The sequence below is a fragment of the Hyperoodon ampullatus genome, assembly GCF_949752795.1.
Source record: "Hyperoodon ampullatus genome assembly, chromosome: 19".
Lineage (NCBI taxonomy): Eukaryota > Metazoa > Chordata > Mammalia > Artiodactyla > Ziphiidae > Hyperoodon > Hyperoodon ampullatus.
Window position 1 is genome coordinate 50746542 of NC_136932.1, and position 286725 is coordinate 51033266.

The following is a 286725-nucleotide window of genomic DNA, read 5'->3' on the forward strand; positions in this document are numbered from 1 at the left end:
TGCCACCTCTAATTTGGATTCAAGTCATATCACCCATCCCTGCAGATGTGGGACTGCATGTGCAGTCCCTGGGGCTTTACTCCCTATGTCCTGAATCATAACTATTCACGTTCCTCTCTTCCAGGTTGGACTCTGTAGACTTCTTGAAGAAAAGCATTGATTCTTAGTCATCTCCATAACCCACTCACATTAAGTTCATAGATGTTTGTTGAATTGAATTTGCCTTTTGACTGGGGATATTTAAACACTTATACCTGTAAAGCATAATAAAGAACATAGCCTTTAACACAGTTTACAAGATCCTGCATAGTCTGGCATCTGCCTCCTTTGCAACTTCATCATCTGTCGCATACCCACAGTCCCTCATGGCTCCAGGCAGACCTACCATTCTGATTCTCTAATCTCCATGCCTTTGCACTTGCTGTGCCCTTTGCCTAAAAAGCCCCCATTTTATTCACTTCTTCTACTCACTTCTTAAGAAGGAAGTCAAGATCTCCTTCACTGGGGAGTATTTGCTGACCAATCTCCAGCCCAAGTTAAGCATATCTTTAGTATCATACTAGTTACACAACACTCCCATTGCTTATTTTTCTCTTTGTCTCTCTTATTGGGCTTTACGGCAAGGTCTGCAATATGTTTTTCTCCTCTAACACTAAATGTACACAGTACCTAGCATATAAATAGCGCTCAAAAAGATTAGTTGAATAAATAAGCAAGTCAAAATTAAAAGCCCTCATTTTCTGGATTGACTAACAACCAATTTCTTTTACTAAATCGAAAGCTAAAGATTTAAATCAGAAGCAAATGTGCATGTTTTCTAAAATTATTGACTCAGAACAAGTCAAACAAGTAAAAATATTTTATAAACGAAATAAATGGTATTTAAATTCAAGTTCCCATTAGGTGTAATGTCTAATTGACTGAAATACCCTATGACTTTAAAGCACTAAATATCAAGCAAAAAGTACATGTGAAACAAGATAGGTTCGTTTCAACCTTTCTTAAATTTAAGGCCATAGATTGTGGGGGGGAAATGTTTCTAGTTATATAAACTTAAAGTTATGCATACGTAGCTAATTTCTAATGAGATGTTTAAGCCTGAACATTGCAAAGTGCCGTTTTCTAGCTCAACTACTTGATCACTTGCAAATGTGTATACAGTTTGGGCTCTTGTCCATATGCAGCAAAGGCATTGCAAAATCTTAAACTAAAGACACAAATTACTTGTGTGATACTGTTGGAAGACTGATTAAATATGTTTATTGTGTTTAGTTAGTGAAACTCTTACGTCACAAAATCCTTTAAGGCGTCACTTTCACAAACGTAGAGGATCTCTTTGGGCTTGCAGTGGAACAAGTCCTTAATTTTCTCCATGATCTTTATGGCCAGGGCAGTCTTCCTGCTTCCTGGAAAGCAGTGGAGGAACAATTCTCGTGTCTCCTGAAGGCTCTCTGAAAGCAGCTCGCACTGCTCTGCTACAAGCAAATTGAAATATTCACAGCCCAGCTGGTCACTCAGAAGAGATCGAGAGCAGAGCGAGACCACGATGAGGGCCTGCAACAAATTTTCCATTTCATCCTCATCAGCAAGCCTGTAGGCTCGGGGATAGTGCATGGGGATTTCACCGGGTCTACACCGTGTGCTGGGCAGGTGTATCAGCCTTGGGATGACACACAGTTTCCCTGTGTAACCACCAACAGTTCCCAGTTTCTGCTTTAACTGACGAGCAGTGTTCCGGGCGTACACAAGCCCCCCAATCCACGTGGGGTCTGTTAAGATTGTATAGAGTACAAGGGGGCTGTTTACTGCTATTAGGAGAGCATCACACAGGACATTCTGCTCCTTCCTGAAGCCAACATCACTAGCCCAGCTTTTGGAAAATATCACAAACCCCTGAGAACAAGGATATATCTGTGTCTTCATTAATTTCTCCAGTCCTTTATGATCTGAGAAGAGCTTCTTACAGAGGGATTCTGGTTTAAATTGTATCTCTTCCTGTGTCACTGAAAATGCAAGGAATAGAAGTTATTAAAATTTACAAAGGATATTTAAGTATTCCTGCAACATCGTAAGAAGAGATGAGCCTAGCCATGGAACTATGGGTTTCCTTGTCTGCAAAGAAAGCATCTCCTCTTCACAGGCCAGGGCTGAGAAGTCCCTGTTTCTGGCAGCTCTCATACAGGGGAAGGCAATCAGGGAGGGGTCTTCACAGAACAGCCTTCTAGCACTCTCTCCTCAACCCCAAATGGTCCAGTAGTACTAGGAAGGTATTCCTTCCTGTTAAGGGTGTGTGTGTGTGTGTGTGTGTGTGTGTGTGTGACAGAGAGAGAACCTGGTGCTTTTGGGAAACTAAGAACTTTCTTTTTCCTGCAGCAATTTTGCCCCCCGCCCCGGGGTATTTGGCAATATCTGGAAATGATTTGATTTTTCATAGCTGGAGAGGTGCCACTGACATCTAGTGGCTAGAGGCCAGGAATGCGGCCAAACATCCTACAATTCTCAGGGCAGCCTCCCTAACAAAGAATTATCTGATCTAAATATCAGTAGGGTCAAGACTGAGAAACTCTGCCTTAGGAAGAGTCTAGGTGACCCCAAGGCTCACCTCCTTCTGCCTTGGAAAGCCAGGGGGCAGCTCTTTCAAATGTATTCTCTCATATTTGGAGAACAAAAGCCATCTGTGACTGGAAGCCCAAAACGCACAGAGGTGTAGGGTGGATTTGATGACTGAAATCAAGAATTCACCATGTATATTAATTCAGGACAATTGTATCTGCTAAGCTCTACATTTGATCTTCTCTAAGGAGAAAGGCTTGGACGAATTGCTACCAATTCCTCCCAACTTAATTTTAGAAAATAAATAATCTCCTCAGCTGAAATCAAGAAGGAATACCTGGAAACAAGCATTGTTGTAGAGCCCCCTTAAATTCCAGGACTTTGATGGGAGATGACGGGCTTCTTCGTGTAGATGAAGCTGGTGAAATCAGGTGAAGGCTGTAGTCTGCGGCCAAACTGGAAGGAGCTAAACAAATCCATGGAGAGTTGTTTCAGATGAAAAAAAAAAGTTAAAGAATGTTTCTATTGCTCTTCCTACTGTTGACATATGGTGTGTGTCATGCCTGAGCTGTTCTCATTCTTTCTATGCCTCAAACAGTTCACACATGTTAGGAAAAGAGGTCTGGGACTCCTGTAGGGCCATGAATCTTCTAAGTCTCCTGTGACTTATCTTGGGCAAGTCATTTCACCTCTGTCGTGCAAGGGTGAGCAGGGAATCCCTAAGGTTCCTTCCAACTCTAATATTCTGGTTCCAGGTCACCTCTAAGAATAAAAGGCTTCCAGTAGTGGTGGTAGTGGTGGTGGTAGGGTGGTGTCAGAAAAAGTAAGCACAGTATTTTTAAAATATTATTATAGTTGTTAAAGTCCCCCCCACCCCAAAGTTTAGATGGAATGGAAAGTGGTAGGATCTCTAGTTTGGGGTTTATGTGTGTGTGTGTGTGTGTGTGTGTGTGTGTGTGTATGTGTAAGTAAACTCAAACAAATTTAAGATAAGAGAAAGTATCATCCAATAAAATCACTGAAGTCTTGATCTGAGCTTCTTTGATCAAATCTGGAACTTACTGACCATGAAGGCAAACCGATAAACTTCATTCAGCCCGTTAAGTCCTTTATGGATTGATCTGAAATCACCAGGGCTGATGCTCAGCAAAACTGTAAGGAAGTGAAAACACAAGGAGTCCTCCTCGCCCACCACCATCCCCTCCCCAGCACCTTTTTTTTTTTTTTGGGGGGGGGGGTGGTATGTGGGCCTCTCACTGTTATGGCCTCTCCCGTTGTGGAGCACAGGCTCCAGACGCGCAGGCTCAGCAGTCATGGCTCACGGGCCTAGCCGCTCTGCGGCATATGGGATTTTTCCGGGTCAGGGTACGAACCCGGGTCTCCTGCATAGGCAAGCGGACTCTCAACCACTACACCACCAGGGAAGCCAGTCCCAGGCACCTTCTTTTGCGTTAAGTTTTCCTCCACTTGGTGGTGCCCTCAGCCTAGTGGTTCAAGGTACTGGCTCCTAATGTTACTGAAACAATTCAAATTTGTCAACAAGTTTCCCTTCGAAGAATTAGTGGAGAGTCTTTCTTAAACAATGTTTCTCTGAAATATCGTCTTTAGAGAGAGACTATTGATGAATGTTTTAGACTAAGACTATCAGCCTGCAATTTTTTTTTCAGCAGACCTTTACAGTGCATGAAAAGGAACTTTCATGAATTCATGGCTGATGGCATACTATAACTTTCCCCAAAGAGATGAAAATCCAAGCATTTCTTGACCTCACACAGTTCATATTCTGAGTCTTTGGAACTAAAAATGTTAGAAAATAACCCTTTAATAGAAGATTTGTAAGCAAAACCAGCTTTCTATTCTCTGACCAAAATATTGACCAAATACCCAAAAGAAGGCAGAGAAGGGGTTCCTCCCTGCTGACTGGACAATGACTTCTTGTCTGCTTTACCTGATTGAATATCCAGCATCATGGCTACCCACTGCTCAGCCGTCAGCCTTGTGACAGAATTGTCCCTGATGACCCAGGAATCTGGGGCCTCTGTGAATACTACACAGCAGAAGGGCTCCACATGTACCACACAGACATGACCATACAGGACATCTTTTTGGTACACATTCAAGATTTTGGTAGTGAAATTCACCTTTGGCTTCTCACAGCAGAAGTGGAATGTAGGCAATTTTTCTATGCAGTTTTCTATTTCTTTTTTTAATAATTCAGGGTTCACTTTTTCTCTCTTACATCCAAACACTTCTTTGCTCTTATCATCCACCCCGATAATTAGGTATCCCCCATGGGTGTTGGCAAATGCAGAAACATAATGGGGCAGCATTTCTTTAATCCGAGGGACGATCTTTTTGGTGGTGAACCTTTTAAGCTCGACATGTGTGGACTCACTGAAGTCGAGTTTCTCCTTATACATGAGTTTATCTTTTTTAACAAATTCTGAGGCACACATCCTCATATCTTCCTCTTCCTGAATGTATTTGTCAAGAGCTTTCTGAGAATGCAGCTCCTGCACCTTTGATCTTCTTCCTCTTTGAGCTCTGGACTGCTTCTCTTGGAGGAGCTCCAGGGCACTGCTGGCACTCAAGTTGACGGTGGAAGTCACAGCTCTCTGAAATAAATTGGAGCGCAAGCTGCAAATCCTTAGGGGGAGGCTGAAGACATCTGGGCTCCAGGACTTCACAAAAATCATAAGATTGTGCCCCTGCTGCATGTAGTCAAGGTATTTCTGTGAACCTGAAGGAAGGAGCTTTTGAAAAGAAGTTTCCAGGTCCTGTCCCAGCCCATGGAATCGGTAACTGTAGGTTTTATCATCAATCTCTGCTTTGATCACACCCCCTCCAGAATTTAACAGTGCACATGTCGCTTGGATGATTTTAGAATTCTCAGTTCTTTTCAAATAGCTATTGGTCATCTTCTTCCTGTTTTCTTCTCCAAGAGTGACTTTGCCCACTTCTACAATTATCTCGGGATAGAGCATTTCCGTATCCATCTTGAGACTCTCCATCTCAGCAGTCCTTCTGTGCCCCAAACAATGACAGAAAGGGGTTCCAATAAATAATTAGGACAGAAATGTTGCTTCTACATTAACGTTAACAAGAATTCCAGAGATTACAAAATTTTCTTCAAAGCTATAGATTATTGGAGATACATTTTAACATTGGAAATCATCTTTGATATTACTGTTTTCTCGCAAGTTTGTTGTGAGATATTAAATCGTGGTCAACCTCCTTTTGCTTCCCAGACCAGAAAACAGCCACCTACATTGAAGTTAGCACCCTGGAAGCAGATGGTTCAGAGACAGCCCCCTTAGTCTTTGTTAACTGCAAAATAAAATATCTACTAACCCAAACCCAAATTCTTCCTCTAGAAGAAGGGAAACCATTTTTTTTTCTGTGTGATCTCTGCTAAGCAGAGGCCCTGTGGGTGTTGTTTACATCCACCAGGAGGGAAAAAAGCAGGCATCCAGGGCCTCCCTGGTGGCGCAGTGGTTGGGAGTCCGCCTGCTGATGCGGGGGATGCGGGTTCGTGCCCCGGTCTGGGGGGATCCCATATGCCGCGGAGCGGCTGGGCCCGTGAGCCGTGGCCGCTGAGCCTGCGCGTCCGGAGCCTGTGCTCCGCAACGGGAGAGGCCGCAGCGGTGAGAGGCCTGCGTACCGCAAAAAAAAAAAAAAAAAGCAGGCATCCAGCAGGATGGGTCCTCTCCTCTGCTGTTAGTTTGCCTTGGTTGCCTTCTCACTTCCTCCAGGCAAACCAAAATCAACCTGATGAATTGTTTTTTCATAGGTGAGCATCCCTACAGGCAAATGTAAATGTTTGGCTCTTAGCGAAATTTCTGATAAAATTATTTTATATCATAGAATCACAGAAGTGTTGGAAGGGACTTTAAAGATCTGGTCCAACCATCTATCTTAAATACTCTCTCTAACAGGGGTCCCCAAGCCCTGGGCTGCGGCCTGTTAGGAACAGGGCCGCACAGCAGGAGGCGAGCGGTGGCGAGCGAGGGAAGCTTCATCTGCCGCTCTCCATCCCTCGCATTACTGCCCAAACCACCCCCCTCCTCCTCCCTCCTCTCCCCTCCGCAGTCTGTGGAAAAATTGTCTTCCATCAAACCGGTCCCTGGTGCTAAAAATGTTGGGGACCGCTGCTCTATAATACTAGCAACTCTGAACAAGTTGCTTTCCAGCAACTGCTTGAACACCTCCAATAACAACGAACTCATTATCTCTCAAATTAGTCCCCGTCTATTTTCTGACAGCTCTGTTAGAAATAGCTTCCTGGGCTTCCCTGGTGGCGCAGTGGTTGAGAGTCCGCCTGCCGATGCAGGGGACACGGGTTCGTGCCCCGGTCTGGGAGGATCCCACATGCCGCAGAGCTGCTAGGCCCGTGAGCCACGGCCACTGGGCCTGTGCGTCCGGAGCTCTGTGCTCCGCAACGGGAGAGGCCACAACAGTGAGAGGCCTGCGTAACGCAAAAAAAAAAAAAAAAAAAAAAAGAGAGACATAGCTTCCTTATTTTCAGCTATAATTTGTCTCCCTATAACTTCCACCTGCTGGGACTCACAAACAAATCTAATTGCTTCTGAACTAACAACTATACTCTCATGACTCCCAAGGCTCATTGATGTTACTTGGTTGCTGATGACAACCATGACAGATACAAAGTTTTCTGAGAGTCTAGCTCCATATAAACATCTGCTCCACATTTCCCCAAATTTCTCATTCATTCTCCTTTACAAGTTGCTCCTGAGCTATGATTTTACTAAGCTCTTCATGCTCTCAGACATAAACTGAGAGGAATGAGATTTAAAAAAAATTTTTTTTTTTTTTACCTGATGCTCTTGCTTTTCCTCTTGTTGCTTCAGTTCCACATCTGGCTTTGGTCTGAATGTTTGCCTTCTGTCACAGCCCCTGTTGCCCTTTGATATCAGCCTGGGAGGAGCAGGAACTCTGCCAGACTCCCCTAGTCTTCATAACATTGACCCCTGAGGAAGGCTGATAAGGACTCAAAAAAAAGCCTATGACAGGGCAGATTGGCAGGCCAGGGTCTGACCTCTGCGAGAGAAGGAAGTATTAGTGGGAAAATTCAGGGTGTTTCAAGTGAGGGGCCAAAGCTAAAACGTCCCTCCTCTAAAGGGCTGAGTGTTATTTCTATACATCATACAAGCACCTCCTGTCCCGGTTAATTTCATTTCAAAGCTCTACATTTATTTTAAATTAAGTTGTCCTGTACATATCTATTATGAACAATATTAACCTATTCTATCACCTTCCAAATGTTTGTCCTATTCTGTTCAGTTTTATTGTCTTTTTCCTACTTTTCCTCTTTGTTGGACACAAGATCCAGCCTAGAAAAATACTCTTTGGTGGAGGTTTGGCTACCCCTGGGTGAGAGGATTACAGATGATTTTTCATTGAATTTCTTTTCCTTTCCTTTTTTTCTTTAACTTTTCTGTATTTTCTAAATGGTCTACAATGAACATCAATTGTTTGCGTAATTAAAAAAAAACAATTAAGTGAAAAAAAATAAACAGGTAAGAGACAGTTATCTCTTTTGGGGATGCTGGTTAAACTGGAACAAGTGAATATTGGCCACCAATTATTGATGATGATGATGATGATGAACCTATAAATGTTAACTTACAAGGAAAAAGGGTCTTTGCAGATGTGATTAAGAAAGGATGTTGAGGTGAGGAAATTATTCTGGATTATCCATGTGGGCCCTAAATCCAATCACAAGTGTTCTCATAAGAATTCAGTAGAGGGACTTCCCTGGCGGTCCAGTGGTTAAGACTTTGCCTTCCAATGCAGGGGGTGTGGGTTCGACCCCTGGTCAGGGAGCTAAGATCCCACATGCCTCACGGCCAAAAAACCAAAAACATAAAACAGAAGCAATATTGTAACAAATTCAATAAAGACTGAAACAATGGTCCACATAAAAAAAATCTTAAAAAAAAAAAGAATGAGGTAGAGAGAGATTTCATACCTACAAGAGAGGAGGGGGCAATGTGACCACAGAGGCAGAGATTGGAGTGATGTGGCCACAAGTGAGGGAATGCCGGCAGGCACAGGAAGCTGGAAGAGGCACAAAATGGATTCTCCCCTAGAGCGTCTGTGGGGAGCACAGCCCATGCTGACACCTTGATTTCTGCCCTCGTATGTCAAACTTCTGGCTGTGAGAGAATAAAATGTTATTGTTTTAAACAAGCAAGGTTGTGGCAATTTTTTACTGCAGCCACAAGAAACTAACATACTTCTCTCCCCATAAGTCAAAGCATCAAACAACTCTTTGTTTCTACTCCAATTTGCTTATGCTGAAATGGCATTCTGAAATAGGTTTCTGAATACCCCCTCGGGTTTTTTTTTTTTTAACTGAGGTTACTATTCCTATGAAGTTCTGCTTTGTTGGCATGACACTTTGTACCTGTCTGGCTCAAAAGTTATTTCCAGGATAGGAGGCAGAATACATACTATGACGAATAATCAGCACAGCAACATAGCAAACTGCAAAGGTCTGCTCTCAGCTTCAACTTTAACCCTTTTTCACTCATGTCATTTCCAAATTCAGTCTCACTTTTATTTCATTTTAAAATTTATTATTATTATTTTCTTATTTCTTGGCCGTACCGTGCAGCATTTGGGATCCTAGTTCCCCAACGAGGGATCGAACCCGCGCCCCCTGCAGTGGAAGCACAGAGTCTCAACCACTGGACCGCCAGGGAAGTCCCCAGTCTCATTTTTAGTTCTACTACCTACCTTAATTCTCAGCTTCACTCTCACACTGAAATCCTTCTGATATCACTTACTTTTAGAAAGATAAAAAGGACCGTCATTTACTGGACATATGCATTTGGGCACAAGGGACCAAGCTGGGAGTGTGGCACATGACACGGAACCTGAGATTACGTGGCCAGTTAAGTGGAAGAGCTGGCATGCAAAGCCAGGTCTGTTTAATACAAATGCCCCTGCTCCTTCCACTGCCTTTCAAGTTTGGGATTCTGGATTGCTTTGGAGTCTTCAAAATCTGAAATCTACCTAGGTACCTCCTTTTTCCTTCCCAATCAACAGGAAGGACATTTTTTGGGCAGAAGAATTGGAACTGTATTGTTTTCTCCTTCTTCTTCTTTAATGAACTATTAGGGACCAAATCAGGAGAAGGAAGGATAATGTGAAAGATGAGCAAAGAGGGTTTCTCTTCCTTCTTCAGAGTTCCTTAGTTAAGTCCTCTGGCTATGAATAGTACGTTATCAGGCCAGCGAGGAGCTCACATTCTGGCTCTGATACCTCAAAGCAAATGTTCATGATACAAAGCAACTTGAAATAAGTAGCTTGTACAGTGATTTTTTTCCAGGTCTTGGGAAAATGATCTGGCCACACTGCTGACAGTTGGCAAAGAACTAGAGCTCCCAATTTGTTTGTGTTTATTCACCGAGCATTTCAATTTATCAGCAGAGATAGGTGTAGCACAGCTTTCCTGGTCAGTAGACACAAACTGCCAAATACCAGCCTCCATCTCACTCGCAATTCATTTGTCAAGATGATTCGGCTAGAATAGCCGACTAGATAGCATGGTGCCCAAGAGTAACAGTGCTGGTTCGACCACACCACCACCTGACTCTGGGTAAGTCTCCTTTCATTCATTCTCTCATTCAGTCAGCTGGTTTTTTTTTTATATATATATAAGTTATTTATTTATTTATTTAGGCTGTGTTGGGTCTTCATTTCTGTGCGAGGGCTTTCTCTAGTTGCGGCAAGCGGGGGCCACTTTTCATCGCGTTGTACGGGCCTCTCACTGTTGCGGTCTCTCTTGTTGCGGAGCACAGGCTCCAGACGCTCAGGCTCAGTAGCTGTGGCTCACGGGCCTATTTGCTCCGCGGCATGTGGGATCTTCCCAGACCAGGGCTCAAACCCGTGTGCCCTGCATTGGCAGGCAGATTCTCAACCACTGTGCCACCAGGGAAGCTCCAGTCAGCTGTTTTTTAAAGCACCAAGGGCCTTGAAATCCTAGCTCTAGCACTTTTTAGCTTAGAAATCTTCGTTAAGATAATCCAAACCTCACATTCCTTCTTTGTGAAGTGGAGATAATAATAGTGCCTTCTCCATGCAGTTCTTGTGAGAATGAAGTGCGATGATGTATATAAAAAGGTTAGCATGGTGCCTGGCATATAACGTCAGCTTTTCATTCGATAATCAGTTACTAAGCATTTACTCTGTTCTGAATGTGGTACTGTGTCCTGGGGCCACCCATCATTTGCACCATTTAGTGACTGCCTTCTTTGGGCCAGATCTGCAACTTTGATGATCTCTAATTGTCCTCGTAACAACTTATAAGACATGCATTATTTTCACTATCTTATAAATGAAGAAACTGAGTTCAGGGAAGTAAAGCTGAAGATTACACACCTAGTAAGTAGCAGAGCTGGGATTTGGACTCCTATCTATCTGATTCCAAAACCCATTTACTATCATTCTGCCATGCAGCCTTTACTGGTAGCAAGAAGAATAAGACACATGTCCTGTTCACATCTAGAGGGGGAAAACATGTATTAAAGAACTCATTGCAGGGGCTTCCCTGGTGGCGCACTGGTTGGGAGTCCGCCTGCCGATGCAGGGGACACGGGTTCGTGCCCCGGTCCGGGAGAATCCCACATGCCGCGGAGCAGCTGGGCCCGTGTGCCATGGCCGCTGAGCCTGCGCGTCCGAAGCCTGTGGTCCGCAATGGGAGAGGCCACAACAGTGAGAGGCCCGCGTACCACAAAAAAAAAAAAAAAAAAAAAAAAGAACTCATTGCAATACAACATATGTGATAACACCAGGTGTTATCGCATTGTTCTCATTCAGTTCTCATAACAGCTCTGTGAGGTAGGTACTGTCATTATTCCCTTTTCACAGATGGGGAAACTGAGGAACAGAGAGTTTATGGTGCTTGCAAATACTATAGTCCATATGCATGACCACTACACTCTAGTGCCATTCTGGAGAGCTAGAAACATATGAACAGTGTGCTTGGGGTGTTCTAAGGAGTGACAGTGGCTATGCTTGTGAGAACAAGATAAGATTTCATAAATGAGATGGTATGTGAGCTGAAACCTGCAAGTAATGCACCAAGTTGAGGGCTTCCTTGGTGGTGCAGTGGTTAAGAATACGCCTGCCAATGCAGGGGACATGGGTTCGAGCCCTGGTCCGGGAAGATCCCACATGCCGCGGAGCAACGAAGCCCGTGTGCCACGACTACTGAGCCTGTGCTCTAGAGCCTGCGAGCCCCAACTATTGAGCCAGCGTGCTGCAACTACTAAAGCCTGCGCGCCTAGAGCCCATGCTCCGCAACAAGAGAAGCCACCGCAACCACCGCAATGAGAAGCCCGTGCACCGCAACGAAGAGTAGCCCCCACTCGCCGCAACTAGAAAGCCCGCGCACGGCAACGCAGCCAAAAATAAAATAAGTAAAAAACATAAAAAAGGACTAACCTCATTTCCATAAAGACAAGCAAAAACACTTACCTTAAAAAAAAAAAAAAAAAGAATGCACCAGGTTGAGAAAGGGCGATGGAGAAGGAAAGGGAAAACAGGCAGAGGAAACAGCACTTGCAAAGGCCCATTCTCTTCACTGTCTAAAGTCTATCCTTTTTTTTTTTTTTTGTGGTACGCGGGCCTCTCACTGTTGTGGCCTCTCCCGTTGCGGAGCACAGGCTCCGGACACGCAGGCTCAGCGGCCATGGCTCACGGGCCCAGCCGCTCCGCGGCATGTGGGATCTTCCCGGACTGGGGCACGAACCCGCGTCCCCTGCATCGGCAGGAGGACTCTCAACCACTGCGCCACCAGGGAAGCCCTAAAGTCTATCCTTAGAGTACAATGGAGGTCCTTCATAGGTCTGGTACAGAGGACATTCCATTTTTCTCCATTTATTTCCTCACATCTTTCTCCCCATCCCTACCTGACACTCATCACATTCCTCCTGCTGTCCTTCGTTTGCCACCTCTCCATTTCTTACTAGCTCTCACCTGGACCATTGCAATCACTTGGCAATAGCTTCCCCTTCTTTCACTCTGCCTCCCTTCAATCTATTTAAAAACACGGTTGCATATTGAGTTTTCAGCTCTGATCACCCATCTCCTCAGACTCTGAAATCTTTAAATCTCCCACTTTCTCCAGAGTAGTCTAAACTACACAGCCAGCAAGCCACTATCTTTAACAAAGTCTTGCCCTGTCTTTCAAATCTCTTATCACCCCCTTTCTTTACGCTAACACTGGTCCTCAAACTTTGGTGTGAATCACAATCTCCCCTGGGGTACTTATTAAAAATATACACGCCTGGGTTCCAACTCCATTCAAACTTAATGGTTCTGTAAGTCTGGATTGTGGGAGTTTGTCGTTTGGTTTTGATGCTGGGGGACATCTATGTTGTTAAGTTTCCTCCTGGTATTTCCAACTCACTGAATTTTGGAAAACACTACACCAGTTTCAACTTTACCTAAATTTGGTAAGCTCCCCTATGCTTTCTCATGTAATTCGGGAGTTAAATTATTTTCTCCCAGAATCTCCAAATCCAACGCATCTTTCAAGACCCAGATCAAATGCCACCTCTCCCAGGAAGTCTTTCTTGCTCTCTTTCGCAGTTCTTTGATATTTAGTGGCACCTCTTGCTTATTCAGGAAGCGTCCAAGCCCCTGACAAGCCAATGAGTTTCCCCTGGACGGGGAGAGAGGGACACATTAATCAAAGTCCACCCCAACCCCTAGCCCTCAGGCGGGAATTCGGCGCAAGCACGATACTGTCGGAACACTGAATCGATAGTTCTTCCTGGAAAGCCAGGGCACACACACCCTCTACAGCCCGCCTCAGATGCCCTTCCCCAGTTGTGAAACGAGGCACCAGCAAAATCACTCCGGATGACAGTCTCCCCAAGGTCGGAGATCAGGGAATTGGAGAGCGGGCGGGGACTACTCAGGGTCTTGCTTTCAACTTTGAGGATGCAGCCCGCCACGCCAGGAAGAGACGGTAAATCCGGCCCGCTCTCCCCACCCCAGCCCCGGCGTTCGCCTAGCCCTCCGATTGGCTGCTCCTCGCACCAGCCGAGCCTCAGGGCTGCGGCCCACGTGGTCCACTGGCCGTCGCGGGATTGGTTGCCCAGATCGGGCTGCTGCGGCAGCCGGCGGGGTAGCGAGGTGGAGCAGTGTGGGAAGCCCTAAGCCGGTACCTCTGGGACTGAACGGCGGCGGGTGGGCTGCGGTCAGCCGCTGCAGGCCTGGGCAGGCCTCCTGAGAGTCTAGGGTGTAAGAGTTTTGGGGGGTTCGGAAAGCGGGCTGCGGACCCCCTGCCTTAGGCTTTGGTTTGAGCCTGGATCCGGCCTTGTGTTTCCCCGGAAGGATGGCGTCTCAGTCTTTCCTGAAGTTGGTGGGGTTTGGATGTTATTATTATTATTATCAGCAGTAGTATTGTTATTGTTATTATTATCGTTTTGAGGATACACCGTGTATAAGTATTGGTGGTCCTGCGCAGGGCGCCATGCAGAATGCCATGAGTTAGAAGCTGGAGGACGGAGGGCTTAGAGATGCTTGAGGGACGTCCTTAACCTACGTGAAATGTTGGAGGTAAGTCGGCTTTATAAACTGTGCTGATGCTTGTATAATCCAGGCGCTTAGGGTTTAGTAGGGAGGGTCGTTCACTGACTGAATTAAACTCTCGCTTATTGAGCCGCCTTCTGTGTCCCAGGCATCATTCTGAGTGTAATGGATGCAAAGGCCAGTAAGAGGAAGTCCTGGTTCTTTAGGAGCTCTGTGTAATGGGGCTGGTGGGAGAGACGGGAGGTGGGGGACGTGAATGGGTGAATAATTGGCGTGTGATGCGTACTGTGGTGGGAAGAAGTGCTGTGGGAGTCAGAGGAGGGGATGACTGAGGGAGTTAGGGACCACTTAACAGAGAAGGTGACGTTTGAACAAGGTTTTAGAACTACAGACTTTCCCCAGATTGAAAGGGGTAGGGAAGGCGCTCCAGACAGAGGAAAGCATACTGAGGAAGAGAACTAGGAAAGTGTGCCCTCTCCGTGTGGCTGGAGCACACTTGGAGCTCTGCTCACAAGTTTCATGCTTTTAGACAAGGTTATTTAAGTCCTCTTAGCCTGTTTGCCTTTTGTAACGTGTACTTACTTCTGCACATGTTGATGAGATAAAGCCTTGAGCCTCTAAACAGGCACTTTACTCTTTTCCCTCTCTTTGTGGAATTCAGTTGCTGAATGGAGAACACAGACCATAGCTGTACGTTTTTAACTATGGAGTATCAATCTATTGACATTTATAAATGGCTGAAGGAGGCATGTTGTGTCTCCAGAATTGTTATTTAGATACAATGCTGAAAAGCTGGAGAGGTTGACATTGTTTGTGATCCTAGTACTTTAGCATAGCATGTCAGCGATAGTAAACTAGGAGGTGTCATTTAGAATAAATAAAATGCAGGCAGCTTTCTCATTCAGAAACTGATCATCCATGTTGTGAATTACCCAGGCTTTGCATTGTTTCCTTTATCTTGCCCATGGCCTGGAGAAAAATGAAGTTAAACCTTGTATTTAGCTGGTAGTGGAAAAATGTAAATCTGGTAATCAGACCTCAGTTTCTCTTTCCAGCATTGCTGTTACTTTGCTATGGACCTTTGTCAAATCCTAGCCTCCCTGGGTCTTGGACTCTTTAGCAGACTCTTGTATAAAATTTTTATGACTATACTTTTCATCTTTGTTGGCAGCAGAATTGTAAATCAAATTGTATGTTAAATGAACTGGAGTTTACTTTATAAAGGATTTTAGGAGAAAATCTTTTCTAAAGATTTTGCTTTAGAGCTAGATTATAAATCCCTTCACAAACATCCCTGAGATTTTATCATGCATGGTGTTTGGACTCACTAAAACAAGAAATGTTTCTGAACTGTAAATGCTTCTCCACTCTACTCTGTATTACAAAAATTTTTAAAAAGCACCTCCAAAACAAAACTTGTTCAAGTTTGCATTTTTGTACAGCAGAGTTGCTTGAGGTGAACAGTAGAAGATCAAATATTGAAAGCCCACGGCTGCAACTTATCTAAAAAGAAGTCTTTTTTTCTCATGGGTAAACCTAAGTTTTCTTGGATGTGAAAATAGGGTGTTGGGCTGCTCTTAGATAATACAAGGAGGTGAAAAGCAATGATGCAATGATGAGTGAAGTATAGTCTGACCTGGTATTGCCATTGCTTCAGTGTTGGCATTGACCAGCGTATGACCCCTTAATCTTCTCTCTGAGCTGATTCTGGTTGTGGTTTTTCCACATTGGTATGTTCTAGCCTATTTGGATACTGGTTTTATTATGTGTAAGAGTGTTTAATATTCTTTTGAATTACTGATACTTTCCTGTTCTTCTTTGTAGGTTGAGGTGAAAAATATGGCTTTGATATCTTCATGGAAAACTGCATTATTTCAATCCTGAATCTGGTTCGGTTCCCTTATTGACTTATTACTATATTAAAAATGTTTATTTAGCAGTGATTGTAAAATGAAAGTAATTAACATGTACATGTTTTTTGGGGGGAGACTAAGGGGGAACAGGTGTTCAGCCTAGAAAAACATTTCTCATTGGATTTCCTGTGAAGCCAGTATGTCTTGGGTTTAACTTTGAAACAAATTTAAAAATTTTTAAATTAAAAAAAAGTTTACTTAACTATGGTATTTGTTCTAGTAAAACCTTGTGGTTTAATAAGAATTTTTGCAAATATCCACTATACTCTTCTCATGGTATATAAAAGTGTTAATATTTTAAAATCTATAGGATATTCTATTTCAAAATTTAGTTCTATTATCTTAGTGCTATCAGAAAATGTGCTTTGAATTGCTAAAATGAGTTGTATTGGACAACACCTGTCTCAGCAGAGGCACTTAAAAATCATTTTCATCCTTCCTCTTGTAGTAATGATTTTTTTTTTAACCCGTATGTTTTCAACCTGTATGTTTAACCCTGCCAATCCAGTGGCAACTTAAGTGTTTGTGCAGTATTTCACTTGAGAAATAAGGTATTTCACTCAAGATTGAATTCTTGCTGTTGCAGGAGAGGATTTCTCTCCAATACTGGATTAGCAAAAAAAGCAAAATGTTAATACAGAATACCTCAAAAAATCAGAGGTAGGGGCTTCCCTGGTGGCGCAGTGGTTGAGAGTCCGCCTGCCGATGCAGGGGACACGGGTTCGTGCCCCGGTCCGGGAAGATCCCACATGCCGCGGAGCGGCTGGGCCCGTGAGCCATGGCCGCTGAGCCTGCGCGTCCGGAGCCTGTGCTCCGCAACGGGAGAGGCCGCAACAGTGAGAGGCCTGCATACCGCACACACACACAAAAAAGTCAAAGGTGGCCTGAATGAAAAATTTACTCTAAACACCTCGACTAATCTTTCAGTTTCCACATAATCATGACATGGAACAGCTCTTTGCCAAAAAACATTTATTCTTAAAATTTACTTAAGCGTTTCGTAGAAACTTTAGTAATAGCCAGAATAATTCATGTCAGCTTAGCAAACTCTTAACAGCAAGCAGAAAGAGCTTATGAAAAGATCCTGTCTTTACACAGTCATAGTTAGGGCAGTATTTTACTTCATCTCTTCATTAATAGCTTTGCTTTCACACTGAAGTCTTCAGACTATTCTGTATATACATTCAACCCCTATTTTCCTTTAACCAGTTTCCCAAGGAAGATATGTGTGGTTCACAAAGGGATCTTTAAAAGGTGATAAACTATAGCAAATGTTACTTAACAAATGAGTCTCAGCCTATGGAAGGAGAAAGTGTTTCTAAGTAATTCTATAAAAAGCATGTCCGTGGGGGTGGTAGGGTGGTGGTGGTGGGATGAACTGGGAGACTGGGATTGACGTGTATACACTGATGTGTATAAAAGCGATAATTAATAAGAACCTGCTGTATTAAAAAATAAATAAAATAAAAAAAAAGCAGGTCCATGTTTCATACTGTTTGCAAACCGATAAAACCTATTCCTCACGGGCAGATGAATGCTTTCCCTTCTCAAAAGGCCTGCTTCCCTTTCACTACCCGCTCTACGAGGTCTAACTTGGGTTTCTCCTGAGAGCTTCTATACCTCTTGTCCTTTAAGGAAGGGGACAGGAAAAGCGTCTGTGCCGAGTACCCTCTTTGATCCGCTTCTCTATGCTGACCCTCACATCCCCTGCCAGTCCTGATTCTCTCACTCTGACCAGCTTGGTCAACTCTAAGTAGAGGTGTCTAGGGAGCAAGCTAAAAGGTTAAGATCAACGAGTATATCCTTTTAAAGAAATCCATGTGGCTGTTTAAAGTTCATACAATTATTAATTGAGGATGATCAAGCAATGCTATTTACCATGCGGAAAACCAGCCCTCTGGCCTTATAGCGCAGTCATTTCGTTGTGAGACAAGGTGCTAATCCCTTTCAGTTCTCAGGGGAGTACAGTTTAATCAGATGCTGTACTTGTGTTGGATAACCTGTGATGGGACAAGCTCGGTGACTCCTCACGTAATTAAACACACAGCGATAACAAAACACATAGCCAGAGGTGGCGAGAACGGTGTCATTCACCCGGTTTTTACGACACAGTGGGCACACAGTCTTCATTTGGGGCAACAGGGGAGAATCAGAATTGTAGTCTAGATGTACCGGTGGTGGTGGAGTAGGCAGGGCAGTCAAAGACTTGATGGTTTCTTGGTTTCCGGATGAATACCACCACTCAAGGAACTGTAGGAAGAATACACCCACCGAAAGGCCAGTAGAGAGGCATGAGGCGGCACCTCCCACAGCTTGCTTCAGAGCGGACTTTATCTTCTCGCCAACGCTGTTTGGAGAACAGAACAAGGAGGCAAAAGGAGAAACTGTTTATTTAGGTACAATCACAGAACAACTAATACGCATGTAATTCTTACACTTTTCATTAGAATCGTTAATTCCGCTTGGGGATTGAATAGTTGCTGGACTGGCGTTTTCTCTTGTGAGTGTCTATTCGAAACAATTCCCTCTTTCTGACCTACCGTATTTTAGGAGTTCTAGGAGCTAAGCTTTGTTTTTAATGACTAGGGCTTTGTTTGCTTTGTGTTTTGAGAAAGAAATTAATGAGCCATTGATTATATAGACCTTTAATGGGGGTGGAAGATAGTATATCCAGAAAAAGAAATAACTCACTTAAAAAACAACTCAGCAGTACTGAGGAATATATTTGAACTTGTCAGAGAACACAGACACTAGGAGTGGGATAGCACCATGGTTAAGAGCAGTCTTTAGAATTGTACTGATCTGGCTTGAATCTCAGCTCTGCCGCCTATTAGCTGTGTGGCCTTGGCAAGGTACTCAACTGTTAGAACTTAGTTTCCTCAACTGTTAAATGGTGCTAATGCATTTATTTCATTGAGCTCTGATGAGGATTGAGATAATATACATAAACACCTAGCACAGGGCCTGGTACATAGCAAGTGTGTGCAAAAATGTAGCCAGTATGATGAGGAAGGTTACCAGGATGGCAACCCTTGTTTTATGGACACAAGAATTTTTCGATGATTTTATGAAATACCCCAAAGTGGATTGAGGGAGGTAAATTTCATAAAATTGGGATAAGATTTTAGGATTTATTAATCAAATATGTTGGGGAAATGTTAAGGCCTTACCTCCCAGCTGGTTGCTGCATCATGCTGGCTTCGGCTGGTTTGTGCTCCAGAGCTTGTATATCCTGAACTGTAAGTCGACCTAGCCGAACCCCAGCCAGACTCAGCAGTGGTGAGTGATGCTGAGCCTTTCCTAGGATGTATCGAAGCTGCTGTATAAGAAACCAGCCTTCCCAGGCCATGTTAACAAATGGGTAGGCTGCCAAAAAGGCTCTGTAAAATCGTTTCCAGCGGGAAGTAGGGGGATGGATGGAATATTCATCCTCTTCTCTCAGGCTAGAAATCAGCTTCTCCAGCTTCACTTTCAGATAGGGAAGAAGAACCAGGAACATAACTGACTTCCAGAGCTGCTGCTTTGGGAGACCAGCACTGGCCAATCTCTGAAGCTTGTGTGTGTCTCCCATTACGATCCTCTTTAAGCCATAAAAGTTTTCAGAAAACGAGGCGCTGGTTTTAGACAGATAATGTTGCTGGAGCAGAAGGTCTAGCAGGGTGAAGATTTCATCAAACCACTTCCACAAGAAGCCGTAGCGGGCAGGATTTGATTCTGCAAGAACCTAAAGCAAAATAAATCAATGAAATTCATTCCATTACACAGCTACTATGCCTGGTATTTATAGTTCCTTTTTTTCCCTCTGAATTTCGACACTTTTCTTTCTGGGTCTACCTTAACCTTCCTGAAGTGCTGGGTATTCAGTACACATAACAAGAGACTCCATGACCATTAAATCATGTGATGTGCATTATATGCTAATTGGTTATTTCAAAGCTTAGGCCAACAAATAAATTCAGATTACTGGCTTGGTTTTTACCCGGACGTTCCTAAAGCTTTTCAGAGAATTAAATCCTTACCTTGACCACATGCTGAAGAGCAGGTCTCACTGCTGTCATTAAACTGTCCTGTGCTACCACCTCAAAGATGGATGGCTGGTCATCCACCGCAGAAGCAGTTGTGATGTGAGCCCCGTGCTCAGCCATAGTTTCGTGTGTGCACTGGGTTTTACTTTGCCCACAAACTCTCTAGTAAGCATGAACTTTCTGGGGGTGCCAGATGGGTGCTGTTTTACAGGAACTGGGCAAAAAAGACCTCTTCCGGAGGCAGAGGGGAGGGGTCTCAAGTGAAGGTGAAGAATGAAGTCAACGCGGACACCCACGTTAGGGAAGCAGTGTGTGGGAGAGGTGAGTTGATTAATGCTGCACCTCACAGGGAAAAGCGTGACTATGGGGGGACAGGTACGGCGAAGGAGCGCTGGCCTCTCGAGCGGCAGTCCTGGAGGCGGCCAATCACGGACTCCCAATCCGGAGGGCTCAAAAGCCAGGCGGCTCTGAGGGATCGAAGGTGCCAGTGCAGGCCGGCTCCAACGGCCTGGCTCAGCTGTGGGCTGTGCAATCCCCCCGTCCGCGCCAGTCCTTGCGAGCTGACCCCAGGCGAGGGGCGAGGAACCCGCGACGCCGCGTTTGAAAGGAGGTCTCGGCTTTATGTCAGAAGTCGCAACCGGAAATAGAAGCCGCTTGGAAACCGGTGGCCGTGGAGAGGCGCTCTAGCCCCGAACGCGGCCCCGCGACCGGAACTAGAGAACTCTATGATCTCACGGGGACTTCCGCTTCCGCCCGCAGCTGAAAGTAAAGAAGGCTCCAGCGGGCTTGGTTGGAGAGGAGTCTTCCGCTGGTTGGTTTTACTTTTCTTCGCTGGTTTTGCATCGCTGTCTTGTTGGAAAGCCACAGCTCTGATATCTCTCTACAGAGTCTTTTTGGCAAGGTGTTGGGTCGCCGCACTGACGTCTGGCGCCCGGAGCCAGAGCTCGGCCTGTTGCTGAGGGCCTTGTTCCCTGGGGCGATAGAGATAGAGGCGAGGGACCCAAGGGAATGTGGAGATGGAAGGCTCACTTTTGCTTGCGGCGGGGGTGGTGGCTCACTATTTTTGCCGCTTTCGGGAAGGATTTGAAGCGACAAAGCCGAGATAGAAGCCTTAGCCTTATGGCTGCCAATTATTAAAAAAAAATTTCCTCCTGTTGTTCAGAATTTGGGACGATTATTTTTCATTCAAGCTGGTAGCTTAATTGTCTTCTAGGTTAGGTTAAGTTCAAGCAGAACTCTAGGCACTTGCTACACGAAATGAAAATGGTTCCTACCCTCGAACACGGTAGGATGCGTCATATTAGCGATATGAATACAGTGCTAAAACGGAGTGATGCTGTTGAATTCTAACTAGCATGAATTGGGGAGGCTTAGCAGAGAAGGTACTTTTCATTGTATACCAAAGTTAATGTAATTAACCTGACCTTTTGCAAACTGCTTTTACATCGTATGCAATTGCCTTGAGTAGCTGCAGGTTTACTGAATTTGGATAATAGTTAAAGTTCATCTCCTCTCTCTCCAACCTCTCCCCTCAACCCCTGGGCTAAATAGCTAGAAATAGAAGGTATTATTTGCTTACTTTATACCACAGAGGACGTTATGGCATAAAGATAGTTAATTGTTTCACATAATGAGAACGCTCGAACAAGGTTTGGGTTTAGTTGTTTCAATAGGAGAAATAAAATCTTACAAATTAACCTTAATTGTGGTTCCAAAAAGTTTCAGGGAATTCCCTGGCGGTCCAGTGGTTAGGACTCTGTGCTTCCACTGCGGGATGCATGGGTTGGATCCCTGGCCAGGGGAACTAAGATCCTGCATGCAGCGTGGCCAAAAAAAAAAAAAAAAAAGTGTTTTATAGTCTGATTGCATACCTGCTGGAGAAAGTCACATTGATGGAACATTTTACCTTACAGAGTTTTAAGGAGTAGAGATAATGTATCTATATAAAACACCTAGCTTTAGGTTCTTGGTCAGTGGTAGCTCTTACAGAGAGGCTTTTCTTAAGTGAACAGCAAAAAGACAAAGTTGAGAAATAGCATCACCTAAGACGAGTGGGAAGTTAGTTAAACATTGGTATCAGTTAGGGTTCTTTGGTTACAAGCAACAGAAAACAGGCTAATTTAAACTAAAAAATTTATTAGAAGAATATGGAGTAGCTAGCAAAATAAGGAAAACCAGCTCTGAGGGAACAGGAATTACACAGTCCTACTGGATGTTTCTAGCAAGAATTAGCAAAGTGTCATACAGGCATTGTTGTTGCAATGAATGAGCTTCAACAAATTTCTGTCACTGTACTTATGATTCAGATCCCTATTGACTGACCTTGGTTCAGATTTCATCTCCACTCCCTGTTTCACTCTTAGCCAGAAGAGTGCAAGACACCTTAATAGTCCTTTGAGAATATTCCAAAAGTAAACTGATGTTGTTATGTGAGAAAAAAGGCAGTCAAAAATAACAATGTCAATTATTACAGCCAATACACCTCATCACAAATCCCACTCCCAGGTTTATGGTGTAATAAGTAAGACACAAAAATTGATTGCACTTATGTTAAAAGGTGTGAAGAGCCATCAGATTGGTTAATATGGTGAGTTTAGAGGAAGAGACGATAACAGCTGGGAGAAATGAGGCCGTTCAAACTAGCTTAAACAGAAGCTATATTGGCCTTTGTAACCAAAGGGAAGATCGTTTCTAACCTCACGTTTTATCTCAGCTTCTTTCTGCCAGTTACTTTCTAATACAATGATGTAACCTGGTATCTCCTGCATCTTATATCAGGACCAGATGTTCACTGAGAAAGTTTTGTGGATTAGGTGGACCTCAAAAGATGAGTACATTTGGGGAAAGTCACAGTCATGGTGACAGGGTTTTCCAGGCTAAGGGAGCAGCATGGATTTTATTTGAGGAGGAAATTGTTTGCTTTAAATATAGAGAGGAAAATAGACCAATAATACATAGTCTATACTGTTGACCATAATATAGAGTCTCTTAAATGCTAGTTTTAGTACTTTGCTTGTGGACATTCATTCATTTATTCCTGAATAATTTATTTATTCATTTATTACTGAATACATCCTGTGCGCCAAGCATTATGCTAGGTGCTGGGTAGACAGTAGTAATAAAAACAGACTTGGTATCTGCCCTCATGGAATTTACAGTCTAGTTGGGGAGAGAGATAATAAACAAGTAAAGAAACTAATATATAATTTACAAATGGAATAAGAGGGCTATGATGGGGGTGGCAGTGGGGCCTGGGAGAGAAGAACCTTTTAGACTGGGTAATCAGGGAGTGCCTTTATGAGATTACAATTAAAATGAGACCTAAATTATAAGCCAGCCAGCCCTGTGTGGAGTTGGGGAAAACGAATATTAGGTAGGAGGAGCGGTAGTTGTGAAGGCCCTAGGATGGGAAAGAGCTTGGCCTATTTGAGAGCTGCAAAAGCTAGCAAGAGGTGAAATGAAGAGGAAATGAGGAGTGACTGAAAAGGATAAAATGATATTAAGAGAGACAGGAGCCTAACCACTCATAGGCCATGGGAAGGAAACTGGATTTTAGTCAAAGTATAATGGGAGGTCATTGGAGTATTTATACACCGGAGTCATGACCAGGTTTATATTTGTAAGATGACCCCGTAATGGTTATGTGGTTACATTTACTTTGTGAAAATTCATCAAGCTTTATATTTTTGGTGTGCACTTTTTGGAATGTTCGTTTATAGTTCAAAAAAAAGTTAAACAAAAATCTGGCTGCTGTATGAATAATGGTTGGGAGGAGAGTTGAGGTTTCTAGTAGTTCAGGCAAGAGGCGATGGTGGCTTGGAATAATGAGGTGAATAGAAGGGATTGGATGAATTTGAAATATATTTTGAAGGTAGTATTGACAACTTGGAGATGGAATGAATGTGGCAGTAAAGAGAGAAATCAAGAATGACCCCCAGATTTCTGGCTAGTAATTTCTGGCAGTGTAATTTGTTCAAATAATTGCAATCATAGCAAATATTTACACAGTCCATACTATGTGCAGGCATAGTTCTAAGTGCTTTACATACACTAATTCATTTCATCCTTGTAATAATATTATGATTGGATATTAGTATTTCTCCCATTTTATAGATGAGAAAACTAAAGAGCAAAGAAATGGGGAAAACTGGGAGAAGGATAGGTTCTGTACAAATTAGGAAATGAGGAGCTGTTGAAAGTTTTTGAACCAGGGAGAGGTATGAATCAAAGATTTTTCTGGTGGCATCTCTTTACAAAATCCACCTCTGTCTTCTGTGGGTTGTACCTGGAACCACATTTTTTAAACACCCCACCCCAATACTCTTATGATTTGCTTAATTTGGGTGGGCCATATGTGCAGACTTACCATCAGTGTGGTTAGCAATTTGGTGGTGAAGTTTGGGGACTAGGTCAAGGCTAGAGAGAGATATTTTGGAGTCATATGGGTAGGAAAAATGACTGAACCCATGGTATTGCTAAAGGGTTAGTGTAAAGAAAATGTATGAATATGGAACTTAAAAATAAAATGCTTGCTACTTTCTCCCTCAGATACCATCCTATATCTCTTCTCTTTCAGCCATACTTTCTTATGGAGTTATCTGTTTTCATTTCCTTACCTCCCATTTATCTTCAAACTTCTGCAGCTTGGCTTTTGCCTTCATTGTCTCTGCTGATGGTCTCAGCAATGACATCAAAGACCTTTGTGCTGCTAAATCCTTGGACACTTTTCGGCCCTTCCTCCTTTTCTCTATAGCAACTGTTGTTGACCACTCACTCATACATTTATCCATTCAACAAATTTTGGGGAGGGGGCGGCTAGGCCTCAGAGATATAGTATATAGTTCCTATACTTTCATAGAACTCTAAAAACGTCCTAAATGATTATGACCACCTGCTTTTCCTTCTACCTCTCTACTTCTCAGTCCCCTTTGCACTTTGGTTTCCCAACTTCTGCCTCAGGCTCTCATTCTTCACATTCCTCTTCTTTTTTGGTTAAAGACTTTATTATTACTTAGAGCAGTTTTAGGTGGGAAGCTTTCGTTTTGAGGGGAAGGTACAGAGATATTTAGGTCTTGGTTTCTGAAAGGAACTTACTTTTGTGTAAGCACGCCTATTACATACTGGGCGCCTTACCTACTTTAAGCTTCACAAGCTGGAGAGAGTTATATCACTGGATTTATTTCACAAGTAAGACTAAGGTTGAGGAGACGTTAAGTAACTTTCCTAATCACATTCAGGACAGGGATTCGATCTCAGATGGATTCAAACTCAGATCTGAGGCCATGTCAACCTCTTTTCCTTGCACCACTCTCCTCCAGTCCCACTGCCCTTGTATGATCTTGGGCTGGATCACCATTGCCCACATTCCTGAACTGGCCAGGGAAATTAGCTGGGTTTTTTGTTTTGTTTTTTTAAGAAAACAGGCTGTTTCACTATCCCTATGTGTAAGTTTTTAGAGAACTCCTGTGCGAGGAAACAAATCCAGGGAATGTCAGCTTGTTTAATAGATCCATTCCGATAGTCAGTGAACTTCCTCGGAGGCCCGGACCTCAGGTCGCTTCCCGACTGCGCAAAATTTTTCCGTCTCCAAGGCGACAGAGATGACCGCCTTTCTGGTTCTCCCGCGCGCCTGGATGACGTCACACGGCGAGGCTGTCTGACGTCAGAGTTTCCTGTCCACCATCTTTGTCCCTGGCAAAGTGGGTTTTGCGCAGTGGCTTAGACCTGGAGAAGGAGTCGTGACGTGCAGGAAACCATTACAACAGCGCTCGGGCCGTGCTCTCTGGCCGCTGCTGCCACCTCTGACCTTGCCTCCGGTGAGTTCAGGGCGGCTAACTTTGGGGTGTGTCCCTCTTTCATGGGGAAGGGGGCCAGGCTTGGTTGGAGACGGGCGGAGGAGAGGAATCTTAGGAGCGTGACTGTTGAAGATGGAGTGAGCCGTCGGGTGTGACCGTTGTGAGGAAAAGGGTTGGAGAAAGGGACTCCACCGCTGGAGCGGGGTGAGGGAATCCGCGGGGTGGCAACTGGAAGTTGGGGGGCACTGGGGAAAAGATATGTTCGAAGTGGGGGTTTAGGAGGGCCAGAGGCCAGGGGTGTGGCCGGTAGAGACTGGAGGCCGAGGGGAGAACCTTCTTCCCGGTTTGGTGTCGTTCAGTGAGAGGCTGGGACGTGTCCAGGTATCAGAAGGGGAAAGGGGTTCCCCCAAAGTTTTGCTCATAGATGGGCAGACCTCGCCCGTCTTCTGTAATTTGAGGTTGAGACACCTCTCCCTCCCCTCGTAATGGAGGAACAACATATCCCTAGAATCTTGACCACCTGGGGAAAGAAGAGGAATTCCTGACATTGGAGAAAGGGAAGAGAAACCTCCAGAATTGACCTGATGTGAGAGGGGGAAGCAGGTGGGAGTAATCTTAGCCCGGAGTTTTTTCTTTCTGGTCTTAGAAGGAGCGGTCTGGTTTGAGAAAGACTGTAGATTAAGACAGAGGTAAAGAAACTGGAACTTCCTGTTATTCCATATTCTTTGAATCCAAAGAATTGATTCATGCTCTTTGTTTTCAGAGCACTGAAAACACTGCCCATTTGCGGGGCAGACTTTATTTTTAAACTCACCTGGCTGCTTCATTATGAAGCAGTGTGAATAAAGTGTGAATGCTTCATTAAACTTTGACTTTTAAGAAGTGTTTTTTAAATGCCAAACACTGTTATAATCCTGTGGTTTAAAAGAGAAAGTAAAAAAAACTCAGTAAGTTTAGAAAAGGAAGAATGACAAAGAAAGTGGTCTCAGTGAGGAACAATTTAAATTATTAATCACCTCCCTGGTATAATTCTGTTGCTTAGCCTCAGGGTACACTTACAAAGTCATAATAGAAAGCAGCAGATGAAGGAGATGCAGCTGTACAAGAAAACGTGTAACACATTCCAATGATGACTAAGCGTGGTGGTAAGATGAGAACTGTTTGCAGGTATCTTAATAGTTTTAAACTCCCAAAGAAGCAGAAAGTATAGTGTGTTCTGCAAATAGCCTCACTGAAAATTGGGTGGTAAAGTTAATACAAAGCTAACATTCTGTGACTTAAGAGACTCAAGAAAGTCCAGTTCTTCCATCTTTTCTTTTTCTTCTTTAACACACCCGTATTTTAAAATATTACGAACCAAGCTGAACAGGGAACAAATTAGGTGGGACGCATTTTCCTTTCTTCCTTCTTTTCTCTCCAGGCGTAAGTTTTCCAGAGTTTATTTCAGTTAAGAATTGGATGTAAAACTTTTGAGCTTTTTTCTTACTGGATAATATTAACAAATTACTTTGTAGTCATTTTTAAATGGAAATTGCAGGTGTGTCTGTTTTAATGAGTTGTCTGCTGTCATTTCTTATGCAATAAATGATACCTGAAGATGCCATTGTCTTTTCATTATTGAAATATCTGATTAGCACCTCTCACCCTTGTAATGAAAGATTGCTGAAATGACCTTTCTGCTTTATAATTTGGTCAACTGTTCACTTTTTCCCTACTAGCACCAACTGTGTAAAGTCCTGCTTTATGTGAAGAGGGGATTTAGTGGCCTTGCCAACTCTAATTTAGCTGCCATTTCCCAGAGAGCCATTTGAAATTAAGACCCTATTAATTTTTTTCTGGCCTTATACTCTTTACGGGCACCAGAAGGAGGGAGGAATAGTTGGGAAGGGACTTTTACAACCTATATTTAGTAGAAACTAGGTTATGTTAAATCTAGATGTATAATCCTGTACAGGGAGACCTTTTCTGAAATGCAGTGACATCATACTCTGGGCTAGATTGTGCTTTTGACTGTGGCAGCATTATTTTTTTTTTTAACAATGTCCTGAGGTCATACCTCAGGTCCTCAGAACAGCCGGTGCCTTCTCTGGTTTGATCTGGTAAAAAGGTAGTGTGACTTCCAGCTCCATGATGGCTTGGCTTTGCCCTGGGACCCTCCTGAGGAATAAATTCCACCCCCCCCCCACCGCCACAGCTCCCAGAAGGAACTTGATTTTTGAGGCTCTTCAGCAAATACTTGACTTATTCTTTGAACTCTATCTTGGCTGCTTTTTCTTTGGCTTCTCAAGCAGACAACAGTTTTCACCATCCTGTGTTTTAGAGAATCTGACCATATTCATCTCTGGTGTGTGATTAAGAGTGTCTCATTAAAAAAAAAACAAAACAGTGTCTCATTTAAAAATATATACAGGGACTTCCCTGGTGGTGCAGTGGTTAAGAATCTGCCTGCCAATGCAGGGGACATGGGGTTTGATCCCTGGTCTGGGAAGATTCCACATGCCATGGAGCAGCTAAGCCCGTGCGCCACAACTACTGACCCCACGCGTTGCAGCTGCTGAAGCCCACGCGCTCTGGGGCCCATGTGCTGCAACTGCTGAGCCTGCGTCCTGCAACTAATGAAGCCCACGCACAGCAATGAAGAGTAGCCCCCGCTCGCCACAACTGGAGAAAGCCCACATGCAGCAACGAAGACTCAACGCAGCCAAAAAATACATACATATGCAATTTTTTGAGGTGAAATTCACATAACATAAAATTAACCATTTTAGAGTGAGCAGTTTGGTGGCATTTGGTACATTCACAGTGTTGTGGAACCCCGCCTCTTCTCATTTGTTTTTGTTTAGGCTAGTTTATTTTTATTTGGGGGGAGTTTCTTTTGGCTTAAGTCAGGAACTGACCTGATAAAATGTTGCTCTGCCAATATGTGTAAGGGATATTTCATTACTGTTGTGTAGGACAGTGCGAGATAAGAGAGTGGTGTGTTTCTCCTTTCTCTTTAAAAGCAGGGGTTCTTAATTTAGGGCCTGAGATCATGTACTTGATTCTGTCCTCTTCCCTGAAATTTTGTGGGCTGGTACATTATTCTCTAGTTAAGAACTTAGTGCTCACAATGTAAAAGGACAGAAATCTATTCCTCGATGATGAAATTTGTTAGGGGAAGTAATGAAATGTGTGGGTCACTAATAAAGGTACGATTTAAGACTAGGTTAATTTAATGTTTAACAGATTGTGCTGAAATTTTCTGTTAAAAATTTAATATATGTGAATGTGTATGAGAACTTTAGAAAACAGAATGATTTGGGGGCCCTTTTTCAAAGAAACAGTGAGAAATTCCAAGCAGCTTTTGTCTTTAAATGTTAAGCAAGTTTTAACTTTTGATGATCCCAAAGGATTAGAGTGGCATAACAACATCCTGGATAGACAATAATGGCCTTGAGCTATGGCCCTCCCGTCAGGCTCTAGTACTGTAATCATTTCTGTATACTGGTTTTCCTCTTTGTATATGTAAGTTCTTAGATGATAACTTCAGACTTATTCCAGGTCTCTTTTTTTAATTAATTAATTAATTTTTGGCTGTGTTGGGTCTTCGTTGTTGTGTGTGGGCTTTCTCTAGTTGCAGTGTGTGTGGGCTTCTCATTGTGGTGGCTTCTCTTGTTGCGGAGCATGGGCTCTAGGCTTGTGGGCTTCAGTAGTTGTGGCATGTGGGCTCAGTTGTGGCATGTGGGCTCAGTAGTTGTGGCATGTGGGCTCAGTAGTTGTGGCATACGGGCTTAATTGCTCCGTGGCATGTGGAATCTTCCTGGACCAGGACTCAAACCCACATCCCCTGCATTGGCAGGCGGATTCTTAACCACTGCACCACCAAGGAAGTCCCTATTTCAGGTCTTTTATGTGAAGGACTCCTTTCTTCAGTTTGCCTACTTCACATTTAGTTTACATTGTGAATGGATTAAATGATTAAATGGATTAAAAGATTATTCTTTGAATTTTAGCTAGAAAAGACATTATGAAAATACTACATAAGACAAGCCTCTGTTACAGGCTCACTTTAAGTTATAACAAATAGTGTCAAATCAGAAATTTCTGTATTCTATAATGATTTGTGTGAGTTCTAGCTCACTTCTTTTAACAAGGTAAATTCAGTGAAATTCTTGTACAACCTAAAAGCACTATTGTATAAGGATCAGTACTATAAACATTAAGTAGCTCCTTGGAAAGATAACAAATGAGTCTAATTTCCCTTAAATAGTCCAAGTAGTACATTTTAGAAACAAATTTGAGCCAACCTTTTTTCATTATTTTATGATTTTCTGGCTTTTTTCCTTAATTGCATTGATTGGTTGAGTGCTTAGGTCTTTTTTCTCAGATCCATAATTACCATCGTGGAGGTATTATCACTCAAGTTTGCCAAACATATTATCACTCATGTTGTTTTGACCAGAAAATAATGAGTAGGTGCCAGGGCATCTGTCCAGAATTTGGTGATAAGTATTATTAATGATGGTGGTCAGTAAGAAGATAATCATTTCTAAAAAAATTTATTTATTTGGTTGTGTCGGGTCTTAGTTGTGGCAGGCGGGCTCCTTAGTTGAGGCTCGCTGGCTCCTTAGTTGTGTCACGCGAACTCTTAGTTGCGGCACGCATGTGGGATCTAGTTCCCGGGCCAGGGATCGAACCTGGGCCACCTGCTTTGAGAGCGCAGAGTCTTAACCACTGTGCCACCAGGGAAATCCCAGAAGATACTCATTTTTTTTTTTTTTTCTTTACGCGGGCCTCTCACTGTTGTGGCCTCTCCCGTTGCGGAGCACAGGCTCCGGACGTGCAGGCCCAGCAGCCATGGCTCACGGGCCCAGCCGCTCCGCGGCATGTGGGATCCTCCCGGACCAGGGCACGAACCCGTGTCCCCTGCGTCGGCAGGCGGACTCTCAACCACTGCGCCACCAGGGAGGCCCTAAAAGAGAATTTTAATGTATTTAAAGAAGTCAAGTACATTGGACAAAATCTTAGGGTTTCTCAAATCAGAAAACATTGTCTCATTATTTGGGGAGAAATGTGATCAGTCCATGCTGTTTTTGTTTTACCAGTGGAGCCTTATGTCAACTGGATTAATTCTGGAAATTGGAACAGAAAAGTTAAAGTTGAAGCTGGGATCCGTGTTCTTTTAAGTTTTAACACCAGTTCTGATTCTCTTTAGTACTCAGTGTGACTGAACAAATATCTCAGTTTTTTGCATTGTTTTTAACTGTAAACTGACATTTTTTATTTTGGGGAATACTCGGGGGAATTGTAGGTTGTTGGAAATATGAAAACCATAATTAAAAAAAAATCCATGCATAACACCTCTCTAGATGTTTGCCTCTCTAGGTGTTTGTCATGAAAGAGTATTGTCCTACTAATCTAGGCTTTTCTTTTTTTTCTGAAAGAAATTCCTTTTATTGATAGTTGCATGTAATGGTGAATAGGTTGATAAAATTTTTTTCTCTTTCAGTTTTACTCTGCTTCAGAATATATGTCTTAGAGTGACTCCATCTTGAGGCAGGGGAGTAAATCACATTTGCTTTAATGGGAAGTAATGGGGAGATCTTTTGAAACAAACTTTTCCTTATTTTAAATATTGGAGTGACTAACTGAAGATGTATTTGTAAAAAGATGTAGCTTTAGGTCTTGGAGGCTCTGAGGAGATAATTGTGGATAAAATCATAAAACTATGATAGGTTCAGATTATCACTCTATTCCATTAGGCCTTTGGATTTTGTTCCAATTAGCTTTTGAGGCAGGGATTACATTCTTAATTATCCTTGCATCCCTTTGGATCACCAGTGATGGTGGTAAGGATGAAGATACTTTCTGAATGCAGAAATTCTTGTATATAAATGATCTTAAAATTAGTTGAATGCCTTGCTGGACATAAATAACTTGGTTAAAGGAATTCTTTTCTCTTGCTGTAGGTGCACATTAAAGATCCACAACCATGACTGACTCCAAGTACTTCACAACCAATAAAAAAGGTAAGTATGAGAACCTGATCACAGCCTTTTTTGAAGATTCTTCAAAAGTCATGGTGTAAGATTGTTCCAGGTAGAATGCTTCTGACCTCTTCAGACATGTATGTCTTGGACCATCTCATTGGGGATATTCTACAGAAAAGTGTATTGAGTAAATTATTAAAGTATGGGTTTTTAAAGATATGGCTGTGGTGCACATCATTTTGACTTGAAGGTTTTAGTGAAAGGAAGAGATCCAAGATTGATCCGTTGAGGATTGATAGATCTGAGGAGGGTTAAAGGAAGAAGCACATTTATTTTCTCTTTTTTAAAAAAATTGAGTGTAATTGGTTTACAATGTTGTGTTCGTTTCTGGTGCACAGCAAAGTGATTCAGTTGTGTGTGTGTGTGTGTGTGTGTGTGTGTGTGTGTGTGTGTGTGTGTGTATATATATATGTATACATATATATATTCTTTTTCAGATTCTTTCCCATTATAGGTTATTACAAGATATTGAATATAGTTCCCTGTGCTATAAAGTAGGACCTTACCGTTTATTTAAGATATACTAGTTTGTATCTGCTAATCCCAAGGTCCTGATTTATCCCTTCCTTCCCTCCTGTTTGGTAACCATAAGTTTATTTTCTGTGTCTGTGAGTGTTTGTTTTGTAAATAAGTCTATTTGTATCATTTTTTAGATTCCACGTATAAGTGATACCGTATATTTGTCTTTCTTTGTCTGACTTACTTCACTTAGTATGGTAATCTCTGGGTCCATCCATGTTCCTGAAAATGGCAGTATTTCATTCTTTTTTATGGCTGAATAATACTCTATAGTATATATAAACCATATCTTCTTTATCCATTCATCTGTGGATGGACACTTAGGTTGCTTCCATGTCCTGACTATTGTAAATAGTGCTGCCATGAACATTGGGGTGCATGTATCTTTTCGAATTAGAATTTTCTCTGGGTATATACCCAGGAGTGGGTTTGTTGGATCATATGGTAACTCTAGTTTTTTAAGGAACCTCCATACTGTTTTCCATAGTAGTTGCACCAAATTCTTTTATTTTTTACTTGGAAATAAACATTTTATTACAAGGAGTACTACTAAAGCAATACAGCAATAAAAAGTAAAAATGAAAGTTCTCTCCCTCCCTATTCCTGTTCCTGATGGGAACTCGGTATGTATCCTCAATCTTTTCTATGCATGTATTAATACATATGACTTTTAAAATTTTTCACAAAAAATGATTATGCAAAACAATGCATGGAAATTTGATATTTTCTTATCCTTCCACACATGACGATTTCATACCATCATTTCTGAATTATGGCTGCCAAAAGGCATAATCTCAGTGTAATCATGAGGGAACACCCACGACAGCTGAGGGTGTTCTATAAAATGACTGGCCTGTACTTTTAAAAAATGTCATTATCATGAAAGACAAAGGCTGACCACCTGTTTCAGATTAAAGGAGACTAAAGAGACATGACAGTAAATGTAATGCATGATCCTGCATTGGATCCTGGCCCAAGGAGGATGAGGGTAAAATTACTATAAAAGACTTTATCAGGATCTTTGAATAAGGTTTATAGATTAGATAATGACAGTATATCAATGTTAAATTTCCTGATTTTCATCATTGTATTATAGTTATGTAACATAATTCCTTGTTCTTAGAAGTTATACACTGGCATATTTAGAGCTAAAGAGACATGATGTCTACAGTTTACTTATTCAATGAATCAGAAATAAATGTATAAATATATAAAAAGTATAATAAAGCAAATGTGGCATAATGTTAGCAGATGGGGAATTTTGCAACTTTTCTTTAAGATTAAAATGATTTCAAAAGAAAAAGAAAATGGGAGGGCACACATAGTGGCCTGGAGCACCAGAAAATTTTCTAGAAAGCACAAGCATATTTCTGTCATTTGGAGTTAAATAAGGGTAAACTTCTATTATAATACAGAAAATACCATAGAGAGTTGCTTAATTACATTAGCTACTAGTCCATGGCTTTCAGCCTTGCCTGCACATTGGAATTGCCCAGTGAAGTAAAAGACAATAGGTGATGTCCAGTCCTACCCCTGCAGATATCCTGATTTCTTTGGTCTGGGATATGGCCTAGATGTGGGGGTTTTTTAAAAGCTCCCCAGAATTTTCTGATGTGTAGCCGAGATTGAGAACTGTTGCTAGCTGCTAGCAATGCTTGATAGATTTGATTCAGGGGAAAAGGAGGGGGGAAAGATAAGAATTTAATAAAGCTGTAGTATGTATGAGATACCTTGCCTCCATGCTCCTCCTTGGCTCCACCCAACTTCTTGCTGTTTTTACTGCTTATAGCGTACAAAAGCATTTAGCCCCTTGTCATTCATTTTCAGCTTTTTTTCTTATTCTCTTATCATTCTGAAATGTATTTATTTCTTCTGTTAACATCTTGTGTGCTTTGATGACCAAGATGTTTCTATAATAACACAAAAAGATGTAATTTAAAAGCTCACCTAATTTTTCAAACCTTCACTTATAATAGGTCCTGGTAACCTTTTTTTAATTCAGGGATTTTTATAAAGGTTTGAGACTTACAGATGAATCATGGCTGGGTAAATACCACATTTTAAAAAATGGATAGACTGTGTTCCTTTTCCTTCCTGTAACACCCACCAGAACTGCCACTGGAGCATATTCTTTAAATTTATGCTGTTGGAGTTGGAATAATTTCAGTTATATCCTGTTTTGGTTCTTCAGCTCCTGCTGCTATTCACAATTCAGATTTTCTGAAACCGTGCTGCTTGTCCTTTACTGTTTTCAGAAGTAAATGATGGGAACCCTAAGAGCTGGATTTGGCAGCAGAGGACTTGGAGAAGAGGAGAGTGACTCTTCAAGGGGCCCAGCTTTTCTGTCTGTGCTATTTTTGCAGCTGTCAAATAAAAGGGTGATTTTTGTAACAGTTTGTTTGCTTTGTTAGCGATGGATTTTGATGTAACAAGCTTTTTTAGTGCTCAACTTCTGTGCTTCTTGCCAGTTCATCCTTCCCATTTAGAGGCTTCAGCAGATCACCTAGTTTGCTGTCCCCACTCTTTCTATACTGGTGAACGCGGTTAAAATGAACATCAAGAACAGTCATAAAGGTGGAAGAAAATGAGGCAATACTGTAGATTGAAAGTTGAAGTGACAATAGTCAACTTCTTTTTCATGGTCTTATAGTATATTTTCTTCTTTCTTTTAAAACCAGTTGAGGGTTGTTAACCTTTTTTCTTATTTCAGCTCCAGCTTTCTGAAGATAGGTGAGCCTGGGCCTTAAAATAGTGGTGACAGTCCTGGCATTTCACGGTGCAGGGCCTGAGCAGTCAGTCATTTAAGATTATACCTTTAGAAATGACTCTGGTTTGTACCATTCTTGAAGCTTCAGGATTATTATTTCTGTTCTTAGATTGATTGAACAGGATAGGGCCTTAAAGCCCATTATCATCTTAAAGTACTGATTAGAGCAGTGATTCTCAACCCTGATTATACATTAGAATCACTTGAGGAAACTTTAAAAAATATGAACGTAGGAGTTCTACTCCTTGACATTCTGATTTATTTGGTCCAGAGTGGAGCCTGAGCATTGGCATTTCTAGATACTTCCCGGGTCATAGTGTGTAGCCAACGTTGAGAAACTCTGGATTAAAGAGTCGGGAGAAACAGTTCTAAGGCCAGCTCTTTCACTCGCTCACTTAGTGACCTTTGAGCCTCAGTTGTTTGTGGAGTTGAGAGTAGGTGAATGAGGAGTCTCTTCTGGTTTGAAAACATCGATTTGTGAACCTGTTTCCTGCCTGCATTTATTTTTTTCCCAGGACTTTGCAATTCTGACGGGAGATCATCCCTCAGATGCCATTCTCTCCCCATCGTAGTAAGATATCATGAGATATCTTTCCTTTTTCTCACTTCTGTGCTTCCTGAGATCTGGCTTACACCTTCCTCTCTGGCGATAACCCCAAAATAGCATCCTTATCAGTGGGTTGGTTAATATTCTAGGGATTTGAACTGTACCTATCCTATAATTTTTAAATGATCTTATTTCAGTTGCAGCCCTGCCACTGGTCAGCTGTTGTGGTGTTACTTGCTGTATAGTACAGTGTTCTCCTCTAGTTCTGTGATCCTGGGACCTCACCCGTTTGTTGTCTTTCAGGAGAAATCTTTGAATTGAAGGCTGAACTCAACAATGAAAAGAAAGAAAAGAGGAAGGAGGCTGTGAAGAAAGTGATTGCTGCTATGACTGTGGGGAAAGATGTTAGGTAAGGGTAATCTCTTCTGCTTTGCTCATTTTAGACTCTTACTCTATGGCTTTTACTGCTTTTTTTTTTTAAGCAGAGGTCTTCTTAGAAGCCCATATGATTTAAATTTATTTATTTATTTATTTATGGCTGTGTTGTGTCTTCGTTTCTGTGCGATGGCTTTCTCTGGTTGTGGCAAGCGGGGGCCACTCTTCATCGCGGTGCATGGGCCTCTCACTATCGCGGCCTCTCTTGTTGCGGAGCACAGGCTCCAGACGCGCAGGCTCAGTAGTTGTGATGCATGGGCCCAGTTGCTCCGTGACATGTGGGATCTTCCCAGACCAGGGCTCGAACTCGTGTCCCCTGCCTAGGCAGGCAGATTCTCAGCCACTGCACCACCAGGGAAGCTCTACTGCTTTTTATTTAAAGCTATTACAGTCAGAACGTATAAGAATGAGTTTGTCTCACTGGAAACATCAGGAAGTGTAGTTGCTTTTATATTAACTCTGTGACTAAGTTTTTTTTGTTTTTTTTAAGAGTGAAACGAGTTTGATTTCACTTGCGTACAGATCTAGCATAAAACCTCCTGAGAGCTGACACAGTTACAAATCTGTTGCTGAGGTAGTTTTAGAAGATGATAAAAATACACTGAGAAGCAGAAGCCCATGTGTACTTTAATTGGCTCAAGCCAGTGCCCTCAACTTTACAACTCTGCCTTAATTGCCAAATTCAAGATGAAAATCAATGGTAACAAAATCCAAAGGGTCTTTTTTTTTTCCTCCCTTTTTTCCTGTAATTTAGGAAGACCATTTGGAAATAAATAAGGATTGTCTGCAGGCCCCTGATGATTCCCGAGATCCTTTCCATGAAATCCATGAAGTCAAAGCTATTCTTGTAATAATACTTAGGTGTTATTTACCCTTTTCACTGTGTTGACATTTGCATGGCTGGTGCCTTAGTGTGAATTAAGGCAGTGGTGCCAAACTGTAAAAGTAGTCATTGTATTCTTCACCATCATGTGCTTGCAGGAAAAAAGGGCAGTTTCACTTAGGACTGTCCTGCATGAAGCACTAAAAATTTATTTCAGTAAACCGTGAACCTTGAGTTCAGGTCTTTTTAATATTCTGTGTGATGAAATAGGAATTAGGCATAAAGTACTTCTACTGCATAACAAAGTGTGACAGTTGACTTGAAAAAAAGCCCTTGCACAATTGTTTGACTTGAGAACACCATTTCTTTGTGAAAGAAAGATGGACAGACAGAACTATAGTTAATCACACTTCAATATTTGGGAGACATTTTATAAAAAATGAAGAAAGTGAACCTGTCACTTCAAGGGAAAAAATTTGACAGTAGATAAATTTCGACTTTAAAGTAAAAATTAGAGTGTTGGAAAACTTGTATCTCCCATCGTGAGCTTGATAGCTTCCCAATACTTAGAGATTTTTCTGATGAGATTGGTGGTAAAATTAATGACTGTGATTATTTGCTGCTGTATAATGAAATATGCCACCATAGAGAAGATCTGCATAACTCATTGAACCAATATTTTCCAAATGACCAGTGCATACATCACAAAATTATGCATGGGTAAAATATCCATTCAAAATAAGTGATAAATGAATGGATTTTAATGCAACCAAGTACAGAAAGTTTATCGATATGGTTTCAGATTCCATATTGTACCTAACTTTTAAGAAACTACCATTTGTGGACTAAAAACAAAAGAAAAACAACCATTTGTCTAGCTTTAATGTATCAAAGAAGAACATCCAGTTATATGAAAAAGCTATTAAAATACTCCTCCATTTTCCAATTTATATACGTGTATGAAAATGGATTTTCTTCTTACACTTCAGCTAAACAACATTCTACAACAGGTTGAATGCAGGAGCATGTGTGAGAATCCAGCTGTTTTTGTTTAAAGTAGACATTAAAGAGATTGGCAAAAATTAAAACAATGTCATCTTAATTTAAAAAAATAAGTAAAATAGGTAGATTTTTACTTTAAGATATTTATGTTAATATGAAATGCATTGATTTTCCTTTTATTAGTTGGGTCAAATGCTGCTGATAAGAAATGGATGAGTGCAAGAATGCCAAGTAAATTCCAGCGTCTAGTGATGGATGTAAGGTGTAGTAACTCAAACATCTGAGAAGGTCCTAAGGCTAATGATGACCTTCCTAATGTCATTAAGAAAAGGGAAGTTTAAATTTAAATGCATTCTGTGTCAGGCACAGTGACAGATGCTTTTACTTACAGTGTTTTTTATAGTCCTCATATCTTCTGAACTAGAGGTTATTCTGAATTAGAAGTTATTCCATGTTAGAGATCAAGCAGTGTATACTTGGAGAGGCTAAAGAATAATCCCAAAGTCATAGAGCTAGTGGTAATGTAGCCAGGATTCTAACCTAGGGTCTGAGTCCCAATACCTGTTACTGGTCACTTTCTTCATGGGTGTATATATACAATAGAATTTAAATGTGTACATGGCACACACGTTTAGAACTGTTTCATTTTCTGAAAATGGTTAAAATTTTGAACAAAGGCCCTAATTATCTGAGAACTGTTTTAATAAGGAAACTAATCAAATAAGTTCCCACTGGTCAGGGATGGAAGAATATGTGCCTTAAAAAGCATAACAACTGTAGTGCTTTGAACTGCAAAGAATTGATATGAAAAATTTTGGTTAATTTTTTTGTGTGACATAGTGATTTTTTTAAAAAGTTTGTAAAGATATACACTAAAATATTATATATGAAATGTATGTCCAGGATTTGTTTAGAAATTGTTTAGAGCAACTGGATGGGGTAGGGACTGGGGGAAGGCGAGTGGGTTGAGGTTGTGTATGAAACAAGATTGGGTATGTATCAATATTTGTTTGCAGCTGGGTGATGGATACGTGGGTTCATTAAACTGCTGTCTCTACTCTGAAAATTTTCATAGTAAAAAGTTTTTTAAAAATCTATTTTTAGACATCTTCTTGGGACCATTATTATAAATTCTTTAGTAATTCATTTCTGTGGTAAGTATTATCACTAGTGGACATTTGTCCTCACATCAAATCACTTTTTAAATTAAGGCTGTTTCTTTGTGTTCTGTCCAACAGCCTGGCACCAACATCTGCTCACTTTCCCTTCCTCTTTTCTCAGCTCTCTCTTTCCAGATGTAGTAAATTGTATGCAGACTGACAACCTGGAACTAAAGAAGCTCGTGTATCTCTACTTGATGAACTATGCCAAGAGTCAGCCAGACATGGCCATCATGGCTGTCAACAGCTTTGTGAAGGTAACTTTTTCCCAGGGACTCAAGAACAGTCTCTTCTACCTCAGAAAATCTTTTCAGAAGTGTCTCTTGATATGGTTAGTGTCTGCATTGCAAATAAGCAACCTCTGTTCCAAAAGAGGGCCTCTAGAGAAGTATTGGCCATTGAGTAGGAATATTCATGATTTAAGCATTCTGTATGCCAGAGTTTGTCATCCAGTTCAGACCATATGGTGAGCCTTCTGTCAGCTGGGCTTGGTGCATCCTTGCCAGGTGGGAGAAGAAAGCCAAGTGAAACCTCACTGTTTTATCTTCCAAGGCTGACAAATGTTGGGCATATCATTGTAGTGTCAGTAACCTGGGGCTTTACCTATTTTATCTTTGTAGAAATTATGCTTATGGTTCAGAAGTAGTGGAAACTACAGAAGCTACCTTTTAATTTTGTTTTATTGAATAGGTCTTAGAATAGTTGATTAACTTTTTTGTTATTGTGGAAATTTTCAAACATTCAGGTTGAGGGAATAATATAATAAATTCCTAAATATCTACCTTGTAGTTTCAGAAGTTATCAACCTATGGCCAGTTTTATTTAACTTAAACTCTCCATACTTGCTTTCCTGACCCACCTCCTCTCCTACTGGATGATTTTAAAGCAAATCCCAAACATCTTAAGAATGAAAAAATCATTTAGTCAGCTGATCATTAAAGAAAGTCCTTAATATTATTGAATATCCAGTCAGAATTCTCCTATCATTAGATTTGATGAACACAGTAATAAGGTTGTTCTTATTAGGGTTTTTGTTTTGTTTTGTGTTGTTTACTTCTTTTTCCTCTGCCTGGAATTTAGTCTACATCAAAAGCAAAAATCAGACAGCATTTCTAAAATTAGCTTCTATTAAATTGTTTTGGAAAATAAACATGCTTTCTTCTCATGGAATTTTTGTTCTTTTTCTGTGTTTAGCTACAAAGTACAGAATCATTATAACATTTCATTCTTTCTGGTGATTCATAGATGGATGATATCATTGGAAAGAATTTAGTTTACATTTTTTGGAAGTTAGCATGTGCATAGGTTTATAATGTTTAAAGAAATTTTTTAATATAGGGCAATTTAAGGGGTGTTCCTTCTCGGTAAGTGTTCTATTTGTACTGTATTTGGAGGCACTTGCTAGGAAAGGAGAATGTATGTTAATCAGGATTTCAGAGGGCCCTCTCTGCTGCTTCGCGCAAGGAACTTATGTTGGGCCCAAACCAGCTTCTAGATTCTCCTTTGCTTTCTTGGCTGTAGGCCCCAGATATCCAGCCCTCTTTTCTCACTGCTTAATATTTGTGGAGTGGGACATATCTTTGCAATTTCTGATTTTATCCTGTACCAGAAAAGCCCAAAGCCCTTTTCTGCTTTTAGTGCAGGTCCAACAGTGGCCATGGGCATGGTAACACCAGCTATCTAAGCTTCTGCCCAGCTCTGGAATGAATCCTATAGGGCATTTCTTCATTGTGTATGTAAAGCAGTTAAATGAATTCCTAGCCTAAACTCTTAAATAGGCAACCGTTGTACTTAGGAAAGGAATCGTATGGGAGATGTGGGTTCTGATGTAGAATGAAACTGGAAGCCTACATTAATTAAATATTCTTTTGTTGCTTATATAAACCAGACTGTTTAGTTTTCTGGTTTATGTACACCTGTAGTTGTCAATGATTGTTATTTATAGGACTGTGAAGATCCCAATCCTCTGATTCGGGCCTTGGCAGTCAGAACCATGGGGTGCATCCGGGTGGACAAGATTACAGAATATCTCTGTGAGCCCCTCCGCAAGTGCTTAAAGGATGAAGATCCCTATGTTCGGAAGACAGCAGCAGTCTGTGTGGCAAAACTCCATGACATCAATGCCCAGATGGTGGAAGATCAGGGATTTCTGGACTCTCTGCGGGATCTCATAGCAGATTCAAATCCAATGGTAATATGTTTCTGCGTTTATAAGAGAGCAGTACTTAAAATGCATCCCTTTAAAAAGCATGTTTAAAATAAATTTTATCTTTGGGACATTGAGCCATAGGTTAGCTATGTGAAGCATGACTTCTGTGTTTCCCACAGATTGTCTGTCTCACACCCTACATGTTTCTGAGCTGAAAACCAAGTACTAAAATACAAGGGTGGTTTTTTTTTTAATTGAAGTTTAGTTGATTTACAATATTGTGTTAGTTTCACACGTACAGCAAAGTGATTCTGTTTTTTATATATATGTATTTTCAGACTATTTTCCATTATAGATTATTACAAGATATTGAATATTGTCCCCGTGTTATACAGTAAATCCTGTTGCTTTTCTGTTTTATTTTTTAATTTTTCTAGGTTAATTTTTTTTTTTTTTTTTTTTTTGCGGTACATGGGCCTCTCACTGTTGTGGCCTCTCCCGTTGCAGAGCACAGGCTCCGGACGCACAGGCTCAGTGGCCCTGGCTCACGGGCCCAGCCGCTTCGCGGCATGTGGGGTCTTCCCGGACCAGGGCACGAACCCACGTCCCCTGCATCGGCAGGCGGACTCCCAACCACTGTGCCACCAGGGAAGCCCTCTTAACCTGTTTTTATACAACAAATCAGGAGGTGACTTGGGGAGATTTTCTTAAGTATTTTTGAGAAAACTTAGAGAAAATTTAAGGTTACTTGGTAGGTTTGTGAGAAACTGTTTCAGGAATCCCTTATGTTTTATTGTATCTTTATTACAGATTTTCCTAGAACAGGTGTCAGCATTAGAGATTAAATTATTGGACCATAGGACATTTTTCTTATTCTTGTCAGACTTCTTAGTAGCAAAACTTTTCCCTGATATCGTTTGACGTCTTGCTAGCAAGGTGCCCAGGATACAGAATTTAAGGAGGCATTCATTCTCAGGTGCCCACTCTACCTGCACAAGCCTGAGAGTGGGATACCTCGATTGCCTCACCCTGTCCTGGCCTTATTTTACATACATTCAAATCATTTTTTGAGCTCTTCATTCTTGTTACTTAAGTGAAGAGCTAAAAAGCTTGGACTAAGAGATAACCAACACATATACCCACATGCCTACTTTCATTCTTGAACCCATACTTTTCATCTCAACTGTATGTCCTGTTTTTTTGCCAGAAGTATTACAACTGTCTTTAGATCATTGATTTTCCTTTTATCAGTTGGGTCAAATGCTGCTGATAAGAAATGGATGAGTGCAAGAATGTCAAGTAAATTCCAACATCTAGTGGTAGATGTAAGGTGTAGTGACTCAAACATCTGAGAAGGTCCTGAGGCTAATGATGACCTTCCTAATGTCATTAAGAGAAGGGAAATTTAAATTTAAGTGCATTCTGTGTCAGGCACAGTGACAGATGCTTTTACGTACAGTGTTTTTTATAGTCCTCATATCTTCTCAACTAGAGGTTATTCTGAATTAGAAGTTATTCTAGGCCTTTCTCACCTTCTTAGATGGCCCACACTCTGTGGAGTGTGTTTCTCCTTAAATAAATGCACTTCTTACCTAAAAAAAAAGAAGTTATTCCATGTTAGAGATCAAGCAGTGTATACTCGAAGAGGCTAAAGAATAATCCCAGGGCTTCCCTGGTGGTGCAGTGGTTGAGAGTCTGCCTGCCAATGCAGGGGACACGGGTTCGTGCCCTGGTGCGGGAAGATCCCACATGCCGTGGAGCGAGCGGCTAGGCCCGTGAGCCATGGCCTCTGAGCCTGTGCGTCCGGAGCCTGTGCTCTGCAACGGGAGAGGCCACAACAGTGAGAGGCCCGCGTACAGCAAAAAAAAAAAAAAAAAAAAAAAAGAATAATCCCGAAGTCATACAGCTAGTGGTAATGTAGCCAGGATTCTAACCTAGGTCTGAGTCCCAATACCCATTACTGGTCACTGCCTTCATGAGTATATATATACAACATGTTTAGAACTGTTTGGTTTTCTCAAAATGGTTAAAATTTTTAACGGATAAAGGCATTAATTATCTGAGAACTGTTTTACTATGGAAATCCTCCAAATCCTCTTAATCTGATGATGGGTATGAGTCCTATTTTACTGTTCTTGAGGGGGAATTTTGTTCCACTTTTTCAGAGGTTGCTCCACATGGTGGCAGCACTGTACCAGCAAATATCATAACCTCTTGCAAAAGGAATTAATGCTTCTAGGGGGTTCTGCCTTAGTAGTTTTCTTGTAGCTCACTTTAGAAGGGCATCCTAGATATGAAAGCACCAGAACATCTGGAGAAATTACTTTGAAATTGGAGGGTAACATGTTGATAAAAATCTGACTACTCTTGGGGTTATGTTGACCTTCAGGTTGATTCCTGGTAGTATGCCTTGCTACAAGTAATAGGACTTTATTATATTTTCATTTCCTGTCTTTTATGGGGGAATCTCACACACCTCATTTTCCTGCAGTTGTTTTTACCATTTTATACTTTAGTTAAAACTGACTTTCTGTGAAATACTATTTGAAAGAGAAAAGATAGTTTGAAGTAAAAAAATTCTCACTGTTAAGTCCTAGGTTAACCTCCCTGAGCCTGTTTCCTCTTCTGTAGAGTGAGAGGTACCATCTTAAAGTGTCGTTAGGAGTATTAATTGAGCTCTTGCATAAAAAGCACCTGTGAAAGTGCCTGGTTTATGAGAGTTCATGAAATGATGGCTGCTGCTGCCGTGATTATGAAGTAGACATTAGGCAAAGGTTAACATTATTGCTACAATATTAATTTAAAGGGTTCTGACCCCTTTGATAGCTATACAGGTTCATATGGTAAAATCTTTCTGAGGGAATTAAAGCTAAACTTATTTCCAGACACAGACTTATTAGTCCATTATTTTGAAAGTAAACGTATTCAGAATGAGGAAGCACTTTGGCACGAGAGGAAAATAGCTCCTATGATTTCTTCACAAATAATCAGAGTTTTGAAAATTCTGTCTCACTAAATTGATATTTGCAAGAAAGATACACTTTTGGGCGATAGTGATAATTCTCTAGCTTTTGCCCATGCATTAGGATTTTCCCTCCTTACTGCAGTTTTTCTTTTCTCTCTAAGAGGCATTTTGAGGTATTCCAACTTCAGTTAATGTTTACACCAGAATCTGCCACTCCAGAGACTCTCTTGACAGCCCCACCACGTGTACTTTGCTTTTCGTTTGTGAGCTCAGGTCTCCTAAATCCTTTGGCTCAGCGCCTTAGCCCCTTTGATCTTGTCTTCTAAGCCTCTGAGTTCAACCATCACTCTGAGAACTGCCCCTGGGAACGCCCTTCTTCCATTGCTCTGTCCTGTCTGCCAAAGCACAGACTACTGAATTAGTTAAAAAAACAAAACAAAAAAAAGCCCCAGAAACATATTTTTGTTTGTTGAGAGTTTTTCTGCACAAGCAGCATGCTCTCAGAACTTGGCCCAGTATGGCCTTTAGCAACGGTTCTAGTTAAACCGCCAGCTTCTTTTAATACGAACTTATTTTGGAAAGCTGTTTTATGAAAAATAACAATTTTTTTCTCAGAAAAAGTATGTATTTTAACCATGTGCTAGCCAGCATGTAGAAGCCACATGAGATTATGACAGTGGTTCTCAACTGGGGGTGATTTTGCTTCCTGGGAGACAGTTGGCATTGTCAGGAAACACTTGCGGTTGTCACAGCTGATGGGAAGGTTGCTACTGGCATCTAGTAGGTAGAGTTCAAGGATACTTTAAACATCCTGCAGTGCACAGGGAGCCCCCTACAACAACATGAAGGACTAATTTGTTTTAAAAATTTAAATAATACCTGACATATAGTAAATGCTTAATAAATGACAGCTATTCTTGAGAAACAGATCTAACGTGACGTACTTTCTGATTATTGTAATTTCTGTTTAGGCTTTAGAAGGTTTGTGGTGGTTTGCTGTCAGTCTGAGATGATAAATTGAAAAACTGAAGTCTCTCTAGATCACTTTGTAAATTTGAGAAGGATTTTTATCAGAATATGTTTGTTGTCCTCGTGGGCAACGTTAAATCGTCTATTAATGACCTCATTTAATTTAGTACTTCAATTGTATGAATTCTGTTATCCCTAAGTATATATCAATAAATAGGAGAAGAGTTATAAAATTAAAATATTATACAGAAGCGAAATTAGAAATGTGTACTGCTCTTCATGCCCAGCGTCCATAGAGGAGTACCAGAGCTGGTAGAATTTTAGGCGTGTGTGAGAGCGTCAGTATGTGGTAGGCACTGGGTAAGAATGATGTAGGAGGTAACATGTTCACTCAGTCTGTGCCTGGATGCCCCAAGTAAGTAGTGTTGTATTTGGTACTAAAAGATGAGTTGCTGGTAACTTCTGCAGGATCAGAGTGTTGAGTAAGTGGAATCATTGGAGGCTGCTCCGTTATAAGGGCAAGTGCCCATCTCAGTGCTTTTCGGTTTTTAAATTCTTGCAGAGGAAGGAAACAACTTTTGTTTTCCTTTATGATAAACTTTGTGGAGATCTTTTTATGTGTATTCTCACCTTAGGAATTTTAATCATCAGTTTTCAATTTATCAGTTATTACTAACTTAGGTTTTTTTTTTAAAATCTCATTTTAGGGGCGGGTTTTTAGATTTAGAGAAAAGTTGCAAAGACCGTACAGAAAGTTCTCATATACCTAACTTCACACAGTTTTACTTAATGTTAACATCTTACATAACCATGGTACCTTTGTCAAAACTAAGAAATTGGCATTGGTACATTACTATAAACTGGAGTACAGACTTTATTTCACCTGTTTCAACACAAATATCCTTTTCCTATTCCAGGATTCAGTCCAGCATACCAAATTGCATTTAATCACTTCCTCTTATAAAGAGTTGACTCACACTTTATGAAAGTATCTCAAAAACAGAAAAGTGCTTTGTAACTGTGAACTTTTTTTTTTTTTTTTTTCGCTCCAGTACTAACACATGAGGGTTAAAACTCAGGCTCTGAAACCAACCAGACTTGGATTTGTATCCTGGTCTGCCATTCTTAGCTTGGTGGTCTCCCTAAATATCTCAGTATCCTCGTCTACAAAATGGAGATTATAAACAGTGCCTCTATCATTGGATCGTTGTGAAAAATAAAAGAGGGCTTGCAAAGCACTTAATAGTGGACCTGGTATAGAGTAAGCCCTTAATAATAACAAACGTTTCTTTATTGTATAGTGATCGTGGTGCTGGTTATTAATGATTTTAGAAGGGTTAATATTTCAATGGCAAATTTATTTTTTAAAGGTATTTAATTCTTTTTTAAAATAAAGCTGTTTTTATTTTATTTTTTTTTATAATTTTATTTTATTTATTTATTTTTCACTGTGTTGTGTCTTCGTTGCTGTGTGCGGGCTTTCTCTAGTTGCAGTGAGCGGGGGGCTACTCTTCCTTGCGGTGTGTGGGTTTCTCATTGCATTGGCTTCTCGTTGCAGAGCACGGGCTCTGGGCTCGCGGGTTTCAGTAGTTATGGCATGCAGGCTCTAGAGCGTAGGCTCAAGTAGTTGTGGTGCACGGGCTTAGTTGCTCCGTGGCATGTGGGACGTTCCCGGACCAGGGGTCAAACCCATGTCCCCTGCATTGGCAGGCGGATTCTTAACCACTGTGTCACCGGGGAAGTCCCAAAGATATTTAATTCTTTTGTATACATTATTTAAAGCCAGACATTATTTTTTAGGGTGATTCTGAGGGCAGCTTATCTACAAATGAAGCTAAATCTATTTACAGTATTACTTAACACATCATTGCAGGATTACTTTTAAAAGATAATTGTTCAAGGATATGACTAAAGCAGTTTTCGTCGGCAACTTCCTGAAAACTGGATCTGTTGTACATAGTAATTCAGTAGTGTACCGAAAGATCACGGCTTATTCATTTCTTAGTGTCCCTTTTAAAATGATCTCAAGGCTCTAATTTGGCAGGGGATTACTTACTCTCAAAAGGGAGATAATGGTGTGATAATAAATTTTTTGTTTTGTTCATGTTGCAGCATGCTTTTGTGTGATTTTAGGGCTGGTGGGCCAAGTAACTCTTGGCTTCTTAGGAGTGCCTTTTGTCCATTTGTAGATATTTATTTGTAGTGTTTTAGCTTTGTGAATATTCGCATTTCATCAAAACACATCTTAAGCTACTTATGTAAGCCCCTTAAGTAAGTAATGAGTTTTATTGAGTCTAATTTTTAAATCTTACTTGTTACCACATATTCAGACTTTCTTGCTGTAATGGGATGTGTTGACTCCACTAGGTAGATGTGTTCACTTCGCTTCCTCATTCTGGGAAAGAAGATGGGGAAAAAAACGGAACATTACAGAATGTCATATGTAGTTCAGCATATTATTAGTTGGCAGTCTGGACAGTGTCTTGGATTAAAGCATGACTGTAAAATTAACTGGTACCATATAGTCATTGTATTCTTTTTTTTAAAATAATGCATTTAAAATTTTTTATTTATTTATATTGGCTGTGTTAGGTCTTCGTTGCTGCACGCAGGCTTTCTCTAGTTGCGGCGAGCGGGGGCTACTCTTCGTTGCAGTGTGTGGGCTTCTCATTGCAGTGGCTTCACTTGTTGCAGAGCATGGGCTCTAGGCACGTGGTCTCCAGTAGTTGCGGTGCGTGGGCTTCAGTAGTTGCAGCACACGAGCTCAGTAGTTGTGGCTCGAGGGCTCTAGAGCGCAGACTCAGTAGTTGTGGCGCATGGGCTTAGTTGCTCCGCGGCATGTGGGATCTTCCCGGACCAGGGACTGAATCCGTGTCCCCTGCATTGGCAGGCGGATTCTTAACCACTGCGCCACCAGGGAAGTCCAGTCATTGTGTTCTTAAGGAGATGATAATGACTGAAACATGCTTAGAATAAATGCCCTGTGCTTTAACGTGTTATTTGAGGCAACTCCATGAAGAAGAAAGTGAGATTCTGAACTGTTGCTGATTTTCAAGAGGATAAAAGTATGCAAATCACCTTTATTTTCCATTATAATAGTTTTGGTCAGTTATTCTACTGCGTTCAATTTATTCAAGTCTTCAGGGACAGCAGCCAAAAGGATTGTAAATTGAGCGGGAAAATTGAAGTGTTTGTTCAGAGTGTGTGACCTTGAAGGTCATTGCTAGAAATGAAAGTCTTCTAAATATAGTTAATAGGAGGAAGTCACTATATTGGGAAGTGCTACCTTTCTTGGGTTCTGAGGCTATGAAAATGAGTGAAATTAGATCATTCAAAGGGACAGGGAAATGTGTTAGAGATTTCTCCTAAAGGAGCTTCTGTCTGTGATACTCCACTCCCAATGTATATCTAGATTTCCTTCTAGAGTTCTTTTTTTACAGGATCATTTTTATTTTAATCATACCCACCACTCCAGCTTGTTCCTTAAAAAAAAATAAATAAATAAAAATGAGGTCTGGGACTTCCCTGGTGGTCCAGTTGTTAAGACTCCACTTGCAGGGAAGAAGATCCTGCAGGCCGCAGGGCGCAGCCAAAAATAAAAAAAAAGTAATGTCAAATTTATGTCCTCAGAATTGCTGCATATGAGACGGGTAGCTTATAAATCAGATTTTATAGCTGGATAGTAAATCTTGCCTCTTTGAAGTGCTGCTAGGATGTGATTATCTCTGAAATACATAAAGTAGGAGAATACATTTTTCTCCTTGTATAAATCTGCCTGGAAATAATGTTTTGATTATATTATTCTCCCCAGCTTTGATTTTTCTTCCCCTTTCCCCCATTTGAAGTTCACAACTCTTGGAACTTCTATAAATGCAGGCGGCAGAGTGATTAGTACTCAGACACTAGAATCAGATACAGGCCTTGAGTTTGTATTCAAGCATTTTCCCTTTCCAGCTTTGTAGGCTAAGCAAGTCACTGAATTTCTCTAATCCTATTTATAAATTCATTTTTAAAGGCTATTTCCTTATCTGTAATAGGTGGATTTTGATAGCAACTACCTTAGAGTTGCTGGGAAGGTAAATGGCATAGTAAGTGTTCAGTAAGTTTTAGCTATTATTGTCTTTTATCTCTTTGTCCAATTCTATTAGGTATAGTATAAAGTAAGTCAAAACACAAATTGCTTACGTTAAAAAAAAATTCAGCAGACTCCGAGGGTCCACAATGAACTGTCAAATTGAAGGGAAGTCTGTAGTTAGGGCAGAGAAAAAGTTGTCTAGTACTGAGTGTGATTTTACACACACACATGCATGTGCACGCATACTTCTGTATATGTTTGTATTTAATATCTGTATCTGTAAAGTATACATATTATATTAGGTCTACGGGGGTAGGGGTGGGATGGGGAGGAGGAATGTTTCATTGCAGTCTCCCGAAGAACAGAATTTACCATAATTGGGAGGCAAGATGAATTAAAAAAATTTTTTTTGATGCTATGGGATATGTTCCTTTGTAGCCTAGATGCCAGCTTTTTGTAAATCAACCAATGTGCTGAGAAAACTCACTTAAACCCTATTTATAAATTCATTTTTAAAGCAAAACTTCCTTTAGAAACCCCTTTCTTTCTTGGAAACTCCAGTTTTTCTGAGATTATAATTAAAAGGCCATTGTTCTCCTCATGGCAGTGTTTCCTAAAAGAACTGCCAGTTTTCTAGGGGGGAAAATGTTATGCATGTTAGTCTTAGTTCAGATTGAAAGTGATGGTACAAGAGAAAGAGACATAACCTTTGTTTTAATACACTAGTAAACCAGGGCAGTTACTGCAAGAGTCAGATTTTTTCTTTTGATAATGAATTATTGTTTGGAGGAGGCTCTCTGGGAAGAGGAAGTAAATCATGTTTCAATCCATTATTTTTAAAGTTTATTTTTAAAAACATAATATATGTACTACATTCTATACAAAATTCCAAAGAAACACAGAGACAGGTGAGTTGTCCTGTGTACCCCAGGTACTCAGCTGCTGTCTTGAAGTCAGTCTTTGCCTGCTTGAGATTTGATGCTCATTTTAAGTTTCCATTAGAGTGAGAGAAGCATGGCTTACTGACCAGGAGAACTCTAAGCAGCTCTTTATGGGCCCACCTCAGTATATTTCTGAAAACTTAGCAGTATGAATGTGAAGATTAGGAGATGAAAGTGGAAAGGTAGAATAGAAGGAATTTTAGAGGAATAGCAGTAGAGTTTTGTTATTGGGTGTGTATCTCCTCTGGTCAGTCATTGGCTCAGTGACCATTTGGCAGTGATCTTTTTTCCCCATGCAGACTTTTCTAAACATAATCATATAATCTGATCTCTCTGGATCTTTTAATTAGATTTACTTTTCCCTGTTTCTTTTCTTGTTTTAATGTGATAATAAGTGAAAACTGCCTGTTTTACCACCAGAACGTATACTTCATTAGCTGCATTATATACTTGGTTTAATTTCCAGTTACCTGTGATGTTAGCAGAGGAATTCTAATTGTTCATTCTGTTCAACATTTCCTGTTAACAGACCTTATATTTACTTTTTTTTTAACATTAAAAAAATTTGACTGGCAGAAATGGTAAGTTGTGACAGGACATTTGTTTTGGACGAACTGGTAACCAAGACTGGGCGTGTGTTGGCAGCGAGAGAGGAAAACAGGCATTTGTTCTTGCATGTGACATTTTGATCCTTTATCCTGTAATCCAGTGTGTTAAGCGTATTATACAGGGGAAATACAGTCTCTTTTCCCTGCATGTAAAGCACTGAGATGATGGAGATTATTGTTTCACTTTTCATGCTTTTTTAATTTTTACTGAAGGCCATGCTTGATGGTGTGGTTGGCAAACAAAAATTAAGTCAGGAAAGAACCTCATGCCTGCTACCATGTGATAGGTGGACTAGATAATCCTTCTCGATTTGTCTTAATAACAATAAAATATTATATCCATAATCATACTTACCAAGTGAACTTTTGATTTTTTTTCATCTTGGAATTTTTTGTCCTGATCACTAAATTATAACTGAAGGTGATTCCATTTGTGACATCATTATCTTAGTTAATGGATACTGTCATGAATGTATTATTTGATTTAAAAAATCATATTCTCTAGAATTTATCTTCTAGGTAAAATCATATACTGGGATAATCTGCAGAGTACCCAAGTGATACGGATATTAAAATCAACAGCTAAACTGTAACCATTATGTTTCTTCTCTTGCTAGCAAAAGGATAATCATACCACTCTTAGTTTCTCAAGCTTTTAACAGGGACTTTAGTAAGAACTAAAAATGAGTTGACATTTTTGAGAATCTTTTCAATATACATAATTAATGAAGCTGCTACCTATTGCATCTCATTTATGCTTACAGAATATTTATATATAGCCTTACTGTGCTAATATTTAGCGCCAGCTGAGAGCCTCACTGCAAAATGTGGTTTTAAATTCACTTGTACAGAGCTATAGTTTTTTGTCTGTTTTGTTTATTTTTGGGTGTTTTTATAATCTTAAAATTACTTTAAACATTCATTGGTTGTAGATTTCTTAGTTAAATTAGACATAATCTGTAATTTTGATCAAGTGTCCACTTTTTTTTCTTGCAGCTAGTATGGATTTCTGGGTCTGTAAGTCAGGATACAAGTGTACTTTCTTATATTTGGTAGCAACTTTTCATTTATCATAGTGCCTGAGTTAAGGATACATTTGAGGTACCATATTTCATTGATTCTAAGATGCATTGTTATTTCCTGTATTACGTAGAAAGAAAAATACCTCCTATTAAGCTGACATGCCGTTGATTATTAAATATATCCCAACTTCAGAGATGTTAATATGAAAAACTGTGCAACTCAGTCTTGATGAATTATGGTAATATTACCACCTTAACTTTCTATAAGGCTTTGTAGAAAGCACTCATACATAAGGCATCTGATTTTATCCTCAAACTAAAGCTAATCTGTGAGGTGGATTAAATTATCCCATTTTCAGATGAGGAAATTGAATTTCATGGAGATTATGTGCTTGCCCAACATGATGTTACAGTGAACTATGGTTTCAAGGTCACATATTCTTACTCTGAGACTTAAGGTGTGATTGACACCGGAAGTATCGCCTCCCCACCCCCCAGTACATGCACACCCATATACACCTGTAAAATTGTTCGGCCTAGAGTTTTCTTTCCATTGCCTAATGTACATGTTTCATATTTAAACTTCACTGTTTTGTGTTTTTTGTTTTGTTTTGGCTGCGAGGCATGTGGGATCTTAGTTCTCCAACCAGGGATCGAACCCATGCCCCCCTGCAGTGGAAGCACGAGTCTTAACCACTGGACTGCCAGGGAAGTCCCTAACCTTCACTTCTTTTACAGCTGTTCATGTGTCTTAATTCTACTGATAGTTTTGACTACTATTAAAATTATTATTGTTTTAATAGTAAATCATGAGGGACTCTCTGCTAATACGTGAATTGTTTTAATTCTGTGTTGCCTGACCATGAGGAAGCTATATATGCCATCATTGGTTTATTATACGTTTTGAAAGCAGTATATCTCTTTCTAGCTGACTGGGTAAAATGTTCAGGAACGGTTATGAGTTGAGATCTATGAAGTGATCCAGAGAAATAATTGTACTGTTCTTGACAAATCAAGGTCATATCTGCTTCTTTCCCAGGTGGTGGCTAATGCTGTAGCAGCATTATCTGAAATCAGTGAATCTCACCCAAACAGCAACTTACTCGATCTGAATCCACAGAACATTAATAAGCTACTGACAGCCCTGAATGAGTGCACCGAATGGGGCCAGATTTTCATCCTGGACTGCCTGTCTAATTACAACCCTAAAGATGACCGGGAGGCTCAGAGGTCAGTCTGTTTTTCTGGATAGTATCTAGGAGTCTTGCCTGGTTCAATAATTTCTAGTAAGTCTGTATTAGAATAAGGGTCTGTTACGTTGAGAAAATCAGTGGCTTATGGGATATATATTGCTATCCTGTGGTATTTTCTCAATGTATTTAGGAACATTTTAGGTGATAGAGTAAACCATGCAAAAAATAGCTCTTCTTAAGAGATGTGTATTTTTCATTTCTTTTTTGAACAGGATAGTTACAACCCTCTGAAAAAACTCTCCCTCATCATGGTCTCACATCTCCCATACAGCAATTCCTAGCCATTTGGCAAACAAAGGTTTTTTTTTTTTTTTTTTTTTTAATTTATTTATTAATTTATTTATTTTTGGCCGCGTTGGGTCTTCGTTGCTGTGCACAGGCTTTCTCTAGTTGTGGCGAGCGGCGGCTACTCTTTGTTGCTGTCCACGGGCTTCTCGTTGCAGTGGCTTCTCTTGTTGCGGAGCACGGGCTCTAGGCATGTGGGCTTCAGTAGTTGTGGCACGTGGGCTCAGTAGTTGTGGCCAAACAAAGGTTTTTTGAGTGTCTCTCACTGTAATAACAAAATTTTCGTTCTTTTAGATACATAGTAAGTGGCTTGATACTAGTTATTGAGCTGCCTTATACCTATAATTAGTACTAGAGAAACTGTGTTGGAGCCAGCAAAGTGTATGATGTCTTCCGTTAGATATAGGAATCACATCAGTCTGAATTTGGAGAAGATTTTGGAAGGCACACCTGGATTGTTCTGCTCAGCTCTCTACCACTTTAGTGTTGCAGATTTTCTTTGACTATCAGATACTGACTACTAAATATCATATACACATACATACATTTTAGTTTACAGAATTGGAGGTATCATCAGTTTTTATTGAGCATTTTGTGTATATAGGCACTGTACTAGGCAAAATAATTCTGAAGAATTGTTGGCTCTTCATTTTATTTTATTTTATTTATTTTTTTGCGGTACGCGGGCCTCTCATCGCTGTGGCCTTTCCCGTTGCGGAGCACAGGCTCCGGGCGCGCAGGCTCAGTGGCCACGGCTCACGGGCCCAGCTGCTCCGCGGCATGTGCGATCTTCCCGGACCGGGGCACGAATCCGTGTCCCCTGCATCGGTAGGCAGACTCTCAACCACTGTGCCACCAGGGAAGCCCTGGCTCTTCATTTTAATTATGGTAGATAGGAACCTTCCTTGCCCGGCTAAAGCTCGAGCTACTATAGTGTAAGTGCTCTTCACTTGTCTGGGAAATTGTTCCCTCTGGATTTAACCAAAGCTCACCCTGATAGTTTCTTTCTATCACTGAAAGTACAAATATCTTTTGGAAAGAACTTTACATACCATTTTATTTTCTCTTGGTCATTGACATCTCACACTCATTCACTCAACAGATATTTATTGAGCGTATGCTGTATGCCAGGCATTGTTCTAGGCTCTGAGGATATAGCAGTGGACAGACAAAAACCATAGCTCTTATGGAACACCTATTCTGAGGGATAGGGCAGAAGTATATGTAATATGTGTACGTAATACAGCATAGAATAGGTCGGATGATGATAAGTGCTAACAAGAAAGGTGAAGTAAGGAAGAGATCTAACAACTGCTGGGTGGTCAGGAAAGGTCTCCCTGAGGAGGTAGCATTTGTATAAAGACCTAAAGGAGGTCAGGGAGTCAGCCAAGTAGATACAGGAGGAAGGGAGAAAAACACAGCTTACTTATCTTGTGTCTTTAACTGAGTCAGCTAGCCACTCACGTTGCCTCAGAGCTATCAAAATTAGGTTAATTTCTGAAGAACCCTCAGTGGATAACTAAATATTCTATATTTTATGAGACATTTAAGTGTAGGTGGCAGGGACTAGGAGAAGGGGATGAGGTTGAGAAAGTATTGCAGTGATATTGTGTTGTTAAAAACAAACAAACACCCTTTCCGAGATTCCCTTATGCTGAATGCAAGAGGTTGGGTGGTTTTCCCTGTCAGCCCATCTCCTTCTGCATCTTACAGTGAAACTTCAGCCACAGTTGGTTGATATCTCTCACTACGAAATAACTCTCAGAATGCTTAATTTGACTTCGTATAGGCTGAGGAGAAATGGGCTGTGAGGCAGGGAGCCCTTACATAATATGGGGAGACAGAGAGGACTATAAAATAGGAAGGTAAATGGTGTGAGCTTCAGGTGTTTGGGGTATTGGCTAGTTTCCTTCCAGTTTGAACATCCCTTATTGCTGGTTTCCTAAAGTCTTCTGATATCCCTGCTCTGTTTGTAGTTTGTTGGGATTGAGGCGTCTACAGTGTTGGATCCCAAATTTACCTATGTATGGAGTTTTGACTTTTCTAACTGATTTTCTAATTTCTTTATACCTGGGCCATGGGAACCTCTGACAACATTACCTTATAGATTGGATTGAGCAAAGAAATTATAATTTAAGGTACTAATTTTCATTTTCTGTCCTCAGTATCTGTGAGCGGGTAACTCCTCGGCTATCTCATGCCAACTCAGCAGTGGTGCTTTCAGCAGTAAAAGTCCTAATGAAATTTCTAGAGTTGTTACCCAAGGACTCTGACTACTACAATATGCTGCTGAAGAAGTTGGCCCCTCCACTTGTCACTTTGCTGTCTGGGGAGCCAGAGGTGCAGTACGTCGCCCTGAGGAACATCAACCTAATCGTCCAGAAAAGGTTGGGAAAAAATGAATTGGTGATTAAAGTGTTTGTAATTTTGAATTAAACTTAATAACATCAGTATTAAAGAGGACTGTGTTAAAACTCTGTTTAATGTATGGAAATGAAAATACTATATGGCAGAGCAACTTGCCCAGGGTCAGGAGGCTAACAGTTGATTTTAGAGTGTTCCTACAATGAATGCCTGGTGTTGCTCTACAATTTAGTTTCTTTTCTGAAGGAACTCTTAGTTGTATGATAGCTAGTGTCTGCTTAATATGGTTCAATTTGGATCAGGTTGTTCTTCCAGTGGTTCTTCTTGGCAATGTATACTTTACTCCTTAAAAAGGATAAAAATAGTCTGCCAGATGGATCAGGTTAGAGGGGTGTAGAGGAAGTTCGTGAGTTTTTTCCCCTGGAGTGGAGTGTGTGAATGGAGAGCAGAGAAGCACAGGTTAGGTATTAATGCAGACTCAGAAGGATATATCAATATATGCCTCACCTTCCTTATCTTGTGTTTCTGTGTACCACAGGCCTGAAATCTTGAAGCAGGAGATCAAAGTTTTCTTTGTGAAGTACAATGATCCCATCTACGTGAAACTAGAGAAATTGGACATCATGATTCGTTTGGCATCCCAAGCCAACATTGCTCAGGTCAGACTTAAAGTAGATTCAAGTTAAGATCTAGTAACTTAGATCTTAAGATCTGGACTTCAGAAAGACCTAGGCCATGAAATTGCTGCTGGAGAATCCTTAATGATTGTTCGCTTCATGGATTTTTTAACAGGTTCTGGCAGAACTGAAGGAATATGCCACAGAGGTGGATGTCGACTTTGTGCGCAAAGCTGTGCGGGCCATCGGACGGTGTGCCATCAAGGTGGAGGTACGTGTCCCATGGTCGTTGTGATCACGTTGTGGGACTCTGGGTATTCTCGTCACCTCTGTCCTTAAAATACATTTTTAAGTTTATCAAAATAATACAGCACATTGTTAAAATATTAAAGAATTTTTAATGAAAAACAGCCGTCCCTGGTCCCTCTCTTTCCCGAGGGAATCATGTTTAACTCTGTTCCTAGTTTTAGTTATTTTGATTACTTCCGTATCTCTAATATCCTCATGCTACTATTTATTGATTTGCCAATTGTAGACATTGTCTATTAACTTTCCGCTATGAGAGAAGCAACTTAGTTCATATACTCCGTCACTCCTACTTCTACCCTTCTGTATAGATCCCCTGTATAGTTATATCATGAGGTTTTTGTTCCTACATTATCTTTGTAAATTGAGATAATATACCTTTATTTCTTGTCCTATCAACTGGAGTCTTGCAAAGCTTACTGTGCGTATTATGCCTGTAAATATGTAGAGCCTACACAATCAAATGATTGCGTTTTCTTTCTTATAAAGGCTTTTGTTTTTTCTGGAGTTTATAATGGCCTTTGTTGTTGTTGTTTTTAAATTTCATTGTGACTTCATTGCACTCCTATCTTCTTCCAGCTTTTCAAGCATAATATCAAATTAATAAAACTTTTCTTTTGTTCTAGACCCTTCTCTCTTCCAGTCCTCTGTCCTTCCAGTTCTTACTCCAGTCTGGGTGGTTGCTTTCTTGTCTTCTGCATAGCCGTCTTTCCATACAGCCTCCCTTCATTGCTGTTTCTTGTTATGGGTACTTTTTCATAGCATTCCTTTTTTTGTGGTTGCAGTAGTTTCTTAAATCTCTTGTGATGTGAATTACAGTTTTTGGTTTTGTTTCTGCAGTTTGAATTTAATTATCTGGAGTATTTTATGGTGATGGTTGCATGTCTATATATGATTTTTTAATTGAAGTGTATACCATACTTACAGTAAATTGCTGCCTATTTATATTAAAAATGAGATGACAGAAAAGTTGTCAGGACTTCTGTGCACATAGGCAGGGCTGTTGACTAGCCGGTTTCTGCTTTAGAGCAGGGAGTTGATCTTTACTTGGAAGTCCTCTTGAAGAGCTGCTCTGTGGTCTTAGAGGGCATATTGGTTCTAGCTTGGTTGCAGCCTTGCAGTAGGTATTAAGGGCTACAACTTAAAATGCACTGCTTCATCAGTCACCAAGCCTCTGTTGTTTTTCCTCATTCAGAAGTTTGTTGCAATTAATGATAGCTTCTGTTCACAACGATATTGTGGATTCAGAGCTCCATATTTGTTCTTACTACTTGACTATGTGCAATTCTGCTTTTTTTCTTTTGACATTTTATTTATTTATTTATTTATTGGCTGCGTTGGGTCTTCATTGCTGCGCGTGGGCTTTAGTCGCGGCGAGTGGGGGCTACTCTTCATTGCGGTGCACGGGGGCTTCTCATTTCAGTGGCTTCTCTTGTGGTAGAGCACGGACTCTAGGCGCGCGAGCCTCGGTAGTTGCAGCACGCGGCCTCAGTAGTTGTGGCTTGTGGGCTGTAGAGCACAGGCTTAGTAGTTGTGGTGCACAGGCTTATTTGCTTCGCCGTATGTGGGATCTTCCTGGACCAGGGCTCCAACCTGTGTCCCCTGCATTGGCAGGTGGATTCTTAACCACTGCACCACCAGGGAAGTCCCTACAGTTCTCCTTTGAGTCAGATTGGACCATATGATTTCACAAGGATAGTTACTAAAATAATTTGTACCGTATGACCAGTGCTTCACAGGAACAGAAGGAAACATGCTGTGTCAGAGAAGTGTCTCTGAAAGCCAAATTCCTAATTGGCCTTCCTTGTTTTTATTTACTGAATGCTGCCTCATATAGTTACCACTGATAAATCATTTAGTAGACTAGTTGTTACAGCAAGAAGTTAATTAATCCTGGTTTCTACTTCTGGTTCTGCCAGCTCAGTTGCTTCAGATACTTAATATATACTCCTGTTGCTCCATTTGAGAAATGGGAAAATCTGTTTATTGGATCTTGATGTGTTACATCTTTTTTTTACTACCACACTTCTTAACTTACCACCACTACTTAACTTTTTTCTTTTCTCATTGTGGAATAGCCACCTGCTTATGGTATTAATGCAGACAATTTTCAGAGCTATTTTGGTAGCAGAAGTGTCATTTTGTGCTTTTCACTGCCAGAATGTCATTGTCTTACTAACCTCTCTGACAGTGCTCTTGCAAAGAGTCTCATTCCAAAGTTAAAGAGATTTTTCTATCCCTGGAATTACTAGAAAGTGTTCTCAAAGCATCTAGATTCCTAGCGGCTGTTAGCACCGTCTATTGTGACTAAATGGAAAAGTTATCCATCATCTTCTGGAAGAGATGAACTTCTGGTGGCTCTCAGTTCTTCTTTTGATTCAGGGTGCCCTGGTGGGAATATGAGTGTGTGAGGAATGAACTTCCTTTGGAAGCTTAAGATCAGCCTTCAAGAATCCTGCCTTTTAGCTAGTGTTCTTTTATCTCCAGTTACCTGGATTTGCCTAAGAACTTTTCTTAGAACTGGTTAAATCATGTAAGTTATTAGTTGGAAAGAGTTGCCTAGTCCAGACACAGTTATTGGGGCAGGAGAGGCAGTGATTGCCTGTTTTTAACTAACCTATCCGTGGGACAAGGGCAAGAACCAGCGAGGGAATTGTAATAGCCTTTCTCTGTAGCTTCCAGACTGAGCTGCTGCTTTTCTCTTAGGGCATCTGACCCTTTTTTAATGTGTAGTTGGTTTCAAAGATATGACAGATGAGAAAAAAAGAATTTTAGTTTAGTGCTTAGCTAAGATAACAGGGCCTATTGTAAAATTTGGGTGTTAAGAGTTGGAGTTGTTTTTTATCATGACTGTAAGTACAGGTGTTTCCTTGTTGCTTTAAGTATCCTGAGGTGAAAAAAATGTATAATTTTATCATTAAGTTGGTTAGGTTAAAGATTAAGCATAAGCCATTGAGTCAATAAATAACACTGAATAAGCAATTTCATAGTACTGTTTTTTCAGTAACTTTTGCCTATTCTTTTTTGTTTGGTTGTTTTTTTTTAATAGATTTTACTCTCCACCCCACCTCCAGCTTTATTGAGGTATGACTGACAGATTTAAAGCTGTATATATTACAGTGTATACCTGTTTCTTTAAGGAGGAAATAAACCCCTGCCCTCCTTTTCTTACAAATAAAATGATTTTATTTGTTTGCGAGATTTATTTATATGTTTGGTTTTGTTTGAGAGAGATTAAGTCACTAAGTTAAGGTATTCCTCACTTCCCACTCTTCTGTTCTTTGGTGTTTACCATTTCTCATTTTTGTAGCTCAAGATAAGGTACTGACTTATGTCTTATGCAAGCAAAAAGCATATGTATTTACTACATAAAATCATAAAAAAAGACAAGTTAAAAGGAGAACACTCTGCTTTCTCCTCCCCCTGTTCTACCCTCCCAGAGGTGAGGTGGACGTGATTTTAAGTCTTTGTTTACATAGTCCTCCATAAACAGGTGTGTTTTTTTACAAAAACGAGATCATTCTACAAATGCTATTTACTTATGTTTTGTAGTCTGCTTTTTTTGCTTATTATACATGGACATTTTCCCATGTTACTGATAATATATTACATCATTTTTAGTGGTTTGTAGACATACTGAGTGATTGCTTCATAATTATTTAGCCTTTCCCTTCCTGTATGGACCTTAAAGTTGTTTCTGCTCTTTTTCCAAATAATGGTTATAAGGAGGATCCTTGTAGCTAAATCTTTAATCTCTAGTTGAGGTGACATTTTTTTCATTACGCTTAGCCATTTGGAATTGCTTTTTCATGGCGTGTGTATCTTTTTTCAACGTGTTATCTTTTCCACATTGATTTTTTTAAGTTTTTTATAATTAATTAAAGGTATTAATTCATTTAATACCCCTTCATTTCATTAATAGTTATTTTCCCAATTATTTTCCTTTTGATTTCATTTGACTTCTTGATGCATAAGAGTTCGCGTTTCCTATGTAGTGAGTTCTATCCATTTTCTCTCAATATCTTTTTTTTAAAAAATAATATATTTATTTATTTATTTATTTTGGGCTGTATTGGGTCTTCGTTGCTGTGTGTGGGCTTTCTCTAGTTGCGGAGAGCAGGGGCTACTCTTCGTCGCGGTGCACGGGCTTCTCCTTGCGGTGGCTTCTCTTGTTGCGGAGCATAGGCTCTAGGTGCTCGGGCTTCAGTAGTTGTGGCATGCAGCCTCAGTAGTTTTGGCTCGCGGGCTCTAGAGCACAGGCTCAGTAGTTGTCACGGGCTTTGTTGCTCTGTGGCATGTGGGATCTTCCTGGACCAGGGCTCGAACCCGTGTCCCCTGCATTGGCAGGCGGATTCTTAACCACTGAGCCACCAGGGAAGTCCCTCTCCCAATGATATCTTTAGTGGCACACCTAGAAAATTGTGCTTCACTCAAAGTTATATAAAATTCACTTATTTTCTACTTTAATAGCAATGGTTTGGTTAAGGATAAGAGTGTGGGGATCAAACACCAGAACAATTCATCCTTTCCTTACTGTTATGAAATGTTGTCTTTATCATATACCAGATTTTATATGTCTGTATGCCTTTCTCTGTTTCTGGACTTACTTTGTATATACAATGATTGGATATTTACTTTTGTTCCTCTGCCATACTGCTTTAAAGGTGTTTTTAAAATTTAATCAAAACCAACATAGGTGAGATGACAATTTGCTTGAAAATTACTATCCTAGACTTAAATGTTTTTGAATATTGATGCATCATGGGAGATGGCCTTTTGTTTATCTTTATTATAATAATGAAACTAAGGGTTCAGTAAATGTTAGCTTTCTATCAGGCCCTATGCTGAGTACTTTATTTGTACTATCTAATTTGATAATTTAACCCTTACAAGCTTTATAATTTATCATAACTTTTATATTTAAAATTTCCCAACTGTTTTGCTGTTGTAATAACAGCACAGGAAATAACTAGTTGAAAATGAATAAAATAGAATTCAAAAATGGGAAAACCACAATAATAAAAGAACAGACTCATCATATATATGACCTCATATAAATAACCTCAAGATGCAATTTTGTTTTCGTTATATTGCTTGGAATGGTTTAAATTATAGTACCTTTAGAAGATTTTATTACAGAAATTTTTAGGTATACACTAAGGTAAAATTCCACCGTCCATCTTGAACAAATATCAACACATTGCTGTTCCCATTTGATCTTCTCCCTCTCCCTCCCCCTTCAAGGGAGTGGGTTACTGTTAAATTTTAATGCAGATCTCAGATATGATCTTATTAGAGTAGTCCAATGTGTATATCTAATAGATAAGGTCCTCTAAAAAAAAATTGTCATGATATCCTTACCGTACTCAACAAACAGTAACTCTTAATCTCATTAAATACCTAGTCCATGTTCAGTTTTCCCTAATTGTGTCTTAATGTCTTCTTACAGTTGCCTTGTTCAAATCAAAATCTAAACGAGCTAGCTATACATTGCATTTGGTTAATATGTCTCTTAAGTCTTTACTTACTTATTTGGGTGCCACTTATTGAAAGATCATTAGGCTTGTAGAATTTTCCAGAGTCTAAATTTGGCTGATAGTATTTTAGTGATGTTGTTTATCTCATTCCTTCATCCCCTTTAGAAAATTAAATCTAGAGGCTTGGTAATATTCATGTTCAGTGTTTTTGGCAAGAATACCTCTTAGATGCTGCTGTGAATTTCCTATTGCATCTTATCAGGAGGCATATAATGGAATGACCCATCATAATACATTGTAATATATGATAAATCAGTCCTTGGTTTTTAGGATCTCTCTTCTGGAACCCTTCTTTTAAAAACTATGACTTATTGTTTCAATACGTTAGTTTTGTCACTTGTATTCTTCCATATTCCCTTCATTAATAAAAGACTAATAGATTAAATTCTATTTTATAGATGAACCATAGGCTGTGGAAAATTGCAGTTTATCTAAGGCCATAGACTTTCAGTTATATAGCCCAGAAGATGGCAGATTTTTCTTAGAGTTTTTTGAGTCACAGATAACTTTGAAAATATAATGAAAACTGTAAACCTTCTCCCAGGAAAATATGCTTGTGTGCACAAATGAAATTTGGCAGTTTCATTTCAAGAGGTTTAAAGATGCCTTCTGTCTGTGCTCATTCATGAACTGCAGATAAAGACCTCCTACTTTGGCTTATTCTTTCATTCTTATTCTTTCCTTCTACCTTGACTTATGCTTTCTTCTCAATTCTGTCATCCTGGCTATCCATGATGATTTTTTTCACTTGAACTGTCTCTTGTAATGAGTAAAATTTGGAGTATATCTAGAACTTCTGTATATCTCCATCAGATAACCCAGCCTCTAGTATAGTGTGGTCAAATTAAGTGCCTCATCTTTTAGTCTAGTTTAGTTGATACACCTGAATGTTCCAAAAAATATTTTTTATGTTGAGGTTGTGTTATTGGATAGATCATCTGACTTCTCATTATGTTCCTCTTTGCAGCAATCTGCAGAGCGCTGTGTAAGCACATTGCTTGATCTCATCCAAACCAAAGTAAATTATGTGGTCCAAGAGGCGATTGTTGTCATCAGGGATATCTTCCGCAAATACCCCAACAAGTACGTCCAGATACTTCTGCCCCTCTTCCTTAGATCATTTAGGAAATGTTTAAGTAAGGCACTTTGAGGTTGGCTAGGTAAGAATTAGTCTTTGTAAAGTAACTGGTCATAATTGAATACTTTATTAAGAATCAGAAACCTATAAGTTGGTTAGCACAAGGATTAAAATCTGATTTTTCACCCTGCTTTATCACTTTTAGAAGAATTGAAGCTCTCTCTGAATATGCATTGTCAATTGGCATATATTAAAGTTAGCCAGATTCTTTGGTGATGAAGTTACTATTAAATAAGGATACCCATATATTCCAGGTTGTCTGGGCATAATCCATTTTACGCCTCTTACCAGGCATAATTAATAATTGTGCCCCTTTTCACTCTCAGAAACGTCTCAGTTTGAATAATAAATTTTATGGTCACCTTATTGTAAAAGCCAGGGAGGTGACAGCTTCACTATTCACTTAGTATGTTACCTAGTACTTGTAGAAAATTATAGAACATGCAACAATAAATTGTCAGAGTTTCAGGCCTTTTCTGAAGTATTGTAGCTGCTTGCATTAAGATATACAAAATCTACATTTTCACTCCACAAAAATTTTCACATTGAGGCCTCTTAGTTATGAAACAAAAATACTTTTTCAGATTTGCTTTTGAAGGCAAACAATTAAGGAATCTGAAAGAGTGAAATGAGAGCAGATCTTATAAGCATCCTAAATCTCATTTTACTTTATAATCATAGAGATGAACTGTGCTAAGGCTTCTGATTATCATTAAAGATAATGTGAAATGAAGTGACTTGCAGTTAGTTAGCTTAGTGGTGGACTCAGAATTAGAAGAAATATTTTAATAAGGTAGTGGTTTATTAAGCATTATATATACTATATATATATATATATTTATTTATTTATTTTTTAGTTCTAGAAATGGTGTTTTTGGAAAAAGGATCATATACTTTTACCACTCTCCCAGGAAAGAGGAGGGTTGGGTTTCTAAACTTCTTGATTAAGTGGGGAGGTGTATATCTTAATATGCTTGGTAAAGAAATGTGTCCATTTCTGGTTTGTATTACTGAGGGATTATGATAGTTTAATTTTAAGAAAGCATTATCAAGAACCTGGTTTAATCAGTGGAAATAGGGCAAACAATTAAGTATATTGTTCAGTTGTCCATATCTCATTTATTATACAATTTCATTCTGATGTTTAAAACTACATTAGCCAGGCTTCCCTGGTGGCGCAGTGGTTGAGAGTCCGCCTGCCGATGCAGGGGACACGGGTTCGTGCCCCGGTCCAGGAGGATCCCACATGCCGCGGAGTGGCTGGGCCCGTGAGCCATGGCCGCTGAGCCTGCGTGTCCGGAGCCTGTGCTCCGCAACGGGAGAGGCCCGCGTACCGCAAAAAAAAAAAGAAACAAAAAAAACTACATTAGCCAAGGAGATGGATTTAACATGGTAAAGAATGAGAGCTATAGACCTGTAAAAATAAATACTTGAATTGCTTATTTCTTTAGAAAAACAGGCCATTAGTGTGGGTGCCTTGGGAGGAAGGAACATAAAGATCTCTATAGAAAGCAGAGATAGGTGGATAAGAGACAAAATTACTGTTTCTGGATGCTATTGTTGTTTGACTCCATATAGTAATAGTAAATATTTTCCTAATAGTAAAGTGGAATTTCTGTTCCTCTACGATGAAGGTAAAATGAAGTAATAGGAAAATTCTCTGATCTAGTTATGAGAAAGACTGTGAGAAATGGAAGGTAGTGGTATAATCTTAAACCATTGGTTAGTTTTTCCTTGTGAAAAGAATATCTGATAAGCTTTTATAAAGATTTATGGTCTAGTTATTAAAACATAATTGAAGGAAAATTGAAGATATTTATAATTTTCTGGCTTTAAAGCCTGTACATTCTCTTGACTAAAAGTCTTTGTAGTTTGGTGGTGGTTTAGGGTACCTTGTCCATGGTTTTTTGCTTTTTAGGCTTCATTGTTAAATACACTTCTCAGTTTTGCCTTCTGTAACCATAGTCCATTTTGTTATATCAGATATGAAAGTATCATTGCCACTTTGTGTGAGAACTTAGACTCACTGGATGAGCCAGACGCTCGAGCAGCTATGATTTGGATTGTGGGAGAATATGCTGAAAGAATTGACAATGCAGATGAGTTACTAGAGAGCTTCCTGGAAGGTTTTCATGATGAAAGCACCCAGGTAAGTTCCCATCTATATCTTATGTATTAGATGTTTTTGGGACGATTTCAGGAAAGGTAAAGGTTAGGCAGTTTCATGTGTGTGAAGTTATATACACATATAGTATGTTCATTTTTCTCCCAAAAAGGGGTGACCTTTTTCAGTTGTGCTAACTTCTGTTGGAACAAGCCTGCCTAATTTAGACAATGGTTCTCAAACTTTAATGAGCCTTAGAAGCACCTAAGCACTGGTGTTTAACCTGTGTTAAAGGGCAGGTTGCTGGGCCCCACCCCTAGAGTTTCTGAGTCAGTAGGTCTGAGATGGACCTAAGCATGTTCATTTCTTACAAGGTTGAGGGTGGTGATGCTATTGCTGCTGCTGGTCCAGAACCACACTTTGACAACTACTGACTTAGAGCAGTAGTTTTTACTTTTTAATTTTCTGTCACCTAAAGATGATTACCCATTGCTGTTAGTAATGGTTGTGGCTCACTTGCAGCTGGTGTTTTTGTCTGGGGTGAAGGCCGGCATGTGCAGTTTGAAAAAATTCTTTGTGGGTGGTTAGACTCCTTCCCATCTTCTGTCTGTCTTCTACCAAAACTGAGAGACCTTCGAGTCAAAGGCCCAGAGAAGCAGATAAATTATTAAACCTTTTCCCCTGGCATTTGTACTCACTGCAAATTGAAGTATAATTGTGTGTAATCTATCATAGTAATTTTAATAGACCCTACAAGGAACATATACCAACCAGTAGTTTCATGGTTCGGCAGGGGACTTTTTTTTATTCTTTTTTTTTTTTTTAAATAGATTTGTTTCATTTATTTATTTATTTATTTTTGGCTGCATTGGGTCTTCCGTTGCTGTGCACGGGCTTTCTCTAGTTGCTGCGAGCGGGGACCACTCTTCATTGCGGTGCGAGGGCTTCTCATTGTGGTGGCTTCTCTTGTTGCGGAGCACAAGCTCTAGGCGCGCAGGCTTCAGTAGTTGTGGCTCATGGGCTTAGTTGCTCTGCGGCATGTGGGATCTTCCTGGACCAGGGCTCAAACCCGTGTCCCCTGCATTGGTAGGCGGATTCTTAACCACTGTGCCACCAGGGAAGCCCTAGCATGCCACTCTTAATTGGTTGTGATCTGGCATAATTCTACTGTCTTGGCTCTTGCCTCAGTATGATAAATGATTCCCTAATTCCCTGGAAGTTGTAGCTTTTGGTAGAAGTAAATAATAAAGAATTTGGTCAGGAACCAGTTTTATTGCCATCAGTATGTTAGCATGTACTTTAAGAAATACAGGTGATTATCTGGGCCAGAAACAAACCAGCAGTTTTTGATGCCAAAAAATGCAATTTGGAGATAGGAGGCTAGTGAGTTTTCAGTTGATGAAAACCTTTGACTGCTATTGTTGATATTGGCTGAGTTTTAACCTTTGTTTCTTAATCAAAGAAAGACCTCATAGTAAGTCATATTTGGGAAAATATCACTTTGGAGTTCATGGTGTGGAATAATGCAAATGCCTTTCACTTTACCTATTAAATTACATTTCCTTAGGTACAGCTCACTCTGCTTACTGCCATAGTGAAGCTGTTTCTCAAGAAACCATCAGAAACGCAGGAGCTGGTACAGCAGGTCTTGAGTTTGGCAACACAGGTAAGAAATCTGAAAAAAGCATGGAGTTGATTTGTCTTGTTTTAAATTCTAGGAAATTGTGAAACTTCTTCCAAGAAGGTTCATTTGCAGAGATTTTAAACGGAAGGAGTGCAGTCTTTAGATTCTGTTAAAAAAAAATAGAAACAGTGCCTCTTTTACATATTCTACTGTATTAGAACTGGTTGTATGGCTTCTAAATGAATTGACTGACTCTGGTTTTAATGATAATTCATGAAAATTGAACTTAGACTCCTTAGTGTTAATGAAGGACATGACTTTGTGAAAATGACATTGAGTCTCACAGTATGTCCTTCTGGGGGACTTAATTTCAGCTTTCAAATGAAAGTACCCTGTAGAGATGGTAAATGCTTTGACAAATATCTTGTATGCTGTTCTACCTTCTAGATAAGTTGCCTTTCTCTTTAAGTAATTTTAAAGTGCTAATGCTGCTTCCTTGATTATTTAGTATTTTTGGTCCTTTTAGGGAGGGTACTGATTTCAGAAATGTGGCAACCAGCTGGATACACAGAAATCAAAGTAATTACTTACTCTGATGTAACTAGTGTAATGATCAGCCCATCATGATCCAGTAATGTTCTTAATTGAATTTGAGAACAGGCTGGCTTTAGCAGGCTGTCAAGAGTTATGATGTGTGTTTACACATGGAATCTGATTCAGATATTCAATTTACCATTTTCCTCTTTCATCTCTTTATAGTTGTATATTAACAGAATTTGAACTCTTTTTATAGTTCTTTAACCTAATTCTGAGCTGTCATCTTTCCTTTTTTTTTTTTTTTTTTGCTCTGGGGAGCTTTATTTCACATCAATAATGAGCACAATTGGAGGACTAAATATGGTAAATCCTGTAATTAATTAGTACGGTTGAGGTGTGCACTTAGTACACTTGTTGAAACCCAGTTCCAAACTGAGACCACAAATGTGAACCTTGAATAGTTGCCAATACATCATCTGTTAAGTGGTCAAAGCGCATCATTTGGTACATGACAAATGTAAAGTTCTTCTTTGCTCTGGCAGTATTTAATTTTAGAAATGCCAGGAATCCATTTTAAGGAAAAGAAGTTCGACGGGCAGATAAGGCATTTGAATACTTAATGGAATACTATAAAGCAGACAACATTATTAAATACGTTGTTTATAGAATATGCTGTACAACTCTGAAAAAAATACAGCCAAGAAAACTGCTAGAGTCAAAGGCTACTTTCTGACACTTGATTCAAGTACAGATGTTTTACAATCAATGAACTCAAATGTGAAGAAGACCTGAAACTAAAAATTAAGATAATTGTCTTGTCTGATTACTGATGCACGTAAACATTATTGAGAATTATCGCTTGATTATCTTTTAAGGAGCAGTTGACCAACAGTAGTTGAGTTAAAGGATGTCAGAAAATTCACTTCACAGAAAATAGAGGTGTCCCACTCCACCCCTTGTACCTCTCAGTTTTCTCCATTTCTCCAACAAATTATGAACGAACTTTTTAATGTGCTATTTCCCCAAGTCTCTAAACCTTCACTTGACCCCATTATGGTTAGTGTGAAGAAGCATCCATATGAGTATGTGGAGTCAAGGGCAGGCCATGGCTCACCATATCTCCATGAAAAGTGGACTGGGAGGTTGTCCATCACTGATGAGGCACGTCTTAGCACTAAGAGCAGAAATTGGTCATCTTCTGAATCAAAGTAGTTTAGGTTAGACGTTAATTTTCACGTTAATGTTTAATAGGTCATCTACAGGGGGCCATTTTGAATAGAAATTGCCCCTTCTTAATCGTGTAGTGCTTATTACAGACTCTGTAGGGTGATTGCCATTAAATTAGCCATGTATTTGACTTCATCTTAGGGCCTTGAAGTTCATTTCTGTCTTTTTTTTTTTTTTTGCGGTACGCGGGCCTCTCACTGCTGTGGCCTCTCCCACTGCGGAGCACAGGCTCCGGATGCACAGGCTCAGTGGTCATGGCTCACGGGCCCAGCCGCTCCGCGGCATGTGGGATCCTCCCGGACCGGGGCACAAACCCACGTCCCCTGCATCGGCAGGCGGACCCTCAACCACTGCGCCACCAGGGAAGCCCCATTTCTGTCTTTTGCTACAGGCCCTGGAGCCTCTCTCCTTTGTATGAAAGAAAGAGCTCTGTATAAATTAACCAGATTCAAAGAAGTCTTGTGTTTATTCTAGATGGTAATATAATAAAATTGACTTTAACGAGGCCTATGTACTAACACTTCAGAAAACTCCCTAAACACAGATAAATACATATTTATACAGTCTCTTAGCTTTCTCAGAAATCTCATTTTCTTCAAGAATCATGGGATTTCTGTTTATTAAAGTATCTCAAGTTTTAACTCTCCCCTGACGGCCACATTTCAAAGCATCAGCAATATTTGGCCCTCCATGAAAGTTACCACAAGAAGTAAAAAATAAGAAGGAAAGAGAAAATGTAGAGATGGGAGTGCTGGGTGGTGACCTAGAATCACTCAGCAGGTAAGAGACTGTCTCGGCTTACATTGTGTGACAGATTCATGCCTCAGCCAAACTGAAGATTCTGTGTTTATGTATGTGTGGAATAGTCAAAATCATCTTAACTGCTGAGAGGCCACTTGACATTTATCCAGATTGGAAAATAGATACACCTTTCCTATTATTAATTTTACATCTTTTAAAATTTATTTGTTAGAGCTCTTTGAAGTGTTTTTTCTAAAACTTCCTTTTGCCTGAAGCAAAGCAATTTCCATAACCATCAAGGCAGTGGTTATTTAATATTATCTATATTGAGCATTCTAGATTTTCTAGTCTAGACCCTTGATTACCCATTTGTATCTCTGTTAAGATGGAGTTAGAACAGTTTTCTAAAAAGAATTTTGGCTTTGCTCCTTCTCTACTCATTTTAAATTTAATTATTTATTTATTTACTTTTGGCTGCATCGGGTCTTAGTTGCTGCACATGGGCTTTTTCTAGTTGCAGCGAGTAGGGGCTACTCTTCGTTGTGGTGCGCAGGCTTCTCATTGCGGTGGCTTCTCTTGTTGCAGAGCACGGGCTCCAGTAGTTGTGGCACGTGGGCTTCAGTAGTTGTGGCACACGGGCTTAGTTGCTCCGTGGCATGTGGGATTTTCCCAGACCAGGGCTTGAACCTGTGTCCCCTGCATTGGCAGGCAGATTCTTAACCACTGTGCCACCAGGGAAGTCCTGTCTACTCACTTCTGAATAGATAAGGCTAGCTTCATAATCAAGTGAGTGTCTTTGGTAGATTCTATTGTATTCACAAGTTCTGAACCCTGCCTTCATCTCCATTGTCTCTTAAGGCCTCTGTATCTGTATTTAACAGGCAGCATAGGAGAGTTGTGTCTTAGGTTCTTGTCAGAGTTCAAACTCACTCTTATTAAAGCATTTGCCTGAGATAAAGTGTTCAGGGAGGATTCCCTATGTTCTTATAGATGTTGAAATTTACCACTGAATCAAGCCAGATTAGTAGAGAGCTGGGGATCTAGACTGCATTGTATTTGACCCTTATTAGAATTGTTTTTACTGAATTACACTAATATCATCATCCTGTAGTAAGGGTTGTCATGAGAAACTATCCTCTTTAGATCTGTTATCAAAGTATTTATTCCATTATATATATTTTTCTTTCTGAAACCCCATTAAAAAAATTCCAAACCAGTTTTGGATTCTCTTATGCATTAGTGTATAATTAACTGCCCCTCTGAATGGCTTATCTGATTAGACTTGTTTTTCCTATCAGATGTTTGAAACCTTAGAATCAAATTTAAGGATATCCTGTAGAAAATGTGTGGATCATCGTGGCTTGCATTTTTCTGCCTTTGCTTCTAATTTATGTTCTCTAGCCTTAGATGCATTTTTATAAGCTTTGCTAAATCCTTTTCTAGAACAGGGCAGGGTATAAATAAACCATCAGATGTTCCTAATTCTAGATTTTCTGTACAAGGACTAGTAGAGAATCTTAGTAACAACAGTCATCTGTATAGTGCTTACTATGTGTCAGGCTTTCAGTAAGGGTTAATACTGTTACTCTTCCCATTTTATAGGTGAGGAAACTGAGACATAGAGAGGCTGGCCCAGTTAGTATGGAATGGAACTAGGACTCAAACCCAAGTAGCCTGGCTCCAGAGTCTTTGCCCTTTTCTACTCTGTTAATGCTGCTTCTCAAGTCTGAAAGTTAAGAATGACTTTTGAGAATACACATTCCCTGTCTTCCCTGCCTGAAGCATTGTTGTGCATAAGCCAGTATAATTAAGTGAACTTAGAGGTTTTAAGATTATTGTGGATGATTATTTCATATTTGGCTATAAATAATTAATAAACAGTTTCTCTAGACTTGCCTTTTCTGTCCAGTTAATGAAATATGAGGCATTAGCATAATAGAATAAGCACATTTATATAAGTCTTTTCCACTGGAATTTTCCTCTGGAATTTTTTTCTCAAGTTCGTGAAATAAGAACCTAATTTAATATTTATGTTAGCAACCATACATTTTTAAGTTGAGGGCAGCATGATCTGCTGAGTTACGTTTATTTGAATTGGGTGGTGGGGTTCTGTTTCTGCTACATCCACTGGTTCAGGACGTGACTGGGCAAATTTCTCTGTCGTACTACTGTTCTGTCTTTATAGTAGACTTAATCCTATTGTTTATCTATGCTGAGAATTCAGTGAAGTATATGTGAAATCTTTGTGCTTCTAATTTTAAATAAAATGGTGGTATAATTAGAAATATTATGGGACTTCCCTGGTGGTGCAGTGGTTGAGAGTCCGCCTGCCAATGCAGGGCACACAGGTTCGAGCCCTGGTCCAGGAGGATCCCACATGCCGTGGAGCAGCCAAGCCCGTGCGCCACAACTGCTGAGCCTGTGCTCTGGAGCCCGCGGGCTACAACTACTGAGCCCACGTGCCACAACTACTGAAGCCCATGCGCCTAGAGCCCAAGCTCCGCAACGGGGGAAGCCACCGCAGTGAGAAGCCTGCGCACCGCAACGAAGAGTAGCCCCTGCTCGCGGCAACCAGAGAAAGCCCACGTGCAGCAATGAAGACCCAACAACGAAGACCCAATGCACCAAAAAATAAATAAATTTATAAAAACAACAACAATAAAGAAAAAAGAATAAAAGGGGAGCAGGGAACAGATAAGACAAATAAAAAAGAAATGACAGCAGTTCCAAACCTAACCATATCAATAAGTACATTAAAATGTGTCTAAACACCCCAGTTAAATGACAGAGATCAACAGGTTAGAAAAAAAAAAAAAAAATATATATATATATATATATATATTATTAGGGGAAAAGAAAACCAACCCTTGAATCCATGGCTTTATTTCAAAGATTTGTCTTTTCGCTTTGATAGTTTTAGAGGAATTAGTAAAGAATACGCATAGAAGTGTCCAAACTTTAGTAATTACTCTTTTTAGTACATGGAAAAAAAGTGTTCACTTTAGTTTTTCCATCTGTGAACTAGAGACTGTCATCATCAAAATCACCTGTGCTGCTTGTTAAAAATAAAAGTTCCTGGGCCCCACTTCTGACATAATGAATCAGAAACTCTGGAATCTGCACTTTCAATGGCTTTCCTGGTGTGTTAAAATGTTGATGCACATTATAGTTTAAGAATTACTGGGCTTCCCTGGTGGCGCAGTGGTTGAGAGTCCACTTGCCGATGCAGGGGACACGGGTTCGTGCCCCGGTCCGGGAAGATCCCACATGCCGCGGAGCGGCTGGGCCCGTGAGCCAAGGCCGCTGAGCCTGTGCGTCCGGAGCCTGTGCTCCGCAATGGGAGAGGCCACAATAGTGAGAGGCCCGCATACTGCAAAAAAAAAAAAAAAAAAAAAGAATTACTGTTTCAGAGCTTGCCTGGTAAAAATTGTTTTGGAAGCTCTCAAATTTTTGGAAATACACTATTTTGTCGAGATCCTTACAGGGGCCTATGAGACTAGCAGTACAGTAGATCCAAAACCAAATTTTCTGAGTCACCAAACACATAATGGCACCTTAAAATCATAAAAAGTTTCTATTTTCTTGTCATTAGCCTTGACTGGGCCTGATTTATCGTGGTCTCCATGTGAATTAGTGAGGCAGTGAAGGTCAGCTGATAGTAGTCCTAACAGATCACCCCTCAGGATAACTGAGTTTGGACAGTGGAGATCCTTGCCCACTCTTCACTTCTAGTCCTGGAAAATTTGCACTCATTTTCTCATTTCTCATAGGACTAAATTTTTAAGTCAGTGTCTGTTAAGATTTACAGTACGTATACCCTTTGATCCAGTGATTCTATCTCCAGAAGTTTGTCCTGTTGCAGTGTTTTGAATTTGTGGGGGGACTCAAGCTTTTTTCACAGAAGTATATATTTTGTGAATCCCCACAGGAATTTTTTTTCTGGCCATTTAGTTAAATATGTACCAGCTATATGAGAGAAATAGTTTGAAGTAAAAAAAAATTATTTTGATAAGTATATTATTAAGCTGTATTATGTAGTTAAAAATAAACTACTATTATGTAGTTTATTTTAATATGTTTAACAACTTTACTACTATATAAAGGCAAATTAAGTTTTCCCAGTTAAGTGATGTGTAGTGTTCATTTCCGTTGTGTAATAAAAAGCATAGTCTACAAATTTTAAATGACATGCTTTGGGGACTGAATATACAGATTAAAATTTAACTTTTAATTTAAATATCAATAAAAGCTGGGCAGGGGATTGCTTTCCTGATGTGATACTTGGAGAAACTTGTATTCTGCTCTTTTAAAAAATCAACTTGTTTATGTTTCATAATATTCACGCTTTGTTTCCAAGTGAAAATCTAAGTGAGGAGGTTTCAGGCTGCTATTTATAAACACTTCCTCAGGAGCAAATTCGCCCCCCTCCCAGCAAGCAACAAAACAAACTCATTTAAATTGGATAGTATCACTGTTTCCTTTTTTTAACCCTGGCATTTCAAATACTACAAACATTTTGATATAAATAATACGTGTATATGTGCATTTCTATTAGAATAACGCAACCTATGAATGTGATAAAGATTATCTTGAGGTAAAATTTACCATTTTTATACTGTATTAACTTGTATCTCAGTGTTCTTTATGCTTTTTTTTTTTTTTTTTTTTTTGTGGTACGTGGGCCTCTCACTGCTGTGTCCTCTCCCGTTGCGGAGCACAGGCTCCGGACGCGCAGGCTCAGCGGCCATGGCTCACGGGCCCAGCCGCTCCGCGGCATGTGGGATCTTCCCGGACCGGGGCAGGAACCTGTGTCCCCTGCATCGGCAGGCAGACTCTCAACCACTGCGCCACCAGGGAAGCCCTGCTTTTTTGTTTTTAACCAGCACTCCATTTTGAGTGCAAATTAAATAATACATGATTAAGAAAATCTATATAAAACCATCAGGGTCACTTCCGGTATTGAGCTGAATGAATACGTGCCTTAAATGGCTAAATTATAAACCAGTTCATCTGCTTATGTAGAAACTCATGGGAAAAACCCTGGCCTAGTTTAAAGAAAATATTTTTGTATGTGTTTTAAATACAGTAATTGAAATGGGACTGATTGTCGCCTTTAATAATATGATACCACTGGAATAATTCATGCATAAATGAATGCCACTATATAGACATTCTGAGAGGTGGATACCAGGATATTTATTGCCACTTTGTAATGATTGCAAAAATAAATAGTAGGAAGGAGGGAGAAAGAGGCAATAGTCTAAATGTTCATCAATAGGACACTAGTAAATAATGATGCAGTGCTGCATATACAGTGGAAAATGGCAGCTGTATGTGCCAATATGGAAAGCAGCTTGAGGAGCAGTATATATACTATGAAACTGGTTTTGTATAAAATAAATATATGTATGTGTGGGAGCTCTCTGGTAAGATATATAGTGCACTGTTAATATGGCTGTTTTGGGGATGGGGAGTTAAGGTGGGGTAGAGTTGGATGATAGGGAGAGACTTATTTTTATATTATACATTTCTAAATTGTGATGTGTCATTGATAATAAATTTTTCTTAGCCATGATCATGTATAAAGTTATTTTCAAACAGCCACAAAAAAAAACGAGACCACTAAATTCAAGTGTCACCCCTTTTAGAAGCACTTATGTGCTCTCTTTAACAGTATTTTAAAATTATTTAGGTAATAGTACCTCTCTTACTATATTGTAATAATTAATATTCTTTGAGCTCATTGAAGTCAGGCACTGTGTTGTTGTCTCTTTATTTCCAGGGCCTAGCCAGTGTCTCCATAGGAGATACTTAATAAATATTTGAATGAAGAAAGAAGGTATGGGTGAAATGTATGTAAGATGTGTTTCATGAATAATCCTGCTAATATTAAAGCAGTTAAAAACATTATTTTTATGTCCTGAGGCCATCGTAAGCAGTTGATTTTTACTGGCTTAAACTTCATTTTCCTTTTCCCAACTTCATTTTGAATTTGAGTCTTAGAACTAACCCACTTCAATTTATATTTAAATTCTTTGAAACATTAGGGATTACAGAATTATGACTCTATTAACAATATATTGAGTCTAAATATCTTCTTAACGGCCAACTCTGCGTAAATCACTTCAGCATTGCCTTGGTAATAAATCCAGCAGTTTGACTTTCTGTATGGAGAAAGGTTACATTTAAACCTTTTTGCCTTTGCCTTTTCATTAGGATTCTGATAATCCTGACCTTCGAGACCGGGGCTATATTTATTGGCGCCTTCTCTCAACTGATCCTGTCACAGCCAAAGAAGTAGTCTTGTCCGAGAAGCCACTGATCTCTGAGGAGACAGATCTTATTGAGCCAACTCTGTTGGATGAGCTCATCTGCCACATTGGTTCTTTGGCCTCAGTGTACCATAAGCCGCCCAATGCTTTTGTGGAAGGAAGTCATGGAATCCATCGCAAACACTTGCCAGTACATCATGGGAGGTAAGCAGGTAAACTAGGTTTGAGTGAGAAGTGATTCTCTGTTTAGACGAAGTTGGTCTTCCTCAAGCTTTTATAGCCTAGAAAAATTTGCTATACATTTGGCAAACCTACTCTACTGCCCTGGAGGCTTCATCTGAATACTAGTGACCACACACAAACAGTGGGTTAAAAGGCCCCTCTGTGTTCTAATCTCAGGGTAGGTAAGGTTGTGCCTTGAGAAAATTGTGGTGAAGATTTTCTAAATGGATAAAGTTTGAAAGTTGCTTAAGTCTCCAGAAAGATGAGGCTAGAAATTTTCCCAGTTCCAGACCACTGCAATGAAGTGTCATGAATTTTTTTGTTGTTATTTTTTCAGTGCATATAAAAGTTACGTCTGTACTATACTGTAGTCTATTAAATGTGCAATACTATTATGTCTAAAGAAAAAGTCTACATACCTTAATTTAAAAATACTGTATTGCTAAAAAAATGCTTATCATCATCTGACCATGCAGGGTTGCCACAAACTTTGAATTTGTAAAGACTGCAATATCTGCAAAGTGCAATAAAGTGAGGTCTGCCCATGTATATATTTAGCTATTTTTATCCTTTACTGTAACTTTGGTTCAAGCTTATGGATGAAGTTAGCAGATACTGCTTCTCTTATGCTGTAAAGCTAGCTGTCAACGAAATAATGTTTGCAGGATTGTTTTATAAGAGCAGCCTAGATTCTGTGTAGACGTAGTTGTTCAGTTGCCTGTACCTATTTTACCAAAATAAATTGCTCCATATCAGTAAGGAAATGCTATTATGAACAGACTGTCCGGTAACATGGAACTCTTGCTTTATAGATAACCTTAAAATTTTAATTTGGGAGGGGCAGTACTCTAATAAACTCTTATAATGGGTATCTTGGAATCTTTTCAGAATCTTCCTTCATTAATTATAATAAACCTCAAATCTAAGTAGAATTTGATCTCTGAGTGGTCAGAGTATCTGCACTTCCACCGTTTATGAGTGTCTTGTATTGTCTAATATATATTGCTGTTTAAGTGGTTCATGAATAGCCAGAGTGTAGGATTTATTGCTTTACAAATTAGTGTAGTCAACGTTTACAATACTGTAGCTCTGTTTTAACAGACCATGGGCACAGATAAAAAGAAAAGGGCAGTACCCAAGAAAATGATTATTAATCTTTCATTAGCCCTTGAGTTGAATCTTTGGTTTTAGGGCAGTGCTGTGATTTTCACCCAAAGGAAACTTGTGGTTTCATGAGGATCAGGCCTCGTTACAGGGTGTTTGACCTCGTAGGCAAGCATATTTAACATTCGCTAGATATGACCATTTAACTTCTAAGTACATCTCCCAGTCTGTGCTTCAAGTTTTGATAAATAGATATGGACTTTCTGTTGTTTGCCATTTAAATTACCTTTCTCCTGATAACTTTGACCCTCAGATGGGATGGGGAAAGTGAAACAAATCAACAAACAAAAACAACCCTGCCTAGAACACAAAGAGAGAACCAGTATGTAAAAAGAAGCACAGTCTCTCACATAAGGTCTTTATCAGATTAATAGCCTTCAATTTGTTACCTTCACAGTTCCTTATGTGGTTCCTTTTTGGATGACCTTTTTATCCATTTGTGCTTGTTTTGTGTTTTTTGTTCTGTTTTTTTTGTTTTTTGCGGTACGCGGGCCTCTCACTGCTGTGGCCTCTCCCGTTGTGGAGCACAGACTCCGGACACGCAGGCTCAGCGGCCATGGCTCACGGGTCCAGCCGCTCCGCGGCACGTGGGATCTTCCCAGACCAGGGCACGAACCCGCGTCCCCTGCATCAGCAGGCGGACTCTCAACCACTGCACCACCAGGGAAGCCCTGTTTTGTGTTTTTAAAAAAGAAACACAAGTGCAGAAAAATCCCCTTTGAAATAAATATGGGTATGTTGCTGCAAATGGCATGTCTCTAAGAGTACTGACATCACCTAGCTTTCTTCTGCGTCCTAAGGGTAATAAGTGATATGCCTCTGACATGAAATGCATTTGCACCATAAAACCTTGGAGGCTTAAAAATGCTTACTGCATGAGGTCTTTTAAAATCACTTGGGAAAGGGAAAAGTGCTTTTTAGTTGAGTATTGCTTACTATACTTGTCAGCTGCTCTGTGGGCATGAGATGGTAAATAGTTGTCTAACTTGGAAATATCTCACCTTTTAAAAATACTGCTTTGATGACAGTTTTATGCAGTTATTTCCCATGCCTTCACAATGGGGAAAGATTTTCATGTTAGTTTTCTTGTGTCTTCCGTTTAGAAAAAATACATAATAATGATTTATCATGTTCTTAATTTGTAGAAACTATAAGATCATTTACTTCTTTTCATCTAACTCACTTTTGTCTTCTCATAATACTCTTAACCTGTCTATTGGGGTGGAGGAAAATATGTACCTGTTCTGCCTTCTATTTAAAGGTGCTGATAAATCCATGTGTTTTGTCACATTTCCCAAACGCTACATGTTGAGAGATGATGGAATTTCATGGGCAGAGGATACCCTTTATGGAGATTTCATATATTTCTTGCTAGGTGTATATGAAATTGTTTCCCCTTTTGACTTCCTTATTAATTTTTGGCTTTATTTGTACCCACCCTCTCCCCAATCTAGATAGGTCTCCTTTTGGCTTCCTTGACGCTTTTTCCTCCTAAGCCCTCTTTTTTTTAGATTGTTTTTCTCTCTTTAATCTTTGCAGTTTTGTGTTCCTTCTCATCTCTGGTTGTATCACAGGGCTCATTCTGAACCTTCTCTATGTATTCCCTTAGGCGGTTTATCTTCTAAGCACAGTTACCACTGATATATTCTGTTAATTTTGTTTTGTTAATTTTATTGGTGAGGAAGCTTTGTCTCAGAGAGGTTGTCACTTGCCCAAGGTGATGTATGCAAGTGGTAATTAGCCAGCCCTAGGTCCTAGTCATCTTATTCTAGACGCCCTGCTCTTACCACAGCACCCCCGTGTTACTCTGCTCATTTCACCTGAGGCGTGTGTGTGAATTTCTTCCCAAGTTTACTTCTGTAACTCTGACTGCCAGTGCCTTTTCCTTAGCTGTCTGTTGGACTTCCCTACTTGTTTTTGTCACTTGAAACTTAACAGAATTGAAAGCAACATATTATTTTCTCCATCATCCCTCCAGATTCCTCTTATAAGGAGCAACACTAGTCTTTCGCTTCTTCGTTTTTGTTTTTTCTGAGTTTGATTCTTCATTCTTCTTTGTTCAAGTGTTGTCAGAACCTACCTAGGGTTTTCGTTTTTTAAGAAAGCATTTGTTTATTAATGGAATTTTTATAGTGGTTTTTTAGTTTTTAAAAAATTACATAAATCTTAGGAAACATACAAGATAGAATGGTATAACAAACACGTGTACTCATCACTCAGTTTCAACAGTCATCAGTATTTTGCCAATCTTGTTTCATTTATCACCCCCACAAATTCTTCTTTTGAGGGAGCTGGAGTATTTTAAATTAAATTCCAGACCTCATATCACTTCACTAATGAGTACTTTACTTGGTATCGCTCAAAGATAAGGACTTAAAATAAAATCACAATATATTATCAAGCCAAAATTAGGGGTAATTCCTTAACATTCAATAAAACTGAAATACTTTCAGATTTTTTCAATTGTCATTCTCTATTCTACTTCAAAGTTTATCTAAGATTGGTTTTACTTTTTGCTTAAATGTTTGGAATAATTCACAGTGAAGCCATGTGAGCCTGAAATTTTCATTGGTTTTTTTCACTTTTTAAATTAATATGTCATCTATAATAGTGTTAGTGCACTAATCTTTAGTGTATAGCTCAATAGATTTTTACATGTGCATACACTCGTATAACCGCCACTCTGATCAGATATAGGATATTTCCAGCACCCCAGAAGACTCCTCATGCCATTTTGCTGTTATATCCACCCTCCAGAGATAACCACTGTTTTGATTTCTATCACTATAGATTAATTTTACCTCCTCTTGAACATCATGTAAATGGAACCATACAGCATTTGCTCTTCTGTTTCTAGCTTTTTTGCAGAGTATAATATCTGAGACTACTCTAATGCCATGTTATCAGTTGTGTATTCCTATTTATTAGTGCATAGTATCCCATTGCCTCCATATGCCACAATTTATTTATATCTGCCGTTGATGTATCTTTGGGTTGTTTCCAGTTTGGGGCTCTTATGGAGAAAGCTGCTATGAATATTCCTATATATTTCTGTTGGTAGACCTATATACTCATTTCTCTTGTGTATACACTTAGTGGAATTGCTGGGTTATAGAATAGATGTATATTTAGCTATAGGAGATATTGCCAGTTTTCCCAAGTACCAGTGCACACTCCTTCCAGAAATGTATAAGAGTTCTAGGTGATCCACATCCTTAGCAGCACTTGGTATTGTCAATCATTTTAATTTTAGCCATTCTGGTTGATTTGTAGTGGTGTCTTATAGTTTTAATTTGCATTTTCCTGATGAGTAAAGATGCAAGTATCTTTTCATGTTTATAGACTGCTAGTATATCCTCTTTTGTGTCATGCCTGATCTTTTCCTTATTTTTTAATGAGTTATCATCTTTGTAGGAATTCTTTGTGTAATGATCGAATGATTTGTAGGAATTATATATAATTTGGATACAGGTTTTTTGTCAGATGGCTATTTTGCAAACTTCTCCCAGTCTGGAGAATACCTTTTCTCACTCTCTTTTTTTTTTTTTTTTTTTTTGTGGTACGCGGGCCTCTCACTGCCGTGGCCTCTCCCGTTGCGGAGCACAGGCTCCGGATGCGCAGGCTCAGCAGCCATGGCTCACGGGCCCAGCCGCTCCGCGGCATATGGGATCCCCCCAGACCGGGGCACGAACCCGTATCCCCTGCATCGGCAGGCGGACTCTCAACCACTGCGCCACCAGGGAGGCCCTCACTCTCTCTTAATGCTGTCATTTGAAGAAGAAATGTTCTTAATTTTAATGAAGTCCATTTCATCACTTTTTTTCTTTTATGGTTAGAGCTTTTTGTAGAAACTTTTGTCTTCTCCAAGGTCATAGAAATCCTCTTGATTTTCCCCTTCACATTTATGTCTGATTTATCTCTAATTTTTGTTGATGTTGTGAGGTGTAGGAGTCAAGGCTCATTTTTGTCCCACGCAGCTATTCAGTTGACCCAGCACCATCTATTAAGATCATTTCCCCCTGCCTAGTCCATTTAACATCTCTTGGAACTACCACTTCATTTTTATTTTTATATTGTTGTGGCAGTAACGGTTTAGGTCACTCTTAGCTCATCTTCATGTCCATTCTCCCAACTTCAGTCCGTTATACACACAGCTGCTTGGGTAATGTTCCTCTAAATGTTAATTTTAGTTCTTTGTTCAACAAATAAAAGTGATTGTGCATTGCCTATCATATAAAAGTTAACTCTCCAGACCTGTTTTCAGAGTTGTATTTCCCTCATCTTTACTTCCCCCAAATCTTACCAATTACAGTATCTGCTCCTGCCAGTATAATTTTTTTACCACCCCTAAAGTCAAATTGTTCATTTCTGTGCCTTTGCACAAGCTATCCTTTCTTTTTCTGAAGGTCTCTCCCTGGTAGTTCCTCATAACTATGCTGTTTCTGAAAATCTAGCCATAAAACCATTCTCAGAATCTTTTGGGATCAGCCCCACCTGGTTCTGTTTTGCTTCTCATCTATATCCTGTCAGTGTGCAGACACACAATACTCATTTCTGCTTTTACACAGTGAGTGTGCTTTTCACTTGTTTTGTGAATGCTGGTTTTTTGTTTGTTTGTTTGAGTATAAGTTATTTGAGGACAGGAAATATATTTCCTTTTTTTTAAAAAAAAAGATATATTTCCCCAGAGTTCTCATTACAGTGCTCCCTTGTAGAGTAGGTGCTCAATTAAAATTGATTGACTGATGAAGTTATATAGTATAAGAGTTTTTTCCCCCTCCCGTTTTTGTATATCTGACCTTCACCCATTGCCTTCTTACTATGTCCCAGGTGAAACTGACTTTTCTCTTTTCCCCTCTTTCTGTGTGTGACTTGCAGCACTGATGCGGGTGACAGCCCTGTTGGCACCACCACTGCCACCAACCTGGAACAGCCTCAGGTTATCCCCTCTCAAGGTGACCTTCTGGGGGACCTTTTAAACCTTGACCTTGGTCCCCCAGTCAATGTGCCACAGGTATCCTCCATGCAGATGGGAGCAGTGGATCTCTTGGGAGGAGGACTAGATAGTCTGGTAAGCATCTTTCTTCTTTCTTTTGGTTATTTTAAATGCTTTTTATTTTTAAATTTCTCGGGTTATTTTTAATTCTTGATATGCTGAAGAACTTTAAATTATCCGCTTTTTAGAACTAGACCTTTCCTTGACGAGCAGAGCAATGTCCTTTGATAAAGGACAGGATTATTTTTTCTAGAGATTTAATTGATACTGTTCATCATTGGTATGGGATATGTCTACAAGTGTACAGGATTATTTTGTTGTCCTGCCTCTGAATGGAACTTTTGATGTTTAACCAACCTAGTCATCTTTCCAGAGCTTATTATTACTCCTGCTGCTTAACTCTGGATAGCCCCTGTAATTCCCCTTCTGACCTGAACATCATTCAGATGACCTCATAGTGATCATCCTATTTTGAGGCTTTCAAACTTTTGCCTTTTTTGTATTTTATTGGCTTATGCCTTGTCTAATTTCAAAAGGTTCATTTGAGCCATTTGTGTTTTTTTTTTAAATGTATCTTACTTATAGTTGAGAAGTACTTCTTGATTGGTTCTTTTTTCCCCTTTTCCATCCACACCCCCCCACTCCACCCTTTCATACTTCCAATTTAATTAGCTTCCAGGATTCTAATACTAAAAGGCTCCAATGTCCAGAGTATCTGTGAATATGTGCCACCAGTGGAAGCCAATTAGTTACTGTTGCTGTAAAAGATAAATGAGAAATATTAAGGATGACCTTCCATCTGTGTAGAGAAGGCCAGAAAGATAACAGGTCTCATCACACGGCTCCCTGCAAATTAGATACTTAACTGTGGTGGAATTAGAGGGGCTTTTTTTAGCTGAACACTTGAAAATAAGTTGTTCATCAACCTGATGACTCTAAATATGCCCAACAAACTGATTTATTTCCCAGCATCAGAAATTGGAAGGCAATGCCATAGATACAAAAATATATGTTCTCAGAGATTACATAAACAAAACGACCTTACTTTCTGCTTCATACACTGGCATTTTCTCTTCTACTTTATGAGCAGTATTATGTCTGGGATTTATGCCATCTGGTACAGGTACATTTACTTTTGGCTGACGGAGAGCCTAAGGAGATAGGGTTACCGTCATATCTTTGTGGGTGATGCGTTTTACTAATGGAAGTCACTGCTTCCAGAGTCTGTACACTGACCAAGCTCTGGACTCTAGCTAATGGTGACACAAATGAGCACTGCTTTTGTCTTCCTTGGGAATAAAAGCATTTGCTTTTCATTTTCATATCTCTAATGAATAGAGTTGACTGAATAGCTTCCTCGTGTGATATCCTGCGTTGCTGTATAACCTCCTTTATAGACTCAGGAGACTGACAAATGAATATTGAAATATTCATGGAGACTCTCAGAAATCCCTTATAAACACTGAAATAGCTCATCCTATTCTGTTGACACATGAGCTACAAGTTAAATGTTACATCCTCCTCACGGTTATGCCTTAACAACCCTGCTTATTTCCCTAGTGGTTTACGACGTAGTGGACTTGCTGAACCTAAGAAGACAAAGAAATTAAGTTTGAAGAATGGAGGGGAGAAAGAGGCTCTGTATTTTGATGTTGACTGGCCCAGGGTTCTGTCCTCTTGTTTCTTAACCCACTTTAGCATGGAAGGGAAAGAAACATGTTATTTCCATTTGGCTTTGTATCAGCTCTTGCTGGCCCTTAAAACTCGTCAGGTTTCTCCTTATATTTTACACAGCTAATCCAGTCATGTGTCAGAATTCTGGCAAGTTTACATCAGATAGAAAAACAATTAGAACTTTCTCAGATTGTAGTGGCCCAAGTCACACATGGGCCTTTTTTCATTTTCTTTTTTTGCAAAGGATATTCTCTTTGGGGTGGAGAATAAATTGTTTTTATAATTGGATTTCTAAATATTATACAGCCTTTGCTAGGTAGGCCCAGTAATGTTTCTGTGTAACTCTAAATTTTAGCTTATTCTGACTTTGGGATTTAAAATGGTATAATTGGTGTTATAGCCCCAGAAAGTGTTTACATGCAGGTTTCTTCAGCTTATTCTGTGATATAAATATGTCCCAGAAATCAAAATGAGGAGTAAAAGCCCTTCTTTCTGCTTTAGATCTGTATGTAGTTAAATATATATCACTCAAAGAACCAAGATTCCTTTTAAGAGAACATCACAAGGAAGAGGCCTAAATCTGGCTGTGTGAAAGACGAGTTTCTGTGGCAGCAGTAGTCTGTGCCAGTTTTAAAATGCTTTTATTGTTCTTACGTAAATTATCTAATTTAAAGAGGAAAATAGTTCTCAAAGTTTTTACTTAGTCTATACAGATAGTGCTGTTTCTTGAATGAATTGTTGCCTTACAGCAGTGATTCTCAAGCTAATGTGTACATAAATCAACTGGAGATCTTGTACAAGACAGATTCTTGTTGCTCTGGGGCGAGACCTAGGAATCTGCATTTCTAACAAACACCCAGATCTGTGGACCACATTTTGCATAGTAAAGACATAGAGTATCTGTGATCACTGTGAACCACTCCACTTTAGTGCTTGAATAGCTGTTGGTAGACCCAGATGCCTTTTTCTCTTGACTTCAGTAGTAAACACACTCCTGGAAAGAGGGCTCCTACTCTGCCTCAGATTGAGAGAGGGCAAGAAACTCTTGAAATTATTTTGTTAAAGGTCTGTCTTTCACTCTCTAGGAAGAAGAATGTTGCTGGGTGTGGTAGAATTTGACCCAGGTCCCCATTTAAAATATGGCCTGGATTAGAGTTATGTGATTGTCTGGCAAGCAGCACTCAGGTTACATGGGTGTTCATCTCAGAACGGCTCTCAGCAGCGTTTTTGCTGCTTTTATCAGTGGTTTCTAACAGAACCTTACCCATAGAGGTCAGTGGTGTGCTGCTAATGAAGCGTGGCAGCTAGTAACCTTTTATTTCAAGCTTTGTGGTTCTCAACTCTAGCTGCATAGTTGGTATTTAAAAATATATATTGTCAGCGTTTGGACCCAACCCTAGAGCAATTAAACAGAATTTCTGGGAGACAGGACCTTAGACATTGGTATTTTTTTTAAAAAATCGAAGTTATTTTTATTTTGCAGCCAAGATTGAGAATATTGAGCCCAATGAAGCTCCAGATGAAGTTAGGTAGAGATGTTAAAAAATTGATCTTTAAGCCAAGGCAGTGATTTCCACAGAAGAATTATATTTTGGTGAGCCTCTGGCACCTCCTACAAAACAGACCTCTCTGACTTTACCTTGGTTCTGCCTCCTACCTCTCCACACCCTCACCCCCTGACCCCAGGACATTTTCCTGTTGTGATTTGCTGTTAGGTGATCCAGCCTACCAGAAATTGGCCAAGAGTTGAATTTGGCCGGTTTAGATTTAGTTGCTCATTCCCAGGGTTCTTCTCACCCTTGCTCATGTTTCATAATTGGAGACTGAAAATTGTCTTGTATTTTGGATTATCTACCCATTTTCTGTTCCTCTGTTTTAAAACTTGATATTCACTAGAGGATAATAGTACTCTTTCATTTTCACATCCTGGTGATCCTCCCATTAGATCTTGTTTGCCCTCTTTCATCATTGCACTTGTGAAATTTTGAGATTTAGTGAATTGTGACTTTTCTAGAACTGTCATTCAGGAAATACTTACCAATTTATTTATTCATTATTATTTGTCACAAGCTACCTGAAGGCTCCCTCCTTTTTCCATCAATAATTGTGACAGCTGTGATTCTTAAACCAAAGAGAGTGAAGTAGGTATATTGCTATGATGTAAAAAACACACACACACACACGTGCACACCATTTGCGTTGTTGTTTGGTTTTTTGTTTGTTTGTTTTTGGAGACAGGTACCTTTGAAAATCATTGATGTAGGCAGAGCTTCAGATTTTTAAAAATGATGCGTCATCACAAAACTCAAATCAAAATGGATTTCCTAAATACTCTTCACTTTCCTCCTTAGTTTTTGCTTGCCCTTTAGCGTATTCTATTTTGCCTAAATGTAGATCGTTTCCTCCTTCTGTTAGTGTAAACTTAACTGTCACCTTGATGTGGAATGAATTCAGGTAATGAAACTTTGATCTATGTATAGAGCAAGATAGTATACTATTTAAATGTTATTGGGGTTTTTGTTTCTTTGTTTTAAAAGCAGTATAGGTGTCTTTTTATGCCCCTGCTACCAAATCTAAGAAACTGCTCACCTTGGGTAGTGTGACATTTCTGACGGTGGTGCAGATCCTGGTTTGGTGTGAGAGGTGACCCGGCACCCAAGTATGTACCATGTATTGCATACATGTTATAAAGATACTCCATCTGCTAATGAGTCTGACATCGCTGAGGATCGCTAGAGTAATAATTGAATCTCAATTATTTGTTGCCATTACTTTCAGACTGTCAGCAGACTGTCAGGCCTTGGCTAAATTACGGCCTTCTGTTTATCCAAGGTGCTGTGCATTATTCTATTTAGAAAAATGGTGCTATTGTGCATCAAGAATAGAAAGGAAGCATTACCCAGAGCGCCCTTTCTCTGTGCTGACGAAGGGTTTCCTGCCAGAGATATGTGCTTCAGCGTGCCCAGCTAGGATGGAGTAGAAGGGAGGAGAAACTGCCTTTTCCTGACTCCAGTGTATGGTTTTCAGAACCTCCTACCCTGTTTCTTACAGGTTTTTACCTTTCAGATATTTCAACTCATGAACTATTGTAGTAATGATTTTGAGGGTTTTTTATTAGCCCATGGGAAATCCATTGTACATACTAGTTTTGCATCTTCATATCTCTTCCTCTGGAAAAGATTTGCTGTGATTTAAGAGCTTAAGTTTTAGAGTTGGTAGTCTTGTGAAGACAGTTTTGTAAATTGTAGCCTAATTTTGCCTGATAAATTCTTCAATGGCTTTTGTAACCACTGTCTTTTTATCAGTGCATAGGTTTAGTGAAGGCTGGCCTCAGGCAGCGTTGGGAATAATTACCAAATACTGAGTGCCTATTTCTGTGCCAGTCTCTGTGCTAGAACTTTTATAATTCCTAATCCTCAAAATAAGTCTGCAAGGTAATTGGTATTGGGTCCCATTTTACAAAAAACTGAAGGTTGCATAGCAAGTAAGACTCAGAGTCAGGATTTTGAACCCAGACTTCTTCAAAACTTTAAAGTTTATACGCACTTTTCCACTGTCCTGTGATTCCTCCAGTTTTTTTGTTATTGTCATTTTCCAGAATAGAATTCAGTCTCACTTAACTTTGGTCCTTCTCAGACTAGGGTACACAGTCTCTGGAGTACACAGCAGAGTACAGGGCGCATTTGAAGCTGCAGGATAAACCTGGTTCATCATCTTGCAGTGTCAGTCTTACTTGATGGTAAGGAATGTAAACACACTGTATTAAGGCTTAGAATGTAAAATTGCATGAATGTTTAAGATAAAACACAAGGCTTGTTTGCCCTAGGCCTCTCCAGATGCCCTGTGTGTGAGTTTGGGCTAGCTTATCATTAGGAGGCACTTGAAAGTTTGAGAAAGACTTTAGAAGTTTATTCATTAATGAGGAGAGGGATTGGATAAGTTGATACATCTTATCTCACAGCAAAAGAAATAAGATTGCTTTCAAGTAGAGCCACAAAATCCTGTGTTCCCATCTATTTGGTGGTGAATTGTGATGTAAAGCAAGTACTTTCAAGGCAAATAAATGATGCACAGGACATTCTTGTGCTGAAAACTGGCAATCAAAACCACTCAGACAATACATTTCCTTTCTAGAAAGAGCTTTGGCCTTGGGGTGGGAACGGAGGGGGTGGGGTCATCTTTTCCCCTAATTGGTTGTATTCATATGTGTTGGCAGTGTTGATGCAGATATGGTGCTCTAAGTCAGTTGGGGAAACAATTTTGTCAGCCTTCTGTCCATTTTGTGATAATTTTCACCAATAAAATGATTCATTTCCAAATTGTCTCCCCAAGAAATAATACTGCCATAATGGTGCTTATATGGAAATTCATTCACTCAGTAAATATTTGAGTGCTTATTCCTTGTCAGGCTCTATTCTGTGTACTGGGAATATAGTTGTGGCGAGTCCTTAAAAACATACATTCTAGTGAGGGGAGACGAATGACAAAGAAGTACATAGGTAGTAATTACTGCAAAGGAAAATGAGACAGGATGCAGAGCTTCTCCTGTGGATTTTTACTGCATTGAACATTGAGTTATATCTGACCTAAGAGACCAACAGTGGCCATTCTAAGGACTTTCTGTTCACATTCTATTCCCTGTCCCATCTCAGGAAGTAATCTGTTATATCTCCCTATTTTTCCATTGATGTAAGACTTTTTTTCCTTCAAGTTAAGGAGTCTTCTGATGATTTTTGTATGATCTCAACTCATTTATGCTATTCCACATCAAGTCTATTCTCACCATGAGTTTGTCTAATAGCTTTTGCATGGTTACAGATTCTTTTCACCAATTTGATTAGTTATAGTTTATGGTGCTTTTCTAAATAGCTTTTTGAAGATTAAATTAAAATTTGTAGCCCAACAGGTGGAAAACCATACTTTTACCTAGAAGATAGTGTGTGCCTTCTGAAATCTAAAAACTAATAGGAAAAACACAGACTGATGTTTTTGACACCACTAGGATTTTGGTATAAGTTTTGTTTGTGATCGGAATCATTGTGTACTATTTTTACATCATTCTGTTTTGACTCCTAACTAGCAGAGCTATCAGTAAGCTATATGACCTGAAGCATTCCTTAGACTCCCTTCAATTAAATCAGTTCTGGAAAGTGTCAACTAAAGGAGGTGATAATTCTAGACAGGAGCAAAGAAATGTGTGAGCTTAAGATCTACACCTCTAATTAAGAGAATGTCTTCAGATACTCAGCTCCAGTTTCAGAAGCAGACAGATATATTTTAGACTGGTCAGATGGATCTCAAAGGGTCTAACCCAGAGCAGTGATTGTGAGCATTTGTGGGGGTTTTGGGTTTTTGCATTTAATTTTATTTTTACTTGTTTATTTATTTTTGGCTGCATTGGGTCTTCGTTGCTGCTCAGGGACTTTCTCTAGTTTTGGCGAGTGGGGGCTACTCTTCGTTGTGGTACGTGGACTTCTCACTGCAGTGGCTTCTCTTGTTGCGGAGCACGGGCTCCAGGTGTGCGGGCTTCAGTAGTTGTGGCACTTGGGCTCAGTAGTTGTAGCTCGCGGGCTGTAGAGCGCAGGCTCAGTAGTTGTGGCACACGCGCTTAGTTGCTCCATGGCATGTGGGACCTTCCCGGACCAGGGATTGAACCCGTGTCCCCTGCGTTGGCAGGCGGATTCTTAACCACTGTGCCACCAGGGAAATCTCGTGTGGGTTTTTTGTTGTTGTTGTTTTGTTTTCGGTCTGCTTGGTGGCCATGTCAAGACTTTTCCTTTTCTTGGAGTCAGGCAGACTTGGTCCCTTACAGAACCTCAGTCTTGAGTTCTTTCTCTGTACTTCTGCTTTTGTAGCATGTTGCCATTGGATGAAGGTATTTCCTTTTGGTATGCAGACTCAGCTCAAACTTTTGACTCAGCCTGGTTCTGCAGCAGAGCTCATGCGACCATGCTGAAATCTCTTTAGCCCATAAAATAAGTCACCATGAAATCACTACTTTCCATCCAATTACTGAATGAACAGTGCAGCGACACATCTCCCTAGTTCAACATGAACTGAACCTGTTTCAGCACTAGTTCAGGCACGAGAAAGCACCCACCCTGTGGCAGGAGCGAAATGTTAATGATATTCTTAGTGCCGTTTAATGGGATTTAGGTTGGGGGCTGGGGAAGCGTTACCACTAGCAGAAATTTTAGACTTGGGTATCGGCTATGGACCTGTAGGAAAATTCTGTTCAATTTTCAGCATTTGAAGTGTTCTTTTCCTGAAATTGGCACCTCTCCTTCATCTTCCTGTATCCTGATTTAGTGGGTGTATAGTTGACATTATTTCCTTCATGGAGAAAAGAGCAGCCTCATTAAGGCAGTCCTGGGATTAACGGGATATGGACAGCTCCAAAAGACACCTAAAACATACACGGTAGTTAGACACCTAAGATTGAGATTAAAGCCATGCCTTATGCCTCTGGCACTTTTCACTCACCTCTCCCAGCTTTCTGGATAACAGATATCACTGAATTTTTACAAGTCCAGTTTGACTGATTTTGTACCCTACCTGATTAGTAAGTATTACCAAACAGATGAATCTTGTCTGACTCCAGATGATATCAGCAACTGAATTGAAATGGTTAGTGGCTAGTTCAGGCCAACATGACAATGACATTGCTGTGTTTTGTTCAGCTTTCTAGCCTTCCCCGCCCCCCCGCCCCACCTCCTCGATTAATATCTGCATCATCCTGCTTGTCGCTGTAGATAGGAGAGGCCCTCACTGGGGAATTGGCTCCCATCCTTGCTGACATCTCCCTGTTAGTTACTCTTGCCCAACACTGTGCTGTCACCTGTGTCATATTTTCAGAGAGGAAGATGATAACCTCCCTTAGAAATTTTTCAGTCAAAAGGAAAGATGCTAAATAAAGTCTGAGTAAGCTATAGTTTTGCTAGTTAGAAAACATATTGAAATTGTCCTTTCCTTTTGCTCTCTGGACATAGCACAGTTATGTGAACCTTTATATTTCTGGCTACATGTCTCTCACACCCTTTGGATTCTGCCTCTGTAAGATCAAGAGTTCTTGACTCTGGGTTGCAGCTTAGTTGTATTTGATAAGCTGAACATAAACAAAGGAGAATCAGAATTACTTTTCAGTTTCTCTGACATGTTTTTGAATAAAATTGACAAGCAGCATGTTGGGGAGGAGGCGGGGGAGTACATTTAGATCCTGTCCAGCTAAGATTATATTCATATAATACTCAAGTATAGTAAGAATGAAATCTAAGAAAATAAGGGCTATAAATGGGCTTTATTTCCTTTGGAAATAACACCACTAGTGAGTGCCTTTTCTCAGTGCCTTTTATTGAATGTAGCATATTTGATAATACTGCCATTTCTCTTCCAGTGTGTTTTTTCTTTCTTGCCATCGAGTGCCAACAAGGTCCATAAAGAATTCCATCTCTTTCAAGATTCAGTTTTGAGATAGGCCAGAAGGGAGGAGAGTGGCTGGGGGGAGGATGTGTAAGCCCATCAGAAAGTCATAAAACTAAATAAAAACCAGCATCAGGACAAGTGAGACATTGTGCATCATTCCCTTCCTTAGAAAGGGTTTTTCTTGGACTTCCCTGGTGGCACAGTGGTTAAGAATTCTCCTGCCAATGCAGGGGACACAGGTTCGAGCCCTGGCCTGGGAAGATCCCACATACCGCAGAGCAACTAAGCCCGTGCGCCGCAACTACTGAGCCTGCGCTCTAGAGCCTGTGAGCCACAACTACTGAAGCCCGTGTGCCTAGAGCCCGTGTGCCTAGAGCCCGTGCTCCACAACAAGAGAAGCCACCACAACGAGAAGCCCGCGCACCACAACGAAGACCCATCGCAGCCCAAAATTAATTAATTAATTAATTAAAATAAATAAATGGGGTTTTCTTTCTTCTTAAGTTCTAGCTTCCTTTTCAATTCAGGAGTTAGCGCCAAAGTAATTCCTGAACATATATTCTTGTCTGATTCCAGATCATAGTTAATTCTCTAAGGCAACGGTTTTCAACCTTGTCTGTACATTAGAATCACTAGGGCAGCTTTTTAAAATTCTGATGTCCAGGCTACAACTCAGAACAATTAAATCACCATGGCTGGTATTGAGACTCGGGCATCAGTACTTCTAAAAATCCCCCTCCTCCCCACAGTTATACACACGCAGGTGGTTTATTCCATTGTGTATCTAAGGTTGAAAACCGTAGTTAATAGAACACAATTGAAGTAGTTATTAGTAATCTTAGAAAGATTGAATCTTACTCTAAGAAACCTCCAGGTTTTTGTGATGGAGGAATTGAAAACTAAAGACTTACCATAATCAGTTTGCCTTTGCAAACTTATTTTCTCTGACTTTTTTTCTTTTTTAACACATATCTACCCTGTGCTCCAGTCTAATTAGACTACTCATTCTTCTTCTTCTTTTTTTTAAAAATATTTATTTATTTATTTATTTATTTATTTGGCTGCACAGGATCTTCATTGCCACATGCGGGATCTTCGTTGTGGCATGAGGGAATCTTTTAGTTACGGTGTGTGAGATCTTTAGTTGCGGCATGCAAACTCTTAGTTGTGGCATGCGGGATCTAGTTCCCTGACCAGGGATCGAACCTGGATCCCCTGCATTGGGAGCGTGGAGTCTTAGCCACTGGACCACCAGGGAAGTGCCTACTCATCCTTCTTGATCATGCTTTTATTCCTACTTCTTCAGCCTTTATTCAGGCTATTTGAGAAATAACCTCCCCCATTTTTGCATTCTATAATTTCACACTACCATGTCTTTGAAGCTTCTTTTCATTATCCTTCAGCCAAAAGGAGGCTCTTCTATTCAGAACTTTCTTTTTTTGCTTTAGTATATTCTGTATGGTTTTTGCATTTGTGTTTTGTTTTTTTGCCAGTTTGCAAAGCCTGGATCTTGTTCATCTATTGTTTTCCCCTCATTGCCCGGCATGTCTATAGTCCCCATAGTACCTTGTGTCCAGCAAATGTGAGTGTGTGTTTGAATAAAAGGAATCCCATGCTTTTCAGATGTCATGCTATGGATGTGTGTTATTCTAGAAACAGGGAGAAGGTAGGTGTGTAATATCTCTTCTATTTGCTGTCATTCTTTTCCAGTTATTCGAATTCTTGGTTGTGATGACCTTTTTATCTGTACGCCTGTGATTTCTCGCCCCACGTCCAACCAGTAAATAGTCTTCAGGAACCAGACTTGGCAAATGTTGGTTCTTTGAGGTTTGGAGTGTTCTGTAGCTTAGTGCAGAGCATGCTTATTCATGCCAGTTATGAAACGCCTGGGGTCTTTGTTCTGTCGTGGTGGAAATAAGCCCCATTGTTTTTCAGTATATGTATTATTTTTGAGATTTTGGCAGCCCAGTTTTATATATCTGTCCACTGAGAAGGTAATAAATCCTCTCTCTCAAATCGTGAAGACAAATACAGTTGTTTTTTTAACACAACCACAGCCTAGAGCTCTCCAGGTTCCTACCACTAAATGACAGACAATAAAGGAAACTGTTTTGTAAAGCAGACAAGGCATTCGGTGATTCAGAGGGGAATGTTAGATGCACAGTGAGAACTAGGGAAGTAGCAGTATAGAATCGTAGCACAAAAACGTGTTGTTTGCTTTCTGACCAGCAGCATTAGTTGTGGGTATGTGTGTTTTATGTTTTTTCCTGCTAGCTATTTTCAGCTTCAGTTCTTCTTTAATGCTTTTGTCCTGGAATTCAGGGTGAATTATATCAGAGCCCTGACAGGAAAGTAAGACCATGTGGAATTATTTTCCTGTCACCTAGCTAATTGCATGAGTCTAATTCTCCAATAGTTAGCATCCTTTTAAATGATCTACTCCAGATAAATCACAGCATTTCTCCTTAGCTGTATTGACTGTGGGAGAGATTTGAAGAATTGCACGCCTTCGCATTTCCTACCCAGATAGGATATCTTCCTAACCCAGCCGTTTACTTTCGTAGGAAAGTTCTAGCTAAACTCTAAAAATCACTCTTGTTCAAGCTATAATTTTTGAAGCTTGGAATTGCAGCTCACTACTGGTTTGGTTCCCACTTTCTCAGTGGGGCGGCAAGTTTCAAAACATATTTTAGTTTTTCTTCCCCCCCCCTTAAATTTCCTTTTAAAGAAAAAATAAAACATATTCAGAACATTACGACTTAGAGATACAGCTTCTTGGAATATGTAAACTCTTTAAATCCTGTTTGGGTTTGTGCCTATGTACCCCAGTGGAAAGATTGGATCTGAAACATCCCTGAGATGTCCCAGCTCCATCTTCTTTCCACGTTTTCTCAAAACTCCCACTCACCCTACTCACTTTCCCTACTCAGTTCCCCTAGGTTATATTTCTTTGCAGTCTAGAATTTCTTTAGGCTTTGGGAGTCAAGTTGAATAGCATGTATTCCCCGCAACTTGGTAGAGCAATTTACAGATTCTGTATGGGCATCTAGTACTTAGCTAAATGAACTCTACCTTTCTCTCCTCTCTCTCCTTTCTCTCTTTCAGCTTGGCAGTGACCTTGGCGGGGGCATTGGAGGAAGTCCGGCAGTAAGTGCCATCGGTTTTTTTCACCATGGGATGCACTGCCCCCTGTTTGATGCTTTTCCTATGCACACATTCTCAGACCAGCCACTGCTACTATCTAGCCCTGTACACCAGAACCTCTGTAGCAGTGTATGAAGAGTAGAAGGTAGCGTAGGGTTACTTGGAATCTTTGGGACCATACACCACATGTGGTGTAGGGGTCTCTTTAGGGATTGGCGCTCTGGTGTCTACAGAGTTCTTTGTCTTCCTGACATTAAAGGGCTAAAGGAAATGGAACCTCCCATCTTGGCGAGAGAATACTCTTTTCTGTCGTCTAGAAAGAGCTTGAGCATCATGCAGCTGGACTCAGAGTGAGACTCTCCTCGTACGTGAGTTAGGGGGGTGTGAGTATCCATCTCCCCCAGGAGAGTCTCCTACTAGATATTTATGCCTAAATGGGGAAATAAGACTTGCCTGGGCCCAAGTGGAAATGGAACTGCTGTCTAAGTTGGATGCTTCTCCTTCTTTCTATAGAAACAGATTCCCCCTTCATTAGGGTACCTGTAGGCCTTTTGCACAGAATCATGGAAGCTAAAATTGGAAACAAACAGAAAAAAACTTTGGATCACTGTGTTCCTGATCCTACTGATTACTCTCTTGATAGAACTTCTAAAGAGTGTGTATCTTTTCAATGATGAAAAAATAACCATGATGATTTGAAGGACAAAGAATATACGAATTAAACGCCTAAGAATATTGTAATTATGGTGTGTTCTTATTGATTTATCAATACTATTAAAATATATGGCAACATTTTAAGGACTATTAATCAGTTCTTCCTGGTCTCCCTGCTCCCCTTCCCTTTTATTCCCTGCAGGTGGGACAGTCCTTCATCCCATCATCAGTGCCTGCAACCTTTGCTCCTTCACCTACTCCTGCTGTGGTCAGCAGTGGTCTGAATGACCTATTTGAACTCTCCACGGGGATAGGCATGGCACCTGGTGGATATGTGGCTCCTAAGGCTGTAAGTAAAACAACACTTTCTTAGTGGACAGTACCTGAATTATTTAGCATCTGACATTTGTGTTACTCTCACTGATAATAAATCCAAGGTTGGGGCTCTTTTTCTAGAGGATTTACGAAGAAGATGAAAGGCGGCCTTAAACCTAGCAATAAGAAGCACCATAGCATCCTTATTAACCATTTGTATAATTAGACTTAAAATTGGAAATACTAAGCATTTAGTGTTTGTTCTCTAGTTTAGAAACATTGCCTAGCTTGTCAACACTAAAGTCAGTCTAGTGTAGATCTGATATACAGAGCAACAGCAGGAGGAAAAAGTCGTAATAGAGATGTAACATTTTACTTTGCAGTCGTTCCACTCTCCTTTTTCCGTTGGTACTGCATATGGATTCTAGAGTGCCATTGCTCAGGTTTGGTTTTCATGCATTTTACTACACCTTTTTAGAGTTTTGATTTAGGTTAGTGTCATTGGTGTCCCTCTAGTCTCAGCCTCACTTGATGTCCTGCTCAGACTGAAATTCAAAAGGGGAAGGGGAAACTCCCTGTAAATGAAGCATATTTCGGCCCTTGGGAATAGTGCCTTCCAGGCTAAGCTAGGTTTCTTTTAGTTTTGCCTTTCTGAGGGGCAGCATGCCTGGTTGCTTTCTGAATTCTCTGCCTGCTCATCCAGCTCAGTGTGGGGGATCCCTGCTGCAGTTAGTAAACCAGTTGTCCATCCCAGGAGTCTTGACTTTGTGTACACACCCATTACATAGAGTAACCAGAAATATGATTCAAAACTGAGCTATAGTGTTTTGGCATAACTTAGTAGCTTTGTTGTAAGGTTACTGCGTTGGCTATTATCCCCACAGACTTTTAATTGATTAAGAGGTTATCTAACGTACTTGTTTACTAACATTACAGTAATACCTAGAAATGACAAATTTAAATAATGTAGAAAGATCAGGTGGAAAATTAAGGTTCTCTCTGTCCCCACTTCCCCATAAGTAGCCACTGTTAACTTTTTCTGTGTCCTCTCAGAAGAAAGAAAGATCATGCGTATACCTGTATGTTTGTATCCTTTAAATACTGTCAGTGGGATATACTGTTTTGCACCTTGTTTTTTCTCTGCCACAGTCTTTTGAATGGCTGTATCCACTTTATTGATGTGTACCACAACGTATTTAATCTTTCTCCTGGTGATGGACATTTAGGTTATTCATCTAGTCCTATCCCCGCCCCCTTTTTTGTTATTATGATGTTACCATGAACATTCTTGTTTATGTGTATCATGGTATATTTTTGTAAGCATATCTATAGGATAAACTTGGAATGTGCTTGATCATTTAAGCATTTAAAAATAGACATTACAGGGGCTTCCCTGGTGGAGCAGTGGTTGAGAGTCCGCCTGCCGATGCAGGGGACACGGGTTTGTGCCCCGGTCCAGGGGGATCCCACATGCCGCGGAGCTGCTAGGCCCGTGAGCCATGGCCTCTGAGCCTGGGCGTCCGGAGCCTGTGCTCCGCAGCAGGAGAGGCCACAGCAGTGAGAGGCCCGCGTACCGAAAAAAAAAAAAAAAAATAGACATTACAGGGACTTCCCCTGTGGTCCAGTGGTAAAGAATCCGCCTTTCAATGCAGGGGTCGCAGGTTCGATCCTTGGTTGGGGAACTAAGATCCCATATGCCACTGGGCAACTAATCCCACGCACCACAACTACTGAGCCTGCATGCAACAACTACTGAGCCCACGCATCTCAACTAGAGAGCCCATGTGCCACAAACTACAGAGCCCATGCGCTCTGGAGCCTGTGTGCCACAACGAGAGAGAGAAATCAACACACCACAACTAGACAGAAGCCCACATGCCACAGTGAAGAGCCCGTGCAGCAACAAAAAGATCCTGCTTGCCTCAGCGAAGATCCTGTGTGCTGCAACTAAGACCCAATGCAGACAAAAATAAAACAATAAATTATTTTTTATAAAAAGAGACATTACCAACTTACCCTCCAAAAAGGTGGCATCAAATTATGTTCTCCAAAGCAGAATGTAATAGTGCCAGATTCCTTATATTCTCCTTCACTGAGTATTACTGACTTTTTGAATTTTTGACCCTCTGATAGATGAAAAATAGTATCTTGTACTATTAAATAGTGTCATTTTCTTCTTTTCTTTTTCCTTTTTTTCCTGTAATGTGGTTGAGTATATTCTCATGTTTACTAGCCACCCACTGACTAATGGGTATTCTGTCTTTAGTCAGGACAGTTCATGAATTCCTGTTGGTTTTTTAATATATATATATATGTAAACTGGTACACTCCAGGAGTATCACAGATTCTGGGGCCAGAGGTGGGTCACGAATGAATTATATAGAGAAAATAGGCATTCAGATTACTTAAACAACATCTGAATACTTACTATTTCCCAAAGACTATAACGAGAGTTAAAAATATACGTAAGAGGGCTTCCCTGGTGGCGCAGTGGTTGAGAGTCCGTCTGCCGATGCAGGGGGCACGGGTTCGTGCCCCGGTCCGGGAGGATCCCGCGTGCGGCAGAGTGGCTGGGCCCGTGAGCCATGGCTGCTGGGCCTGCGCGTCTGGAGCCTGTGCTCCGCAACGGGAGAGGCCGCAACAGTGAGAGGCCGCAGCAGTGAGAGGCCCGCGTACAGCAAAAAAAAAAGTCACCTTAGTTGCCTAAGGAAGTGAAATCTTAATTTTATCTTTATTCAGAAGCATCCTGTCTGGTTTCATTGGGCTTTATACTGTGTTTCAGGTCTGGCTGCCTGCAGTAAAGGCTAAGGGCCTGGAGATTTCGGGAACATTTACTCACCGCCAAGGGCACATCTATATGGAAATGAACTTCACCAACAAAGCTCTGCAGCACATGACAGACTTTGCAATTCAGTTTAACAAGAATAGGTAAGAAATCTGAGTTCCCCAGCTCGATCCTGAGACAGCAGTGTACTTTGTGTCCAACAAGGGAGTGTTCTATTTAGCAGTGGGTAAAAACTCTCGTGTTGGCAGATGTTTGATGTAGAGTGAGTGGAGGCTCTTGCACATCTGTTCAGTGGTCAGCTTCAACACTGGAAGCCCTAGGGAATTTTGCTGGGAAAACTCATCCATATGGAATAAGAAAACCGTCTTTGCCATTATAATCATACCTTTTCTATAATGTTTTGTAAATGAAATCACGTATGGAGTCTTTTACATTTGGTTTCTTTCACTTAGCATAATGCTTTGAGATGTTTCAGCAGTCTGTTCTGTTTTATTGAGTAGTACTACATCGATGCTTTTACCATGATTTGTTTACACTTTCACCAGTTGGTGGAACTGGGGGTTGTTTCCAGTTTTATCTTTTATGACTAAAGCGCCTGTGAATATTCACGTACAGGTCTTTGTGTGGATATATGTTTTCATTTTTCCTGGATAAATACCTAGCAGTGGTATTGCTGGGTCATATGGTAATAAGTGTGAATGTTCCAGCTGTTCCATACTCTTACCAATGCCAGCCATGCTTATACATGTATAGTAGTATCTCATTTTAACTTGAATTGCCCTAATGACTAGTGATATTGAGCATTCTTTTCATAATCTTATTGACCATTCTTATATCTTCTTTGGTGACGTATCTGCTCAGATCGTTCCTTATTCTTTTTTTCTTTTTAATTGATTGTCTTATTATCAAGTAATAAAGTTTTTTATATATTCTGGATACAAGTCCTTTGTCAGATATGTCTTGCAAATATTTTCTCCCAGTCTGTGGCTTGCCTTATTTTCTTAACGGTGCTTTTCAAAGAACAAGTTTTTTATTTTTTGTTTTATTTATTTTTTATTTTTAGGGAGATTGCGATTGACACATATACACTGTTTGTTTGTTTTTTTTTTTGGCTGCGTGGGGTCTTCGTTGCTGCGTGCCGGCTTTCTCTAGTTGCCGTGAGCAGAGACTACTACTCTTCGTTGAGGTGTGCGGGCTACTCATTGCAGTGGCTTCTCTTGTTGCGGAGTACAGGCTCTAGGCGCGCGGGCTTCAGTAGTTGTGGCATGTGGGCTCAGTAGTTGTGGCTCTCAGGCTCTAGAGCGCAGGCTCAGTAGTTGTGGCTCATGGGCTTAGCTGCTCCGCAGCATGTGGGATCTCATCGGACCAGGGCTCGAACCTGTGTCCCCTGCATTGGCAGGAGGATTCTTAACCACTGTGCCACCAGGGAAGCCCAAGTTTTTTATTTAAATGAAGTTTACTTTATAATTATTTCCCTTTTATGTCTTTTGCTTTTTGTGTTCTGTTTAACAAATCTTTGCCTGACCCACAGTTACAATTTTTTTAATGTTTTTTAATAGAAGTGTTAATAGATTTAGCTCCTACCTTTACCTTTTAGAATTCATTTTGAGGTACTTCTGGTGAGATAATATGTGTAAAGTAAGAGTCAAAGTAAACTTTTTTTCCGTAGTAAGTCTTGAAGTCAGATAGTATAAACCCTCCTACTCTGTATGTTCTTTTTCAAAAATTGTTTTGGCAATTCTAGGTCTTTTGCCTGCTGGAATTTTGCTTGAGAGTGCAGTGAATGTGCAGATCAGTTTGAGGAAGAATTGGCATCAAACAATATTGAGTCTTCTAATCCATTGGCATAGCATATCTCCCCATTTATCTAGGTCATCCTTACCTTCTCTCTGCAGTGTTTTATAATTTTTCATGTACAGATCTTGCACATCTTTTGTCACATTTAAGTGCTTTATAGTTTTGATGTTATAGTAAGAAGCATATTTTAGTTTTTGGTTGTTGCTAGTATATAGAAATACAACTGATTTTTGTACATTGAACTTGTATCTTGAAACCTCATTAAACTTACTTATTAGTTCTAGTAGCCTTTTTTTTAGATTCCTTATGGTTTTCCACATAGATAAATAATGAGAGCAAGATCAAAAGGGCAAAAGGGTTTTTTGATTCATAAATGTTGATACCAAAATGAGTGATGTGTCTACTCAAAATCATTTCTTTATTGCATTTGGGACTCTAAAGTGTAGTTTATCTACAAAAAGGAAAATGTTTCTTCTGCTAGTCTGTGACTCTTGAAATTGATACTACCTATATAAACTCAGTAATTATTTTATAAATATTAAAATCCCATCTTCCTTCCTGAGGCTCATTAGAACATAAATTCATTATAAATTTATATCATTAAGTTGTTTATTTGTTATACCTATGGGCCTACTTTTCCCTTTTTGCTCCATCTTTTAAAAATTTTATTCTTATGTTTCTGAGACGTAAGACATGTCTGTCTTCCCTCATATATTTTGGGGTTTTTTTGTAACTTCGGACTCAGGCTTTTCCCATCTCTTTACTATTCTTGTATTATTATTAGGCAGGCTTCTCTGAGAAGTCAAACTGGTGGGTACTCACTACCTGCCTTAGGCGAAGAAAGTGGCCAGATTTGAGTCTACAGCTTATCCTTTGGGGTGTTGTTTGGAATGTTTAAGCCAATCATCTCTGCTTTACTTAGACTGGCTCTTTCCCAATGATTGCATCCTGTGTAAGTAAATAAAGAAGAAAGAAAATGAGAGTTACCAGTAAATCATCCTCTGGTCTGATCAGGCAGGTTATCAAGCAAGTGAAATAATACCATTATACTTTACAGGGTGGGTATTCTTAAGTGTTCTTTCTCCCAAAGATTATCTAAAGGAAGATGTATAAGAAAAAGATGCTTATCAAACCTGTCCCTCTAGTGGCATGATAAACATAAGAAACTTTCAGAATCAGAGCATTAGCAAACCAGTTCTGTGCTTATGAATGTTTTCTCCTTCCTCAAATCTTCTTAATGGAAAAAAGACGTTATGTTGTAACTAGTGTTACAGCAAATTAGAATTGGGAACTTTAGTGCCTGCTATTCCTTATGTTTCCTTCAAATGGAGTAAAAAGCCATTGAAACCTAAAGACGTGACTAAATCCTGCCTCCTGATTAACCTCTGGGATTTCTTCATCCTCTCTCCTAGCTTTGGTGTCATCCCCAGCACTCCTCTGGCCATCCATACACCACTGATGCCAAACCAGAGCATTGATGTCTCCCTGCCTCTCAACACCTTGGGCCCAGTCATGAAGATGGAGCCTCTGAACAACCTGCAGGTTAGACTTTTACTTCACTCAGGGGGTACAGGTTTATGTCTTGCCAATTTTATCTGTAAAGCAACCCCTCTCTTTCTTATATTAGATATGATCATGGAATAGGGTTTGAAATAAATCTGTGGAGAAGACTTTTATTTTTCATTAAAAATACGCACAGAAGTCACGCATTGACACAAAGTTATTTTCTTTTTACTCAACAAACAAATGTTTCAAGGTGTTATGTACAAACTTTTTTTTTTTCTTAAGACTTTCATAGGGAATTTGAATGTCACAAGCATAGATTTCAGTAGAGCTGTGTGGAGGTCATCTTTGAACACACAGCCATAAATAGTTGGGTTATCTGGATTTAAATATGATAAGTGTGTGGTAAGTATAGCAGCATCTTAGAGGAGCTCAGAACTTTATGAAGTTTATAAGAGCCTCTCCATCTTGAAAATATTGAATTTTTAGAATGCTTAAGGTCCTAGCTTAGAGTATCGTTTCGTTTTCGCCACTTTGAATTTCTCTTTGAAATATAAGCCTTCTGGGGTTCAAGCAACATGAAGCCAGAGTAGTAAGCATGTAAGCTGAAGCTGTAGCAACCCTCAAGGGATAAAATACAGATATAAGCCCAAGAAGTTGAGGTTTTAATGCTCACAAGGACAGAAGAGACCACCTTGGGCTGACCTGAGATGGGGAACTGTAACTGATCCCTGCACAAAGCTGAGACCCTGGAAGGGCAAGTCCCTCAATGAAAGGGGAACTAGAAAAACAATTCCACAGGGGCAAGTGATGAGAGAGTTCTCTTTGACCTGGGTTCTGGGTGACCTCTTGTGAGAAATCCAGGCCCCGAATTTATACTGTGTATGTGAAGAGTTCTCCAAACCAGTAAATTAATGTAAAATTAGACCAGAACTGGTGAAACCCAGGGTACCTGGCAGAAGCAAATGCAAAACGGCCTTTATGCAATGGTTTTGAACTTTAAGGCCATCAGGACTCCCATCTGAGAAGAAAATCTCTACTGAAAGTCAGCTCACAATTTAACCAAAAAAAAACAAGAGGGAAAGATGCACTGTGACCGACAGTCAGAAGATGCAACAAAGAGGATTGCTATCCCCTTCTGTCGAGAACTTGAAATGATAGAATAGTATGAATGAGACTATAAAATATGTTTCAAATGATGAGCAAAAAATTTCAACCTTCCACTTTCCAGTCAAGACAGGTGGGATCCCATTGCTCAATCTCCTGGAAATACCAGTGTGGGATACTAGTACTTATGGTGAGACATCAACAATAAAATTACTTAGAGTTAAAAGTAACATTCTCCAACAGTTTAAATACCAGTGCACCAAGCCTGCTTGCCAGTGGACTAACTACCTTGCTGCCTCAGCAGTTGACTGCTTCTCTCTCAGCAAAGGGTGTAATGATTTAGAGTGACAATGAGTGAGTCACAGTATAACTTGGCTCAGTCTAGAAGAACAAAACAAGGATTTCTGTGCAGAAGGAATTGGCTCTGTTGCTATAATGAGACTAAGGTGTTAAGGGGCTTTTCCAGCACAGAATCCTAAAAGAAACTAACTAACTCAAATTTACATCTCTTCTCTTTTCATTGAAATCTAACCTCCTGTTGGCCCACAGAGCCTCAAGCCAAATATTTGAGGACAGTCAGCGTGGGTGCGAGAATGCTTTACTTTAGAATTAGGAAAGGGAATTTGGGTCATAGAAATGAGGGCAAATTTCCTACTCTTAAAACCAAAAGGAAACAGTAAATAAATAAATGTCAGTTGACTTCCCTATTTGCATTTCCATTTCACATTCAGTGAAATGAACACTCCAAATAGGAACCCTCATAAAAGAAATTGAATCTTAGTCCCAACCCCTCCCTCAAAAGTATTGGTATGATATTAGGACTAGCAAGTTTTCATTTTCACAAACGTGACATTATAAAAAACAATCTTAAAAGTTTTCTATCTAAGCAGAATGTAATAAAGCAGTTTCCATCTGTAGTCAACTATTGATTCTCCATGTTTTCCCCATGGATTCTTTTCTTGCAAGGATGTCATAATAATGGCTATTTTCTCATTAATTGGTATTGCCCAATGGAGAAGATAAGCAAAAACTTGAAAAGAGGTGAAGTTTTTTTTCCCCCCGCTATGAGCAGCTCTATTTAATGTCTGCTAGTGCAAGGTGAAACTAATGACTAGCTTGAAGTGGTAGGCTACTTTAGATTTCAGCTTCCGTTCTGCTCTTGTCCTAGTATGAACAAAAAGAATCAGATCTTAACTTCAACAAGCTTAGACCATAAAGATCCAGATAAAGCCAGGTAAAGATTGATTGGCATTTAAATGTTATGCAAACATAATGTTTAAATTCAAGAGCTCATGCAGGAAAAATTAGTACTTTTCTAGTACTCCAGACCATAAAATCAGTAAAGAAAAAATGGGGGTTTAGGAAATGAAATTTTGAAAGCAGTGTGAGTTTTAGCTATTTTGGCTAGTTTGATATCAATGTAGGATGGATAAATCAAACCTAGCCGCCAAAACTGTAATGTAACATTTAGTACAAAAACTTTTCATTAAAAACATCGTCAAACTACTTATTGGCTTATAGTCTTTTTGAAACATTATTGAAAGACACTGTTCCCTCTTAAAATGTAAAATAGGTTATACCTTAGATACCTGCTAGAAATTTGAACCTAGAAATTTTTTTCAGCTGTACTAATAATGTTGGATTTAAAAGCCTTTGTGAATTCAACTTATCAATATTACACAAAGTAAAGCTTAGCTTGCCCCCGTTGGGAGCTTCTCTTGAGTTTATTTATATCATATAATTATATTCCTTAAAAAGAAAAGAGAATTGATCCCCTCTATTTAAATAAAACAAAAACCTTAACAAATGTCTAAATGAATTTTCTCTGAGTTTTCTCTGACTTTGATATCCTTATTTTTCGTTTCATCTGTGTCAGTTGCTTAGAAACATTTTCCCAATATACTCCTTCAAACTTGATACCTGGCAGCTGACTGCTTCTTCAAGTCAGTGTCTGCAAAAAGACAGTAGAACAATGATATAACACGTGTTCATCCCAGTCTTTGTACAGATGCTGTAGTGTTCTCACAGCTGCTTGGCCTCCTTTTTCACCAGGCTGTAAACTCTTGTGAGAACATGGATAGCACCGTTCTTTCAAATTTTAATTTTATCAGGATTATAAAAATACAATTTAGAGTCAACTAGTTCTGTAGTTAGCTAAGAAAAACCCAGTCCCCAGCCTTCTCTCACCACTTATGGCTGTCATCTATATATATATTTCCAATCCTCCTGTTTTCCTGATACAGCTGTCTTAGAATTTGCTTTAATCAGTGTTCATTGTTTATGTTATTATGATTATATATACTCCTCATAGCTGAGCTATATGGTGTGATTATTTTTTTCTCCATAAAATTTTTTATAAGTAATTAGATATTTACCCATTAATACCTGTCTTTTTGTTTAATTTTTTTTTTAATGAGATCAGTTTATGGATTATAGTATAGGACAGACTGGGAAGGTGCCAGGACCTATAGTGATGAGCTTCCCAGGAATAGACCAACAAACAGACAGGAGTAGCCCAGACAGACAGACAGAAGGACAGGGAAACAAAGCCAAATGGGTAAGAGGCCTAGGCCCAGCCTCAGCAGCTGTGTCTGGCCTCCAGATCCAGCTCTGCCCTGGGGACCTGGGGGATGAGCAGGGCTGGCAGGGGCCTCAGTTCTTGTAGGGCCCCCTCTCCTCACTCCCTCCTACCCTCACCAGCAGGCTGGGACCTTTCATCTGTGAAAGGTGACGGGTGTTTGTTTGACGGGTGTTGTTTCTGGGGCTGGGGGATGGTTGGTCTGGAGTCGGGGGCAGAGGGTCAAGGCTCTTGGAGGCTCCCTGGGGAGGTGGAGGCCTGGCTAGTATGGGGATAGCAGCAGCACTGGGGGGGATCTGATCAGGCAACAGGCGCCTGCGGTGGGGCACCGCTCAGCAGGGCCCCTGTATTAGGGCAGGCCCCCCACCCTGCCCACCACACCAACATGGTGCAATAAATAAAGTTTCAAGTAGTTAAGTCAGTGTCAGGTAGGAGATCTGGGGGCTGGCAGACAGGCAGGGGCTTGAGAGAGGCCCTAGTCGGCCCACCAAGTGTTCTCAGTGGGCTCCAGCTGTATCAAGTCTGTCTGTGTGCACTGGAGTAGGGACCTGGCCTCTGTGTCCATGTAGGGGCTCAGCCCCTCAGACCAGTGCCAGAGCCTGCTCAGTGGGGCAGAGGCAGGGCAGCATGGTGCCTACAGCATCCACGATGGCTGCCAGGTGCTCGTCCTGTGCCTGGGGCCCACAGAGCTGCCTGGAGTCTGCCAGGCGCAGCAAGTACTCAAGGCTGTGGCTAGAGAAGCCTCGGCAGGCCAGGATCTGCGTAGCGATGGCCTCCTCAGGCGCATGGCCCAGGTAACCAGGGTTCTGCGGGGTGGCCACATAGGCCAGTGCCTTGAGTGGTTGGTCAGGGGCATCTTGAGGGCAGAAGGTGACCTCCTTGGTATCATAGCCACCAAGCACTGCCTCCCACACGTTCAGGTACTTCAGGGCCTCATTGACCCGCTCACCTTGCACCTGGTACGCCACCCCAAGTGCAGCCCTCACGGTCTTCAGGGAGGGTCACCACACAACCAGGCATCTTGTCGCTGCCCCGATGGAACGTGTCTCCCTGCCAGAGGCGGCCGCTGTAGCGGTGCACGAAGCCCACACGGCTGTCACTGTAGGCGAAGTCAGGCCTCCACACCAGGGAGCCGTACCCGGCAATCCACAGCGCTTGGGGGCCGCCGTCGTCCTGGAGGGCGGGGTGTTCTGGGCTGCCGACTCCTGCTTCATGGTGCCGGCCACAGGGACGGGCCTGGGCCGCCTCCAGGGCTGGTCTCCGGTGCGGGCACGGCAGGACCGACGGAGGTACCCACCTGGCCTGGCACTGCTTGGCCGCTCCTGTTTGTTTAATTTTTTGTGTTAACTGTAATTCATTCCTAAATTGCAGTGAGATCAGACCCTTCAAGATAGTCTTAATCAGTTTCACTTTCTTATAGTCTCCTTTTGGAGTCTTTTGACTGTGTCAGTCTGAACTGACTTCCTTCAACACCTGGAACTGTCATCCTGGGATCTCCCTTCATAATAGCCCTGGGGATTCATTCCCTTCGCCTGTCTGGTATGTTGGGTCTCCTATTGTATTTTTCTTTCCTTGGTTTACTCCTTCATTTTGATGAAGAACATCCTCTAGTAGCTTCCTAAGAATAAGTATGTAGAGAATAAAGTTTTTGAGACTTCACATGTTTTAAAATGTCTTTTTTATCTTCACACTTGTCTGATGGTTTCTGTATATCATTCTAGGTTAGGAAAATAATTTGCCATTCTGATTGTTGATCCTTTTCTGTGCCATGTTCTTTCTCAGTGAAAGCTTGTACGATCCTTTCTGCATCCTCCATGTTCTGAAATTTCACAGTGATGTGCCTTGGTGTGTGTGTCTCTTTTCACCCATTTTACTAGGTACTTTTTGGGCTCTTTCAATGTAGAAACTTGTATCCTTCAGTTCTGGGAGTTTTTCTTTTTTATAGATCTCCCTCCATTTTCTCTGTCTCTCTTATTGGAAGTCTTGCTATTTGAATGTTGACCCTCCTGGACTGATCTCCCTTTTTTTTTGTCCTATTTTCCATCTCTTTCTCCTTTTGCTCTACTTTCTAAAAACATTTTATGAAAAATTTTTAACTCTACAAAAGTAAACAAAATAGTGTAATGAGTCCCTGTGTGCCCATCATCTAGCTTCAATAATTATCAACCCATAGTTAATATTGTTTCATCTATACCCCTGTCCACAGCATATTGTTTTGATGCGAATCTTAGACATTTATATCATTTCATCTGTAAATATTTCAATATATATGTTTAAAACAGATGGTGTCTTATTAAAAACATAACCACAATAACTATGTGCACGTTAAAAAATTAACAAGAATTCGTTAACATCAAATATCCAGTCAGTGCTCAAGTTTTTAATTATCTCTGTATCTTAAACTTTTTGTTTGTTTTTATTATTACTGTTTGTTTGAATCAGTAAAGTGCACATATTATGATGGGTTGATATCTCATAAGGCTTCTTAGCTACACTGTTCAGTATGATAGCCACTAGCCACTTATGGCTATATAAATTGAAATTAATTAAAATTAAATAAAATAAAAAATTCATTTCCTCAGTTGCATCAGCCACATTTCAGATGTTCACATGGCTGGTAGTTACTAGATTGGGCAGTGCAGAAGTAGAACATTTCCATCATTACAGAAAGTTCTGTTGGACAGTGCTGATCTATGGGCACCCTCTCTTTTTCTTTTATGTTTCGTTTTCAGCAGCTTGACTGTTATGTACCTAGGTGTTTTCATTGTATTTATCTGGCTTTCAGAAGCTTGACTGTTATGTACCTAGGCGTTTTCATTGTATTTATCTGGCTTCGGCTTCCCTGAGCTTGGATCTGTAAATTGATAGTTTCTCCCAAATTTGGGAAAAAATTTTTTCCATTATTTCTTTAAATTTTTTTCCACCCCAGCATCTCTGTTCCCTCCTTTCAGACCTCCACTTACACATATGTGTAACCACTCGATATTGTCCCTCACATCACTAAGGGTGGTTTTTAGTTGTTATTGTTTTCTTCCTTTCTGTTCTTCAGATGGGGTGATTCCTGTTGATCTGTCTTCAAGTACACAGACTCTCCTTTTTTTATAGGCTACAGTGTTCTGTTACATCCATTCAGTATAACTTTCATTTCAGATATTGTACTTTTTGGGACTTCCCTGGCAGTCCAGTGGTTAAGGCTCTGCACTTCCACTGCAGGGGGCACAGGTTCAGTCCCTGGTCTGGGAACTAAGATCCCACAGGCCACACGGCACGGCCAAAACAAACAAACAAACAAACAACAACAACAGATACTGTACTTTTCAGTTCTAGGACTTCCATTTGGTTCTTTGCTAAAGTTCCCCATCTGTTCACTCAGGAGTGCAACTGAAGAACCCTATCTTACAGCCTACTCTTCCTTTATTCAACGTCCACCCTTTGGCCATCCCTTGGAAAAGTGACCAGTAGAAGTATCTCAAGCAGGCCCTGGAAACAGTGTTAGGGCTTTTTAGCCAGGAAATTCTATGTGTTCTACCTGGGCATGTCTCTTGGGCCGTGTGGATTCTTCTATACAGGGGTTCCGAGGAGGCCAGAGGAAGATCAGAGTATGGCCCTCTCAACCACGAGGGCCAGGTTAGGAGCTCCAGTTACCCATCACTGAGGGTAGCTGCAATCCTCTATGTCGGTACTTTCATGTCTTTCTTCAGGGGCTGGCTTAATTTTTCAAAAAATTATCCTGCCTCTCCTGATTAGAATATAAAGAGTTTCTACCAGCCTCCTGGGAGCTAAATTGGGAAAGAGGGCTGGAGAGTCTCCGTATTCAGTATATGCATCAATTCACTTACTTCACCACCCCTCTGCCATGCCTGGCGTCCCCTTCAAAGTGCCATCTATCTTACTATTTTATTTATTTTATTTTTATATATTTATTTATTTTTGGCTGCATTGGGTCTTCGTTGCTGCGCACAGGCTTTCTCTAGTTGTGGCGAGCGGGGGCTGCTCTTTGTTGGGGTGCACGGGCTTCTCATTGCAGTGGCTTCTCTTGTTGTGGAGCACAGGCTCTAGGCGCACAGGCATCAGTAGTTGTGGCACGTGGGCTCAGTAGTTGTGGCGCACGGGCTTAGTTGCTCCGCGGCATGTGGGATCTTCCCAGACTAGGGCTCAAACCCGTGTCCCCTGCATTGGCAGGCGGATTCTCAACCGCTGCACCACCAGGGAAGTCCCAAAGTGCCATCTGTCTTATTTTCTCTGAAAGAATCCATCTTTCAGTTTTATTCAGGGGCTGAGGGGCTGAGGTAGCTTAGAATGGTGGGGGGATCTAGGGCTGTAACAGTTTCTTGATCCTCTTTCTTTTAACATCCCTTCCCCCCATTTCCCCTCCATACAGTTCCAGAGGCGCTACCAGTCCTAAGCCTTTGAGAATTCTGTGGTATTTTTGCTAACACCATTTGTTTCACAGTTACCAAGATTTTGTTGCAGTTATATTTTCTCTTCCCCGTCTTTATGGATTTATACCTTAAAATTTTTTTCCTTTAATTATGGCAGAATTTCTTCCAAGAGAAAGAAAATTTAAATGTGATTTTTCAGTCTACTATCTTTACCTGAAAGCCTGATGGCACCTTCATAAAAATTCTTCTTTCCTTCTGTACCTACTTTATGGTTAAAGGTTAACCTATGGATAAAGAATTGGTCCTTTAGTGTATATGGTTTTTATTATCTATCTTTGTATCCCCTTTATACCGCACATAAGTGTTGTTTAATAAGAGGATGGATATTGATTAGGGAAAAGCCATAATGTCTTGGTTTTTTCTTTGAATGTCTCTTCTAAAACAAGGCAGTATTCATCAACTGTGTTCATTTAACCTTTGAATGATTAGGGCAGGAAGTGCTGAGGATGCTAGCTGCAAAGGACACAGTCTTACAATCCCATTTATTCGTATCTTTAAGATCTTTGTCAGCCAAAAGGGTTTTTTTGTTTGTTTTGTTTGGCTGCATCGGGTCTTAGTTGCGGCACCCGGGTGCTAGAGTGTGGGCTTAGTTGCCCCACAGCATGTGGGATCTTAGTTCCCTGACCAGGGATCAAACCCGTATCCCCTGCATTGGAAGGCGGATTCTTAACCACTGGACCATCAGGGAAGTCCCCAAAAGTGTTTTGTTTGGGTTTTTTTTTTGCCAGTGTATGGCCCTGAGAAAAGTGTGTCCCTTGCCACTCCTATATTGCAGTCCCAGCCTGTGAGACAATCAGTTGCAGATGGTGCCTGTCCCTAATATTTTATGTCTTACATATGTCTGTTCACACTCAGAAAGCCCACAGCTGTAGCTATTGTACCAGAAAAACTGGTAAATGCTTCCAAACGGAAGACCTTTTCAGCAGCTTACATCAAAGGAAGCAAACCAGCTTGGCATTTACTGACTTTTCTTGACTGTTGTGCAAGCCAAACAACCTCAGTATTAAAGCCTCCTTTGGTCTTCCGGGATCCACAGTTGAGGACTGTGCACTCTGATTGCTTTTATGGAACCACATGCTGCTTGAATAGACGTTGAGTCCTTGAAGTGGTGGATCTTAGGAGAACTATAAGAGAGTCCCAGGTCACAGATAGATCCAGTGCTGAAAATAACCCCTGTAGACAGGACAGAATCTGAAATATTCCATTAGCAGTATGTAGGTAATGGTTATGAAAGATCTTGGTTATGAAAGATGAAAATATTTTACCACCAAAGAAAAAATTGTTTTTTCTGATTGCTGCTTCAAATTTGATATATTTTTCATGTCACATCAGGACTATAATCTTTTAAATCTTATAATTCTTTTAATCTCATCTGAGAAATAGGGTATCTTATATACTAGATGTTCCTTTTTCACTAGGTTGGCCTTAGTAAGAACCCTCTTTATCCTTTGTGTCTGGATAATCAAGATTCTGCTAGACAGTATCTTTTGTCTTTCTATAACCGGAACTCAACTACTGGCTTCTGGGACTCTCTTTTAGGATATGTTTGTTTTTTTACTTTTTATTTATTTATTTATTTTGGCTGCGTTGGGTCTTCGTTGCTGCGCGTGGGCTTTCTCTAGTTGTGGCGAGCGGGGGCTACTCTTCGTTGTAACGCACAGGTTTCTCCTTGCGGTGGCTTCTCTTTGTTGTGGAGCATGGGCTCTAGGCGCACGGGCTTCAGTAGTTGCGGCATGCAGACTCAGTAGTTATGGCTTGCAGGCTCTAGAGCACAGGCTCAGTAGTTGTGGCACACGGGCTTAGTTGTTCCTCAGCATGTGGGATCTTCCTGGACCAGGGATTGAACCTGTGTCCCCTGCATTGGCAGGCGGATTGTTTTTCACTGCGCCAGCAGGGAAGTCCCAGGATTATGTTTGTTAATAGTGACGGCCCTGCTTGAATAACCACACATAAGCAGTAGATAAGATTTCTGTATTCTAAGGGACTTCTCTGGCAGTCCAGTGGTTAAGACTCTGTGCTTTCACTGCAGGGGGTGCGGGTTCGATCCCTGGTCGGGGAACTAAGATCCCACATGCTGTGTGGCATGGCCAAAAATAATCTGCACTCAGTGGTAGGAGACAGTTGTTCCTGAAACCCAGAATTCAGTTCATAAAACACCCAAGCTTGGGAGCTAGTCCCTCATTGAAAAGAGCCTGTGAGCTAAGGTTACTCAAGTAACAGAAACCCATGCTGAGAATCTTGAGCAAATGGTAATAAATTTCACAACGTAGTTCTACAGGGTAATAGAAGTGATTTGTGCGTTTTCATCTATTAAAATCTCAGCCATCTTTATATCATGATAGTAAGTCAGGAGTTGATGATGAAAAATGGAATTAGTTTTGTATTTCTGGTTTGATAAATGATTGGAAAATAGATTGAATCATGTGATCTTTTTTGCAATAGGGGACTTTAAATTCTAAATAAAAAGTAGGTACTTGTTTCTAGTACTTATGTTCTCATTATGGCTAATAATTTTTACGCAAAGCCTTAGGGTGTATTATAGGTTGGAATTAAAGGAGACACCCTGGGATTTTCCTAAGCTGGATTGAAGCCCACTTGAGAGCCATACCTTGCCCTCATTCATGTTGCTCTCTTTATACTGCTATTTTGCTATGGTGTCATGTTCAGTGAGATAGGAAAAGGATTTCTTTTATTCACTATTTTTTAATATAGAGGTTATACATATGTTTCATGGTATTGAGGTTCATACATGTTGAAAATAAAACTTGAGAAAAGCTTTGAGCTGTATGAGTGTGCAGACAGAAAGAATGTAAAATCTCCTGGTTGTAAGGATGACCTTTAATATTGTCTGTTTCAAACCCTATTTCTGATGGAATTTGCCTTGTATTAGCTGTGATTGTAGCCTCAGCATCTACATGAATACTGCTAGTGATTTACTACCCTAAAATGGCCCATTCCATCTTCCTAAAACTCTCTTAGGAAGTTATTTATATTGAACTAAAATTTGTCTTTCTTTAAGTTCTATCTATAGATCCTAATTCTACAGTTTGAGGTTTTATAGAACAAGTTTCTCTCTGAATCAAGGTTCATAGGGCCTGAAAATCAGTCAGGTGGGCCAATAATGAAAATATACTCAGTCTGAATTCATTTTCCCTTTTATTCCACTTCAGGAAAGCCTAAATTTATGGAAGGACATATGTTTGTGTGTTCTGCAAATAGATATCAGTTCTATTGTTCTACTTAAAAAAAAAAAAACGGTTAGAAGTGGAGACACTGGGCTTCCCTGGTGGTGCAGTGGTTAAGAATCCACCTGGGGCTTCCCTGGTGGCACACTGGTTGAGAGTCCGCCTGCCGATGCAGGGGACACGGGTTCATGCCCCGGTCCTGGAAGATCCCACATGCCGCGGAGCAACTAGGCCCGTGAGCCAAGGCTGCTGAGCCTGCCCGTCCGGAGCCTGTGCTCCGCAACGGGAGAGGCCACAGCAGTGAGAGGCCCATGTACCGCAAAAAAAAAGGAATCCACCTGCCAGTGCAGGGGACATGGGTTCGAACCCTGGTCCGGGAAGACCCCACATGCCGCAGAGCAACTAAGCCCATGAGCCACGGCTACTGAGCCTGTGCTCTAGAGCCCGTGAGCCACAACTACTGAGCCCACGAGCCACAACTGCTGAAGCCCGCGTGCCTAGAGCACGTGCTCCGCAACAAGAGAAGCCACCGCAATAGGCCTGCACACCGCAATGAAGAGTAGCCCCTGCTCACCACAACTAGAGAAAGCCCGTGTGCAGCAACAAAGACCCAATGCAGCCTAAATAAATAAATAATATAATATAATATTTTTTGAAAAAAAGAAAGAAGTGGAAACACTGGTAAATGTACTTAGACCCAGTTACAGTTTGGAGACAAAGGAAAACATTATTTAATTATTTTTGAAAAGTGTGTGAATGAATGGTGGTCCTTAGCTTAGTGGCAACAATCCTTTCCAGGAGCCATTGAAGGAGATGGAAGGCAGATACTGCAAATATGAAAGCACCAAACTTCTCAATTCCATAGCACATGCTGTGCTCCTGACAGTAGTTTCTGCCCCTTCTGTATATGACCTGATTCCCCAGTAAAACTGCCCAGAGATAGCATCTGTGCACAGTGGGCTACCCATGTACCCAGTCATCTTGACAGCCACCTGTGCCTGCCTTTTTGTCCATGTTGAGGTTAAATAATATAGTGGGCAGTACATAGGCACACCTGTGAACCCTCTTGATTTCTGACTTGCTATGAACTAATCTGTGTGTTTACCACCTAGAACCGAGATTAGATTCTAGATCAGTTTCACCTCAGTATTTTAAAATGAATAATATTCATTCACTCTGATTACTGGAGTCTGTTCTTCTGTTGAGTTTTTACTGGGTCTTCAGTCCCATGATATACCAGACTGGGGTGTGGAATAGCTGATAACTTTAACTGATAGTTTATTAGTCCTGCCTTCACCATTTTGTGATTCAGTACTGTATGTACGAAATGTATTTTAAAGTTTAACAGTAAGCCCTGCATAGCAAATAGTTCATGCTGTTGATGTATTCTGTGTGCTCGTATTCTGTGTATTCATAGTATTCTATGGTGCAACAGCTGCAACCAAGGGCACGCCACCCAGTCCTAGCAAGGTACGCAAATCTGTCGTTAAAGGGAAAAAGAAAGATCGTGCCTTTAGGGTGAGAGCCTGTGTAGGTCGGGCAGAACCTGTTTAAGGTAAGACCTTGGGTTTGGGGAACTTATCTGTCTTGTCAGGCTGAAAGGCCTGTGAAAATATTGCTGGCTCTTTCTGGCAGCTGAAACTGCATAGAGTAATTCTGTTGTACGCTGCTGGAGGAGGAGAGCATTAGGGGCTTGTGATTAATTTGGTTAGCATTTGGTTACTTACGGCTAGTAACCAGATTGGTCAGTATAGCACGGCAGGTGGGTTCTGTATTGACAGAAAGAGGTCAAGTACGCTTTTTGCTGTAAGTTTCTGATTTATTTTGCCTAACATGTAAAACTTGGAGGAAGCTGCCTGGAGCAGGAACGGATGCAGTATATCCTAGCATTATTCTCCCTTGACCCTGTGTTCCTTTTGAGGCACACAGCTGCCAGTGACCCTCTCTACCTAGATATGGTCCTATCAGAGTTGTGGCAGTTGCTTAATTCTTGCTGTATCACTGCCCTGTTATACATGGGTTTACATCGTCAAGTGTGGAACAACTTGCACTGGTATTTTTTCTAAGCGGAAAAGCCCAAGTCCTAACAATGGTCTACAAGTCCCTGCATGATCTAGCCGTGCCTTCCGCCTCCCCCTTACCTCACTGGCTTCATCTCCTTCTCCTCCCCTCATTCTACTGTAGCCACACTGGCTTCCTCGTGGATCCTCAGACAGGTATGCTGCCCCCTCAGGGCCTTTGAATTGGCCGTTTCCCATGTCTGGAATGTTCTTTCTCCCAATTGCCATATCTGCATGGCTCATGGCCTCCTTCAGGCCTTTGCTAAAGTAGGACCTTTTTGATAAGGCCGCCTCACTCTACTCCCCGTATTCTTGATCCCCTTTGCCCTTGCTCTCCCCCAGAGCACTTATCCATTTTAAATACTGTTTATTGTACTTCCTCATTTTCACCTCCTGCCCCCACTACCCCCCACCCCACCCCCCCGCCGGTCACTGGACCGCAAACTCCAAAAGGGCAACAGTTTTTGTCTTAGTCTTTTTTCTGCACTGATTTATCTCCTAGTGCCTGGAACAATACCTGGCACACAATAGGTGCTTAATAAATATTTGCTGTTGAATGACTCTTTTTGCTTTCATTTAAGAAAGTGTTTACAAATATCAGGTGCATCTGGTTCTTGACCAAACTCAGCAAGGGCATCTCCTCATCTTAGCAAACAGGGTATCCCTAAATACTCTGTCTGCCAGTTGTTTCTTGGTGACCTTGCAGTCTACCCCCTGCCCCTGTTTCAATACCCTTTTACCTGGGTGGGTCTGGTCCTGATCCCAGGCTTAATCTGAGGACCTACAGTCACAGATTCATTTTCTCTCAAATGGGCAGAACAAACATTAGAAGCTGCTGCTTCCATTACTCTGTTCATTGATATTTGAAAAGGCAAGATCACAGCATGTTAATGGACCCTATTTCCAAGGCTGGCGATAACTAGGAAAATAGAACATGTGACTATTCTAACGTTTGGGGAACTTTTACTAACCTCTGTCTGTGTGCCACTTCAAAATAAAAACAAATTGTCACCACACAACTATTAAGCCATTATCCTAATTCCCTCCGACTATTTTGTATCTTATTCTCAGAGTAAATTTGGAAGCTTAAGGATGCTCTGTGTGTGTCTTGGAGCCCCAGGGAAAACCAGAATCATTTAGCTGTCTGACAGGAAATGGAGCTGAGCAAGCCCCTTTTTCTATGAGACCAGAAAGAAGCCTGACTTCTTTCTAATTCTGATGGATATGAAGTGATGAGAAGGCAAGCTTTGAAAGGAAGGGCAGAGGGGTTTGCCCTCTCCTACTAGATGATCATTGTATCTTGTCGCTCAGTTCTTTGCTTTCAGAAAACAGTTTTTTCAAATAATACTCAAAACAGTCTAACTTTTGCCTTTAAAAGGGAAAAAAAATTTTTTTTATGTAAAAAGGTAATGGTCTAGCACGTCCCAGTTCCAGGTTTTTCCACCCTTCCTATCAGAAGAGTTTGCTTTGGTGGGAATGGGTGTGATTGTTTATAAGTTCAGAGGTAAGCAGTAAAAAGGGTGCGACTCCTAAACTGAAATTCACTCTGGGATGAGGTGTCACAACGCTGGCACTGGACGTTGTGCTGGGACTTTAAGGGTGTGAGTTCAGGCTGACTCTCTGCAGTTCAGATGGCTTTAGTGGTGGCTATGGATGGGCTTCAAAAAGAAGCTTCATGAAAGACTGCCTCTGTCCACAGAGGCAGTCTTTCATGAAAATTGTGACCTTTCCACTTTTTTCCCAAATGGCTTTGACGGAGAGGGGGAATTCTTTTTTAAAGCAATACTTGAGAGTCTAGCTTAAATTGCAGAAGAATTACAGAATTTGATTCCAGTAGTTCTAACCCTACTGTGCTTTAGGGTTCTTCCAGCGTACAGCCTTGGAGACTATCATTCTGATATACTCCTTCCTCTTCTCAACTAAGTCTGTGTGTACCACTTTACAATGTTAATCTTCTCTTTGGTGTTCTGGAGATTTAATCTGCCTACATTCTAATTCATGGTGTTAACTCTGTGGGAGGTTTCTGGGATTGAGATTAAGCAGAACGCATGACCGAATGGGGACTCCAGGAGGAGTCACAGTTACATCAGTTTTAGTATCTTTTGGTTTCTCTTCGCCTTTCAAAACAGGGCCCACCAAGAGAGCTTGTCTCTTAGGTTCTCATAGCCATTCTTTTTCTTTTTTTTAATATTTATTATTATATATATATTTTTGCCCGCTCCGTGTCTTAATTGAGGCATGCAGGATCTTCATTGCGGCATGCAGGCTCGGGCTTCTTAGTTGTGGCATGCGGACTTCTTAGTTGTGGCATGCATGTGGGATCTAGTTCCCTGACCAGGGATCAAACCCAGGCCCCCTGTATTGGGAACGCAGAGTCTTACCTACTGGACCAGCAGGGAAAGCCCCCTCATTGCCATTCTAAAACCCAGTAATTATGTGTACCACTAGAAGATTTAAGTTTAAGAGATCATCTGAGGGTCTGTTCAGAGCTTTCCTTTCCATTCTGAGAGCCACTTAAACGTGGAAATTTCAGATGCTGAAGTGCATGTTGTTGCCCAAGGGGAAATTAGCTTAGGGACATGGAGCTACTGCTTTTATCAGAGAGAGAGGAACCTGTCAAGTTTTCCCTGTAAGAGGCTCCAACGTCCACATGCTCTTAACAATGAAAATCAACAAGTGTGGCTTTTATCTATAATGACAGCAGATTGGCAGTGTTTGAGGGCTGCTCAGCTGCCATGTAATCCATCTGATCTATTGGGTGAACTAAGAAAGAAAATAGAGGCTTCTTGTTTGAATCTTAGCCGTGGAAGTAAACTAAAGATGGCTGTTCAAGTTAAAATGCAATCAGCATTGGAAGGAAAGTAAATTGACATTTTCTATGGTGGGTTGCCTGACTATTTCTGCTATATTTTTAACTGTATTCAGACATTGTCAAATGTTATAGATAGCCCTGCTTTGTCAGGACGTCTCTGAGAAGTCTCAGATAATTTATCGGTCAATAGGGTTTGAAATGGAAAACCATATTTAAACTAAAAATGGTAGATATTTTTTGGCATTGACTAAGAATGCAGAACTACAGGTAGATTTAACTCCAGCAGCTAGCAGAGAGCCTCTTCTGCTTGAGTCTCAGATGACATATCACACAGTTGGAGTCAGTGTCATTAAAAACCTGTCACTCAGAGCCATTCCCCTAGGCTCTGTTGACTAGGTGGTGTGGTGCTTAACACACATCTGAATCATCATTCCTCAGACAACTGGCGATGGTTGGCGTCACTGCCTGGTCCTGGCTTGGACCAGCCTGCAAATAATCTTTCTAGAAGCTAAACGGAGAGGAGGAAAAAAAAAAAAAAAATTCCTCAGAGACTTGGAAAGGTCACAAGTGACGTCACAGAAGAGTAGACGATATACTCTCAAAGGTGAGCTGTCTACCACTTGGCTTGAATTTTCTTGTGGCAGTGCCACCTGTGGTGATCTGTGGGGAGAGGCCGCATTTGCCAGAGTTCAGACTGAGTTCATCTCGTACCTTTTTATGGTACTTTTGAGCACACTGAAACAAGGTTAGAATATTAATTCAGTCTGCTCCTCTCCAGCTGTGCCACCATAAAGAGGCTGCAGCTCCTGCAGCAGGCTTCCTATACTATGGAAAGAAACTAATTGTTGGTTACAGGCTGAAGCTGACAGGCTGCTCTTTCCCCAGCAGCCACTGAAAGTAACTTTTAAAAATCATTCTTATTATTAAGCACTTATAGCCTGCTTTTGTGTTTTCCAAGTGCCTCCTAATCATTTCTATTTGCTCTTCTTATTGATGTCCCTGAGAGGCAAGTTAATATTGTTATGTCTGCATGTCACACGTGACAGACCAGAGGAACAGAGCCTTAGGTAATCAGCTCCTTGGTACCATCTGTGACCTGCTTCAGGCATCCTCACAGCAGAGACTGAGGTCTGCACTCTGTTCCGAAGCTCACTGAGCCCATTTCCTCACTGCTTCCTTTTTAATTTGGTGTATGAGTATTATGGTTTTTATACTTTTTTGACTGCAATTTACAGTAAGAGATACATTTTACATAGTGTATACACACAATACATAAAACTGAAAGTTTCAGGAAACATTATTTATTCTTCATAAGACACGCTATGACATTTTCTATTCTATTTTTTATGCCAGTTTCATCCCACTAAATTAATTTTAAGGAACACCAGTTTTAAAACCACCATGTTAGGAGGTACGTGGGGCTGAAGAATACACATGGTGTGTTCGCCTGGAACATCAGTTTTATTTAAAGGGAAATGGAGAAACACATTTTCATATTAGAACACATGGATTCATTATGGAATAGCATGGAACTTCAAAGAAATTTTGTTCTTATGGTGGGCTACTTCATATTATGCCCCTAATCCTGATCCTTACCCCTACCTCCACCCCACTATATATGTCCATTCTTTCCTCCTCTGTTAAGGGAAGTACACTGGAAAAAACTTGAGAAGTCCTGTCCTTTTGGAAACTTTAGACCAAGTTCATATCTTGTCTAAACCCAAATGGCTGTCAGGAACTTTGAGTAGTGTATTTTACAGTCATTATACTTATTGAGCCCTTACTCTGTGCCAGTCACTGTTTTAGAAACTGAGAATACAGTAGTGAACAAGAGACAAAAATCCCTTCCCTTGTGAAACTTACATTTTACTCGAGGTGGATTATGTGGCACAGGGACAGACAGTGCACCAACATATAAGTAAAATAATATGTCAGATAAGAGCAATGGAGAAAAACAAAGCAGAGGTTGGGATAGGGAGTCCTAGAGTTGGAGGTTGGGTGGTATAATTTTATAAATACGTTGGTCATGGAAGACGTACGTGAGAAGATAATATTTGATTTAAAGCAAAGACCTAAAGGAGGCCAGAATGAGCCTTGCACATTTCTGGTGGAAGAGAACTCCAAGCAGAAGAAAACAAAGGCAAAAAGCTATGAGATAGGAGCATGCCTGGTATGTGCAGGGCACAAGAGCAGGCTCCTGTGGCTGACGGGAAAGTCATAGCATATGACAACAGAGAGGTAAGAGACATCCAACTATAGGCAGTTGTAAGTTTGGGAAGTCATTGGAAGTTTGAGCAGGGAAGTATTTATGAATTGATCTACATTTTAAGATCACTCTGCCTTGGTGACAGTAGACTGGGAAGCTAGGTGGGGAGGGTGGGGAGAGACAAGTGCAGAAGCAGGGACACCATAAAAAGCTTGGCAGTGTTTCATATACTGAGTTTGGAACGTCAGCAGGAGGTTCCATTTAGGGATGAGATGGGGAGATCAAGAATTTGGTTTTGGACATGTTCATTTTCAGATATCTGTTAGTTATCCAAGTAGAGATACCAAGTAGGCAGTTGGATATATATGTGATAATTGATTTGCCATAGGCGAGCCAGACGTTGATGTTAAAGCTCTTGGAAAATACTTCTCCACCTTGTCTGGATTCTTTCTTTCTGTTCTGTACCTGTTGGGATGGTGAATTTCAAAACAAGAAAACAGAGAACTCCCCTCTCTCCCGCTGAAGCAGTCAGTATCATACTCTAAGGTTTACTCAGTTCTGTTTAAGAGAGCTGCCGTCTGGGAACTTCCCTGGTGGCGCAGTGGTTAAGAATCTTCCTGCCAATGCAGGGGACACGGGTTCGAGCCCTGGTCCGGGAAGGTCCCACATGCTGCGGAGCAGCTAAGCCCGTGCACCACAACTACCGAGCCTGTGCTCTAGAGCCCGTGAGCAACAACTACCGAGCCCACGTGCCACAACTACTGAAGCCTGCGCACCTAGAGTCCGTGCCCTGCAACAAGGAAAGCCACCGCAGTGAGAAAGAAGCCTGCGCACCGCAACAAAGAGAAGCCCCGGCTCGCTGCAGCTAGAGAAAGCCTGTGCGCAGCAAGGAAGACCCAACGCAGCCCAAAATAAATAAATAAAAATTTAAAAAGAGAGAGAGCTGCCGTCTGGATTGGAATTGGACTGGCTTCATACTGTGTTTTCCTTGAATCTTTTTTGCTGAGACTCCCGAAGAGTTACTGGCATATCCTTTGAGAATCTAATATTCTTTGGGTTGTGATCTACTGCCTGTGTTATTCTTCCTCAACATCTAGATATTATTTTAGCCCAGCGAATTTGAAACCAAAAGAGCCCACGTATCATTCTATCCCCCCATCCTTGCCTCATCAAGTATCTGTGTGCCTAATGAGCCATGTTACTGGTGAAATTATGGGGATTTTAAAATAAATTTATTTATTTATTTATTTATGGCTGCGTTGGGTCTTCGTTGCTGCACACAGGCTAATTGCATCGAGTGGGGGCTACTGTTCATTGCGGTGCGCGGCCTTATTCCGGTGGCTTTTCTTGTTGTGGGACACGGGCTCTAGGCACATGGACTTCAGTAGTTGTGGCATGTGGGCTCAGTAGTTGTGGCACACGGGCTTCAGTAGTTGTGGCTTGTGGGCTCTAGAGCACAGGCTCAGTAGTTGTGGCGCATGGGCTTAGTTGCTCTGTGGCATGTGGGATCTTCCCGGACCAGGGCTCAAACCCGTGTCCCCTGCATTGGCAGGCGGATTCTTAACCACTGTGCCACCAAGGAAGTCCCTGAAATTATGTTTTGCATATGAACGATGTACAGGTTAAAAAGAAAAAAAAAAGGGTTGAGAAACCATTGTTTCATTCCATTTGCTCAGCTTCTTCCCCTTGAATTTCATGCAGCAAATACTTACTGAGTCACTAGTATGCGAGTGAAGATGAGAGCCCCTGCACTGAGAGAGAGATCATCGTGTTGTGGGTGAGGCAGAGATAAACAATTATTTATTCTGTATAGAGGTGCATGGAGTGGGTGCTACGGAGAGGAGCTAGAGCCTTCCTGAGAAATCCTTGTCAAGCTTGAACTAAATCTTCAGATTAAATAGATATTTTCCAGACAGATAAAGTTTTAGGAGAAGAACATATTAAGCAGAAAGAACAACGACGAGAAACAGCGTGTCAGTTTCAGTGTTTGGGGAGCAAGAAGTAATTCTGATGTGCTTGAAGTTAAGGAAGTAGGCTGGAGAGGTAGGCAGGGCCCAGATCCAAGGGAACCATATACATTTGAAATAAATGCAGTCCTAGCCAAGAGTAAAAGTTTGAGAGCTGCAAAATGCAGATTTTGAAAATCTAATGTAAAAGAGATGAAACGCTTCCTCACTGATCTCTTGTTAGCATAGTTGTAATACTACATTTGAGTATGTGTAAGATGTCAGATAAGTCTAATGTGGTTATCCTTAATTATGAAAAATTCTGAGTAAAAAGGTAAAGCAGAAAATGATGAAAGAAGAGGGAGCTTTTCTTTGAGAAGCATTTGTTAATAGTACTTAATTGTAAGTCAGGCACCATTATAAGTGCTTTGCAAACATTTACTCGTTAGCCTCATAACAACCCCGTGCATTTGGTCCTGTTGTTATCTCCATCCTTCAGACCGGAGACTGAGCTGAGTACTACTGCCTAAAGTCACACAGCTAGTAAGTAAGAGAGTCAGCATTTGAAATCAGGTGGTCTGGTCTGGTTCCCAAGTCCGTGTTCAGAGCCACTGTGTCTGCTGCCTCTGATTTGGGTGTCCCAGCTTCTCAGAGAATTATTCTAGAGCAGAAGTCCAGGGATAGTCTTCAGGGTATCCTGAAACCCCTGAAGTTTTTGTGGAAACATTGCATGTACAGTTTTCAGAAAGAAGGTCCCTGACTTTCATCTGTTTGTCAAAAGGGTCCTTGGGACAGAATGGTTTTAGCACTGCTGACCTAGAAGAGCTTTTCATGTCTTTTCCATTGTTAAAGGGCTTCAGTTGGAATAAGGAAGGATTCCCTCAGAAGAATGGTCTATTTATAAGCCCACGCAGACTTCTTAGGAAACATTGTTCTAAATTAATTACTTGTCTGGTTGATCTTCCTAGGAACTTTTTCCAAAATACATGTTCCAGGTCCCAGATTTAGGGATTGCTGTTTTTTTAAATACAGGATGGAGTCCCGGATTCTGTTTTGAGAAATCTCTCCAGATGATTCTAATATAAGTCTTTGGTTGAGAACCACTAATATTACCTCTTGGAGGACATATGACCCACGCTAGCCCACTTGAGCCACTTCCAGTTTTCACTTCTAAATGCCCTTTACAGAGCCTGGCACTCCCTCAAGGTCTTCTTGGCGCCCTTATTTGAAATAAGAGTTCCCGTTCTCTGATTGCTGAGTACCAGATGAATTAGAAAATACCTCCTTCCCAGAAGCCCACAGCTGGTATAGATCTTTTGAAGTGGTGCTCTAGTACATCTTAAAGAATGTCTAAGGTCCCTCTTTCCTGAGGTTAGTTACTCTGCTTGTATTCACCAGACTCAAGCTTTTTGAGACTCCTGCTGTCTCAACATTTTGGGCATCTGATTATGTGATACAGGTCAGAAACTCCTGGGTGTGGGTCATTGAAAGGTTAAATGTACAAGTTACAAGGCAAGTAATTTGATGAGTTCTTATAGGAAAGAGGGCAGAAAGATATCAAGTAGACATACCCTAACCAAATTATGGAGGATGAAATAAAGGTACTATTTAAGGTGGGGAAGGGACTTCCCTGGTGGCTCAGTGGTTAAGAATCCACCTGCCAATGCAGGGGACATGGGTTCAAGCCCTGGTCTGGGAAGATCCCACATGCCACGGAGCATCTAAGCCCGTACACCACAACTACTGAGCCTGCACTCTAGAGCCCACGTGCCTAGAGCCCATGCTCCGTAACAAAGAGAAGCCAATGCAATGAGAAGCCCACCCACCACAACGAAGAGTAGCCCCCGCTCGCCACAACTAGAGAAAGCCCGTGCGCAGCAACGAAGACCCACTGCAGCCAAAAAAAAAAAAAAAAAGGTGGGGAAGATGAGTTGATAACAAATGTAAAAGAACTGGAAGTACTTCGGAAAGAGGATATTTCAATCTCAATATGCTGTTGAAGTATAGGCATTTGCCCCAAGAAGGGGCGGGGACAGAATAGTGGTGCTAGATAAGCACTTTTTACCTTTATTTTCTTAGAGAGAAATAGACATGGTTACTGATTATGAAACTCGCCCAGAGAAGTGGTTTTCTGCAGTGCCAAGAGCACAGATAGGAAAGTCACCAGTGACAAACCAATGGGAAGTGGTAGTTTTGAGCAGTTCTTCTCCTACTCTCCCCTCTTACAGTATATGGCTCTTACAATCTGCCACAGTGGAGTCTGCCTGTTTCTGAATAGAGACACCAATCAGTGTGGCCCCTGAACACAAGTACTTATTATAGCTTTTTAAAAAATATGAACAGCATGCTCTGGATTGAATGGGCCACGGGAGAATCACAGCCGGCCCAAATCCAGAAGTTTGTATTGTGAGAAGAAAACTCTTCATTTGTTCAAAGGTTTTTCCTTCCGAGAGTCATCAGATTTACGAGTGTTTGACCCAACAAACTTTTCCAGCCATATGACTTAGGAAAGTAAAATTTTATAAAAGAAAGCGCTTTAAAACTGATACCTGAAAAAAGATAAGGGGCAGTATGCCACCAGTTATTGTGGAGAGAAAAAAAACCAAGGTTTAGAGTCAATTTTGCATTTGAATCCTGGTTCTTCTGTGTCCTGACAGTGTGATACTGGATGTTACTTAATCTTTCTGAACCTCAGTTCCTCATCTGTAAAATGAGAGGAGAGTAACAGCGCTTTGTTTGGGATAGTTATAATGAGGATTAGAAATACTGTCATTAATAGGTACTTAGTAAGTGGTAGCAGAAACTACTATTAAAACAACTGACTGGATATCGCAGGTATAGAACTTGTGCCTTGAACTCATCCCTCCTGGGGCCCCTCCTGGAGAAGGCAGAGTTGCAGGCTGTCCACGGTGCTCTTGACAGTGGAGTGAATAAGGACATGCTTTGCAGTGTATGGGCTGGTATGTCTTGATTTGGGGTTTCCTGCCCTGTCTAAAACAGGAAGGAGGGACTTCCCTGGCCGTACAGTGGTTAAGGCTCTGTGCTTCCAATGCAAGGGGCGCGGGTTTGATCCCTGGTCGGAGAACTAAGATCCCACATGCCGTGCAGTGAGGCTAAATAAATAAAAATAACAGATTTTGGGGACTTCCCTGGTGGTCCAGTGGCTAAGGCTCCGTGCTCCCAGTGCAGGGGGCCCAGCTTTGATCCCTGGTCAGGGAACTAGATCCCATGTGCCGCAACTAACTAAGACCCAGCGCAACCAAATAAATAAATAAATATTTAAAAATAAATAAACAGGAAGGAAGTTGGGTGATTTATTTCTAGACACATAACTGTCCTTTCCCTCCTATCTGGCTTCTTATGATGTCCTAATTTTCCCTTGCTACTTTCCTGGCAGGTGGCTGTGAAAAACAATATTGATGTCTTCTACTTCAGCTGCCTCATCCCACTCAACGTGCTTTTTGTAGAAGATGGCAAAATGGGTAAGTATGTCCTCCTGTCCTTCCAAATATACCTTTGCTCTTTCTCTGAATGTGTCAGGCAGAGCATAGCCCCGGAAGGACAAGTTATTTTGAGGTTTAAAAAAATGGAGGAAGGCTATTCTAAAGCTCTAATAATTGCTAATTATATATTCTCCTGAGTCACACAGTTGATCTTGCTTTGCTGTTGGTCTCCAAGTCACAATGCCTATTATCCGAATAAGCCAGTCACCACAGCATACAGAGTAAGTGGCTTGGTGACAAGTAGATGTGGATTTGAATCTCAGCTTGGCTGTTTACTAGCTATGTGACTGTAGCAAGGTGCTTAATTTTTTTGAGTTTCCGTTTCCAAGTTTACAAAGCAGAAATAGTTTTTATAATGACTTGAGATAATACACGGAAATTCAGCACCTAGCCCTGTCCTGAATTCTTACTGTCTCAAGATAAGAATTCAATAATCTGTGATAAATGTATTGGTATTCCCCATGTGGTTGTTGATATTTCTCTCTTCCCTTACTTAGGAAACCACCATCTAATAAAACTAGCTTGTACTGATACATATGAAGTTGTATTGGCACTTAACATTGGTTTCATTCTTACAGTAGCTCTTTGGGTAGGGTAGGCTGATGTAATAATATATGAGGAAATTAAGGATCAGAAAGATCACAAGACTTAACCAAAGTCACCCAAATAGGAAAACAGTGGAGGCAAAACTAAACCCTAGATGGAGACTCTTTTCCAGTGTATCTTAGTGCTACTCATGAGGGATTAATTGACCTGGAGTGTAGCACCTCTGTATAGCTAAGAGTTGACTCCAGTCCCAGGCTACTGCTGACTGTATTGCTAGAGCCAGCACTCCAAAGGAGAAATGGTACAAGGGCTTAGATTTCAGAATATTGACAGATTGTGCACATCCTTCCTTTCCCTCTGCTTCCCCATACAGAGCGCCAGGTCTTCCTTGCAACATGGAAGGATATTCCCAATGAAAATGAACTTCAGTTTCAGATTAAGGAATGTCATTTAAATGCTGGTGAGTGATGACTCTAAATTTCATTTTCATTTTAGTGTATTAAATTAGATATTTGAAAATTTTGTCTTTTCTTTACCTATCTTTTCACATCTACCTTATTTCTAGCGAGTATATGGTATTACTTTGCAAACTTCTCTTTAAAAACTTGGGATGTTTTGATGTAGGTACTAGATTACTTAACAAACTAACAGATTTAAGAAGAGAACTAGAATGGATCCACCCACCCAATTCTCTAGTAGTTGAACATGTATGAGTTGAACATTCTAAGCATTAGGTAATTGAAGTGGCACTTGAAGATATGCACTCTCCTAAAAATTAAAAGGACTGTTTGTCATTTTACATCAGCCTTCAGTAGTGACTTTCTGAGATCCTTATTTGGAATCCTGTGTTTACTATTAAATAAGACTACATCATAGTTGATTAAAGCCTAGTTGGTAGCCTTTTTCTTTCTTGCCTTGTGTCAGCTTTCATATGGTTATACTGACCTCTTTAATCACCATGAAAAAGCTCCAGCCCCCTTAGTAGTTAGTTTTATTACTGTACTAGAACATCAAGCGGGGAGCCCAGGAGGAGAAACAATAGCAGCTGACAGTGCCTAGGGCTTTGTTTCACTGAAGCATCCTCAGGAGTGGAAGGAGCCTTCAGCTGTTCAGGGTCTTGCCTTTGTTCCAGTCTCTCTTTGAGGTTAGCGTAAGGCCTTATGAAATGAAAGGCGTTTGAATGAAAGTGAGCCTTGGTGCTGTTGGGTGCTGCCTCTTTTCGTCATTCACCCGTCATTTCCTCCTTCTGGCTGCCGCCCTCCCACTGTAGCTGGAGCACTGAGTGGGGGAAAGAGGCAGTATAGCAGTACAGAAAGAAAAAAAACAACAACTCACTGTCTTCTCAGTTCAACTTGTTCTTTAAAAAGTTTTTTTGCGGGGAGTGGGAGTGCTGTATGATGCATTCATCCTCTGTGTTCAGACAAGTCTTTTCTTATAGGGCTTCTCCTGAGCCCTTGGAGAGGTGTTTGAGGAGATAGTTTTCTGTAATGTCCACTGTCGCTACTAGTTTGTCGATTCTCTTCAGGAATACCACATATCTGCCTTCTTTTGAACATATTCTTGGTCTAGGTTTCTCAGCCTGACTGGTTATGTAGTTATTAAACAAAACCACATTTTTGCTGAGTTTTCACAAAAAAGTCATACTTAAATTGAGCTGCTTTTTATGCCGTATTCTAGGTAGGTGACGGCGTTATCTCTCTGCTAGGCTCACTGGTTAGTTACCACAAGCCTCATTTGATGAGTTGGGAGGTTGGGCAGCCTTCCATCGTGTAAGCTGTTTTTCAGGAAGCTTCAGGTGCAGAATCTGCAGTGGTGTATGGCGAGAGTTACAGTCACCCTTGTGTAGTCAGTCCCAGGACATTTCATTTACTATGCTCCTGAGAACACTTGTCCCTCAGAAAAGGGTTCTGTGGTCAGAAAGGTTGGAAAATACAGTGTATGATGCGCCTCTCTCGGGTGTTGCCGTTGCACATGAGCACACTAGAAGCTAAGGCTTCCTGCATCGAGGAAACCAGTTTAACTCAACATTAACTAAATTTTTTCACTGTGGAATTTAAAGTCACAAAATGCTTATTATTAACATCTTATGGAACACCAGTGTTCCTTGAACATGCACGATCTGGGAAACTCTGGCCTATAGAGAGCAGAGAAAGGCCAGAGTAATTGGAAAGCAGATTTGGTTTCAGAGGTCTGGTGTGAAAGGGACATGCTTTTTCAAAAAAGAAAATGGAAGTTTGGATGATTGAGGGCTTTACTGTGGCCTGTCAGAGCCATAGAAAAGATCCCCCTGCTTCCAGATCGGGGTTCTGAATCCTTATTGAACCTTGGTGTACACTTGTGATCTTGCCCAAGGAAGGGGTGTCTGGTCTTGCTCCCAAAGGGTCTTTGTCTTCTGATGTAAACTGGAACAGTTTCCCAAAGCAAATTCAGTTTTGATCTGTTCTGCCATGGCCTCGTGCCAGTTCCTCCCTGCCTCGGGTGCTCCAAATACCAGCGAATCAGTTTTCCAGTGACACACAGTGCAGCACGTGGCAGTGCAGCACATGGAGCAGAGGGAAAAACAGCCACTTCATTTTCTCCAGGAGCCCGAGGCCATCATTTCCCACACTGAATCACTGCTAATCGCGTACAAGACCACTTCCTGCAACTGATCCTTTCTAGCTTTTCCTCTGCCTCCACCCCAAGGTCTGGTGTTCCCTGGCCTTCACATTTCCTTCCAGTCTGAGGGCTCTATTAACATGGACATTTTCAGGTTTAGTGCCTTCTGATTCAACACCCTGGGTCTAGCTGAGAGCTAAAAATACCATCCTTCCCAGCTGATCTGTCCTAATCACAATAGCACCAACCCTTTAAATAGCTTTTTTGTGCCAGAGTAGACATTTGACAGATGGAGCTAACACTCTGAGGGCAACAGGAAGTCGCAGGCTTAAAGGGCTGACCACCTAGCGTTGAGCGTTTACTTTTGCTCTTCCATGTCTTCTAGAGATGAAAGAAGAAAAGAAACCCTCTTCCTAAGCCTTAATCATTTATCAGTTCTTAATAGAAAGGTGTATATGATGGGGTGCTTGTGGTGCCACTAGTTGTGTAAATACTAGAAAATATTAGATCAGAAACACACCAATGTATGGGTCTCCCTGCTTCCTAGCACTGGTCATCTCTACTGGCGTCAAGCGGTCTGTATGAATCTGTTTTACAGCTTATATTATAGCTGTATTTGGGCTTAGTACATGTCTGGGACCACTATCTTAAGTATACAAGAAGTAGTTGCATCTCCAGCCATATCCAGAAAGGAATCTTTCTGGCAAGCAGTCTACAAACCTGTTTGTTTTTTGTTTTTTTTTTTTAAGATGTTGGGGGTAGGAGTTTATTAACTTATTTATTTATTTTTGCTGTGTTGGGTCTTCGTTTCTGTGCCAGGGCTTTCTCTAGTTGTGGCAAGTGGGGCCACTCTTCATCGCGGTGCGCGGGCCTCTCACTATCGCGGCCTCTCTTGTTGCGGAGCACAGGCTTCAGACGCTCAGGCTCAGTAGTTGTGGCTCACGGGCCTAGTTGCTCCGCGGCATGTGGGATCCTCCCAGACCAGGGCTCGATCCCGTGTCCCCTGCATTAGCAGGCAGATTCTCAACCACTGCGCCACCAGGGAAGCCCCCAAACCTGTTTTTTAAATTAAGTGTTTAGTATACTCTGAAGAGCTCAGAGACATGTTGTATCTATATTCACTAGTTGGGCTCTCTAGTAAGGGACAAATATTTCTTCTGCCACAGGGACTAGCTGAGGATGAGTTCTGTTTCTTTGTTTTGTCATGGTTCTCCCCATCCCTCGGAACATTTCATAAATGCAAATGCTTTGCCAGCCAGCACTTAAATATAGTTTGGTTGTTCAAATGGTAAAAAGTGTTCTTTTCAGCAGGCATAATGGTTTTGAACTTGCTGATGAGCATGTACCACAGCTGGGACCCATGTACAGATTCCCCCTTCCCACTCACTGAGTACCTTCTTCACTCTTATGGCTGCTGGAAGAGGTGTGACCTTAGCTAAAGTAGGAAAATGAAGGAGGGAAGACCACATTCACACCTTCTAAGACTTTAGGCCTCAGGCCCAAAGCCAGATTTGAGGTAGGAGACAAATGAACCAAAAGAAATCACACCTTGATGCAGTTGTAACCATATTTGACCATCTTTTAAAACTCTGTCCTTTAGGGCACATCTCAGTGTCTTAACATTGCATTGTCATTCTCAAAGTCTCACAGCTGTAAGATTCCATCTTTTTTCCCAGGAGTTCAGATATATTTAAAACAACAACAACAACAATGACAAAAAACTGACGTCTTGCAAAGAAGTCTATCCCAGTCTGACAAGGAAGCCTCCTTAACATTGGCTCGCACTGCCGTTCTTAATAGGTTTATTTAGCAGAGTCTGATTATCCTGCCATCTACGTACCCTCTAGCTCAAACCTAATAGCGAAGGTGTATGAAAATTGACTCACACATACTTATGTTGTAGAACCCTCCTCCCTGCATTCAGTCTTCTGATAGAAATCACGATAACAGCCATTTAGTAGAAGCAGAGCCAGGTTCCCAGCCGGAATGCTTCCAAACACAGTGAAGTTACATCCATTCAACCTGCTTATTCTGCCTGGCTGTTTGCCACATGTTCTAATTCTGGAAGGGGTGAGTGTGTATGTGTGTTTGTGTGCTTCCACTTCTTAGCCTATCATCTCTTACTTAGGTGGCAAAATTACGAGACATCTGTAGGCATCTGGGCCTTGCTATGTATATTGTCTAGAACATGTGCCTATGCAACAAGGTAGATCTTCAACAAAAGCTCCTGCTAGGCACACGGGCTTCAGTAGTTGTGGCGTGCAGGCTCAGTAGCTGTGGCTCGTGGGCTCTAGAGCGCAGGCTCAGTAGTTGTGGTGCACGGACTTAGTTGCTCCGCGGCACGTGGGATCTTCCCGGACCAGGGCTCGAACCCGTGTCCCCTGCATTGGCAGGCGGATTCTTAACCACTGCGCCACCAGGGAAGTCCCAGCATTTATTGTTTGTAGACTTTTTAATGATGGCCATTCTGACTGGTGTGAGGGTGGTACCTCATTGTAGTTTTGATTTGCATTTCTCTAATGATTAGAAATGTTGAGCATCTTTTCATTTGCCTGTTGGTAATCGGTATTTCTTCTTTGGAGAAATGTCTTAAATAGATGTTTTTTAATGCCTATGGCATTATGTACATATCGGCGTCTCCAGCACCTGAGTCAGAGGCTTATTCACAGGTATTGATGGCAGGTATCCATTGTGTCCCAGATACTGTGGGAAATACAGTGATGAAAAACTCTAGGATCCCTGTGCTCAGAGAGCTTACTGTCTTGGAGAACAGAAAGACTGTCCATCACAACAGCCTCTTCCTAGAGAGCACAATAGAACATGACAGGTTTTTATGTGGAGGGAATTTAGTCCCTGAGTAATTTGAATTCTCATCAGAAATGAACATAATAAACTGTCAACAGAGAAGTAGTGTTTATCATCTGTGTTTTTAAAGTGTCTCTTTCTGTCATGCTGCAACATCTCATGTTAGCAGTCAGAGAACAAGGAGAGAGAAATTACCTTTAATTCTAGAATATCATGTCTCTCTGATGCTGTAGTCACAAGGAAGACCCCAAACACCAACCTGTTCTTAACCCTGTGTTGGTGGCTATGAAGTCCTCCACTCTGACCAGCAACGGCAGCCGGGCTTACGGGGCCTTGGAGCGATCATCTTTGCATAACTTCAGTCTTCCTCAGAGTCTTTTGTTGAGACAGTTAGTTTCATTATTAATTTGGGGCATGGTATCCCCCCAAATTAATAATTTAATTTAAGACCTAAGAAATCATTTGCCTGCTTTTAAAAAAAAGTCTTAAACATCCAGATTAATAAATTTGACTTGCAGGATTTCTGCAACTGGGTGCTTTTCTGATCCTGGCACTTGAGGCCAGAATGGCTCACAGTGAAGTAGTAGCAACTTGCGAGGCAGTGTTGTGCATTTGAGTGTCAGTTTTGTATCCCCGTGAATCTGGGCCTAGCGTTGGAGAGACGAGTCTGACGTGGCGGTCGCTGTGGCGCACCCACGTACCTGCTTCTGTCTTGGTCCTCATCGGTGCATTGTACGTGTCTAGCACCTAGTTTAAGATTACCAGCTCCTTAGACCCGCCATAATCTCCACAGGTAATTCTTACACTAATGCTTATTTGCACCTTATTCTGCTTTCTGTCCTGGGATGTGATGGACAGGCTCTTCAGGAGCTTCTTCCTTCCCCTTTGCTCCTGTGGGAGAAGGGCTTTCTGAAGTGTGCATGTATGCATGTAACAGTGCTTCTCAGGAGACTTGAGCACACATAGCTCATAGCACATTTGTTTGATATTTTAACTGAAGATGTTGGATTTTGAATCTGTGTTTCTAGACACTGTTTCCAGCAAGTTGCAAAACAACAATGTTTATACTATTGCCAAGAGGAATGTGGAAGGGCAGGACATGCTGTACCAATCCCTGAAGCTCACTAATGGCATTTGGATTTTGGCTGAGCTACGTATCCAGCCAGGAAACCCCAATTACACGGTAAGGCCTTTCTCAGAATGGGTGAGATGGGTTAAAGGAGGGGGGTAAGAGCCCTTTCATTTTTTTCTCAGCATTCAGGAAAGACGTGGTAGAGGTGCTTCAGACGCCGGGTATCCAAAAACAAGCAGTCAGTAAAGAAGTCCCCAGTGGCCTCCTTAGAAGACCTTCTGTCTGTAGTGTCTGCCCCATCCAGCAGGCACAGTGCCTCCCAGCACGAGTGTCTCAGACTCCTCCTGGTATACACAGAGTTGCTCACAAAACTTGGCAACTTCATCATTATTGGCTAATACTTACCTAGCATATCTGTGCATGTGGTACTGTAACAAGCTGCTAAGAGGATTGTTTTCGTAGCTCATTCCTGCTTTTCTTAGGATATCAGAATCCCAGACATATGAGCAATACCCTAGGCACCCGGTGTTTGTTTGCTGTTGTGAAATACAGTCTCCCAATAAGATGCTGCTTGTCATCTGCATTTTGTCAAGTACAAGAAGAACCCTTGCGATGGGGGAAATATCTTATTCTTCTGTTATGTTTAAGGCGTTTGAATTGAATAACTCTGAGGAAGCTTCATATTCAGTAGATTAAGGGAGCTTTTTAGCCATGTAGCTGAGAAAGTCTGTGACTCCTTTCCTTAATTTTAAGGCAAGCCTGTTTTCATTAGCATACATCAAGGAAATAATACCACCCAGAACTGAAAATTCTTGGTGTTTCCCCACTAGTTCCCTCCCTGATTTAAACTGGACTAGCATGTGTGTGTGTGAGCTACTGAGTTCCACCGAGCTAGACTTTTGTCCAAGCATTTGTGAGCTGAGAGACTTCAGGCTTCCCTCATAAAGTGTACGCTCCTCCCACCCACCTCCTCCACCACCAGTGCCTTGTCTTTTTTTGTAAGAAACTACCCTGTCATTTTCCTTGAGCTCCCTAAGAAAGGAAAACTCCTCTGTGTTCTTCCTGGAGGGACAGGTTTTCACTGTAAAATCAAGGTCTTGTAAAATAACTCCATTTGCTTCCCTAGAAATTTCTTCAAAGTATGTATATTTGTGTGCATTTTATTTTTTATCATCCATTATTTTATTGTATATAGTATTCCATCTCAGCTAGGTTAAAGAAGCATGATTACCCCCAGATTGCAGGTAAGGAAACCAAGGTTAAGAATGATGAATGACTTGTTCGAGATCACATAAGTTGTTGGTAGCTGAGTTGTGTGTAGAACTCAGGTATCTCAACACTTCCTACCATATTCTTTCTATTCCTTATAAGGATAGTGAGAATTTTGAGAAGGACCTCTTAGTAACAGCATAGTTTGTTTAAAATTTTTTAAAACTTTTTATTTTGAACTAATTTAAGACTCACAGTTTTAAAAATGGTAGAGTTCCCATGTATCTTTCACCCAGTTTTCCTCATTGAGGACATGTTACAACCATAGTACATTTTCAAGCAGGAAATTGATATTGGTACAATACTATTAACTAAACTACAGACCTTATTCAGATTTCACCAGTTTCTACATCATTACTCTTACTTTATTTTATTTGGTTAAGGAGTGTACAGTACTATGAGATCTTATCACATATAGATTTGTATAATCACCACCACGGTCAGGATACAGAACTGTTCCATCACCGCAAAAAAAACTCCTTCTTGCTATCTCTTTATAATTAGACATTCACCCCAGCCCTAACCCATGGCAACCACTGGTATGTTTGTTCTCCATTACTGTAATTTTCTCATTTCAAGAGTGTTATATAGGGCTTTCCTGGTGGCGCAGTGGTTGAGAGTCCGCCTGCCGATGCAGGGGACACGGGTTCGTGCCCCGGTCCGGGAGGATCCCACATGCCGCGGAGCGGCTGGGCCCGTGAGCCATGGCCGCTGAGCCTGCGCGTCCGGAGCCTGTGCTCCGCAACGGGAGAGGCCACAACAGTGAGAGGCCCGCGTACCGCAAAAAAAAAAAGGAGTGCTATATAAATTCAATTCCTACAGCCTGTATCCTTTTGAGATTTTTTTTCACTTAACATAATACCCTTGACATCTATCTAAGTCGTTGCATGTGTTAATAATTTGGTTTTTTAATGACCAAGTAGTGGTGCACTGCATGGTGAATCCCCTCCCCCAACCCCTGACTGTATTTCATTAAAAAAAGCACGTTTATCCCATGAGGAGGCCTCGTACCTCTAAGTAGCTCCGTCTCACCTGGGAAGGTAACGTGTCCAGGTGAAGAAGTCTGTGTTCCAGGCCATAAACCAGAAGTGGATGTGTAAGTCCTTGGCTTACCTAGGCGGGGGGTGGTGAGTCTAGGTGGATGGCATTCCTGACTGGTTGGTGTTAAAGATGTGTCACCTAAGCAGGCTAGCGGTTCAAAAGTTAGAACCCTGGTAAGGCTTCTTTTCCCTGAGGAGCCATGGAAAATGAGACCCAGAGTCCGAAGTCAGATTTTTTAACCTCTTTGTTCTTGATGTATGTTTCCCTTTTGCTTTCTTTAGGAATTAGCAACAACAACAACAAAAAAATCTTTTTTTTTTTTTAATTTGGCTTGTTTTAGCTGTACTAGTTGGAAAGCAAGGAATGGGTTTAAGTCTAAACTTAACCATTTGTTAAAGGCTGGGATGTCTGGTGGGGGGAGGTGATAGAACAGTCCAGAAAGGGAGGTTCTTCCTTCTCTTCCTTGGCCTCCCTCCTCCTTCCCCCTCCAAAGAGCAGCTGAAACTCTCAGGGTCCAGGCGTGGTCAGTCCATGACCCCTGCCAGTGCCAACCTTGGCAGATAGGGCTTTTATTGAGGAAGGCAACATTTCCTTATCACTCATGAACGAAAAAGTGGATCTCCAACTGGTTGGAAGTTCCAATATTGCTATAAAGATGTGAAAAAATACAGGGCAGTATTCTGAAGGGGAGGAACTACCCTCTCTTTAGTCTGGGAGTTAACTCCCTTAGGCAGTTCTTACTCTTTTTAGCTTCCTCTCCTCCTCCTTTTCTGAACCCACATACTCTCCCATGAGAATTTTCTACAACACTGACAGTGAAGAAGAGGCTGTGGAGGAGGAGGTACAGATTGCCTCTATAGGGAGCTTGAAAGTCAGGGAAATGCCTATAGCTGCAACTTTGACCAAAGAAGGGAGCTGTTTTCTACTCCTTTTTTTTTTTTTTTTTTTTTTTTACTTACTTACTTACTTTATGGCTGTGTTGGGTCTTCGTTGCTGCACGTGGGCTTTCTCTAGTTATGGCGAGCAGGGGCTACTCTTTGTTGCGATCCGTGGGCTTCTCATTGCGATGGCTTCTCTTGTGGAGCATGGGCTCTAGGCACGTGGGCTTCAGTAGTTGTGGTGTGAAGGCTCAGTAGTTGTGGCTCACGGACTCTAGAGCACAGGCTCAGTAGTTGTGGCTCACGGGCTTAGTTGCTCCGCGGCATGTGGGATCTTCCCAGACCAGGGATTGAACCCGTGTCCCCTGCATTGGCAGGCAGATTCTTAACCACTGCACCACCAGGGAAGTTCTCTATTCATATTTATATTCTTAAATTAGTTGTTCATTTGTTTTGTTCTACATTTATCAGAATTGTCTTCCTGATTCATGTCAAGCAGCAATTTTGGAAATGCCTTAGAGACTGAATATTAAAGCTGCAAATAGAGCCTCTTCTGATGTTCTTTTGTTTGGCTTGGTTTTGTTTCGTTTTGCATTTTTAAAATATCACTAAGTTTTGAGGATGTGAGTTTTCTCAAGAAGTTCAGGGTTGACCAGTCATCTTCTTGACATTTTTGCCAAAAATATTCTCACCTTTTGTAGTTTATTAAATCATCCAGAGTCTCTAATAAGAGAATAAAGAGGTAATCTAAAATCTCATGGCGATACATCGTTAAAGACAACTTTTGTTAATCTACCTTAATAGACAAGAGCAATGATGTCAGTAATACAAAAAGCAAGTATTAAATTTTCTGGTTCTAAATGCAGTTTGCATGGTTTTGCTGTTATGTTATTGTTAATAGTGTTTTGCCTAATCTAGTACAATTCAGGAGTCGAAATATGGGTTTAAATTTTGCACTTGTTGACCCACAAAGTGAAAAACCTCAGTGTTCAACATTGAAATCTTTTTAATATTTTAATTTTAATTTGGTAATTGTTAGACTAGAAGAAGAGGTGGTGGTAGAGAAGTAGAGTAGTATCAGACGTACCTGATAGGCCTGAATAAGAGGCAGAAAATGAAAGATTATGCTGTTGGCATAAATGGCTGTACAGTTACACTCAGTAGATGTCTTTTTGTGTTGGTTCTTGTTTTGCCTCCTTAACACAGTGTATGCTCTCCTCAGTGTAATACAGGAGAGGCTAGTACCCTTGGAGCTAGTATCTAGCTTACGCTTTTATTTTACTTGAATATACATCCTCCTGAATTGGGACCGAGATAACCATCCTTGTCAGACAGAAACTGGAGCGGGCCGCTGAAATGACGACCATGTTACGGGTTTTAACCCTTCCGTTTTCATGTGGTAGTAGTCCGTATGACTCTTAGCAAAGCAGTAGAGCATCTTTTCCCCCACGTTTTTTCATATGGATTATTTCCTAACCTCATAGACCCACATAGAATGTGGGTGGAAACACAGCACAGCTTGACATTGATTAAACTGAAATTCTAAAACCCATGTAACCTATTCACAGGATCTCTTTGTTTAGCTACTCAGTGGTAGAAGCTCTTCTCCCTTTTATCAGGAAGAGGTGTCCTTGCACTGAGGACTTGGATACCTTTCGAGTTCATGCCAGCCTCTGTGCTAATCTTCCTTCTCCTTTTCCTCCGAACAGCTGTCGCTGAAGTGTAGAGCTCCTGAAGTCTCCCAGTACATCTATCAGGTCTACGACAGCATTTTGAAAAACTAATAGACTGGTCCGGTGCCCTCTGGCCACCCTGTGATCGGTGCAAGCCAAGAACTCTTAACTGGAAGAAAATTGTATTGCCGTGTAGAATCTGAACCCAAACACACTGAGGCCACCCACCAAGGTAGTGACTAGTCTAACCTGTGCTAACATTAGGGCACAACCTGTTGGATAGTTTTAGCTTCCTGTGACCGTTTGTAACCACTGCTTCAATCACTTCCCACCTCGTGCCACCTGCTGCTATCTGTCCTTACTTGTGGGCTTCTCCATCCTGTGCCAGTGGCTGGCATTTTTGAGTGTAGTTTGATATTTTGTAATCAAGAGCTCGTTTCAAAAGCAGAAAAAGACAAAAAAAAATTAAAGCAAGGAAAAGTGTCACTGAAACGTAAACTGCACTTTATTGTTTAATATTTTTGTACATATGAGAAATTGAGGGAATAGCGTGTAACTGATAAAAAGTGTTAAAACAACCGCACAGTCCTGGAGGAAGAGACGCAGTTTCTTGCCCACCCCATTAGGGGTTTTTTGTCTGTGGCAGCCTTGTCCCTGATGACTTTTTTTCTCTCCAAACTCCTTTTCCTTGTGATTCCCCCTGCCCTGTATTATCATCTCCTCTGATGCTCCGCAGTTAGGAATGGTGGTCTTTCTTGAATGGTGCTGCAGGGTGCAGGAAATAGGGCCTGTCAGCATTGAGGCTGAGAAAAATGAGAACTTACTACATTCCTTTCCACTGATCTAATCTATTAATAACACTGATTAAGGAATTTGAGTAGAGATGGGAAACAGGAACCAAAATGCCCTTCCCCCATCTCCTGCTCTGGATTTATTTTAACTCTCAGGTCCAATTCAGATCGAAAATCTTAGTTTTAGAGTTGAAACAGACTTTAAGTAATAACTTACCCAACCCAAAAACTTTCTTGTTTTTCTAAAAAGGAAAAAGATAAAAGACAAACAGGGTGTTATTGCCTAAGGCCTGTTAACTGATCAGTAGCAGAGGTGGGGGAGTGGGTCTCCTAAGTCCTCATCAGTGTTGTCTTCACTGCAGGACCGGCTCCATAATTTTCTTCCTTCAATGCCTTTCTTTTACCTTTTCTGTGCCTGCTTCTTTATGGCTCTTCTCATACTTCATACAGATTTTGGCACTCCATTCATTGGCATCTGGTAGCAGCAGAGTATCTTTCCAGGGACTTGAAGGTAAATCCTGATGCCAGAATGAAGGAGTAGCTAATAGTCTCCTGGAGCCGCAGTTCTTGAGGCCAGCAGGATGGGTGCAGGGATGAAGTGAGCTTCGGGATGCCACAGATTCACTTGATCCTTCAGTTCTCTGATCTGCTCTTTACTTGTGTTGCTTAGGCTCCAAGGCAATTGAGATCACCTCAGAGGGCCAAGCGGTTCTTTTCATCTCTCAAAAGATTGGGAGATGTGAGGACCCTCTGCCCCCTGGACACATTGGGTGTGGTCTGTCAAAGAATGCTTCATGCCTGGAACACCAGTCTGTTTAGCAGTGTTCACACTGTTTCATCTGTGGGCACCTGTGCCGACCATCACCCAGGATTCAGGGTCCGTGACCAAGACTGCTTCTCAGATGCCCCTGCTCAAATCAGAGGCGCTTGGGTCCAAAGGCCTCATGTAGGACCCAGACCTAAGAGTGAGTCCAAGAGGAGGAGGAATCATAGAAAACAAGAGCAGAAACTACCCCCCAACCCTGTCGCAAGTGAAATGACTCTGATTCATATCAGTTGCAAAGTTTGGGGGTGCAGGTCCCCCAAAGCAGCTTCTTAAACCTTGAGAATCTCCAAGAGAAGAATTTCTGGGGTGAGGGTCAGGAGCCATGTCCTGCGCTCACCACCCCTCCGGCACGTGGAGAACAGGAAGTAGCACAGGATTGCGTGTGGGAGGTGGGTCAGTTGGTGACAGGTGGGGTAGAAAAGCAGGTGGGTCAAGTCCCCTTTTTGGGAGATCACTCGTGGAGTCAGTTGGATACAAGCAGTGAAGAAGGTCCACACTACAGATGCAGTGTTCTCATCTCAAAGCCGACTGCAGGTCCAGAAGGAAGAGCGTGTGTCAGGGTAAGCAGACAAGATGATTTTGCACCAAGATATGTTCCTCCACCCCTGAAACCAGGCTTCTCTCAGCCTCCCCGGCAGTGAGGGGAAACAGCTGCTGTTCTCAGCTGACCCGACTGAGCCAATCTGCGCGCGAACTCTTCACTCCTTGGAGAGGCTGCCTCCCGGTTTGCCCCTGAGCAGTTAGGGAGGGATTCTGCTCCACGGAAAGGACCTCTCTCTCCTGAGGAGACAGAGCCTGTTGCCTCCACCACAGCCTCCCTTTGGGCCCATCTCAAGCCTGGCCGGACCGGGGAACGGAGTGGAGATTGCCCTGCATCCCCCTCTCCTCGGCCTCACTATGTCTTTGTGACGTCAGCTGGTGTCTTACACAGGGCAAGGGAAGCACACACACACCCAGAACTCTTGCTGGTCAGAGATTCCCTGAGTGTCTGTCCGAGCCCGAGCCCGAGCCCGTTTCGTGTGTCTGTGTCGTGAACCTTGGGACTCTGGAGAGAAGCGGGGGTGGCGGTGGTGGTGGTAAACGTTGCCCTGAGAAGGCTTATCATCCTTTTGTTGTTGGGATCTGTTCTTGGGGAGGGTGGGGGTCGAGGGGAAGCTTGACCTTGTCTTCGTCAATAAACTCTCATTTGCATAAAATGAAGTTTGTGCCTATGTACTTTGTTCCCAGAAGTGACAGTCGAGGACAAGACACAGCTGGCCAAGGGAGGGATGGGCATTAATAACCGTTCTATTAGAACTTGCCTTTTGGCTGTCCTAACCCTCCCAGGGATTTAGCCAGATGAAATGTTAAGATTGGCCTGAGGAAGAATCACATGTCTCAGAGGCTCCTCTTAACCCAGCCCCCCCCCCCCCCCCCCCCCCCCCCCCGTCACCATCACCACACAGGCATTTCGCCGCAGGCAGGGAGTGCTCGCAGGAGCCAATCCGTCTTCCCTGGCAGGTCCCCTGCTAGGACCCAAAGCAGATGGTCCAGGGGCAGGCAGCCAGCTAGGCACAGGGCAGAAGGAGCACAGCAGAGCTTCTCCTCGGTGTCCTCTTACCCAGGACGTTTCACTAATGAATTTATAAAAGCCTCTCAGACCTGCGCTCAGGGCCTGCATGTTCCCAAGTGGATAGAATTAATGCTGCTTTCAAGCAAACTTCCCAAGGAGTTCAGATCTAATCACCTGCATTTCTGTTGCCGGGGACACGTGAGCCAGGTGTGGTCAAGCTAGAGGCCCTGCCCCTGGTTGTGATGAGCGGACAGTGTCTGAAGTCTCCCACAGCCTGGAGTGGGGGAAGGAGGCTGAGGGATCCAATGCCCAGATGCCCTGAGCCTCTCTCACCAGTCGAGTGAGTGTGGGTAAGGTGCTTTGCACTGTGCTCAGCAGAATAACTGCTTTTATTACATGGATGTCCAAACGCCGTGAACAAACTGCCTCTGGCAGCTAGGAACTCTTGGTTGTCTCCACGTGCTGGCTGCAGTTAGCCCGAGCTCTAATTGGAATAACACTTGGGGTGGAGTGGGGTCAGGGTGGTCTTTGTGGAGGTTCAGCGTCAGAGATACGAAGAGGGGTGGGCCTTACTGAGGTCTGATTGGGTTCACCAGCTAAGAATGTCAATTTTGGCCAAGAAAATCCTTAGGACAGAAGCTTTCAACTCCTGGGTGCACGTTGATATCACCCAAGAGCTTTCACAAAAGGCTGATGATTCTTGGCCAGTCGGGTGGGGCCTGGGGCAATCTGCATTTCAAAAAACTCCTCAGATGTTTCTAGAAGTGCTGGATTGAGAGTCACTGCCAGAGGAAGACTCGAACTTGCTGGCCTCCTGCACCTCCTGCCGTAGTGGTGCTCTTGTGGCAGTTGAAAAACGGTAAAGCACTTCCGTGCACGAGGTGCCTACCCATTCGTGAATTGAGAGCGTTCTCCCCATTTTTCAGGTGAGAGGAGGCAAGGCCACGTCTTCTGATTCCCTCTGCCCTTAGCTACTACAGCTTCCCTTCATCTGTGCCACCAGGCCAAAAGCCCGCCTTGCTAAATCCCTAAGGCCCCAGTGTGTTCAGTCTCCAAAAGCAGGGTATACCGGCCCCCAGACCTCCGCCTGAGATGGCACCATCCTTCTCTTCACCCGCCCCCCGCCACCAGTGGCAACGAAGAAATACTGAGATCTCAGGGACATTGTTTCTGAGGCCAGAGAACAGCTGAGGACTCCCGGGTTGGAGCCTTCCTACTCCCACCTCATGCACTGATGCTTTTTCTGGTTTTGCTTGGACCCAGATTTCTTTTCCTGCCACCCCCAGCTCCAGGAGGCAAGAGCCTGTTTATTTTAATACCTGGTGTGGCACTTGGGAAAGATCACACCTCCCCCGTTGTTACCCATTTCTGTCTCCTGAACACTAATCCTAGAATCCCCACCAGCCCCCAGACATGTTATTAGCAACAGGGATGTTTCTTGAAAAGTTTCCGAGTTGGCTCCAAACTTGCCATCTCAGTTTCTCATTTAGCTTTTGCCCTGCCGTTCTTGATGCTGCCAACAAGAGGAAGACTAATTTAGGGATTGGTTAGACCCAGATGGACTTAATTTCCGGAATTATCCTTTTGAGACAGGACTGCCCCAACACTCTGGGACTGAGAGAACTCTACTACCCGCCTTCTCCCACTGGGTAGGTACTAGAGGAGGATGTTCAAGTCTAGCCCAGCCTCTGGCTTTCCCTCCCTTGTTTCATTCACTCTCCACTTACGGTCAAAGGCCCCAGGATCTGGCTAGCCAGCTTCTGAAAGCCAGTGGGATCCTCGGCTACGATGGAGCAAGGGCGGCGGAGTGGCAGGTTCGGGTCCTCGTCCTCTCTGTCCCGCTCCGTGTCTGGGCTTCAGATGCTGCGGGTGGGCCCATGCATTCCATCCCCTTAAACCTCAGGCGTCCTCAGCTGAACCAGAGCCACAGGCTAAGGACAGAGCCTCTCAGGTTTTTTCACCAAGGTAATCCTAATCACAGAAGAGAGTGAACAGGCTCCTAGGGGCGTACATCCTTAGACCAAAGTGACTCTCAGCAAAACAAGATGATTTAACTGAGCCTTAAATTCAGGCACATTTTGCATTTTATGTTAATACTGTGGGTTTGTTTTTTTATATAAGATATAATGCTTTAAGTGACTTATCACTGCAAGCCAGTGTGAGGCCCTGTAATGAACCTGTGGCTTTGTGTTCTCCTAGTATAGCTAAGTTGAGAATTCTGAGAAGCCTGGCGCAAGGTGTGTGTGAGCATTGCATGATTTCTCGTTTCTAGTCTCCCTTGGGCTGAAATAGAACCAGAATGGCGGGCCATAGCCTGGGGGAGTAGACATAAATTCTGGGGTCCTTGGGCGGGGTAAGGATGAAAGATTTTCAAATACAGTGGGGGGATTGGTAGTGCCCTGGATGATTTAATCAAGTTAGGAGTCTCTTGGTTGACTTGGTTGACGTTGCAATTCCACAGGGCCAGTAAATCTGATGTCTCCAGAACGAAAGTGGCGCTCCAGGAGGGGGCCCCCTGTCTCCTTCTCAGCCCTGCATTTGCTTCTAGCTGCCCGGGCCCTTCTCCTCAAAGCCTTACCCAGCACCCGGGAGCCGTCTCAGCATAAATGGAAATGCTTTCCCAAGGTCACGTTCAACCTTCCCTCTGAATGGCTGTGCCTCTAAAACAGAAAAGAAAAACAAAAGGCCACACAGTGAGACTCTACGCCAGGCACTGCGTTACAGACTCGACACACCACAGGCTCACTTATGCTGTGGGGACAACTGATCACCTCTTCATTTTACAAATAAGGCATAGAGTTCGGAGCGTTCAAGTAATTTGCCTTCAGTCACGTAGTAAGTGGTAGGGCCAGGACCTAAATCCAGATCTGCTTGATTCTGAAGCCCAGGCTTGTAACCACTGTACTCTGTCTGGACAGGAGAGGGACGGGGAGCGACCGGGAGGGTGCTCAGCCCACTAGTACTAGGAAGGATAGGACGTCACAGTGCGGGATGCTGGGTCCAGGGGTAAAAGCACTTGGGAGATCTCTCCCAGCTTCCCCCCTCCTCCTCCCTGCACCTCTGACCAGGTTGCTACCCTGCTTCAGAACCCTTACAGGCTCTCCCAGCCAAACAGGGCTAGATCCCAACTCCTTCCTCGGCACTCAAGGCCTTCGTGACTTCACCTCCACCAACCTCTCAGCCTCCTCTCCCTGTGCTTCCAGCCCCCCGCCCCCGTGCCTGTCTGTGTCCTGGACCCCCTTCTCAAACCCCTGTAATTGCTCCCAACTTCTCTCATCTGAACCCTCCTCTTCCACACCCTCCCCCACCCTGGCACCCGAAATCCGCTTCTTTCAAGGCTTCTTCCTTGAAAGTTGCCTCCTCTGAAGCCTCCACTGACTCCTCTCACTAGGTGGTCTGCTCCCTCCGCCCTTCCCCACAACCTTGACTCTGCACGCATCACAGATTCGCTCCACGTGGGCCCCTGGCCAAGGTCGTCAGTGGCTGCCCCGCTAGAGACTCCCAGTTTTTGTCTTCCGCATTTTACACTCCAGTGAGACCGGTCACTCAGCCTCAACGATCTCATCTGTAAAACGGGGGAAACAGAATCTACCTCATAGTATCGTGAGCGTTCACTGTGAAGATGCAGGCAAAGCTGGGAGCACGTTGCCTGGCACACACTCATTAAATGTTAGCTACCCGTGAGGAATGACACTGACCACGTACTGTTTTAGAGTAAATACACGGGCGATTCTGCCCTCTCCCCTGGCACATGCTGGCATCACCCCGTCTGGAGAGGAGAGGGGCGCAGTCGTTTCCGGGGATGGAGGGCGTTCGTTGGCCTGGGATGAGCTTGGCTTTGCCAGCCTGCTCTGCTCTGCTTTCCCTGCTGCAGTGAAGGGTGAAAGTGGCCACCCTTCGCAGTCCTCCGGTGGGGTGGCCGAGAGCAGTCTGGATGCCTCTCTGGCACACGGTGCAAGGCACACAGTGGGCGCCCGTCCAGTGACTGAACTGGGAAGGGTCAGAAGAGACCTAGAGAGGGAACCTGGGGTGTGTGGCGGGGGTGGGATATGGAGTGAAGCCAAAGGCTTTAGGGCCTCTCCGGTCCCTTTCTCCCAGCCCTCCAGGTTAGAGCTAAAAATACCGCAGGGAGAGTCGGGAGGGGTGAAGGTCGAGGCTGGGGATTAAAGAATTTGTCCCCAAGTGAATATGGCAGGCTCAGGGACCCAGCGGAACGCCAGCGGGGCACGCCCCCCCGCCCCCCGCCCCCCGCCCCGCTCCCGCCTCCTCCTCCTCCCAGCGCGAGCGGGCGGCGCGCTCCGGAGGGAGAACCGGGCTGGAGGTGTCCTACCCACTCGGCGGCCAGCACCTGCCCCCCCCACCCCGCGCCCGCCCTGAGCCCGCCCAGACTGCGCAGCCGGGGGCGCTCCCACCTCTCTCCCCCCGGGCCGGGGAGCCGGGGGGCAGCACCGGAGCCCGGGGGGAGCGCGGCCCCACCGGCCGGCCGGCCCGGGCTGGGGGTAGCTAGGACGGCCCCGGGTAAGCGGCGGGAGGCTGGGCGAGCGGGCGGGCCGGGGCCGGGGTGGGTCGGTGGGGGAATGGGGGGGGCGACGGGGGCGAGGAGGGAGGTGGGGGCCGGCGGACTGGCGGGGAAGCGGCGCGGGGCGGCCACGTGAGAGCTGGTGCTGGCGGGGGTGGGGGGTGTTGCCTGCGAGGTGCTGGAGGCGGAGAGCAGGCTGGGCTCTGGCATCCCCCTCACCCAGAACTCCCACCAATCCGGTCATAGGGAGCTCAGCATCCTCCGACGCCCGCACCCACCCACTCCCACATGAATGTGATGGGGACAGACAGCGGGCAGACGTGTGACTCGGCCCACGGGACCTGCAAAGCCCCCGCCCTCAGTCTGGGGCTGGGACTCAGGCGTCCAGGTCCAGGGGAGAGGAACCAGAAGCAGGCTTTGGCCCCAGTGTATGTCCCCGGGCGCTGTCTGCAGACTCACTGCAGAGCACAGGCCTTGGGGAGGGAGGCTCAGGGGCCTGGGCCCTGCCTCCCCGGACAGCCCTCTTCCACCCCCACCCAGCTGGGGATGTTGCATTAACAAACACTTAGACCCAGGACCCCCGCCTGGGAAGCGGGAGGGGACACCAGTCACCTCTGAGTCAGGGCCTGGTGGCTTCCAGGAGGCTGTCCCCAGCCTAGGGGCCTCTCTGGCACACCCTCCCTGGCTCTAGCGCTGTGCCCCGCTTTTATTTCCCAGCTATTCCCCCAGAAAGGGTTGACTTCAGGGCAGGGAATGGGTTATGCAGGAGAATCTGCAGGTAGGCTACATCCTAGATCCCTCTAAGTTGCCACACCCAGGGGGAGGCCGGGACACTTCGGGCATTCTTTGCCTTCTCTTCCTCCCCTAAGGTGCCCCCTCCCCACCTGCTTGTGCTGGTTATGTAATTAACCCAGCTGAGGCTCTCTGCCATGCTGACAGTGTCCAGGGATGCCTGAGAAGCCCAGGGCCCTGGAGGGATTTATGGGGAGGAGGGGCTGGTACTTCCCCCAGTTGGGAGCTCACAGAAATAGAGAAGCACCTGTTGGGAAGGGACACTGCATGGGACAGGAAGATGAGAGTCCTAGTCTTAGTTGACAGCTCCACTGGCTATGTGGTCTTCACGTCCCTAAATCTGTGGGGGTTTTTTGGTTTTGTTTTTACCTTCAATAAAATGGGGAGAATTGCACACACACACACACACACACACACACACACTACATATACGTGAGCAACAGTGCAGTAGTGCAGAGTGACCCATCTGGGATGGCTAGGAGGTCCCATTGTGATCGTGGAAAGCCTTCGATGAGTGAAGGACCCCTGTGCATAACAATGGCCACTGTTTATTGAACACCTACTCCAGCCTCACAACAACACCCTATAACGTTCCTTGCCCAAGATCACACTTTAGGTCAGTGGCAGAGCGGAGAATCCAGTGCTGGTGGATCTCACTCCAGATCCTGCCGTTGGTTTACTATGCTGTATGTGCACGTGCCCTGTGGATTGGGTCCTCTGAACCAGGACGGACTGGACTGAGGGACATTTCTGCTGTGAGCTGTGCATATGTGGAAAGGGCATGCATCCACAGAGAAAACATGCATATGTGCTGGAAAGCATGGCCCCATCCAAACCCAGCAAACCCATCTGCCTGGGACCCATTTAGCAGGCACTGGTGTCACCCTCCTGGGAATAGTCCCCAAACAGGAGGTCTCAGGCATGTACCAGCCTCCCTGGTCACCATCCTCAACAGAAGGAGAAGGCACCTGGCTAAGAGGTTTACTTGGATTATCTCAGCAGTAGAGGCTAATGATCCTTCTTTATAAGTGTGCAGAATGTGGCTCAGATCAGGCAGTTGATTTGCCTCTGACCCACAGCCAGGAAACGTCAGAGCTGGAATTTATACCCATGCTCTAAAGTCACTGAAACTGAGCAAGAAGGAGCTAACGAATCCATGTCAAGGTTCAATCCTGTAGCAGCCCTTTCCCGGGCACCTGCTGCATGCCAGGTCCTCTGAGCTCAGGGGGTTGCCAGATAATCAGACCCAGCCCTTGGCCTGTGGCCTACGCCAGCTAGAATCATTAAACTTGGAAGCTGAAGTACTGCGACATGGTAGAAAGGAGTAGCCGCCTTTCCCAGCTGTGTGCCTGGGCTCGTGTCTCCCTCCCTCTGGGTCTTCTCTCCAAAGTGGGAATACCTATCACCTGGGGATACTCTATCGACTAAGGATAACCACGTGGGCATGCTGACCTAGAGCAACTGCTCCACAAGTGTCACGCTCCAGAGCCAAAGCCATCTGCCAGTCCAGGGATTCTCAGCAGGGGGTGCTTGGGAAGGTGGGGGGAGCGCATTTTGGGTCATCATGGTCACTAGAGGCTGCTGCTGGCAAGTACCTCCAGGCAGCTGGGGATGTGAAATGCCCGGCTCCATAAAGAATTCTCTCTCCACAAAATGCCAGGACTGCCTCCACGGAGACACACTGGCCTGGTCTCACCCCGAGGACCAGGAGACCAAGGCTGCGAGGCGTTGCTGTCTTGCCCCGGGCTCAGTGGGAAGGCTGGGACTTGAAGCCAATTCTAGTGCTTTTTCCACTCTGCGGCCTGCCCAGGTCTGGGAGTCAGACCGGCCAAAAGTCAGGTCATAATACAAGTCAAGAAACATTGATTCCCACTGATGGGATGGACGGCAGGGAGAACGGAGAAGGAAGGATGGGGAGGTTCTGGATAGATGGGACAGGGGCTCTGGGGAAGGGAAGGCATCCCAAGTGGCAGTAGTAACAGCTCCAGTGACGTTCCCCGAAGTAGAAAAGTACGGGATATGTCCAAGGAGAAGCCAGCCCCACCAAGCCCACCTCTTGTTCCCACAGTCCAGGTGGAGGCCGCGGAGGGCCCAGGGCAAGCAGGGGCGGCGATGATTGGTCCTGACGGTGGCTGAGCCCCCAGCCCCTGGAATATGCAGCCCGGGGGAGCCCCAGGCAGCGGCGAGGACGAGGTGGCGGAGCGGGGCGGGAGGCATGGTCTCCACCTACCGGGTGGCCGTGCTGGGGGCGCGAGGCGTGGGCAAGAGTGCCATCGTGCGCCAGTTCCTGTACAACGAGTTCAGCGAGGCCTGCGTGCCCACCACCGCCCGCCGCCTCTACCTGCCTGCTGTCGTCATGAACGGCCACGTGCACAACCTCCAGATCCTCGACTTCCCGCCCATCAGCACCTTCCCTGTCAACACGCTGCAGGTAGGGGGTGGGGGTGGGGGGTGGGACAGGGTGGAGGAGAGCCTGGACCCCAACCCGCTCCTGGCTCCGGCCCTATTGCTGGCTTTGAGAACTCCGCGCTGCACCACGGGCCGCCCTACTTAGAGCCGTGTCAGGAATCCATTCATTTGTGCACTGGTTTATTCAACAAATATTTGATGAATGTCTCGTGTACCAGGCCCTGTGGTGGGCACCGGGGTAGAATGGTGCTCAGAACAGAGCAGTTTGCTCCCAAGGAACTCATAGTCTGGTGAGAAGACAAACACTCAACTATTACTTAGTTCCATGAGTGTCGTGATTGCAGGGGATGCGGGGAACTGAGGCAGCCCTGAAGGGGCATCTATCCCACGAAGGTGTGTGAGGGTGGGGCTCACAGGAGGTGATGTCTCAGCTAGGTAGGATCTGGGCAGGTAAGGGGCAGTGGAGAGAAAGGCATAGAGCGCCGGATGCCTGTTAATATTCTGGGCACTGCCTCCCATGGCCTCAGACCCACGTCATCTGTAGAAGGGACCACAGAAGAAAAGGCTGGGACCTGGGAAAGGTGTGTTCTCAGAGATTGGAGACCGCAATCAGATCTCTTGCCCAAGGGCCTTTTCTCTTAAGTGATGCTTTGTCCCCTGACCTCAGGACTGGCCCTCGGGGCAGCCTTTCCTGCAGGGGTTGGATTCAGATGTCCCCAGTGCCCTGGCTTACAGGGTCCAGCCTGCAGGACCGGGTCCTTCTTCCTGCTCTCTACCTCTGGCTTGAGCGGGGGTCGGGTGCAGGGGGAAGCTGAGCCCTAGACATGTTGGCTCACCAAAGAAGCCCCTGACCAGAGCGCAGAGTTTCTCCAGGAAGGCTAGGCACGGTGGAGGCCCGGAGGGCAGGGGCCACCGCTTGGCCAACTAGTTGTAACTGTGCAAATACAGCAATCTCTCGGGTGGGCCTGGGGGCTGGGGAAGGGCTCAGGCTCAGCACTGTGTCAGCAACTCTGGGCAGGAGGACCTTCGCCCAACCTCGGGGACACCTGTCTCTCCCATCCTAGGTGTGGGAGCATCAGCACCAAAGACAAAAGCCTGATCCACACATCACGCCTTGGAAACAGTGAGGTCAGGGCAGTGGGTCCAAGGTCAGGTGTTCTATTTCTCCTCCAAAGGAGGCTAACAGTAGCCTGAGTGGATGCTCAGATCCCGCTCTGGTCCTGTGCATTCAGCTGGGTTTATTTTTCACATTTTGTTGTGTGTTTAAATTGTAATTTCGATTTTGGAATCGGGAAGATACAATTTAAAAGCCCAAACTTTGTTAAAACAAACAAACAAAAAGTACACCCAAAGAAATCTCAGTCCCACCCCTGCTCTCTTTACCCCAGTTCTTGCCCCATTCTATAGCCATTCTCATTGGTTTTTTTTATTCACACTTCCAGGTTTTCTTTACACAAATAAGAAAATGTATCCTTATTCCACTCCCCTTCTTGCATTAAAAAAAAAAAAAAAAAAACTATTCTGCACCTTTTGTTTGTTTGTTTGGGTTTTTTCTTTGTTTGTTTTTTTGGCTTGACATTTTAACCTGGAGGTCTTTCCATGTCAGTATCTAGAGGTGTTCTTCATTCTTTTTTCATGGCTACACTGTATTCCATTGGAAAGATGTACTATGAAGTCCCCTCTTGTTGGACAAGTGGGTTGTTTCCAAACTTTTGCTTCAAAACAGTGCCACAGTGAATAGCCTTGTAATAGTCATTTTGTACACAGGAAGGCATATCTGTGGGATCGATTTCTGGAAATGGCATTGCTAGGTCAAAGGATAAATGCAACTGGAGTTTGGAAGGTGCCAGATTCCACCCTGCCGCCCGCCCCCCCCCCCCCCCCCCGCATTAAGGTGCATAGTTTGTGCTCCTGTGAGGGATGTTACATGAGCGCTTGTTTCCCTAAAGCCATCAGAGTGTATTGTCAAACTTTTGGATTTTTGACAGTCTGATCTATGAGATAGGATAATCTCAGTGTACTTTTTATTTACGTCTCTGCTTATGAGTGAAGTTGAGCATCTTTTCATATGTTTGAGGGCCTTTGCCTTTCTTTTTCTGAAAACTATTAATGCCTTTGCCCATCTTTCTGTTGGATCATTGGCCTTTTTCTTCAGGATTGACCCTGAGTTTTGGACTGTCCAAGGATGTCCAAGACTTCACCCCTGAAGCACAAGAAAGGGACTTTGAGCAAAGAAATGCTGAGACAGGATCCTGCATGCCCCAAAGATCAAATAGTAGAATCCCACTGGTTACTGTCTGAAAATAAGAATACGTTCTTCCCCAATGCCAGATGAGATCCAGCCCAGGAGTGCGGCGTTTCTAGGGTCTGAGTCTCAGCTGTTGCTTCTGCAGGCTCTCTCCTCCTATCAGAGAAGGAAGCTGAGGTTAGAGGGCATGTGCAACTCACCCAAGGAATGAGCAGCAAATGCATGGTTGGCACCCAGGTGGCTGAGGCTCCCTCAGCTCCTGTGTCCTTGGAACTGGCCTCAGTTTCCATTGCTCCTTCTCTGTCTTGATACAGCCCCAAGATGGTCTTTTACCGTCTGGAATGCTGCGTGGAGCTAGCTGGAAGGCAAGCTGAGCTTTCGTACTCCCTCCCTTCAACCAGGGGTGATGGGACAACCCAGCCAATCGGGAGGCTTCTTCCTCTCCCTTTTAGGAGCCCCCAGAGAGGAGCGGGTGGGAGGCAGCCTGGAGGCCCCCTTGAGGAGGTAGCATGTTGGGAGAGAGGTGGGGCTGTCCCCCTCGAAGGCTGGCAGCTGTTCCCTCCCCAGCAGAGAGCTGGAAGAATGTGGGAGCCTCTCTGCCTATTTCCCCATCCCTCCCACTTCCTGCTGATCTCCGCTCCTTGCATGGGATGGAGGAGGAACGGCATACACTCTGGGGTCCCACGCTCCCAGAGGTCCTGTGTCCAGTGGAATACAGTCTTTCCTGGCCTGAGAAACCAGTTCATGGTTTCCTGTGATTTTAGATTTGTCCTCAGCATCTTCCCCCTGCACCAAAGTTAAAACTCAGCACAAAGGAAAGATGCCACATCATCTCCCTGGAGAAATCCACTGCAGCAGCTTCTAAGCCTTTGAATCGGGAAGTGCTTTTCTGGAGTCAGACCTAACTCTCCACCACTGTCGCCCAAGTCTTTCCCCTTTTAATCCTTCTCTGCAGTGTAGAACCAGCTGTAGTCCTCCATGGCTGATCCCTACCCCAGTTCAGCTCATAAGCTGGCACAGGAGATATGCCTGCCTCTCCCTCTAGTCTTTTGCCGGGGCTCTAGTTCCTAGAGAAAACCCCAGTCCCCCTCGTCCTGGGAGGCCTCTGCCTCCCCAGACTCCAGGGAGGCCCTTCTCCCCACACTCTGGCTGCTTTCTGCTGCTGCCCTTGCAATTCTCATCTGCCGGCACGTTAATTAGCTAACTCATCTCTTATGGAATCTTCTCTTTCGTGCACTCAGGCTTCCTGGGGCCTGTTCAGCTCGAGCTGCGGGCCCTTCCCAGAGAATTTGCCACAGGCATTCAGGAAGTTGCATCTCCCTGGAGCTGCCCTGGGGCCCCTCTCTACATCAGCCCCCATTAGGCATCCAGTCTCAACCTTCTTCTCCTCAGGCCTCCTTCTTCTCAACCTTGAGGGCAGGGTGAAGCAAACAGAAGGGGCACATCAGGTAGCAATCTAAGGGCTGCGTTACCGCCAGGAATTGGGTTGATTCCAGCACGGACCAGGTGGGATTCAGGACCGCGGAGAGTTCACCAGCCTAGGTAGTGCAATTAAAGAGCCGAGGAGGAGGAGGTATGTAAAAATGAGGAAGGCTGGACTCTGGTCCTCTCAGGAGCTCACAGCAGAAGTGGGAACCTGGGAATGGAAACAGCTCTGACCAAGGTATAATTGAACTGTTCTTAGAACACAGAAGATGAAGGGAATAGTCCCCTCTTTGCAGGAAGGCTTCTTAGAGGAGGAAGAGGCATCTGAGCTGAGGCCTGGGAAGATAGAGAGGATTCCAACAGGTCCAACAACTAGCTCAGGGCTGGGCTCCTAGAGGCGCTTAATAAATGTAATCGAACAAAGGACTGGATGGATGGATTGGGGGACAAAATGGGACAAGGCAGATCTCAGCTCCAGGAGTGCACAGGACAGGCAGCGGCCCTGCCGCATCCTGGCTTGGAGGTGGGGAAGCCACACCTGAGCTCTGCCGTTGTGCCCTGGGCCTGGCCTCCTGGGGATCGGTGAGTGTGCAAGGCTTAGGGTGCAGTGGCAGGTGAGAGTGCTGTGTATGGCGGGAGGTGGCTGGGGGCACGGGGAGCCCTTATGGCTGCTCTGACCTTGGTGCTGGCTGGGGGTGTTGCAGGAGTGGGCAGACGCCTGCTGCAGGGGACTCCGGAGCGTCCACGCCTACATCCTGGTCTACGACATCTGCTGCTTTGACAGCTTTGAGTACGTCAAGACCATCCGCCAGCAGATCCTAGAGACGAGGTGAGGGGCCAGGATACACTCCACTGCCACCTCAGTGGATGCCCCTATGCTGGCCACTTCTTGTGAAAAGGGTGCAGTGGGAGGGAAACAGATCACGTGCCTCTGGTTCCCACACATACTCAAACACACACTCACGACATTTTGCCGTCCCCGTTTCTGTTAACTCATTTTGGGACCCTTGCCATGGGGTGGCTAGTCTAGTGCAGTAGTTAAGAGCAGAGGCTAGGGGAAGGAGACTTCCAGGGCGCCTCAGCCGCATGACTTTAAGCCAGGCTCAGGTTCTTCATCTGTACAATGGGGAGAACATTAACACCCACCTTTTGGATCAGTTGCGCCAGTTACAGCGCTGCGCCTGAAACAGATGGATGGTAGTAGTAGTATTGACCAGGCACAGCCCGCCCTTCTTGAAGTCCGGGGCGGGGCGGGGGAGGTTGTGAGACTAAACTGTGGGGTTCTGAGATTCCCACCTCGCCCAGCAGGGTGATCGGCACCTCAGAGACGCCCATCATCATCGTGGGCAACAAGAGGGACCTGCAGCGCGGACGCGTGATCCCGCGCTGGAACGTGTCACACCTGGTGCGCAAGACCTGGAAGTGCGGCTACGTGGAGTGCTCGGCCAAGTACAACTGGCACATCCTGCTGCTCTTCAGCGAGCTGCTCAAGAGCGTCGGCTGCGCCCGCTGCAAGCACGTGCACGCCGCCCTGCGCTTCCAGGGCGCGCTGCGCCGCAACCGCTGCGCCATCATGTGACGCCGCGCACCACGGGCCGCAGCCCCGGCAAGCCCGGGCGGGGAGGGGCAGGAAGAGAACTCCTGGACCGCCCCCCGCAGCCACGCCCTCCCCGGGAGAGGCGGGGGCCGAGAGGGGGCTTCCCCTTAGCTGCTCCGTCCTCCCGCCTCTCCCGCGTCTGTCTTCCTGGGACGGCCGCCGTCAGTGCTGAAGTTCGTGCAGAGCCCGGCCGGGCCCCTAGGAGCGCCGCCGCCCCTGGGGGTTGGGGGTGAGCGCGTGACACGGAGGGCGGGGGTGGAGAGGTGCTGCCTTGGCCGGGCCCGCACCCGTCTCCTCCAGAGAGTGTGTCTGTCATTGCTCCGCGTCGTCTTTTCCCGTGTCTGTCTGTCTGCCCAAGCGTCCGTTGGTCCTCAGCTGTCTTACCCAGCCTCGCCACCTCCAGCTTCGTTCACAGGGCTCTCATTTCATCCAGCCCCTTGTCGCAGGTCCCGGCAGCACCTCTCCGTGAGGCCAGCCTTCTGACCGTCAGCACCACCGGCACGGGGCGGGGCGATGCGGGTGGCCCAGGGACCACAACCGGGGTCCGAGCGTTGAGGTCCTGGATCAGTCAGGGGGAGAAGGCAGAGCTCCCCCCGCTTCCAGGGAGACCTCCCCGCCCAACAGCCCCAATAGACGCAACAAGCTACCTTCCAGCCTTAACTAGATGGTCCGTCCCTGCCGGGTGCCGCTCACCCACTTCCTGACCCTAAAGTCACATCCCCCCCCCCTGGGTTCAACGTTTTTTTCTTGACCGAGTGCGGAGAGGGAATGCCCCCAAGTGACAGATTTATTTCCATGACGCCAGCTTCCAGCCCTCTGTCGACACCCTTCTGGGTTGAGTGGTCTGCCAGACTGGAGGATGTTTGGGGGGACGGGGGGTGTCTGGTGGTGGGCGGGGTGTGGAGGGAGGCCGTCAGGTCGTGCCAGCGAAGACTCTGTGTGTCTCCCCATCTGACCCCAAGCTGACTGCCCCAGACCTTGCCCGCCTTGAATCTCAGATTACCCTGATCGATCTGGGGAGGGGCGGAGCCGGGAAAAGGATTATGGGAACCCCTATGCTTGGGGGAGATATACCGGCATCCCCACCCCTAGATGGAGGCCCTCCGGGTCTGATGCCCCCTCGTCCCAACGCCAGTTGGCCCCATGCCTTGACTCACCCCGCCCCGTTTTCTCCGGCTCCCTGGCCAGTTTCTACCTCTTGTCACCGGAGCTGATCACTTGTCAGTTTTGTACCGATTTAGAAATAACAAAAGTAATGAAGATACTAGGAGTGACCTGCGGGATTACTGGGGTGTTTGGAGGGCGGGAGAAATGGTGCGAGTCCCCGGCCGCCTAGTCAAGTTCTCCCTGAGGCTGAGCCCTCAGCCCTGCTCTGGTGGGAGGATAGCGAGGTCCCATGTTAGAAGAGAGACGGAGAGAACAGCTTAGCTTCGATGTAGCCAAGCTGTGGCGTGTAGACCAGGAAACCAGGTAGCTCAGGGTGGTGATGGAGAGGAGTCTGGGGGAGACGTCATGGGTGGCGAACGTCTCATCCAGATCCAGCGTGAGGGGGAAGCTTCGATTCTCTCTTCTGCTTCCCCAGGTGATTCCCACTCCACCCACTGCGGGTAACGCAGCCCGACAGTGACCGCCCTGACCTTGGGCAGTCCAGTATTTTGGGGTTCTGGTCCCTGCTGTGCTGCATGACTTTGGGCAAGTGACCTGCCCTCTCTGAGCCTCCCTCTGAAGCAGAGGACGTGGCTCCCCTCCCCCCACACACCTTGCAGTGGCTGGGAGGGTAAGGAAGAGGGGCTGCCCCCCTTTATCCCCTGCATCCCCGCCCCCTGACTCACCAGGGGGGTGGGGTGAGTGGTGACAGCGTCTCACCTGCCCCATCACTGTCACCCCCAGCTCTGAGGCACCTGAGGGGAGGGTGAGGGACCCAGGCCTCTGGCTGCCCCCTGCGGGAGCCGTTGGAATGTATCGCCTGGCTGCCCCCACTCCCACCCCCGCTTCACCCCGGATCTTTGATTTCGGTTCCTCCTGCCCCCATTCTGAGTGTCTGTCCTGCACCCTGCCCTCCCTCCCCCAGGGTTTCCCACCACAGGGTCTGGAAGTGTGTGTGACGCCCACTGCGCTGTGATCAGAAGTCAGATTAAAAACCAGGGAGCGTTTTCCCTCGTTTCTGTACCAAGGTGTTGGCTCAGTTCCTGCCGCGGGAAGGAAGGGACTCCCTACAGGGTTTCTGGCTGCTGAGCTCTGGAGGGACAGACAGTCTGGGCGATGAGGTGGCCTGAGTCCCAAAGCCCAGGCCCACCAGGAGAATGAAGGGAAAGGGAGAGAGCGGGGGACTCATCTCCCCTCCGCCTACCCCGCCAAGTGGTCAAAACCATGCAGAGGAGAAGCATAACATCTCCCTCTGCCGCTTTCTTGGGAAGACTTTCAGAAGTGCACTCAATCCCAGCTTCTGCCTTTGTGTCTTCCTCCCACTCACGGCCGAGGCTCCGCAGCCCCCCGGCCCACACCCGTCATAACTCCAGGGGTGTCGATGTGTTAAGGAATGCCCTCAGCCATCCGTCTTGACTCGGTGATCTCAGTTCCCAACCCCCAGAGCAAAGTTTGGAAGTCCTGCAGGAGCCTGTGTGGGGTGACCTTGGCCCCGTCCGCGATGCTGATGCCGCAGCCTCTTCCGGGAGGGATGGGCTGTCTGGCCAGCTTGGCTGGGGCTGCAGAGGGGAAACGTCTCTCACCCCGGCTCCCTCCCCCTCATCCCCTCCAGCGGGAAAATGCTGCTACACCGTCCTGCACCGTGGTAGAGCGAAGGACTCAGGAGCTGGGGGCTCAGGGACAGACCCACTCATGTTTAATAACTTGTAAGAGCTGTGGAAATGGGCATGGCCGGAGGACAGAGCGCAGGAATGTGGGGAGCTGTTCTGGGAGACGGTAGCCCTGCCACCCTGGAATTGGACTGGGACTCAAGGGTTGCCCTCGTGCTCAACCGACCAGATGGAGTCTCTGTTTGTCTTCTAAACTCTCCTGGCCAAGGCCCTGGATTGAGGTGAGGGACCTTCCTTTCTGTTCCTGCAGTTGGGAGTGCAACGAATACACGGGCATCTTTTCACTTCCCTCCTCCCCTATACCCACAGGCTCGGGGAGGAGAAGCGCCTTCTCACACCCAAGACTCCTCCTCAGGTGAGACGGGGGCTTGATCAAGCTGCTGAGGCCCCTGGCCCTCCAAAGGCTGGGAGCTGCTCGCCAGTGGTGCAGCTGGCCCTTTCCTCTCCTTTCCTTCCTCCTCCTCCTCCCCCGCCGAGGCTCCATCCCCCGGGGCTGCCTTCCCTCCGTTGCTGCCCAGCACTGCTCTCACCAGCCTGCCCCTGGGGGGTGCCTTGGCTGGACCCAGGTGGAGGTAGGTCAACGGCTTGGGGATTCGTGAAGGCTGCTTCTCAGGCCTGTGGTCTCTCCGGGGCCGAATCCTGGGCCTGAGCTTCAGCTTGTAGATGGATGGGACTCTCCGGGGCTTCCGGAGTGTTCTCTTGCCCTTGCCTGGACATGCCTTGGCTTTATCAGAACTGGGGGCGGAGGGCGAAGGTGCGGACTCTGGGGTGGCAGACACAGCAGGGGCTGAGCAGTCCTGCCCCCCTTGAGCTGGGACCTTCATTGTCCCGGCACCCTTGGCACTTGGGCTTGCTTTTGTCCTCAGCCCACTCTCTTCGGCTCCCAGTTTCCCTTCTGGGCTTCCTGGGCCTGCACTTACAGCCGGCTGAGGGCAGCCTGTAGGGGCTGCCTTCCAGGCTCCCAGGTCCACCTTAAGGAGGGGTGGGGGGCCCCGAGCCAGTTCTTGGATGACTTTGTCATAAGGACCCCCAGGCTCAGGCCACCGCCCACCCAGACTGGGCACGTAGACTCCACTGCGAGGAACGACTCCAGACCCTGCGCCCTGGGGGCAGACATCCGCCACCGCTAGCAGCTTCATGTTGGCCAAAAGCTGCTCCCCAAGGTTGTGGTAGATGGCTTGCTCCTTGATCCCACCCGAGGGCAGGGGAGTGCACCTCCCCTCCCGGTGCTGTGGGCCCAGGCCCCAGGGCTCTCCGGCCTCTGCTGTCACCTGGACGTCCAGCTTCTGGTCCTCTTGCCTCTCTTCCACAGAGCAGTCCCCATGTCTGGACCCAGACAGGTCCCCGGTGACGGCCCTTAACGGAATGGGCCCTCTCCCCACTTCTGCCCCGGGACCTCCACTTGCAGTCCCTGGAAAGCTTCTTCCCGGAGTCGGGGGGCAAGCTGGGGGCAACCGGACCAGGATCTTGGTGGGTCCTTTAACAGGGGATGGAGAATGGACAGGTGCTGTCTCCCTAAGCTGGGAGGAAGCACCCTCGGCCTCACCCCGGGGTGGTGGCCTGGGGCCCACAGGCTTGGCTGGGCTGGAGGAACAAGGCAGGGGAGATGGTCCTCCTGCTGGTGTCCCTGTGGTAGTGGCCTCAGGGGCTTGGAGTCCCTGGGGGATGGGGGTCCTGGCACGAGTTCCCCAGCTGTCTGTCTCCTCATGGACCCAAGATGTGGGAGGCCTTCTCCTGGGGAGTTCAGGGGGGTATCTGTCCTCCCTCTTCCCTGAGGAGGTGCACGGTGTGTCTCGGCCCCTGGGAGTGGGTGAGGATTGGGGGCTGGGTGGGCTGTCCCCAGCCGGCAGCTGCCTCCAAGACGGGGCGAGTGACTTCTCCTGGCACCTGAAAGGGAGAATCATAGGTCATCGGCAGGGTTATCTGATCCAGTCCCCTGGCTCTGCGAAGGGATGGCCTTTCCCCAGCCACAACTCCCAGGGGCTCAGACTTCATGATGAATGAAGCAGATGCTCCCTCTCCCCCGTGCCTGCCAGAGACTCTTCCTTACAGCAGATACTGTTTAAGTCCATCCTCCCCCATTCCTTGTGTAGCAGATAGAAAGCAGCCTGGTCTGGACCCCAGGTTGCTTCAGATCCCACAACTACAGGTCACCAGTCTTGGGTGGGGAGGGTCTTAGTTTCTGCTGTACCATGAAATGGCAGAGGGACCTTGGGTAAGTCTGTTCCCTTTATGGGCCTCAGCCTCCTCATCTGTGAAATGGGAGGGTGTATGAAGTAACTAGATGGTCCTAAAGGTACTGGGTGCTTTTTTGGTTCTGAACACCTGAGGTCTTGCTGGGATAGGGGCACTGCTGGGAGACCTGCTCCCCTTATCTTGGGGTGGGGTGGCCTCTGAGAATGTAGACTCCAAAGCAGGAAGAGGCCCTGCCCTGTCCCTCCCCAGTACCTCGGGAATGGTGCTGTCTCTCTGAGGATCCCTGCCCCTGCTCTCCGTTCACGGCGGGGTGTCGGGGAGGAGGCGGCAGGGGGCCTCAGCTTTCGACCTGAAGAGGTGTATGTCTTCCAGTCCACGGAGGGCAGGGGGCTCTGGGAGCGGCTGATGGTCATTGTAGGCTGGGGCTGTGAGGGCCCATCGTCCACGCTCACTTCATGCTGCACCGGTGGGACAGGCAGCTTCAGGAAGCTGCCCGTCTTGTGTGCTACCAACAGAGCCCCCCAGAGACAGGAGAGGAGGAGAGGGTTAAACCCCCGCTGATGGGGTCCACCGTTCCCTCCCCCAGCTGTCCCACACCCTGAATCCCGCATTAGAGACAGTGGGACCTACTGTGACAGTGACAGCACCAGAATTTCCTCATGGGAGGGGTTTAGGGGATGGAATCTGGTCAGAGGGCCTGGCTGGGGGACTTGTTTAAAGCTGCAAGTCCACATCTTTTACTTAGATTGCATGCTTATTTGGGGTAGCTTGAGGTGCTGATGGAGATTACGGGAAGACTAAAGACCCTTCCAAGTCATGCTTGGTGCCTCCATCAGAGCCAGACCTAAGCCCTGCCCGCATGCACTCATGACCAAATGCTGATTCTCTGTGTGTTTGGCGCGCCACCTTGTGGCCCAAGTTGGTGCTGCACCGTGGCTGGCCCGCTTTCCGCCTAGAGCTGAGAGGCCACCCACACCTGTTCCTTCCTCCATCCCCTGCACACCTCTTGCCCCTGGAGATCAGGCCTACCTCCCGCGTCTGCTTCCGGCCTCCCGACCTGGAGTCATAGGGAAGGGACTCTCAGGGGACTTACAGAGGGATGTGCACCGGCAGGGGTCATGTTTGTCCAGATAGTGACCGAGTGTGTCCCAGCCGCCCCCCACACGCACCATCACGTGGTTCCGGAGGATCTGCGGGGGGCAAGGGTGAGGTGGAGGGCAGGGTGACGGAGTCCCCTCTCCATGGACCAGCCTGCAGGCCTTCAGCCCTTACTCCCATCCACATACACACGCACACACGTGTAGTTGGGAGCGTGCCTATGTTGCAGCCTGAGTCCCCTCCAGGACTGGCATCAGATAGCACATGTTGTCAAGGGTGGAGGCCAAGCTGACAAACAGAAAGTTGCCCCACGGCGAGACAAGGGAGCTCCCAAGCACTGTGTAGTCTACCTCCCGACTCCCTCCTCTCCCTTCGCTGGGGAAGCTGTTGACGCCTGCGCACTTTTGTATCAGAAACGGGGGCGCTGGCTTTGCTCTCGTGGTGTGTGTGTTAAAGGACCCGCAGGAGTCCTGGCCCGACTCCACTCCAGGTCATGTAGCCTCTCCAGGCCTCCACTTCCTTAGTGGAAACGGGGCGCCACAATCCATCCCCACCTGCTTCGCAGAGCTCTTGGCTCAGGCTCTGGTTGAGGGCCCAGGGAGCTGCCTCTGCCCCCAGGTGTGGCCCGGCCCAAGGAGAAGAAGGCTCAGCTGTGCCCCTGAGCCGCTGGCCAAAGCCCCAGGTGCAGACTGTTTCTGGCCAGGTGGCCAGGCATGGGGCAGGGTGGAGGGGGTAGGGAGTGGAGAGTAGTGGGAGGCACAGTTCAGACTTGTACTGCCACTCAGAAGGCACCAAGCTGGGCATGTGAGCCGCGGACCGCGGGGTTGATGTGGCTGGGCCCTGCAGGGGACACAAACTGGGTGGGGGGGGACGGGGTCTCAGGCCCCTTGCTGTGACCAAGCCTGGGGGTGGAAGAGTGGGAGTACGCTTCATCCTCACTTCTGACTGGGGAGACCCCCTTCTGAACTAAGGTGGAGGCAGATGGGGGTTGGGTTCTGGTTCTGGCTGCCCTCATGGGAGGAGGGGACATGCTTGCCAACTTTGTCAGGAATCTTCTGGAATTCTCCAAGGGAGAGAAGGAAAGCCCCAAGCCCTGATAACTGGGGATGAATGGTGATTTCCTGTCCTTGCCTTCAGGCCTGGGCAAAGTCCCACGGAAGGAAACCTGATTCTGCCGACCCCAGAGAGGGCCTTCCACCCCCGACCTGGGACTTACCCGGATGAAGATGAGGGTGTCGGAGTCTCCCACGCGGTACTTCCCCTCGGACACCTTGACCATGGAGAACTGAACCGGGCACGTGCAGCGGCTCACCAGGCTCTGAACCTGCGGGCAGTGGGCAATGGGGTCAGCCCTCCCCCTCTGCCCAGGTAGCCAAGCTCCCCCTGCACGCTGGGTCAAGCCCAACGGGCGGCCTGCCTGCCCCCCAGCCCCAAGGCTTCTGCTGAGTCAGGGCTGGGGGCTGAGAAGCAAGTAGAGAAGACTTTGAATGGCTCAACGAGAACAAGACCTTGAGTGGTCACCTACAGCCCAGCACCCTCGTGAGTCAGCTGACAGAGGCCGCGGAGTGTGATGGTTAAGGTGGACCTTGGAACCTGACAGGTTTGGGTGGGAATTCTGCCTCCACCGCACTATAGGCCTTGGGCAAGGTAAGAAACCTCCCCGAGCTCGGTTCCTTGGTGGTAGAAGTGATTCCTAGTCACAGTCAGAGCTAAGTCCCAGGATAGGACCCTCTGTTGCAGACACCGGCTGACCGCTTCACGTGCGCTTTCTCATCTAACAGCCACCGCGGTCGTGGAAGGTAGGCACGGTTACATCCCCACAGTACAGATAAGGGAGCTGAGGCACAGAGAGGGCAAATAATTTGCCCAAAGTCACACGGCTGCAAAGCAGTGGAACTAAGACTTAAACCAAGCAGTCAGAAAAGGTGCTGCGTTCTTAACAACCGTCCCACGGGGTTTAAACGAGAGAGGCGTAGGGTGCTGGATTCATAAGGAAAACGATGAGCGTCGAGGCTCCAAGTGGACACGACTTACTAACAACCACGCGGTGAGAGAGTGTCGAGGAGGGGACTGGGGCTGAAGAAGGGGGTGGCTCAGAGGGGCCGGATTCGGAGGGGGAGAGGGAGGCGGGGCGAAGGAAGGCGGGGCCGAGGGCGTGTCCGGAGCCCTCACCAATTGGTCCAGGTTGCGGAAGTGGCAGGGCGGGCGCGTGGGGGGCTCGGGCGGCGGCGGGGGGTCGGGCGGGGGCAGGGCCAGCTCCAGCCTCAGTTCCTGGTCGATCTCCTCCTCCAGCCGCACCAGGGTGGGCGCCGCGACGCCGAAGCGCCGAGCCCGGCGGCCCAGCTCCAGCAGGCACAGCACCACGTTCTTCACGTTCTTGCGCAGCACCAGGTCGTCCGTCTCGAACATCAGCACCTCTGGCCGGGGCGGGAGGGGGGAGAGGAGGGTAGGCAGCCTGAGATCCCTGCTGACCGGCCCGGAGCAAGCAAGCGGAACAGGTGGGAGAGCCCTGGGGCCATCCTGGACCAGGGCGCGGACGCAGGCATGGGGGATGGGGGTTTGCATCTCAGGTTCTGGGCGGCAAGCCAGCCCCTAGGAGGGTCTGGACAGAATTGCTCAGGTACTGAGTGCAAGACGAGGTGGCTGCCTTATGGGGGGGGGGGGGCGGGAAGAAGGGACACAGCCAAGCGAAGGAGCCTAACTCCACCTGCCCTTCTCCCCGCTCTGTTTGCCAGGATGGGTCCAAGAGCAAGAAGCAGTCTGTTCTGCTTCCCATCCGCGCCTCTCACCTCCAGTAACCACCAGGCACCCCAGACTCAACTCCCAGCCCACACATAACCAGGCTGGGGTGAGTACAGGCTCTGGAGCCTGACTGCCAGCTTTGGAATCCTGACGCTCCCACCCGCCGGATGTATGACCTTGGGCTAGTCCCAGCTTCAGTCTCCTCTTCTGTAAAACGGGAAAGTAGTCTGTTTCATGGGGTTGTTGTAGGGATAGTTATGTGTTTGCAGGCAATGTCTGGCACGTGGTAAGTGCCCGATAAAACACTGGCCTTTATCAACCCTCCAGTCCTGCTCTATTGTGTTGCCAACGGCAGGTAGGCCAGGCCTGACCCCTCCCTCTGCCACACCCCCACTGCCTTTGGTCTGAAGGATGGTGCGGCATCCAGCTTCATCCCCCCTGCTGGGTCCAAGGCCAAGGAGATGAGGGAGCCTGATATCAGTCCTAGAGTCTTGGAAGCCCCAAACACGACTGGCCCCTCCCTAACATCCACTCCCCTGTCCCCTCCCCACCCCACTGTAGCCCAAACACACTCCTTCTTTGTGCCCCCCTGCCTAGAACTCCCTGTCCCCCAAACTTCCTTTTATTCTCCAAGACTCAGCTCAAATCTCCATCCACTTTATGGTCTTTCCAGGCCCATCAAGTGGCTGTTTCCGCCTCTGTCTCCCCAGCACAGATGCCTCTACTTGAGCTTCTACCAAGTTGGGCTGTAATTTATGCATCTTCTCAGCTGTCTCTCTTCCTGGGCCACGAACTTCTTGGCACTGGTTCTCAGCCCTCTCAGCGCTCGGTGCCCAGCACGATGCTCTACCCAAAGGAGATAGGTGCTCGAATCATCCAATCAACACATTTATTTATTGGGGATTTCCTATGAGATTGGGAGACTGAGGCATGAAAAGGAATGAGCTGGCCCAAGGCAAATCTGGAAGGAGGACCATGGCTCCTGACCCCTGATGCAGCCTGAGCCTCAGAGAAGAGATTGACGCCTGATAAGATAAGGGTCTGGGGAGGCGGGGCCCAGGGTGCTTACCTTGGATACCCATCTCCTTGCGGCACCATTGGATGAAGCTGGAGATGTTGTCCCGGGCCTGGAAGGTGCCTGGCTGGGCGGCCCCATTGCAGGAAACCCCGGCCCGGGGCAGGGGAATCTTTTGGGCTCGGGCAGGTGCCTCAGCCAGGAAGGCCAGGGCGGCCTCAGTGACGGCGTTGGCATGCTGGCACAGCACCAGGCCCGTCTCCAGTGCCTGCAGGAAGTTGGCTGCGTCAATGTCCAGCCCGTAGAGTTCCCGAAGCCACTCGGCCAGGTCCTCCTTCATGGCTTCCAGGTACTGCCCACTGGACTTAAAGGGCCGGATGCTGCACACCGGAGGCCTCGGGGTCCCAGGCCTCCTCCTGCCAGCCCCAGGCTGGGACATGGCTGGACCACCGGCCGGGGGAGGGGCAGGTGCCTCCTCTCTCCCACAGCTGTGTCTTCACTCCTACCACCTGCTGGGTCTTGGCTGGTTCTCCCTGACTCAGGGGTTCCTCTTGTCCTCTGAGAGCCCAGGACGGCTCTGCTACTTGCCGCTGGCTTCAGCCACTGTCCCTGCCGCCACTGGGCTGGGCCAGGCCCGCCCCCTCCCCTCCACTCCTCAGTCCCTGCCAGAGCTTTCCTACTTGGTAGCCCTGCAGCGACCTCGCACCCCAGCTGCCCAGTCCGCTCAGAGGTCGCCACCTCCCAGGACAGATGGAGGTGAGGACGCTCCTTTCTCCCCCCAGGGCTGGACAGGCTGTGCTAGCTGCATCCCACCCGCCACCGGCCGGCCTGGAGTCTGGCTGTCGGCCTCTCCACTCTGCTTTCCTCTCCTTGGAGACAGTGACTGCTACAAACACTCCTCGTTAACCCTTCCTGGCATTGCCTGCCCTGGAGCCTGGGGAGCAGAGGAAGGCCGGGGCTGGCTTCTCTCCCTTGGTTGACACTGGTGGGGCTTTTGGGAAATGAGGGAGAGAAGCAGGGCCAGGGGATGCCATGCCCCTTGGTGTTTAGTGAGCACCGTAGGATAGGGATGAAATAGATGCAGCGATAGAATCCATACACATGAGTTTGGCCTTGGACCCTTTCCTGAAGCCCTCTGTGACCTTCATATACTGCCTAGCCTCTCTGTGCCTTAGTTGCCTCAATTATAAAATGGGAATAATAATATCTACCTCTCCAGGGTGTTGTGAAGAATAGAGGAATCGTGAATGTGGAAAGCATCAGACTAGTAAGACTGGGGGGGGTCCCAGCTCTCACTGATTCTCCCAGCAGCCTTGTTTGTGCACCATGCTCCCTACTTTCTGTGGAGAACCCCTCCCACTCTACCCACGTGATTCCTCCAGAGTGGGCTGCCAATCATAATACCTCACCCCATGGCCACAGCAATGCATTCATTCAACAAATATTTCCTGAGTACCTACTGTGTGCCACGCACTATTATAGCCCTGAGGGTGTAGCTATAAATGAAGTCCCTGACCTCATGGAGGCTGCTTATATGTTGGTGGGTGTTGGATGACAGATAACAAACTTACAAGTCTATAGTAAGTCAGATGGTGATAAATACCAGGGAGAAAACCAAAGGACTAAAGGAGAAGGGGGGAGGTATTTTCTATAAGGTGGTCAGGAAAGGCCTCACTGCTATGGTGATGACTGAGCAGGGACCTAAGAGAAGTGAGGAAGCATATCTTCGGGAAGGGTACTCGGGCAGAGGGAACAGCCAGTGCAAAAGCTCCAGGCAGGGGAATTTCCCAGAGGTCCAGTGGTTAGGACTCAGCGCTTTCACTGCCGTGGCCTGGGTTCAATCCCTGGTTGGGGAACTAAAATCTCGCAAGCCATGTGGCTCAGCCAAAAAAATTTAAAAACTCTAGGCAGGGGGATGGTTAGCATATCCCAGGAATAGCAATGACAGGTAGACTCCGAGGAAGAGAGGAAATGGGATCTCAGATTATGCAGGGCTTTTCTTTACCTTTTGGAAGGTAATTTTCTTTCACTTTCTTTCATTCTGTCTTTCTCTCTCTCCCTCTCTCTCTCTCTCCTGCCCTCCCTTCCTTCCTCCCTCCCTTCCTTCCTTCCTTCCTTCCTCCCTTCCTTCCACTGCATTGGGTCTTAGTTGCAGCATGTGGGATCTTCATTGTGGCATGAGAACTCTTAGTTGCCGCATTCATGTGGGATCTAGTTCTCTGACCAGAGATAGAACCCGGGACCCCTGCGTTGGGAGCGCAGAGTCTTAACCACTGGACCACCAGGGAAGTCCCTCAATTACCTTTTGAAGGCATCAAGATGATGACTGTTGTACCCATTTTATGGATGAGGAAACAAGAAAACTGAAGCTGGCAGGAGGCCTGAGTTCCTGAGTGTAATGAACCTCTCCATGGGGTTGCTTGAGTGTCCTCAAGACATGGCAGCTGGCTTTCTCTAGAGTGAGAGAGCAAGACAGAAGCCACAGGGTCTTTTATTACCTAGCCTTGAAAGTCACACTCTGTCATTTCCACAATATCCTATCAATTACCCAGGTTGGCCTTATTTCATTTGGGAAGGGTCTACATAAGAGTGTGAATAATACCAGGAGACAAGGGTCATTGGGAGCCATTCTAGAGACTGGTTACCCCAATACAGAGGAGCTATTTCTTTTCCATTCTTGCTAATAAAATCCAATTTTCAGGTATTAAGTAGGGCTTTCTTGAAATTAGGGAAGATGAGCCCAGCCCCAGAGAGAGAACCTGACTTCCAATTGTCAAGTCTTCCAGCCATTCTGTGAGCTCTATTTTTTTTTCTTTAAATTAGCCAGAGTAAGCTTTTGAATTTTGCAATCAGGAACCAAGGTGGTTGGGACTTCCCTGGTGGTGCAGTTTAAGAATCTGCCTGCCAATGCAGGGGACACGGGATCGAGCCCTGGTCCAGGATGATCCCACATGCCATGGAGCAACTAAGCCCGTGTGCCACAGTTGCTGAGCCTGCACCCTAGAGCCCACGAGCCACAACTACTGACGCCCACACGCCTAGAGCCTGTGCTCCACAACAAGAGAAGCCACTGCAATGAGAAGCCCTCGCACCACAATGAAGAGTAACCCCTGCTTGCTGCAACTAGAGAAAGCCCGTGCTCAGCAATGAAGACCCAACACAGCCAAAAAAATTAATTAATTTAAAAAAAAAGTAGGAGCCTGAACCAAGATGGCAGAGTAGAAGGACGTGCTCTCACTCCCTCCTGTGAGAACACCAGAATCACAACTAACTGCTGAACAATCATTGACAGGAAGATACTGGAACTCACCAGAAACGTTACCCCACATCCAAAGACAAAGGAGAAACCACAATGAGATGGTAGGAGGGGCGCAATCACAATAAAATCAAATCCCATAACTGCTGAGTGGGTGACTCACAAACTGGAGAACACTTATACCACATTAGTCCACCCACTGGAGTGAAGGTTCTGAGCCCCACGTCAGGCTTCCGAACCTGAGGGTCCGGCAATGGGAGAGGAATTCCTAGAGAATCAGACTTTGAAGGCTAGCGGGATTTGATTGCAGGACTCTGACAGGACTGGGGGAAACAGAGACTCCACTCTTGGAGGGCACACACAAAGTAGTGTGTGCATCGGGACCCAGGGGAAGGAGCAGTGACCCCAGGGGAGACTGAACTAGACCTACCTGCTAGTGTTGGAGGGTCTCCTGCAGAGGCGGTGGGTGGCTGTGGCTCACCATGAGGACAAGGACACTGGCAGAAGAAGATCTGAGAAGTACTCCTTGCCGTGAGCCCTCCCAGAGTCTGCCATTAGCCCCACCAAAGAGCCTGCAGGCTCCAGTGTTGGGTTGCCTCAGGCCAAACAACCAACAGGGAGGGAACCCAGCCCCACCCATCAGCAGTCAAGCGGATTAAAGTTTTCCTGGGCTCTGCCCACGAGAGCAACAGCCAGCTCTACCCACCACCAGTCTCTCCCATCAGGAAACTTGCACAAGCCTCTTAGATAGCCTCATCCACCAGAGGGCAGATAGCAAAAGCAAGAACTACAGTCCTGCAGCCCGTGGAACAAAAACCACATTCACAGAAAGATAGACAACATGAAAAGGCAGAGGGCTATGAACCAGATGAAGGAACAAGATAAAACCCCAGAAAAACAACTAAATGAAGTGGAGATAGGCAGCCTTCCAGAAAAAGAATTCAGAATAATGATAGTGAAGATGATCCAGGACCTCAGAAAAGGAATGGAGGCAAAGGTCAAGAAGATGCAAGAAATGTTTAACAAAGACCTAGAAAAATTAAAGAACAAACAAACAGAGATGAACAATACAATAACTGAAATGAAAAATACACTAGAATGAATCAATAGCAGAATAACTGAGGCAGAAGAACGGATAAGTGACCTGGAAGACAGAATGGTGGAGTTCACTGCTGCTGAACAGAATAAAGAAAAAAGAATGAAAAGAAATGAAGACAGCCTAAAAGACCTCCGGGACAACATTAAACACAACACTTGATTTACACGTGTCCCAGAAGGAGAAGAGAGAGAAAGCACCGAGAAAATATTTGAAGAGATTATAGTCGAAAACTTCCCTAACATGGGAAAGGAAATAGCCACCCAAGTCCAGGAAGTGCAGAGAGTCCCATACAGGATAAACCCAAGGAGAAACACGCCGAGAAACATAATAATCAAATTGGCAAAAATTAAAGACAAAGAAAAATTATTGAAAGCAGCAAGGGAAAAATGACAAATAATATACAAGGGAACTCCCATAAGGTTAACAGCTGATTTCTCAGCAGAAACTCTACAAGCCAGAAAGGAGTGGCATGATATACTTAAAGTGATGAAAGGGAAGAACCTACAAGCAAGATTACTCTACCCGGCAAGGATCTCATTCAGATTCGATGGAGAAATCAAAAGGTTTACAGACAAGAAAAAGCTAAGAGAATTCAGCACTGCCAAACTAGCTCTACAACAAATGCTAAAGGAACTTCTCTAAGTGGGAAACACAAGAGAAGAAAAGGACCTACAAAAACAAACCCAAAACAATTAAGAAAATGGTCATAGGAACATACATATCGATAATTACCTTAAACGTGAATGGATTAAATGCTCCAACCAAAAGACACAGGCTTGCTGAATGGATACAAAAACAAGACCCATATATATGCTGTCTACAAGAGACCCACTTCAGACCTAGGGACACATACAGACTGAAAGTGAGGGGATGGAAAAAGATATTCCATGAAAATGGAAATCAAAAGAAAGCTTAAGTAGCAATACTCATATCAGATAAAACAGACTTTAAAATAAAGAATGTTACAAGAGACAAGGAAGGACACTACATAATGATCAAGGGATCAATCCAAGAAGAAGATATAACAACTATAAATATATATGCACCCAACATAGGAGCACCTCAATACATCAGGCAACTGCTAACAGCTATAAAAGAGGAAATTGACAGGAACACAATAATAGTGGGGAACTTTAACACCTCATTTACACCAATGGACTGGTCATCCAAAATGAAAATAAATAAGGAAACAGAAGCTTTAAATGACACAATAGACCAGATAGATTTAATTGATATTTATAGGACATTTCATCCAAAAACAGCAGATTACACTTTCTTCTCAAGTGCTCATGGAACATTCTCCAGGATCACATCTTGGGTCACAAATCAAGCCTCAGTAAACTTAAGAAAATTGAAATCATATCAAGCATCTTTTCTGACCACAACGCTATGAGATTAGAAATGAATTACGGGGAAAAAAACGTAAAAAACGCAAACACATGGAGGCTAAACAATACATTACTAAATAACCAAGAGATCACTGAAGAAATCAAAGAGGAAATAAAAAAAATACCTAGAGACAAATGACAATGAAAACACGACGATCCAAAACCTATGGGATTCAGCAAAAGCAGTTCTAAGAGGGAAGTTTATAGCTATACAAGCCTACCTCAAGAAACAAGAAAAGTTTCAAACAATCTAACCTTACACCTAAAGGAACTAGAGAAATAAGAACAAACAAAACCCAAAGTTAGCAGAAGGAAAGAAATCATAAAGATCAGAGCAGAAATAAATGAAATAGAAACAAATAAAACAATAGCAAAGATCAATAAAACTAAAAGCTGGTTCTTGGAGAAGATAAACAAAATTGATAACCCATTAGCCAGACTCATCAAGAAAAAGAGGGAGAGAACTCAAGTCAATAAAATTAAAAATGAAAAAGGAGAAGTTACAACAGACACCGCAGAAATACAAAGCATCCTAAGAGACTACTACAAGAAACTATGCCAATAAAATGGACAACCTGGAAGAAATGGACAAATTCTTAGAAAGGTATAACCTTCCAAGACTGAACCGGGAAGAAATAGAAAATATGAATAGACCAATCACAAGTAATGAAATTGAAACTGTGCTCAAAAATCTTCCAAGAAACAAAAGTCCAGGACCAGATGGCTTCACAGGTGAATTCTATCAAACATTTAGAGAAGAGCTAACACCCATCCTTCTCAAACTCTTCCAAAAAATTACAGAGGAAGGAACACTCCTAAACTCATTCCAAGAGGCCACCATCACTCTGATACCAAAACCAGACAAAGATACTACAAAAAAAGAAAATTACAGACCAATATCACTGATGAATATAGATGCAAAAATCCTCAACAAAATACTAGCAAACAGAATCCAACAACACATTAAGAGGATCACACACCATGATCAAGTGGGATTTAACCCAGGGATGCAAGGATTCTTCAATATACGCAAATCAATCAATGTGATACACCATATTAACAAATTGAAGAAGAAAAACCATGTGATCATCTCAATAGATGCAGAAAAAGATGTTGACAAAATTCAACACCCATTTATGATAAAAACTCTCCAGAAAGCGGGCACAGGGGGAACCTACCTCAACATAATAAAGGCCATATACGACAAACCCACAGCAAACATCATTCTCAATGGTGAAAAACTGAAAGCATTTCCTCTAAGATCAGGGACAAGACAAGGATGTCCACTCTCACCGCTATTATTCAACATAGTTTTGGAAGCCCTAGCCATGGCAATCAGAGAAGTAAAAAAAATAAAAGGAATACAAATCGGAAAAGAGGAAATAAAACTGTCACTGTTTGCAGATGACATGATACTATACATAGAGAATCCTAAACATGCCACCAGAAAACTACTAGAGCTAATCAATGAATTTGGTACAGTTGCAGGATACAAAATTAATGCACAGAAATCTCTTGCATTCCTATATTCTAATGATGAAAAATCTGAAAGAGAAATTAAGGAAACACTCCCACTTACCACTGCAACAAAAAGAGTAAAATACCTAGGAATAAACCTGCCCAGGGAGACAAAAGACCTGTATGCAGAAAACTATAAGACACTGATGAAAGAAATTAAAGATGATACCAACAGATGGAGAGATATACCATGTTCTTGGATTGGAAGAATCAATATTGTGAAAATGACTGTACTATCCAAAGCAATCTACAGATTCAGTGCAATCCCTATCAAATTACCAATGGCATTTTTTACAGAGCTAGAACAAAATATCTTAAAATTTGTATGGAGACACAAAAGACCCCGAAGAGCCAAAGCAGTCTTGAGGGAAAAAAAGCAGAGCTGGAGGAATCAGACTCCCTGACTTCAGACTATACTACAAAGCTACAGTAATCAAGACAATATGGTATTAGCACAAAAACAGAAATATAGATCAATGGAACAAGATAGAAAGCCCAGAGATAAACCCACGCACCTATGGTCAGCTAATCTGTGACAAAGGAGGCAAGGATATACAAAGGAGAAAAGACAGTCTCTTCAATAAGTGGTGCTGGGAAAACTGGACAGCTACATGTAAAAGAATGAAATTAGAAGACTCTCTAACACCATACACAAAAATAAACTCAAAATGGATTCTAGACCTAAATGTAAGACTGGACACTATGAAACTCTTAGAGGAAAACATAGGAAGAACACTCTTTGACATAAATCACAGCAAGATCTTTTTTGATCCACCTCCTAGAGTAATGGAAATAAAAACAAAAATTAAAAAATGGGGGGCTTCCCTGGTGGCGCAGTGGTTGAGGGTCTGCCTGCCGATGCAGGCGACACGGGTTCGTGCCCCGGTCTGGGAAGATCCCACGCCGTGGAGCGGCTAAGCCCGTGAGCCATGGCTGCTGAGCCTGTGCGTCCGGAGCCTGTGCTCTGCAATGAGAGACGCCACAGCAGTGAGACGCCCGTGTACCACAAAAAAAAAAAAAAAAAAAAAGGACCTAATGAAACTTCAAAGCTTTTGCACAGCAAAGGAAACCATAAACAAGACGAAAAGATAACCCTCAGAATGGGAGAAAATATTTGCAAACGAATCAACGGACAAAGGATTAATCTCCAAAATATATAAACACCTCATGCAGCTCAATATTAAAAAAACAAACAGCCCAATCCAAAAATGGGCAGAAGAGCTAAATAGACATTTCTCCAAAGAAAACATACCATACAGATGGCCAAGAAGCACATGAAAAGCTGCTCAACATCACTAATTATTAGAGAAATGCAAATCAAAACTACAATGAGGTATCACCTCATTCCAGTTAGAATGGGCATCATCAGAAAATCTACAAACAACAAATGCTGGAAAGGGTGTGGACAAAAGGGAACCCTCTTGCACTGTTGGTGGGAATGTAAATTGATACAGCCACTATGGAGAACAGTATGGAGGTTCCTTAAAAAGCTAAAAATAGAATTACCGTATGATCCAGCAATCCCACTACTGGGCATATACCCAGAGAAAACCGTAATTCAAAAAGACACATGCACCCCAATGTTCATTGCAGCACTATTTACAATAGCTAGGTCATGGAAGCAACCTAAATGCCCATTGACAGATGAATGGATAAAGAAGCTGTGGTACATATATACAATGGAATATTAACCATAAAAAGGAACGAAATTGGGTCATTTGTTGAGATGTGGATGGATCTAGAGACCGTCATACAGAGTGAAGTAAGTCAGAAAGAGAAAAAGAAATATCGTATATTAACGCATATATGTGGAACCTAGAAAAATGGTACAGATGAACCGGTTTGCAGGGCAGAAAGTGAGACACAGATATAGAGAACAAACGTATGGACACCAAGGGGGGAAAGCGGCGGGGGCTGGGGGTGGTGGTGTGATGAATTGGGTGATTGGGTTTGACATGTATACACTGATGTGTATAAAATTGATGACTAATAAGAACCTGCTGTATAAAAAAATAAAATAAAATTCAAAAAAAGTAATGTGCATGCTACCACATTATTAAAAAAAAAAAAAAAAAAAAAAAAAAAAAAGAGCCAAGGTGGCTATAGGCTCTTTTAGTAAATGTAAGGAAAATGGGGTTTTTTGGGGGAGACAATTCTGCATGGGTCTTTCCTATTTTTGCATGTCTTGCAAGCAGAGGTACTGACTTTTCAAGGGTGTTTCTATAGTGAACAACCTTGGAAGTAGAGATAGTGTCTTTTTCTGGAGCAAAGAAGAGGTTTGGTTACTGCCCAGTATAAAAGATTAGGGTTCCTTAAGCTCAGGGTTCCTCTTATAATGCAAATGACTGCATATGCAGGTATTCCCTGGCACCCATCCCTATAGCACCCTTGGGACAGTGGTCCAAGAGGAGATGACACAGGTATGCTGATGCGGCTGTGCCTTGAGCAATGAGGTCCTTTATCTCCAACCCAGGAGTCTCATGTTTTTTTGGCAGCACCCATGAAAGTACAGCAGGCTAACTTGCAAGTAGGGTAAAATTTTAGACTCTTTACAGTTCTTGACAGTGTTGCCCCCATGAGATTCCTGGGGACTGGTCTGCTCTCTTTGTTCTACCTCCCACCAAACTGGCTCCACCAAACTAGGTGACGCCTGAAGGAAGAGACCCCATTGCCCCGCTTCAGACCTGGATGGAGGACCTTATCATGTTCCCCTATCAGACTGGTATCTCCTTGACTCCAGCAACTGTATCCCATCAGACTGAGACTCTCCAGATCTGGGTTTGCATCCTCTGCCCCTCTCCATACCCCCGACTCTGCCAACACACCCCACGGTCAGGCCAGGAAAAGAAGGAGTCTCCCCAGTTTCTATGATTTTATTCCCTTCCCCAGCCCCAGCTCTCTCACACACATACAGAACATCCAGGAGCTACACCCAGCTCTTGCTGGAGTTCTGCTTCCTACAGAACGTCACACCATGTCCTGTGCTTCTCGGAGCTAAAGCAATGAGGTGGAAGTCGGTGGGGTGGGGAGCAAGGGTGAGGAAGGCCAGGGATAGAACAGGAGGAGAAAGTAGTGATGCAAATAAACATAATGCTTTAAGTGTTTTCTGTGGGCCAGGTAAAGTCTGGTCCTGCACCGCCATCTCTGACTTACAGATAAAGAGACGGAGGGTCAGAAAGATAATATGCTAAAGCTCAGAGAGATGATATGCTAATAGCTTTTATGTTTATGTGGTAGAGCTGGGATTTGACCCCAGTCTATTGGGGGCCAAAGTTGCTCTCTATCCCCTTTAATACCTTCCCAAGAGAAAAGGTACTGTTTGGGGGTGCTTTTGGAATCTCTAGAAAAGGCAACTATTCTGGGGTGGAACCCTATGGGCAGGTGGGGTTCTAGCCCCACCCCCTCATAATCCAACAGAGGCCCTAGAGACCAGACCAAGTTCTGTGGGAACTCCCTCTCATCCCAGTGCCTGATCAAGGGAAGAGGGCAGCACGGCTTTGGGAAGCATGGATAAACACGGTGAGTGGGGCCGGAGGACAGGGTCTCTTGACTCCAGGGTGGACCAATCAACCCATCACCATGGCAACCCCAGAGTAGAAGCCCAACCTTTTCTCAGTTACCCATCCATGTACAAGCCCTCTTCTCTCTCTTTCCTGAATATTCTTGACATCTGCTCTCTCATCTTCACCTGCTGCTGTTCGGATCTTTTCTCTGGCCTGGACCACTGTAATGACTCCTAAGTAGGTTTCTCTCTGTCTCCTTCTGTCAGAGGGAACATACTAAAGGATGGCTCTGAACACATCCCTGTGTCAAAACGTTCAGTGGGGCTTCCCTGGTGGCGCGGTGGTTGGGAGTCCGCCTGCTGATGCAGGGGACACGGGTTCGTGCCCCGGTCCGGGAAGATCCCACATGCCGCGGAGCGGCTGGGCCCGTGAGCCATGGCCGCTGAGTCTGCGCGTCCGGAGCCTGTGCTCCACAACGGGAGAGGCTACAACAGTGAGAGGCCCGCGTAATGCAAAAAAAAGAAAAAAGGAAAAAAAAAAAAAGAAACGTTCAGTGGCTCCCCACTGCTGAAGGACAAAGTCCAAACTCCATAGTCTGGGCCCCCAAACCCCAACCTTCCTTTCCAATTCCTCATCCTCCCCAAATGTTCCCAGCACCCCTTTCTGGCTGTGCACTACGTCTGGCCTTTCACAACCAGAAGGCTCCTTCATGTGTTTTCCTAAACAAAAGTACAGTGGACCTTGGGAATTCCCCTGGCGGTCCAGTGGTTAGGACTCTGGGCTTCCACTTCAGGGGCTACAGGTTCGATACCTGGTTGGGGAACTAAGATCCCATATGCCACGCAGTGTGGCCAAAAAAAAAAAAGTACAGTACATCTTGGTTCTCCACATTTAGCAATACCAAGAACTGGCAGAATGTTTGAAACAACTTTTCCTGAAAGGTTTCAAAAGTCTTGAAATTCAGAGGCCCCTCCGTTACCTACCACGTCACCTGCCTGAGAGGGTCGGGAAGATGAAGGGGGGCATGATGTATGAAGAGGTTAGCCCGGTGACTACGTGCAGTTGGTGCTCAATACACGTGGGCTGGAACACTAGCTTTATTATCATTCTGCTTTGTCTCCAACCTCTTTAATCATGATGGGCAGGGATCAATAGAAAAATTTCTAGACCTTTCCAGGGCAAACCCCAGGAATTGTGTCTTCCCTGCCCTCCTCCCCCTTTTTTTCATTACAAGTCTAGCTTCCCAGATCGAGCAGACAGCAGGGCACATGGTGGGGCTGGGTCAGTGTTCGCTGAGTGAGTGGTGGACACCTACCCGCAGAGGCCGGGTCACTTTCACATCAGTCCAGGAACTTCCCGCCTGCCAGGACTGCCGCTTGGGGTTGTGGAGTTTGTGTCCTGAACACCAGCAAGGGGGACAGTTGTGGCTGAAATCCAGCTGGCAGTTCGGGTCAAGCCTAGAAGGAGGAATAGATGCCTTTTCCTAATTGGCTCCCCCCTAGGGCAGCCTTTTCCTAATCGGTCTGCCCATGGGGTGGGAAGGCAAGAAAACTTCTATTTAGTCCGCTCATAAGGGGCACTTTTCCTGTTTTGCTCATCGGAGGCGTCCATTTCTAACAGTGCAGAGGCGCTGTGTGCCCACCTGCCTGCCCACCCCGCCGCAGGTGTTGCTGGGCTTTCTTAAGGTAAGGCCCACTTTGAAGACGGAAGTCCCGTTCCATCCAGAAAACAAAATATAAACCACCTGTTAAAATTCCAATCAGTGGGGCCTCCCTGGTGGCGCAGTGGTTGAGAGTCCGCCTGCCGATGCAGGGGATACGGGTTCGTGCCCCGGTCTGGGAGGATCCCATATGCCGCGGAGCGGCTGGGCCCGTGAGCCATGGCTGCTGAGCCTGCGCATCCGGAGCCTGTGCTCCGCAACGGGAGAGGCCACAACAGTGAGAGGCCCGCATACCACAAAAAAAAAAAAAAAAAAAAAAAAAAAAAAAAAAAAAAATTCCAATCAGTGCACTTAGTGTTTATTGACAGCCTGCACAGAGATCAGTCCCCACCCCGGAGCCAATAAGAAAGAAGGTGGTGATGAACCGCCATCTCCTCCGGGTTCGCAAGGCTCATTGCACCTGTTTGTTGATGGCTTCCCGCGGCCCCTGAGCCAGGCGCTTCAAACACACTCGATCTGATACCTGCCTTACAGTAACCCTTCAGATAGGCACTACTTTTTCCCATTTTACAGATAGGGAAACGGAGGTGACAGAAGCGACGTGACTTGCCCCGAGTCTTCAGCTAGGAAGTGCGGGGACCTAGGAAATCAGGCCCTCCTTTGCCCAGGAAATCCTGCACACTCTGTAACCCTCTCTTGGAATCCTGCTGGCTCCCGGCATCTCGTGCGCACCGTCCTTCGAACGCCTGCCTATTTTGGGGGGGGGGGGGCGGTCGGTCGGGCTGTGGGCAACAGTCAGGGTACCAGGGTACCCAGGCCCTTCACTGACCTCCTCCCCGCCCCCCGCCCCCGCAGGCGTGAAGACCACCTTGTGGAAAAAGGAGCTGGAGCAGCCCGGGACCGCGGAGGCGGAGGCGGAGGCGGAGGCGGAGGCGGAGGCGGAGGCGGAGGCGGAGGCGGAGGCGGAGGCGGAGGCGGAGGCGGAGGCCGCGGAGGGGGTGTCGGAGGAGGACGAGGAGAGGCCGCCGGAGGAGCGCGCGGCCGAGGGCGAGGCGGAGGGCGGGGAGGCGGAGGGCGGCGAGGGCCGGGAGCGGGGCTCCGTGTTGTACAATCCGCTGCTCCAGGAGTCCAGCACCCAGCAGGTGGCGCTGCTGCGGCGCGCGGACAGCGGCTTCTGGAGCTGGTTCAGCCTCTTGGCACTGCTCGGCGGCCTGGCCCCTCCCGCCAACAGGTGAGGGCGCGCCGCTCGGCGGGGGCGGGATGCACTGGCGCCAGGGCCCCGGGCGGGAGCGGGCGGCGCGGTGTCCTGAGCGCCCCGGCCCCCGCCCGCAGGAAGCGGATCCCCCCGGAGGAGCCGTGCGTGCTGGAGACGCGGCGGCGGCGGCTGCGCGGCGGGGCCTGCGCGCACTGCGAGATCCTTTTCTGCAAGAAGTGCAGGAACCTGCACAGCTCGCAGAGCTACGTGGCGCACTGCGTTCTGGAGCACCCGGATCTGCGGGAGGCGCGGGCTTCTGGAGGCGCGGGGGCTGCCGTGGGCCTTTGAGCGCCCCCCAATCCCCGGCCTCTGTGGCCCTCCATCCTCGCCTGATTCCAAATTCCCCGCCACCCTCTCCTCTCCCCCGACGCGGAGCGCTCTCCAGCACGTGCTGAGAACAGCCTTCCCGGAGCGCCGCCCTCCGAGCAGCCCAGCAGGCCCACCGCTGATGACCGGCCCCACCTGTCATCAATGCGGAGCCCAACATCACCTGGAGCTCCATTCCTCCAACAGCGCCTCCCGAGGGCCCCCGCGCCCGGGTCAGCACGCAGTGCCCACCGCCCACCTGACTCGCGCCCCCTGGTACAGCCTCACGCTCATCTCTGGGGTATTTCACGTCCTTCGGGCCCGGTGAGCAGAGGCGTCGCCTAGAGAAAATAACCCCTCTGGGAAACGTGCCCCTCCCCTCAAATCCTTCAATAAAGCTCCTAATCCAAGTGTCAGTGCCTTGAGGTGGGGCGTGGGATAAAGATCGACCCTCCTCCTCTTCCCCCGGGTTCAAGCCAGAGGGAAAAGGGCAGGCGGAGAGCCTCCTCCCTGCAACTCCCCCCCCCGACGGGGCGGAGCAAAGCACTTGCAGCCAAGGGCAGTCAAAGGCCATTCTCCCCACCGCGCAGAGAAGAAAATGAAGCTGCTGGGCCAGGAATGCCCACTGGCAGCTGAGGGCTGAAGCTGGCCGGACCTTCCTCCCCTCCCGCGGGAAGCCCGGTCTGGCTGAGGTCAGTGTGTGTGCAGAGGAGGCACTGGCAGGTGTGCAGGGGGCAGGACGAGAGAACCAGCCCCAGAAGCCGCTGAGACAGAAGACTGGGAGGCCGGGGAGCTGGGTCCTTCTCCAGGAATCCCAGCTATTCTCGGCCGGCCAGCGGGAGCTCCTGGAATGCTTCGTGCGTGGCCAGGAGAATGGGGCCATTGTGAGCACGAAGCTCTCCCGGCCTGCAGAGCTCCCAGCGACTGCAGCTGTGCAGACCTCCAGAGAGGCCCCTGTCCCCCTCCTGCCACACAGGGTCCTTCATCTGGCCTGGGGGATGAGGTGGGCGAAGGATATTCTGATTTTTGAGGAGAGAGGCAGGGCCTCTCTCCCCATCACAACTACACACACGCACAACTCACTGGTCCCGGCTTTGACCGGAAGAACATGGTTGCAGCCTCCCTAGCATCCATACCCACCCGCTCTCACTGGAAACGTGTCCAAGGAAGGCCGCTTCCCCCCTCCAGGCCCACCAGCTGGGAGCACCTCTTTATTCCAGCCTTCCCCCCAACCCCTGAAAGAAACAGGGCCCAGCAGGCCTGCGTCGGTCTCCTTCTTGTTCTGGGTCCTGACACCCCTGAGGTTGGAGACCCTTGTACTCAATCCATCCAGTCTTCCTGGGGGTGGGGCCTCTGATTAAATAAGACACAATCCTCCAAGGACTGAGCCAGGAGGTCCTGAGGGGAAGGGACAGTCTTGCAAAGTGGTCCCAACTTGTCCATTGAGTTTTGCATCCTTCCTGGTTGCCCAGTGCTGTGGCCTCATGGACAGGAACTGCACCTTTAGGGGAAGAAACAAAATCCCCAAGGCCTGGGGAGGAATGAGTCTTTGGGGAAAGGGCCGTGGGGTCTGGGATCCTTTTCAGCTTCTCGTTGAATTGATCCCACAAAGATCAATGTCTTGACAGCACAAAAACATTCTCCAGGGAACAAATGCAGATCGGACTTCTGCAGGGAGGCTCAGAGGCTTCCAGACAGGGTCTGCCCTTGGGGCTGGGGATACACGTTGGCCACGAGAGCGCCAGCAATTCACTAAGAGGTGGGGGCGTCTTCAGAACAGGGTGCCCCCCGAGTTGGCGTGCCAGCAGCCCATCCAGGGCAGCTCTGTGGCCCAGCGGCCCAGGGGCGTTGCTCGAAGTTTGGCCTGGTCGAGGCGCCAGTAGCGGTCGTCTCTGAAGAAGATGATGGAGCCGTCGGGCCTGGGCAGGGCGCCGCTGACCTCCTCGGGGACACCGCCCCAGTCCTGCAGGCCTCGGGGGTAGTAGGGCTCCACCTGCAGCCCCCCTCGGGCCAGCACGTAGTAGCGGGCGCCCTTGAAGAGGATGAGGCGACTCAGAGGAGGGAAGAAGAGAGCAGCATCCGGGTGGGGAGGCAGGCCCCCTGCCCGGCACAGCTGTGGGGAGCCCCACACCGGCTTGGGGCCCTGGAACCTCCAGCATCGACTCCCTGTGGGACAGCGGCAGAGCCAGCGTGAGTTGGTGCGCTCGCCCTTCGGTCCTCCACCCCGCCTCTGTCCCCCCATATTCCTGCTCCCCTTCATGTTGGAGTCCAAGGTGGTCAGTATTCGTGATCATCAAAATAGATCAGTTGTAAAGAGTACAGGAGGGACTCTTGTGGCCTCCACTTCCAGCAGGTGTCCGCAGAGGGCAGCTTGCTCTGAAGGAACCTCCCCACCCCGGGCAGGAAGCACGCGCCCTCCCAGGTGAGTGGTAGACTTCAGGGAAGTCCAGGGGCTTTCTCCACGGCCATTACTACCAACAGTTCTGTGAGGGCAGGGAATTCTGTTTTGATCACTACTGTATCCCAACACCTCCAGCCGAGTTTGTAGAAGGCACTCAATATTTGTTGAATCAATGAATGAACACAATTTTCTCAAGTAATATACTGCACAGTCCTCAGACATTATGTTCTTTGAATCCTCCTTCCCCAACAAACCTGAGGGATTATTTTCCCCGTTCAACAAATTCAAGCTCCAAGAGTCAAGTGACAGGCCCAGACTCACACAGCCAGGATTCCAAGGAAGGTTTGTCCTTCTGCTGTATTGCAGAGCTCAGAGCCATCCTCTGCTTCCCTCTAGACTCTTCTCTGAAACTCTCCCACCCGCTCTCTCTCTGGGACAACCGTGACACCTGTGCCCCCCAATCCATCACTAAAAGAATCTTCTGGGAGAGTTCCTGGGGCCACAGGTTCAGAATGGAATTGAGACTCCTCCCCTCTTTTGACCTTGGGCAGACTCCTCCCCTCTCTAGGCTTCAATTTTCTCATGTGCCCCAGGGCTGGTACCTTTGAAGAAGTAGAAGTCTCCATCCTCCAAGGACACCGCAGCAGCCTCAATATGGGGGGGCAGCCCTGCCCACCTTTTCTGTAGTGGGTGGGGCTCTGAGACGTTGCCATCAGCTGTCACCTCCCAGAACTGGTTCCCTTGAAATATGTACAGTCGATGTTGCCCATCTGCCCGGAGACAAGAGAAAGTTGAGGAGTGACCATCAGCCTCCTGCCTTCTTTCCAGGGAAGGTGCTTCCTTAGAACCCAGCTTCCCAAACTGACGAGAGAGGATGCAGCATGCACAGCTGGGGCAGAGGGGAAGTGCAGGAGGAAGCAGCGTTTTGCTTGGCGTGGGCTTGCTACCCTGCAGAATGCTTGTGACTTGGGATTTCTGGATTTTATAATTCATCCCCCAACCTTGTACTCCAGCTCCGGAGACCCCTGGAGATGTGGAGGAGGAGGAGGGAAGGAGGAAGCAAGGAACCAGCGGGACCATCTTACCTACAGTGATTGCATCGAAGGAAGAGTGGCAATATTTAGGACCTCGGGTTTCGGGGCGCCTTCCTTGGAGTCTGTGGGGGTCCCAGGCCTCAAAGTCCGTGAACAGCTTTCCGGGGAGCTGGATGGCCCCTGAGCCGCCCTGGGGCTTCCCTTCACAGGGAAGGAGGGAAGCGGGAGAGAACGCACACTGGTTGGGGGTGTGTTGAGTGCTCGAGACCTCCCCCTTGGTTCATTTCATTATCTGACAGGAGGGGCAGGGAAGGAGGGCAGGGGTCGGGGGTTAAGAGCTGTCTGTCCTTGGTTGCTGGTGTTATAACCATAGCACCAAACTCAGAAGTCCTCTTTCCTGCCGAACAGTCTGGAAAAGGGTAAAATCGGAGTGGGGGAACCAAACAAGGGTTTGGAACTAAAAAGGGCAGAGGGTCCTCTTCCCTGAGTCCTGGACAATGCAGATGGCATGAGGGCAGAGTTCAGGGGCCTGGGCTGTGATAATTACAGCAGTTATAATAATGGCATCACTATACTTCACTTATGAGAATGAGGCAGAATCCAACAGGCTTAGAATTCGGCACCAGCCCCTGAATCCTGGTCTGCACCTTCCTAGCTGGGTGACCTTGGACAAGTTATCTAACGTCTCTGAGCCCCATTCTCCTCATTTGTGGATAATAAGATACCTCATGGGTGTGTTAAGCGTCTGGCCCATAGTAGACACTCGAGAAATAGCAGCAATTATTACTACCTTTGTGTAGGTCTCTTAGGCTACAAAGCATGTTCATATCCACCAGAACAGCCCTGGGAGGTAAGCAGGGCCTCAATTATTATCCCCCCGCTTTTTTTCCCCCCAGAAGATAAAACCGAGGGCTCTAAAAGGGGAAGTGCTTTGCCCAAGAGCAACTGCTAACCGGGATGCAATGGTGACTTGATCCTAGGGATCCTGGCCCTGCCCACCACACCAGGTACTCAGGGTCACAGCCCCGGGCTGGGGTCCAGATAAATCTCTGGGAAGCACCAGTCAGTTCATTCTGCAGGAGAAGACCTTGTCTAAGTCCACAGCCAGGCAGAGGCCCAGGCTTGGGGGAAAAGTGGGCATCAGCTCACGGAGAGGGAAGTGCTGGGGGAGAGCCACTGGAGCTGGGAGCAGGAACGAGGGCTCTGGGGTCTGGGTGGGACCGAGGACTGGGTCTGGGTGATGGGGCAGGGATACGAGAGGAATTGCGCCGCCCTGGTTGGGCAGGAATCAGCAACTGGAACGCAGAGGAGGGCTGTGCCCAGGAATTGGTTGGGATGACAGAGGCCAGGCATGCGGGTGGAGCACAGCAGGAGATGAGGTTTCTCAAGATTTGAGGGGAGCCCGAAGCTTCAGCATCGGGAAGGACCAGTGATGGGGAGGCCAGCTTCCTGCGCTTAGGATGGGCGATCCTATTTGAAGAGCCGGTGTCCGAGCCCTGGGGATCCCGGGGCGCAGGGGACAGGGGAGAGCGCAGTGGCGAGCGCGCCGGGGGCTCACCATACAGGCTCTGCACGGCCAGCACGTCGTCCCAGCTGAGCAGCGCGTCGCGGCCCAGCCTCTTGTAGTAGGGCGCCATGAGTGCGCGCGGCGCGGCCGAGTGGGTCAGGCCGAGCGTGTGGCCGATCTCATGCGCCAGCACCACGAACAGGTTGCGCCCGCGGCGGCGGCTCAGGGACCAGCGCTCGTCGCGGTCGAAGTGCGCTTCGCCGCGGCGGGGGAGGAAGGCGTGCGCCAGGGCGCCGCCTACAGGCGGCGAGGAGGTCAGGCGGAGCCGCCGCCCGCGACACCCCCCAACTTCCCACCGCCCGGCGCAAATGCCATTGGCGTGTGTATGCTTTTTTGATGAGTAATTTCCCTCCTAATTAAGTCTGGCAGAAGCTGAAGTGTGGAGCAATGAACAGATGACTAGGCTATGGGGCCTGGAAGCCTAAGAGAGAGCGTGGTGTACAAAGAGCACGGGGCCAAACTGCCTAGCTTCCAATCCCTGTTTTATCCCCTTACTAGCTGTGTGACCTTGAGCAGATAGCTTAACCTCTCTGTGTCTTAGCTTTTAGATTTTAGATCTGAAAAATGGGCATGTTGATAAGGGAGTTGCTCCTCATGGGGTTGTTCTGAGTATTAAAAAGGGATGTGTGTACTTGTGTATGTTACATGTAATACTTAGTGTCTACCGCAGGTAATAACCGTTACTTACTTTCGAAGAGATCTAGGAGTAGGGACAGTGGCTACCCCCGGAGGGGGCTTAATGAGACTTCTGGGGTGTTGGTAATGTTGTTTCTTGATCTGGGTGCTGAGTGTGTTTATGGGTAGGTATAGCTTATTTATTAATAGGTACATATAGGGGGGACTTCCCTGGTGGCACAGTGGTTAAGAATACGCCTGCCAATGCAGGGGACACGGGTTCGAGCCCTGGTCCAGGAAGATCCCACATGCCGCAGAGCAACTAAGCCCTTGCGCCACAACTACTGAGCCTGAGCTCTAGAGCCAGCGAGCCACAGCTACTGAGCCCGCACACCACAACTACTGAAGCCTGCGTGCCTAGAACCCATGCTCTGCAACAAGAGAAGCCACTGCAATAAGAAGCCCGCGCACGGCAATGAAGAGTAGCCCCCGCTCGCCGCAACTAGAGAAAGCCTGCGTGCAGCAACGAAGACCCAACGCAGTCAAAAATAAATAAATTTATAAAAAAAAAAAAAAAAGGAGAGAGAGAGAAGCGTATATAGGGGACTTCCCTGGCCGTCCTGTGGTTAGGACTCTGCACTTCTACTGCAGGGGGCACGGGTTGGATTCCTGGTCAGGAAACTAAGATCCCGCATGCCACGCAGTGGGGCAAAAAAAAAAAAAAAGTCTGTATATTCTTGCGTCCTTTCACTCTTGCCTTCCCTCTGCCAGGGTCCTGTGTGGGTCTCTACTTCCCTGCTTCCCTGCTTGTAATAGGAGTGAGCAGAGGAAGATGGGCTGGATCAGCGATTCTCAAGCTGGTAGTGGGCCCCAGATGCAATTTTGCAGTTTCTAGGGTCCTACCCCCTCACAATTCACTTTCCACAGGAGTCGGCAAACAGCACTGCAATGATGCTGGCCTAGAAGCCCACTGAAGGTCCTTCTGGCGTTGCCTTCTTGGAGCCCAGGCCAGAGGGGACTGGCAAAAGTTGGGAGGCTGCCTTTAAAGGGAGCCTCCTGGGGACTGGAGAGCCGGCCATTTGTAGGAGGAATACACGCTTCTAATTTTGAATATGCCCCAAGCTGTTTCGAGCCATGTAAGCCCTTTCTGTTTAACCCTCACATCCTGGGAGACAGATGGGCGAGTTTCGAAGGGAGAAGACATAAACTCAGACAAAACACCTCTCTCAAATCAGAGAGCTGACTCCCAGTCCAGTGCTGTCTTAGTGACCAGACTCCACCTGGGGACCTGGGTATGGATATCAATGTCTCATGGAGATATAGTGGGTGAAGTGAGTTACATGCAAGCACGTGTGTGTACTACATGTGGATTCTTTTTTTTTTTTTTTTTTTTTTTTTGCGTTACGCGGGCCTCTCACTGCTGTGGCCTCTCCCGTTGCGGAGCACAGGCTCCGGACGCACAGGCTCAGCGGCCATGGCTCACGGGCCCAGCCGCTCCGCGGCATGTGGGATCCTCCCAGACTGGGGCACGAACCCGTATCCCCTGCATCGGCAGGCGGACTCTCAACCACTGCGCCACCAGGGAAGCCCTACATGTGGATTCTTGAAGAGCCTAAATCTCTCCCAGTCCTACCCTGGGTCTCAGCAGCAGGGCTTGAAAGTGGGCTTTGCTCTGAGTGGGCTTGATGGAAAGCAGGAGAGGTGGGGCCCAAGTACCCAGGTGACATAAGGGCTTAAGTCCCCACCCTGAAGGGGTCTGATCAGGTCTCCTCGCCTCACTAGTGGGGAGGAGATGCACGGATGGCCTGCATTCAGGTTGTGAAGGCTAGTGCTGGGCAGAAGGGGAGGAGAGTGGTTTACACTGCGGCCGTAAGCCTTTAGGTCGGGGGCAAACAGAACAGTCTGGGCTGTGGGTGTGTGAAGCAGGTGGCAGGGAGAGGGTAGAATGCCTCTTGCCCTGTGGCAGTGACTGTGCAGTGGGTGGTCGGAGGGCGGGAGTGGGGTTGTGGTGGCCTCTGGATGTTTTTAGAGCCTTGGTCTGGAGAACATCCACTCCTGGAGAACAAGAGAGGCACAGACCTGACTAGAGGCAGGGGATGGATGACAAGACCCCAGAAGTTTCTCCCAAAAGAGATAATACTCTTTAGAGTTTGCAAAGCACTTTCCATGGAGAACCTCATGTGACCGTCCCTTCAGCCATGAGGCACCTAATAGGGCAGGGACCACTGTTCCCATTCTACAGATGGGAAGACTGAAGGTTCTTCAGAGGGGGCTGCAGCTTGGCCAAGGCCAAAGGGGGAGTGAAGGCTCTACTGCCTTCCCCAGACTGCCTCTCCTAGTTGGGTTTCCCTCCTGCCGTGTGGGAGAGAGGCTCTGTGTCAGCACCTGGGCCATCGAAGGCGTTGCTCAGCCCGTCGTTGTGGTCCCCTTGGAAGAAGGTGAGGCGGATGTCAGCGGGGCCTGTGGCCGGGGCCTCCCAGAACTCCAGTGCCGAGACGTTGCTCCACAGCTGGAAGGCGGCACGCACGGCCCCCCGAACTGCCGGCTCAGGCAGGTGCTGGGGCCAGTTCACCAGGCGGTAGGAGAGATGCCGCTTGTACCATTTGCTGCCTGCCACCCAGAGAGGCCGCATCAGTCACACCTGCTGCAGAGCCTGGGGCTGCTCCCTGCGGACCCTTTTGATGGGGAGAGAGGTCCTCCTCCAGGAAGTCCCTGATGTGATGGAGGAAACACAGCCCAAATGGGAAGCCCACTGTTTGGCTGTGGAGACACTGCTCTCAGACTGACAAGACTACCCTTGTCCTGCACGGTCCCTAGTCCAGTGGCTCGACCTGGGGAGGTTCCAGTATGACAGGGGATGAGCAGCCTCTACCCAGGAAGAGTCCCCAACCTGAAGGAGTCTTGGGTCTGGGGCCATCTTCCCTACAATCTGGGCTGAGCTTGAAAACCGTGCTGCATCTCTTGCTGGCAGCGAACCCCAGCCCCTGTCTACTGTGTCGGGTGGAGCCACGGGGGCCACAGCCATGACTGCCCTCTCCCCGTTCCTCCTCTCCACCCCGCACACCCTCCTGCCGGCTCCTTTTCCCGTGCCCTGGGCCTGCTGCTGACTAGAGACCACAAGGCCCATTTATTCGAGGTCCTTCTCTGACCCCTGGCCCTCCCCCTCACTTCCTCAGGGACTCTGCAGAGCTCTGAGGTGAAAACAAATAAGAACAAAGGGTGTGTTTGTCACTGACCGAGAGAGATTTTTCCATCTCCACTTAGTTAAGAGTTCCTATTCCTTTGCCTCAGACTGCAGCTCCTCCCTGAGGCCTGAGACTCTGGCCTCTTGCCCGAGCCCCAGGTCAGCCGTGTCCCTCTGCAGCTCGCCTTGCACCCAGGACCAGGGTGCTCAGAAGGTCCAGACCCCAGAGTTTTTCGTGGGCTATTTCTGAGCCCTGCAAGCTCAGGGGCTGAAACTGTGGAAGACTCACAGCTCTGGAGGTAGGACTCCCGTGAGCAGCCGAGAACCATGCTGCCTTTGGGTCTCAGTTTCCCAAATGGACCAGAGTCCCTGGAGCACAGGTGATGGGTGGACAGGGCAGGCCCGGCTGTGCTAGGAGGCCAGGCCCGGCTGTGCTAGGAGGCCAGGCCAGGGGACAGGGCCTCCTCTCCCCTTGGGGGGCAGGTGAGGGTTCAGATCTCCTGCCTTTTTGTCCTGGGGGTACCCTTGCCTGAACCAGGTAGGAGGAGTGACATCATGGACATTTGGCCATCGCCTTGTCCATCTCTCTGCTCTAGTTTGCTGAAATTGAGGCCAGGAGGAAGGGCCTCAGAACGAGTGAGTGACGGGGCTAGGCCCTGAGCCCAGGCCCCGACACCAAATCCAGTGCGCCGGCCACTGTACCACACAGATAAGCAGGCCCGTTTGCTAAGACTCAAGGCTTATAAATTTGCCTAAACATCGCTCCTCTGGGTCAAAGCAGGGGCTCTGCGCAAGCTGAAATTCTCCTGAATTCTCCAGCTGTCAGAAGAGCTGAGCACACTTTCCCTCCCCCTCCATCCTCCATGCAAGTGGGGCTGGGAGTGTCCCTTCTCTCACCCCTTTGGGCCTGGCAGCCACCCAACCCCTCCCAGCCAGTGACCAACCCTCAGGGAGGGAAGAGGGAAGGATTCTAAGGAAGGCAGAGCAGGAGGGCCTGGAGGAAGGCCAGAGGCGCCGCCTGAGGGTTCACGAGGTACCAATAACACTTCTCATTGAATCGTAAGTTTCACCAGGCACAGGGCAGGCTGGCGCTGGGCTCTTTCACACCCTGCTATGGGTGACCAACTCTCAGACTCCCCCACCCCCCCAAAACCTTCAAGCTTCTAGAAACGTGTGAGGCAGCTCCTTCTGCCTCTTTGCAGCTAGGGAGGCCCCTCACTCCATGGGCAAGAAGTGGGGAGGCTAGGGAGGACACATAGGACTGGTATTGAGAGACTAATTTTCTTTGAGAGCAGAGCTGGATGGGGGGTCCTTGGTGGGGCTGCCGGTGAGAAAGGAACCGCCTGGCCAGCAGCCTGAGCCCTCGTCCCTGTCTTCTTGTAGGTCTGAGTCCTTGGAGCAGGCTTGCCACTTCAGGTCCCCATCCCAAACTCCTGGCCAGGCAGGGCTGGTTTCCATGGCAACCCTCAGGCCACAGCAGCACCTGGCACTGCACCCACCACACCCTTGCTCCAAAATTCAAAAGGGAAGAGGGAAGGAAAAGGAGATGGGGAAGGGCAGAGAGCTAGACTCCTTGCCTGGGGGTGGGGGTGGACCCTGGAATCCTGACTCCCAACAGGCAACTGATACTGTGGAGAGAACGTGGGTTGAAATCCCAGTCCCTTTGCTTACAACCTCACGTATCAAATTATAGACTCTCTCCAAGCCTCAGTTTCCTTACTTGCAAAGTGGGGTTGGTAAGACTCACCTCCTGGTAAAAGTGAAATAGCAAATGAAAAGGCAGCACGAAGCTGCCTGGCATGTGGTGGGTGCACAGTCAATATCCCTGCTCCTTCGTTCTCCACCCAGATACACCCACCCCCACCCCTCCGCCCCGGGGCTTCCCACCTCCACCAGCTGTGTGAGAGAGCAGGGACATTGAAGATCAGCCCTGCAGGCACAGAGTCCGGAGCTGGTGCTTGGAATGAGGTTGCCAGCTTTAGCAAATGAAAATGTAGAACGCCTAGTTCAATGTGAGTTTCAGATAAGCAACAAATACTTTTTGTAGTATAAGTATGTGAAAACAAAACAGTTAAGTTGTTCATCTGAAATTCAAATTTAACTGGGCATCCTGTATTTTATCTGGCAAACCTGGAACCCAGTTTCATCGGTATAGCATTTACCCACATAATGGAAAGTCACTGGCCTAGAAATCCACATCATGTTTTACGCCCCTACCCATGTTCTGGGTTTTTTCACATCCAGCAATCCCTCAGTCCTCCCAGTGAAAAGAAGGCTTGGCCACACTCTGGCTATGTGGCCCTGGGAAAGTTGCTCAAGCTCTTTGTCCCTCATTTTCCCCATCTGTAAATGAGGATAATAATGGTACCCATCTCATTGGGTTGTTATTGGATTAAATGAGTTAATCCATTTAGAACCATGCTTGGCATGATCATAAAGGCTCAGTGTGTATTAACTGTTATTACTACATTTTCTTTCCTAAGGCATAGGAAGTGCATGGTGCCTGCCAAGCTCACAGCTCTTTTCTAGGGAATGTCTTCCCACCCAGGAGGTAAAGAATTCAAGCTGCTGTGGTTCATGGTGTGAATAAGAGAGAAATTCTCTGTCTCGTCTGGCCACTGCTGTCTGGACCAGGGGTCAGTGTCAGATAATGAGATGGAGAGGGAGGTGCCTTAGCATGAATTTCTGTCCAAAAGGGATGCTCCAAATTGGATAGTGACAAATGGACTCGATCAGTTCCTCCCTTAGGGCATGAGAAGAAGAGATGCTGCCTGGAGGAAGCATCCCTCATGCTCAGGTCATGTCCTGAATGCCCAGGAAGCATCGTCTCAATTCTCTGGGACATCGACTCTAGGCTGGAAGTGTCGCTATTGAGACTATCCGGGGCTGCCCCATTTTCCACCATATTCTCACAACAAGCCTTTCCCCTTAGTAATCAGCGCCTCTCCTTTGCAACCTGAACAAGCTGTTTCCGATGAGGAAACAGAGCATAGTGACGTGGCCCAGGTCACACAGCTAAACTCAGAGCTCCGGATCCAGGGATGCTGCTCCAGCTCACACCGCTCCTCCATTCTACCTTGTCCTTCCCCACTGCCATCCAGAAACACTGGGGGATGCAGAACAGGTTGACACCAAGGACATCTTGAGCCCAGAGTCTGGACCCCATCGCTCCTCCTTGTTTTACCAGAATGCGGTTAGGCAGTACTGGGGACCCAGAGTGGCTGGATGTGTAGACACGGTGGAGCTGGCTTGGCAAGTACCTGGAAACAGACATCCTCCCACAGCTGAGAACAGCTGACAATTTCCTTACGAATTAGCTAAGAAATAACAACAGTGTGCCGCTTGTTCTCTTCATAATGCGTATTGTCAGCCAGAGTAGTTAATGCAAATTAAAAGAGGCAATGGCCCTAAGCGCTCACAGTAAAATGAATGAGATGAGAACCTGACTGAGCAACCCCATCTTGTTAGGAGTCTTGAAAACTGTGAAAACGGAGCAGAGAAAACTAGACTTAGTACAAACAAGATGTTAAAATTACACACAGTTAGGGCTTCCCTGGTGGTGCAGTGGTTAAGAATCCACCTGCCAATGCAGGGGACACAGGTTTGAGCCCTGGTCCGGGAAGATCCCACATGCCACAGAGCAACTAAGCCCGTGTGCCACAACTACTGAGCCTGCGCTCTAGAGCCCGCGAGCCACAACTACTGAGCCCGCGTGCTGCAACTGCTGAAGCTGCTGAAGCTCACGTGCCTAGGGCCCATGCTCCGCAGCAAGAGAAGCCACTGTAATGAGAAGCTCGTGCGCCGCAACGAAGAGTAGCCCCCGCTGGCCGCAACTAGAGAAAGCCCGCGTGCGGCAACAAAGACCCAACGCAGCCTAAAATAAATAAATTTAAAAAAAATTACACACAGTTAAACTTGTTATTGATGAAGAATTGATAGAAGAATTAAATCTCCTTCATAAATCATAGATCTGTAACATCTGATCCTGGAAGATTGGATTTGGACAAAGAAGGAGGAAGTGGAGGGGGGGAAGGGAAGGAAAAACCCAAAACTACACAAGGAAAACCACAATGGCAGAAACTGTAATGTGAAAATGTCCAGAATAAGCAAATCTGCAGAGTCAGAGAGGATATTGATTAGTGGTTGCCTGGGGCTGGGAAGAGGGAGAGTGGGAGTGACTTTCATTTTGGGCATGGGGTTTCTTCTTGAGGTGATGAAAACGTTCTGGAATTAGATTGTGATGATGGTTGCACAATGCTGTGAATATACTAAAAATCACTGAGCTGTACACTTTGAGTAAATTTTATGGTATGTGAATTGTTTTTCCATAATGCTGTTAAAAAATGTGGCGTGGTCAAAATAAAACTGATCAATGAATCACATCTTTGTTGAATAATTCTTTTGAAAAAACAATCGATTCTGATGAAAATGACTTCAGTCAAATATAAAGGAAAATGTTGGCAATGGTTTAACTGCCCTACATAGCAAATTGATCAAGGCATTAAGTGGGCTTGATGGGGTTTGCTCTGGAAAATACTTGCACAATGAAAATTTATCAATTTAGGGACTTCCCTGGTGGCGCAGTGGTTAGGAGTCCGCCTGCCAGTGTAGGGGACACGGGTTCGAGCCCTGGTCCGGGAAGATCCCACATGCCATGGCGCAACTAAGCCTGTGCACCACAACTACTCAGCCTGTGCTCTAGAGCCCATGAGACATAACTACTGGGCCCCCGTGCTGTAACTACTGAAGCCCGCAGGCCTAGAGCCCATGCTCCGCAACAAGAGAAGCCACCACAATGAGAAGCCCGCGCACTGCAACAAAGAGAGCTCCCGCTTGCCACAACTAGAGAAAGCCCGTGCGCAGCAACGAAGACCCAACGCAGCCAAAAAATAAATAAATAAATAAATTTTTTTACATGAAAAAATAAAGAAAAATTTAACAAAAAGAAAATTCATCAATTTAGGCATAATTCTGACTTAAATATCTGTGTTCACAAAGATGGTCCTTGGGTTGAGAGGTCCTATTCACCCACCCTAGGGGAGCGAGGTTATTCACAGAGCCCAGTCCAAGGATGAGACGTATTTTTCTGGCCATGGGGCTTCAGGATGCTGGGGAATCCCCAGCCCAGCTAGATTTTAACAGTGCTCACCTTGCCTGGCAAAGCGTTTCTTACGCCTCATTTTGGCCCGACGTCCAGTAAATAGGGCACTGACTCTCTTGGTCCAGGCCACCTGGCTGTTGGTATCTGCCACCCCACAGCGGGGCTGCGTCATCTGGCGCAGCGTGGCGGCGTCCAGCATCCCGCTCATGGGCAGCTGGGACACCCACTGGAACTCCCTGTTAGGAGGAATTGAGATAAAGGACCACAGTGCGAGGCTGGCCGGTGGGGATGAATGCAGGGAGCTTCCCTGGAGACAGCAGGATGCTGGGCCAAGGGAGGGAGCAATGGAGTGTGACCCCCTGGGCACACGTGGGAGACCAGCCTTCTAAGAGGAGGGAGGAGGGAGGAGGTGACCGGAGCTTTGCACTCCAGCACCACCAAGTCCTCCACATCCCTCTGTCTTACCTGATGGCATTGCTGAATCGCGTGGAGGCGGGACTACTGGGGGCGGGTTCATTGAGATATCCGTACTTCTCCAGGAATGCCTGGGGGAGAGAGAAAGGTCAGCTTTCCCACGGTGTGGCACCCTTTCCCCTCCCTGGGTCTCCGAGGGTCCATGTCACATACATCACGCCCAGGCTCATCCCTTTTCCCAACAAGGTCTATGAGCTATAGCAGAAAGAGTCCTGGCATCAAAGCCAGAACCTGGACTCAGTTCCAAGCCAACAACAGATCAGCTGGATTCAGTTCTTGGAAGCCAGTGGAAAGAAGTGTGTGACTCATTGCCCATCCCTATCAGCAGTCCTGCCCTTCAGGGGAATGATGCACTCGGCTCCCTGCTTGCCCTTTTCACTCATAAAGCCCCACCAATGGATTAAAAAAATCACCCCGGGCTGCTGAATTCTTATACAGTCACACATCGACTCTTCATTTTTACCCCTCCTTGCTGTGTTACCTATCCAGAAATAATTTTCTGTCTTCCTTCTTCTCTGCTGTATTTCTTTTTTTTTTTTTTTTTTTGCAGTACGCGGGCCTCTCACTGCTGTGGCCTCTCCCGTTGCGGAGCACAGGCTCCGGACGCGCAGGCCCACCGGCCATGGCTCACGGGCCCAGCCGCTCTGCAGCATGTGGGATCTTCCCGGACCGGGGCACGAACCCGTGTCCCCTGCATGAGCAGGCGGACTCTCAACCACTGCGCCACCAGGGAAGCCCTCTGCTGTATTTCTTAACTCAGATCAACTCCAATCATAGCTGCTGCGTCAAGGAAAAGGCACAAGTTGGGAATGAAACCAGACGCTAAATGCCAGGACCGGCAAGCCTCTAAACCTTTGCAAGTATCCCGCCTCCGTTTTGTGGATTTCGTTATATCTGTCTCCAGAGACCTCCACATCCTCTTCTCAATGAAGCCACTTTCCATAAGGAGCCCTTATTCTAGACAAACTCCTTCCAAGTCCATTTTATTGTTTTCCTGCGCTAACTTATTAGTATTTCAGCACTATTGTTTTCTTCTTTCCCTTTGCATAGGTACACCATTTGGGGATGCATAATGGATTAAAGGAGTTCTAGGGGCTTAATCTGGAAGACTCTTTACTGCTCAACACAGTGTGGCATCATAGAATAGCCACAGGTCTTGGAATCAAGAACCTGTTCCCAACCATGACTCTGCTGGGTGGCCAGAGACAAACTACTTAACCTCTCTGAGCCTCCATTTCTTCACTCACAATGTGAGAACAGAAATAACCCCACAGGATTCTCAGAAGGATTAAACATAGCAATGCACATCTAGCATAGTTGTCTGGTATATAGTAAATGCTCAATAAACAGTTGATTGGGTTGATTTACCTTAGTGGGGAAATTAACAAGAGACTTTTGGAATGCACCCCATCTATAAGATGGCAAGTGCTTTGAACAAGGCAGTTACACCTCTGTTATTCTAGGTGCTTTATCTCAGACTTGCCTCACCCCAGCCAGGTGCCTGGTTCTCTTCCATGCCTCCTCCCTGTCCCTTGGTGAGGATGGACAGAGTGGCTTTCTAAAGGAAGTCAGAGAATTGTTTCCTTAGAAGCAGTTTTGCTGAGTGAGTGACTTGGGAGAGATTGGGTCACAGGCTAACAGGTTGGCACTCCCTGTGCCTCTCCCCCCAAACCCACCCAGCCCTTATCAGGGACTTGGCTCCGGTTCAGGAACTTGGAAGCCTTGGACACAGGGGGAGGACAGGGGAAACTGACTAGCGGCGTCTCCTGTTTCCTGGCTGGGCTGTCGTGCCTGGGACTTTGGCAGGCAAGGTGGGTGGAGGGCAGGATGGGGGTGGAGGCTTTTTTCAGGGGTCCATCAGAGGGGAAGTCCTGGGCTGACCTGTGGGTTTCAAGGCAGAGCTGAATTTCCAGAAGGCAGAGTAAGAAAGTATCCAGGACGCCAGCCAAGAGACACCAAAAGAATGAGTAAAAGAAATGTTAAGAATTTGACACTTAATATTTCCATAAAAGCACCCAAGTGTTATGATGGGGGTTATCAGGACTTAAGAACTCCCTTATATTTATTCTATGTTTACTATGCACATATCTTAAAACATTTTTTTTTTTTTTTTTTTGCGGTATGCGGGCCTCTCACTGTTGTGGCCTCTCCCGTTGTGGAGCACAGGCTCCGGACGCACAGGCTCAGCGGCCATGGCTCACAGGCCCCACTGCTCCGCGGCATGTGGGATCTTCCTGGACCGGGGCACGAACCCGTGTCCCCTACATCGGCAGGCGGACTCTCAACCACTGCACCACCAGGGAAGCCCCACTTAAAACATTTTTAATTACAGGAAGGGGGCCCTTAATACTGAGTGTCCTAAAGTTCTGTTGAGTGGAGCGAGACCCACATCTCGGGGTGAGGAGGAGGCAGGGTTGAGATGCCCTCTGCTCCTGCAGCCCTCCCTAACCCTCTTCTGCTTGCCCATTTGCCGTGCCTGTTTTCCCCTGCAAAGGTTAGAGAAATGCCCATCTGCCTGGGAGAAAGAGCAGGGGTGTAGGGCAGGTGACAGTGCGGCAAAGGGATCCCAGGAGAAGACGCAGGATTGGGAGGGTGTCCTGTGCTCTCTCGGGGGCTCTCCGAGCTCCACCTGGGACCACCGCTGTCCCCCTTCAGGGAAGCCATGCCCAGGCTTCTCCTCTTTGCCTCACAGTTCAAACACCAGGTTTTCTCTCTAACCTGTCCTCCACACATCGTCTCTCCCATGGAGCCCAGGGCTGGAGCTGCATGGAAAGGAAGCTGGAGGGCTGTGCCCCTCCAGTGATTCACCTTGCTCAGGTCTGAAAGCTTGCGCCCACCTGCCTCACCTACTTGGTCAGGGCTGGGGCCACTTCCCTGGGGAGTCGCCTCTGCAAAGCCCTGGGGGTGGCTGTGGTGTTTGGGGAAAATGAAGATGGTTCTCCCCAGACCCAGAAAGCTGAGAGGCATCAGAATTCTGGGGGTTCTAGTCCTTATCCGTCCTGACTTGTCCTGGGAGTGTGTGTGGAGCCCAGCCCATTCAGTGCCTGAAGGAAGGGGAAATTCTGGCCATTACTGAGCAGGGCAAGGCTAGCAATGAGGTGTAGCAAAATGAATCCCGGAGCTCTGAGTCACTAACGCCGCAGGGCAAGAGCCCTGGACTGAGTGTCTTGTTTTATTCTTGGTGCTGCTGTGAACTGTGTGTCCTTAAGCAAGTCCTGTGCCTCTCTGGGCCTCAGTTTCCTCTTTTATAAAATGGGGGGGGGGGTTGGATTAGAGCTAAGATCTACTCCAGCTCCTTCTCTTATTGTAGCCTTATTTCTGCAACTGATTAGCTATGTGAACTATGGCAAAGCTACTTAACCTCCCTGTGCCTCAAAATATAAAATGGGGGTAGGAATACTGCTTTACGTTTCTCACACGAGTGTCGTGACAATCCAGCAAGAAGAGGCTTTGGGAAAGCTTTATGATAGTTGCTCCATTAAAAACATTATTTTTCCATTTATAGTCGCAGAGCCTCATTGCTGGAAGGGACCTTTGGTAGATTAGTCTAGGAGGGGTCAGCTTCCAGTCTCCTGTCCACAGAGTGGCTGTGACATCCTCCATATCAAAGAATTGCAGCAGCAAAAATGAAACCAAGAATTAAAAAATTGCAAGCTCAGGCAGAAACCATGTTGCTTCACCTATGATCTATTACTTCTCATATTATGTTTCATTATGATTCTAATCTTTCTATAGTGACTCTGTGTGATTGTGTTTATCATCTGATACACCTGTGGCATTATTAGCCAAGTCAAGATGCAGGGGGTGGCAGTTGATGTTCTGCCTTGGCAAGTCCCATAAATAAAAATGTTTTCTGGGGCTTCCCTGGTGGCGCAGTGGTTGAGAGTCCGCCTGCCGATGCAGGGGACACGGGTTCGTGCCCCGGTCCGGGAAGATCCCACATGCCGCGGAGCGGCTGGGCCCGTGAGCCATGGCCGCCGAGCCTGCGCGTCCGGAGCCTGTGCTCCGCAACGGGAGAGGCCACAACGGTGAGAGGCCCACATGCCGCAAAAAAAAAAAAAAAAAAAAAAAAAAAAAATGTTTTCTGGTAATCAGGAGCGCAGTGAGCTCTCACCTATTGTAAAGCTTTTCGGGGTATCTCACCTTCTTTGAGCTTCACAATTACCTTGCAAGAACACAGGCAGGACAGGTGTTGTTATTCCCATTTTAAAGATGAGGAAGGTAAATCTCAAGGGAGTATAGTGTTTCATACTTGAATCTAAGTCCTCTGACACCTATCCCAGGACGTTTTATTTCACATTTAAGCAAGTGACTCAGAGGCTTTAAAACCGAAGGAGCAGGGTCCAAGCTGCTGTCCCCACTGGGAGATGGCCCTCAAATAGAAAAAAGGTAAAACTGGGGGTGTTTCTAGCCGGATTCCTTCTGTCTCCTCCACGAGCAGGCCCAGGGGTGGAGCAGAGGGAAGAACCTGCTCAGGCAGGGGACTCCAAAGAGGCTAGGATCCCATCTCCCATGACAATCCACAGGGGCCCTCTGACAAGCCACAGGGATTCAATAGCACCCAAGGATGTTCTTCACAAAGGCAAACATCTGCTTCCAGAATGTATTGCTTTTGCTCTCTGACTTCTGGAACCTACTGAAGTTCTCAGGGCAGTGGGACAAGCTCCGCCCCTTTCCTTTATTTTGGGCAAAGACCTCCCCTTCCCTTCTGTCTGACTCCCTTCCTCTTCTCCTCCTTTCCCTTGTCCCCGGTCCCATAGTCACAAAGTTCTGTCTAGGTATAACTTAGATAACTCTTACTGTAATCCCCGTGGCTTCTTTCGTTTTCCATCCTTAAGGAAGTTGGAAAACATTAGCTGGCTAGTCTCCATCCAGATCCCATCTTGTATTTTTTTCTAATGCCAAATAACCAGACTGTCTGGACCCATGGTCCTCACTGGGTGTGGGGCGAAGTTTAAGGCACAAACTAATGCCCTAACCAAGACTGTGTTTAGGAGGAGTTGTCCAACAATCTCTCCCTTCTATGTTCCTGCTTCCACCATCCAGCTTTTACTATTAATAGATGTCTTGGTTTTTAGACTGGCTTGGCAATTGCTTTTCCATCAACTTGTGGTCCTCTGGGACACTTCAGAGCCTTGTCTGCACCCTATGAATCACTGAGCTGAGCTCTTGGGAAAGGTTTCCATGTCCGGGCTTCTGGGTTTCTGACTCACGCAAAATAAAATGAATGGATCTGTGGTGTGAGAAACAGACACTGCACCTGGTGGTGGATACTCCACAGAAGCTCCAGTGTCTCCCTGGAGAAACCAACTACCCAGTTTCCTGTTGCACTGGCACACTGGGAATAGCCGTGCAGATATGCATGATTACTGAGTGGAAGGCAGGTCCTGGACACATTGCCAGGTTGTGCTAAGGAAGGTCCAAGCAATGCATGGTAGACAGATCTCTCGGGACAGTCTGTGTTGCCCAAGAACGGGATAGGGCCTGGCTGGGAATGGGAGGAGGGCCAGGGTGATGATGTCATTCATTAACTCTCAATCTTGCAACTCAGCAGCGGAGGCTGTTCCTGATCACTGATGTGAGCAGCTCTAGTTTTCCTAAGTGGGCAACACTGAACCTGTTCACAATGCAGCTTTGTAAGCAGTCAGTCCCCTGCCAGGCAAAGCCCACTCTGGAAAGCCCTCGATTTTATTCCTTTGTGCGCACACAGGGGACACATAAGAGCCATGCATGCAGGGCACAGGAATACACACAGAGACAGCCAGATAGATAGACATGGACATAGGTAGATGAAATGTATACACACATACACAGAGAGGCAAAGGCGTACAAACATACCAAAGTTAAAGGATGTTAGTGCTGGAGAGAATCTTAAAAATCAGTTAAGAAATTTAACTCCCTTATTTTACAGAAGAGGAATCTGCTGACTAGAGAAGGGAAAAGACAAGCTTAAGATCACACAGCTGTTTTACTATTTCTTTCTTTCCATCTCCTGAACTTTGACCTTTGTCTATGAGCTCAGCAGGACTGCTGTGCTTTGTTTGGGGTCTGGCTCCCTGCACTGCGGTCAGGGAAATGAACCGGAGCAAAGAGCTAGGGTGATCAGGGGGCGCACTTTGTGCAGGTTCCTTTCTGTGGATGGTTGTATTTCCCGAAATGATCACAACACCTCTCATTCTCCTGCTCTCCTTACGATGTGACTTCAGCACTCCTCCCACCAACTGTGGGGTCTGTGTTCCCACCCCTTGACCTGGAGTTTGTGACTCCAGACAGTGGAGTACAGCAGAAGTGAGGCTATGCAACTTCCTAGTCTAAGTCACAAAGAGATACAACTTCTGCTTCTCTCACTCTCTTCTCTCTCTCTCTCTCTCTCTCTCTCTCTCTCTCTCTCTGCTCTCAGCTTGGAGACCCAACCACCATGTTTGGAGGCAGGCCAAACTAGCCCACATGCAGAGACCATGTGGATAGGCCCACATGGAGAACTGAGGCCCCCAGCTGACAGCCAGCATCAACTGCCAGAGAGGTGAGTAAACAGCCTTCAGATGGTTCCATCCCCAGACACTGCAGAGCAGAGACAAGCTGCCTTGATGTGCCCTGTTTGAAATTCTAACCCACAGTATCTATGGACATAATACATGGTTCTTTTACCTCACTGAATTTTGAAGTAATTTTAATGTAGCCATAGTAACTGCAACACCATCTCTTAAGAATTATAGCCCTGTTGTCAAATGCTGAAAATTGTTGTCTTACATACTTGGTCCTGTATTATTGTTTTAGGAGAGCTAGTCACCAAGCCAGGACTTTAATTTGAAGCTCCGTTTTCTAAAATAACAAGAACGACATTGAGAGCAACTTCCTTTGATAGACTGCTTTCTACATACTAGGTACCGTGCTGAGCCTAGAATGTATTTCATATACATTATCTCATGAAACCACACCAAAATCTTGTGAAATAGGCATTACTAACCCCCATAACACAGAGAAGAAAACTGAGGCTCAGAGAGGTTAAATAATTTACTGATGGTTTGCACACAGGTCTGCCTGACACTGAAGCCCACGCAATTGACCATATACAGAACTACATATAGACATGCCGACACACACACACAATTTGCATATATATATATATATATATGCATATAGGGACACACCCCCATTACACATTTCCAGAGTTCTTTATGCTTTTAAAATATTTCCTGCTCTCAGAGGTAAAAAAATCCCCTTCCCCCAGTTATGTTAAATAGATGGAAAGAGATCTAATCGGCTAGATATTACATTTCCCAAGCACACCCCAAGATGAAATTCTCTCCATCTGGGGCCACCGCAGGCATGGGCGGCAGAGATAGGGTCTCTGTTCTCTAGCCAAGTATTGCCTGGGACCCGGACCTGGGGGGAGGTGGGCTGGAACTCTTAACAAGACTTGGCTTGGTACACAGAAGCCTTCTCCTGGGGCCAGGAGGACTCTGCACTTGATATTGTAAGACTTTAAATTCAGAGAAGCAAAGTGATTCCCGAATGTGCAAAAGCAGAGAGCACAGAGCAAGAGACTAGTGCTTAGATGGGGAGGGAGTGAAGGAGTTGGAGAGAGGACCCCCTTGTGGAAGCAGGGTCATTTCCAAATACTCCGGAGCAGTAATGGGAAAGGGCTGGTGGAAGGAAGAGTGGTTCAGAGGCGGTCCTCCTCCTTTTTCAGGGTTCTTAAATTCAGCATGTCTCTCTCTTCTAGGGGAGGGGAGTGGGGATACTGAAAAGCTCACAACTGGCAGTTTTACAGCAGGAATGATGCTCTGTAAGAGTCTCAGGGCAAAATGCTGGGCTCAGTCATTTAAAACTTATTTGCCTCCCTTCTCCTTAAAATAGTGGCGACCCCAGTTTCTAATCCAGAGAAGAGATAAGAACACAGACAGTGATGTTCCTTTGGAGAAGAAAGAAATGAAACTGGTGTATTATTACAATCACCTATATCTAGAAAGTAGATGCCCCAAGTTCACCTCTAACCCCACCTCACAAAAATTCCCATTGTGCAACCTACACCAAGCAGTTGAGTCCAAAGGAGGAAAATGAAATGGGAAATCTTTAAGGTTCACCTCCACTTCCCCACCCGCTTTTCTCCAGTTCAGTCCTGAAGCACTGTTTAAAGCTCCTTAGAAGCAATTTAAGAGTATGCTACTCTTGGGAATTCCCTGGCGGTCCAGTGGTTAGGGCTTTGCGCTCTCACTGCAAGGGGGCATGGGTTCAATCCCTGGTCGGGGAACTAAGATCCCACAAGCTGCGCAGCACAGCCAGAAAAAAAAAAAAAAAAAAGAGAGAGAGAGAGTGTGTGTGTGTGTGTGTGCTACTCTCACCCATTTTACAGATGCAGAAAGTTCTGAGCTTGGGCGCTCAGTAGCCTCAGCTGGTCAGGGCAGCACCGGCCCAGGAAGCCAGAGCTGTTTCCCGTGTCCCCGGCCAGGGCCAGAGAGCAGTACGGTCTGGCCAGCAATCTGGGAGTCTCCGCAGCGTCCGACACCTGGGGAGGGCGTGTGATGAATGAACTGCTAAGTCTCCCAGACTAGGCGGTGAGGGACAGTGGCTCCGCGCTAAACTGGGGTGTAGGGGTTCCCTCTCCCTCAGTTCTGGCATGTCTATCCTATCTTTTCGCTGCCCCTTCCCCTTGTCCTGGGAAATCAGTGCAGATCCGCCTGCCCGCGTGGTTCCAGCCCTGGCTTGGGGTTAGGGGGTGGGGTAGGGTGATGGAGTAGGTGGGGAGAGAATGCTGCCCCAGGCTCTTTGTGTGCAAGTGCGAAGGGTGCGGAGGACGAGGGAGGGTCACGCCGATGGTCAGCTCAGATGGGGCGGCTGAGTGGCCTGACTGCAAAGTTCGGGCGGGTCTCCAGCACGCGGACCCTCTCCGCCCCCCCCCCACACACACACCGCGTACCTCCGCCTCCCTGCGCAGCTCCTGGCCTACTCGCTGGGCGAGCTGGGCGTCCAGGCCGCCCCACAGCAGCAGCGGCAGGGCGCGCAGCAGGAGGCCGACACGCGCGGCCATGTCGCCGCCGCCCCTGCAGCTGGGCGCTGGGCACGGGGCGCGGGGCAGCCGGCCGTCGGTCCTCCGTGCCCGGGCCCCCGCGGATGCTCCAGCTCTGCGCCGGCGCAGCGCCGAGGGGAAGGTGGCAGGGGCTCGCCCGTACCCGGGCTCCGCGCGCCGGGCAGCTCCTCCGCGGCGCTTCGCCGGGAGCCGGGTCGAGGTCGCCCCAGCCCGGCAGTGCCTGCCCGCGGGTCCGCCGGCCCAGTGACCTAGAGGCGAGGGAGGGAGGGGAAAGAGAGAGGAGGAGGCGGGACCCCGGCACTCCGGTCCCACCCACACGCCTCGGCTCCTGGAACAAGCGGCGGTGCTAGAGCCTCTTCCGCAGGCTGTGTGGCCTCGCCCCGCGCCAGTCGTCTTGCGAAGCCATCCTCTAGTCGGCCACCTCCAGTCGATCCGGATCTCTGTGGGGAGGACAGGGGAGGAAACGTCTTCTCCTGGCGGTTGTGGCTACCTAAGGCTTCGATGAAGAGGGATTCTGGCCTACCCGAGGGTCATTGATGGCTTCAGCCGGGCTGGCAGGGACTGAGGCCCTGAGGTGTGAGAGAAGGAGCCTTGGGCTGGGGTCAGAAGAACTGAATTTGAGCTCCAGATCTGCTTCTTTGCTAGCCGTGTGAATCCTGCCTCAGCCACCTGCTGGCTGTGTGGTCTTGGGCAAGTCACTCACCCTCTCTGAACCTATTTTTCTCAGCAGTGAATGGGGATAATAGAATACCGACATCAAGTGATAATAGGGAACATTTAATGAGAGAATGCCTGTAAATAACTGAGCGCCGTACCTGGCATCATGCAGTCCGCATTTTATATCAGTAAAAGGTAGACTGCAGCTGTGTGACCTTTGGCAAAGAATTTACTTCGAGCGTCAATTTTCTCATCAATGAAATGATAGCGAATAATACTTAGTTTCCAGAGTTGCATGAAGATTGAGAAAATGAGTGTAAAGTGCCTGGCTTTATATATCCCACACAGTCCTAGTAAGGGTGCACAGATGATTTACGTGAAAAGCTTAGTCAAACTCGTACTGAGCAAAAGTAAACTGTTTTCATTATCTGCCTTAGTGACTGCAGACGGGTTGCTGTTTCTCTTCCAGGCTCAGTTTGCTAACCTGTAAAAGGCAAATGGCAAAATGATACCCACCTCTGGGGGTCGATGTGGGGTTTAGATGAGTTAATGTGTGTAAAGGTAATCTGGAATCTATAAAGCGCTAAGCAAATGTAACGCAGTGTTATCCGAAGTCTTAGGGCCTTAGTAGTGCACAAGATGTTTTTGTGTTGTTAGAGAAAGGCGCTACTTGGACGGAGGAATTTTATTTTTTATTTTTTTTATTTTTTTTGCTTTATAACAAATTTAATCAGTTATACATATACATATGTTCCCATATCCCCTCCCTTTTGCGTCTCCCTCCCACCCTCCCTATCCCACCCCTCCAGGCGGTCACAAAGCACCGAGCTGATCTGGACGGAGGAATTTTTAAAAGGCGCCTCTTTGATTGGACTTCTCAGAAATGATTGGACTTGTCAAAAATAGGCGTTCCTGGGGCGGACTGTTTGGAAATAGGCCACGCCCACCTCACAACTAGCCAATGAAAAGGGAACACTCATTCTGGGCGGAAACAATTAGAAACAGGCGCTCCTTTGGGCAGATCAATGAGAAAAAGGCGCCCTTCTAGGGCTCAGACACAATCCGGCAAGGGCTCCGCTGCGGGCAGAGTTGAGGGTGGATTTCTTTGTAAATTCATGTCCCCTCTCCGCCGGTGCCCTTGTGCACATCTATAGGGAGCATCTCTGCCTGGAATGGAGATGGTGGACAAGGCCTGGGTCTTACCCTCAGAGAGCTTTCAGTCTAGCGGGCAGACTGGAACCAAGGTTCTCAGCTAAGGACAGAACAGATGGACACAGCTACAGATTCAGGCAAAGTCCTGCAGTGAGCCTGGGGGAGGGAGATGCTGAAGGGCTCAGCATCGAGAAGGGTTGCTAAATCTAGTACGGTAGCTTGAATATCAGATTAACAACAAATAATTTTTAAGTATAAATATGTGTCAATGCAATATTTGAGACATACTAAAAAATTATTCATCTTTTATCTGAAATTCAGGTTTAACTGGGCATCCTCTGTTTTATCTAGCAATCCTAGAGAGTGCATGTATGTGTGTGTGGGGGCGGTGTCAGAAGGTTGTAGTTATGACATGGCACATGGTGCCCTTGACTAATAGATGGATTTTGATAGGTCAGATGTGGCTCTGCTTTGGCACAGGAAGCTCTGAGGAGCACCAGTTGGTAAGGACACCGTGGGCCAAGTTGGAGTCAAACCCAGGTTTGCCGATTTGTTCTCCAGGGAGAATCTTGCCATCCCTTCCTCCAGCACATCCCTGGGGTTTCTCCATTTCAGCTGCACTGGGAGGACAGGGGAAGGCAGGAAGCAGGGGTTCTCTGGTGGCTGAGTGTCTGGAAGGAGACAGGCTCAGCCACGCAGAGAACTGACCCTGCCTTTCTCTGCATCCGAGGTTAGCCCTGGTCCAGGGACCTGAAAACTAGCACCACTATTGTGTTCGAAAGTTGACTTCCTCTGCTTTCCCTTTGTGTCCTTGGTTGGATTATTTCATCTCATCCTCACCTCTCCCCACTCCATTTCTGCTTGCGAGTGCCTGCAAGAGCTTATGCAGAGCAGAGCTTTCTTTGCCCACACATCCACCCTGGGCTTCAACCATACCTCTGTACAGGATATGTCTATTTCCCAAAAAGACAGTGTGTATCCATGGTTAGAATGAGGGGAGCAGGAGGATTCAGTTCCCTGATGCCTATGACGCTTACTCCTAAGTCCCAGAGCACCAAATTCTGTGACCTTCAGGAATCCTGGGGCCTACTCGCAGCTCCACAACTGACTTGCTGCATGTTTTTACTTTCCAGGACACATCCTGAGCCAAATCACTTTGGATGATGTGAAGGAGGGCTGTTTGCCATTGGCGGGGAGACTGAGAAGGAAAGAGAGATGAGAAAGGCAGGGTAGTTTATTGGAAAGAAATTATCCACAGCAAGGGTATCAGAAGAGTGATGGGAGGAGAACGGCTTTGGAGCAGGAATCCTCAAAGCAAGGTCCAAAGACTACCCACATCCAAAACAATACTGTGGTGACAAGTCCCTATATTAATCCAATCGGGACTTGTATCTTCCTCTGGTGGGAGTGGGGGTGGAGGTGGGAAGGAGGAATTGGAACAAATAATAATGGTTAATACCTGCGGAGGAATTAACATGCACCATGTATGTGCTATGTGCCTCACATAAATCATGTTATTGTATCTTTGCAGTTTCCTTATGAGAAAGCTACTATTATAAGCATCCTTATGTTACAGATGAGGAAATTGAGGGGCATGGATTTGATCCCTAGTCAGAGAACTAAGATCCTGCATGACTCAGGGCCAAAAAAAAAAAAAAAGAAAAAGAAAATGTTCTTACTTAGGGACGTACATTAAAGTCAATTGTAGATTTCATTTTTAAAAAATGTGATTCTTGGACACCTACACTGAATCACCTGGAGCCACTTGTTAAAAATTCAGATTCCTGAGTCCCACTGCAGCCCTGCTGGATCACTAAATACTAGATACTAATGTTTAAGAAGAGGGACTTTCCTGGTGGTGCAGTGATTAAGAATCCGCCTGCCAATGCAGGGGACATGGGTTCAAGCCCTGGCCCAGGAAGATCCTACATACTGCGGAGCAACTAAGCCCGCGAGCCACAACTACTGAAGCCTGTGGGCCTAGAGCCGGTGCTCCGCAGCAAAGACAAGCAAGCCACCGCAATGAGAAGCCCGCAACAAAGAGTAGGCTCCTGTTCGCTGCAACTAGAGAAAGCCCACGGGCAGCAACGAAGACCCAAGGCAGCCAAAAATAAATAAATAAGAAGTAAATAAATGTATTAAAAAAAAGTTTAGGAGGCAAATAGCTCTAGGTTTTTCTTTAGAAAACTCTGGCTCTCTCCTTCTCTCCCTCCCCGTCTTGGCTTAGCAGGTTCCTGACCCAACTAGCTGTCAGTCCTCTCCATAGCTCCTCTTCAAAGAGAGCGGCTTCCCCTCCCTCCCTCCTCCTGGACTGGGGCTCGGTTTAGATCCACCGTGCCTCCCAGCCCTCCCAGAGTGGATAGAACTTCTGAGGAACGCATGCCAGGGCCTGGGCAACTTGTCTGCCCAGGGGAATAGCTGGCAGCTGCCCAGTCACTCGTTCCTCCCTGACAGAAGGCAACAGCTGGCCGTTGGGTCCTCGTCCTGACCAGGACCCCCTGAATCAGTCAGGATGTGTGGACCTGGACAAGGCCCCTCTGGGCCTCAGTTTCTCTCTTCCTCATCTGAGAAACAATCAGCTTTGTCTCCGCCCCGTCCTTCACCCCAGGAAACGTGCAGAACACAAAGTAGATGTTATCAGAAGGAATTCTGAGCTCTGGAGAAAAGCACCCATGGAAGGATCAACCTCTGAAAACCACAACGAGTTAGAGGAATAATGAGGATGTGAGATTAGCTTGGGAGAGCTGAAGAGGAGGCTTCTCCAGAGATGCGAGCACTTTAGCTGTGATTATCTGGATTATTATTGACCATAACCTCTGTGCATTTTAAGCTGTGATTCAATGTTGGAAGCCCTAACTTTCTAGCAAACACCTCCACCTCTGGAAGAGAGATCTCCTCTCTCCAGAACAGGTGGATGTGGTCTCATCAGCCTGGGTCACACTCCCAAGTATACCTCCCTTTCTACCACCCTGTACATACACACCTGCCATGTTCCTAGGGGACTGGAAGAAGCAAGAGATTTGGAGCGACACAGACCTGCGTCTGAATCTCGCCTTTTTCACACTCTGTTGACCCTTACAAGTCAACTAAACTCTCTGTGTCTGCCATTTAAAATGGAACAGTAATAATTCCTGCCTTTTCTACTACCCCGATTTGCTATGGGGAGCAAGCTAGACAATTAATTACTGTTCAGTCTTATCAAGTGCTGGGGATTGTGTGCACAGACATAAGCGACTTGCATGTATTCTTCACGTGGGTTTCACACTCAAATGCACTCATATCCACACAACATACACAAGCCTGTCCTGCCCCAGGACAATTGCATGAACACCTAACTCACCCCAAGCAATGCTTTCTGGCTCAGAGCTGCCCCATCAACCCTAACCCTCATCACAGTTTGCAGGGCGTCAGCCTCTTCTGGTTTGTTTTTTACTCACACCAGGACCCAGGGGACTTGTCAGGAACACAATAAAAGGCTGGCCAATCTGGCCCTGTGCCCCACTTCCCTTCTACATAAAGGCCGTCTAACCTCCAGGCATCTGGCCTGAAAGGCCGGGCCAGGACCTGTTCAGCATCTGTGGCTTTGCTTAAAAGACCTGCTAACAGGAAAGTGTCTGGTTCCTTTCCACCCCAAACAGGAAGTGCCTGCCTCTGTCCAGAGGACAGGGCAGCAGGTCACTCACAAGGAGCCTCCTCCCGCCGTGCTGCGGTGGAGTGTCGTCTCATCTCCGTGGGAGGCTTGCTCTCTACGAAGGCTGGAGGTGCGGGGCTCCAGAGACCCCTCTGTGGGGTGGGAGTGGGTGTGGGTGATGAGGGCACCTGGCACAGAGCAGGCCTACAGTGTTCAACAAATACTCACCAAACACTTACTCTGTGCCCTATGGGAGACACAGGGAAGTCCTGGATGAGGTTTTTGAGCTTGAGGAGTTTCTAGACAAGTCATGCCATTTTTTCATCATTTATTTATTCATTCATTCAAGTCCCCCCCCACTTTTTTTGGTGCCTACTGTTTCAGGTGCTGTATGAGGCACCGGGGGGTTCAGAGATGAATGATGCAACCCAACTACAGAACAAATTGGCCTCTGAGCGGGTAGGCAAGCCTTGAATTATGTGGTCCAATTATGAGTTCCACAGGATTTTGAAACAGGCAAAAGATCACTGGGGTCTGGTTTCTACTGTGGTGGGAGTAATAACCTCTCCCTGCCCCCTACAATCTCTTCTCAAGATAGCAGCCAAAGTAATCCTGGTAAAATAGCTCAGATCCCATTGGCGCTCTGCTAAATGGCTCCCTCTACTGGTTTCCCTTCTCATTCTGAGTAAATTCACAGTCCTTGCGGCGTCCTACAAGGCCCTACACCAGTGGTGGAAGAGTTGGGAAGCCAAACAGGGTGGAGGCAACTCAGAAATTATCAACAGTGAGAAGACTCTACCTACCATAGCCTGGAGGGATGAAGGGAGGGGTAGGGTTATGGAGCCCAAGAGCCAGGGTCACCAAGGGAAACTGGGTCTCTGGAGAAGATAGGTGCTGCCTGAGACACCTCCTGTGGCAGACAGCAGGGGTGGGGGAGGAGAAATAACCCTTGATCCTCCCTTTCTTCTACCACCTAATTTCCCACCGAGATGCTCCCTGGCCATTCTAGCTGGAAGCTACCACCTAAGGGAATCTCTGAAATTGAAACCAGCTTGCAGGGGTCAGCTCCCCAAGTGAGGACCCGAGGAATGGATCAGGGGCAAACAGACCCACTACTAAGACCTTCCCAGATGCATTCTGCTAAAGCTGATGTATGAAAAGTACCTGCTGTCTTCCCTAAATACATAGAGTGAGGGTTAAAGTTTGTAGCAGATAATCATCCTCGCAAAAGCCTGGAAGGCAGAAGGGCACAGGAGTCAATCTGGAGTCAGTTTGTGGTAGAGAAGGACCCTTCGAAAGAAGCCCTAGAACAATGCAGACCTGGGAGGAGTTCCCTGTTTCAAGTTTGGGAGACCACAGACACTGTAAAAAGAACACGGGGCTTGGCCCAAAGGCCTGGATGTGAGTTCTGTTTCTGTCCCTAGTTGGCTGTGTGAACTTGGTAAAGAATTTCACCTCCCCAAGCTTCAGTGTTGAGTCTACAAAATGTGGATAACAGCAATATCTATTTCACAGGGCTGTCCAGCTTAAAAGAGATAATGGATATAAAAAACTAAATGTCACTCCTTTGATTAGATTCCTCAGAAGTTCTCTATTGTTTTAAATTTAACATCCAAACTCCTCCACAAGGCACACAAGGATTTTCAAAATGTGGCTTCTGCCTACCTCTTTCACTTATCACCATTCCCCACCCCTGCAACTCCACAGACCAGCCAGACTGAATCACTAAGAATTCCCAGAACTCTCTTCTCTCCCGGTCTCTGCAAATACAGCCCTTGTTGCCTGGAGCATGCTGTTCCTGATATACACTCCCCCGGCTAACTCCTGTTCTTTCTTCAAAGCTCAGTTTAGGAGGCATCTCCTGCAGGAAGACTTCCTTAATAACCCTTCTACCCTTCCTGTAGGCTAGGTGCTCTTCCTCTGTGTTTTCAGACCACCCTCTGAACCCTCCAATTCTAGCATGTTCAGTAGTTTATTGGAGTCATAGGTTTGTATTGTCCCTGTTATGAGAAGGCCCTTCCTGGAGGGCAGGAGCCATCCTGCTTCCTGTTCCTCTATTTCTAGGTCTTCCAGGGCCTGACACCTAGTAGACCTCAGGAGATGGCAGCTGAGTGAAGAATGCATGAATGAACGGTGGTACAAACTTAAGGGGTTGATGATGAGCAACACTTTTTGTATATCCATCTTTTAAAATAGCCCAATTCTAAAAAAATTCAAAAAGAGGAAAAGGGACTTCCCTGGTGGCGCAGTGGTTGGGAGTCCGCCTGCTAATGCAGGGGACGTGGGTTCAATCCCTGGTCCAGGAAGATCCCACGTGCTGAGGAGCAACTAAGCCCGTGTGCCACAACTACTGAGCCTGAGCCCTAGAGCCCCCGAGCCACAACTTCTGAGCCCACGCACTTAGAGCCTGTGCTCTGCAACAAGAGAAGCCACCGCAATGAGAAGCCGGCGATCGGCAACGAAGAGTAGCCCCCGCTGGCCGCAACTAGAGAAAGCCCGCGCGCAGCAACGAAGACCCAACACAACCAAAAATAATAGAATAAATACTAAAAAAAATAATAAAAAAAAAAAAAAGAGGAAGAAAAACCTAGAAATCGTGTTCCCTGCTCCCCCCACTGGCCATAACCGAATTCTCTCCTGCCCATCTCCTCCTCTGGGGTTGCCTTCCTCAATATATACACTGAATGGCTAAATTGTTTTTAGTCATGAAAGAATTTCTATTTCTTTTTTTTTTTTTTTTTTTTTTTGCGGTTCGCGGGCCTCTCACTGTTGTGTCCTCTCCCGTTGCGGAGCACTGGCTCTGGACGCGCACGCCCAGCAGCCATGGCTCACGGGCCCAGCCACTCCGCGGCATGCGGGATCCTCCCAGACCGGGGCACGAACCCATGTCCCCTGCATCGGCAGGCGGACTCTCAACCACTGCGCCACCAGGGAAGCCCAAGAATTTCTATTTCTTTAGCCTTGCTTATTTGGACCTGCCTAGAGAGCTCTGTGACCCTCTACCTCTAGAGCTGAGCTCTCATTAACTGCTAGTATAATGAAGAGAGATGACCTCATGCCTCCTTTTCTGACCTGAAGGCAGTAATTCTGAACTTACCACTCCACCTCCAGCCCAGCCTGCCCCTCCTGCTTTTCCCTGTCACAGTGAATGACACCACCACCTGCCCACTTGTCCAGGTGTGAAACTCACAATTTACCCAGGACTTCTTGCTTCTTTTTCTTTTTTTTTGGACTTCTCACTTCTTTTCCCACCCAAATTGGTCACCAGATCTTGCTCAGTCTACCACCTAAGTATGTCAGGGATCTTTTCACTTACCTCCATCCCCGCAGCCACAACCTAAGTCCAGGTTACTATGATCCCTCACCAGAATTATTGCGTTGGTCACCTAATCGGTCTCCCTGCTTTTAGGCACCTCTTATCTCCATACATTCTTCATATTGCAGCCCGAAAATGCAAATCTGATCTTTCTTTAAAATCATCTGGCAGGAGTTACCCACTGCCTTCAATAAAGCACAAACTCTAATGTACTTTACAAGGTCTCAGCTCTTTAGCCCCCTAATTTTCTGGCTTCATCTCCTACCACACTCCCCTCGTGGGTAAACTCCAAACATATTGAATCACTTTTTTAAAAAAGTATTTGTTTATTTGGTTGGGCCGGGTCTTAGCTGCCTGCACGCAGCATCTTCGTTGCCATGTGTTTAGTTGGGGCATGCAGGATCTAATTTCCTGACCAGGAATCGAACACCAGGTCCCCTGCATTGGGAGCGCGGAGCCTTAATCGCTGGACCACCGCGGAAGTCCCAAGTCATTGAAAACACTTTTCCCCACTTAAGAAGTGGTCAGCTTCTGCGAATCACCTATGGTTTGTCTCAGATGTCACGTCGCCCTTGGGGAAAATGTCCTTGTGTGCTCTCTCTGAGCTCTCATAGCCTCACCTCAGACTCGAGAGCTCGAGCCCCCTGTAGGCAGGGCAACAGAATAGTTAGACCCACAGGCAGTGGTGCCTGGTTACCAGGATTCCAATTCCACATTGGCCATTTACCAGTAGTGCGACCCTGGGCAAGTGAATTCTGCCTTCTCGTCTGTAACGTGGGAATAGTATTTCATCAGTCTGTTGTGAGAATTAAACAAGATGATGCAAGGTGCCCGACAATTAGAATTAGCTATTATCCTAGCACCGAAAACTAAAGCTCGACCCCCTACCCTGACACATCCTCAGGGTCCGGTTTGTGTGTGATTTCGTTTTAAGGCACACGTTTGTTCCAGTATCACCTTGTAGTCTGTTACTCGGCAAGTTAGTTACAACAAACCGGGAGGCGACTTGGTCCCGGAGTTCGTCACGACTTTCCGGCCCGGAGCTCAGCAACTCCCAACACCCCCAGGTGGCTCAAGACTTCTGCAGCCCAAGCGGAGCGAACTAGGACATACCATTCGAAATTTCCTTTTCTAACCATATAATCTGTGTTTATAAGGCCTCTCCTCTTTCGCTTCCTAACCTCGAATTCTATTAGATCCAATGAAGTGAAAAATAGGACTGTAATCAGGACGTAGCGGGTAGGTTCAGTCCCCTCCCCCATCCTGATCGCGGCAGTGGTACGGCCCCTCCACAATTCCCTCTCAATAATGGTACCGTCCGCGAAGGGGGGAACGGGGATTCGGAAGTCCTCTGGGTTCCGGTCTAGCACAGAGCCACCCCTCGAGCCGTGGCATTGTGGTACCGCCCGCTGCCCTCTGATTGGCTGCCGAAGCCCCGCATTCGGGGCCAGCTTGTCGCGCCGCTCTCAGTACGGCTCCGGCCGCAGCGCCGCTTGGCTCTGGTATTCCTTGTTCTCGGCGGGTTGTGGGGGCTCTGCGCCGCGGCCGTTAGTCATGTCGGGTAGGTGACTCCTTCAGCGAGCAGCGGCAGCGGCGAGAAGGGGCCCGGCGGGGTTGGGCCGTCTTCCCGCCCACCGGAGGGCCCCGCGGGAAAGTCTCCGGCCCTGAGGGAGGCTGGGGTGGGGGTGTGGGGGGAGGCGGACGCTGCCGCCGCCATGTTGGACTGGAGGGACGCACGCTCCCAACGCTCTCCGTCTGCAAATCCCGGCGGGAGCGCCTCGAGCCCCCGGTCTCTTGGCCCTGTCCTTGGAACCCGAGGCGACGTGCTGCTCCCGGGGGAGGGTGTGTGAATCGGGGGGCGGAGGCCGCTACGCCATCGCAGGGGCGGGGGGAGCCCGTGATTAGAGCATCGGCCGGAGAGAATCGGTGCTTCTGGTTCTCCGCTCCGCCTCAGATCTTTCAGCGAGGCCTCCGGCCAGTCATCTCGCCGCCTCGTCCCTCAGTTTCCCCATCCGTGACGTGGAGCTGGGCCTTCCTGACTCACCCATTCATCAGGTGGGGGCCTTGACGCTCTGGGAGCCCTTTTAAACGACGTTGCCTGACACGAATTCCTACATACATGTCGTCATTCCCTCCGCACCAGCCTCCCGGATTCGAGATGGGGGTGCTTGCGTATAATTCCTCTTCACCCTCCTCTGTCATCTTCACCTCTTCAGTTGTTTATCTCCTGCACGAGCTTGAAAGTGAGCCCTGTCTATTATTGATGGGCTCTTGTAGGTCCCTGTGGCATTTACGTTGAAACATACAGACCAAAGGAAAGGCAGTCTTCCATCAAGCACTTTAAATTGACAGAGGCACCCCCGTTGTGTGGAGGAGAAAAAGAGACCTTGGTCTTATCAGGACAGCCCGTTTAGATCTTGCGAAAGCAGAATATAAAGTCCAGGACGTGGGTCTGCTCTTGATTTAACAGTCCAAGCTGCCACACAAGGCCCTCTGTTGTTGGGCACGTCGCAGGCTGCAGAGAAAGACCCGGCTCTCCACTTGCTAGGAACCATCATGAGAATTGCATGTTACTTTTCAGGTGGAAAAGCAGAACACGTCCCATTGGTTGGGATGAAAACGACTGCTGGCAGAGTATTTTACATTTTTTTTAAGGGAGAACCTGTTGATATTAAAAAAAACAAAAACACAACCCCCCCCCGCAAGTAATCCAGTTTTGCAGAAGAGTGGAAATATGTGACAAAAAGGAAGCAGCAGGCTGAGAGGAGACCAAATTAGCAAGAATGGTTGGACAGGGAAATGATAAACATTCTTTAGATTAACATTGATGTTAAGCCAGAAGGTTGATCTTTAAGGGGAAGGGGCATCTACCTGATGTAAGAGGCTGTTAATTGCACAGAATTTGTCTCTTTAATTCTTGCTCAAGCAAGAAATAATTTCTTACCCCAAAGGTGACATTGGTACATATTTTACCAGCTGCATAATTTGGAATGAAGTCTGGTAAAGCTCCACAGAAGTACATAGAAGTACACTCAGGAGGGTGTGCAACCCATCTGTGATGTAAAAAAAAAAAAAAAATTTAAGATTCTCCCACCTTCATGCTGAAATTTACCATTTCAATGGATACAGTGCTCATTAAAAACCATTAACCTGTCTCGATTTTTGACATAATTATTGGTTTAAAGCAATGGCTTATTTTTGTAGGACTGGGTAGCTTTTATGGAAAATTAAATTTTAGAGGTGTACCGTTTGTAAAATCCAGGATTTTCAGTGTGTCATAATAGTGTGTGAGCTGGGTAATCCATTATCACTGGTCTTCAAAATTACCAAGACAGTAGTTACTTGTCATTGTGTAATTTGAGCTTTTTTAACATCAAAATTGACTTTCATATCAAAAAGAACTAATAATTGCTTGTTTCTACATTAAGTCAACTAGAGTTAGAATCTTTTAAGTTCTACTTAGTGTTGTTATATACTCTGTACATTTTCTAATTTGTGTATAAAAATAATACTTTCGACTTTGTATAAAAATAGGAATAATGCTTTTGACTTGTTCTTGATGAATGTTTAAGTTAATAAATTTAACAGAGCAGACTCCCCCCCTAAACAACTAACGGCATTAAGTTTAGTTAAGTCCTTTAAACATTCCAAACTATACTTGTAAATTTAACTTATCACATTGACTCAGCCACTACAGATGCCTGACAGGACAGACTTATAAGTCTAATAAAATAAATGCTTACATAATAAATAAATCAGAGTTGTAAATATTGTGAGTCAGACTCTCAGACAAATGTGAATTGTCTGACACCTTTGAAGTTAAAATCAAATCTAATATCAGTTTACATATAAAAATTACGAAGTCAAGAAACTTCTTTTGGCACTATGGCAGACTAAGATAACTTGTAAATCCTCTGTCTACGAATAGCTAAAAATGCAAGAACTTACAGAAAACAAAGGGCGAGCCCCTGCTGCCAGAAATGAAGTAGAAGCCAGCATGGTAGGCATAGAGAAGGGTGTAGGTCTCATTCAGAGACTTGGAGTTTATTGCCCAAATAACTAAGGACAGGAGATGCAGCCTTGAGACCATTAGAGCCATGTAATGGGAACCCTTACATAAAACCTGGATGTTTGAAGGACTGTATCTTCAGTGAAAGAATGAACTAGAAAAACCTTTGTACCAGGATAGGAGATAACAAGGAAGCCTGGGCCTTGAGTGAGGGAATTCGTAACTTGGGACCTGTGCTTCATACAGTTTCGGTGTACATTTAGATTAGTTGTGAGGTCCAGGAAACCTCAGGCCAAGAAATTTAACATAAAAATTGGTTCTAGACTGACAGTAACCTTGGGGTTCCTAGTAAAAACAAACGAAAAACCTTTTCTGAGGAAATTTCAGAGCCTAGGTCACAAGGAATCTTACAGAAAAAACAAGGCTTGCAGAGCATAAGTTCACAGTAAAACATTACAGAATTCTGGAAGACAATTCACCAAAATAAGAGTGACAAATGGCATTTGAATCCCTAATAGATAGTCTGAAAGCGAGTATTAATGTGCTTAAAATTATTAGAAACCTAAAAGAAGTAATCAACCCTAAGACCAAGACATGGAAAATGGTTACGTAGATTGGAAAAAGAACCAAGTGTCAAGTGTAACTTCTAGAAATGGAAAAAGTGGCGAAGTTGAATTGCACATGGACCTAGCAGAAGAAATAATTAGTGAGGTAGAAAATAGATACAGTTACCCAGGATTCAGTTCAGAAGGATAAAGATGAAAATTGAAATTTTAAGAAGCATAGGAAATAGATTGTGAAGCCCTGTCATACATCTAATATGAGTTCGAGAAGGAGTAAATGGTGAAGAATTAATAGATGAGAGTTTTCCAAAGATGATGGATCAAGAAGCAGTAGTCTCAAACATGAGACATAATCAATTCGTACCTAGATACATAAATGTGAAACTGCAGATTATGAAATACCAGTGACAAACCTATCAGAGGAAATAGAGAAAATGTAAGATTGGTAGACTTCTTAAAAGTTTTAAGAAGCCACTAAATGATCTTTGGAATTTAGAGGAAAAATAACGTTTGACCTTGACTTTTTTACGCAAATAAAAGACTAAGAATACCACTTTCAGGCCTTTACTGAAAGAACTAATAAAAGAAATCCGAAGGGGAGGAGTGGGATGCAAAAAGATACAGAGGAAGCAAATGCAGTAGATAAAAAGTATTGACCGTGGAATCTCGAGTTTTAAAGAGGAAGCAAAAGATAACGGAAAGAAAAAGTGGAAGCAAAATAATAGGTGAAGGCTGTGATTGGCATTATAGCATTAAAATTCTTGTATGCTAGTGGAGGTCGAAGATCATTTTGAACTTTATCAAGAATGCATGTTAAGAATTGAACATACTCTTTAAATTACGAATAGTGACTTATTAAAAGAACAGAATTTGAACGTCTAACTTCCAAAGCAGTAGAGGGGGAAAGGGAGTAAGGAAAATCCAATAGAAGGAAGTTAAGGGGTTGAAAAAAAGAGACCCTGGTAAGTAGAGAGTCTAGTATAGGCTGGTAGGAATAAATAAAAAGTAACAATAATAAAAATATGAAAACATCAGTTGAAAAACAAAGATTTTCACATTGGGAAAAATTGATCTAGATGTATGCTCTCACGGGTTCGTGTCCCGGTCCGGGAGGATCCCACATGCCGCGGAGCGGCTGGGCCCGTGAGCCATGGCCGCTGAGCCTGCGCGTCCGGAGCCTGTGCTCCGCAACGGGAGAGGCCACAAGAATGAGAGGCCCGCGTACTGCAAAAATAATAATAATAATAATTTTAAAAGTGACATACCTAAAACATCAGAATAAGAAGTGTTAAAAGTATAGAGATAGAAAAATATTAATCAGGCAAACATCAACCAAAAGGAAGATTGTTTAGTTACATTAGGACATTTTTAATGATAGTCTTCATGTAATGTTAAAAGGAAATTTTTTAAAAAAGGAAATTCAGGGCTTCCCTGGTGGCGCAGCGGTTGAGAGTCCGCCTGCCGATGCAGGGGATACGGGTTCGTGCCCCGGTCCGGGAAGATCCCACATGCCACGGAGCGGCTGGGCCCGTGAGCCGTGGCCGCTGAGCCTGCGCGTCCGGAGCCTGTGCTCTGCAACGGGAGAGGCCACAACAGTGAGAGGCCCGCGTACCACAAAAAAAAAAAAAAGGAAATTCACCAGGAAGCTGTAAACCTGTACTTTTATGTGCTTTAACAATATGCCCTCAAAGTGTAGAAAGCAAAAAAACACTCAGTGAAAGAAATTGACAAATACAGAGTCAAACAGGGAATTAAAAAAAAAAATTAAACATACTTCTCTGTGTAATTAATAGATCAGGTAGACCAAACATGAGTAAGAATATGAATAATAGAACTAACAACTAACATCATCTTACAGATTTACAGAATTCTTTCAACATTTAGGTAATACAGTTCTTTTCAAGCACATAGGAGACATTTATGTAAGTAAAAGTGTTTACCAAGGGGAAAAGTGAAAAACAGCAAATCCTAACAAATACCTGGAATAGTACAGAAAATACCTTTTCTGGCTGCAATGTAATAAGAAGACAAAACCACAAAGAGTGTCAAAACCCTATACACTTGGAAATAAAAGCACCTCTAAATAATTCATGGGCCCAGATACAAGGCTCAAGTGTCAAGTACTCATAATGAGCAGTTGTTTAAAATGCCATAAATAACATAAGCTGATTTTCTCTGGTGAATGTAAAACATCTACTTTCACTATGAGCTCGACTTGTTGGTCAATACTCTTATTTCTATATTCTAGAGTTTTAAAGTCAGCCAGCTGAAGAAGTCAGATTTACAGTTTCAGAGAGCTGAAGTGACTGGGTTAAGAGCTCTAATACTTACTAGATTTAAGCCAGGGTCATATGACATATGTGCTGTGTACTTCTATAATTTTTGCCTGAGCCAAAGTACAATAAGGTCTTGGACTCTGCTCTGTCACTGAGAGAACCCACGTCAGTGCCTTGGGATATAATTTAACTTAAAGCTTCATGCATCCCCAGTGTATGTATATTTGTTTTACTCATACACCCCCTCCTCCCACTGTAATCCTTTTTAGTTTCTGAATTGGTTGAAACTAACTTCCTTTGCCATTTGATAGATGCATCTAATCTCTTTATGATCCAGTTAGATTCTGTGTCCTTTTCATATTTTTCTTATTTGGTTAGTTACAAATCTAGTCATCTTATTATGGGCAGTGATGCACAATTCTTTTTTTCATCTCAGGTAGCCTTATGTCCACATTCATAAAAGAAGTAGTTTGTGTCAGTATTTCATTCAATATTTTAGTAAAGGATTAAAACAATTCTTGTTCAGTCTGATTGGAGATCTCTACTGTAGAAAAGTGGCAAATTTGATGTCACCCACTTATACAGCCAGTGACAGTGCTTTCATATTGTAGCTTTATATGAATTGAATGAAAAAGTCATTGATGTGATTTGATATTTGGCGGGTTTTCAGAAGTGTTCAACAACAAATGGTTTTATTCAAATTAGATGAGGTTGGGCCTAATAGCAGTTGAAGACTACCAGTCATGTTTTTGCAGTTGAAAGAGTATTTAATATGATATTCTTCTCTTACTCATCACTAATAAAATTAGGTCATTCATTTGACTCTGAGGAGAAGCCTAGAGGGTAGAGCCTCCGCAAAAATTTTTGGAATAACCGACATTTTAAAGTATTGAGAAGAGTTCACAATTCAAATTATTATTATTATTTTGACATATATTACTCAACTCATGCCTTCCTTGGTAGTTTTTATTGCCACCAAGGAAGCTAGAGGTAAATAAGTATTGCTGTGTCGGTATATACCAAGTGGCTTAGCTGCTTTTACCAAGTCTTTGGAGTTCTTTTTGTTGCTGCTGACAGCCAAAGCAATCCAGTCCAATCCAAGGGAATGGTGTATATGTTAGGCTGGCAAGGATATGAAGTAAATGTAATCCTGGGGATTTATCTTAGAGTGTGTATTTTCCCCTTTTTGATCCTGATTAGTTTTTTTAACAGATGTCTTTTTATATATAAAGACAATATAACTTGAGCTTTTGAGTTTTTGTTGAAAGGATGGGTTTTTCACTGACTTTCTCATTTGTTCACTTGGTTTTTGTGACCATCAGGACATGTTTGTAGAGTAGTTGTTTTCAAAGCTGTAGTTACTGTAAATAGCTAATACTGTTGGCACAGTTTTTTCCTTGCACTGTATTTTTAACTTCTAGTTTTTCTTTCTGTAGTTTATGGTATTTTCTTATCACATTTCATCTGTAAGAGCTAAAGTCAGCCTTTGAGGGAAGCCTAATTTTAAATGATTAAAAATTCTTTTTATGTGTTTTAGATTCTGGAAGTTACGGTCAGTCTGGGGGTGAGCAGCAAAGGTAAAGTATACGTACATTTCAATAATACCATGAATGAGTAGAACTGAGAAAAAAAGATAAATTTAGTCAGGCTTTCCTCTTAAGCTTTGGTATCTTGACGTCTTAAAAGAGTTAAATCTTAGTTTGTGAAGGGGAAAGAGTCAGCCTATGTACATAGGTGCTGTAAGATATTTTTCTTTTTTTAAAAGGCTGTTTGAATCAGTAAATATAGGTGCCCCCTAGAGATTAAAATGAATCTCATAGGTATTATAAAGATTGTTTCCTTTAAGAAATTATTTAGAAGAAACAATTACTAAAAAGATTTAAGTAGTTGAACTATAACAGCTTAGACAAAGCATTTAATTTTTTTGATTGTATATAATATGCTAAATGTGTTTTTTCTGGAGTGGATTTTCTTGAAGCACTAGGATAGAAGTGTTTAGCATTTTAAAAATCATCCTCACCATGCTCACAATAAAAAGAAAAGTCTGTTTTTATGTGAATGTATACATGCAGTAGGATTCTCCTGCTTACCAGAAATACAGCCTTCACTTGAAGTATAAGTGTTTTGCAGCTCAGTGTGAGATATTCGGAAGAGCATCTCAGATACCTTCTGTCATCAAGTTTTAAGCTTCATGAAAGCAAAACTGATTTGACTTTTTAATTCTCATGGGATAGACCCTCATAGTAGGCAACTAGCAAATGTTTATTCAATGAAATATGTTTTATAAAGTTAAGAAATTCTGTTAGCACTTGATAGCTCTAAAATAGTAAGATTTTTTTGGCATATGTTTTATTTTTCTTTGGTATATATTCAGAAAGTTTGTTTCTGACTTGTTAAAGCTTATATGCACTAAAATTAAAGAAAGTTCAACTCTGAGAAAGCTGCATGTATTCATTCAGTCAGTCAACAGACTATGCCATCCTGTGCTGTGACACTGGGGATACAATATACTTTCGTCCTCTGATAGTATTCTGAAGATATACATGCCTCTCATTACCGAGGCACTAAAAATTGGATGTTTAGTGCCACACTGTGCATTTTCTAGGATGTTAGAGACAAATTTAAGGCAAATGGTAGGAAGAAATCTGTCACAGCACAGCTAAATTGATTAAAGCTCTAACTTAAAGCGTCATTATTTTTCTGCTTCAGATATTTATTACGGGTCTTGCTACCATGTAGTCACTCCCCTCCACCCCCAGCCTCCCACCCATCCAAGCATAATTCTCTTGGAATTTTCTAGCACTGGTGAAGTTTTGTTTATTTGTGGGAGATTGTCAAAGCAAAACTTCTGGTGTGTGTTTGGCATTTAAGAGGTCTGGGAATGATTTCATTTATGTCTTTGACAGTCTTTGGTTATCACCTTTCAATTTAGACTTGAAGAGGTAGTTAAATCGACAGTTTCTCAGGAAAGAAGCTTGTATTTGAGTTGAAAGTTGAAAATGAAGATAGGGTTAATTTAAGCTTTTAAATTCTAGCACATTTCTTTCAAGTAGTACACTTTTCTTTTACAGTTATTCTTCCTATGGAAATCAAGGCAACCAAGGTTATGGACAAGCACCACAAGTAGGTTAAATATAAATTGAGTTCTTTATAAATAGTTTTAATCTTAAATATGCAATGAAACTTGTATTTACCTAAATTTCAGAGCTATTCTGGCTATGGGCCAACTACTGATTCTACATATGGGCAGAACTATGGCGGCTACTCCAGTTACGGACAGAGTCAATCAGGTTGGACTGATTTGTTAAATCTGCTGTTTTAGAAATTTAAAGTCAGAACCTTTCCTAAATGATATATCCATTCAATCTTTAGGTTATTCACAGTCCTATGGTGGTTATGAGAATCAAAAGCAGAGCTCATATGGCCAGCAACCTTATAATAACCAGGCACAGCAAAACATGGAATCATCAGGAGGGTAAGGAAACAGTAAAAGTACTGAGGTGTTGGGAAGTGGAAATAACACTTTGGGTATTAAACAGTTTTCACTAACAAAGTCCTAGCTTTAAACTTTTTTTTTTTTCCAGAAAAGTGTTGATGGTGTATGAATTTCACAGTTTTGTGCTATAAAGAATGTGGAAATTGTCAATATTGATATTTGATTCTTATGATGGGTTATTTGTACAATTAGTTTAGCTGTAAATGAATGCACATGATTTAAATGTTAAAATGTAAAATTTGAACCTCTGCTTTATACCTGAGATGAAATAAAAACCTGCCTATAAAAGGAGACTTAATCAATGCTTACTTTTCATTTCCATTTTATTTTTTAACCATTTTAATGTATTTAATGTCCTTTTCAGGGGCAAAAATATTAAAGAAAAAAATGCCAAAACCTATGCACGTATTTCAAATACCCTAAAAAATGTTTTAATTGTTAATATAGGTAGGTGAATATTAGCAATTTTACAGGTCTTATATATTTTTTTAAAATTTTCTGATTTGAGGAGCCTGTACTTGTTATTAGTTTTAGTAATAGCAACTCACTTTTTACTGTGCTTTACAAAGTACAAACGTAGGGAATACTATCCAGAAAGCGTGTTACGTTAGAAGGCTCTTCAAGCCTGGCTAGTTTTAAATTAAAGGAGAATCTTTTCATAGGGATGCATTTTTGGTAATGTGACGTATAAATGTGGACCAAAGAGAAATACTAGATTTGGTTTGACAGTCATTCTAAAGTGGAAGGTCTAGGGTTCTGACCTTTGTGATGTGCTTTGGGTAGGGAGTTGGGGAACCGATCTTTATTAGATTGTTTTGATCATTTGATGCAGCATAAGATGTGACTATTAAGTTGTGAGGCCATTTTTGTCCCCCCCCTTTGTTTTTGAGTAAACATTAGAACTCAAATCCAATTAAGTGTTTCTTTCAACATTCCCATCCTGAGAGCAGGTAATTAAGAGTCGTATTGCTCAGAACATACTTAGAATGTTCTTTCTGAATTGCAAGAGAAAATAAAGCAGTCTCATTTGGTAGTTAGACTTTGTTTCAGTTAAAAGATGGCATCACAAAGCAAGTTCCTTCCTCTTACTCAGCAGATTAAAACTGTGGATGATTTATTGCTATTTTCTAAAATTTACTATTATTGAAGATACTTAGAAGAATGTACTAAAGATAAGGTTCTAAAGATGAGAAAATAGTCCCCCAAATATTATTAAATAATATCGTTGTTAAAACTGAGATAGAGCCTTTTAGTGCAACTATTAAAAGGAGTCAGCACTTGCTGTGTCATGTTTGTTAAAGAGTCAGACATATTACTGTACTTTATGTCATCTTTAATTTTTTTTTAATTCAAGGACATGATAAAAACCATAGTGATTTTCTTGCTTCTCTACAGTTTTCAAAGGTGTGTGTGTTTTTTCTCATAATGTGACACCTCTTCAGTGATAGTAGAACTGTTGTTTGAAAGTCATTCCATTGGTGATAAGATTCTGTAAATAAAAGAGCTAAATGATTCCTACCAGAAAAGGGTAGTAAATGTGGATGAGGTCTAGCTGGGCGGGCCTCTTATAGCAGTCAGTCTCAGTCAGCCTGCTGCAGTAAACAGTCCTTCTGTAAAATCACTCAGGTTCTTGATTTCTGTTTAGCCAAGGTGGAAGAGCGCCCTCATATGACCAGTCAGACTATGGTCAACAAGATTCATATGAACAGCAGTCAGGCTATGATCAACATCACGGCTCTTATGCCGAGCAGTCAAATTATGATCAGCAGCATGATTCCTATAATCAAAACCAGCAATCCTACCATTCACAAAGGGAAAATTACAGCCACCACACACAAGGTAAGATATACTGACCTCTATTATTTTTCCTTTTTTCCCTTCATAGAATTGTGTATTGAATTCTGTATTTAAAGACCCACAGAGGATTTCAACTGTTTGTAAGAATTTAGAGTGACCCTGAACATATGCTCTGTCTCATGTCCATCAAAACTAGTTTATTAGATTGATATTTTTGAACTTCTTGGAGACTCCAGATGGTCACGTGATTTTTTGCTGGCTGAGTTTTTGAATTTCCTTTCTTGTCTCAGTCAACTGATCATTTGACAATGCTGCTGCTACCAGTTCTTTTTTATAATTTAATTTAATTTTTTTTTCTTTTTTTTTGCGGTACACGGGCCTCTCACTGTTGTGGCCTCTCCCGTTGTGGAGCACAGGCTCTGGACGCGCAGACTCAGCGGCATGGGTCATGGGCCCAGCCGCTCCGCGGCACGTGGGATCTTCCCGGACCGGGCACGAACCCGTGTCCCCTGCATCGGCAGGCGGACTCTCAACCACTGCGCCACCAGGGAAACCCTAATTTAATTTTTAAACATTTTTTATTTTTTGGCTGCACCGCGCGGCATGTGGGATCTTAGTTCTCCGACCAGGGATCGAACCTGTGCCCCCTGCAGTGGAAGCACGGAGTCTTAACCACTGGACCTCCAGGGAAGTCCATGCTACCAGTTATCTTGGTACTGGTGCTGTATGTGATTTGAGGAAATTATGATCCTATATTATCCTTCTCTAACCTCAACTAAGAAGGACCAGTCATTCTTTCTTTTACATATATCATTTTATATATATCATGATATTTAGGAATCTGATCAGCCATAAAAATGAATGCTTCAAGGGCAAAGGTCCTGCCTTACTCATTTTTGTACCTGCTCGATAAATATTTGTTCAGTAGTTGAATGAATGAATAAGTGAATGAGTAAGAGTGGAAGCTCATTCACTGAATATCTTCTTCAGTGAATATATTCACTGAATATCTCTCAGTTTGAAAATCTAGTTATTCCTTGTCTGTGTTTGATTTACATTGAAATATTTTCGACATGAAAAATAACTTTTAAGATTAGGGTATTCTTTTAAAGTATTTATTGATTGATTGATTGATTTGGTTGTACCAGGTCTTAGTTGCAGCTTGCGGGCTCCTTAGTTGTGGCAGGTGGGCTCCCCAGTTGTGGCTTGCCAGCTCCCTAGTTGTGACATGCGAACTCCTGGTTGCGGCATGCATGTGGGATCTAGTTCCCCGACCAGGGATTGAACCCCGGGCCCCCTGCATTGGGAGCGTGAGCCTTAACCACTGCGCCACCAGGGAAGTCCCTAAGATCAGGGTATTCTTTTAATTTATTAGAGTTCTGTACCTAATGTACTTTACTCAAACTCCTCCATATTACCATCACATCAAATGGTGATATCCACATCACCAGTTTGCTGTCTGACTTTGGTAGAATGGAATTTGACACACATATAATTCTCATACATTTAGTTCCAGATGGTGTTATGATGACTTGCACTTGAGTTTTGTGCACATGTGCCATTTTCTGAAGGTCACAGGTGACCGAAAGAGCTATTTAAGATTATGTTGTGGAAAGCCTCTGTCAGAAATTTTAAGTTGTTTATGTATGTCTGTATGAATTTTCTTTTTTGTAGATGACCGTCGTGATGTGAGTAGGTATGGAGAAGATAATAGAGGATATGGCGGGTCACAGGGAGGAGGTAGAGGGCGTGGGGGCTATGACAAGGACGGACGAGGTCCTATGACAGGAGCAAGGTAAGTGTGTAGGCGCAGATGTCTACAGTTCTTCTCTCTCTTTTTTTGTTGTTGTTGTTACTTAGCTGGTTTGATTCCATCATCTGATTTAGTGAAGAGGCCTAAAAAAGAGACTATGTTGTAGAGAAGAGGACAGAAATTCAAAACTTATTTTCAGTCTTAAGATGTCACATAAATTACCTCAAAATAGGCTTTGTTCGCCGTTAGTTTATGTGGTATATATTAAATACCAATGGAGAAAAGTCCCCTACTATGGTGTGGTTAAACCACTTAACTATGTTTTTCCTGCCAGAGCTATTGACTCTAAACTCCTTTAAAAGATGACTCTGGGAAATCCAAGTGTTTTATGTGTAGAAAATACAAGGTAAGTCAATTCTAGATTGGAAGGTGGAGAGGCTGTTCTTTAATCTTGAATCCCCTTGGGAAGGGAAAATACTAGGAGGCAATAGCAGATTATAAATTTGGGGTTGGCAAATGAGAGAAAGATTTTATGTAACTGAACTATTTTGTCCCCATTCTTAAGTAAATAATTATTGAGATAATGAGTGCAATGTCACATACCATTGCATATTTTGTCTAGACTAAGCTGTGGAAGAGGAATGGCTTTTTAATTCAGCTTTCCTTTTCTCCATTGTTAGTGTTATCAGGTTTTGGTATTTATGGCATATGTTATGAAAGGTGGCTTTAAAATTACTTTCAAATATATGTGTAAGTCTAGCGCTTTTGCTCTAAAAATAGGAATGAAAAAGTAGTTGACATTTATTGTCCTCAGATGAGGTTTGTAGGTTGCACATTTCGTGTGTAAAATATACAGGCTTAAAAGATAATTTGTGTTGCTTGGGAATTGAAATTGTCAGCCTGTTAACTGACAATATTATATCAATACCAGGTCACTCTTTTGCTTCTTAGGGACTGTTTGTCTGTTCCCTGAGGTGACCTGAGAAAATCAGTTACATACAGCACTGTTAATTTTTCAAGTGAGCCAGGAATTTGATCTCATTGACTTTCTCTCTGTTTAGTGTATAGCGCTTTGGTCTGGCAAATCTGAAGTCTAAACATATTTGATAAATTTTTATAAGACTTGAACATTAAATGTCTTTTGATTGATAGCCAAAGTCAATTTATTAAGGTAAAACAAGTATATCGTATGCCTCTTCATTATCATGTGGATGTAAGTGAACAACGTAGAGGTACGGTGCCTACTCTCTACCTAATAGCCTCCCTCCCTCAAACAGAATCCCGGACAAGATAACTAACAGGTATATGTGATTTTCCGGTTAATATGTTTTAGATAATTGGCTGCCTTGGGATGCTATACGTTTTACAGCATATCATAGGTTTAATTTTCTTCATAAGGAAGTTATAATTATATCTATAGATCATCTATGAAACTATGACAGTGTCTGACTGAGAATGGTAGAACCCCACTTTTCAGGAGGAGGAGGGTAAGGAAGTCTTTAAAAATATGTTTTCATTTTTGAGAGATGACTTATCTTAGAATCAGAGTTGAAAGGACCTTGAGTGATCCTCCTGCTAAAGGAGGGAAGATCTGTATCTTAACCAACCCTGGGCGTACCAGTTTTAAGCGCTTTGATAAACCTCTTTGGCAACATTTCAGTATAATTTTTGGCTCAGGTACTGAATCATGAACTAAGTTTTTGATTTTCAAATCTTTTTATTTAACTTTAGAACCTCTTCAAACAAAATCTTGTGTAGAAGCCCAGTATATATTAGGTCAAAATGATGGTGATCTGGTTCAAGTCAGGGTAGGGTTTTTGGGGGAGAGGTCTTACCCAGTTGCTGTCTGTATACTCCCTTCTTCCCCCCACCCCACCCCCTTAGCCAATAAATGGAATGTGCATGAAAGGCCTTTTAAGAAATTTATGTGAATGATTATACTTACTCTCTATATTGGATGGGCAAACTTTTTATGTGAAAGGCCACACAGTAAATAATTAAGGCTTCGCAGGCCATGCGGTTTCTTTTGCAGCTGCTCCGCTCTGCTGCTGTAGCACCAGAGCAGCTATAGACAATATATAAATGAACAAACGTGGTTGTGTTCCAATAAAACTTCATTTATGGATACTGAGATACGAAGTTCCTATAATTTTCATGGGTCACAATATCTTGTTCAGGATGTGATTTTTAGCTTATTTATAGGAGTGAAGTGTTTCAAATTAAAAAAAAAAAAAAGAGACCAGTTTCAGGCCTTTTTTTTTCCCCTACACTTGGTTTTACATTTAAGGACCAGAAATACCCAAACATTTTTGTTAGTCTTCATCAACACTCCCATTTGTGTTTGTAATCATCTTACTTAAAAATAGCAAGGTTGAAAATACGATCCTTTGAGGGCTGTTTGAAGAATATCTGGCATTAGTTGGGTTTATAATTAAAGAAGAGGCACAGTTTGCAGGTGAAGGTGGGATGTGTGGTAAAGGATATGACATTCTTAGACTCAAGTTGTATGATTACTTGACTGCAGGAAGAATTCAGACCAAAGGAAGCTGTCAGCTTTCCAATTTTGGAAGAGAAACGTGAAGACTATAGGGACTATAGGAAACAGTGTTTTTCTTTGAAAAAGCAGTTGCAGCAAAAAAGATTGAATTTCTAATTGTCATCTAAAATAGATCAGTGGCCTCCTACTGGACTAGAAGCTTAAGGCCATAAATTTTTTCAGTGTTTTTAACTTTACATTGTGCTGAATGCGTTGCAAAATTACTAGAACTTTATAGATAACCATTTTCCATTATTAGCATGTCATCAAGTTAAGTAGATGTTTTAGGCTTTAATATCCCAAGTGTCAAAAAAGATATCTTGAATTCTGAATGTCTTCTTGTAAGAGTTTTTGAATAGCTTTCTTAAAAATGTGCATGTGTGCTGGTGATAGCCCAGCCAGTGCTGCCCAATATAAATATAATGTGGGTCAACTGTGAGCCATTTGTGTAATGTAAAATTTTCTAGTAGCCACATTAAGAAAAATAAACAGCTGAAGTTAATTTTGATAATATATTTTATTTAATCTAACATATCACAAATATTTTATGTAATCAGTATAAAAATTATTGAGATATTGCACATTCTTTTTTTTCATACTAAGACTTTGAAATCCATTTTGTATTTTACATTTAGAGTACATCTCAATTTAGACTCTCCATATTTCAAAAGGTCAGTAGTCACATATGGCTAGTAAATGTTGTATTGGATAGTGCAGCTCTAGAATGGTAGATTCTTGGCCTTCTGAAATGTTGGTAAATTACTAGTATGAAAAATCAAACACAGAACAGTTTTTTAAAAACTAATCTTTTTCAATATTTAGCTAAGTTCCTTTTTCTCTCTGTGTATTGAATTTTCTGGGAATAAAGCTTCCCGTATTGTCCTTTTACTTCTTGGCAGTTTTAGTCCTTGAATATAGATATATTTGGATTTTTAAAAATTAAATTTTGGGAATAGAGATTCTGTCAAAGTATATTTTCTTTCTTGACAAGCACCTGAAATTAAATCTGACTGTCGTCTCTAAATATGTAATGCTGTAACAGTGAAAGAACCCTCAGAGTCTACCCTAGAGTAGGCTGCTCATTGTGGTTTTGAACTTGGGACAACGATTTCTGTAGTTGAGTCAAGAATATACAATTGATTTTCTTACGCAGGGGGCACTCAGCCATAAATTTTGAGTATTCTTATATTATGTCTCTACCCTAGTAAATACCTCTACTTCTTTACATTAAAATGTCCTTACTTCAGAAATTCTTTATGTGTACAAGTTTGCTTCTTTTTCTGGGAGGAAAATAAATTTGTTGTGGCAACATCTTGACTCAGATGTTCACATGCCTTTGTGTCTTAATTTGCTAGTGGGGCCTTAACTTAGTTTATGGAAAAGGGACATGTAACTTGACTGCAGATTTGAAGAAAGATTCTTAACCACAGGCCCATCTTCTGTTAACTGATTTAATAGTGGCACTATTTGAGATTTATTTACTGTGTTTAATATAATAAATTTCCTAGTAAGTAACTGTAATTAATTAATATGAAATTTCTTAATAAGGAAAGAGAAAAGCGACTGAAACATTGGAACTTGAAAGAAAGCCTCACATAAAATTATAGGTCATCTAGACCAGTGCTTCTCTAACTGTAATGTACATATGAACTCCTTGGGGATCTTATTAAAATGCAGATTCTGATTCAGTAGGTCTGGGATGAGCTTGCTTTTCTGAGATGCTCCCAGGCTCTGCCTTTGCTGCTATTCCATAGACTACCTTTCAGGTAGTAAGGGTGTAGACCATTATTTTGCGAAGGAGGAAACCGAAGCCTAGGGAGAATTACTGACTTGTCCAAATTTTCAAGATTGATTAGTGATAGTTAAGACTATACCCTGAGACTCTTACTTTGAAGACTAGTACTTTTTCGAATGTACTTATGGGTGTTTCCATATTTAACGGCTATTGTGTTTGAAGTGTTCAGCTGCTGAATTTTCAAAGGAAATGCTCAGTAATGATGACTTAAGTTAAAATGCCATTATATGGAGGAATAGGAAATTATAAACATATTCAAGTGTCATTTGTTTTATATCCTTTATATTTTACCAGGAGTGTGTCCTTTTTTAAAAAATTGTTCAGAGTTATATTGCTGGCCAGAATAGAAATTTTAGGAACTACTTGATATATGAAGTTGCATATTTTCCCTCCATTGTGGCCAGATAAACAATTTGGTATTTGGTTAAGATGGCAGCAGAATAATTAAGTGGTGCCTCCTCCAGCACTTAATTGTGAAAATTTCCTATTTAAAAAAAAATACTTTATCCTGGGTACTTTAACGTCCTGACATAGGAATGTGGGTTTAATATATTCTTTTTTTTTTTAATTTTATTTATTTTTGGCTGCATCGGGTCTTTGTTGCTGCACGCGGGCTTTCTCTAGTTGCAGCGGGCGGGGGCTACTCTTCGTTGTGGTGCACGGGCTTCTCACTGCAGTGGCTTCTCTTGTTGCGGAGCATGGGCTCTAGGCGCGTGGGCTTCAGTAGTTGTGGCTCGCAGGCTCTAGAGTGCAGGCTTAGTAGTTGTAGCATACAGGCTTAGTTGCTCCGCGGCATGGAGGATCTTCCTGGACCAGGGCTCGAACCCACTGTCCCCTGCATTGGTAGGCGGATTCTTAACCACTGCACCATCAGGGAAGCCCCATTTAATATTTTCACTAGCTCTTTTCTCATCATTTTTAGAATTCTAATGATCATCTTTGAAGAAACCTGAGATATCTTGTTTCTAATAAGATTTTTAGCAATTAATCTCAGAACTCTGTTTGGCTTCCTTTCCTTAAAGAGTTAAGCTATGATATATAGGCCATTTAGAAGTATGGGTTGGTGGGAGGGCTTGGGTGACGTTCTGAAAGAGAGGTTTTAGACACTCAATAGGAAACTATATATATGAAAGACCCGAGCTTCGCTTTGTCTGCATAGCTTTGAAGTAGTGTTATTCTCCTTTTTGGATTTCCTGGGCATCAAATAAAAATTAATGGCGAGTTAAGATGCGTGTGTCCATACCTATGCTAGTTGCAAGGGAATTTTTTTTTACGTCAAGGTAGTAGAATAGACTTCTAAAGAAAAAATTCTTTCTCATTTAGTCAGAGTGGTTTTTCTCAGGGTGGCTCAAGAAAAGCCATCTAGAGGGCAGGGTTATTACTAAAGCAGAGGCTTTTAAGCAGTGAAGAGACATTAGTATATTGGATTAGTTTCTTGGGTTATAGTAGAAGATTAGTCGTAGTAGAAAATTAGATATCACCATCTGAAAACTTTGGGTGTTTTTGTATCCATGTCAGCACATGAGTCTTAGAGGATTACAAAATTCAGTTAAGAGAAACAAGCTTTCAATGTATGAGTATTTAAAGAGTTTCTTGATAAGAGAGATCTTAGATTTCTTACATAAAGCTATGCACACAAGGGCCATTGACTTACCTGGCAGTGGAAATTGCCAAATAAAGTCATTTTCTTGTGGAGTATGTAGCATTCTGTCTCTGATATGGTCTGCTGATTGGTGTACAAGAGCATTTGGCAGCATGGATTTCAGTAGCTCTGCTGTGAAGAGAGCTAGCATGTTGCAGTGGGCATGGAATAGGAGGGCAGTTTAAAGTTATGCTTTCTTTTAGTGCTCATTTTACCAGATATCTGAATGATTTGAATTTTTAGGACTGCTTTCGTTCAGTCTCACTTTTGTGTATATTTGTACCTCACTTTTTTCTTCATCTCATAAAACCCACCGTTTGGTATCACAGTAGAACAGAGTGCTTAAGTTTTTACCTCTCCCATTCTGCTATCAAAATTTTAACCTTGCTTTATATTTTTCTTCTGGTCTTTTTCTCATATTTAACAAAAATATCCCCTTTAACAAAAATATTCCCCTTTAAGGGAATATTGACATTCATCTTGAATTCTTAAACTTTTATTAAAACTTAATTTATATATTTACTTTGTGAATCTGTGATGGTTACTTTCAAGGATTTTGGAAATTTTTTTAAACATCTTTATGGGAGTATATTTACTTTACAATGGTATGTTAGTTTCTGCTTTATAACAAAGTGAATCAGCTATACATATACATATATCCCCATATCTCTTCCCTGTTGCATCTCCCTCCCTCCCACCCTCCCTATCCCAGCCCTCTAAGTGGTCACAAAGCACCGAGCTGATCTCCCTGTGCTATGCGGCTGCTTCCCACTAGCTATCGGTTTTACATTTGGTAGTGTATATATGTCCATGCCACTCTCTCACTTTGTCCCATTGGCTTTTCATGCCTTGGTTATTATTACTGTTTTTAAATGATTTCTTTTCCCTTGGAAAGAATGTTTAGCATTCTTCCTCTTGTGCCTCCAGTTTAAGTGGATTTGAATATTATCCCTTTGGCTTGGGGTTGGGAAAATTTTAAAATAAGAGTATATTAGGTATGTTCTGTAATAAGCTTGAAAAGGCACCCTTGTGGAAATAGATCCTTGGGAAAACATTTAGGTGAAAACAACATTTTGAAGTCTATGAAATGAAATTTACTGGAAAGTTAGAGGTGCTACTGTTTTCCTGGGCGCTCTACTTGTGACAGTTAAGTATAGATTGAGCCCAGGGCTCAGCACATTAGAGACCTAAGGAAGAAATCATTTCTTCAATTTTTCCTCTGCAGTGGTGGTGACCGCGGTGGCTTCAAAAATTTTGGTGGTAAGTGCTGAGTATCCCAAAATGTTTCAGTGGAAATGCTATATAAACCTAAAAGCCACCAATATCCCGCAGACGTAGTCTAAGCCCTTTCTTACTCTGTTGAGGCTGGTGTGTGTTGTGTGCTTAAAAAAATTATATATATGCAAATATATATCTCAAAATATTAAAAAGACAAAGTTGATCTCAAACAGTCCAATGGGTTTCTACACAGTGAATTTGCATGAAAGAGTCTGGTGACCAATGAATGAGACCTTCACTGGATTTTGTCAATATGTTTTTTAATAAAGGTAGCTGACATGGTGTTTTTAAATTATTAGGGTTTTCCAATCAGCCTTCACAACCAGAGCTTAACAAAAGTGATACTAGCGTAATGCCAAAGTGGCTGGTGCTGTCTGGGACAAGTTTAAGGGAATATTGACATTCATCTTGATTTCTTAAACTTTTAATAAAACTTAATTTATATATTTACTTTGTAAATCTGTGATGGTTACTTACAAGGATTTTGGAAGTATTGACTTTTCATGCCTTGGTTATTATTACTGTTTTTAAATGATTTCTTATGAGTTACTTTAAATAGCTTTCTTTTTCTTTTTCTTTTTCTTTTTCCTTAGGTCACAGGGATTATGGACCCAGACCAGATGCTGGTAAGGTTTATGGTAGTTTGTGACTCTGCCGTTAAGAGAATGTTAGTTTTCCATTTTTTCAAAGGAAAAGTGTGTGTGTTCGGAAGAGTTAGTACAGGAGGAAGATTTAATTTGATAATGCTGCCAGAACCAGGGAGCTTCACTTCTAAAGATGTACCAGCAAGAAAAGTTCAGGGGGATTGATTGCAAAGTTTGCTAGGAAAAATTGCTATGTTTGTGCTTTCCCATGCTCTCTACTTTTTCTTTTGTGAAGAAATACTTGATTTTGTACTGCTAATTAGCATTATTTATTTAATTACTGCAAATCAAGTATGAGACCATTGGTATGATTGGGGAATTAGAAGTAGAATAGCTGTGTTTAAGAAAATATTACAATGGATTGATAGTCTGGTCAGTGGGTCTAAGAAACCTGAATTCATATATGAGAGAATTGTCTTACTCTGGGCAGAGGTCACTAATTTCTTTTCTTTTCTTTTCTTTTTTTTTTCTTTCTTATGAAACATCTTTCTTTCTACATGTGCCTTTCTTTTTGTTTTTTTGTTTTTGGCTGTGTTGGGTCTTGGTTGCTGTGCATGGGCTTTCTCTAGCTGTGGCGAGCGGGGGCTACTCATTGTTGCAGTGCGCGGGCTTCTCACTGCGGTGGCTTCTCTTGTTGCGGAGCACGGGCTCTAGGTGCGCGGGCTTTTGTGGCACGTGGGCTCAGTAGTTGTGGCTTGGGCTCTAGAGCACAGGCTCAGTAGTTGTGGCGCATAGGCTTAGTTGCTCCGCGGCATGTGGGATCTTCCCGGACCAGGGATCGAACCCGTGTTCCCTGCATTGGCAGGCAGATTCTTAACCAATGTGCCACCAGGGAAGTCCTCAGAGGTCACTAATTTCATGTGCCTTTATATTTTCAAATGAAATTCAAGGCTGCCTGGAGCCTTTTGAAAGTTATGTAGAGATTAAAAATCTATTTGAGCCAAAAAAAATTTTTTAATTAATTAATTAATTAATTACTTATTTTTGGTTGCATTGGGTCTTTGTTGCTGTGTGCTGGCTTTCTCTAGTTGTGGTGAGCAGGGGCTACTCTTCTTTGCGGTGCACAGCCTTCTCATTGCAGTGGCTTCTCTTGTTGCGGAGCATGGGCTCTAGGTGCGTGGGCTTCAGTAGTTGTGGCACGCGGGCTCAGTAGTTGTGGCTCGCGGGCTCTGGAGTGCAGGCTCAGTAGTTGTGGCACACAGGCTTAGTTGCTCCGCGGCATGTGGGATCTTCATGGACCAGGGCTCGAACCCGTGTCCCCTGCATTGACAGGCGGATTCTTAACCACTGTGCCACCAGGGAAGCTCCCCCAAATTTTTAATATATATTGAAATCAGAACTTTTGTTTTTATTAAGATGTTAAAGTATTCTATATGGATGGCAATTTCTGAATTATCCCTTGATGGACTGAATTTACGTGCATCTTTCTTATTTTGTTATACTAATCCAAAAGTATGCGTGTAAGGTAAGGTGTGTGTCAAGGTGCCCCTACCCTCTGGTATATATAAAGCTTATTGCAATGAATGGGAAACCAGCAATTCTGCTTGGCTTGCTTGGAAGTCCAAAGTGTCAGATTTGGGCAATTTTCTACTAGAAAGCTTTAAAAGTATTGATTAGCCAGAAAGAATTAAAACTCTCCAAAGAAAGGAATGCTACTTTATACTAACTTTCTTCATCTCTTCCTGAGCTTGAGTCCTGTATCTGAATCTGAAGAGTGAGATTTGTAAGATCTCCCTTAATTGGTCTATGTATTTGGTATAGTGTGGACTTGATCCACTTTACGTGAAGTTTAGTTGTGAGAATTGACCTACCAAATAACTGTTATGACCACTTTACATGTTTATCTAAGAGGTTTCGTTTATTGGTCCTTTTTCCTCTTGGTCACAGAAGTAGTTGAATATTGAATAATAAATTATTATTCTTGATTACTAAACAGGATGTAGTAAACCTAAGGAATATGTAAAATTAATCATGGTTTTTTTTCCCCCCATAGATTCAGAATCTGATAATTCAGATAACAACACAATCTTTGTACAAGGACTTGGGGAGGGTGTGTCTACAGATCAAGTGGGGGAGTTCTTTAAACAAATAGGAATTATCAAGGTGAGTAAAAAATTGGCTTATGTTGAAAATCTCATAATTATTAACATATTCTGGTTAAGATATATAGGTTACATAATAAGCCCATACTCCAGTAAGGCTCGTCTCTTAAAGTTCCCTGATGCACATGCTCACCCATGCCTGTAGGCCTTTGCTAAATTTGCTAAAATACATGAAGATTTTATTCCTTGCGTTTGTGTACCTTTCCACAGCCTTCCACAGCTTCGGCTTTCAATCTTAGGACTCTAAACATAGTCTCTGCCTAGCTCCTAAAATTGTGAGAACCAAATGAAATTGTGAAAACATTTTTATATTCTGAAATGCCAACATATGAAAACCCAAGTTATTACTAACAACTTTTTATGTTTTTAATGTCAGCTATATATTTGCCCAATATAATAATGCTTTATTTCATAACTTGATTGTACTTAAGTGTCTTATGCACTGTTTGTTTCATGCATATATTTTCATCTCCAACTAGAAAGCATTTAGATCAGTGTTAGTAGATTGAAGCATTTGCTTGATACCGGTTTGCAGTTGCTCTTGTTTTGGTGTCCGTGGAATTACTTTTTTTTTCTCCTTCTTGGAGAGTAAAAATTTCTTAAGAAATTATTAATTACACATGAAATATGTAAAAAATTCACACAGTTCTTGTCTTCCACTCCCTTCCCAGTAAAATCCAGTGTATATGCCTTAATGGTAATTTATTTATTTGCTTGGTGAACATTCTTCCTGGTCTTTTTTTTTTTTTTAGTTTTACAAGGTATATATTTATATGGAGCATTATCTATGTTTTCTTTTTTTGTGGGTTTAAAGAAATTATACATAGATAAAACAGTATATACTGTGTATCATTTTTATAGTTTGGTTTTCACTTAATGTATTTTAGAGAGTTTTCCTTTTCAGAACCTACAGATAACTTCATTTTTATGTTAAGTTGATAGTATTTGTTGTATGGTTATGTAAATTCCTTTAAAAAATAAAATTTTAATTATCTATGTGGTTCATGATCACTTTTTCTTAAAATACTAACACCCACTTGTTTGTTCCTCAGACAAATAAGAAGACTGGAAAACCAATGATAAATCTGTACACAGACAAGGACACAGGAAAGCCAAAAGGGGAGGCAACAGTATCATTTGATGACCCTCCTTCAGCTAAGGCAGCCATTGACTGGTTTGATGGTATACCTCATTCGTATAGTTTCTTTTTTTTTTAAATTTATTTATTTGGTCGTGCCGGCTCTTGGTTGTGGCAGGCGGGCTCCTTAGTTGAACTTGCCGGCTCCTTAGTTGAAGCAGGTAGGCTCCTTAGTTGCGGCTCCAGGGCTCCTTAGTTGTGGCACGTGGGCTCCTTAGTTGTGTCATGCATGTGGGATCTAGTTCCCTCACCAGGGATCGAACCCGGGCCCCCTGCATTGGGAGTGCAGAGTCTTATCCATTGCGCCACCAGGGAAGTCCCTCATTCATGTTGTTTCAACGTGTGGTTTGGATAAATGTTTTCTAAAAGTCTTGAAGTCAAAATATGTTCTCGTAGATGGTGATTATCTTCATGTTTACTTTTTTAGATATTCTATTGAGAATACAGGCCAGAGTTTTTACATACCTTTAGAAATGAGATGAACTCTGTCTAAAATATTTCCTTATGTCATGCTTTGTGCTTAAGGCCACCCTGATAGAGATGTAGAGGGTTGGCCTGGTTGACTATATTCTTTTTAAATTTAGGTTAATTTCCCTTCAAATATAATGTTAATACGTACTTAGAAGAAACAGTAAGACTTTTTTTCCCCCTGAAAATAAGAAAATATGAGAGAGTAGAAGAAAGGAGTAAAGCATCCTTAGTTCTCTACATAGAGACAACTACTGGTATTAACTTTTCCTTCCAGTTTGTTTTTTTAAAATAAATAAATAAACAAATAAATAAATAAATTTATTTTTGTCTGTGTTGGGTCTTTGTTGCTGTGCGCAGGCTTTTTTTCTCAAGTTGTAGTGAGCGGAGGCTACTCTTCGTTGTGGTGTGCGGGCTTCTCATTGCGGTGGCTTCTCTTGTTGCGGAGCACGGGCTCTAGGCACGTTGGCTTCAGTAGTTGTGGCAGACAGGCTCAGTAGTTGTGGCTCGCAGGCTCTAGAGCACAGGCTCAGTAGTTGTGGTGAACGGGCTTAGTTGCTCCGCAGCATGTGGAATCTTCCTGGACCAGGGCTTGAACCCGTTCCCCTGCATTGGCAGGAGGATTCTCAACCACTGTGCCACCAGGGAAGCCCCTTCCTTTCAGTTTTTAAAAATAGTTTATCATTCTACTCCAAATGTAGTTTTGTCTCATGCTTTTTTTCACGTAACGTCTTAACATAGTCATTTCCCCATGTTATTATAAATTCACTGTTTTTGTTGTACCCTAATTTAATAATAACTAACACTTACTGCATGTTTACTGTGGTTTATGAACTAGGCATGGCTCTAAGAACTTTATGTGCATTAACTCAGTTTGATCTTCACAGTAACCCTATAAGATGTACCCTTTTATTACCATTTTACAGATGATGAAACTCAGGCACAGAGAAGATAAATAATTTCCAAGATCACAGAATAAGTGGCAGGGTCAGGACTCAAACTCAGGCAGTCTAGCACCATTGTCTGTGAAGTGCTAAACTATGCTGGATTGACAGGCACTTGTGGTCTTTTCCAGTTCCAAGATTATTGCACCTGTGTCAAGACATAATTGCATTTCTTTACTTCTTCACAGATGAGATTATAACTCTGTCCTCACCTCCATTTTCTTTACTTTTTTGCCCTAATCAGGCCCCATCACCTTGCTCTTGAAGGCTAGGTCCATTCTCCCTTACTTTTCTGCTTGTGTCATAGTTTCTGTGAATCATAAAACTATCATAGCTTATGATATGTTAAAAAATTATTGTGGGGCTTCCCTGGTGGCGCATTGGTTGAACGTCCGCCTGCCGATGCAGGGGACGCAGGTTCGTGTCCCGGTCCGGGAAGATCCCACGTGCCGCGGAGCGACTGGGCCCGTGAGCCACGGGCGCTGAGCCTGCGCGTCCGGAGCCTGTGCTCCGCAACGGGAGAGGCCACAACAGTGAGAGGCCTGTGAACCCTCCCCCCCAAAAATTATTGTGCCTTTCCCCCATAGGGCAAATGAGCCTCTTAACAGTAACTCCATAGTTCAGCTCTCACCAGGTCTTTTTACAGCTTTTAAAATACTTGATCCTTGGGTTTCCTATTTAAAAGTGCTTGTCGTACCATCTGACATTGTGGAAGGTTGCCAGTCACAACAATTAGGACTTTGGTGAAAGTGCTAAGACTTCTGGATTTATAACTATTTTATGACTCCTTGGGCACCTTTTCCTTATATGTCAGTTCCCTTATTTAACATAAAGTGAAAATTTCTGTCTCTAAGGCCCTGGGACAGCAGAATATGTGTATATATGCATGTATATAAGTATAATCACATATGCACACATTATTTTTAAAGATACTACTTGTCTAAGGTAAAAAACATTTCAAACGGTACCAAGAGTATATAGTAAAAAATGAGTTTCCTTTCCACCTTTTCACCTACTGAGAGTTAAGCACAATAGGCAGTGTATAGACAGGCATATGTGTGCACATGCATGCACATACACACTCATTCCCTTTAAAAAAAAAGAAATGGTAGCATACTACATACATTGTTCTGTACTTGGCTTTTTTCATGTAAAATTTTAGATGGGGTTTTTTTTTGTTTTTTTTGCTTAGTAAGAAATGACTGTCTCCTTGTGACAGATCTGCTCTATTCAGTAGATTGTGTCATGTTCTAGTACAGTTACCTTGATTCTTTGGAACACTAGTGTGTTTGAATTTCTGTGAGGACATGTCAGTTATTCCTCTGAAACTAAAAATTTCTAAAACAGTTTTATATTTTTGAGAGGTGGAGATGTAGAATAGTATTTCTGCAAAACCATTTCTTTTTTTTTTTTAGGAAAAGAATTCCATGGCAACATCATTAAAGTGTCCTTTGCCACCAGAAGACCTGAATTCATGAGAGGAGGTGGAAGTGGAGGTGGGCGACGAGGTAAAATACTTGTTGCTCACAGGCCTGGGTGTTACACAGAACGTTTGGATTTGAGTCCATGTTCTGTCCCTGTTGTGTGAACTTGCTACTACTTCTCTCTCCCTATCGGTCTTTTTCCTTCTATCTTAAAAGTGAGGTACAGAATAGGAGATTAGGTAAATAAGGTGTTGTAATAGCTAAGAAAGTGGTGGACGAACGTTCCAGAAATCTCTTTGGAAAGCTATATAAAGCAGTTTGTTATTCACCTGGACATTAGGAGGCAGTTGTTTAAATGATACCTAGTTAGGTAGTTAATCTGACCAGTTTGGGAGTTCCCTGATATGTTGATAGTTACTTGTAACACTTTCATTTCCGTTGTGTCTAATTCCTTAAATTTGGAATATGTCTTCTCACTTAACCTTTATCCCTGAAATTCTCAAACTAAGGAGGGCATTATAGAAAGTGGACTTCGAAGTTTTTTAGTGCATTATTTGCACTTCAATGTGTGCCCTGGGGTCTTCTTCCACATCTACTGCATTGACTAAATAAATAAAGCCCCAAGTCAAATAATCATGGAGTCCTGCCATAAGGGGTTAATTTTGGGGGGCACTGCCCAGTTACTGATGAACACTTGCTCTTAGTTCTTTCGTCTGATGCTTTTCCTCTGCTTTGTTAATGTCTGCTACTGATTCCTCCTCACTTCTTACTTCCCCCAGGCCGTGGAGGATATAGAGGCCGGGGAGGCTTTCAGGGGAGAGGTGGAGACCCCAAAAGTGGGGACTGGGTTTGCCCTAATCCGTAAGTATACCATTTATTTTGGTGGATGTAAGAGTTCGGATTGGGGTTGGAAGGTACAAGAGGGGGTTCTGAATCCATTGGAAACTATTGAGCATTTTATTTTCCTCCTTTCTCAGGTCATGTGGAAATATGAACTTTGCTCGAAGGAATTCTTGCAATCAGTGCAATGAGCCCAGACCAGAGGACTCTCGTCCCTTAGGAGGAGGTGGGTCAGCCTTTAACAGCATCTGCATGCTATTAATCTTCTGACTGGCATTAAGGAGACTTTCCATTATTCTGCTGGCCTTACTAGTTTGCATTTCTGCCTTGCAGATTTCCGGGGAAGAGGCTACGGTGGAGAGAGGGGCTACAGAGGTCGTGGGGGCAGAGGTGGAGACCGAGGCGGCTATGGTGGAGACCGAAGTGGGGGGGGCTATGGTGGAGACAGAAGTGGCAGTGGTGGCTACGGAGGGGACAGAAGTGGGGGTGGTTATGGGGGGGACCGAGGAGGTGGCTATGGGGGGGACCGTGGTGGTGGTTATGGGGGGGACCGAGGCGGCGGCTATGGAGGAGAGCGAAGTGGGGGGAGCTATGGAGGAGACCGTGGTGGTGGTGGCTACAGTGGGGACCGAAGTGGAGGCTACGGAGGAGACAGGAGTGGCGGCGGCTATGGAGGAGACCGAGGTGGCTATGGAGGCAAAATGGGAGGAAGGTGAGTATTAGAATGTACATGCTAACCTTTCTACCTCACTGCTCTTAGATTTTAGAGTCTGAGCCCTTTTCATCACATTTTCTTCTTGTCCAGTTTTTTAGAACTTGAATTTCCCATTGTCAACTCTTTCAGTTAGGTTGGAGAAGATCCGTTTAGTTTCCTGCTTAGCAATTCCTAAAATTTGTTTTGGAAATTCTTATTCATGATCTTTATATTTGGATGAATGTAGGTAAATGTGTGTGTATTCTTTCTCATAGCTAAAGATAATTGAGATTGAGAGATGATTTGAAACTGTATGTAAATCAGGGATTCTTAATCTAAGTGAGGGGAGAGCACACCTTTTATAGGAGTGTGCTTTTTCAAATCACATGTGCTACCTTGCAGTTGTTTCTCTGGAAATTCTGTTATACCTTTTCCAGATGAAAATCACTGGTGGTACTGATGGGAGTGTGCTGTGCACGTGAAAGCTGTAGAGGCAGAAAAAGTTGAATAACCAGTGATGTAAAATAATTTCAATTACTGTGCCAGAGACAATATAGGGTAGCAAGAATTAGTAAAGCATGTAGTTAAGAGCACAGAGTTTGGAGACAGACTGTCTTCTTTCAAATCCTCGCTCCACCACTTATTAGCTGCTTGATAAGCAAGTAACTTAACCCTTTGGAGCATCAGTATTCTCATCTGTAAAATGGGGCTAATGATATCTCCTTCGTGGAGTTGCATTAGATTATGTTACAACGGTTGCCATGGTAACCATGCCAGGCCATGGGGCCATGGTAATCACTGTATAATTGTTAGCTATTAGTAATTATCATCTATTAAACACTTCTTACTGTGTGGCAAATCCTGTGAAAGTGTCTTTGTATACTTTAGTTCTAGTCCTTCTGTCAACCCCAGAGGTAGATGTACTTCCCATTTTACAGAGTTGGAAATGTTGAGTAACTTTTCCAAGATTGCATAGTAAGTGGCAGGTCCAGAATTCTTACATGAAAGTGTTTGCTTGCTTATTCCACTATATTACTCTTCTTTTTAGAGTGCTGGAATGGCAAAGTCTCTGACCTGAAATACCACAGTGGTTTAGAGTCCTTATTCTAGATGGAAAAATTTTTAAGAGAGTTAGTGATAGCAGGGCTTCTAGGAACTTTGTGTGTCTTAAAGCTGATAAATTAGACATTTAGTAAGCACCTTCTTGGAGCAGAGAAATATATTAGGCATGATGTCATTCTTATAAAAATTGTCAAGCTGATGCCAGTCACCAGCACCCTGAAGAAGTGTCTGATGCTTCCTCTTGGTAGAAAATTAGAATTTAGTCTGGCTCTTTATTTTTCATTCCTAGAAACGACTACAGAAATGATCAGCGCAACCGACCATACTGATGACTGTTTCGAATGTTCCTTTGTCTCTGACATGATCCATAGTGAAATTGCCAGAGTTTTGCCTGCTGCTCTCCTCGTGGCCTCTTCTTGCATAGTGAAATTAAGTGACATTTGGATTTTTATTTGGGTGGGAGGGCTGGGACAGTTTTTCTTTTAGAAATGTCCATTGAAATATCCCCCTTTAGTTTCCAACCTTCTCCTTCCCAACCCTTGAAGCTAAGTGCGTTGTAAAATACTGCCAGAATGGAAAGTGTTTTGTAATACTGCAATAAAGGATGCTTGTTTTGTGGACTTTTGTACATTAGTGCATTGTTCTGTCACACTCAGGATGCAGTTACAGCAGATTCGAACTCTAAAGAATTAGGAAATGAATTCTACTTCATGAAATTAAAATGTTACTTGCAACCATATTTATTGAGTTCCTACTCCGTTTAGAATAGTAGTTTCCAAGCATGACTGCATGTCAGAACCACCAGAGGAGGTTGTCAAATTCCAGATTCCTAGGCCTCACCCCAGGTCTACTGGATCAGAAATTGGTGGGATGTGGGGAGGTAGAGCTGGGAATCTTAATTTATCTTAAGATCACCAGGTGGTTTTGATAAAAACCAGGTTTACAGCTGAGAACCATTTATTTAGGGCAGTGTTCTAGACGCTGGGAATATGGGGGTCCAAGGGCTAGGAAGGAAGAGTAAGTGTTTGACAAACCAGGGTTAAGATACCAATGTACATAATGTGTTATTTGATATTTTTTTAAAAACTATTTTTCCTACCCTTACCAAGGGTAAGGCACTGCATCAGATGCTGGATTTATTGCTCATCAAGCAAACAGACAGTATATAGTCTGATAAGTGCTCCAGTAAGAATAGTACAGGGAGCTTTGAGGGCTGGTTGGAAGGATACTTAATCCAGTCATGTGGGATTGGGAAAGCTTGGTGAACCTTGAGGGAAGAGTAGGAATTGGCTAAGTAAAGAGGCTGGGGTGAGAAATTGGTGTTCCTAGCAGAAAACGGACATGAACAAACATTAATAAATCAGGAGTTAAAAGAGTGAGGAACAGGCTGTGCACTTGAGAATTGTATGTAGTGCATTGTGATTGGAGGAAGAAGTTTAAGAATGGGCATGCAAAAGATAAGACTGGAGAGGTAAGCCAGCTCTAGGATAAGGTCCTTGCATTTTATTTTCCCCCTGCCTCCATATGGGGAGTCATTAAAAGATTTTAAGCAGGGGAATGGCCTGACCTGAGTGGCATCAACTGAAAGATAATTATGGCTGCCTTGTAGAGAGGCTGGACTGGAGACAAAATGGTATACCAGGTGAGAGATGATACAGGTCTGAGCTCAGATAGTGACTGGATGAGGAGGAGATAATAGATTTGAGAAGTGAAGGGGGAAATTTGATGGGATTTAGCTGGATGTCAGAAGTAGTGGGGAGAAAAGAGTCAGGTTTCTGGCTTGGGCAGTTGGGTAGATGTGCTGTTCATTGAAATAGGAAACACTGGAAAAGGAAACAGGTTTGGGAGTAAGATGAGGGAAATGAATTCAGTTGTGGGTAAGTAGAATTTGGGGCACTTGTGAATGTCCCAAGTAGGGACATTCAGTCAGCAGCTGGGTGTGCAAATCCGCAGCTCAGAGAACAGCAGCACTCAACATTACGTGCCACTGATCTTCCTTACTGACTTCTGTCTCGTTTGCTAGCTTTACTTGCCCTTTACGTGTTAGAAGTTTCTCAGTTTGTTCTGATTCCCTTTCTTCTATTTATACTCACTTTTATCCTGGGTTTTATATGGTGATGACTACACCAAATTTATGTCTCCAGTCTGTCTTCTTCCCTTAGCTCTGGATTATATCCAGCTGCCTACTTGACTTTTCCACTAGGATGTATTTAACATAACTTTTTTTTTGGTGACTTTACTGGGACTGAACAGAACTTCTGATCTCCAAATCAGTTTCTTTCTTCCTAGTCTTCCTCATCTCAGTCTTAATCTACCCAAATCAGATCAGATAAAAAACTTAGAACTTACATTTGATTTCTCTTTCACTCATCCCATACTTGCAGGTCCTTTTAATTCTACCTCCAAAATATATCCTGAAACCATCTTTATATTCTTAGTTCTAATCCTGGTACAAGCTACAGTCATCACTTTTCTGGATAACTGCAATAGCCCATTAATAGGTCCCCCACAATCTTGCCCCTCTAAAATCTATTCTTCACACAGCAGCTAAACAATATGGTAACGATGTAAATCAACCTATACGTCATGCCTCGTTAAAACCCTTTCAGTGACCTCCTGTTGTATATTGGCTATAAATTCCTTACCTTGGCTTACCAAGCCCTGTATGATCTGGCCTTTGTCTCCACAACCTCATAGGAGAACCTTTTTCCATACTAGCCTTACCTTAACCACATTGGTCCTAATCTTGATGGTAAAAAACATGCTTCTGTTTTAGTATCTTTGCATGAGCTTTGTGCAGGATTCTCTTTCCTCATATTCACATGGTTGACTCCTTTTCATAACAGTGTTGGGTCAAATCCCACCCTCCCTCCCAGGTGTTTGCTGACCTTCATATCTAAAATACTTCTTCCAGTCACCCTCACATCACCTCTTATAATGTCCTCACAGTACTTGTCACTATATGAAACAATCTTTTTGTGGTTAATTTCTCTCCTCCATTAGAATGTAAGTTCCAGGAGAGTAGGGAACCTCTTCTGATGTTCACTGTTCTACCCCAGTACCTAGAACAGTGTCAGACACAGAGTAGGTACTCAATGAATATTGACTAAATGAAAGACTATTATTATAGATTTGAGTCATTAGTATATAAATGGTAATTAAAGTGATGAGAGTGGATATGATTAAAATAAGACTAGTGGTTTTTCATCTTAGCTGAATACTAGAATTAGCTAGGAACTTTTTTAAAATGCAGAAGATGTCTGGGCTCCACTCCAGAACAGTGGAATCTGTGAGGCCTGGGACATTTAAAAAACAAAAGCCCCAATTGATTCTAATGGTTTTGGAGTCTAGAGAGAAAAGAGCCTAGGACAAAACCCTGAGAAGTACCAGTATTTAAGAGATAATAGGGAATTCCCTGGCGGTCCAGTGGTTAGGACTCCATGCTTTCACAGCTGAGGGCCTGGGTTCGCTCCCTGGTTGGGGAACTAAGATCCCACAAGCCACGTGGTGCAGCCAAAAATAAAAAAAAATAATAATAATGGAAGAGGATACTGAAACAGACTGGGAATACCAGTGAGGTGTCAGTGGAACCCAGGGGAAGAGTGGACTTCAAGGAGGGAGAAGCTAATGGGGTCAAGTGCTCGAGTTGGCCAAGTCACATAAAGGATAGAAAGCATTCATTGTATGTAGCAATACGGAGGTTATAAATTATCTTTGCATGAGATTTCTCAACCTTGGTGCTACTCACATTTTGAGTTGGATAATTATTTGTTGTGGAGGGCTGCCCTGTGCATGTATAGGATATTTAGCCACATCCCTGCCCTCTACCACAAGACACCAGTAGCAGCCCCCAGTTGTGATAACCAAAAATGTCTCCCGACATTGCCAAGTGTCCCTTGGAGGGGGCTGAATTGTCCCTTTTGAGAGCTACTGCCTGAGCAAAAGCAGTTTTGGTAGAGAATTGAATTCTGAACCCAAACTGAAGTAGGGTAATAAATAATAGAAATTAGAGAAATGGAGACAGGTAGTGTGGACAACTATTTAAGAATCTTGATTATGAAGGGTGATTAGCGGTGAGGTGAGCTAAGGAGAGGAGGCATCTAGAAAGGGTTATGGGTTTGTGGGGGGTTATTTTTAAGATGGATGGGAATTGATCATGTTTATACACTATTTGAAAGGAAATGGGGAAAATTGATGTTCAAATTCCTTGAAGGAATGGCACCCAGAACACTAGTGGAGGATTTTGCCTCGGAAGAGGAGAGTGCCTCTTGCACTGTAATGGAGGTAAGGTAAGTGCAGATGCTGATAATCGTAGTAACAGATGCCTGACATTTATTGGGAGCTTACTGTATGCCAGGCAATTATAAGCAATCCGTATGTGTTAACTCATTTAATTCTCGTAACAATGCTGTGAGGCGAGGAGGTATAGGGGAAAATATTCCTTTTAAATATAAAATCAGAGAAGAGGTGAATGGTGTAAATGATTTTGATTGCTACTGGAAAGGGGCTTTCAGAAGGGACACTGAGGAACAGAGACCCTGAAAGGTTAAGCAACTTACCCAAGATCACACTCTAGTAAGTTACAGAGCTAGGATACTAACCAGAGTATCTGGCCTTAGAGCCTGTGCTATCAACTACTGTATACAAGCATTCTTATAACAGGTGGCAAGAAGTTGAGGTAATTTCATCTGATGCCTTTTTTTTTTTCCCCCCGAAGAGAAATTATAATGGCCTACTGAGAGCTGGGGAGTAATAGGATAGAAAGTTTGAAGAGACGGCAGGAAATGTGAAGAGAGCAGAGAAGGCTTGAAATTGTGACTAGGAACCCATGAAATTTCCAGACAGCAGTAAGAACTCAGTTAAGATAGGAAGCAAGTATTTTGAGGGAACCAGTTTATGGATGTGTGAGTTTTCTCCACTATAAACATCAACCTGGTTATAGGATCAGAGGCAGTTTGATTCAGGGTTGGGGATTTTACTAGTCAGAGAGAGAGATGATAGAGGAAGTATGAGCATAGTGAGAATAGTGGTTGATGGATGGAGTCCCAGCTGAGTAGAAATTTAAAAAGTAAGAGGGGGCTAACAGAGAATGTAGGGAGGTCAAGACCTTAGTGTTATTGATGAGATTCAGAGGCCTGGTAGTGGGGATAAAAAGAGCTGGAGAGATAGAAGGTTTGGGTCAGAAAGTAGATGTTCACGATTTTGTAGATGGAGAAATTCCTGGGGATGACAAGGGCTAAGTGTGGCCATGGAAGTAGGTAGCTGAAGTGAAAGAGAGGGAAAAGCCTTTGTGGTTGAGCTGAGGGACTGAGGAACTGAGGTGTTGGATGGTTGTCCATAGGGATGGTGATAGCAAGACTAAGATTCAGGCAATGAATGAGAGAAAATAGGGAAGTGGGCCAGAGGGTGGGATAGCTCGTTTGAGAGCCAAGACCCTCAGAGAAACAATGACAGGACACTGTGACATTGGAAGGAATGTAGGAGGATGAGCAACACCTGACGTTTCAGCAAGAGGCCAGTTCAAGAGCAAGGTTTCAGTTATAGCACAGAGATGGGGGAGAATGTTTGAGGAAGAGATAGCGGTAGAGGGTATAAAGCCTTTTTTTTTTTTTTTTTTTGCCATCAGTGGGAGTGTCCAGAGGTCCCATTAGAAAGGGAGGAGAGGTAAGAGGGGGACATACATTTTGGATGGTGTCCAAAAATCCGTCCCAACATCCCCTGATGGCTGAGAAGAGTGGGCATTTCAGGCCTCTGAGAGAAGTTGGCCACGGCTTGGATTAAGCGTGTTTCTAAGAATATTGGATATAGGTAGCTCTGGTACTGGGAAGGCTCTGGTACCTTGGTGGCATACCAGACGGTCGGTGCTCTATGCAGACCTTTATGCTCCGTGCTGTCTTTTTTTTTTTTTTTTTTTTAATATTTATTGTATTGTATTTATTTTCTTTATCTTTTTTTTTTTTTTTTTTGGCTGCATCAGGTCTTAATTGTGGCCCGCGGGATCTTCACTGAGTCACGCGGGATCTTTTGTTGCTGCGCGCAGGCTTCCCTAGTTGTGGTGCGCAGGCTTCTCTCTAGTTGTGGCGTGCGGGTTTTCTCTTCTCTAGTTGTGGTGCGCGGGCTCCAGAGTGTGTGGGCTCTGCAGTTTGCGGCACGTGGGCTCTCTTGTTGAGGCATGTGAGCTCAGTAGTTGTGGCACTCAGGCTTATTTGCCCTGCAGCATGTGGGATCTTAGTTCCCCGACTAGGGATTGAACCCACGTCCCCTGCATTAGAAGGTGGATTCTTTACCACTGGACCACCAGGGAAGTCCCCTTGGTGCTGCCTTAAATCTTCTGGTGAGGACTGGTGAAATTAGTATTGAGGTCCTACTGAGCAGAGACTGGTATCTGGCTGAGTAATGAGACATCCCCTGGAGAGACCCATAAGTATGGAAGAGGAGGGATTGGAAATCTGTGGGCAGGACTTTGCAGGGGTTGAGAGCCTGAATTATGTAGTTAATAAGGCCTTGTTTGTATCCACAGGCTGTCAAGGCCCAGGGAAATTTGGGTTAGGTTGCTCACCGGTGCAAACCTACAGAGTGGGCAAAAGAAAATAATCATTTTTCCATCTTTGGTCTTTGTGCCACACTATTGGAGGCAGTGTTGCTTATACCCCAGAATAGTGAAACTACTCTTTTGGTTTTTACTTACAACTCTGTGAAGCAAAACCTGAATTTGGAAGTGGTAGGGCAGGTGGGCAGATAAATCTCAGTGACATATACCAGGCTGGATTCAGAATAACTGGACTACTCTAGGACCTGGAATGTGGGGAAGTAGAAGGGAACATTTATGTCACTTTGGGCTTTCCTACTCGATGGGAAGAACTTGATCTCTCATTAGACCACTCAGTAAGACTGAGGAAGTAAAAGGACTTTTAAAATCTCTGGTGGCCACAGGCTCACATGGCAACACTGAAGAGAGGAAAGGAGAGAAAAGAAGTCCACATTTGAGTGCCTCCTATGGAATGCCAGGCACCGTTAGGCTTTATATTATTGTTTAATCCTCACAGGAGCCCTCAGAAGTAGTACACATTAATCTGTTCATATTGTAGGTGAGGAAACAGAAAGGTTCAGTAACTCGTCCAAAGTCAAAGATCAAGCGAGTCATGGACCCTAGGATTGGACTTCAGATTTGTCTGACTCTGAAGTCTGGGCTTTTCCTTTCTGATGGAGGATGTAGCTTTTTGGGATTGGTGGGATTGGTCCTACTGGCAAAGGGAAACTGAAGCCTTCCGTAAAAATAAGGGAGAAATTAAGGCAGTCTTAGAGAGTAAATAGAGTCTGTCAAAGGGAATGACCCTGAGGTAGGTAGAAAGCAGGTGTAAGAGAAGATACAGCAGAGAGGATGGTTGGTCTTGATTAAGCCTAATTTATCTCTTGACCACTGATAGGAAACGGGGAGAGGGGCAAGTTAGTAAGAGGAAATGGTCCAAGAGCCAAGCTTTCCAGGATATTCTCCCATTTTCCCCTCAGCAGCCACCTCTGGGCAGAGGCTCAGCTTTAGCTTTGTCATCAAATTCTGGGCATAGACAAGCACTTGATTTAGGAAGGCAGGCTGGCTGCCCAGAGCAGCTTTGTCTCATGGAAGGGACATGTGGCTGAGTAGGGGAGTGACCAGCCAGGAGTGAGGAGACCTATGTTTCAGTGCAGCCCATGAGGAAGGGAACAGTAGTGGTAGGTGGAGTGATGCTCATTTATTCATGGAAGGTAAGTATTAAGATTATTTTCTCAGGGGAGCCTGAGAAGCATCCTTAAGGAGAGAGTGGGAACTCAGCCAAAAGAACTGACCTAATTGGAGGTCTCAGCAAGGATCTGGAGCTGTTTCCTGATCCCTTGTGTCCAGGACCCTGTGGCCTGTGACTTGTGTTTTTGTGGTTTAGAGAAACAGGACGGAAAGGCAGAGGTACCAGACCCTTTCTGGGCATTTAACTTCTTCTGTTGGTCTGACGTGGCACTGGACTTTGAAAGAAACAAGGGGTTCAGCTGTGCAAGTTGAAAGTCTTGGATATTTAACTCTTCTGGTTTCTCAGGCTCTTTCCGGAACCTCGTGAACTCTACGTTCATGCTGGTCTTAGGCACTTCATATACAAAGAGAACCTTGTTCTTCAGCTTGTTTTGGATCCAGGGATCAATTGAGGCCAAAAGAATTAATGTTTCTTGTAGCTGCATTGAAACAAAGGCCCTGTGGCTGGCTCACTTCAGGTCAACGCTGGGAGGGGAGGGGGAGCTCTGTCTACAGGCCCTTCTGGCCCCGGGGAATGAGGTCAAGGGGACAGTGTCTATGGGCGTATTCCCCTCTTCTCTGGCATGAAGATAGGTGGGAGAGGCTTGGAGGAAGGGTTGAGAAGAGGAAGAGGTGGGCGGGGATGCCTTACGCTCTTTTTCACAGACGGGCTCTTTTCCACATCCAGCATGTCGAGGACCAAGTGGAGCACTTGTGGGCTGCGGATCCCCAGGACACCCTGGCAGAGGCAGGATGAGGGCGCCTAAATAGTCGGCCCCAGGAAGATGCCCGGTCTACACTCTTCCATTCTAGTGCCCTTGTGATGACCCTGTGCCTGGAGAGGAGATATGGCTTCCCAGCAGAGGTAGCACTTTCCTTGCCTTTTGGGGCCACTTCATTGGGTTCCAGTACAATATTTTCACCAGAAGAGTCAAGATAGTTTCTACATGTAATATATAAGCAATGCCCCTCACACCCTTCTCCTGTCCCTTATACCACCCACCTCCAATCCTGAAGAAAATCTTTTCCTGAACTCCTGATAGGGCTGGGATTCTAAAATAAAAAAGGAAACAAACAACTTCCCCAAACTTTACAGCCCTTTCTTCCCTTCAGTAACTGCTGGACTGCCCGCTCCTCCTGCCATCAAAACATCTGGTCAGAGTAGCGGAGCTGGCCTTACCAAAGAGATGACTGCTTCCTGGCGTGCAGTGGCATTTGAGCTCATCAGTTGCCTGGAGAAGGGAGTGAGCGTGTTGTGGTCCAGTTAAGGGGAGGGGAGGAAGGCTGGCTGCTTCTTACAGTCCAGAGTGAGTCAGGCATAAGGCTGATGTGTGATGTTAATTTTATTAACTTCCTCTTCTTATTTCTTGGGTCAGGAAAGGGGCTGGGAGGGGAAAGGAAGGTACTACAGTTTTCCAGGGGGCACTAAGTGACGATCAGGACTCGCATCTGTCCAGAACATTACCTTTTACAAGTCCCTTTCATGTCCTCACCTTAATCGGAGCTTTATAGCAACCCTGAGTGGTAGGTATCATCAGCCCCTTTTTACAGAAGAAGAAAAGCCCAGAGGTCAGAGAGTGACTTGGCCAAGGGCACAGGCACGTGCGAGCTGAGAACGGGCCGTGGTTCCCAGCTCTCTCTGACCCTCTGTCCCCTTCTCACAGCCTAGGACTTGGCCCTGGCAGTTCCCAGCCCAAGCCACTCACGCCTCCACCAAGTTCATCATTGTGGGCTTCATCTTGAGCTCTTCCACAGTTTCAGCAATAGCCTGCCTCATAGCCTGACGAGGGATTAAGGTGAGACAAGGATTCAGGGGTGTACCCTTAAGTGCTTCTCAAACCTTATTGAATGTTTACTTTGTGCTACATATGTGATCCTTGCCTCGAGGAGCTCATGCTCTGGGGGGGAAAGCAGACAAGTGGAACAGTCAGTCACACTCCTGAACTAAGTGTAGGGGCAATAGGAGGGTCTCCTAGCTCAGTCTGGGTACCAGGAAGACTTCCTGGAGGAAGTGATGCCTCAGCTGAAACCTGAACATGGAACATGAGTTAACCAGGTAGAGGGCTGGGGGCAGATTTCCCGGGCAAGAGGGAGAGCATGTACAGAAGCCTGGAGGCAAGAGAGAGCACAGAGAGGTTAGGGAGCAGAAAACAGTTCAGTTTAGCTAGGTGACCAAACGGACTCTTCAGAGTGGGGCACTCTGAGTAATTACACTGGGACTGCAGGTATAAATCAGGATGGGGTGTTCCTAAGCACAGCTGGTGTGTGGCTCTGAGTGGGAGTGTAGTGGGGCTAGAGAGGCAGGCAGGACCTGGGTGGTGAAGGGCAGTGTAAGCCCTTCTGAGGGCCTGGGGAGCGATTGAGAAGTTCTGTGCAGAGGTGAGCCGCAATCTGATTCACAGTTTAGAGAAATGTCTTCAGCAGTTCTGTGGCTGGTTTTGTAGCAAGCTATAACAAAGATAAAAGCAAGGGAGCACAGAGGAAGGCAGGGTGATTCTGTTGTTGGTGATCTGGGAAAGCTTCCCATAGGAGGAGGTGTTTGGACTGGCTTGGAAGGGACAATCGTATTTTGATAGGCAGAAGGAGAAAGGAGTTGCTTACCAATGGGACTGAAAGCATGCGGCAGTTTTCCACCTTGCAGGGGAGGGAGAGATGACTCAAGGCATTTTAAGCTGAGAGAATGGCCCGCATGAAGGCAAGGTGGCTTGAAAACAGGGGCTGCATTAGGGTGAATGTGATGCTTTGGGGGGCAGCATGGTGAGAACCAAGCCAGGGGAGTCTTTAGAGAAAGGTAGAGAGACAGGTTTGAGCTGCCTGGACTTGGGAGTTTTGGTCTCACTTACGAAGAATGGTTCATTATATGTCTTCCTCCTGAGCAGGTCAAATGTGAGTCCTTCCAGGCCCTGTGCCTGGATCTGTTCCAGCCCAATGATCTTGAGCATCTGGCTGGCTTCAAAACGGTGCTGAGGGCAGGGGTGGGGAAGACATGAAGGACAGACTCCCTTTCTCATCCCCCAGCCCTGTCCTAGTCCTGGAGAAGGAAGGGTACTAGGCAGCCCTAGAGCTTACCTCAAGGACACTGGAATAGCACAGCTGGTCTAGGATGGTCCTGATGACCGTGGCTGAGTGCACACCCATTATCTTGACCAGCATACTGAGTGCCTGTGGAGGTGGGCAGGGCAGGCTGGGGTATACCAGACCAAGAGGCATCTGGATGGCCAAACAGGCTTGAGGGCTAGAACTTGTAGGGAATAGGTGGGGTCCTTTCTCCTTCCTCTTGGCCTCGTGAGTGAGAGCATAAGTTCATGTGCACACACGTGTACATATGTGCATGAACACCCATACACATCGAATGTACACAGACACGTGCACATTTAGCGTCCATACGACCCTGTACTCATATGTATATACATACTGACAAAACACACAGAGACCCTTTGGTGCTCCTTGCGGGAGCTTCTTTTCTCTGGGATAAGGATGACAGGGTCCAGACCCCACCAGTCAGCACCGGTTCCCCAGTCCTCCCCAGGGAGCTCGTCCTCCTGCCCCTCACACCTGCATCTGCTGGGTCTTCGGCCCTTGGTGCAGGCACTGCAGCAAGTACTCTCGGGCTGTGCTGCTACAGGGCCTCAGGAACCCCAAGCACAGGGCCGCCTCCACTGCTGCCTTGTTCCCTGACTTCTTTATCAGCATCTGCAGCACAGGCACCAGCTTCTCTCCATCCTCGACCTGAGTCCTCTGAGAGGGAGATGAGGGAGACGGGTGGTGGGACTATGTCTTCAGCCAGGCTTTGTCAGGAAGGCAATTCATTACTGCTTCCAGACCATTCTCCCTCCTCCTTAAGGTGAATCTCACGTCATGAGATTATTTTACCCACTTCCCTTATTTTTGCTGTCATCTACTTGCTCCTAGGCCGCATCCTTTCATTTCTCTATGACTTTTCTTGTGGATGGATCAATGTTATTCTCTAACACTTCTGCCGTCTTAATTCCTGGCATTTGAAAAAATATACATGTCACTGATCCAACGCCTCTCCTCCAATAACCTTGTCCTCTACTCTGTGTCAGCCACTAATTCCCACAGAGAGACTTTATCATTACCCACTACTCCAACTTCTCTATGACCCCTCCCCCCATCTTTCTGGTTCTCCTCTGATGTCAACAATTGTTGGACTCCACAAAGACTAACAATTCACTGAGCACCTTTTCACTGCTCCTCACTTTCTTCCCTCTTTACCCAGCTTCAGTTCCACGGCCCTGCTCACTCAACACCTTTACCACCTCTTGCTTCGTTGTACTCAACTCTCCACCAACTCTGCGCCTGCACTTCCTGGCGGGAAACAAAGTTATGATGACTAATCTCACTTGAAATGTATGAACACAAACCTCGTGTAGACCCTTAATGCTGCCTAGTGATCAGACTGCTTTTCCCCGGGGAGTTCTCTTTCCCAGCCTTCTAATTCATTCTCTTTCCTCTGGAATCTCTAACACTTCTTCCTCTATTCTCTTAAGTTGATGACCTTGCTTCCTACTTTACTGAGCAAATAAAAGCAACTAGAAAAGAAGTTCCAGAGACACTTACCACCACCTCTGTCCAACTTTCAACACCGGCACCCATATGTTCTTCCTTTCCACGTGTTACAATGGACCGTGACCATCTATCTAAAGTCAGTCTCTCTACTCATGTGTTTGAGCTCATCCCTTCTCATCTGCTCAAGAACATTGCTGCATAATTCTTCCCACCCTCTTCAAGATGATCATTTTCCTAACGACTGGATCATTACACCTCAGCATTGAAACATGCTGTTATTTTTCCTTTTTCTAGTATTTACCCCTGCTGCTGACTACAACTCTTTTCAGCAAAACTTGGAAAGCTGTCCATGCTTGCCAACTCTAACTTCTTTCCTCTCATCCTCTCTTAAACCCACACTATTCAGGCCTTCACTCCCACCTTCCCACTGGAATGGTTCTTTTTAAAAAATATTTATTTATTTATTTATTTGGCTGCGCTGGCTCTTAGTTGTGGCATGCGGAATCTTCACTGTGGCATGTGGAATCTTTTTAGTTGCAGCGTGTGGGATCTTAGTTGCGGCATACGGGATCTTTAGTTGTGGCATGCGGGATCTTCAGTTGCAGCATGCGGGATCTTGAGTTGCGGCATGTGGGATCTAGTTCCCTGTCGAGGGATCGAACCCAGGCCCCCTGCATTGGGAGTGTGGAGTCTTACCCACTGGACCACCAGAGATGTCCCCACAATGGTTCTTGTTAAGATAATCAGTGATTCCCACATTGTTAAATCCATTGGATCGATTCTCAGTCCTTATATTATTTGATATGGTTGATTTATCTCCTTTCCTTGATATATGTTCTTCACTTGATTTTCAGAATGCCGCACTCTTGTTTGTCTTCCTACCTATTGGCCTCTTCTCAGTATTTACTGGTTCTTCCTCTTCTCTCTGACCGCTTAACACTGGGGTGCCCCAAGGCTTGATTCTTGGTTCTTAGTGATCTCATCTAGGTGAATGACATTAAATGCTACTTATATGCTGACAACTCATAGATTTCTTCCTCTAGCTGTATATCTAACTGTTTACTTGCTGTCTCCCTTGGAGGTCCGGTAGACATCTGAAACATAGCTTGTCCAAAATTGGGCTTTTGATATTATAGTACCTCCAAGCCTGTTCCACCTGCAGCTTTCTCCATGTTAGTTGGTAACAACTCCATCCTTTCAGTTTTGAGGCTATGAACCTTGACCTCATCCTTGTTTCCTCACTGTCGTTTTTTAATTTTAATTTTAATTTTTAAAATTTTTGGCTGTGTTGGGTCATTGTTGCTGTGCGCGGGCTTTCTCTAGTTGTGGTGAGTGAGGGCTACTCTTCGTTGTGGTGTGTGGGCTTCTTATTGTTGTGGAGCACGGGCTCTAGGTGCATGGGCTTCAGTAGTTGTGGCATGCAGCCTTCAGTAGCTGTGGCTCGCAGGCTCTAGAGCACAGGCTCAGTAGTTGTGGTACACGGGCTTAGTTGCTCCATGGCACGTGGGATCTTCCCGGACCAGGGATTAAACCCATGTCCCCTGCATTGGCAGGTGGATTCTCAACCACTGCGCCACCAGGGAAGTCCCCCTCACTGTCTTTTTTTTTTTTTTTTTTTTTTTTTTTTTGTTTTTGTTTTTTTTTGTGGTACGCGGGCCTCTCACTGCTGTGGCCTCCCCCGCTGCGGAGCACAGGCTCCGGACGCGCAGGCCCAGCGGCCATGGCCCACGGGCCCAGCCGCTCCGCGGCATATGGGATCCTCCCAGACCGGGGCACGAACCCGCATCCCCCGCACCGGCAGGCGGACTCTCAACCACTGCGCCACCAGGGAGGCCCCTCACTGTCTTTTATAACTCACATTTAACCTGTCAGACTTTTGCTTTAAAAATGTATCCAGAATTGAATAACTTCTTATCAACCACACTGCAACCACCGTGGTCCAAGCCACCATCGTGTCTTACCAGGATTGCTTCAGCAGCCCGTAACTGGTCTCTCTGCTCCCAGTTTTGCCCCCCGCCCCTGCCCATCTTTTTTCAGCATAACAGTAAGAGTGAACCTTTTGAAACATAAGTTAGATTATGTTACTGCTTTGCTCAAATACCTATTCCACTCAGAGTAAAAGCTCAAGTACTTAAAAGTCATCCAGAAGGCCACATATGATCTAGTCTCTTTTAACATCTTTGACCCAGCTTCATTTCCTCCTGGTTTCTCTGTTCCCACTCCACTTCCTTCACATGGCCTCCTTGCTGTTCCTTGACCATGCCAAGTGTGCTCCTGCCTTAGGGCCTTTGCCTGGATTTGTCCTTTTGCCAGGATGCCTTCTCTCAGATATCTGCAAGGCTCACCCCTCACCTTCTTGTCTGTGCTCAGATGACAACTTCCAAATGAGGCCTTCCTTGTCCTCCATGTTTAAAAGTGCAACTCATCCCATCTCCACTCGGCATTCCTGATCACTCTCACCTTGCTACGTAATTTTTCCATTGCACTTGTCACCTCTAACATACTATGTAATTAAATTTATTGGTTATTACATGCCCCCCCCCCACTAGAATGTAAGCTCCACGAAAGCCGGCATCTCTGCCTGATTGGTTTGCTGACATATCCCAAGGGCTTAGGATGGTGTCTCACACACGACAGCTGTTTAATATATGTTTGTTGAGTAAATGGATGAGTGATGAATTCTGTTTCACGTGGAGCAGCGATGGGGTCAAAGTAAGAGGACCCTAAGGGGGAAAAGTCTTGAGTAGTGTCAGCAGACTCTCTTGGTCCCTGTACCCTTTTAGCAGAGGTTTTCCTTTAATAGGTTATTTTAAGGATGATAATAATGCTGATGAGTTATCACTTAAAAAAGAGTATAGGCGTTGAACTAGGTGCTTTACATATATTATCTCATTTAATCTTCTCAACAATGCTATAAGATAACTACTCTATCCATTTTAGAGACGGACAAATGACACCTCCGAAAGCTGGCTTTTCAGAGGTTGTATGACCAGTTAAGTGGCTATGCCAATGCTTCTGTCCAGGGAACCTATTCCACAGGGGACTCCACAAGGACAACGTCCTCCGCCATCAAAGCTAGGAGCTAGGTTACCTTCTCCCTGGCTTAACCCCCTGCCAACACCATCAATTACCTTGTCTTACCTCGCCCCAGTGACTGACTCTCCTCCCAATCACCTGTTCTTTGGGGACAGCAGCCCAGGAGTTCAGAGCCACCCGTAGCGCTGTCAGAGTATCCATCCTTTGTCCCTCATTTTGCCCCTTCAGCTGCTTGATGAGAGCTTGGATCACATGCTTATTCAGGCAACCTGGACAGGGAGGACCTCAGGTCAGGGCAGAGCCTCAGGGCTGCTCCTCTCTGCCAGAATCCATTTGACCCCTGTGCCTTCAAGACAGAAGCTCCAAGTACTCGGTCACAGGGTTGCCCGTCCCCTCAAGACACCAGAGCAGCTGGCTGAGCATGACGGCCGTTCCCAGAGCCTGCTCTCTCCCTCCCTCCAATCTCTTCTCGCTTTTCACCCCACCTTCCTCTCTCTGCCCAACAGTACATCAGACAATTCCCAGACCCTGCCAACGGCTAGGTTGCCGTGAGTGTACAGTCCACTCCCTTCTGTCCTTCCCCAAAGTGCAATGTGGCCGCACTGCTTCCTTCCTCACCTCCCCCCTTCTCCCCACCCAGGGAGAGGACATACTCACCCAGGATGGCCAGGGTTTGACAGGCCTCATACTTCACTTTCTCTGGGCCAGTTTGGGCCTGATTTAAGAGGTGGTGGGTGGGAACATGCCATAAGGTGGTGGAATGTCAGAGCTTTCAGGATCATCTCAGCTTAACTTTTCATTTTACAAATGAGGAAACCGAGGCCTAGAGAGTGACCTGTTTATGCTCAAACACAGGGTACAGGCAGGATGGTACGATGGAAGGAACACGACTTGGCAGTAAGACTTGTTCACATCCCTTTCTGGTATCTGGTAGCTACATGGCCTTGAGCAAGTTACTTGGCCCCTCAGAGCTTTCATTTTCTCGTTAGAAAAATGCAGCTACTACTACCTATTCCTAATATTGGAAGATTTAAATGAGATTCTGTGTAAGAACACAGACCCCCCATTATAAATTGGCATATAGGCACAGGCATTGGCTCAGTTGAGGTAGAGAATGAACTCAGTCCCAGTTTTCTCCTGGTTTTTTAGTTGCTCCTCTTTCCTGTTAGACAAAGGGGATCTTCAGATTCCCCCTTTCCCATCCCTTTAGATCAAGCTGCCCTTTAAATAAGCCAAGGGCATGAGATGGGGACATGCCACACAAGGCAGCTCTCTCCTCCTTGGATCTGACCCATAGTCCTTGAGCCTGGCGAGCCTTGTCAGTGCCCATGTGCCAATGCTCTACACACCTCAGGCTCTGTTTCCTCCTCTCCTGAACTCTGTGCAGCCCCAGACTCACCACCTGCCATAGTGCTTCCATGATAAACTTGTCTCTGACGCCCAGGCACCCCAGAGCCTGCAGGAACAGGGTTAGAGGAAAGGGAAGAGACTTTGGACACCACGGCCGGGAATTTCCATCCTCTGGCCACAGCTGGAGTTTATTCTTGGAACATCAGTCTACCCTTGCCCTCCACCTCAAGCATCTTTCTACTCCTCAGCTCAGGCAACTCCTGCCTGTAACCATGCCCCTCCACCCTTGCCACTTCTCACCTGTGCAGCATAGAGCTGCTCATCCTCTCTGGGAGACTTCAGGCTTTCTGCGAGTTCCTGCCCATCAAAGGGAGCCAGTGGAAGGGAAGAAAGGGATAAATTGAGTTCTACAACTATACTTTCAAACTGGAAGGAGCTCATCCAATCCAATCCCCTCTCCTCCCCTCCCTCCGTCTTGCAGGCAGCAGGCAGGGACCGAGGGCAGGAGGATGGTGTGAGCCCCAGGTAAGGGCACCCACAGAAAGAGAGTCTCTCCATTCTCCCCCCAGCCGTGGTCCCTGACCTTTAATCTTTGCCACTTCAGCGGGTCCCCAGTAGGGTCTAAGGGCTTGGATTCCATCTGAGGTTTTGTAATCAGCTTGCTCATTGGGAGATGGAGTTTTTGGATGAGGGTACCCTCTTTGAGGTACCTGTGTGAGAAATTGCACAGGTAGCCCTGGTCCTCTTGTTCCCTCCCTCCTTACTTCACAAACTCTTCTCTGCCTCTGGTTCTCAGCCCAGCTCAGAGGTGAGACCAGAGGAAGAAAGATGAGCCTCCTTCTACCCCAGGGTCTCCTCTGGGATGTGGAGGCTGACTTGCACCACGCCCAGCCCCACTCCAACCCTTTCTTCTCTTTCTTTCCTTTCCTAGAAGATGTGGAGGGCGTGGAGAAGAGGAAGGGGCCCAACACACCTAGGGTGATCTCTCATTTTCCACAGTATCGTCTGGGCATCCCGTTCCTTTTGATAATTATACAGGGTGTGCCAGTGCGTGTAGATCTCAGGCTGCTTGGAGTAGCAGTAAGGTACGGAGCTTGGCTTGCTCGGGTGCTGCCTCCAGCACTCCGGACTTGGGGGAAACTCCTCCTTTGGCATCTGGGGGGTGTGAGTGGCAGAGCTGTCACAGGGGGCATTCCTCAGCCAGGAAAAGGGCCAGGGTGAGAAGGGACTAGATGAGGGAAACAGCCCTTCAGCCTGTCATCTGAGCTGACGTCACAGCCACCTCCTAACCCACTGTGTGACTCGGGCAAGTTACTTCACCCCACCAAGATCTCAGTCTTCTCATCTGCAAATTGGAGCTAATAATCCTTGTTCTGTACCCCTCCCAGAGTGGTTGTGAAGAACAAATGACATAAAGATTGTGAAGCCATTGCTGATCTGCAAATTGATCTGAGTACAGTTGGCCCTCTGTATCCACAGGTTCCACATCCACAGATTCAACCAACCACAGATTGAAAGTATTTGGAAAATAAAAATTCCAGGAAGTTCCAAAAAACCAAAACTTGAATTTGCCACGTACCCAGCAACTCTCTACATACCATTTACATTGTATCAGGTATTATAAGTAATCTAGGGAGGATGTGTGTAGGTTACATGCAAATACCGCGCCACTTTATACAAGAGACTTGAATATCCATGGATTTTGGTATCCGCAGGAGTCCTGGAACCAATCCCCTGTGGATACCGAGGGACAACTGTACACAGTTTGGTTAGTTGAGCATCTCAGAGTACTTTGAAAAAGCTTCGGGCAAGGAGATGAAAAGGCAGGGGGCAAGGGAGATGTGGAGTAAAGAGGGAGGGCGGAAATTCAGGCTGCAGCTCCTTCATTCAGGCATTCAACAGATACTTAGTGAGCACTTACCATATGCCAAGCACTAGGTGCTGGGGATACAGTTATCAGCCCTGCCCTCATGGAACTTAATAGTTTTGTTGGAAAAGCAGGATTTCTTCAAATAATCTATCTCTTATACAATTGTGAAACTGTAGCTCTGGTTGCAGTGGAGGGTTTTGGATGGGTTAGAGGCTTTCTCGGAAGGTTTGGCTAGGATTCATTCCTGTCTCTTCTCAAGCCTTCCTGTCTCTACAACAGATCTCTGAGCAACAAGGAAGAGGGGCTTCAGCCAGTGGTTCCCAGTGTGGTGACTGAGAAGATCATCATAAGAGTTCTCGGGTGATTGTCGTGACTTCAGAAAATGGGGCATTGACTCAGTATGAGTAGGGTTGTCAGATTTAGTAAAAACCAAGCAAATAAAAAACGGGATGTCCTGTTGAATTTTGATTCCAGGTAATAAAGGCAATATTTAGGACATATTCATACTAAAAAATCTTCATTGTTTAGCTGAAATTTAGATTTAATCAGGCATCCCATTTTATCTGGCACCTCTAATGAGGAAGATCCCTGTGTTAATAAAAATGACTCATTATTAAGCCCTGCCTGCATAGCCTAAGCCTTACAGATATTGTCTCATAGCAACTTGATAAAGGGAGATGGGCAGGGGTTGGCTTGTGACAGAGGATACTCCTGAGGCTCAGGGAGGGAAAGTGACTTGTCCAAGGTCACACATAGTTAGTGGCAGCCCCAGGGGTGAGTGTCAGGGTTCTATGAACTAGCCTTAATGGGAAAGGATAGTCTGCTACCCCTCCTACTTCAACAAAGCTCCCAGGGTGGCAGAAGTTAGGGGTCTTACCTGGTGGCAGGACAAGGGCAGGAGAACAGGAACTGTGGCTCTTCTGAGTTCTATGGTACAAATGGGATGGCAATGACAAGGGTGGATTGAAGAGTCATCCTTCCAGTCTTTCATTTATTTAGCATTAGCATTTAATGAACGCTGTAGCAGGCACTGGGAGGTAAATAAGGCATAATTCCTGTTGTTCAGGGACTCATACTTTCCTGGTATCTTGGTCTGTGGAACAGTAAGATTGCCATAGCCTGGGAGCTTCTCAGAAATGCAGAGCCCCAGGCTCCACCCCAGACCTACTGAGTCAGGATCTTCATTTGAGCAGGATTCCTATGCACGTTGAAATTGGAGAAACACTGATCTAGCAGAGTGGTTCTCAACCCTGGCTGGGTATTAGAATTATTTGAGGGAATTTTTAACATGCCTCAGTCCTACATCAGACTAATTGAATCAGATTCTCTGAGGAAGGGGCCCAGGCACTTTAGAAAGTTCCCCTGAGGATTCTAATATGTAGCTAATGGTGAAAACCACTGGTCTCATTCAGTGGTTCTCAAACTTGAGTGTGCATTAGAAAGAACTGGAGAGCTTGTTAAAACACAGATTTCCTTATCCCCAGATGAAGACTCATCCCAGAGTGTTGATTCAGTCAATCTGGGGTGTGGTCTGAGAATTTGCTTTTCTAACAAGATACTGAGGCTGCTGGTCCTGGGAACATACTTTGGGAACCACTGCTCTAGCTGGTGAAACAGAACTGTTTACTGGTGATTAACAGAGGGAAACAAATGTGAAGATGGATAAAGGCACGTGTGGTCCAGATGAGGGTTTCCCAGAGGAGATTATACACAAGCCGAGTCTTCAGAGCAAGTAGGAGGTAGCCAGACAAATGAGGGGGAAGAGCAGTGGGCACGAGGAATACCTGCAAATCTCGGAGTTGTAAGAATGGGGTGCAGATGAGGGGGCAGCAGCTGGGGAGACACAGAGACGTCCCATCTTAGAGGGCGCTGGAGACTTACCCTGAGGGCTGTGGGGGGCCTTGAAAGTATCCAGGGGTCTGCCCTGCCTCTTCCCATGGATCTGCTGACATCACCCAGACCCCTGCCCGGGAGTGGGTGCCAGGGAGCTTTCCTTTTCAGGTCCCTATCCCTGACTCCACTCCTGTCCATTTCAGCCTCACCTTTGGTCCTTTCTGGATATTCCAGCCATGGGCACTTGAACATTGACCTGTTGATGTCAGAGATGTCGACTGATTTTTCATAGGCCATCCTCTACTCCTGGGGGAACCAGAGAGCACCTGGGTTGGGGAGGGGACTACAGGGACTACTCCCTTGTGGGAGCAAGGTCACAGCTCAGGGAGACCTGTCCTCTGTGACACAAGAGGGACTAGTGAGGTGTCTGAGCTTCTGGAGGTGGAAGCCTCCAAGTGCTGGGCAACCAGATCGCCTAGGTAAATAGAACACTCCGGTTCCATTCTGGAGTCCCAGCCTTGGCATCTACTTGCCTGTGGATTGAGCTAGTCACTTTCTCTCTGGGAGCTTCACTTACCTCATCTGAAAAGTGGGAAAGCCATGCTTGTCTGGCTAGGTAGAGGGGCAGTGGTGAGGCATAAATTCAAAAAGAAAGTCGAAGCGTTTAGTGAACTTCAAGCTCACGTAGCCCACGTTAGGAGCAGGGATTGTCCTTACGATCAGTCATCAGGAAAATGGCAAAAAAAATGGGAAAGCCCTATTCATACACACGCCTCCTTCCTTGGCAGCAAGAGATGTAACTCTTTTTTTTCTGTTGATCACTGAGCACATTTATTTTATTTCATTTTAGAAAAAAAAAATCTGAGTTTTAAAAAATATGTGGGGATTTCCCTGGCAGTCCAGTGGTTAAGACTCTGCACTTCCACTGCAGGGGGCCTGGGTTCAATCCCTGGTTGGGGAGCTAAGATCCCACATGCTGCCCACATGCTGTGAGGTGCTGCCAAAACTAAAAAAAATAAAAATAAAAGAAACTCTGGAATTATTAAAACAAAATATATAAGAACAGCAATAATAAAAAAGTGCAAATGTGGATAGTCACATATATTGACATGGAAAAGTAGAAATGCCATCCCTTTACAGATTTTATCTCAGAGTCTATCAGCTGTACATCAGCTTCCATTGCCACCAACAGCTGACTGTCATAGAGTCCTCGTGCTCGCTGAGCCACTGCTTCTGTCGAAGGTTTCATGTCATGTGTACTACACAGAATTCCTTTCATTGCTTGCAGTGATTGCTACACTGCAACCTCGACACCTAGCATAGTGCCTGGCACACAGCAGGCAGCTCGCTGTAGTGAGAAAACACAGGCCACCAAGTCCTCCGACTGGACCATCACTTCCAATAAACTGACATGCTGCACTGAGAAAGACAGCGTCACCATGTGGTTTTCCTGCCTAGAATGTTCAACCTGAATCTAAGTATGAGGAAACAATAGGCAAACCCACCTTAGGAAATATTCTACAAAAATCCCATCTGAACTCCAGATATCAATATATCTTAAGGACAAAGAAAGTCTGTTAAAGGACACTAAAAAGACCCGACAGCTAAATTCAGTATGTGCCTGTAATTGGAGCCTGATTTTAAAAAATAGCTATAGAGGACATAATTGGGACAATTGTGGGGATTTGATCATGGACTCTATGTTAGAAAATAATATCGTGTCAGTGTTAAATGCTACTCATTCTGTGGCTACGCAGAATGTCCTTGTTATTAGGAGATACACGCTAAAACTGCCGGGGGGAAGTGATATCACATCTGCAACTTTCATTTCAGAAAAAAATGTACATACCAACCATCTGTATAATATACATGTGTGTATATACACACACACGTATATGCACATAGATAAAGCAAATGTGGTTAAACATTAATATTTGAATCTAGATGAAGGGTATATAGGTGTATTCTTGCAAATTTCACTAGGTTTGAAATTTTTCAGATTAAAGATGGAAAAAAAAAAAAGCAGCAGCTTTGGCATTGGACCTTGGACCTGGTGCGTCTAAATGTTAATTGTACCACCTTCCACCCCACCTCCCCTGTTTTTTTGGTTTGTTTGTTTGTTTTTTATTTTTGTTTTGCTTTGGGGCTTTGGGCAAGTTATTTCCATCTCTTGCCAAGGGTTTTCCCCCATTGTAAACAGGGTTAATAATACTCCACGCCCCAAAGGGTTATGAAGATGAAGGATGGTGGATGCAGGGAGCTGACAATGCCTGGCACAGAGTGATCGTGCAGTTAACGCCGGCTCTAATTATGTGGATATATTTGCTAAGACAGGTTCACAGGAAGGAACACATCGATGGGAAAGTTGGAATACTCCCACCTGAAAAGTGCTGGTGCCGTGGTAGAAAACCACAAAATCCCTCCTTCCCTTTATTTGAAAGAACTGAGGTGTTTTGGGAGTGCCATGAAATCCCATTCCAGGGGCACGAGTGGTGTGTCAAAGAAACCCACTGCTGATAAGGGGTAGGGTGGGCTAGGGTGGAAGCCAGCAGAGTAGGCGGAAGGGCCAACCATGGTCTGAGGAAGCAAGGAGGTGTGTGGCGGGAAGTGAGAGAAACTCTTGGGGCCTGGGGGCTGGGAGGTAGTGACTGTTGTCTCCCTTCAGAGTGGATGAGCCACTGGTCCCTTTACCTGCTCTGTCCTGCCCAGGCCCCTTCTCAGAGAGCCTGTGCCCCCGGGCCTGCTCACTGCATAGGGCCACAACCCCCAAATCCAGGGTGGACACCAGATGTGACCAGCCCTGGATCCAGTGCTTTATGCTCACGAGGAAGGGGGGTTCCCGACAGGAAGTCAAACCAGCAGCCTGCTTTGTAATTGCATTGAGAATTTTAATGAAACTCTGATTTCTTACATTTGCCAGTCAGCCCTTCCCAGTGAGGGGCTGAGATGGGCGCTTTGGTCATGGGGCATGACTGTAGGAGCCCAGCCTCCCTCCCTCCTTCACCTCCAGAGGTGCTGACATCCTTCCTGGCTGCAGAGCGGTGGCTGGACGAGGGCTCTGAGCTCGGAGCCTAGAGACCTCCTGTGCACAAGGCAGAGCCCCAGGAGCCCTGGGAGGCTTTTACAGCAGCTGCTGCGGGTGGTGGAATCTGTGCCTTCCAAGGAGCGGGTGGGAGGAGGGCACTGGGGGGAAACCTCCCAAGCTGGTTAGGACAAGAGCAAGAAGCAAAGTTTGCACAAGTTCAGGTTCAAGGCGTCCTTTATCCTAGCTCAACTCTAAAGCGTTGATGTACTCCCGCACCCATTTCTTCTCTGGGTTGGCGCACACCTGGCGATTCTTTCTGGTGATAAAGCTGTGGGAGAGAAGAGGGTGAGACCTGGTCAGTGCTGGGAGCACCAGTTTTGGAGATGAGGTGGATTGAGGCAGGGGGGAAATGATACTGGGTGGGTTAGTTTTGGAGTTCCATACGATTGTATGGCGTTCAAGGAAAGAACATTTTCTCTTCTGTTGGGTCAAAGGGCTCCAAGCCAGAAGCAGTCCTGTGTGCATTTTAACCCCCTGCCCCCCAAGCCGCAAAAACACATGCAGCCTGGAGATCTAAGGGGATACGGGGCCCTAGGAGCCCAGGCTTGAGCTGGTCAACCACTTCTCAGCACTTCCTGTTTCAGACCCTGTGCTGGGTGCTGAAGATGCAGAGAAAAAGAGGTGTCTTCCAGGAACTGAGTCATGGCTGAGTAAGTGGGAGACGAGGTGGTGAAACAAATGTGTGATCTGGCCTTAGATAACACAGTGCCTTAGACACTCGACAGAGGAACCCATCTGTGTGTGCCTGGGTGAACAGAAGAAGGACATGAACTTGAGTCTTGATTTCACCACTTACTAGTTAGATTATCTTGGGCAAATCACTTAGGGCCTCTGAGTCTATACGTTTACCTCTAAAATGTGGAGAGAAATAATTCCTAGTTAGCACAATTGTTGTGAAGCTCAGATGAGATAGTACATATAAATTAGTTTTGAAAAATACCATGCATGTGTTGTTATTGGGGTGCTGCGGGACCTCTACTTTAGGGTGGATCAGAGCAACATGGGCCCAAAGGTCCCGGTACTGGACACCGTGGCTCGGAGAGGTTGAGGACCCTGAGATACTGGCAGATGTCAAAGCATTTCTACCAATTAACCGGCCAGAATGTGGAGGCCGGTGAGGGCAGGAGGCCTTATCTCTACAGGTGTTGATGGTGTAAGCTGGAAGGCTCACAGGCCGGGGATCATGCGCTACGTCCAGCTGCCTGCCTCACCTGTTTGCTGGGAGACTGGTTCTCTCTCAGGGACACCCTGGGTCTGGCCAGCAGTGCTACCCATTAACGTGTTACTGTGGAGCTAGTCCTGCCTATGGGGACCGTTCTCATTTTGGCTTCTCCTTCAGGATGCTTTCCTGCACCTTTTTGAGATGTTTCCAGACAAAGTGAAGGCTTAGGTTATCTGAAGAGAATGAGGATTTCTTGGCCCCTTTTCGTGCTCTATCATGGAGAGCGTTTTTTCTTAGGGAAGCTGCTTCCCCTTTTCTGAGCCTCACTCCGAGCCACCTGACCACCTCTCTTTCTCCCCTGCCTGGCGTGCAGAGAAGAGAAAGGGAGCAGAAGGGGTGTACTGGGCTCTGGTGCCTCCTAGTATTTGTCTTCTTGTTTGGGGTGGTGAGGGAGCTTCCGATGCAGACCCTGCCCTGGGCAAGCCAGGTGTCATACAGGAGAGCCTTCAGACTCACTGTCCTCTTTCCTCAGCCCCCTTGGCCTGAGGCCAGGAAGTTGAAAGGCCAGGAAGCCGACATCTGGGGGGAGGGTTGCCCAGGCTTCCTGCTGCTGCTCCCTGCTGAATGTGATACCGGCTAGCGCCCCCCCTTGCCAAGCCTTCTCTCCCTGCCCGCTCTGTGGGGAGCCTCTCCTGGCCTGACCTCCCTCCACCTTCACCTGCCCCTTGACAGCAGGTGTGCTCAACATGGCTGCTCTTCTCTTCTGTGCGCTTCGCAAGTCTCTGGCACTGGGTCTGGCGCACCGTAGGTGCTTCATGGATATTTATTGAATGAGTTAGTGACTGAGTGTTTTGCATTCACTCATCAAGTTTCACTTGTCATTTCTATGTATATAATAATACATTTAGAGGGGGAGAAGGATGATGATATAAGTTAACAACTTATCGGGCACCTAACTGTGTGCCAGGAAATATTCTAATTTTATCTTTTTATTATCCTCACTTTGACCCAGTGAGGGAAATACCTCTATTTTACTGCACTTTGCAGATGAAGAAATTGAGGCTCAGAGAGGTTAAGTGATGGGCCCAAGCTCATGCAGCTACTAACTGGCAGAGCTGGGATTTTAATCAAGACAGACTAGCCGGAACAGCCAAGACTGCTGTATTCCTGCCACTGTGACATTGGGAGACCCCTTCCTGCTATAAAAAAAATGTCACATCTCCGGCCCCAGCACCCTTTCCTCGGCTACAAACCCTTCACCTTACATTCCCTGCTGGACCTTCCATACAGTTGTTGTGCTGGCACCTTGGTCCTTTCCCTTTGAAACAGCTCTTCCTCAGGACTTCACGGGGCTCCACCTTCACCCTTCTCCAAGTCTGGGTTGAAACCTCAGCGTCACAATCAACCCCTCTCTCTTCCTTGCTACCGACCTCACAGCGCTTGCCAGGGCTTGCTGATTCCGCCTCAGAAGCTTCCTCACCCCGTCTCTCCTTCGCTTCAGGTCCTGTTCAGCCTCAGTACCAATCATGTGGACCACAGCAGCCTCTCCACTGGACCTCTCCTGCCTAGACTTTCCCCATTCCAACTCATTTCACACTTTTGCTTCATTGTGCTGACACTCAAGGCCCTCAGTGCTTTCCTATACGGAGACTCTACAAAAACCAGAGGAGAGTCTTGGCGACATCCCCTCTGCCTCATACACCCCGTCCCTCAGACCAATCCCAAGTCAAACAGCACTTTTTGCAGCAGACTTTGCCTAAATCCCTTCTCTTAGCTAAGCCCCGAGTCGCGGTGTGTTCCCTCTTACCTTTTGTAACATTCTTAGGCAGGTTGCCCTGGTCATTGCTACATCTGTCTTAGACTCTGAGCCCCAGAGGGCAGGGATGGTGGTTTACCCCACTCTGCCTGCCCATAATAGGTGCTCAAAGAAGGAATTGTTTTCCTTTTGAAAAATACTTGTTTTCAGAGATAAAATTAGTAGTGCTACATTTTTTTTTGGCTGTACCACGTGCCATGTAGGATCTTAGTTCCCCGACCAGGGATGGAACCCGCACTCGGAGTCTTAACCACTGGACTGCCAGGGAAGTCCCAGTAGTGCTAAATATTATTGCTATACTTCGAAAGATTCATCAGGACCAAAGGCCAAATCTGAATACCTGTAACTTTGCCAGTGTCACAGAAATTTTTGGATTAAAAAACTTCATCGTTATATGGAAAACTTCGTGATTGCCCCATTTTCATTCTTTAAGTCTCTATCATCTTAAACTTCTTAAGCCACTATCACTAATGACCTTGCTAGAGTAGAAAGAGGAGGCTCCAGAAACAGGCTCCATCCCTCTCTCACTTACTGTACAACCTTGGGCAAGTCACCAAACCTCTCTGGGTCTCACTTTCATTATCTGAAACATGGAGAAAATTATGCATACCTGTCAGGGATGTTATGATAAAATGTAGAGATAATGCATGTAAGACATGTGACACACAGTAGGCACTTCCTAGGTAGCAAGGATTATTATTTTTCTAAATGTGGTAGCTTACGTATTTAAAGGAGAATCTCATTTCATTATTTCTTCATCAATCAATAACTTATTTTTTTAACACGCTTGACTGCAACTAGGGCCTTGACCTCTGACCTCTCCTCTTTAGTTCCTTTTGAAGTTGCAGGTGGATTTGATTGGGTGTCGGATATGAGGGACTGCGGGGTTCTTAACTGGAAAGGGATGACTGAGTCGATCTTCTCCACCCAGGGGCATGGCAGACCAGGTTCAAGAAACAGTCACATCCGTAAAGATCAGAGATCTAACCTAGCCCATCAGAGTGGGGAGGATCCTTCAGGAACACCTTGTCTAGCCTTTTTCCACGATAGCTGGGGGATCTGAAGCTAGAGAGGGCGGAACCATGGCTATTTGAGCAGCCAGAGGATGGGTGGGAGTGGATGGGGTACCATCTCTGAGGGCTCATGGCCAGGGAACTGGCTCTGGGGCAAAAGGTGTCCCTCCCTCACCCCCTGGAGGGTTCCACAGGGCTGAGACTCACACGACTGCTGCCATGGAGCACTTGCTGCTGGTGTAGAAATATTCCCGGAGGTGGGCACGGGGCAGCGGGCGGGCGAGGTAGGCAAAGCAGCAGGGTGTGGTGTCCGAGGCATCTGGGAGAGGGAAGAAAGAAGAATCCTGGATTCATTGCCAGCGCACACTGGGTATTGTGCTGGGTGCTTTATATGAATTATCTTTTTTAAAGTTTTTTGTTTTTTTCGTTTTTAAAATATTTATTTATTTATTTGGCTGCACCGGGTCTTAGTTGCAGCACGTGGGATCTTTGTTGCCTCATGCGAAATCTTAGTTGCAGCATGTGGGATCTAGTTCCCCGACCAGGGATCAAACCCGGGCCCCCGGCATTGGGAGCATGGAGTCTTAGCCACCGGACCATCAGGGAAGTCCCTATATGATTTATCTTGAACAGACTATTATCCTCCTTTGGCTGAAACTGAGGCTCAGAGAGGTAAAGTCACTTGGCCATGGACACACAGTGCCAGACTGGGGATTCCCTCACCTAATCCTTGAGCCTTCCCTCTATACCACGACCCCATGCCTTTGGCTCTGAGGGCATCCTGCGTTTCCTGCGGGCCTGTCTTAGGTCTTCTGCCCTTATTCTTGCTCTCCTAGGATCCTCAGTGGGTTCAAAACTTGGTTTCTTTGAGACCTAGGGTGGGTTGCGGGGAGGCTTCCAAAACTCAGACTTCATGACTGAGCCAGGACCCCTAAGAGAGGCCTGAAGATGCATATTTTATCCTGTGACCCTCTGGCTGAGGCATACTGAGAAGGGCTCTGAACAGAGAAGGAGGACTTTTTGTTGGTCAGTTAATTTAGGATGGCCCTGGGAAGTGTCAGTTGCCATTTCCCAGCAGAGTAGTAGTGTTTCAGAGCCAAACAGAGCTGGGTTTGAACACTGCTTTCCTTACTTCCTAGTTGCGTGAACTTGGACAAGTTACTTAACCTCTCCGGCGTTCTATAAGTCGAGGACAGCTACTCAAAGAGTAGATGTGAGCATTAAATAAGGTGATATTTGCAAAGCGATCAGCACAGTGCTTGACCCAGAGTGGGCATTTAATTAGATTCAAGTCCCATTTTTTTCCATCTGTGAAATGGAGGGAATATGACTGTCCCAGGAGAGTTTTACTTAAGTGCTTAGAAGCTTCTTAGAAACCCTGCTGCTGCTAGACATGAGTTAGTCATGTTTGGAGATCAGCTCAAGCTGCCCCTGCCTGCTAGTATCCCCAGCATCAGTCCACACTCAGCGAGCACCTGTAGGGCTTGGGGTGTAGACCCTGATGACACATACAAGTTGTTCAGAGGGTCCCTGCCATGAAGTGGCTTTGAGATCTATCAGGGACAACTGGACATCTGGGTAAAGCAGTACAGGGGAATGTAAGTCGTAGGGTTCAGATGGTATAAATGCTACAGTTGAAAAGAGGGCAAGGTCTGGGCCAGTCTAAGGGTCGGACCCTGGGGGCTGTGGTGGTCAGGACCTGGACTTACATGGGGAGGCAGACGCAGGAGCGCAGAGGGCAGCCATGGCGAGGATGACAGTGAGGGCGGCGGCGGAGACCTTCATGGTAGCTGTGAGCAGAGGCTGTGGGAGATCCACGTGCTGTCTCAGGATCCTCTGCGGGGATTCTCTGCAGCTCAGGCTGGCCCTTTATAGGGAGCCCGGCCAGCAGAGGGGGCGCCCTCACTAGGGGAGTTTCCAAAAGAGCAGCCACACACTGGCTGATATCATAAGTGAAATTGCACAAAACAGAAAAGAAAACTGAAATAGCCTCCGGAAATGTGAGTCTCTCTCTCTCCCTCGCTCCTCTCTTCACTGCCCTCCAATCCAGAGTGAGCTCATCACTTCCCTCTTTGCCCTTGAGAAGAACCAGCACAAGCAGTGGCGGTGGAAAAATCTCTTCCTCTGCTGGCATCCTCAGCTTCGTCTGCCAGGGCAGGGGTCCTCCCAGAGGTCAGGAAGCTGCTTCCCTGGGGACAGGAGGAAGGGCAGTACGACGAGATCAGAGTCCAGGTGCCCTGGCTCTCGCTGCAGTGCTCGGTCCGCTAAGTACTGCTCACCATGAAAGGGTTCATGGTTGGGCTTCCCTGGTGGCGCAGTGGTTGGGAGCCCGCCTGCCGATGCAGGGGACAGAGGTTCGTGCCCCAGTCCGGGAGGATCCCACGTGCCGCGGAGCGGCTGGGCCCGTGAGCCATGGCCGCTGGGCCTGCGCGTCCGGAGCCTGTGCTCCGCAACGGGAGGGGCCGCAACAGTGAGAGGCCCGCGTACCGCAAAAAAAAAAAAAAAAAGGTTCATGGTTGGGACATCCTTGAAACTGGATGAAGTGGTGGTCTGGATTACAGCCGGGGTCCCTCCTCCATTCCAAAGAATTGGATACAGTCAATCTTCATCAATTCCTATTTGGATAATTCAGAATTAGTGACAGTTTGGCCTGGGTTGGACTGAAGTTGACTTCTGAATTACCTAAAAGTGTCTATTGACAGTAACAAAGGCAAACACATTAAAAAAAGCATAATTTAAGAAAAAGTAATCTTACACCAAGGATGTTTTTTGCTAGCTATTGTCACATATGTAACTTGGTGGCTGAGGGCGACTGAATCACCCAGAATGGGGAGAACTTGTCTCATTTCTTCCACCCGAAGACTTTGAGACAGGATGGTTATTATTCTCCTTTTATAAAAGTGGAAACCGTGCCTCAGAAGAGGTCATTAAGGTCCTCGAGGTCACACAGCAATAAGTGGGATTTGAACCCAAGTATTTTTTTTTTTCAGATTGACTTAAAAAAAGAAATTGAACCATAGTTGACTTACAGATTGTGTTAGTTTTAGGTATACAGCAAAGTGATTCAGATATATGTATATGTATAGATACATATATATCTATATATATATATACGTATTCTTTTTCAGATTCTTTTCCATTGTAGGTTATTACAAGCTATTGAATATAGTTCCCTGTGCTATGCAGTAGTTCCTTGTTGTTTATCTATTTTATATATGGTAGTGTGTATCTGTTAATCCCAAACTCCTAATTTATCCCTCCCCCACCCCTTTCCCTTTGGTAACCATAAATTTGTTTTCTATGTCTGTCAGTCTGTTTCTGTTTTGCCAATAAGTTCATTTGTATCATTTTTTAGATTCCGCATATAATTGATATCATATAATATTTATCTTTCTCTGACTTAGTATGATAATCTGTGATGTCTGACTTACTTCACTTAGTATGATAATCTTTAGGTCCATCCATATTGCTGCAAAATGGCAATATTTCATTCTTTTTTATGTTTGAGTAATATTCCATTGCATATATACAGCATCTTTATCCATTCATCTGTCGATGGACACTTAGGTTACTTCCATGTCTTGGCTATTGTAAATAGTGCTGTTATGAACAACAGGGTGCGTGTATCTTTTCAAATTAGAGTTTTTGTCTTTTCTGGATACATGCCCAGGAGTGAGATTGCTGGATCGTATGGTAACTCTATTTTCAGTTTTTTAAGGAACTTCCATACTGTTCTCCCTAGTGACTGTACCAATTTATGAACCCAAGTGCTCTGATGACCAGGCTCAAGCTCTTTCCACTGACCCACATTGTTCAGGCAGTTAAGCTGTTCTTCACCCTCTCTAGGTGCCAGGTGCTGTTCTAAACTTGTCATAAGAATCCTCTCATTCCCTCCTGACTCGTTAAACAATTACCAATAGAAGCACAGTTTTGGAAACCATGGCCCATCTCATTTAAAGAAATAAATTGTAAGCACTTAAGAAACATCCAACCATCTACACAAAAATGATCTGCCTGTTTGAATTGTTCCCTTCATGTAATCCTCTTAGTCAGCAAACGTGGGAGGCTGTGCTGCCTAGTGGTTAAGAGCAGGGGCTTTGATGTTTCATTTACAAGCCAGGTGGCCTCCTACAAGTTACTTCATCTCTCTGGTCTCATTTTTCTCATCTATAAATCAGCGATAATAATAGTGGCCCCTCCCAGAGCTGTTGAGATAATTAAATTGCCATAAATGTGCTCATGCTTGTAAAGCTCTTAAGTACAATGCCTGACACTGTTAAGTACTTAATAACATTAGCTTTTATTATCATGTTATTATTGAGTAAGAAAATGGCAGTCCCTTTAAGGATATTCTATACTGTAGGTTTTTCGGCAATCTAGACAGCCCCTCGCCACCCGCCCCAGACCCCAGTTGATGTGGATTCGTAAACTCTATTACGAAGACTATTTTTAAGCAGGTGGGTCAGTTGGGGCTTAGAGAGGTTAAATGACTTGCTTAAGCTCACATTTCCTAAAGTGATAAGAATTCAACATGGAACCCAAGTCTGTCTTGGTTCCTAGCTTCCTACCACACTGCATAGTTTCTAGAAAAATCCAGAAACTTTTGCTAAGGCTGTTTTTCCTTGTGAGCTCTATTTCTGTTGCCTTTCCTTGATCTCAGTTTCCTTCTTTAAGGAAGAAAGGAAAGTCCTTTTCTGGATACCAAATACGCTGAGTTGGGACACGAGCTGAGGACAGAGCTGAGGGAACCACAGACGACCAACCTCATCCCCATCTTTAAATCCCAGTGAACGATTCTGCTGTGTGTAAGTGTGTGTGCATGTCTGTGTATAAATGGTAGTGGGAATAGGGAGGGGTAGGATGTCAGGGTGGCTAAGCAGGAATAGGCAGTGGGTACATCAGGAGTATTTTTCTTCCCTTTTGGTGGTTCCAGGGGATTATGGGTGTGCAGAGGAGAGAGAAGAACCTGACTGTAATTCCATTTCTGCCACTCACTTTCTCCTGTGCAAAATCGGAGTTCAGATCCACGGAATCAGTATATTCTCTGGCTCTAAAGCACTGATTCCATGAGGAAATCAGAGCACCTGTGTAAACAGTACAGTACCTGGTACAGGGTGGGTGTCCAATGAATGGCAACTGTCATTATGATTTACCTGGCATTCTGTGTTCCTGAAAACCAGGAACGCCTGCCGTCTGACTCGCCCCACTGGCGGTCGAGAGGATCAAGGGAAGTGATGACAGCGGACGTGCTTAGGAGACCGTCAGGTGAGGTGAAAACGTCACGAAGCTGTCTCTGTCTTCCCTATCCTGCCAGTGTGGTTGGCCTACAACGCTCCATCCTTCCTTGCTGCCTCCGCAAATTGTCACTGAGAATTGCTGTGACCCAGGCAGCCCTCTAGGCGCTGAGGACACCATGTGAGCCAAAGACCTGCTCTCTGGAGTGTCTGTTTGTGGGGGGGGGGCAGGAAGAGCTCGCCCAGAACAAGGGAAAACATACTCCTTTACTGTGAGTCAACTTTTCACTGGTCTTGTCTTAACTCCCTGAACACAGTAACGATGTCCTATGCTTTTTTTTTCTATTTGTTTTTTTGTATTCTCCCCCTGCATTCCAACAAATGTCTTGGACATGATAGATGCTAAATTAATGCTGCTTTAGTCTTGATAACTTCTTACAGCATCTTGATTAAGTTCACGGGCTCTCTAGCAGACGTCTGACTCCTGGGTTCAAAACCCAGCTGTATGATTAATTCTGGCTTGGAGCAAGTTGCTTACTTTCTCTGGGACTAAGTTTCTTCATCTGTCGAGTGAGAGATTGATTCTAACCTGTTTTGGGGAATGGAGCCCTTTAAGAATCTGAGGAAAGCTGTGAACACTTTCCACAAACATGTGGAGACCTCCCCAAACACTCACGCATGTAAGTTTTGCATATAAGAGGTTCATCGACCCAGCAGGCTCACTGATGGGCCTCTCGAGTTCAGAGGGCTGCTTCTCATCACCCTTCCTCCGTCCTGCACCCCTTTTCCTAGCACATCCCGTGCTGAAGCCAGACGCACACTCCGCCCCAGCCCACTGCAGCTCCTCCCCTGCCCTCCTGGCCCAGTCTTCCTTTCTCCTCTTTCCCTTCATTTCCTAAGCGAAGCTGGCTGCCTGCTCAGCCTCCCACTGTGATGTTAGGAAACCAAAAGCAGGCAAAGAAAGTGAAACCTCATCCTATCTGGATTCTGAAGCTTTGCTCTGACCTGGAGTTCCCCCCATGACTGTGTGGGGAGCAGCTCTGGCTTTTTTGGCTGCTTTAAAAAAAAAAAAATGTCCAAAGAAGGGAAATTCCCTCCATCCTCTAGGGATCCCAGTCTGGGCCCCAGGGGAAGCCTGAGGCAAAGTCCTTTCCTCCTGATGAGCCATAATTTTCTCCATTCACAAATTGGAGATTTGCTCTCTGGTTGTGTCCCTCCTCTGCCCTTGTTAACATGTGTCCCACCTGAGCCAGTGAGCTGCCGTCTCCCCCTTCCTTGTGCCTACAGGGCCCTGCTTGGGGTAGGTGCTCCGTTAGTGCTGGCGGAGGTCTGTAGGGAGTGGCAGTGTAAAGGTGCAAGGGGAGGCCTCCCAGCAGGCTCAGGGGATCTGCCCAGGTGGGAACAGGATTTGAACCCCTCTTCAAGACTTTTCCCGCTACAGCCTGCCCTTGCCTTTTGGTCCAGCTCTGGTTTGTTCATCCTATGTCATGCTATTCTGCGCCTCCCTTCCCTTCCCCATCCCCTGCTACATTTCACTGTGTCAGGGTACCAACCGTGACGACCGTTCTCCTGTTCAAACACAGTCAGGCTGGAGGGCTGCAGCTTGGCCCCCCCTGGCCTCTCGCACCTTCACCACACAGTTCAGGGGCTGTGTACACCCCACTTGTTTTCTGCAGCTTGGAGACCACAGGCGGTGTGTTTGCTGATGTGCTCACTTGCTTCGGGGGACTGGAGGAGCACACTGCAAGACACCCTGGCGGGGTGGGGGCAGCTGTGGGAGCGAGGCCCAGGCAGAAGCATCAGTTCTTCCAAAACTGCTGGGGGTGGGGGTGGGTGGGTAAGGTGGGCAGACGATTTCAGGGCCTCCTCCTCCTCACATTTCGGAGTCTGTTTTTTGTTTTTGTTTTCCTCTGTGTGTTTGTCGGTGGCTTCCCCTTTCTCTGTGCATACATTCAGAGGACGGCAGCCCCTCCCTTCTGCTGTCCCCAGCCCCCAGGAGAAAGGCCGGTGAAGGAGGACACACTTGGGGCCGAACTCAGACACATCACTTACTCTCTGTGTGTCTTTGGTCACGTTATGAACTAGTCTACACTTTGGCTTCCTTTCTAGAAATAGGGCAGAGAATCCTAGCTCCTGGGACACCACAGAGGATGAAATGAGGCAACCAGTAGACTGCTTGGCACCATTCCTGGCACAAGTACATACTCAGAAGATGACGCCTTCTCTTTCTCTCCCCAGATGTCCAGGCTCTAGCATTTCTTCCCTCAGTGTTCCCCCCTCCGCCCAGGACAGGTGTTCCTCTCAGCTCAGTGTCAGGAGGCATGAGGGCAGGCTAGGGGAGTTGACGGTGATTTCCCACTAGCTATTAGGCAGCTGCGCTAGATATTTTAGGCATGACTTCACTGATTAGGAAGAAAACGCATAGAAAACAATGATGACTCAGGCCTGCCTTGAGCTCTCCTGTCCTCTGTGCGGCAGGCTTCAGAGACTCAGGCCCTGTGCTCTGCCCTTCTCTGGATTTCTCTCTCTCTGAGCCTGGCCATGGGACGAGACATGGTCCCCTCTTCCCCCTTCCTGGCTGTCCCTGCAGGTCAGCACGCAGACCCTTTTTCAAAGAGTTTCACAGACAGGCTTCCAAAGGAAGTGACACAAGTTTCAGAATCTTACAGGATTCTTGTGGCTGTGATCTGGATTCTGCCCCTTTTTTGAGCTGGTCCCGAGAAGCCCCCTGGATTCTTGGCTGTTGCGTCCATTCCCGGGGCTGGGGGTCTGCAGTCTCTCGCCTTGCCTCCCCTGTGCATCCCCCCACCGCAGATCATTCAGGCCACAACAGGATGGACCTTAGCACCTCCTGAGCCATTTGCGTTTTTTAGGACCTTCAGCCTAGGAGAGGAAACCCCCTTGGGGAGTTTCCTCAAAATGGGATTTGGAAATTCTGCACCTTAGTCATTCCTAACAGAGGCAGCTTTGGGCAGTGAAAAGAGCAAGGGACGGGGAATTAGGAGACCTGAGCTCTAGTCCCAGTTCAGCGCCAAACCTAGTTGTGAGATTTTGGCAAACCTCTTGCCTTTTGTGGCTATCAGTTTCCTCATCTAGGAAATGGAGGTTTGACAGTATTATTTCTGAGGCCATTCTCAGTTGAAAGATACAAAACTAGAGGATCTGTAGTGTCCTGGAGGAGAGCTGGGGATAGGTGTCTTATTGCCCCTAAAATTGGTTCGTATCACTCCTCCTGCAGGTAAGGCTGAGGGGTTATCATTATTATCCCTTCTTACCTCCCGTCTTTCCAAGGCTTGGGACTCACCTTACCACTTAGCTCATGAAGTCCTTCCACGGGCAGTACTGCATTCGTCCACATGCTCACTGCTCGGCCCTTTCACTTCGCTCGCTCCTTCACTCCTTCCATTCCTCCACCCATCCACCCATACCTTCATCTCTACATCTGTGTCATTTAAGATTCTTTGCTTATAAGTGCAGAAAACAACTCTGGCTAGCTTAAGCAGGAGGGTAATGTACTGGGGGTAATGCTGAGTAGCTACTAGAATGGATAGAGCATTGGAGAACCTGACTTAGAAAAAGGACAGGTGAGAGACTATCTGGGTGTTTGGGTAGCAGCTACCGTTTGACAGTCTCATCAGGCCACCACTGTTGAAATAAATGTACTCCGGCCATTTTTCCTATCCATATCTCAATCTATTAAGGATTCAGAGTCCTAGGGAGGGAGGATAACCAGCCAAGCTGGTGTCATTTGCTTGCTTCTTGGCTGGGAGAGGATCGAGCACCTGATGTGCAGTACCACCGAGACTGTATACCCTGGGGGAGAAGTACTTCCACCAAAGGATGTCAAGGCAATACTTGGAAGGGGGAATGGATGCCGTGTAAGAAAATTTAAAAAATGAACAAAATAAAGAAATAAATTAAACCAGTACTCCACCCACCCATCCACCCATCCATCCACCCATCCATTCATCTATCCAGCCTCTCAGCCAACCAGGAAACACATTTTTATTGAGCACCCATCATGTTGCAGAGGCCACACCAGACACGTAGATACAGTACACATCCAGCCATCCCAAGAGTCTCCTCACAAAGGATGTATCTCTGGAGCTGAAACAAAGATGAGGACCCAGAGAAAGGAATTCTTGTATATCCATGCATTGGAGGGTCCCAAACAACATTTCTAGGGACAGGGTGACTCATCCTGGATGTGGGCAGATAAGGGGGGTTTCTGTGGACATATATCACAGGAGATTGCTTACATAGATGCACAACAGGATGTGGCCAGGATTAGGCACCAGAAACCCTAGGTCTGCCTCTAGTCTCTTTTCCTCTCTAGCAATGGGCAAGTCGTACTTTATTTTTAAAATCTATAAAACAGGAGAAATGAATATAAGGATCCCTACCCTGTGTAACTCAGAGAACTGCTGTGGAGGTGGAATGAGTTAGTAGATGTGAAGGTACTTTCCAAGTACAAAGATAGAGAACTGTTTTCGCCATGCTTACTTCTGTTTCCAGAGTGGCTGATGAGAACACCCATGGCTCACGTGTTACTCTCACTTCTTTCCTGTCCTCAATGCCCACCGCCCAGCAGTAACCATGGAGAGGGTCTGTTGAGACTTTTTGTTCTTTAGGCTGGTGGATGAATGTCCAGGGTAATCACTGCTACCCACCTCAGAGCTGTGGATGGTAAGGAATCTGTGGGCTCCAAGTAGGCTGGAAACAGCAGCTGGGTGAGTGTGTATGTATGGGAGCAGGTCCTGGTTTCTGGGTGAGGCATGTCAACTCTCAGGGCCTGTTTTCTCATCTGTGAAATGGGTGGTTTGCTTGCAGGGAGCAGCCTGTTGGTGGTGCTGGCTCATCTTTGTCACTTGCCCTAGGACGAATGTCTGGCTAGTCACAGGCCTGCCTGTCTGCCCCCATCTTGTCTCTGCCAGCTAAAGGTCTTTCCTCATATAGAAAGCACTCCCTGTGCTGCCTTTCATTGTTGGTGGGCTACACATTGCTGCAACCTCTATGGAGGGCAGTTTGGCAAAATCCATTTGAATTTTTAAAGCATATATTGTATTTAATAAGCACTAGCAATTCTACCTCTAGGAATTTATCTTACATACATATGCACACAGGCACGACCTAATATATACAAGATATTCATGGTTTGTAATAATGAAGGCTGGAGACTGTCTATCAGTAAGGGACTGATTAACTAATTTGGCACTTCCATGCAATGGAATGTCAGGCAGCTGCTAAAAAGAATGATGTAGCTCCCTACGCGCAGATATGGAATGATCTCTAAGATACAAGAAGTAAGAAACAGAATAGGGACTTCCCTGGTGGCCCAGTGGCTAAGACTCCATGCTCCCAATGCAGGGGGCCCGGGTTCGATCCCTGGTCAGGGAACTAGATTCCACAGGCTGCAACTAAGGCTTTGCATGCCGCAACTAAAAGATCCTGCACGCCACAATGAAGGTCTCGCGTGCTGCAACTAAGACCTGGCGCAGCCAAGTAAATAAATATTAAAAAAAAAAAAAAAAAAAGAAACAGAATAGTCTATGTAGTGTGCTACATGTGTGAAAAAAAAAAAAAGGACTCATATGTATAGATTCTCTTTTGGAGGCTTGTAAGAAACTGGTAACAATTACCTTCCCTTCCTATTAGGAAGGGGAATAGGAGGGAGGCCTGGGAACAGGGAGGGGTAGGAGGGATACTATTTCTTTAAAGCTTTTAGACATTTAAAATGTCAGTTTACTTAGGACAAAAAATATATTTTGAAAAATTGATATATATCATTCTAACCAATATAACTGTTCAAAATTAGTATATATTTTCAGTTTCTGGTAAAAAAAATATATATACATATATTTTTTACATGAATCTTTCACCCAGATCCCATTTAGCTTGCTTGATTTTTTTTCTTTTTTGAAAATTTTTATTTTATATTGGAGTATAGTTGTTTAACAATATTGTGTTAGTTTCAGGTGTACAGCAAAGTGATTCAATTATACATACGCATGTATCTATTCTTTTTCAAATTCTTTTCCTATTTAGGTTATTACAGAATATCGAGCTGAGTCCCCTGTGCTATCAGTAGGTCCTTGTTGATTATCTATTTTAAATATAGTAGGGTGTATATGTCGATCCCAAAGTCCCAATTTATCCCTCCTCCCCCAGGGGGATACTATTTTGCATCTTCAGAATTTGTATCATGTGCGTGTTTGGTTTATTTATAAAGAGTCACCTGCAGGATGTGCCCAGGTGTCCAGGAGGAATTCCCTTGGCGTTTCTCAGTCTCAGAACCTCTTTTATCCCTGAGTCCAGTGAGAGACCCAGGTCCTCTCAGTGGGATTCTCCGAGGCGGGACGACTCACCCAGTGGCTCATCCTTGCTACCGCCTCTCACCCCACCCCTCGTCCCATCAGGTGACTGGCCTTTTAGAATCACACTTTAACACCAAAAACACAGCCTTATGTGCCTTCCCCTAAAAGAAGACTGATGGTTGGACCCAGGGAAGGAGAGGCAGATCACTATCTATCTCCTCCGACAGAGGATGTTGAAGTGGAAACATCACAGGCTTCAGAGTAGCACAGGCTTTGGTTCAAATGTCAACTTCTGCTGCTGAAGCTGCAAAAACTCAAGAAACTGCCATGATCTTGCTAGATGGTTTGCTTATCTCTAAAATGGGCCAACTATTGGGTTGGCCAAAATGTTCGTTCGGGTTTTTCCGTAAGATGTTACGGAAAAATTCGAACAAACTTTTTGGCCAACCCAATACTACTGAGCCCTGGGACTGGAAAGATGAGAGGAGGTCATTGTGTACAAGGCCTGGCACACAGCAGACGCTCAGTGAATGGTCACAGCTGTGCACATTGTCGCGAAGTCAGGGCCTCCTGCTGGGGCCCTTTCTCATGAGGGAGGGAAGAAACAGTCTTGGTTGGAAATGAGGGCCTCCTGGGCTTGGTCCCTTTCCCCAGTAGAGGTGAAAGAGGCATGGTGCCTGCCCACCAGGGGTGCACGCTGATTAGATGGTCTGGGAGAGCCTCGAGTTTGCAGCTTCCTCTCTGTAGCTCTGAGGTCTAGAGACGGTATGGTCGGCCCCAAGGTGACTGTTTGCAGGATGGGACTTGCCCTGGTGTTCACAGTGGTGACTCTCTGGCCAGGGGAGAGGCTGACTCAGGAAGTTCTGGGAGCTGCTCCGTGAAGATGGGGTGTCAGGACTGTAGGGGAGCAGCCTCCCCCAGCGTCAGGGGTTCTTATCTCCTGGCTCCACAGATGACCCTGCAGCATACTGGCCTTTCCTGCCGCATGGGAATTGTTCTGAAAATGGGGTTCTCCTCCCAGCTGCAGAAACATAGCTCCTCCCAGGATGGGCAGTGGTGGAGAGCACGGCGTTTAGAGTAAGGCAGACCTGGGTTTGAGTTCTTGCCTGGCTGTTGATTCACTCAGTGGCTGTATTCTTTCACTTTGCTGAGCCTCGGTTTCCTTGTCTGTGAAATGGGGATAATAACATTGCCTACTTTTTCACTGTGAGGATTCAAAGAAATGTATGAGGCAGTACAAAAATGTTGTTTTAGTAGAGCTGGTTAAAGTTGAGCTGACTGATCTAAAATGAGGGCAAAAATCTTAGGGGGGGGAATTACTCTTGGGCTTAGGGGAAAAAATGCATAATGGACATGTTCGATAATAAAGGGGGAGACCCCCTACCTTATCCCACCCCTACCTATATTGCCTAGAGAGGGCTAATTGTTCTGCAAAAGAAAGAACTAGGATTGGGAGTCTTTAATGGTCAGTGTGAGAGTTGGTGTGGGGTTGTGAGGGAGAAGAGGGGAGATGGGCAGGGGTCCCAGGTGTTGGGAAGGAAGTCAGGCCAGGGAGAGGTTAATTCTTTCTGGCAGGGAATGGCCAGTGGATTTCTAAGGCAGGGATTTTTATGGTTAATATCCAATTTCAAGTTCTCACTCGAATCATTCTGTGCTACATTCAGAACCTATCTTATGCCCAAATTTCCAGTAAACATCTGTTAACACCCAATAGCTCACACCAGGGTTGTTTTGAGGGAATGGGGGCCCTGACCCGTGGTGGGTGAAGCAGCATGTGAAGAAAGAGAGAATTCAGTAGAAGCTGGGAATTGGAGGGAGAGGTGCCAGGATCCAGCACCAGCCTTTAGTTCTCCTGGGGGATGTGGATGGGCTGAGACTCCTGACTGCCCGCAGTCTCTGAGATGCAGTATGGAACGAGTTTGGGGATATTTTGGTGAGGCTCCGGATGACCCTAGAGCAGAGGCTGCCAAGTGGGTGACTTAAAAAGGAGGGAGGATGTGCTGAGACTCAGGTCAATGAGAACATGGTGGGGCAGAGGCAGCAAGTGAGGGACCAGGGGCCCTGGCCACAACCAGTGAGCAGACCATGAGTCCCCCGGCTGCAGCAGTGTGGCAGCCAGGAGGGTTCAGAACAAGGCGAGAGGAGCCACACCTCAATGCGGCGTTAACGAGAGCCAGCAGGATGAGAGCCATGTCCCTCACCCCGAGCCAGGGCCTCGAGGCTGCTTAAGTGCCCCCTGCATCCTGAGGCCATCTTGGAGAGGGTTTCCCATCTTCTTCCATCATTGGTGGGAATGGATCTTCCAGTGTGAGACCAGTCACTGAAAATAAAGAGAACAACCCTTTTGGGGGTATATCTAAGTGGTGATGTGTACATTTTTGACACTGCCACATGATGCATGGTTAAGAATCACCCCCGCTGTCACAGTTGCACACAACCCTTCAGCCACAAAACCACCCTCCCATGTTGCAGACACATAGGCTGCTCTCCTTCCTCAGCGCTGCAGATGCTCAGACCACCGGCATTTCTCTCTCCAAAGCCCTGCTGGTGCTGCTGAAAGCACGAGGGTTTTTATGTCATGTGGCTGTCCTTTGACATGTAGCTTCAGTCCTCTTTCAGAGGCTTAATTCCCTAAACTCCCTGCTCCTGCCACCCCCGGGACCAGGCAGGAAATGCTCAGAAAGTAGGATGTGGAACTGTTTTGTTAAAAAATAGAAGAGAGAGAGAGAGAGAGAGAGAGAGAGAGAGAGAGAGAGAGAGAGAGAGAGAGAGAGAGAGAGAGAGAAGAAAAAGAAAGAAAGAAAGAAAGAGAAAGAAAGATAAAAAGAAATGGAAAACAGCAGCTGAATCACAGGGAGGTGGGGCTGGACCCAGGCCACCGGGATGTCAAGTGGGCTGGATTGTCTCTTCACTGTTCTGTTGAGCTTGTCCTTCCCCCCGCTTCTGTTAAATGTGGGATAATTTTAGACAATTCTTTCCTCAAGGCTTTTGGCAAGATGAGATGACGTGAAGAATTGAACAGGGCTGTAAGCACTCACTGCAAAATAGCTGTTATTATCTCATTTATTCTCTCCCACCCTCCGTACTTTTGGTCTCTCTCTCTCTCTCTCTCTTTTCTTTCTCTCTTGCCTCCACTTTCTCCGTCAGTGAAAAGGTGGATGGTAGCACCATTAAAGATCTCTACGGTGAGGAAAGGAGAACCTTCCTGCTGGGAGTGAGGGGCTGGCTAGTGGAAATAGGGGTCCTCTTGATCCCACGTTTTGAGCAGCCAAGCCAAAGCAGGGTGGACTTACTCCCTCCCTCACCTCCAGATCCTTGAAAACCAGTTCCACCACTTACTAGCTGTCTGACTCTGGGCAAAGGCTTGAACTTTCCTGAGCCTGTTTCCTTACTGGTAATATGGGGATGATCCTGTACACTGCACACTGCGGCTGGGATAGTTAATTGGCAAACTCTATGTCACAGGCCCAGCCAGATGCACATGGCATATGCTCAGGATATGTAGTTACTTAAGCTAAGATGATGAAGCTCTACTGGTCAGGCCAACAACCTAGGAGTCATCCTTGACTTTTCTTTCTCTCACACCTTTGAGATTGGGCTGCCCTGGAAGCAGACCACGAGATAAGGATTTGAGTGCAAGTACTTCACTGGGAGGTGATGCCGAGAATTTCCAGGAGGGAAACAGAGAAATGAAGCATAAAAAAGAAGGACGCCCCTGCAGGGTTCTTTACTGAGCAGATTACCATTGTGATGGGGCACCTTGGACTCAGCTCCTCTGGGGACCTCTGGGCACTCTGAGTATTCCCCCAGGGGCGAGAAGCTGAGTGAGTTGCTCCCCACTGCGTGTCTATCATTGATCGAGGGCTACTTCAGGGTGAATTCCCCAGCGTTCCCATCTTGCTGGGTGTGGGCTCTGGGGCAGAGTTGCAGGTGCTTGTGGTAGAGGGACTGCCCGCTGTTGTGTGGCCTGGATTAAAAGGATGAGCTGGACCGAAAAGATTCCTCTGTTGGGGCCTTGGAAATGGAGAAACAGACTGGGCAGTGGAGGCATAAGAACTTCCTCAGCTAGTACCCCTGGACACTGAGCTGGGAGGGTAGATTCTATGACGATGGACCCTAGAGACCACGGGGGCGGCGGGTCAGGCACTGACTGGTCCCATCTGGGAACCTTGGAGTCAGACAGACATAGATGTGAATTTTGGCTTGGTCACTGACTAGCTGTGTGAATTGGAGCAAGTTGCTTAACTCTCTGAATTCTCCACAGTTTTCTCACATGTCCTACAGCTAATCCCCGCCCTGCAGGGTAGATATTAGGATTAAGTGACATGTGTAAAGTGCCTGAGATAAAAAGATGGCCACTGAGTGTTATTTTTCTCTTCGTTTCCTACTGCCCTGCCTCTTGCTTCTTGAAGCTGGGCTGTGACAGGGTTGCAGGGTTGGAAATGGGTTTGGAAACAGATGCTTCTTAGGAAGTGACGGGGAGAACACCAGCTAGCAAAGGGGAAGAGGAGGCACTTTCATGACGCAGAATTTCCATTTCAGGCTCCCAGGCAGGATTGGGAGGACGGTCCCCTGCGGTTGTGAGGGGTAAGCACAAGACCAAGCAAAGCCAGGGCTGCTTAGGCAGAGGGGGATTTCTGGAGCTTGGCTGGAGAGGAACGGGCCCTCCCCCTCCCCCCTCTGCCCCCGGGGGCCGGGGGGAAGGTGGGGCGGTGGTGCTGACAGGGACTCTGTCTGTAGGAAGGCAGCTGGGAAGGCACCCTGCCAGTCCTGCGGCCAGGAGCCACAGGCTGCTCTTTGAGCCCAGGGGGGAGGCAGCCAGAGGTCCCACTGTGGTTCAGCCTCAGGTTGAAGGGTCAAGGGAGTCTGTGGTCACACCAAAGTGGCAAGGAGGCCACAGTGGGAGCACCCTCAGCGGACTCCTTCCTCGTGGGTCTCCATGCCAGAGACACAGGGTAACAAAAGTTAATGAAAATTATGCAAGTAAAACACAAACATAGAAGAGATTCAGATCATCAAAACAGATTCAAATAATGCAGAAGTACCTAGAGTTGTAGCTGGACTCTAAGTCCACGGACTCGGGTTTATAGGAAAGAAAACTTTACCACTATAACCTAGTCTGATGTGTATTTTTAGCCTGCCTTTTTGCTGGCCTGGTGGGACACTTTAACCTCAGCCTTTCTGGGGTGTTCCAGGCATTGTGGGGCCCATATGATGATCTGTCCCCACCAGTTCCTGCTGAGTCATCCTCCCTGGAGTTAGTGGGGGTCTGGTGGAGTTCCGATAATTTGGGGTCACACTTGAGGACACGGAGACCTGCCCTAGGGCTGCTGTGGCCCGTCTGCCTGGATGTTCTCCACAACCCTTCTTCTTTGGGTCTCCCTGTGTCGACTTCAAGAAAAACACACAGTGTTAAGTGTTGTGAGTTTGGGCTCCCCTGGTGGTGCAGTGGTTAAGAATCCGCCTGCCAATGCAGGGGACATGGGTTCGAGCCCTGGTCCGGGAAGGTCCCACATGCCATGGAGCAACTAAGCCTGTGCGCCACAACTACTGAGCCTGTGCTCTAGTGCCCACGAGCCACAACTACTGAGCCCGTGTGCCACAACTACTGAAGCCTGCGTGCCTACAGCCCGTGCTCTGCAACAAGAGAAGCCACCGCAATGAGAAGCCCAAGGACGGCAGTGAAGAGCAGCCCCCTCTCGCCGCAACTAGAGAAAGCCCCGCGTGCAGCAACGAAGACCCAATGCAGCCAAAAATAAAAATAAATAAATCTTTTAAAAAATTTTAAAAATAAATAATAAAATAAAATAACTTAAAAAAAAAGACCCAATGCAGCCAAAAAAAAAAAAAAAAAAAGTTGTGAGTTCAAGTTTCATTCCAGGACTTTTCACAAAGAACAGGTATCTCAAGTTAATGATTCTAGTGCTTTTCTGTGTATGGGAAGATGTGAGAATCTGGGTTCATTAACCTTCTTCCTGAGATAAATATCTAGCTAACAAAGGGGCCTGCTTGTCCGAAGCACAGAGTGCGTCATCCTGCTGTCTTAATTTCCTCTCAGAGTGTGCTGTCAGCCAGTGACTGCTGTGGGTTATGACCTAATCCTTGTAGAACTGGGTGGTGAGCAGTGCTCTTTGTTTATCTTTATTTACACCTGCTTCCTGGCAGTGACGTTGGAATGCCCAGGCTGCACCTGCCTCCCTCCAGCCCAAACCAAGACTCTCTTTTTTTTTTTGGCCACTCTGCGTGTCTTGCGGGATCTTAGTTCCCTGACCAGGGATTGAACCTGGGTCACTGGCAGTGAAAGCCTGGAATCCTAACCACTGGACCGGCAGGGAAGTCCCTGTTTTTCGTTTTCTTTTTTAAAGAGCGTTTCATTATCTTTTTTTTTAACTTGAAATATCGTTGAGTTACAGCATTGTGTTAATTTCTGCTGTACAGCAAAGTGACTCAGTTATACACATATACACATTCTTTTTTATATTCTTTTCCATTATGGTTTATCCCAGGAGATTGGATATAGTTCCCTGTGCTACACAGTCGGACCTTGTTGTTTATCCATTCTATTATTTTTGACTGCTCCGCGCGGCATGTGGGATCTTAGTTCCCCAACCAGGGATCAAACCCACATGCCCCTGCAGTGGAAGCGTGGAGTCCTAACCACTACACAACCAGGGAAATCCCTGTTTATCCATTCTAAATGTAATAGTTTGCATCTACTAACCCCAAACTCCCAGCAGGTCTCTCTTTTCATCCTGGAAGAAATCCATACTCTTTAATAATTCTGGTGAAGACATTAAGGAAATATGCTTTGAATCTTGTGGGTTTTTTTTTTTTTTTTTTGCGGTACTTGGGCCTCTCACTGTTCTGGCGTCTCCCGTTGAGGAGCACAGGCTCCGGACGCGCAGGCTCAGCAGCCATGGCTCACGGGCCCAGCCGCTCCACGGCATGTGGGATCTTCCTGGACCGGGGCACGAACCCGTGTCCCCTGCATCGGCAGGCGGACTCTCAACCACTGCACCACCAGGGAAGCCCTGAATCTTGTCTTATTCTTTGTGCAGGGGGCTTAAGCTTTTAGAACACACAGGCCAAAGAGACCTTCAGTTTTGCTCTCTGCCCTGCCTTCTCTCTCCCCTGAGAGGGATGCAGGAGCTGCATGGTGCAGACTATCTGCTTGAATGAGGGAAGGGAAGAGGGGATAACAATAGGAAAATACCCCCAAATATCCTGTCAGGATAAATAAAATGTGGAAGCCTCCCTTCCAATAGGGCTCCCTTCCCCACTGTTAACTCCCATGCGTGGTGTGTCCTGCATTTGCATGTGTGTAGATTTGGTAACCTGGGTTAGTCCCTAAGAGGGTCATGCCCCTCTATAGCCAGGGGCATTTCTCCATCTCCTCCCCATACCCCCTTTCCCATTTAAAAATGCCATGTAAAGTACAGTGTAGAATATACTACAGGGAGCCGTAGAATGTGGCCGGACAGTCACGTGTGGGTACATCAGCGCCCTCTGCACAACCCCAGCTGTTTTTATCTTGCTAGATGTGCAGCTCCCCAGGGAGCAGAGTCCAAAGCTGCCGTCTCTGCTTTACCACTCCCCCAACTCCTCAGTAAAGAGATTATTGAGGTGTAACTTGCAGAGAGCAAAGTGCATAAATCTTACCGCTTGATGAATTTTGGCACGTGGCTATATCAATACTTGTGTAGCCATCACCCAGACTCATTTTCAGCGTCCCAGAAGTTTCTCTCATGTTCTCACTCTCTCTTTTTTTTTTTTTTTTTTTTTTTTGGCCACGCCACAGAGCTTGTGGGATCTTAGTTCCCT

The 286725-nt window shown here is 44.8% G+C and overlaps 10 protein-coding genes and 1 pseudogene across 14 annotated transcripts in view; 4 read left to right on the forward strand and 7 right to left on the reverse strand.

The window, feature by feature from the left end:
• The window catches only part of LOC307067538 (protein SLFN14-like), a gene marked incomplete at both ends in the record, with an annotated part of 9055 nt that extends 1525 nt beyond the window's left edge, over positions 1–7530 (reverse strand). Inside the window, 4 exons of one of the 2 annotated variants that reach the window (XM_079724989.1) lie at positions 1289–2003; positions 2891–3019; positions 4502–5577; positions 7389–7530. In XM_079724989.1, the coding sequence (XP_079581115.1) occupies positions 1289–2003; positions 2891–3019; positions 4502–5564 (1907 nt within the window). Of the gene's footprint in view, positions 1–1288; positions 2004–2890; positions 3020–4437; positions 5578–7388 lie in introns of those variants that run through there. The other variant, XM_079724990.1, reaches the window with a different exon arrangement.
• A 10451-nt stretch (positions 7531–17981) lies between these two features.
• Positions 17982–20179, reverse strand: PEX12 (peroxisomal biogenesis factor 12; the record flags this gene model as incomplete). Its single annotated transcript, XM_079725365.1, has 3 exons — positions 17982–18381; positions 19205–19758; positions 20054–20179. 3 exons carry the CDS (start codon positions 20177–20179, stop codon positions 17982–17984), a joined length of 1080 nt encoding a protein of 359 aa, XP_079581491.1.
• A 5590-nt stretch (positions 20180–25769) lies between these two features.
• Positions 25770–137731, forward strand: AP2B1 (adaptor related protein complex 2 subunit beta 1). The gene is made up of 22 exons (XM_079724991.1): positions 25770–25875; positions 31803–31862; positions 36020–36125; positions 39258–39393; positions 41082–41327; positions 52905–53095; positions 55569–55790; positions 56306–56426; positions 56560–56655; positions 63195–63310; positions 65349–65514; positions 67037–67135; positions 75815–76074; positions 82135–82327; positions 94454–94495; positions 95349–95495; positions 98244–98389; positions 101456–101585; positions 125280–125364; positions 126305–126391; positions 132363–132517; positions 137304–137731. The coding sequence occupies exons 2-22, from the start codon at positions 31826–31828 to the stop codon at positions 137376–137378; spliced, it is 2856 nt and encodes a 951-aa protein (XP_079581117.1). The 5' UTR covers positions 25770–25875; positions 31803–31825; the 3' UTR covers positions 137379–137731.
• On the reverse strand, positions 105813–106445 carry LOC307068309 (glutathione-specific gamma-glutamylcyclotransferase 1-like; annotated as a pseudogene). Its single transcript has one exon. The product of its transcript is annotated as a glutathione-specific gamma-glutamylcyclotransferase 1-like (transcript).
• A 10231-nt stretch (positions 137732–147962) lies between the features above and the next one.
• Positions 147963–153408, forward strand: RASL10B (RAS like family 10 member B; the record flags this gene model as incomplete). Its single annotated transcript, XM_079725282.1, has 3 exons — positions 147963–148178; positions 152534–152658; positions 153138–153408. The coding sequence occupies 3 exons, from the start codon at positions 147963–147965 to the stop codon at positions 153406–153408; spliced, it is 612 nt and encodes a 203-aa protein (XP_079581408.1).
• A 2928-nt stretch (positions 153409–156336) lies between these two features.
• On the reverse strand, positions 156337–163732 carry GAS2L2 (growth arrest specific 2 like 2; the record flags this gene model as incomplete). Its single annotated transcript, XM_079725478.1, has 6 exons — positions 156337–158129; positions 158691–158943; positions 159532–159628; positions 160753–160860; positions 161709–161953; positions 163348–163732. The coding sequence occupies 6 exons, from the start codon at positions 163730–163732 to the stop codon at positions 156575–156577; spliced, it is 2643 nt and encodes an 880-aa protein (XP_079581604.1). The 3' UTR covers positions 156337–156574.
• Positions 163731–177534, forward strand: LOC307067973 (uncharacterized protein C17orf50 homolog; the record flags this gene model as incomplete). Its single annotated transcript, XM_079725589.1, has 5 exons — positions 163731–164049; positions 174999–175118; positions 175678–175742; positions 176413–176948; positions 177050–177534. 5 exons carry the CDS (start codon positions 163731–163733, stop codon positions 177258–177260), a joined length of 1251 nt encoding a protein of 416 aa, XP_079581715.1. The 3' UTR covers positions 177261–177534.
• A 1515-nt stretch (positions 177535–179049) lies between these two features.
• On the reverse strand, positions 179050–200685 carry MMP28 (matrix metallopeptidase 28; the record flags this gene model as incomplete). 3 transcript variants are annotated; one of them, XM_079724744.1, is made up of 8 exons in its annotated part: positions 179050–179444; positions 180282–180377; positions 180765–180914; positions 182272–182517; positions 185281–185505; positions 191229–191416; positions 191646–191725; positions 200575–200685. In XM_079724744.1, the coding sequence occupies 8 exons, from the start codon at positions 200683–200685 to the stop codon at positions 179050–179052; spliced, it is 1491 nt and encodes a 496-aa protein (XP_079580870.1). The 3 variants fall into 3 exon arrangements, with proteins under 3 accessions (XP_079580870.1, XP_079580868.1, XP_079580869.1); XM_079724742.1 differs by having other exon boundaries at positions 180282–180449; XM_079724743.1 differs by having other exon boundaries at positions 180282–180411; positions 180757–180914.
• A 10875-nt stretch (positions 200686–211560) lies between these two features.
• Positions 211561–238862, forward strand: TAF15 (TATA-box binding protein associated factor 15; the record flags this gene model as incomplete). Its single annotated transcript, XM_079725283.1, has 15 exons — positions 211561–211684; positions 217827–217866; positions 219361–219412; positions 219495–219579; positions 219662–219764; positions 221431–221624; positions 223257–223377; positions 230534–230568; positions 231180–231212; positions 233224–233333; positions 234385–234514; positions 237298–237390; positions 238086–238167; positions 238284–238372; positions 238480–238862. The coding sequence occupies 15 exons, from the start codon at positions 211561–211563 to the stop codon at positions 238860–238862; spliced, it is 1674 nt and encodes a 557-aa protein (XP_079581409.1).
• An 8864-nt stretch (positions 238863–247726) lies between these two features.
• On the reverse strand, positions 247727–260577 carry HEATR9 (HEAT repeat containing 9; the record flags this gene model as incomplete). The annotated part of the gene is made up of 15 exons (XM_079725592.1): positions 247727–248101; positions 248314–248400; positions 248842–248893; positions 249368–249441; positions 250505–250624; positions 250731–250823; positions 251217–251399; positions 255366–255496; positions 255885–255942; positions 256627–256683; positions 256878–256934; positions 257161–257287; positions 257551–257732; positions 259325–259374; positions 260490–260577. 15 exons carry the CDS (start codon positions 260575–260577, stop codon positions 247727–247729), a joined length of 1734 nt encoding a protein of 577 aa, XP_079581718.1.
• Positions 260578–263545: 2968 nt separating this feature from the next.
• Positions 263546–269141, reverse strand: CCL5 (C-C motif chemokine ligand 5; the record flags this gene model as incomplete). Its single annotated transcript, XM_079725693.1, has 3 exons — positions 263546–263633; positions 267564–267675; positions 269066–269141. The coding sequence occupies 3 exons, from the start codon at positions 269139–269141 to the stop codon at positions 263546–263548; spliced, it is 276 nt and encodes a 91-aa protein (XP_079581819.1).
• Positions 269142–286725: the final 17584 nt, after the last annotated feature.

Excerpts from the sequence above, each read along its gene's own strand:
- AP2B1 (XM_079724991.1), top strand. The coding sequence starts at position 31,826 with ATGACTGACTCCAAGTACTTCACAACCAATAAAAAAG. Across the intron at positions 53,096-55,568 it reads GATGACCGGGAGGCTCAGAG|TATCTGTGAGCGGGTAACTC; the intron begins GTCAGTCTGTTT and ends TTCTGTCCTCAG. Across the intron at positions 82,328-94,453 it reads GAGGAGGACTAGATAGTCTG|CTTGGCAGTGACCTTGGCGG; the intron begins GTAAGCATCTTT and ends TCTCTCTTTCAG.